Source organism: Lynx rufus, unplaced genomic scaffold (assembly GCF_022079265.1).
Source record: "Lynx rufus isolate CCGP_SWC_20201006 ecotype Redwood Valley unplaced genomic scaffold, mLynRuf1.p SCAF_2, whole genome shotgun sequence".
Classification (NCBI taxonomy): Eukaryota; Metazoa; Chordata; class Mammalia; order Carnivora; family Felidae; genus Lynx; species Lynx rufus.
Genome location: NW_025814834.1, coordinates 43,923,329 through 44,203,607, shown reverse-complemented (window position 1 = coordinate 44,203,607; position 280,279 = coordinate 43,923,329). Strand labels below are relative to the sequence as shown.

Below are 280,279 nucleotides of genomic sequence, written 5' to 3'. Positions count from 1 at the left end.
CTCACTTAAGAGAAGTTTACAAAGACGTTGTAAAAACTATCCACCATATCTAACCAACTAATAAATTAAAGGAGGAACATTAGGATTTAACATTTATGATACACTAATATTTATAAAGTGTTAATGTGATTTGGCCTCAGTGTTACAGCTAATTACATGATATTGAGCCAAACTGTGGTAGAGAATTAGCAAAAGCTTTGCAGTGAAGTTTTAATTGATGAGTTTGGTGGGTTAATAAAGAGCTTCATTGTGTCCCAACACTGTGCTAGATGGTAGGATGAGGGTGGAGGCCACAGAGGAAACCTAAGACATGATCCTTGCCCTTTGTGAATCCAATACCTAGTTGAATTGGAACTAATACCACTCAGATAAAAATACAGATTTTCATGCGTTACAGACTTGGGATGAATAAGGAGCTGACATTTATGTGTATTCTGTGTTTAGTAGGCATTATGGGAGTAGGCACTTCACAGGTGAAAGAAAGCATATTTAGTGATTGAGATGCAGAAGAGATCAGCCACGACTAGAATAGTTAACAGAAGGCCATGAGATGTGATAAAAAGCCATAGCGGTTGCGCATTTCTCTTTGAGGCCACTTAAAAAAAAAAAATTATTAGGTTTTGTTTTTTTTGTTTTTTTTTTTAAGTTGAATGCCAGTTACATCTGCTTGCCAGGATAGTAATTCTTTTGACCGGCCCACTGAACCTGTCAAAAGGCAGGGGGAAATTGTGTTTTTTCTTGTCCTTAATTAGCAAAACCACTTGGGTAAAAGCTTTAGGACGCGGTGATTATGAGGCTACTAGCACCTAGTGTACCTTTACAATTATAGTTGGCGGCATTTAAGACTTAAAACCTAAATAAGCATGCAAGGAATTTTCTCACATACTTGGTTGCTCAAATGTTAAAAAGTATTATTGACACGATACCTCTTTTACTTGTATGCTTGTAACTTCACTTATTGCACTGAGACTTCAAAAGAAAATCAACCAACGTATTAACCTACTGAAATTGAGGAGGTCTGTCTCTTATAGGAAATGAATTCGGTTAAGTAAACAGCTAAAGTTAGAGTTGAGTAAATGTTTTGTGTTTGTAACAGCTTAAAGCATATAACCAAATATGGTAGCTGCTATTTAACTAAAAACCACCTTATGGTCCAGCTGTGTGCCTGGGTGTTGTTTCAGGGAATCCAGGCTTATTTATTTATTATTATCCGTGGGTGTCCTCATAAATGAGATTCTCAAGTGGGCCTCCAAAATTAATAAAAGAATGAGCCAATGTTCAGAAATTTATTTTTATTGTAAACCCGTTTAATCTTAAAAACCCTACTGTTAACTATTTCCTTACTGACTCTGTAAGATGATTCTTATTTTACATAGAAGTGACCAAAAGCTAAATGCGAGGGCCAGAGTTTTTCTTACTTTTTGAGTATGCACTGGTTAAAGCTTTAAAACCTCTTCTCTGACTTCCATTTCTACCGACCTTTGAAAAAAATTTTTTAATTACCTTGAAGGTCTTTTTATGTTTTTGTATGTGTGCAGAAAAAGCTAATCGGAAATTTAGTTTTTAAGTTCCAACTTGCAAGTCTTTATCAGTGGAGAAAATTTTAACGAATCACTTTTAAGGGAACAATGAATAATGACTGGTTCTGCTTACAGAATTGGTTAACTAAGCTTCTTTCTTTCTTTATTCTTTCATATCCTCCCTGTCTTTTAAAGGCCATGAAACTTCTAAGCATTAAAACAACATCTTATTGAACTCTGGGTCTCCTGGTTGTGTATGTTTGGTCACAGTTTCCAAGGTTATTCTTCTGACAGCTAAATACCTATTTTTAAAGTTTAGTTCATCTTCAGCTAAAGGAGATTTTTCTGACATTTTCGTAGCGATTGGATAAAACTCTCAAGAACCTCGAAAATGAATCACATAAAATACTAATCTTAGGTTTTTTTCAACATACATACGAAATGTGTATTTACGTCCTCTTTCTATTTTATTCTTATTGACTGATTCCAGACACTTTAGAGAGAAGTTTCCTCTTAACTTTTTTATTTTATTATACAACTGCTGTCTACTTAAGTTTTCCAGTGGAACTTCTCCAAAACAACTGACTTCTTCACAAACTCAGAGAAATAGAGTTAATTGAATATTGCCACCAAACATGTTGCAGATGCAGGTTACATAAACAGAACAGTTGTTCAAGGTAAGAGGGTAGTGCCACACAAATGTTAACACCAGCCCGAGAATTTTTCTCACCAACTCAGGAAGGGTGGCCAATTATGTGAATGTCCTGGCAGTGCAAACAGTTTGGTAAACAGCCCAGTTTTGCTGTGGGTGAGCACCAGTGACAGGGTAAGTTAGATTGTGCTTCATATTTACACATTCTGAAACTTTATGAGTCATCTTTGCATTAGAAGTTTGCACCTCATAAATTTATGTTTAAAGCGCCATGTTCAACACCCACATACAATCCTAAGCAAGCAAGGCCATTCTCTTACGACTGTCACAGATACCCTCTGCTGACAGGTCACTTAGGCTCAAGTATGTGGGAAGATATTGAAGTAGTGCATACGTAGGTGGGATCTTACCGGTAACTGGCTCAGCAGAAGCGTTTTCTAATTTTCTGAGACGACCTACCATCGTCAACTGTGAACTGTTAAACCAGACACTCGTGGTCTAGCCCCATACCCTATTTATTACCCTTCCCACAAGACAGTGATTTCTTTGGTAGCATCATCTTCTACTGTAGGCCCTCCAGAAGTCACATCATTTTACTTAGTTGTTTTTTTTTCTTTTAAAGCACACACTTTCCACCCTCAGGTTCCCAACAGCATAAGGTAAGGATGTTTTCCATCAGCAGTTAAAATGAACTGGGTCATCCTTTTCCTTTCTGAATTCAGCCAGTTAACTCTGTCATCAGAACACATCCATATACGGATTGAGTGAATTTCTTTTGCGTGCATTGGCTAAGTGTCAGATTGGACCACATCTTTCTGATTTTTACTGATGAGAAGACAAGACAGCTTGTACAATGAGAAGGATACCACAGAAACAGCCACCTACTTAACTCCAACGCTTAGGGTATTAAAAAAGCAATTTGCACTTATTTAAAAATTAACTTTTCAAAAATTAACAGCTCAAGGTAAGAAATTTGAGGTTACCTAATTTATTCAAAGAGAATAAAAAATGTATTTTTTAAAGTTTATATTTATATATTTATTTTATATGTATTTATTTATAATTATAATTTATATATAATTATTTTTTATTATATATATTATATATTATATATAATTATAATTTATATATAATTATATAAAATTATATATAATTTATTATTTATTTATAATTATTATAGTTTATAATATAAAAATATATTTATATATTTATTAATTTGGAGAGAGCGTGCAAGTTGGGGAGGGCCAGAGAGAGAGAATCCCAGCTCCGCACCATCAGTGCAGAATCTGATGTGGGGCTTGAACTCACAAACTGTACGATCGTGACCTGAACCAAAGCCAGACGCTTAACCAACTGGGCCACCCAGGTGCCTCTGTAGTAATATTTAAAAGTAAGAAGAAAGATCGAATTTCCCAAGACTTTCAACAGGAGAAATAAGTCACTTTCTATGTTCCCTTATTAAAAAGACAACTAGTTCTGCTTTGGAAAGCAAATGACCTAAAAACAGGCTTATACTCTTAATCCTGTGGTAATTGTGTTACTGTCATGTATCACATTTACCATTTCCTAGCACTGGGCCAATTGCTGTACATTTAATCCAGCTCCAGGAAGTAACAACCCATTTTGCAGATGAGAAAACAGGTCTTAAGATTAGGTAATTAGTTATCACAGAGCTAGTAAGTAGTAACTTGGGCCATTCTGCTTATTCCATGGCAAGACCGCATGCACCCTGTTCTGTTAAATTTCCTTTGAACCAAGTGATCAGCTGGTTAAGTTGTTAGTGGTGTCTAGATTCCAGCAGAAACTTCCTAAAGGAAGGAAATATTGAGCCATTCTGAAGGCAGGTATTTAAGCAGAGGAGTAAAAGGACATTGCACTGCTTTGGGATAGGCCCACAATGGGGGAGCAGAAAAGTCACACTCAAGTACCGTTAGAAAACTTAACAGACTAGAGCAAAGACTTCAAACAAAAATTTTATTAGAGAGGAAACATCTAGAAAGGAGATCATGTCCATTCAATGAAATCTTTTGAAACTCCCACAAAGTTCTGGTTTAATTTGGGAAGCAATTAGAAGCTTTTCGGGAGGGTAGTGAAACAGTCCAAAAATGTCTGGAACATAAGAGCAAAGTAATACAAATTGGATCCTTAAGGTGTTTCAAGGAGCCCCCAAAGAGTGTGATTCTGGCTCTGAGGTATGGAAGGAGCGACTAGGATACTATAGCAGTGTCCAACGTTCAGGTGGCCAAAGTGAGCAGTAAGAATCAGGACCAGGGAGAACAAGAATGAAAGCTACCCAATCATGCATTCATTAAGCCACCTGCTTAAAAATACCCAGGCACAATATTAGGAACTAGGAACACAAAGATCTCGAGGCATGGTCCCTGCCCTTGAGGGACACTCACTAGTAGAGGAAGACAGCAATCAAGATCATTGATGATAAAGTGGCAGTACTTGACAACAGATTAAAATAAATGTCTGGCTCATGAGAAAGGAACATATTAACCAATCGGATGAAAACTATCCATGCCTTTGACCCTGGGAAAAGGAACAGTAGTGCCACTTTCCAAAAAAGAACTTAGGAAAGAGTTTAGTGTTCAATAATATTTTGTTTCACATACATTCCATTTTGGTGTTGTTGATCTGTGTGACTAGGGATGCCTTACAGGCAACAAGAAATATCAAAACAAAGATCATGTAAAAGGTCCAGGATGGAGTTCTGGATTTTTGAGAATTTGAAGTCCTGTTCCCAGAGAGACTCCACCAAGAGCAAAGTTTGTATAGACAAACTGATAAACCCACAAAGAAAAACACCATGATGAAAGGCTAAGGTGTGTTTACAGTGTATTTAGATGGAAGAGAGGAAGGGTTCGGTGAAGGAAACAGATTAGCTAGATTAGGAACTGCTTCATTTAACTTCATTTACATCTCCAAATTTCACCTACAAATTATTAATTACAAAGAGAAAAAGCGAATTTTACTATTGTGAAATCTATTCTTTCCTGAACTGAGTGGAAAAATTTTAGAAATAGCGCCTTCACTTAAAGCTTGCAAGGCTATCTTTATCATTACAATTGTGACCTAATTAAATCCTTTTCACACCCTGCAAATTTGGCATTATTTTCCTTGTTCTCTGAAAGAAAAAACTGCACCAAGAGCTTTAGGAACACATTGATACCTAGAGAAGGAATTAGTTTGCAGGTGATGGTTATTTCTGCTGTGGTTTCTGTCCTTAATGAAGAAAGAAAATTAGACTGTACATTTAAAAAAAATACAGGTTGCCTCCAGCTCTTTTATGAGAGCCAATGTGAGGCACTAATGAGACAATTATGGAAGATTTGAGGAAGAAGCATGGGCACTGATGGCTTAAGATACTCAAAGTCAAATATAAATATATACTGTGTTTTTTAAATTGAGGGTCTTTTTTTAATGTTTATTATTTTTGAGAGCACAAGAAGGGGAGGGGCAGAGAGAGAGGAGGACAGAGGATCCGAAGTGGGCTCTGGGCTAGGGCTCGAGCTCATGAACCTCAAGATCATGACCTGAGCTGAAGTCAGACGCTTAACTGGCTGAGCCACCCAGACACCCCCATTGAGGATTTTTTTGTTTTGTTTTTAAGATCGAGAAATGTTTTGTTAAAATATTTTCTTAAGAACTCAAAGGTTTCCCAAATACAACAAAAATTATCATCTGAACAAATGCAAAGAATAAGAACTACAACCTGTGTCCACCACCCAGACCCATGCTCTGCCTCCACTCAAGGGCATGAGTACCCAAAACGGTATCACTGAAGGCCATGGTGAGAGCTGACTTCCACAGTGAGCCCTGTTTGACATGTTGAGTTTGAGGTTCTCTGCCTGTCTTAGCGGAGGTACTTAGGATTTACTTGGAAACAAAAATCTGGACATTGAAAAATACGGAGCTCAGGTCAAGACTGGCATCATAGATTTGGGAGGTACTGGTGTCTCACAGATGGTAGTTGAAGCCCTGAGAGTGAAGAGGACAAAAATAGAAGATAGTTAAAGATAGAATCCTGAGAAATATTAGCTCATATGGAGCAGGTGGGATGACAGGAGCCACCAAAGATACTCAGAGCAGTCAGAGAGAGAGGAGGACTAAGTAACATCAAGCAGCCACTGAGTAGAGGTCAGCAGTAAGGTCAAATTAGACAAGAATCAATTAGGATGAGAACAGGCTGGATTTGATTATTGCTAAGTAGGTCACTGTTAACCTTTAAGATAGTGCTACCAAAGAGGGTAATTGGGAAGAGTAATTGATGCAATTGTTTAATGCCATTAAAGTAAAACAACATAGTGGTAAAAGTAAACAAAGAGTGTGAAAATTACCAACTGGCTTCATACAGGCCTCTTCTATTCAAATCTAAGGTTGTTTAAACCTTGATAAAACACCACATCCTTCCTTCATCACAGAAACATTTTTTTTTAATGTTTATTTTTGAGAGAGAGAGCGCGGGCAGGGGAGGGGCAGACAGAGAGGAAGACGCAGAATCTGAAGCAGGCTCTGCGCTGTCGTCACAGAGCTCGACACAGGGCTCGAACTCATGAGCCGAACCATGAGATCATGACCTGTGCCGAAGTCACCCAGGTGCCCCTTTCATCGCAGAAACTTAAGATAGATTTACTTAAAACTATGGGACACATTTAAGCTTACTATGCAAGCCAGAAGGCAGGGCACTAGAATCCTTAAGCAACTCATCCCAGCTGCCATCACAGTCTGCATCTCAAAAGGCTGCAGTGGAATCCTGTAACAACTAATTGGAAACACCAGACCTTACAGCAGAACAGATTTGTATAAAAGAAAAAATTTGTTGTGTTTTCGGTTTTTCTATGTGTTTCAGTAAAATGACCTTTTTTTTTTTTTTAATTTTTTTTTAACGTTTTATTTTATTTTTGAGACAGAGAGAGACAGAGCATGAACGGGGGAGGGGCAGAGAGAGAGGGAGACACAGAATCGGAAACAGGCTCCAGGCTCTGAGCCATCAGCCCAGAGCCCGACGCGGGGCTCGAACTCACGGACCGCGAGATCGTGACCTGGCTGAAGTCGGACGCTTAACCGACTGCGCCACCCAGGCGCCCCAGTAAAATGACCTTTTAACAGTAAAATACTACTGACTCTCACCCCATGATGCCAGGCCACCATCACAAACATCTGGCTGTTTATAATCTTGTGTTTCTTTCTGAACACTACTTTTATTTCATCCCTGCTTATTTGCGGTTTTTATGGTTTCAGAAACAGGTAGCCATTGCTTCTCAGCCTTTTGGCTAAGATGAAGTAGCGAGACAGGTAGAAACAAGTAGTGAAAATCAAGAATGAAGAGAATGTTTAGAAGAAAACAGTAATAGGGCACCTGGGTGGCTCAGTTACACATCCGACTCTTGGTTTCAGCTCAGGTCAGGATCTCACAGTTTTGTGAGTTCGAGCTCCATATCAGTGCTCGGCACTGAACTTGGAACCTGTTTGGGATTCTCTCTCCCTCTCTCTGCCCCTCCCCCACTCACACTGTCTGTGTCTCTCTCAAAATAAACAAACTTAAAAAAACCCAAATAATTCATCAAGCGATATATTTTTTAAAGATTTGAAGTACGTTTTAACCTCTAGAATGTGCTTGTTTTCCTCATGCTAAAGGCAGCTTTGAGGTATGAATAGAACACTCTGATAGCTGTAGTTCAGCCTAAACATATTCTCCCTGATCTCACATGCCCTGAACTTCGATGCCTTTAATTCCATGAAAGTGAACTTGACTCATCTGCTCTTTGCTTCTGCCACCAAAGGGAGGGGGTGTATGTTGACACAACAGACCCTAAAAAGAGGTATGTGCCCTGGCAGTTTGGAAAGATAGGCCTGCTCAAACTCAAAGAACATAAGAATCGAGACTACAGAGCTGTAAAAATTAAAATTTTGGTAGTCTACAAGGTAATTAACTTCTATTTATTTTTGGGACAGAGAGAGACAGAGCATGAACAGGGGAGGGGCAGAGAGAGGGAGACACAGAATCGGAAACAGGCTCCAGGCTCCGAGCCATCAGCCCAGAGCCTGACGCGGGGCTCGAACTCCCGGACCGCGAGATCGTGACCTGGCTGAAGTCGGACGCTTAACCGACTGCGCCACCCAGGCGCCCCGGTAATTAACTTCTATAAAAACCTCCGAGTTAAGGAAATCAGCCTCATTCTTTGAAATTTGCTTTTTTTTTTCTTTCACTTAATAAAAGCATCTTTTAAAATTCACTTGATTCTCAGGACACCTGGCTCAGTCAGTTAAGCGGCCAACTTTTCTCAGGTCATGATCTCACAGTTCGTGGGTTCAAACCCCACATCGAGCTCTTTGCTGACTACTCAGAGCCTAGAGCCTGCTTTGGATTCTGTGTCTCCCTCTCTCTCTACCCCTACCCCCTACCCCACTTCTCTCTCTCTCTCTCAAAAATAAATAAAACATAAAAATGTTTTTAAATTCACTTGATTCTCTCAAAATCTCTCACAAGATGTCCATTCTATGTTTGCTTGAGTGCAGATGGGGACCTGAATTCTAACATGGTGAATGTTATCATGAGTGCGACACACACACATAGATGGAAGAATCTAAGGAATATTTTCTGCTGAAAGAGTCCAGAATGTTGAGATCACATGCCCAGTTCTCAGAATGAACTGAGGTGCACCTGTTTGGTGACTTGTTAAAGGTCCCACCTCCCCCAAGTGACAGAGCCAGGGCGAGACTGTCTCCCTGGTCTAGTGCTGTCTCTCCTGCACCGCTTTCCTTCTCCACTAGGGAAGGTTTGTGTTACTTCCCCAAACCAAGCAACCAACCAACCACTATTGACTATTAGTGGTTAGAGACAATTCAGGAAACATGAATGTGAGTCCTGCTGTGCACCTACCATTTATTTACTGCCACCAACAAGCCACCTTTTATCTTGTATCCAAAGCTGCATTTCCCTCATCCAGAGAAGTGCACTTTGCGGTTCAAAGCCAAGTGCTACAGATCAAAGGACTCGGGGTCAAAAACCCTCCTTTTCATAAGTGGTTCATCTTCAGGTGATGAGACTTTTAAGCAAGTGATGAAAGCTTTTTGACCTTCAGTTTCCCATTTGTAAAAGGTAAATCATAAGGGATGCTCTCCAAATTGCAGGACTGTGGTGGGATCATGGCATGTAAAAAACCATAAAGGTGCTCTAAAATGGTCCGTCTTTTATAAGGTGCATATACTACCTCAGCTGGTTCCATGAGTGCCCTGAGAACCCATGAAGCTACTCTTACAATGTTTAAGTTATTGCTACGAGTTACTGAGGAAAAAACATCTTGTAGTCTGCAACTTATCTTTTCCATTTAAGAACATGCTTTACTTATTTGTTACAGTCCTACTTAAAAAAAATAAAGGAGGTTTTAAAAAATAATAATAAAGGGGCTTTTTTATTTGAGCACTTAGGAGATACTGCCATGCAGCAAAAGAATACTGAATAAGGTTCAGGACCCCAGGATTCCAGCTGTTGGCTCTGCCACTGTCTTTATATGTCATTTATGGGGTCTTTGCCATGCTGTAATTTCCTCATCTGTAAAAAGAGGCTGGGCTTTCACTGGTTTCTGGTAGCAGGTGCCCTTTGATAATCCAATGAAGTCTACTGATCCCCTCCTCCTAATGTACACAGGCCTCAACTTTTGCATAAACTTCAGTGGACTCACTGCCTCATCTAATGCATAATGGACTCCAGGTAAACAAGTCCTAACCTCACTGATCTCTTCTAGCTTTAATCATCTAAGAAATCTATAACTTTATCAATTTTGAACAAAGATGGCATTCCATTTCCAGTTAGCTATTTTATTCATTAGAGTTCAACCTGAATCCTACACAGAGTAAGAGATTTCTGGCACTAGATCACTCCACAAATAGTTGAAATTTGTGAGGAAAAATATCTGATGGCCTCATTATTTTCTTCTAATTTTTTATTTTTTTTTTTTAATTTCTTCTTGAGAGAGAAAGAGAGAGAGGGGGAGAGGGGCAGAGAGAGAGAGGCAGGGAGACAGAATCCGAAGCGGGCTCCAAGCTCTGAGCTGTCAGCACTGACCCTGATGCGGGGCTCGAACTCACAAACTGCAAGATCATGACCTGAGCCAAAGTCAGAGGCTTAACCGACTGAGCCACCCAGGTGCCCCAGCCTCAACATTATTTAGAATGAGAACTCCTGAATCTATTATCTCATATCTTAAGCATATGTGACTTCCGGCTCTCACATCTAGGCCTTCAACTAAAATAAAACGGCATTTGGTAAAACAAATTCTTAAATCTCTGTTCATATTGAAAAGCAAATTCAAGAAATTGAAATACCCCCACTCTGCTTGAAAAAATACTCGGGAAGGGAAAAAATAAACTTGGATTATGTTCTTTTTATTTGCTATTCACTGTATTGAGAATCAGGAGAATGGGTGTCAGGCTACATACTCTATCTTATATAATGACTAGCCCCTACAGTGAGCTCTTTATTGAATGCGGCAGAGCCCATTGGAATCAGGTTAAGTGCACAGGAAAGTTTTTTGGAAGAATACAAGGATATCTCAAGGAACCCAGGACAGGAAGTCAGGGCAGCTTCAGGAAGAACTGGAGCCCAAGATTTGGGAATTTCGAAGCGGAAGTTGTTCTCTCTTGCTTTATCACAGAAGCTGAATGCTTCCCAGTTTCCCCTTCCCTCCGCACGTCTGTCAGACCAGCAGTCTGCTTCAGGATGCTCATGTCTGCCTGGCTCAGCCTGACAGTGACTTTCTGTCCAGATATCAACCAGGACTGATGAGAGTCTTGAAAGCCCAATTCCAAATTCCCTGCTGAGAGAATTTGATTGTTCCAACTCAAGGCACAAACACATTCCAGTGAGCTGTGAGAAATTAGGTCACATCACTGCCTGCTTAGAAGGAGCCATGGGACCAAAATTCCCAAGAAGGGGGCTTGCCCAGATTCCCTAAAGAGTCAGACAGAGTGAAAACAATAGGGAAAGCAAACAACTTTCATCCCTAGGATATGGCAGACTTCAAAGCAAGGTAAGGTAAGGGCACCTGGGTGGCTCAGTCAGTTAAGCTACTGACTCTTGATTTTGGTTCAGGTCACGATCTCACAGTTCTTGAGTTTGAGCCCTGTGTTGGGCTTTGTGCTGACAGCATGGAGCCTGCTTGGGATTCTCTCTCCAACCCCCCCGCCCCTCCTCCACTCATTCTCTCTCTCTCTCTCTCTCTCTCTCTCTCAATCAATCAACATTAAAAAAAGTTTTTTTTCCATGATCAAGCGGGATTCATTCCTGGACTGCAGGGCTGGTTCAACAAAACATTTACAAATCAATCAATGTGATATATCATATTAATAAAAGAAAAGATAAGAACCATATGATCCTGTCAATCGATGCAGAAAAAGCACTTGACAAAATTCAGCATCTTTCTTAATAAAAACCCTTGAGAAAGTTGGGATAGAAGGAACATACTTAAACATCATAAAAGCCATTTATGAAAAGGCCACAGCTAATATTATTCTCAATGGGGAAAATCTGAGAACTTTCCCCCTGAGATCAGGAACATGACAGGGATGTCCACTCTCACCGCTGTTGTTTAACATAGTGTTGGAAGTGCTAGCATCAGCAATCAGACAACAAAAGGAAATCAAAGGCATCAAAACTGGCAAAGATGAAGTTAAGCTTTCACTTTTTGCAGATGACATGATATTATACATGGAAAATCTGATACACTCCACCAAAAGTTTGCTAGTACTGATACATGAATTCAGCAAAGTCACAGGATACAAAATCAATGTACAGAAATCAGTTGCATTCTTATACACTAATAATGAAGCAACAGAAAGACAAATAAAGAAACTGATCCCATTCACAATTGCACCAAGAATCATAAAATACCTAGGAATAAACCTAACCAAATGTGTAAAAGATCTGTATGCTGAAAACTATAGAAAGATTATGAAGGAAATTGAAGAAGATATAAAGAAATGGAAAAAAATTCCATGCTCATGGATTGGAAGAATAAATATTGTTAAAATGTCAATACGACCCAAAGCTATCTACACATTCAATGCAATCCCAATCAAAATTGCACCAGCATTCTTCTCGAAGCTAGAACAAGCAATCCTAAAATTTGTACGGAACCACAAAAGACGCTGAATAGCCAAAGTAATTTTGAAGAAGACCAAAGCAGGAGGCATCACAATCCCAGACTTTAGCCTCTACTACAAAGCTGTAGTCATCAAGACAGCATGGTATTGGCACAAAAACAGACACATAGACCAAAGGAATAGAATAGAAACCCCAGAATGAGACCCACAAAAGTAGGGCCAACTAATCTTTGACAAAGCAGGAAAGAATATCCAATGGAAAAAAGACAGTCTCTTTAACAAATGGTGCTGGGAGAACTGGACAGCAACATGCAGAAGGATGAAACTAGACCACTTTCTTACACCATTCACAAAAATAAACTCAAAATGGATGAAGGACCTGAATGTGAGACAGGAAACCATCGAAGCCCTAGAGGAGAAAGCAAGAAACAACCTCTCTGATCTCAGCCGCAGCAATTGCTTACTTGACACATCCCCAAAGACAAGGGAATTAAAAGCAAAAATGAACTACTGGGACCTTATGAAGATAAAAAGCTTCTGCGCTGCAAAGGAAACAATCAATAAAACTAAAAGGCAACCAACAGAATGGGAAAAGATATTTGCAAATGACATATCAGACAAAGGGCTAGTATCCAAAATCTATAAAGAGCTCACCAAACCCCACACCTGAAAAACAAATAATCCAGTGAAGAAATGGGCAGCAAACATGAATAGACACTTCTTTAGGAAGACATCCAGATGGCCAACAGGCACATGAAAAGATGCTCAATGTCACTCCTCATCAGGGAAATACAAATCAAAACCACACTCAGATACCACCTCACGCCAGTCAGAGTGGCTAAAATGAACAGATCAGGAGACTATAGATGCTGGCCAGGATGTGGAGAAACGGGAACCCTCTTGCACTGTTGGTGGGTATGAAAACTGGTACAGCCGCTCTGGAAAACAGTGTGGAGGTTCCTCAAAAAATTAAAAATAGACCTACCCTATGACCCAGCAGTAGCACTGCTAGGAATTTACCCAAGTGATACAGGCGTACTGATGCATAGGGGCACTTGTACCCCAATGTTTATAGCAGCACTCTCAACAATAGCCAAATTATGGAAATTATGGAAAGAGCCTAAATGTCCATCAACTGACGAATGGATAAAGAAATTGTGGTTTATATACACAATGGAGTACTACGTGGCAATGAGAAAGAATGAAATATGGCCTTTTGTAGCAACGTGGATGGAACTGGAGAGTGTGATGCTAAGTGAAATAAGTCATACAGCGAAAGACAGATACCATATGTTTTCACTCTTATGTGGATCCTGAGAAACTTAACAGAAGACCATGAGGGAAGGGAAGAAAAAAAAAAAAAAGGTTAGAGAGGGAGGGAGCCAAAACCTAACAGACCCTTAAAAACTGAGAACAAACTGAGGGTTGATGGGGGGTGGGAGGGAGGGGAGGGTGTGGGATGGGTATTGAGGAGGGCACCTGTTGGGATGAGCACTGGGTGTTGTATAGAAACCAATTTGACAATAAATTTCATATTTAAATAAATAAATAATAAATAAAATAAAACATTTATTTGATGAGAGGTAAAAGGATTAAACGAGACAATGCACACACAAAAATAAAGAAAAATAATAAAATAAAATACAAATTTTAAAGCAAGGCAAGGTAATCAACAGCATCCAGAGAATCCTGTAGTAGCTGAGGACGGAACACTGATGCTTGTTCCCAAGGTCCAGTCTCTTCTTGACACTACTCCTCAACACTCAGAAGAAGCCTTTGTCTAGAGAAGATATCTATAGCCCAGCAACTCCCAGTTACCATGGGAAGTGAGTATATTATCTGGTCCATAGCTCTTTCCAGATGTGTACCAACAGTTAGGATTGTATGTTGGCAACCACATTCTGAAATCCTTATCAAGAAAATTTTAACTACAGAGTTACAATAAATAATACAGATTTTCATAATATAAGTTTTGGACCATTTAACCACCTATTTATTAATCTCTATAGTGTCTTTTCAAGACAGTTGGGAAAGTGTAGATTAGCCTTGAAACTATGAAACTGTATTCCTTAGCACCATTTTGGTTAGCTAAATATAGAAGTTCACCTGAGCTAGCTACAGAAAGATTAGAAATTGATTTTAAAAATACAGTGATATTGAAGGATATGAGGATAAAAGGGTTCTAGCTGGGCAGAAACCAGGAAGCTAAAAAGTATTAGGAACCCCCATCATCCTCCCCCCATGATTCCTCCACGGTTTTCTCTGGTTCTTTTTGAGAGTCTAATTCATTATTTTCCCTGACAACCGGCTTTTACCTGCTTCTAATTCATAAGGTGGAATATGACCACTAACAACAGTGAGTTTATCCACTTACTGAGGTGATTTCTTGAAATATGAATTTGTGTGTATGTTTTGTTTTGTACTTCCTTCTGCCTCCCACCCCCCAGAGCCATCTACATTGACTAAAAGAGAATTAGGAAGGTTCCAGACAGTATGTAAAGACAATAAAACAGTCAATGCTTAATGCTTTCTTTCTTTCTTTTTTTTTTAATTTAAAAAAGGGGCTTTTTTGTAAGAGTCTTTCAGAAACAATAGTTTTGGAAACCTAAGCTTTTCTTCTTTTTTTAAAGAGCAGCTTAAGGTTCACAGCAAAATTAAGGGGAACTTAACAGAGATTTCCCACACATGCATAGAAGCCAAAGCTTTTGATCTGAATGAGGTAGGTTTTTGTTGAAGGGGGAAAAGGATTGTGAGAATTGGAAGGAAAAGCCTCAAAGGAAGCAGGGCAGAGAATTTATGTGCTAATAATAATACATTGGAAAGAGGCTGCAAGAAACTCCTGACTGTAACCACCCCTTCCCCAGGGAGAAGGGAGGTGAGGTCAGCAGAGCCTGGGATAAGGGACCAGGACCTCTGAGGAACCATGTGGATGGAGGCAGAGTTGGTCTAGAGAGATGATGAGTACCTCACACCAGGGCTGGGAGCCACATGGGGGTGGGGGGGCAGCTGGCCTGCAGATCATGGGCCACTACTGGAGTGAGCCCACACTTGCCCTGATCCTTTGTGCCAAGGAGCCACAACTAGCTGGGCATTTTGCTTTGCTACCTGTAGAGGCCCTTCCACTGACAAAAGTGAGCACATCACATCACCTGGGCCCATCCAGCAGAAGGGGCCCTCCTGGACTCAGGAATTCGAGGACCTCCATCTGATCTCCCCACACTGATAATCGGCCTTTTCAACAGAGCAGGATATTCCTAAGCTTTCCAAAGGAGAAGGTGGGTGACCTCAAAGGGCAGTAGTGGTAGTGGGGAAAGGATGCCACTGCCCCTGTACTTGGCTATTTCTGAACAGTGGGGAACTTGACCTTGTCACAGAGTCACATAGATTGCTGCTCTCTATCTCCAAGTCCAGTTCTAAATTGTCAGGGAAGGGATTCTAAATGGCTTTGTCTGGGTCAAGTATACACACCTGTTTAACCAACTGTGGAAAGAGAAGTAGAGATTCATCTACTTTAGGTGGTGGGGATATTTTATGGTGATGTCACAGACTGGGCGTATATTCCAGGGTGCTTTCATATGAAACTCTTTCCACAGTTATACTTCATAGCATCAGATCATCACATATATGTTAGTTAGCTCTCAGACTTATAAAATTTAATGAACTATTATGTAATCTTGGATCCAATATTTCTGTGCCCCAGATTTTTCCACTTAAAACCACAAAGACATTAGCAAAAGTATCTCAAAATTTCTTGTCTTTATTTAAGATTCTAGTATTCTCTTTATCTCACCATTATCTGTAGATGGCTACAGGCTGATCATTCAGAGAGCCAGTACTGAAAAATTAAATTCTGTGCTCAAATAACCAATACCTTCTATACATGCAAACACATTACCTACCTGCTGCACAGCATGACACTACCCGGTCATACTGCCCACTCTCACCACCCACACACACATTCATATGTCAGAGGTTGCTTGTTTCCACTCTTCAGGATTAAAGTCCTTGTCTTGGAACTGTGAGAGGAGAGAGGGCTTTTGTGGGACAGATGGGCTGAAGTGGAGAGAGAAGGCTGGAAAGGGCAGAGTGAAGGGTCTCCTCCAAATCCCTTGGTCTGATTTGGCATCCTCCGTGCCGTGAGGGCCTGGAGGCTGGAGCTGAGTGAGTTAGTCAAGAAGACTCCATGAGATTTTGAGTACAAGCAGAGCGGCTCCAGAATCCCAGGTGACATGTGTGGTTGGAGTGTGGCTGAGATTTCCCTAAAGACTGGCAGCTGTGGGAGCAGACCCTACGCCCTGGACAAAGACTCTGGAGATGTCAGAGGCTGGTGAGCTGTCTCCCTGCAGCCTTATAAGGAGTAGATGTCATGAAGCTGGAGCTGAAGTAAAAGAAGAAGAAAGAAAGCCCAAAGTACATGTCAAGCAGGGTGCTGGCATGGTTTGGGGAATCTGCTTACTTAGGACCCACTTTACCTGAGAACCAACGTGCTGCACTGACTCAAATAGACATGAAAGACCTTTAAGAGCCACAAAACTTTGTTTCCAGATGTTATGGGGTAAATTATGTCCCTAAAAATTCATAGTTGAAGCTTATTTACTTATTTATTTTGAGAGACAGAGAGAGGGCGCATGTGAGCAAGGGGCAGAGAGAGAGAGAGAATCCCACAAGGGGCAGACACAGAGAGGGAGAGAGAAGTGGGGCGGGGCTTGAACTCATGAACCATGAGATCATAATCTAAGCTGAAGTTGGATGCTTAACCACCGAGTCACCCAGATGCTCTCACATGTTGAAGTTTTAACTCCCCAGTACTTCAGAATGTAGCCATATTTGAAGCCAGGATCTTTAAAGAGGTAATTAAATTAAAATGAAGTCTTCTGGTGGACCCTCCTCTAATATGATTGGTCTCCTTATAGAATGAGGAAATTTAGGCACAGACGCATACAGAGAGGGAAGATGATGTGAAGAGACAGGGCGAGGATGGTCATCTACAAGAGGAGGACAGAGGCTGGAACAGATCCTTCCCTCATCACCCTCAGAGGGAACCAACTCTGCCAACACCTTGATCTTGGACTTTTAGCCTCTCGAATTGTAAGAAAATAAACTTCTGTTGTTTAAGCCACTGGGTTTGTGGTACTTTGTTACAGCAGCCCTAGAAAACTAATACTAGGTCATTGTTTTCTGAAGGAAATTTCTTGATTTCTGCCCTTTATAAACTTCCTAATAAAACAGACTAAAGATTTATTGAATTATAACTGTGTGTGTGTGTGTGTGTGTGTGTGTGTGTGTGTGTGTGTTTTAAGAACAGGGAGAAGACATTAGTATTATCCACGTAAAGCTAAACATGTCACAACAGAATAGAAAAAAGAGCTACACCTTCAGCCTAGCTAGTGACTGATGGCATCACAAATAGCAAAATGGCCAGTTTCAAGTGATTTCATAATAATGTTCTCTGAAAGAAACCAACTAGCTGTTTAATTATTGAGTCCTACAGGATTTCCCACAAAAGGATTATTTTAAACTCAGAGCAGCCTTGAAAGGTACTCGTTGACCATCCCGGGACTCCAGTCTATAGGAATTCACATGGACACACCAGAACAAACTAAGAATATGGTGATGGTTAATGGTATTAATAGGCTACTTGTAAGTTGTTCTGCTCCTTTGGTGTTCTCGAGCAGAAATATCAAACAATCTCTGGTGAGTATCTTGCAACATACAAATGCCAATTGCATACTGCAATTTCAAGTTGTATACCAAACATGAGATCAGCTGACAGTTTCCTGAAGTCTCACCAAATATGGCAAAGCATGACACTATTTGCTGGAAACAAGTGATTTGTTTTATTGCCTACATTTTGAACACTTAATATAAAGATACCCAGGCAGTGTCCTATTTCAAAAAAACTTCAAAATAAAACCAGAAAGAAAGACAGACAGTGGGACAGAGAGAGAACTACAGATAAGTGGGATCTTCTGGCCAAATTGTTTTACTCTTGACTTTGGGCTACAGGAAAAAAAAATCCCTAAATGAAGTTGCCTTTCTTTTGTTTCTCTAAAAGTTTCTTGTACAGAATACATTTCATTTTCCAATTGTGATATGAAAAAATTAAATAGAACAATGTTGGATGTCTGCTGGGTCAGAAAATTACTTTAATATTCTATAGCTACTAATTGAAACCGGAATAGTATTCTTTTCCAAATGAAGCAAATTACAGTGGGCCTGGCAAAATAAATTTGATTGATATTATGACAGTAGTGACTGAAAACTGAAAATGTTATGCTACATTCAGGTCATGTAATAAATCAATTCTTTTGAATACAAAGAAGCTTTTGCTAGTAAAATATCCATTTATCTCCAACCCTATTAAAAATATATGCATAACAATACTTAAATTACATTGGCTTGAATTTATATCTTTGTTAAGTTCTGCCTATATTATCTTTTCTATGTACTTAGAAGAACTTTGTGATTAGGGAAAAAAACTGATTCTTTCTCTGCTCTAATCACCTGATTCAAATATTTTTGGCTCATCAACTTCCATAAAATGAGCTATTTTCCCCAAAATATGCTCAGGAAAAATCTGAAGGGGAAACCAAAGAAAGGGTGACTTACCCTTACTCCTGGTAGGTGCCAAGATTTTTCTCTTCACTTAAATTTGAAACCTGAGTCATTTTTGAAACTTATCTTTCTTTATCCTTTATATTCAGTCAAATACCAAGTCCTGTTAATTCTTCATTTGTATTTTCTCACACAAATATGCATTTTTTTCCTAGTCTTATTGTCACCTTTTAGTTCAGTCCCTTTTCATCTCATGCAATTTCAACCTCTATTTCTTCTATCCTCCAACCCATTCTTTATATTGTTCCCAGAATAATTCCCCCTCAACACTACTTTTCTCATTCATTGCCTTGCTAAATTTAGAAAACACATCACAACAAACAATTTCAATGACTCTCCAATGCTAATAGAACAAAATCAAAATTCCTTAGATAAGCATTTTGTTAGGCTAATTCAGTACCATTAAAAGTTTACTCTGTAGTTAAATGCCAGTGACCCTGGCTCACTGAAAAAAGCAAAGTAAGGGCTTTGGCTCAGATGACCCTCCTACCTGGCACTTCAAACCTTTGTCCTGTGTCTCATCACCAGATTTCTCATTGCCCGGTCCCTTCAGACGGATAGTGAGCTGGGATTCCTGCTTGGCTTTGGATTCAGCTTCTTCCCAATAGGGGCTTCTGAGATCCAGCTCTATATGGTGCAGCCAATGATAGCCTCTGACAAATTTGACTCAGCTGGGGAGCAACACTCTAGCATTCACCAGCTGGAAATGGGAGATCAGATAGCCTTTAACGCTCTCTTCAATATGGCCTCTACATATATTTTTTGCCTTTCCTCCCTATCTAAATGATTTATTTCAGCAAAGAGTCCCCTTATGGTACCCTAAATCTCTACTCACCTATCTTAAGCCCCCAACTATGACAGCCCAAAGGAAAATTTTGTATCAGAATCCCTATTATTCATCACCAGAGAATGATGAGGTCCCTCCTATTTGTTTTTTAGGATGGTTTCTACTAACATATGGATACAATCTGGGAATCCAGTATGACCATCTCTCTGCTTCATCATGTTGTTTCTGTAGACAATAGGTCTCCTCATCATTGCCATTAACCACGTATGACTGGGTCTAGTAATCCACTTGAGGGCAGAGTCCCCTCCAGCTCTGTCTCTGTCTGACCTCTTGGTTTGCCATTCTCTACCTGATGAAATAAATAGAGAGCCTCAGTGAAATGTTTTGTTGTTGCTGTTATTGTTGCTTTCCCCCATGAGGGTGTCAGATCCCAGGTTACAGGGCAGTGTGAGAAAAACACTGGTTATGTTCTTATCCAAGGTATCCCTTTGTCCCATCTTAAGAAAGGCCCTTTCCAGGGTACCTGGGTAACTCAGTCGGTTGAGTGTCTGACTTTGGCTCAGGTCATGATTTTGTGGTTCGTGAGTTCAAGTCCCGCATCAGGCTCTGTGCTGACAGCTTGGAGCCAGGAGCCTGCTTCAGATTCTGTGTCTCCCTCTCTCTGCCCCTCCCCTGCTTGCATTCTGTCTGTCTGTCTCTCTCTCTCTCAAAAGACAAATAAGCATTAAAAAAAATTAAAACAAAAAAAGACCCAATTTGGTCTTTAAAGGAGAGATGTCTTCCATAGATCCATCTTCCTGTCCTTTCCTCCCTCCATCTTTCCCTACTCTTCATTAAGGGGTTTATCCTCTCTCTGAGGAAATTCCTTCCATAGAAGGAAGAGGAGGCACTGTCCAGAGAAACCATTTTGGTTCTTGAAAAGTTGAGGTCCTCAGGCTTTGATAAAGTGTTTTTTGGGGCACTGAGGCTGGTTCAGTCAGCTCTGGAGGGGAGGGACAGACACCAAGCCCCCGAATGAGGGTGAAAGTGGATGTTCTAACCCCAGTCTCATTTCCCCACTATGAGAACTGCAATCAGTTTCCCTTGCTGGTAGCCTAGCCAGTAATCACACCTCACCAAAGCAAGCATCTTAACATTGGTTAAGATAACACAATGTAAACTCACCTTGAAGAAAGGATATTTCTCCTATTTAAAAAAAAATTATTGTTTATTTATTTTTGAGAGACAGAGAGATAGAGCATGAGTGGGTGAGGAGCAGAGAGAGAGAGGGAGACACAGAATCCGAAGCAGGCTCCAGGCTCTGAGCTGTCAGCACAGAGCCTGACGTGGGGCTCGAACTCACAGACTGCGAGATCATGACCCGAGCTGAAGTCGGATGCTTAACCCACTGAGCCACCCAGGCGCCCCAAGATATTTCTCCTATTAGCATGGCTTTTTTTCTTAGTCTTTTCAGAAAAAATGGAACCCACTGTTTTTGTTGGCAAGAGACACTTGTTTCTTTACTGGACCCAACTTAAAGACTTGAGTCACCACATCAACTGTTTAAGAGAGGTGGCTCAGGCTTAGCTCAAATTCTTTGGACTCCAAGTTTCCCGTTGATAGACTTGAGACAATAGGGGGATATTCTAGTTTATCCCATCTCTCACTATTATGGTGCTCATATAACAATTATATAACTTCTCCTTTACAGCTCATGTGTAGGAGATACATGTGGACTTTGTGGGATATACATAGATAGATGGCACAATCTGAATTCTAGGAGTGTAGAAGCTAACAAATGATGTAAGTTATGTCAGCAACTAGTCATGACATAAAAAATGAAATAACTGTGGGACCCAAGGAATTTTACAAAAATCCCCTACCCCTGGACAAGCAGAGCAAGACTAACTCCATTTTGTGCTACATCCACCATGTCATGTATAACCCCCACATGACCTACTTATTGCTTAAGACACTCCCCCACCCTAGTCAAGACACTGAGCACACCCTTACTGGAAACCGGCTCATTTAGGAATGCGGAACCCCTAACCGCCAAAGAATGTAAACCCCGCCTTTTGCTCGCCAAACTCGCGCGCCAATTCTGACCAGAGTGATAGGCTAGTTCAAACAGTTACTATAGGGTAAATTGTAATTCAATTGGCCACCTGCGTGTGGACTGACATGAATGTGCAACTTTCTGTGTGTGTTACAACCTCATTGGCCACCGGCCCCCATAAAACTGCTACGCCTCTTAACCTAGGGGTCCAAGTCCCTGCTCCGCTGTGTCCGGTATACTTGGGCCCAAGATCGAGCTTGTAAATAAACCCTCGTGCGTTTGCATCGGTATCAGCTCCTTGGTGGTCTCTCGGATTCAAAATCGGGGGCATTACATAACTAATAGGTTGCAAATGAGGATGGAGGGACGTTTGATTTTAACTGGGGAGGGTTGATTTTGATCAGAAAAGATTTTTTGGAAGTAGTGTCATTTAATGTCCTTCATATGAGTAGGGTTTTAACAGGTGAACAATGGCATTAAGGTAGATGAAATAACATACACAGACCTAGAGTAATGGAGAATATGGCACTGTTGGGGGAACAGTACAGGTAAAGCAACAAAAATGCATTTTCAGTCTTGAGAAAAGAATATTCTCATCTCATTTTTTGTTGAGAAATAGAACTCTATGTTAATGAGAAGACTGGGTTGGAAAGACACATATCAAATACTTGATAGGGCTGGGGAACTTTGCTTGGACATAGCATGCTTCCTTAAGGTCATCTGTAACTAGCAGAAATCCAGTCCTGCCACTTCTTATGCCTTGGAGGATCTTCTCTGTTGTTTCAGGCCTTTATCTCCCTATCAGTGCCATTAACCAATTTTGAATTCTAGTAATTCATAGAAAGGGTCAAAGTCTCTCTTTGTATTATATCACACTTGAAATACCTCTGAAAGTACATAATAGAAACATAGGTGACTTTATCATTAGAAAAGAAAAACCATTAAAGCAAATAATGTGCTAATATCACTTTAATATTTACCTTCTTATTCATGATGGTTACTATGTATTTTTGAAGATCCATAAAATTGATTTTCTACCTACTGGGGAATAAATGGGCTATTTTAAACCAGAGGTTCACAAACAAATCCCCTGAGGTGCATGAGAGCACATTTCCCTCCTGATAATCACCCACAATTAGGACAGATTCTTGCAGATACATAAATTAAAGCAATAAAATGAGATAACTATAAATAGCACTGCTTATTCACACTGAAGGAATCGGGCTGAAAACTACAAATCCTTCCTCAAAATAACTTTGTTCTGTAGTTGCAAGCATTGACAAGAATAGGTTATGGAATCTCCAGATGGAAGAAATCCTAGTCTTTTCTTCTGAACTAGACTGGATCAAACCTTTCAAAGGGACAAGAATCTGTCTTGCCCTGATCAGCCCTATCAGTGAGTATCCACAGATGAGGGCAAAAATGACCTGAGAGTGCTAATGCGTGTTTCTTACTGGTGACACCTATACAGCATTCCTTTCGTAAGACGTGAGACCTGGACAAAGGCCAAAAGATCTCACATGCTATGGCAGCGCTCAGGGACAGAGTATCTCTTCTTATCCATGGTTGGGTTGGTTGAGAACTGTGTCCTGAAGAGGCTTCTGAGATACTAAATCTGAAATCAGGATACCAATTTGGAGGTCTGTGGGGAGACTGAGAGCCAAGGTATGGAAGCAAAATAGAACAAAGAGCCAAAATCAGGGATTCTGAAGGGCTTGGGGTGGACTGGGTCCCTTTAAAAGATTTGTGATGAGGTGGACCACACTTCCATTCATGGCTTTTTTTTTTTTAAACGTTTATTCACTTTTGAGCTGTCAGTACAGACCCCAATGTGGGGCTTGAACTCATGGACCACGAGATCATGACCTGAGCTGAAGTCGAATGCTTAACCAACTGAGCCACCCAGGTACCCCCATTCCTGGGTATTGAGTACAGACACGATTTCTCCAGAGCAAGTTTTCTTAATGTGAACTGCAAGACAGACAATTGACTAATTAAAGAACATGTTTTGCATAACAGAAATTTCTTACAATTATAATCAAGAACTAGCACCAAAATAAGAAAAATGAAATACTGTGGTTCACACAGGCTAGGAATACATTGCTGCTTTGTGTGCCTGGCTGCTCATTTAACTCTGCTTTCTTTTGTAATCTCATACTAATTTTGTGTTTTGTTTGTAATAATAATGGAAGTGATAAGAATTGTGTATAAGAGAGTCTCCAGATCCTAACCCCATCTCCCATGGAGATAATTATGTTTACAACAAATTTTTTGATACTGTGCACTTTCCATAGGAGTACAATTTATGCACAAAGGTAGAATATATACTTTTGTTTACATTTATTTGCTATAAATTTAATATTATTTATTTCAAAAATACAGAAAATCACAGGAAGTATATCTGGAAAGATGCACCCTCAAGGACTTTATAATCCAGTTTAGATAAGACCTGCCCATTTCTCCAGCTATTCAATCAGTTACAAAAAAAAAAAAAAAGTTAATTATGTTTTAGAATCATCAAGTCTTAGAGATGAAAACAAAGTCAGAAATCATCTGGTTCCAACTATCCTCTATTGTATGAAATATGAGAAATCATGAGTAAAGGAAATTCTGAGGCCACTGAAAGGTTGGGCAGGTATTGCCAATATTGGGTAAGATTTGTGCCAGGAGATACCTCAGGGCATTTCAGAGGGGGAGTCAGAATGCAGAGGAGCCTCCTTGCTTACTGAATTGAGTCTTTACTATACTGAAGACTTACATGTACTGAAGTTAGAATTCTCAGAAAAAAATATTTTCACCGACTTCATGAGTAAATGCCATTCCTTTCAAAGATGTGTTTTGCAGCGTAAGTTATTGTATGTTCCTTTGAGAAGTGTCACTACAATTGTGATGGATTAAATCTTTGATGAGGAAGTACAGTGTTCAATTCTGCATAGTACATGCTTTATAAAAGGAGGAATATTGGTAAAGTGTGCTAGAGGATTAAAAGAACATTGGATTTCTATCTCGGAAATGTTAAATATTTAAAACAATTTTTTTAAAGTTGTATTTATTTTGAGAGAGAGAGAGAGCATGAGCAAGGGAGGGGCAGAGAGAGGGAGAGAGAGAGAATCCCAGGCAGGCTCTGAGCTGTCATCGAGGAGCCCAATGTGGGGCAAACTCACGAACCGCCTTGATCTCAGTATCCTAACTGTAATGAACTATATTCAGGTGTTTTTTTGTAGGAGGCAGTTGGTGCTTTTATACATTTTGTTTCAACAAATGCAACAGGCTTGCAAGATAGAGATCACTTAGAGATGAAGACAGGGAAGTCCAGAGTGGGTATGCCCTATAAAATATAGCAGATAGCGGCCAAGCAAGGGTTTCAACTGGATCTGACCTACTGCAAAGTTAAGAAAAAATTCTGGGAGAAATAGTTGTTTCTTCAACCTTTAGACTCATTCTAAGAGAAAATCTTTTAATTATTTTTAAGCTCTCATCAGAGTCTTCAGGATCCTCAAAATTAAACCCTGGTGAACTAACCTAGTCGTTTCTTATAAATTGGAACTCAATATTCCCGTTGTCTCAATATCACCCAGGGAGTATTTTATATAAAACCCTACAAAGATAGAACATATACAAAAAAGAAATTTAACCTGTCTTCTTTTAAAAGATAGCATTAATTTTATTAGTTTAATTTTCTGACATTTCAAAGCATGAATCAATTTTATTATAAATATACTCACATATTTTAAAAATACAGAAACTAGAAATGAAAGAAATCAATTCTAACTCCATCAGACTTAAAAAGGCAATTGCTTGCATGTTGTTGTGACTTTTAAATTTCATAGTTTTTTTTCTTTTGCATATTTTTAAAAACCTAATATATATTTTGAATACAGAATATCCCTTTTTCACCTCTAAACTTTAATATATAAGAATTGGTCATTTAATCTTGACTCTTCTGTTAAGGCAAATTAGACCAGAAAGAGTGGGTAGAAAGAAAAAGGACAAAAAGGATGGAAAAAATTTCCTTTAGCCCTTAATATGTTAAATTTTAATTAAAAAAATTTTTTTGTTAACATTTATTTATTTTTGCAGGACAGAGCAGGAGCGGGGGAGGGGCAGAGAGAGAGGGAGACACAGAATCTGATGGCTCCGGGCTTTGAGCTGTCAGCACTGAAACCAATGTGGGACTCAAACCCATGAACATGAGACCATGACCTGAGTCGAAGTTGGATACTTAACTGACTAAGCCACCCAGGCGCCCCTCCCAGTCCTTAACTATGTTTGTAAAATACTACTCAGGGTCTGGATGAATGAGAGAATCAGGTGAAGGAGATGGAGATGCTTAGCTTGGAGAAAAGAAGCCACAGGGACCATGACAATTGTGTATAAATGTTTGAATGAAAAGTCTTAACTCCTTGATCTTCTGATAAAGCCAGCCATGTTCCAAATTCTAGAGCAAGAAATATCCAAAATTCTTGGCATGTCGAGGGGGTTAGACTTCCTTAGTGTGGCTCTAGAAGCAGAATTAGAATTGAGGGATTTAAAGTCCCAAGGATGCCCTCCAAGAATTCAGCTCAACCACAAGAAGAACTTTCTGTATGAGGGACATTTTATCAGGGTAAAAGGGCTTTAATCTTATGAACTAAGTCTAAGTCCTGGATCTACCACTAATAGCTGTATGATCTTGAGAAATGTGCTTAAACTCCATGAGTTACTCAAAGAATAACTCATCAGTAAAATATTTCCTCACCAAAAAAATATAGGTAATAATACAATTTTGAGGTTCATCTATGATCATTTATATAAAGGCCCAAATATAATGTCTAGCATTGAGCAAGTAAAACAGAATGTTCATGGGAAGTTTTTTTGTTGCTCTGGAATTAACAGTTGGAATCCAAAGATGAGGGCAAAGATGTCAAGCACCCAACAGTAATAAAGGAACAAAGATTGGATATCCTTTCAGGACTTATCAAGAAGTGGCTAAACCAGTCCTGCTTCTCTATCCTTCATCTCTGCCACCTGCTCCCAGTCCCTAGAAGCAGGCAGGAGCCAGGAGGAGGGAATTCTGGAGAGTCATTGTATCCTTGGGGGGTACATTCTGATCAGATGTTTTTCCCGCTTTCTTCACATTTACCAATGGGGCATCTGCTTGTACCATCAATGGGCTGGTCTACCTGTGTCTATTTGTTAAGTGGAAAAGAGAATTGGAAGGAGGGGCGGAGCAGAGAGAAGGGCAGAGGCCAGAAGCTTCCATGACCCACATTTAGCATTTGGGGATAGATGTATGATTTTACCATGGATCAGAGGGATGCTGTGGCAGGCAGCCGGGCTTGAGGTTGTCTCACTAACATCCAAGAGAACTGGCTGCCAGGAAAGTAGACCCTGGCCACAGGAAACAGTGGGGTGAATCACCAAGAATGGGGCAGATGGTCCAGAAGGTGAAGTGAGGGGCCTCCTATAGGGCCTCTGGAAAATTCACATAAGCAACAGTGAGGGAACCAGATCTGGAAGTCTGCCACAGAGAGGGAGCCAACAGCCAGCACCGCCAGAGAGGCCTTCGACACCCCAGGTGGGTAAGAAACACTTGTCTACCGTTCCGTCCCTCTTCCCCGTCTCCACACAGAGAGGAGGAGTGTAGGCAGCAGAGGGGGGCAGGTAAGCCCCTCCGAGGTTGGGGAGCTGGCCAGGGCTGGGAGAGGGAACATGGTCATTGTATTAAGGCCAGATTTTTAACTGGACTAAACTGGACAGGGCATTTTATCCCTGAAAGTGACAAGAACTCTACAGGTCTACCAGAGATCTTGTCAGGGTACACAACAGGGAGATGGCAGACTTTGCAGAGTTGAAGACGGGGATCGTAGAAAAACAAAATCGTTCCAGGTTTCACCCTCCTATGAACTAGGAGTGTTTGATAAACCAGATGCGGTAGCTAATATTTTCATTAACAACAAAGTGGCAACAGGCACGACTGAATGATACAGCTTGGGGGAAATGCGCTGGTGATGAGTCACTGTGTGATTATGCGGGTGGGTTTCCCCTGAAGGGACTGGAACTTCTCGCAGCCAGCTGTCCTCAGAAGAGGTCAGTGGTAGGGCAGGAAATCAGAACTCTCGCATCTACAGTCAGACTGGCTGGATTTCCCAGGAAAGGCACTTTCTGAGGCACTGATGAGCTCCTGGGCACGTGGGCTGCTAGCCACGACATGCTTCCTCCTGGAGCATTGACTCATTCTCTGTGTTCCCTTTCCCATTCATTGTCCCTGACTGTCATTAAGATTTGATCAACTTCTTACATATTTTGACTTCTGATGTCCTGAGAATTAAAGGGAAAGGTCCTTAACCAGTAGAGAGGAGGGTTGTGACTCCTGACTTGAGGCCACAGTGGTGGCAGCTGCAACCGGCCTTGGGCACTAGCTGAGAAGAGCTTTGCCCAGATGTGATCATCTCACAGCAGCCAATTACACCAGAGGTAGTGGCAAAAATAGGGGTACCCAAGGGACGGGTTGTTGATGCACATGACAGGGTACCCTGAGAGATTCTCAAGATTCTTAAGCACAGCAGGGGACGCTGAGAGTGGGGGACTGCTTTATGTCAATAAAACTAGTGTGAGTCAAGCCAAAAGTTTTTATTTATTTACTTATTTATTTTTTATGTTTTCATTTTACTTTTGAGAGAGAGACACAGTGAGAGTGGGGAAGGGGCAGAGAAAGACGGAGACAGAATCTGAAGCAGGCTCCCGACGTGGGGCTCGAACTCACAGACTGTGAGACCATGACCTGAGCCGAAGTCGGATGCCCAACCGACTGAGCCACGCAGGAGCCCCAAGCCAAAACTTTTGAGCTGTGCTATAATTGGAGTTATCCAACCATGGAATGAGCTCCTTGCTGCTACAAGTATTTGAAAGATAAATATTTTCCTATTAGGGAATCTTCTAAGGGTGTCTCTGTGACATTCATTTATTCAAATGTATTTATTTTGCATTTACTGTGTATCAAGCATTATGCTAAGTTTACCCACAATCCCTATTAGTAACCAGTTTTATAGATGAGGAAACCGAGGCTTAAAAGTTACATACACTGTAGGGGCGTATGGGTGGTTCAGTCGGCTGAGCATCTGACTTCAGCTCAGGTCATGATCTCAGGTTTCCTGAGTTCAAGCCCCATATTGAGCTTTGAGCTGACAGTGTGGAGCCTGTTTCCGATTCTCTGTCTCCCTCTCTCTCTGCCCCTCCTCCGATAATGCACTCTCTCTTTCTCAAAAATAAACATTAAAAAAAAGTTACATAAGTTGTCTAAGATCATAACAGCTAATAAGCAGTAGAGATAGGGTGTGACAACAGGTTGTTGAACTCTAACCACTACCCTGTACTTGCTCCAAAGGTGAGTATGCTAGAGTCCACTAGTCTAGTGGGGGAGGATGAAACAACTATAGACTGACCCACTGTGTAGATATGCACAAATTGTTATGGGCACATAACATAAGGGAGGGAGAAGAGGGAATGGAGTGGATGGTCAGGAGAGGCTTCTTAGAGGATGTGTCTCCAAGACTATGTCTTAAATGGTGTGTGGGAGTTAGAAGAAGGAGGGAGCATCATGGGGGTTGGTGAGAGGAGGCTGATATTCCAGACAGAGGGGCCAGGGAAATGATTCTTCCACAAGGGCAGTTCAATAAATATTCGTTGAAGTAGCTGAATGACAGCATGGACAGGTCAAGACTCAACATAGCTCTTCAAAGACAGGAGTGGGGACACTCCAAACTCATCAGCAAGAAATGCAAAGGGCGAGTCAGGGAGTGCCGGTGAGGCTGTAGTTATCCTGGAAGATCATGAACCAGATGGTTAAAGAAAAGCAGCTGTGGGGACAGCGGAAATGTTTGGAGGTTGCTTTCCGAGAGCAGAGTTTGGAGCATAAGATCTCTGAGGTGGAGCACTTTCAGATGATGAGAAGATGCATGGGGTCACCGTGGCAGTGTTGTCGGAAATAAACAGGTGGTAAAGGTCACTGGAGTTTGAGGAACATCCCAACATTCTGAGGCTAGGGAGATTCCTTACGACATTAAGAATCTGTAATTCTATTAATTACCTGGCTTTTCTTGAAATGAATGTGTTTGTAACATGCCTATTATCATGATACAAAAGCTGGTTGCCTAATTAAAACTTGCTGTTTTACTCAGCTTTCTCAAATATACTGCCAGGGTGTTACGATCAAAGCCTGTGATTTTTGTAATAATACCCAATTAAGCATTTCAGTTTTGTGATGTGAGGACACAGTGTCGATTTGTGACTCTAACACCCCATAACCTGGTGCAGTGAAAATATATAGGTCCAGTTCATTGGTTTGCATGCAACCCATTAAGTTCACATATGTATTACCTTAAGAAACAAATTTTCAATGTAGGCTTAAGGAAACAGCTTAGCTAGAGGGCTGTAAAAGTCTTAGCCACTAGAGGCATCTTTGGTGTTTATAGAAATCCTGAGGTTGGGGCACCTAGGTGGCTCAGTCGGTTAGGCACCTGACTTCTGTTCAGATCATGATTTCACAGCTTGTGGGTTCGAGCTCCACATCAGGCTCTGTGTTGACAGCTCAGAGCCTCGAGCCTGCTTTGGATTCTGTGTCTCCCTCTCTCTCTCTGCCCCTCCCCACTCATGCTCTGTCTCTCAAAAATAAATAAACATTTAAAAAAAAAGTTTAGAAATCCTGAGGAGCTTCCACCAGTCCCATAATCCTCTCCTTAGACACCTGCCCAGTGTGTGAGGCACAGGCGTAACTATCAAAATAAAAAGTCACATCTGGACATGATTGCAGGAACAGAGCACATCTGAGCATGTTAGCTTGTTTTTACTTCTGAACCGACCTCTGGAGGTCATGATTTCTTGTCACCTGAACCCCTATAATACCCTGCTATTCTTTTGTTCTGAAAAGCAACAAAGATCTCAACAATGTCTAAGAAACTTGTTTAAAGAGGGGCGCCTGGGTGGCTCAGTCGGTTAAGTGTCTGACTTTGGCTCAGGTCATCATCTCATGGTTTGTGGGTTTGAGCCCCACGTCAGGCTCTGTGCTGACAGCTCAGAGCCTGGAGCCTGCTTTGATTCTGTGTCTGTACTTCGCCTGTTCACACCCTGTCTCTCTCAAAAATAAATAAATATAAAAAAAAATTTAGAAAAGAAACTTGTTTAGAGGGGTTCACTGCCAACTGTAATCATTAAAACTTGACTCTTCACTTCTCCCCAATAAGATAGCGTAGAAATACAAACAGATGATTTGAGTCAAACTGAGAAGACTAATCTTGATCATCAGGAGAGGCAATGTGGCAGAACTGGGAAATCATCTTTGACAACTAAATTAAAGACTGACTTTGTTAACTGCTACCTGCCTCTTCATAGCTGCAAGGCTTCTGGGGAAAAGATCGTTCTGGGCTCTACAGAGTTCTCATAATTTTCTGTATCTTCTGGGTGAAACTCAAAAAGATGGTCCCTATAGGACAAAATCCCTACCTACTCAGTCTCCATCTTGGAGACAGGACCCTGTACGCCTCATAGCCACACTCCTTCTCTGTTGCTCACTGGGAAAGATCACATTGATCTCAACTCTATCGTTTGAGAAAAACATTCCCAACTGAAAAAAAAAATGGTCTCAAATTTCAACTTGTGGTGAATTGTTATGGTTGACTTATAAAGTGCTAAAGACGGAGGGGGAGCACAAGAGGTCTGTTAGAATGGAAATGTTGACCACATTCTGACTTTACTGATGCTGACAAGCAGCTACTCCACTGAAATTTCACAGATGCAAACACGAATCTTGCACTTTTGAGTTTCTTGTGGGGTTACTGATGAGAGAGACACCACATGTACTGACTTCACTGGAAATTCCCTGGTAAAAAGACCCTTACTAATATTCTGAAAAGTGGGTCTCCAGGCTCTGATACTGTCACTGGCCATCAAAGCCATGCATTCCTGACCAATGTAACTTGTGAGAACAAAGAGAAACAAATCTTCTCCTTTACTCACCTGACCACTTGGGAGGAAGAAGCCCCTGCTAGTAGGTACCCAGTGTATAAAAGGAAAGATCCAGTCCTGCCCAGGGCACAACAAAGGCCTCTACACATGGCCTGGTGCTCCCAAGTGTCTTCTGCCTTTAGATAACATTTCTTGGAAACTTGGATTGAAAAGCTTCCATTATTTTGCTCTTTCAGGAAATGATTCATGATATTTCCAAAACCAACAGAATTTCTCTCATACAGCAGAATATTTGAATTCCCAAAGCAGGAATTGCTCTTTGTAGACCTCCACAATCTCCTCATTCATTAAGTGTTATGCCTGTTGCTCTCTTCTGTGCTAGTGATTCTGGCACTTCGGCCCCAAATAAAACAAAGAATATATCTTTCAAATGTTAATTTTTTTCATTAAAAAAAAAAAATCTCCAGTCTCCCTGATGCACATCCAGGACTCTGGTTCTGTTTTCTAGGAGAGGGATTTGATGATGCAGAAGAGACATGTGTGGGGTAGCGGAAAGAAGACCGGAGATCAGACTCATCAGATCTCAGGACTGCATCTGTTACTTACTGGCAGTGGAACTCTAGGCTCATCCTGTAACCCCTAAGCCTCAATTTCCTCAATTATAAGAATTGTCACGCTGCCTGCTGAAGTTTACATGAGATCAGAAGACTTCATATTTGCAAAAGAGATGTGAACACCAAGATATCAGGCAAAATAATGTCTCAATGTTATTGTGAGTGTGATTACTTGGAAACTGGACACTTTCTCACTTAAGGGATAGGGTGCTACCTCTGTCTACCCAAGAAGCAGATTCCATGCTCCTGGGCAAAGCATTCCAATGTAGAATTCCTTTAAGTAGTTGGTGGTGTTGGTAATAGGATTTAGGCAGATGTCAGTGTCTGGTCAGTAAATTTTCCCATATGGTTTTCTGGAGAAAAGTCAGGACTGTACTGAGGGCCCTTAGGTGCTGAGATGCTTTAAAAATATTCTGTCCTAGGTGTCCTATATACTCTTATAGCTTGTCTTATATACCTATACATCCTTATTGTTTGAATTTATATACCCTGGAACTTGAGTTTTTGCCATTAGAATTCCAATGTCTTCAAAGTGGTTGGATCAAATTAGCAAAGAAGCAATAGTGCCGTTTATACAACCAACTCAATTCATCATGCCCTCTGAGGTGGATGCTGGGGTATGCCGACCATAGGACCAAAACACTCATTGAACCAGCCTTCTGGGGGGTTGCCTTCAGAGGGCTCAATTCCTTTCTTCCTTGCCTAGGAATTTCTCTCAGCTGAAGGGAGCTGACAATGCCTGGTCAATGTGGGGGTAGGAAGGTCTGACCCCCTGGGCTCCATTTAGGACATCTTTAAAGGACCATTCAGCTCCAGAGCTCTCTGTGGGATTGGCTGAGGCCTCTGCCGCAACCGCTTCATGGTTCAACTTTTGCCTCTGCCCAGTCCTACTTCCTTTCCTTTCATATAGGTGATATTCCACTTATGCAGAAAAGAGTTAACTTAGCAGCCTGAGACTGTTATCCTTTGAAACACCTGCTTATACGTTTGGCCCTTGGCTGGCCTGGGAACTTGAGTTTTGTTTATACCATTCCCAGAACTGATAAGAGCAGTTCACTGTGCCTAAACTATTTACAAAAACAATGTGATGTATGCTAAACACCTCCTTTCCCTCTGGGAGTCTGGATTTTGGTATGTGCTAGACCAGGGATACGTATGTGACCAGCCTGCGATAAAAAATGTAGGCACTGAATCTCTAATGAGCTTCCCCAGTAGACACAATTTCACATGTGTTGCCCCACAAGTCCTGTGTAACTCTGTGGGGAGAGGACTCTTGGAAGCTTGTGCTTGGTTTCCTCAGGACTTTGTCCCATGCACCTTTTTCCCCTTGCTGATTTTTCTTGACATCCTTTCATTGTAATGACATATATCTGTGACTACAGCTATGTGCCAAGTCCTGTTAGTCTTTCTAGTGAATCACTGAAATCCCCCCAAAACTTTCTGCATGCAAATCTCCAGTATCTTAGAGAAACTGACTTAAGTGTCCCCCTTCCTCACTGCTACCCAAGACCTATTTTTCCCTGCAGCTCTATTTCAGTTAATTGTACCACCATTCTTCCAGTCCACTAATATTATAATCTCAGAATCAAAACCCTCCCATCCAACTGCCTGATAGCCCGTCCAGATATGTCTCTATTATCCAAAGGTATCTCTATCTTCAGCATCTCCTAAACGTGTCCTCTACATTTTCACCACCATTACTGATGTAATTTAGACCATGATACTTTCCATGTAGATCGTATAAGTTCCCTAAATGTTCTCTTCCCAAATGTACTGACGTACGTGGCTACCAAGTTAATCTTTCTAATGTAGATCTTGGAATAAGTGAGGTTTTAACTTTAGAGCCAACCCAAACCAAAACAACTTCAGTTTTTTCCTCATTGATTTGAGAATAATGTTAAACTTCTCAGCCAGGCAGTCAAGGCCCTGATAAACTGGCCTCAGCCCCTATGCCAGTCTTATTTTCTCCCACTCATTAGGCTACACTTGTAGCCTTGTTTAGGTTGCTTAATAAACAAACTTTGTGGTTTTGCTTCCTTTTCCTTTGTTTATGCTATTAATTCCCTTTCGAAATGTCCCTTACCCATCTTCTCTTATCAAGATTCTACCACCGTTTTAAATGCCTAACGTCTTTTTAGAAGCCTCCTCCATAAAACTTTCCCACTCTGCTTCGTTAAGGCAGAATTAAAGTCTCATCCTTGGCTCTTCTACAGCAAAAATAGATTACTGTGTCTCCTACCCCCTTTGATGTATGTCTCTGAACATAATAACAAGGCTTCCTCTCCTTTCTTCTTTGAGCTGAATCAATACATTCAATAGAATCTATAGATTGTATAGCTGAATCAATAGATTGTTTCTTGGCTAAACAGGAGCAAGAGGAAATTCTTGAGCAAGAGTTTTTATTCCTTATGGGATAGAGAACTATTCATAGTTTATAAACTGTATACTCTGGGCCAGTGGTCTTCAAATGTTCTGGTTTATGTACCCCCAAATAAATTTGAACATGTATCTTCAACTTTATGTGTCATTATGTATATGTGACATGCATGTACATTATACCGACATTTTCTGCATATCACAGAACAGACATAAATAGTGACATTCAAAAGAAGAGATAAAAAGTAGTTGTAGAAAGTTCTAATATTTCCATGCCATTCCCCAGTGACTCCCCCTACATGGAGGTGTGTTCATTCCTTTCTGAAGAGCCCTGTTCCCCACTCCCGGGACTGTGTGCTTAGTTTCCCCTTTGTGACTCCCTGTCTCAAATCAGAAGACTTTTTTCAGTTGTGTCACAAGCAAAGTTAGGAAATATAATTTCTCTGTGGCTGGCGTGCAAATGGTTTATCTTTCTCAACGGAAAGGTGAATTTCACCAGCAGTGAAGGTCATGGTGATTTAGCTGTTCCTTTGTAGCTAGAGATTATCCAGAAGCCATCTGAGTCTTATTTTTATTAAAGAAGGGAGCATATTCAGACAGTCCCTGAAGACTTCTATTGTTGTTGTTGTTGGGTGGTTGTGTGTTCAAACCACAACCTGATATGCTCTATGATTAGAAAGACTTTTCAAAGTCTGGGCTGGGCTGCAGGCAGGTTGAGGCAAAATGTTTTTCCCTTAGTACTGACAGACACAGCTTGATAATGCACAACTTTAAGTGGCAGTGACCTTAAAAAATGTGAAGCTCTCAGCTCACTTTGCTGTCACCACAGACTTTTGAGTAATCCAAGCAGAAACAAAACAAACAAACAAAAAAGCCACTGCAACTCCAAGAAATATGTAAAGGGTATGTGTGTGGCATAAAAATAACTATAGAAAGGTTTTTGGAAAAATGGTCAAATGCATATTGGCATCAAGCATAAACTTGAGAATATGATACAGTGAGGTTCAGAAAAAAAGCATTTTACAAAAGGACATTTACACAACTTTAGATTAAATAAGATCTTTGAATTATCAAGGAAAGAGATCCAGAAAGGCACAAAATTGCTGTTGTATGATAAATCTTTGGTCTGGTATTCTGGAACACTTTCTCCATATAACTCTAAGGTGATTGTGTTAATATTGACATAATTTGAGAATTCTGTACTTACAAATGGACTCTCTTTCTACTTCTACAAACAAGGTTTATTGGAAACCACTACACTGAAAGTCATTAAAACATACAGATACCACAATGACTCCAAAAGTCAAGCTGAGCATCATTACCATTTCACACACATCCCACGCCCCACACACAACAGAGGTAAAGATGGCCTGCAGTTCACATTCTAGCTCTGAGTATAATGTTTCAAATCCAATCATCAGGCCACTACTAGGAATGGACAGTTTGGGGTTTAAAGCAAAATGCACCTTTCCCTGGGTAAATTTCATTTCACTGGAGGTCAGAATAAATGAGGCAGAAAGGGAATATAATTCATTGCTTTCTTCTCTTCAGCTGTGCTGGTATACTCCACGTCTACCTGGGATCCCTGGGCATTAGACTTTGCCTCATACACCACGCCATTCTCACATAGCTCCAGGGAAGGCAGAAGCAGAGGCATAGCTCCAGAGGAAGACAGGAGAAAAGCCTGTCATCCTCTCTAACAATCACTCCAATGCGTGATGAAGTAGAGGCAAACCATGAGGACGCAGTTAGAGGCTGCTAGGTCATGGTGTTCTTCCACAGCAAAGCTTGGGTACAGAAACAAATGTATACCAAGTTGCACAGGTAATTAATATGGGTGTATTTGCCTTTTCTGCAAGCATTTGAGGAATTTAAGAATGAAATAGAATTCATACGGTATTTTATACAATAGTTGACATTTCTGGAAATGCTACAGGTATCTTGGAATGTAACTAGTCAGTTCATACAGAAAAAGTCTAAGAAAGAAATGATTTTTAGGTCTCTCTAGAGTGGAGTTATAGGGTGTACTTTAAGATATTTTGTTCTGTTGATCTTAGATCAAATAAGGAATGAATAAAGCATCTCACTTATTCAGTAGCTGGTGAACCAAGAGAAGGGATACACCAAGATTTTTAAGTTTTCCTCTAATTCTAGGAAAATACTAATATTTGATATTTGTAATCCAAGCTGAATGTGAATGGTTTAACATTCAGTTTTCTAATAGGATGCAAAGCCGCTAATAATACCAAGGAAGGAGGGTGCCTGGGTGGCTCAGTCGGTTGAGCATCCGACTTCAGCTTAGGTCATGATCTCGTGGTTTGTGAGTTCGAGCCACGCGTCGGGCTCTGTGCTGACAGCTCAGAGCCTGGAGCTTGTTTCAGATTCTGTGTCTCCTTCTTCCTACCTCTCCCCAACTTGCACTCTGTCTCTCTTTCTCAAAAATAAATAAACATTAAAAAAAATACCAAGGAAGGAAACACCAAACAGAAGTATAGATTGTAACTAAGAGGTGAGATTGAAACTAAGAGAGATCAACAATATGGGAGGATTTTTTTTCTGACACCAACATAAATTTTGAAGCAGGAGTCCTCATCCAGCCAGTCAGAATTTGCCAGTGGCTTTAAGGTCCACTCAGTGGAACTGTGAGCCATGTGTCATTACTGTGCTTCTTTCTCTTTTTTCTTCTTTCTCACTGCCCATCCTCAATGCCCTCTCTCCATGCTTTAGGAAAGAGAAGACGCCTTAGATGATTTGAAGAGTGACTCTTCAAATACTCTTCATGGACATAGACTGACCGAACTCCACATCTCCTTTCCCATGGGCTCTTAGAGCCTTTAAGAAAAGAATAGTAATTCCTCCTTACACAAAACTCAATTTACTATTCTGGATTCAGTCAGGAAAACAGAAACCATGGTCAGTATTTCAAACATGAGGGATTTAATACAGGGAATTGTTTACAAAGTGTTGGAAGGGCTGAAGGAGCAAAAGGAAGAAAGGGAGATTTGCAGAGATCTGAAAGCTCTTGATGTTTCTAAGCTGGTGCCCATGAGCCGGTTCCTGCCCCTGGGCAGCTATGGATTCTGCCACATCAGGGACTGGAATTGTCAAAAATTTCCTTCCATGGCTAGGGTTATAAATTACAAAGAGATTCTGATGCTGCCTGGGCAGCGGGAGCCTGCAACCACACTACCGCCTCTGCTGCTGTTGAATTCAGAGATACAACACTCTTCCTTTCCTCCAACCTCCAATCTTTCCTAATGCCTGTGTTGGCAGATGCTAACAGGAAACCACTGGCAGGGAGTCTGAGAAATGTAATTTGCAGACCCCAGGCCCTAAGGAATACAGAACAGATTATAAAAGGTTAAATATGAAGGTGAAAAGCAATAGGTAAATAATCAACATAGTCAGGCAATATCCTCTTAATCTTAAAGCTTCCTAAACTTTCTTTTAGTTCATAGCATATATAGGTATTGCGATAAACTGGAGGACATTTGGGGCTCTACATAGGGCTTGGTAAAACCATCTATTACATTTTGCTTATATTATAATTATGATGAATAAGTACAATACAAAGTATAAAGGAAGATATTAGATATTGAATTTGTCTGATATTTCCAAATAAAATATATTTAAGTTCAATGATAAACTTTAATTTGCCTCCTTAAACATGACATTTTATGTGTGATTTATACTCAAAGTGGCCACATGAATTCTTATCAATGCTGTTCAATAAAGAGCTCTTCAAATTGTTTATGGTCAATATTAATAAGAAATTGTTCACAAATGGGTGACAGAAAAAATGAAAACAATTTTAAATAACAATTCAAAAATTCTCTACTGTTGAAAACAAAAACTAACTCTTCTTCATTGACAAACATAATGTTGACATTTCTTGTGATAACATGGTTTTTGAATTCTATAAAAAATTTTCAAATTCATTTAATGTGTTTCTACCACACACACCATGGTCAGTATGTTTACTCTACAGCTAGCTTGAATATCCCTAAAGTGACACATTGGTTGCAAAGACACAGGAGCATTGAATAAAGATGAAAATAGAGATTTAGGACAAATGCCAAGTTGGCAGCTACACTGGTTGGAAGCCCCTGCCCAAGCTGCCCAACTCCACTTTCTCTGCTCCTTGGGCATGCACAGCACAACAGCCTTCTGTGAAGTCTATGTTAGTGTGCTCTAAGTAGCCCACTGAAGGAGGGGCTAGGTGGTCAAGTACCCCCTTGACTGCAATCCCTGCATCTTGGCAGAGTGGGGGTAAAAGATGTTGCTCTGCTTGCCATCTGCAGGATGGCACACTTGGGGCACACTCACACCCCACTCTGCTAAGGAATCAGAATACAATAGCATCCACTTGCTGTGCACAAATTGGGCAGCTCTAGCTTCAAGACCAAGAAGAACAACACGTTTTTGCCTATTGAGGGTTTCAAAAATTTGAGTCTAGTTCTGCTTGGAACTCCTTTCACTGATTTCTAAAAGTCTACAATTATTCTCAGTATACAGAGACATACGTTAACAAAGATTCTGAACAGATTTCTGTGTCTTTGTGACAGAGTGTTGCATTGCAGTTTTGAAATAATAATTCTGGAAAACTATCCTTTGGTTAGTGTGGTTGGCAGCTCTACCATGGCTCTCAATGATCCTTCCAACTGGTATTCATGCCTGTGAGTGTGGGTTGGACCTAGTGGTTTGCTTCTAATAAGTGGAATATAACAAATGGTGATAGGATATCCCCACCAGGACAGGCAACAACAGGACACTTGCTTGTGTCTTATTTGCTTTCTCTTGGTCTCTTACTTGCTCATTTTGAAGCCAGTTGCCATTCTATGAACTGCCCTGGGGGAGGCCCTTGTGGCAAGAAACCAAACGAGAGGGGCGCCTGGGTGGCGCAGTCGGTTAAGCGTCCGACTTCAGCCAGGTCACGATCTCGCGGTCCGTGAGTTCGAGCCCCGCGTCAGGCTCTGGGCTGATGGCTCGGAGCCTGGAGCCTGTTTCCGATTCTGTGTCTCCCTCTCTCTCTGCCCCTCCCCCATTCATGCTCTGTCTCTCTCTGTCCCAAAAATAAATAAAAACGTTGAAAAAAAAATTAAAAAAAAAAAAAAAAAGAAACCAAACGAGATCGTTGGTCAACAGCCAGAGAAGAACTGAGACCCTTAGTCCAAGAGGCTGGAGGAACTGAATCCTGCCAACAATACTATGAGTGAATTTGGAAGCAGATCTTTCCCATTTGAACCTTGAAATGACAGCAGGCCCAGGTGATGACTTGATTGAAAGCAAAGCCATACCAGATTTCCAGCCATAGAAATTGTGAGATAATGTTTGTTGCTTTTTTTCTTTTCTTTTCAAGCTTTGATTTACATTCTAGTTAGTTGACATATTTGGTAAAATTGGTAATGTTTGTTGCTTTACATTGCTAAATTTGGAGCTAATTTTTCTTCAGAAGAATAGTTGGGAGGGACATCTAAAAGAGTACCCTTTTAGGGGGTGGCTGGGTAGCTCAGTCAATTGAGCATCCAACTTAGGCTCAGGTTATGATCTTGCTGCTCACAGGTTCGAGCCCCACGTTGGGCTCTGTGCTGACAGCTCAGAGCCTGGAGCCTGTTTTGGATTCTGTGTTGCACACCACCCCCCCCCCTTATGCTCTCTCTCTCAAAAATAAATAAACATTTAAAAAAAATTTTTTTTAGGTACCCTTTTGGGGGGAAGGGCATAATCAGTTTGTGAGTGTGCTTTCTCTTTGCCTTTTCTCTTGCTCGTGGGTGAAAAGTATGCAGACCTGATGGCTGGCAACCTTCTTAGAGCATGCAGATGGTGTCTCATTGTAAGAATGGCATGAAAGTGATTTCTCATACCATAACCGTGCTTAAACATTTGGAGTTGAAGAGAGAGCAGAATCATTCTCACTGTGTAAACTTTCCTTTCTCTGCCTCTTGTCCTCTATCATGGATAGCTAAATTTGCATAAGGTAAACATACATGATATACCCCTCTGTTTTTATATGTCTTCATCTATCCAACACCACTTTAGAAAGCCACCAACTTCTGTTGTATACCTACATGACCAGAGACTTCTTTTAAAGGGTTAAAAATTCCCAAAAGCCAATGGTAATTTTCATGGTAGTCTATAAATTTAAGGGTATTTTTTTTGTAAAATATGTAAAATCTTAGGATTTACATCACCCAATTCATTGAATTGAAAAATATCAATGAGAGAGCGGTCTTGCTTTTTAGCCACTAAAATGTGGCTATATAGGCATATATATGAAGCAGCTCACTAAAGGCAGCTTTATAATTTTTCTTTTTAAAATTATACTTCAAGCTGTATTGCAAAGGTAGGTAATGATTCCTGGATTGGGACTGATTATCACTGATCACTGTCATTTTACAAGTGGGAAAACTGAGGATGAGAAAGGTACAGAGATTTGCCCAAAGTCCCAGGGCTGATGATAGTTCTAGGCCTGCAACCAAATCTCTGGACTCCCAACTGAAGGCTTCCTGCACCATTTTAGGAAATTCAGGGCAGGGACAGTGTAGAGTAGTTTGGGACTTGACTATTATTTGCATATAAAATGTTTTGTATTGGACAATTGTTTTTTACTTGTTATAGCAACTACTATAATTCCATTTTAAAAATGATGTTAAAATTGATAAGGTGGCTTATCAATTTGCTAGGTTTTGATATAGCCTTCATTCCAGTGGTGATGGGCGTATAAGTTCTGTTCCTGAGGAAGGAAGAAGAGTGGATATTGAAGATAACTGTTTTTGCCACACAACACACTTGGTTGGCTCTGCCTGGAATGTTTTTATTTCCTTCTCTGCTTGCAAACTCTAGTTCATCCCTGTAGGCTTAGCTCAATTATCATCCTTCCTGCAAAGGCTTCGCTCTGTTTTCTCACTGGGTTTTATAAAACCTTCCGTCTTCACACTTTCTTGTTTATTCATTTAGCAAGTTTGAAGTCCCTCCATATGTTAGGTATTATTCTGGGAACTGGGGATTTAGCAGTGACCAAAACAAAGTCATTTCCTTTGCAAAGCTTATTGCATAATTATGTAGTATCCTTTGTACTCTAAGGCTGTCTCAAATTGATATAAGAAGGGCAGGCAAGATTTAAACTTCAAGCATTTTTATTCCCTGCTAAATGTGTAAATCTATTATCCGGGGTTAAGATTAAATAATTGGATAAGGCTTCAAAACTACTTCATATTCTTTCCTGTTAATCACAAACATAATATTGGTGATTTATAAATAATGTCTCTTTTAGGGAGGCATGGACCTTGAAAGGACCTTGGGAATTATTTAATTAACCACTTCAGTTAGATGAGAAGTCTGAGTACTGAGTCACAGGATTTTATTTGTTCAGCGTCATGTGCAACATTAACGTCAGGGCTAGAAGTAGAATCCAAGAATATTGATTCTTGTACAGGTGCTTTTGATGAGTTACATTTTGTGAAAAAGTATCATACTGAAAAATATACTTTAGCTGTGTTTATAAAATCAGCCTGTCAGAAAATTATAGCATTAAAATTCAGGTAAAAAAATGTTATAAGAATAGGAGTATGTTGGTGTGTGTGTGATAGTGTTAAGGACATTTTCTAGTTTCAATATGTGAGAAAAAAAGATACATAAATAATTTGAATAGAAACATATTGGAGGATGGTAATACAGAGTTGTAAAATGTCAAGTTACATTATAAGTGTGACAGATGACGTGTCACATCAAGGTCTATATAGCCCTTTCCTAAAATTTTATGGATTCTCTTAGAGATCTTCTCTTGTTAACTTGAGATCTGTGATAGCATGCACACACACACTCAAAAACCTGAAAATTAGAGTTTTAATGGAAATCTGATATAAAAAATAAAGCCATTATGCAGAGTTTTCAGTAGCCACTGAATTCTAACACACATCCTTGTTCTTTAAACCTTTGCTCCCACACACCAACAGATGCAGTCTAAAACACACGCCCCCACATTCACACCTACACATTCAGCCCCTCACCTGCCTCTCACACACAGTTCTGACACATTTGTTCCATGTCCTTCATCTATGGGAGATAGTGTGAAGGAGAAATGAAACCCAGGAGCACAGCTGCACGATGTATAAATGTGCGTATTACACAAAGCCTGTGGAAAAAAGCTTTCAATGAAATAGTAATAGTTTATTTCAGAAAAATTAACATTAATAAAATCAGTGAAAATAGAGTCAGCTCCTCCAGCTTAAATTCATGAGACTAGAAAGGAAGATCGTGATTCAGAGTTTAATCCAATCCATTTTTGATAATATATCTCAACAAATACAATAAATTGATAATTTCTGAGGAAAAGGGCTTAAAACAGTACTACTAAATTAGTTCTAATAATTCTAAAAAGAAGAAAAAATATTTTTCTTTTGGTTTTGCTTATATCATCTTTTATTTATTTTTTCATCATAAGTGTACTCTTTAATCCCCAACCCCTATTTCTGCTATATATATATACATATATATGTATATATATACATACATATATGTATATATATATATATATATATATATATATATATGCATGCATGCCATATCTTCTTTACTCATTCATCTATTGATGGACACTTGGGGTGCTTCCATAATATGGCTATTGTAAATAATGCAATAATGCTGCTATAAACATAGGGGTTCATGTATCCCTTTGAATTAATGTTTTTGTATTCTGGGGGTAAATACTTAATAGTGTGATTACTGGATCATGAGGTAGTTCTATTTTTAACTTTTTGAGGACACTCCATAGTGTTTCCCATAGTGGCTGCAGCAGTCTGCATTGCCACCAATAGTGCACGAAAGTTCCTCTTCTTCCATATCCTTGCCAACACATGCTGCTTCTTAAGTTTTTGATTTCAGCCATTTCTGACAGGTGTGAAGTGATAACTCATTGTATTTTTGATTTGTATTTCCTTGATGATGAGTGATGTTGGGCATCTTTTCATGTGTCTGTTAGCCATCTATATGGCTTCTTCCTCTTTGAAAAAATGTCTGTTCATGTTTTCTGCTCATTTTTAAGTTGGATTATTTGTTTTTGGGTATTGAGTTGTATCAGTTCTTTATATATTTTGGATACAAACCCTTTATTGGATACTTCATTAAATATCATCTCTCATTCCACAGGCTGCCTTTTAGTTTTGTTGGTTGTTTCTTTCACTGTGCAGAAACTTTTTATTTTGCTATAGTCCCAATGGCTTATTTTTGCTTTTATTTCCCTTGCCTCAGGAGACATATCTAGAAAAATGTTGCTATGGCCATGCTAGAGATTGCTGCCTGTGCTCTCTTCAAGGATTTTTATGATTTCAGGTCTCACATTTAGGTATTTAATCTGTTTTGAGTTTATTTTTGTGTATGGTGAAAGAAAATGCTCCGGTTTCATTCTTTGGCATTTGGCTGTTTAGTTTTCCCAACATCACCTGTTGAAGAGACTATCTTTTTTCCTACTTTATATTAATTCCTCCTTTATCGAAGATTAATTGACCATAGGGTCGTGGATTTTTGGGGGGGTTGGGTTTTATTCTGTTGATCTATGTGTCTATTTTTATGCCAGTACCATACTGTTTTAATTACTACCACTCTATAGTCTAACTTGAAATCTGGAATTGTGATACTTCCAGGAGTTTTGTTTTTCTTTCTCAAGATTGCTTTGGCTATTAGAGGTCTTTTGTCGTTCCATACAAATTTTAGGATTGTTCTAGTTCATTTTGATATAGATTGCATTAAATCTGAAGATTGCTTTGGATAGTATAGACATTTTGACAGTATTTTTTCTTCCAACCCATGAGCATGACTGTCTTTGCATTTCTTTGCATTGTCTTGATTTTTTTTTGTAAGTGTTTTATAGTTTTCAGAGTACAGGTCTTTCAGCTTTTTAAGTTTATTTCTAGATACTTTATTGTTTTGGTGCAATTGTAAATGGGATTGTTTTCTTAATTTCGCTTTCTGCTACTTCATTATTAGGAATGCAACAGATTTCTGCACATTAATTTTGTATCCTGTGACTTTACTGAATTCATTTATCAGTTTTAGCAGTTCTTTTGGTGGAGTCTTCAGGGTTTTCTATATAGTATGTGATCTGCAAATAGTGAGAGTTTTATGTCTTCCTTACCAGTTTGGATGCCTTTTATTTCTTTATGTTGTCTAATTGCTGTGGCTAGGACTTCTACTCCTGTGTTGAATGAAAGTGGTGAGAATGGACATCCTTGTCTTTTTCCTGACCTTAGGGGAAAAGCTCTCCATTTTTCACCATTGCATATGATGTTGGCTGTGGGTTTTTCATATAAGGCTTTTAAATGTTGAGGTGAACCTAATTTGCTGAGGGTTTTTATCATGAATAGATGGTGTACTTTCTCAAATGCTTTTTCTGCATCTATTGAAATGATCATATGGTTTTTATCCTTTTTCTTACTGATGTGATGTATCACACTGATTATTTTGTGAATATTGAACCACACTTGCATTCCAGAAATAAATCCCACTTGATGTTGGTATGCGAATTCTTTTAAATGTATTGTTGGATTCAGTTTGCTAAATTTTGTTGAGGACTTCTGCACCTATATTCATGAGGGATATTGGCATATATTTCTGGGGTTTTTTTTTTTTTAATTTTTTTTTTTCAACGTTTATTTATTTTTGGGACAGAGAGAGACAGAGCATGAACGGGGGAGGGGCAGAGAGAGAGGGAGACACAGAATCGGAAACAGGCTCCAGGCTCTGAGCCATCAGCCCAGAGCCCGACGCGGGGCTCGAACTCCCGGACCGGGAGATCGTGACCTGGCTGAAGTCGGACGCTTAACCGACTGCGCCACCCAGGCGCCCCTATTTCTGGGGTTTTTTGTGATGACTTTATCTGGTTTTGGTATCAGGGTGATACTGGTCTCATACAATGAATTTGGAGGTTTTTCTGACTCTAGTATTTTTTGGAATAGTTTGAGAAGAATAGGTATTAACTCTTCTTTAAATGTTTGGAAGAATCCCCCAAGAAGCCATCTGTTCCTGGACTTTTGTTTGTTGGGAGTTTCTTGATTACTGATTCAACTTTATTGTTGGTAATTTGTTCAATTTTTTCTTCTTCTTGCTTTTGTTTTGGTAGGTTATATGTTTCTAGGAATTTATTCATTTCTTCTAAGTTGTCTGATGTGTTGATACATTGGTTTTCATAATATTCTGCTATAATTGTTTGTATTTCTGTGGTGTTGGTTGTTATTTCTCCTCTTCCATTTGTGATTTTGTTTATTTAGGTTCTCTCTCTCTCTCTCTATTTCTCTCTCTCTCCTTGACGGATCTAGCTGGAGATTTATCAATTTTGTGATCTTTTCAAAGAACGAGCTCCTGGTATCATTGAACAGTTCTATTGTTTTTCTGGTTTCTAGATAATTTATTTCTTTTTAAAAATTGTTTGTTTGTTTGTTTGTTTGTTTGTTTCGAGTGCATGAGCAGGGTAGGGCAGAGGGAGAGGGAGAGAGAGAGAATCCCAAGCAGGACCCATGCTGTCAGCATAGAGCCTGATGTGGTGCTTGATCTCATGAACTATGAAATCATGACCTGAGCCAAAACCAAGAGTTGGTCACTTAATTGACTGAGCCAACCAGGTGCCCTCTATATCATTTATTTCTGCTCTAATCTTTATTATTTCCTTCCTTCTCTTGGTTTTGGGTTTTGTTTGTTGATCTTTTCTTAGCCAGCTCCTTTAGGTGTAAGGTTAGGTTGTTTATCTGAGATTTTTCTTGCTTCTTGAAGTAGGCCTATATTGCTATAAACTTCCCTCTGAGAACCATTTCTCCTGCATCCCAAAGATTTTGGACCGTTGTGTTTTCATTTTCATTTGTTTCCATGTAATTTTTTATTTCTTCTTTGATTTCTTGGTTGACCCATTCATTGTTTAGTAACATGTTATTTAATCTTCATGTATTTGCGGTCTTTTCAGATTTTTTCTTGTGGTTGATTCCTAGTTTCATATCATTGTGGTCAGAATAAATACATAGTATGACTTTGATTTTTAAACATTTGTTGGGGCGCCTGGGTGGCTTAGTTGGTTAAGCATCTGACTCTTGGTTTTGGATCAGGTCATGACCTCATGGTTTGTGAGATTGAGCCCTGTGTTGGGCTCTGTGCTGACAGTGCAGAGCCTGCTTGGGATTCTCTCTCTCCCTCTCTCTCTTCCCCTCCCCTGATTACACTTGCTCTCTCTCTCTCTCTCTCTCTCTCTCTCTCTCAAAATAGATAGCTGAAAAAATTTTTTGTTGAAACTTGTTTTGTGGCCTAATATGTGATCTATTCTGGAGAGTGTTCCATCTACACTTGAAAAGAATGTGTATTCTGCTGTTTTAGGATGGAATGTTCCAAATATGTCTGGTTCAGTGTGTCATTCAAAGCCACCATTTCCTTGTTAATTTTCTGTTTGGTTGATCTGTCCATCAATTTGAGGAGAGTGTTAAAGTCCCCTAACTGTTTTATGTATTTGGGTGCTTTCATATTGGGTGCATAATTATTTACAATTCTTATCTCCTCTTTTTGGATTATCCCCTTTATTATTTTATAGTGTCATTCTTTGTCTCTTGTTACAGTCTTTGTTTTAAAGGCTACTGCTACCCTGGCTCTCTTTTGACATCCATTTATCCATGATAAATGTTTCTCCATTCCCTCATTTTCAACCTTCAGGTGTCTTTAGGTCTGAAATGTGTCTCCTGTAGACAGCACATAGATGGGTCTTGTTTTTTATCCACTCTGTCACCCTATGTCTTTTGATTGGAGCATTTAGTCCATTTATATTCAAAGTAATTATTGATAAGTATGCACTTGCTGCCATTTTGTTATTTGATTTGTGGATGCATTGTAGTTTTTCTCTTTCCCTTTCTTCTCTTTGCTCTCTTCTCTCTCAGTTAGTTGGCTTTTTGTAGTGATATACTTGGATTCCTTTTCTTTATTTTTTGCATATCTATGACTGGTTTTTAATTTGTGGTTACCATTAGGTTTGTATATAACATCTTCTGCATATAGCAATCTATATTAAGTTGATGGTTGCTTAGGTTTAAACCCATTCTTTACTCCTTTCCCCATCTCCATATTTTAGGTACATGGTGTCATATTTTAAATCCTTTCTTTTATGAATCTCATGACTGATTTTTATAAAGATACTTATTTTTACTGCTTTTGTGTTTTTTTCTTTTCATGCTTTTATTTATAGTCTTTCCTTTCCACTCAAAGGGTCCCCTTTAATATGTCTTGTAGAGTTAGTTTAGTAGCCATAAACTCCTTTAGTTTTTGTTTGAGAAACTTTCTCTCTTCTTCTATTCTGAATGATAGGCTTGCTAGATAGAGTATTCTTGCATGCAGATTTTTCCCTTTCAGCACTTTGGATACATCATGCCACCCCCTCTGGCCTGCAAAGTTTCTGCTGAAAAATCTTCTGATAGCCTTATGCAGTTTCCTGTAACTGTCTTTTCTATTGCTTCTTAAAAAATTTTTTTTTTATCACTACTTTTTGCCATTTTGGTTACTATGTGTCTTGGTGTGGACCTCCTTAGATTGTTTTTGAGGGGATCTCTGTGTCTCCTGGATCTGGACATCTATTTTCTTCCCCAGATTAGGGAGGTTTTCAGCTATCATTTCTTCAAGTAAATTTTCTGTCCCCTTCTCTCTTTCTTCTTCTGACCTCCCTATAATGTGAATGTTATTATGCTTGATGGAGTCACTGAGTTCCCTAAGACTATTCTCAATTTGCCTGATTTTCTTTCATGTGTTCATTTGTTTCATTTCTTTCATTACTTTCCCTTAGTCTGTCTTCCAGGTCGTTGATTCATTCTTCTGCTTCATCTAGACTGCTATTTATTCCATCAAGTTTATTTTAAATTTCATTTATTGTGTTCTTGATCTCTGATTGGCTGTTTTTAATCTCTGTGTTAAGGGTTTCACTAATGTTTTCCACTCTTTTCTCAAGTCCAATGAGTATCTTTATGCTCATTACTTTAAATTCTCTATCAGGCATGTTACTTGTATTCATTTTGCTTCGGTCTCTTGCTGTGGTTTGTTTCTGTTCTTTAATTTCGTAGATATTTCTCTGTCTCTTCATTTTGTCTGACTTTCTGCATGTGTGTCTCTGTGTTAGGAAAGTAAACTACTTCTCTTGCTCTTAATGATAATAGCCTTATGAAGAGAGGTCCTGATGGTGCAGAAAAACTCTAAATTTTACTCCCTAGTGATTTTTTCCTGGAGCCTGAAATCTTTCTGATTGTGCATTACATTTAGATTTAGGAGGATAAAATTAGATCAAATATTAGATTTTTAAAGCACACAAACATGGAAAACCATTGACATTATCAAAAATACATAATCCAGAAACCATGGCAAATCCAAAATTACCAAGTAAAATAGATGTTTTAAAGTCTCTCTAAAAGCGGTGGCCATTGACTCTATATTACTGTTGCTGACAAAGCATTTGTATTTTACATCATAAATTTTGTTTATTGAGAATCTTGCAGTTCTAGCAAGCAATAAAATTATGAACAACAGGATAGAAAGATGCATACTTTCTTAATGAGTAGAAATAGCTCACCTTCAGCACAGGCTGAGACTTTAAAGAATGAGTGGGATTCTTTTGGTCACTAGTGGCAGAAAACCTGACCCAACCTGGCCTAAAAGGATATCTATTGTCTCGTATAACTAAAAAGCCCAAGTGGTAGGTCCTAAAGTTTCCAGTCTAGGTGGTTTCAGGCAAACCGATTCACTAGTGCTCCATCCTTTAATTCTATCTTCTGAATAGCTTCAGTATCAGGTTCCACACAGTAGTGCTCCAGTCCTTCCAACCTCTTAGGTTCAAGACCAAAAAAAAGAGCAAGTTGGCTTCCCCAAGAACTCAGTTACTGACTTGAATCTCCCTTTCATCCCTGAGCCAACTACTGTGGCTAAAGGAACATGATACACTGACTAGCTTAGGCCTAAGGAGTATGTTTCACCTCTGAGTAAGGACAGAGGTTTAGTCTTGCTCAAGCACATGGACTATAGGGAGGAAGAGTGAAGAAAGAGTAAAAAAAACCAAAAAAAATTAATGTTCATTCATTTTTGAAAGACAAAGAGAAACAGAGTGCAAGCAGGGGTGGGACAGAGAGAGAGGGGGACACAGATTCCAAAGGAGGCTCCAGGCTCTGAGCTCTCAGCACAGAGCTGGACATGGGGGCTCATACCCACAAGCCGTGAGATCATGACCTGAGCTGAAGTCAGATGCTTACCCGACTGAGTCACCCAGGTGTCCCGAAAGAGTGAAAATTAATATGAAAATTGGGAGCTCTTACTGGAAGATGGAAATGTATGGGATTCTAATATCAAACGACATATGCCTATTATATGAGGAATCTCAATTGTGGCTATGGAGATATAGTTTTGCCTGCTCTGTCAGTACCAATTAACAAGTGGTCTTAGATCAAAGGTGATGATAAAAATGAAGAGTGAATATCCCATTTATAAGACAGATGTGCCACTGGATCATCAGTTTCCTTGGCTGTACAATTATACCACTTACAACTTTTTTTTTGGGGGGTGAGGATTAATAAACCAATGCATGTGAAAGCATAGGTGGTTAAAAAAGGTCAATTATCATCTCATTTTCCTTTGAGTCAAATTTTCCTTTCTTTGGTTTAAAGTTAGTCAAAATAGGAAGTACATGTGATTATTTTTGTTTAATCTCTAGAACCTAAGACAGTAGCTAGTACATAGTAAAAATAATGTGTGCTGAAAAACTAAATAGGTGTACTAGTTAGGTTATAGGATCAGCTGCTGTAACAAAGATACCACAATATAAAATGGATCAAACAAGACAAATGTTTATTTCTCTCTCACAAAGCAGTCTGGAGCTTTTGGGCAATTTTTGGTAGGAAGGCAGCTCTGCTCCTATAGATCATGAAGCCTTCTTCTATCTTATTCCACCTTTCCCTTATTTTCTTTATGGGCATGGTTGAAGCTTGCTGACCACCATCATAACTATGTTCCAGCCCATGGGAAGTAGAAACAAGATATAATAGGCACACAGCATCCTTTTAAGAATGTAATACAGATATTGTGCACATCTCTTCTACTCACATCCCCTCAGACATTAGTTATGTGGCTACAATAAGCTACAAAGAATGTTGAAGAAGATAGCTTCTCGCAAGGCAGTCAGAAGCCAGCTCAGGGGGATCTGTTACAGAAACAGATGAGGAGATAGGATAGATCAATGAGTGGTCTCTGTCACATGCAGCCATGTGAAGGTCTGAGACACCGGAGCAATGGGTACCAGTTTTCTCACAATGTTGCTGGCAATGAAAAAGCAAAGGAGGGGCGCCTGGGTGGCGCAGTCGGTTAAGCGTCCGACTTCAGCCAGGTCACGATCTTGCAGTCCGTGAGTTCGAGCCCCGCGTCGGGCTCTGGGCTGATGGCTCAGAGCCTGGAGCCTGTTTCCGATTCTGTGTCTCCCTCTCTCTCTGCCCCTCCCCCGTTCATGCTCTGTCTCTCTCTGTCCAAAAAATAAATAAATGTTGAAAAAAAAAATTAAAAAAAAAAAAAAGAAAAAGCAAAGGAAAAGCTACTTGGAAACAACTGTGGATCATAGTTTCAGAGAGTCATATGTAAATGTGTTAATACGTTAATGTTAATATATGTAAATAAGTTAAGGCTAAAGATGGAGATTAGACTAATGGAATTTTATGATTAGCAAATTGACTAACTATAATCTTAAATGCATTCCATAAAGCACTTATTTCTTTTAACTCAGCTCATCTAATTTTATTAGGTTGGAACTATGAACTTGGATTTTATTTACTGGATTTTATTGTTAAAGGGTTACTTTTCTAGGAATGATTCACCCCCATCTGATCATTTCTCCATATGAAAGTTCTAAGGAATGTAGGAAGCATTATTTGAGCTAAGAATTATATTTTCAACTAAAGATATATAAAAGAATCTTAATTGATGAATTGCAGTCTGTTCCACATTGAAGAGAGCTGTCCTAAATCAAAGATGACATATTTAGGCAACTGGATGTCCCAGAAAATCTGGGACAGTCTAATTTTAGATATCTGATATTGTCACCAATCCTACAAAACATTTTTGAACATGTACCACCAATATGTGTATATTTATTTATATATCTATGTGTGTGTGTGTGTGTGTGTGTGTATATATATATATATATATATATCCTGGCATGTTGTGTACATTATGAAACATACACCAAAAAAGAAATTTTTAAAGGATGAGCTAAACAAATTGCAAATAGAAGTTTTAATACTCACTTCTTACATCCTCCTAGGGCTCATGCACACACAACATGAAAAGCATTGTCTAGTCAATAATAGAGTCTAGACCAGAACTCAGATCTCCTGACTTATAGTTCAGTAGTCTTTCCTCTTAACCGCATTGTCTTTCATCTTTCTAACACCCAATGTAACTAAAGCATAAGGCAGGCATTTGTTCCGGACAAAATGGAGTAAGTGCATCCCATTTTACACCCCCTTCTAACAACAGTAACAATACCAAAAAACACTAAACAGAATAAGTCATTTACCAGAAGATCTGAAAAGTGGAAAAAAGGCAAATTAGTTAGACATCTTGAGACTTGAGGAATGACCTTGTAGTGAGTTTCCTGGGTTTTTTTCTTGCCCTCTACATATTCGTGTCTGTATGATACAAATATTTGCAACCTGGAAACAACAGTGGGCAGAGACAAAACAAAAGAAAACTGCAACAAAAAAAAAGAAAATCTTGTTTCTCTAGCCAAAGGACTGGGAAAGGGGAAGCCCAATAGAACAGAAACTTCTGAATTGTGTGTGGTAGGCAGAATTCTAAGAAGTACTGACCCAAGTTTCCTGTCATTGAATACATGCCTGCCCTGGAACTATGAATTTGATGGACATGACCTCTATGGTTAGGCTATGTTATACAGCATGGTGGACATTAAGATAAGATAAGGAGCTTATCCAGGTGGTCCTGGCCTAATCACATGAGCCTTTTAAAAGTCAAGAGTTTTCTCTGCTTGGTAGTAGAAGGCGAAATCAGAGAGAGTCAAAGCATGAGAAGCATTTGGCATGAGGGAGGTTTTCTATTGGTAAGATGGAGGAATCCACATGGCAAGGATCTGAGAATGGCCTCTAGGAGCTGAGTTTGGCCCCCAGCTGACGGGTAGCAAGACTCCAGGATCTTAGTCACACAACTGCAAGGAAATGAATTCTGCCAGCAATGTGTAAGAGGTAGAAGTGGGTCCTTCCCTAGCTGAAGCTCCAGGTGGGGATGTAGCTGGCCCACATCTTGATTTTAGCCTTATCAGACCTTGAGCTATGGGATTCTTAACCAAGGAAACCATGAAATAACAAATTTTTGTTGTTTTAAACCACTAAGTTATTGGTAATTTCCTTGTTCTTGTGACAAACCCTATGAAAAAGCCATGTATGTCCTCAACCCTATGGCGCTGCAATAGTAGGGCTGGTTGGCAGAACTTCTGTTGTGTATTAATTTCTTGTTGCTGCTGTAAAAAATCACCAAAAGTTAGTGGCTTAAAAGAACACAAATTTATTATCTTACAGTTCTGGAAATCAGAAGGCCAATATGGGTCTTACTGGGCTAAAATCAAAGTGTCCATAGAGCCACTTTCTTTCTGGAAACCTTTCTGGAGTCTTTGGAGAGAATCCATTTCCTTGTCTTTTCCAGCTTTTAGAGGCTGCCTGCATGCTTTGGCTCATGGTTCCTTCCTTTATCTTTAAAGCACATCACTCTGACCTCTACTTCTGTGATCATATCGCCCCTCTTTTTCTTGGACTTTTTTGCCTTCTTCTTATAAAGACACTTGTGATTACATTGGGCCCATCTGGATAATCCAGGGTATCTTCCCATATCAAGATTCTTAACTTAATCACATTTGTGAAGTCTCTTTTACTATGTAAAGTAATATATTCATAGGTTCTAAGGATTAGGATAGAGACAGCTTAGGTGGGGTGGGGGGGATTATTCTGTCTACCGCAACTCCCTACTATAACACTATAGAGGCTTTATAAACCAAATTGACATTTGTTTTTTTTTTTTTTTTTTTTTTTTTTTATTTAAAAAAAAAATTTTTTTTTCAACGTTTATTTATTTTTGGGACAGAGAGAGACAGAGCATGAACGGGGGAGGGGCAGAGAGAGAGGGAGACACAGAATCGGAAACAGGCTCCAGGCTCTGAGCCATCAGCCCAGAGCCTGACACCGGGCTCGAACTCACGGACCGCGAGATCGTGACCTGGCTGAAGTCGGACGCTTAACCGACTGCGCCACCCAGGCGCCCCTTTTTTTTTTTTTTTTTTTAAATTCCAAGTTGACATTTGAATCACAGCCCTCAAAAGTGGGCTAGGACATACATTCTGAACATTAATAAGTTAACTACATGGTCAATTAGGGTATCTAAATAGGAGTCAGAGTCTTATGATATCCAACTGCCCAGAATATAGTACAAAATTACTCATCATATTAGGCAAATTTCAACTCAAATAAGAAAAGATATGGGGAGCCTGGGTGGCTCAGTCGGTTAAGCGTCTGACTTCTGCTCAGGTCAGGTCATAATCTCGAAGTTTGTAAGTTTGAACCCTGCATTCGCCTCTATGCTGATAGCTTGGAGCCTGAAGCCTGCTTTGGATTCTGTCTCCCTCTCTCTCTGCCCCTCCCCCATTCGTGCTCTGTCTCTCTCTCTCTCTCTCAAAAATAAATAAACATTAATTTAAAAAAAAGAAAAGAAAAGATAATCAACAGATGCCAACACCAAGATGATGAAGATGTTGGAATTATCAAAGATTTTAAAGCAGCTATTATAAAAATGTTCAGCAACAGGCACATGAAAAGATGCCCAACGTCGCTCCTCATCAGGGAAATACAAATCAAAACCACACTCAGATACCACCTCACGCCAGTCAGAGTGGCTAAAATGAACAAATCAGGAGACTATAGATGCTGGTGAGGATGTGGACAAACGGGAACCCTCTTGCACTGTGGGAATGCAAACTGGTGCAGCCACTCTGGAAAACGGTATGGAGGTTCCTCAAAAAATTAAAAATAGACCTACCCTATGACCCAGCAGTAGCACTGCTAGGAATTTACCCAAGGGATACAGGAGGGCTGATGCATAGGGGCACTTGAACCCCAATGTTTATAGCAGCATTCTCAACAATAGCCAAATTATGGAAAGAGCCTAAATGTCCATCAAATGACGAATGGATAAAGAAGTTGTGGTTTATATAAACAATGGAATACTATGTGGCAATGAGAAAGAACGAAATATGGCCCTTTGTAGCAACGTGGATGGAACTGGAGAGTGTTATGTTAAGTGAAATAAGTCATACAGAGAAAGACAGATACTATATGTTTTCACTCTCATGTGGATCCTGAGAAACTTAACAGAAACCCATGGGGGAGGGGAAGGAAAAAAAAAAAGAGGTTAGACAGGGAGAGAGCCAAAGCATAAGAGACCCTTAAAAACTGAGAGCAAACTGAGAGTTAATGGGGGGTGGGAGGGAGGGGAGGGTGGGTGATGGGTATTGAGGAAGGCACCTTTTGGGATGAGCACTGGGTGTTGTATGGAAACCAATTTCACAATAAATTTCATATTAAAACATAAATAAATAAATAAATAAATAAATAAATAAATAAATAAATGTGTAAAAAGTTAAAAAAAATGTTCAGTAAACAATTACAAATACTCTTGAATCAAATAGAAAAGAAACAAAATCTTAGCAAAGATTTATAGAAGATATAAAGGCAAACCAAATGGAGATTTTAGAATTTAAAAATATAGTAACTGAAATAAAAAATTCATTAGATAGGTGTTCTAACTGAACCTAGGACTTAATTTTTAGAGGTTACTGAATGATAACATTGACAAGTCAATGCTGTTGAAAGAGTTTAGGGGCACCTGGGTAGCTCAGTCAGTTAAGCCTCCAACTTCGGCTCAGGTCATGATCTTGTGGTTTGTGGGTTCAAGCCTCATGTCAGTCTCTGTGCTGACATCTCAGAGCCTGAAGCTTGCTTCGGATTCTGTATCTCCCTCTCTCTCTGCCACTCCCCTGCCCACGTGCTCTCTCTCTCTCAAAAATAAATAAACCTTAATTTTTTTTTAAAAAAGAAGAGTTTATTAAGAAGCATGCCCAGCCATGTAGGGCTACATGAGGAAGTACTAGGGTCAGTGAGGAGGCAGGAGGAGCAAGAGGGAAGCATAGGTACAAGTCTTTATTGTGGTTTCTGAAAGAAGGAATGGGTGAGGCAGGGTAGTCAAGTAGAAACAGGTTTAGGATCAAATAGTTGGAATAATTTTAGCAGACTCTGAGCTATCATGGTGATCTCTAGTTGTTCAGTACCTGGACCCAGGGTGATTTAGAGCAGGGGAAACATTGGCTTAGTGTATGAATGTTAAAGGAAGTGGTTGAGGTACAGACCTGGATTGGTTGGTTTGCATATAAAAAGAATGTGGTAGACGGAGTCACTACCTCCAGGAATTAGTTAGCTCTGGGAGGGCAGTCTTTTCCTATCCAGCAAGACTCTTAAGATGTGAAAGTATCATAAATATAGAAAATCAAAACATAATTAAAATAATGAGTTCAACAGCAAAATTGGCAAGCCAGAAGAGTCAGTGAACTTGAAGATAGAGCAATAGAAATGATCAATATGAACAACAGATGTAAAGAGATATTTTAAAAATGAATGGATCCCCAGGGACCTGTGGGATAGTAATGGAAGATTTAACATTCATGTTATCAAAGTTTCAGGAGAAGAAAAAGAACACTGAGCTGAAAAATATTTGAAGAAATAATGGCTCAAACTTCTCAAACTTGGCGAAGGACATAAACCTACAGATTCAAGAAACTGAATGTACCCCAAACAGAATAAACTTTTACAGATTCACACACAGACATGTCATAATCAAATCTCTGGAAAGGAAAAACAAAGAAAAACTTTTGAAAGCAGCCAGAGCCAGAGAGAAACAACGCATTCCCAACTGGGGAACAATGAATCAAATGATAGCAGATTTCCCCTCCTTGAAGAACAGAAGGAAGAGGCAAACATTTTCCAAGTTCTGAAAGAAAGACATTGTCAACCCAGAATTTTTTATCCTGTAAAAAATATCCTTCAAGAAAGAAGGTGAAGAAACACTGAGAGGCTGTATCACCAGCAGACTTGCTTTAAAAGAATGGCTGAAAAACTATTCAGATAGAAAGGAAATGGCAATGAAAGGATTCTTGGAACATCATGAATGAAAAAAAGATCAGTGGAATTATACAGATTGCATGCTATAGAACATTCTTGAAGTGACAAAATTATAGTGATGGAGACTAGATCAGTGGTTGCAAGGGTTAGGGTCAGGAGAAGGTGTGATTATTATTTAAAAAATATTTTTTAATGTTTATTTATTTTTGAGAAAGAGAAAGAGGGAGAGAGAGACACACAGCACAACCGGGGGAGGGGCAGAGAGAGAGGGAGACACAGAATCCGAAGCAGGCTCCAGGTTCTGAGCTGTCAGCACAAAGCCAGACATGGGGCTCAAACTCATGGAGTGCAAGATCATGACCTGAGCCGAAGTTGGATGCTTAACCAACTGAGCCACCCAGATGTCCCAGGAGAAGTGTATTAAAGTGTAACACAAAGAAGTTTCTTTCTGGTGATTGGGTGATAGAATAGTTTTGGATCCTGTTTGTGGTAATGGTTACGGAATCTATGTATGCAGTAAGATTTCAAATTTCACCATTCAAAACGAGTGTATGTAAAGAAAGACTGGTGAAATCCAAATAAAATCTGAATTTGATTGAACAGCATTGTAATAACGTGAATTTCCTGGTTTTGGCATTTTATTATGGTTATAGAAAATATTATCATTGGGGCAAGATTGGGTACACAGAATTCTCTTGTAATATTTTTATAATTTTTTATCCTAAACAATTTCAAAATAAAATGTTATTGGGACCTATATCAATGGTTTTTAAAAATCTGATAATTGATAAAGGTAGGATAAGAACAGGTGAATGCAGGATTTGGAGAAAATCAGCTGAACTGGTATACGATAGATTTTGGTTGGTTCAGTGAGATCATTATTTGCCACACTCCCACTAATCTATACACACAAATGTACATGTGCATACTCGCAAACACACACAAACACAGTTATACTCACCTAGATTTCAGCATTTCCTTATTATCCTTCTAGAATTCTCTTTCTAGCCATTTACCTTATTTTTCTGTGCTTAGCATTAGGAAAGATCTGTCAGGAGATCTGACCCATTTAATTCCTCTCTGTACCTCTTCTGCTTCAACTCCTAACCCTTTCTGAAACCCTTATAGCTCTTGTTAGCATAAAATTCTAACCTCTATTTCTAACAGTTATTTGGCAGCAGCCTACTTAACATTGCAATATTTACTGAGCCTTATTAGGTATGATGGGTATGATGAGAGGACACAGGCCTGACACAGAGGCCTGACTCAGCACTAAGTGGTGTGAAACAAAGGAGACACCCTAAAGCTGCCACATCTCACTGTCACATTTCTGGGACCCATATGTCCTCTGGGTGGCAGGGGCTGGAGAAGAACTTCTCCATAAAAGTCTGTGGAAACCATTGCAGGTGAGTAGGAAGTTGGAGGAGAGGAAAAGAGTGGTGAGAAGGTAGCTTATTTAGGAGAACGTTATCCAGCTCAAATCCTTTGGTGATCAGGCTAGGACTGAAAAAAGGATAAGAGAAGTCAAAATAATAGATACCAGAAAATTTCTTATAGCTAAAGGCTCTATTCCCATCTTGTTCTGAGGCTAAAGGGAAAAGAGGGTCAAGGATGGTAGACCCAGTTCTGAGGCCACTGGGAGAGGGAACAGAGAGAGCTCAGTTGCTGTGGATAACTTTGTGGATCCAGTCTGTATAGCGGGAAACCTTGGTGTAGTAGCCAATATCACCTTTCAAAATACACCCTGCTGACCAAGATAGGATCCCATGGAGCTGATTTTGGCACAGGATTGGGACAGCATCTAATTCCTGTTAGAAAAAGGACAGATGGGTCAGACAGGATAGCCAAAACAAAGATGACCTAGTGCCAAGTCCCTGAGGGGCCCAGAATAGAAAGACTTAGGGGATAAGGACAGGGGGAAATGTCTGGTGGACATCTTGGGCCCACCCAACTACTTCTAGGCCACATCAGAGTTAGCCATAAAGAAATAAGAACACTCTGAGATGTTTCCACCCTAGCATCTAAGTTCATTCATTATTGGAAGGACACAGTCCTTCCTGGATCCCATATACATTGATCTCTTCTTGAATGTAGAGACAGGAGATTGGAATGGTTGAGGGAGATATGTGGACCCCAAAACAGCCCCAAACTCAAATGGGCAGAGAGAAAAGAGTTACCTTACATGAGTGTGTGTTCTCCAGAGATGATCCTGCACAGAACATGTTTTCTGTGATTTTAATAGGAATTTGTCTTACAAGGGACTCTTGGCAGTCATCATTAGAAAACCAAAAGACAGTCTGGTTTATCTGGATATCAGGTTCTGGGTCTGAGCACATGAGTGTGCACACACGTGCACACACAAACACAGAGGGAGAGAGACAGAAGAGGCTTTGTTTCTCTTTGATCCTTCACATATTCATCTTTCTTTCTTCTCCCCTTCCCTCCCTCTTTTCTGTTATTAATCTCTCCATCATTCAGTGAATCATCATTCAGAAAAAGCCAACATGAAAAGGAACCAGAGAGGAAGAAAAAATAATGAAATGAATAAACCAAGTCTGGTCCCAGTGTTGTAAAACTGCATGCCTTGGGCTTGTGTGTACATGCTTTTATTTGTGAATGCTTGTCTATAAGTTACTAATGAATGAGCCACACTCAGCATCACCAGTAGGATTACCTGCCAATCTCTTCCTCACCCAGACACCCTTTCACCCTCACCTGGGTGATGAAGCAAGAACACTGGATTCCTTTAACAGCTACGTTACCAATTGGGGCCTCAATTTCCAAATGAATAAAACTAGAGGTTGAGATATTATAAGTTCTCAGGGCTCTTCCAGCTCTCATAATCTATAATAATAGTTATATGATAATCCTCTTTGTGTGGGTATGCAAGGAGCACTAAGGGTCTTTCTTGGGAGGGTTACTCACTGAAATTCCTCCATTCCCAGCCCCAGCCAGAGACAGTGCACTTTTCCCCTCTTCTGTCATTCGTGGTGTTGGGTAGAACCACCAGCTTGACCTGGTCCTTGAGCTCTACGGGATGATTCAGCTTGATGAGCATGAGGTCATGCTCAGCAGAATCCCGGGTAAAATCTGGGTGTTGGACAATAAATGTGGGTCTTAAGTTCCCCATCTTGTTTTGAAAATTCTCTTTTGAAGCCGCAACGTTTATCTCAAGAAATCTGGAAAAGGCCATGAAGGATTAGTAGAAGAAGGAGATATTTTCCTATTGTTCAACTTGTATCTTTTCTACCCCAACTTGCTTTGTGACTTTGCATGAGTTCCTTCCATAACTTGGCAAGACCTCCATCTCCTTGTCTGGCAAATGAGCAATTGCTACTGCAGTTCTATAATTCTTTGATCTGTACCACATTGTATATAGGCTTTTTATCCCAATGGATTCATCCCCTAGTCCTCGGCTTCCCCAGATCCCTCAGTCTACATCATCCCACCCAAAAATCGAACTCATAACCACCTACATCTACTTCCTGCCTCCTTCCAATAACTTCTCAGGCTTGAGAGCCCCTGGGCAAGTCTCTTCAGGGCTGAGCCTCAGTACCCCTTTAACAATCTCAGTGACTAAGGGGGACCACTTTTCCCTCTAGGACTCCATTACTCACGGTAAGAAGCAGTGGGCTGCAGTGAGAACCCACTGTTTGTGGATCAGGGTCCCCAAACAAGGCTCATATTCTGAGTTCAGGAAAACCAGAAAGGTTGGTGCAGTTTCTATGCTCATCTGGTTGAACTGCTGGGCTAATTTTACTTGTGTTGGTGTTGGTATTACAATTATTGTTGTTACCACTGTCAGATAAGGGAAAGGAGAGCAGAATTTTAGAGACAGGTGCAGACATTCCAGAGGATAGAAGTTTGGAATATTTTATGTGGAAGTGCTTTGAAATGGTCAATGTGTTACTGATATAGGAGGTGTTATTGAACCATTCAGGGTCCTTCTGCTAATTTTCCCTTAGGCTTTACTCTGAATTTATATACTCCTTATTCACTCCTCTTCTCCTTCCTTCCTTCTTCTTGATACCTCTCTATTTTCTTCAAGCTTTCTTCCTAGCTATATAGCAAAATCACATTCTTTTGCCAAGACCCACCATCCTTTGTGTCAAGTCTTATTATCTCAGTCTGAATCTTCTCGTGCACCCATGGAGCCAGAGGAAAATCAGTGGGCTCTAGATATCTCTGAGTGTTCTAGGAAACTTCTAATCACTGGGTTCCTAAATTCTTATCTAAGTAATGTACTCTCTACCCACCTTATCTAGACCCATTTCCTACACTTTCCTGCAATATGACCTTTTCAAAATTTAAGCCAAAATAGAAACCTGCACTCACCAGTCACTGTCAGAATGCTGAAGACTAGAAAGAGGCGGTTCATATCTGTGATCTCCATGCTCTCTTGCAGTAAGAAGATCTGGGAAGGGAGTAAACTACAACAAACCTGGTCTCCTGGAAGCTTTGCAAAGGGAGAAATATCAAAGAGGTGTAGGGACATCCAAGGGAGCAAAGTTCGCTCAACCAAGGTAGTATGCCACCAAAGGGCGGAAAGATAGCCAGGCCAGATCCTATCTCTCTAGAGTGTCTGTCCTCCCATTGTAGCATGTGAAATTTCTCCAAGGTGAAATGCCTGACCACTGAGGGATGGCCTATAAACCAAGAGCTTTGCTATACTTTATTATCCAAGAGAAATCTCAACTGGCCAGTTGTGTCTGCCTTATTCCACTGTCTCCCATAATACTTCAGCTCCCTGGTTCCCTTACATTTACTTACCTGTCCTTAGTGTGGCTGATCTTCACCTCTCTGTGTGACATTCACTAGCCCTCAACTTTCAAATAAACTCCCTCCTCTCTGAGCTACAGATCCCTCTCACCTAACAAGCTGAGTCTTCCCCCATGTCACATTGACTCTTGCCCTAATGTCACACTGGCTCCACCCCATGGCATCCTCTCATGTCACATTGTCCCCATACTATGTCATCCTCCCTCTAACCCCTAGATACCACTGGCCTCTCCCTGAAACTTTGCAGAGCCAAGTAGAGACAGGCAGGGCTCAATATGGAGTTCCCTTGGAATAGAGTCAAAGGGATACCAAAAAAGAATGTATCAGTTGGTTTTTGCTGCATAGAAATTTTCTTAAAACTTAGTGGCTTAAAATGGTAGTCAGTTATTTGTTCACAATTCTGTGGGTTGCCAATTTGGGATGGGCTTAGCTGGGAAGTTCTCTCAGCAGGACTCATTGATGCATCTGTGATCAGCTGGCCCACAAACATGGTCCCACAAACATGTCTAGTGGTTGGCTGGCTGTCAGCTTTAGAGTGATGAGAGTAACAAGGCCATGTGCCTATCATCCAACAAGCTAGTCCAAGATCATCTATATGATAGCAGTTGCAAGGTTCCATAGATCAGAAAAATGGTAAACCCCAATGCTCAAATGTTCAAGCCTGTGCATTATCACATTTGCTAATGTCCCACAGGCCAAATCAAGTTGTGTGGCCAATTCAGATTCACAGGGTAGAAAAGAGTCCACTGTTTGATGGGAAAATCTGTAAAATTGTATTACGAGGGCACAGATAGAAGAAGGGGATTAGTTTTTGGCCATTTTTTCTTGCCATTTTATTGTGTAAATTTTCAAACATACAAAAAATTTAAAAGCACTGTACCATGAAGACTGCATGCCTACCACCTATTTTCTTCAGCTAACACTTTACTATATTTGTGTTATTACATAGCTATCCATCTATAGTTATGGCTTTTGTTACCATCTACCACATACAGTCAACCAGCTCATCACCTGCAATCTGGCTTCATCTCCCACCTCTCTGACAGCAACTCCTTTTCTCACAGCTGCTTCCCTCACCATATAAGTCCTGAGTTGCTGTAATAGCTTTTAAACTGGACTTCCTTAACAAGCTCTCTCTTTCTCTATCCAGTTTGCCAGATTGATTTTTTTTTCATTTGTTGTACTCTTGCTTAAAAGCTTGCTGTGGTTCCTAGTGCCCATTATTTCATGTCTAAACTCCTTTGCTTTGCTGCCAAGGCCCTCAGTAATCTGGTATTAATCCATGACTGTAGGAATATGACATAATGGGCAGAGTCAGAGTTCCTTGGCAATCTCAAAAGTAGCCTGTGTCCTTGAGAGATCTGTTGGTAAATTTCTCATCTCTCTCTGACCAACTTTAAAATTGGCTGTAATCAATGGCTTTTAGGCCTTTTAGCTTGGCCCCACCTGAACATCTCCCATCAGCACCCCATAAAAATCAGTTTCTGCTCTGACCTGGATATCTTCTTCTCCTTGGCTCTTGGTCAAAATCCCTGGACTTTCATTCTTCTATGGTCTCTGTGTCCCTACTGGTGAGCAAGGACTGGCTCCTCCCCCTGGCATTTTGTCAAACAGTGGCCTTGTTTTGAATATATTCTTCTGATTGGCTATTAGGCCTTCTATCCTTGCTGGGTTCATACAAGAAAGGATTCCCATCCATCCTCTGATATGACTATACCCCTCACTACACTGAAGAGTAGACTTTACTCCCTATCTGTGCTAATTCCTGTCTGGTACCCGCTGAGCTCCACTTATTCAGACTAGGTTTTAAGAGGCCCTCAGATTCCAGTTTGTGTCCACTGTCCCTCTCACCAAAGTGTTCCCTGGTACATTATTTTTCTCTCTTATGTACTATAGACTTTTCACTCTGGGCCAGGTAGTTTCTTCAGTGTTATTTTTAATTTTTTTAAAAAAAATTTAATGTTTATTTACTTTTGAGAAAGAGAGAGAGAGATGGGGGGGGTGGTGGGCAGAGAGAGAGGGAAACACAGAATCCGAAGCAGGCTCCAGGCTCTGAGCTGTCAGCACAGAGCCTGACATGGGGCTCGAACTCACAAGGTGCAAGATCGTGACCTGAGCCAGTCAGACACTCAACCAACTGAGCCACCCAGGTGCCCCTCTTTGGTATTCTTCACATTGATCATTTTCCTACATGCTTCCTTTCATTCTTTGGCTCACTGTACAGACACATTTGGGGGCATCTACCCAACCCCACCTCTTGTTAGGGAGTCTGCTCCTGCCCACAACCCTTGCTAAGTGACTCAAGCTTGGATATCAAAGGGTCAGAATCTGGAGACACCTCAGAGACACCTCCTGGATCAATGTAGCTCTACTTCAGTGCCCAAACCCAGTTCTGCCTAACCTGGGTCTGACCTTTCCACATTCATAGCTCATCCCATCCTCACATGCTTCTGGATGGTCTCAGACTTAAGAAGTTCCATTTACCTGGACATACACTTTCTTGGGATGAATGAGTGAATACCACCTATCTCCTGACTTACAACTCCCAATAGGCTTCCACACTGACCGGACCTAAAGATAATCTAAGCTCCCTGGCTTGCCTCGGGTCACTTCCTTGAGTGTTAATGGGAAAAGCATTTCCAGATTATGGTCTTTGATCCCAAGGATCAGGTACTTGACACCACTGGCATGAGATTAAATCTTTTTTCTTTTAAAAGTTAATATAATGACATACAATAAATTGCACATATTTAAAATGTACAATTTGGTCATTCCTGAAAGATTTCTTAAGCCCTTCTGTGATTCCTCCTCTTTCCCTCCAACCCACCACACTATCACCAGGCAACCACTAATCTCTTTCTGTTACTATAGATTAATTTATATTTTCTAGAATATTGGATAAATAGAATCATTACAGCACAGTCTTTTTTGATCTGGCTACTTTCACTCAGTGTAATTAGTTTGGATTCATACATGTTGTTGTGTGACTCTAGAGTTCATTTATTTTCACTGCTGAGTAGTATTCCATTGTATTGATATACCAAAATTTGTTTACCTGTTGATGGATATTTGGGTTGTTTGCAGTTTTGCATTATACAATTAAAGCATCTGTGAACACATAATATATGTGGGTCTTTATGTAAGCATATATGTGCATATGTGTCTTTATGTAAACAAATGCTTCCTCTTCTCTTGGGTAAATAAATAGAGGCAAAATAGATGGATCATATATAGTAAGTGTACATTTAACTTTTAAAGAAACCGCCAAATTGTTTTTCAATATTTTACATTCTCACCAGAGGTGAAAGAGTTCCAGTTACTCTTTATCTTCACCAGTACTTGGTATGTTCAGTCTTTTTTTGAAAAAAATTTAATTGAGATATAATTGATATATAACATTGTATTAATTTTAAGTGTACAGTGTGTTCAGTCTTTTTAATTTCAGCTATTCTCCTGTGAAATAGTGTTTCATTTCCTTATGACTAATGATTTTGAACATATTTTCATGTGCTTATTTGTCATCCATATATCCTCTTTGATAAAGTGTCTGTTCAAATCTTTTGCCCATTTTAAAATTGGATTGTTTCATTCCTTATAATTGAGATGTGAAAGGTTTTTAATATATTCTGGATAGGAGTCCTGCAATACTTCCAACAGCTGGAAGAATGAACTCCTGTAGATCTATCCACATGCTTCTTCTCTAGACCTGCTTGTTCCCAATTTTTGAATCTTTCTTCCAAACCCCTGACTAAGCAGATACACTATTCATCACATGAGTCTTATATTTTAGGCTACTTTTCTTTCCATATAATATAGATGACCAGGTGTACCACTAAAGCTCTTCCAATTACTGCTACCTTCTAGGGCCATCTTTGAATGAGGATTATAATATAGTGGCTCATTTCTTGCTTCACCATATACCAAGCTGATCTATCTGTATATCAAAACAGGTTTTTTTCTTTTCCATGAAGTGATCATAGGGACTTGCCTGTCCTCCTTTCTACCTTTCCCCATCTCCCAAAAAAACCACATGAGTGTAACCTGAGAGAGAGGCAATGGTGCCATAGAGGTGAATGAACCAGAAGTCTAAGCCACCTACATATGCAGCTAACTTGACCTCTGGCCCTGCTCATGACTAACCCTAAATGTACAATTTCCATCTCACTATGGACTTCTGTTGGGCTCACATGACCTTATGACTTAGTGGATCTGACAGAACACACCTTGTAATGAACAGTTCTGGCTGCATAGCCACTGTATGTCCCAAGATCAGGTGTTCTGTCTATACCAGGGCCTAGTAGCACATCAGGAACCATACTTTTAATGATGTCTGCTGTAGATGGTATAACATTGTTCCAGAACTCTAAAGTATACATAGTGATTCTCTTACTAGGGCTTGCTGTAAATTCTATAAAATGTCTTTTCCCATCACAGATACCTCTTACAGCATAGATCTGCCAGGAAGTATAGCTTAAGGTCTCTCATGAAGTTATAGGCAAGATGCTATCCAGGGCTGCAGTCATCTGAAGGCTTGACAGGGGCTGGAGGATCTGCTTCTGACATGGCTCACTCACATGGCTTTTGACAGAAAGCCTAGATCCTTTCCACATGAATCTCTCTGAAAGGGATGCTTCAGTGTCCTTATCATATGGTACCTGACCTCCTTCACAGTAAGTGATCCAAGAGAGAACAAGGAATAAAGCTGTAATGTCTTAGAAGACACATACTATCACATCTGCAATATTTTATTTGTTAGAATTAAGTCACTAATGCCAGCCCACACTCAAGCGAACAGGCATTAAGCTCTCTTGAAGGAAGAAATATCAAAGAATTTGTGGGCATATTTAAAACCACCACACATGGTACCTTCAGTATAGTGGATCATAGTGATATGAAGAATGCCCAGGCAGTCCAGGTTCCTTGGGTTATATTATGACAGAGGGTGAAAGATTTAACCCTTGTCAGGAGTGTAAATGTCTCTGTCATTCATATATTTCTGTTCCCATTCCTCGATAGCAATAGAAATGAATGTATTTGCTAATCAATGCAAGGTACCAGAGGCTGGAACCTCTGTTCCAGCAGAGATTACATCTGGCATGGCAACTGCAATCAGGGCAACTATATGGCTGACTTTATTATTCCTTAGGATCAGACATTTTTTAAGGGCCAGACTGGTGAATTAAATGGGGATAAATGAGGGCCAGTATTCTTTAGGTCTTAAACGGTAGCATAAAACTCTGCCATTCCCTCAGGACATGATATTGTTTTTAGTTACTATCATGTGAAGGTGCAAATCAGTTTCAGATATTTCACTTTGTCTTCCCCACTAATACAACTTTTATCCCACAGTGCAAGAAATCATGGGGTGCCTGGCTGGCTCAGTCAGTTAAATGTCTGACTTTGGCTCAGGTCATTATCTCATGGTTCATGAGTTCGAGCCCCACATTGGGTTCTGTGCTAGCAGCTCAAATCCTGGAGGTTGCTTTCGATTCTGTCTCCCTCTCTCTCTGCCCCTCCCCTGCTCATGCTTTGTCCCTCAAAAATCAACATTAAAAATTTTTTTAAAGGAAAAAAAAAGAATAAACATTAAAAAAAGGAAAGGAAATCAATGTGGAGGTTCTGCCAGTTACCAAGTATTCTATTCCAATTATACACTGGAGAACCAGAGAAATTATTCTTTCTTACTTTAGTTTTCTCCATAGCATTTATCACCATCCACTAATAGTACTTTATTAAGTACAACTTAATATACTTAATTCATTATACTTAATATACTTATTTATCTTATTTATTATCTGTCTCCCCAATGAATCTAATTTCCATAAGGACAGGCATTTTTTTCTTTGTTAAAAAACTGATTTATTTCCAATGCCTACAAAGTGCCTAACACATCACAAAAACATAGTTCTAGCATATAGCAGGCATTCAGTAGATATTTGTTAAATGAAAGATTATATAGTGCCTCTCAACATAAGTTCATTACTGTTATTGTTATAATTGCCCTAAGATTGATTTTTCCATCTCTCCCAGCAAGTATGAATTCAAGTGTGGAATGTTCACTCTGGAGCAAATTAGGGAAAGGTTTCTATAAGTGGATCAGAGATGACTGATGGCACTAAATGTCCCACAGAACAATGTATGCACTGGTGGTGGACTGAGAGGTGGAAGGCAGCCCGTGAGGGACACCACTCCAGGGTTCTCAGTACTTTTGCTCTCTCTCTCCTCTCCTAATGTGAACTGAAGTACATATATTTAATCTCTCACATTTTCCAGTGGTAATTGTTGGTGTTTTTGGCCTCTTAAAATGGCATTTCTTGTTTTTAAAGCATTGAATCATAAAATATTTAAATATTTTCAGGCTTTCTCTTGAAAATTTGGAAGATATGGCTATTGACATATTTACTGATGCTTAGCAGTGTACCCTCATATTAAATGGGCATATGCTTTCCTATTTCATCACAGTCTTCACCACTCTTCATTGCCTTTTTCACTTGAAAGCTAAGTGAAAGTTGTCATTCACCAATGTATGAAAGAAGTGAAGAAAAAGTGATGGAGCTTTTATATTCAAGTCCATATAAAAATTTGGAAAAATAAAATGTAGACAGAGAAATACACATTTCAAGAAAAATGGGGAGAGAGTTTTTAGGAGGTAAGAGAGAACAGAGACTATTCCTAAGCATTTAATATGTAACATGCAGGGGTGCCTGGGTGGCTCAGACGGTTAGACGTCTGATTCTTGATTTTGGCTCAGAGTATGCTCCCATGGTTTGTGAGATTGAGCTCTACATCAGGCTCTACGAATGGGAGCTCAGAGCTTGCTTGGGATTCTCTCTCTCTCTCTCTCTCTCTCTCTCTTTCTCTCTCTGCTCCTCCTCCACTCATGCCCTCTCTCTCTCTCAGAATAAATAAACATTTAAAAAATATATACTATGCAAACAAAGTAAGACTAGGTACATGAGTGCAATTCAAGATAAAAGGACCATGAATTTGCAACCCTTATTCTAATCCAATAAAGAGGAATAAATAATATATTCTACCTACTGTATAATTTGCAAGGTACTGATTTCTTTTCTTAAAAATCTGTAATTCACATTATTATGCCTGGAAATTTTAGTATTTTTACCATATTGACATTTTACCCCCAAGATACATACTGTGCCATTTCAACCCCCCAAATTTTCCCTTTAGGAATGAAAATACAGAAAGATTATTGCTAATTCATATGCTTCATCACTGTTGCTTTCTTGTTTACTTAAAGGTTTTGTAATTCTAGCTGAAGAAATATTTATTTAAATTCTTAACTAAGGACCCTCATTCTTTTCAATTTCAATTTGGGGAAAAGTAATTTACTCTTACTGTTGCTTTCAGTTGATGGTTTTCAGATCCAATAACAGTAAAAGTAAAATTGCATATTGTAATTCTGAATTCTGGGTGTCTTTAGCTAGTAAATATACATGATGACTAAAAAAAGTAACAACATCATCTGGATGTTTTTTAAAAGGTCAAAAACAAATCCATCACAATCCCAGCATTAAGCTCAGCTTAAATGGTAGTTAGGGTATTGGCACATAGTTGTCAAACTCTCTTAAGGAAACAAGAGTGTTCTTATATTTATCTCAGTATGTCTTTCTCAGTCCGCCACCTTTCTGATCTTCATTGAAGCAAGTTATAAAAATAAGGCAGTTATTGAGCCCAATATTCACTGATAGCCAAGCAGGAAGCTTCTGGATGTGAACCAGACTGGGGATGACTCATTGAAAGCCAAATGTTTGTATGGAAAGCTTCTCCTGAAATCGCACAAAAGCAAATATTTATAAACATGCTAAAAAAGCATTTTGGAACTCTTGGGAGAAAGGGTTAAAATATTGCCACCCATTCCTAATGACACCATTTTGATAAAACATTACATCGTGCTGACCCAGGCACTAAGTCTTTCAGAAACAAGTTTGCTATAATTGGTAGGGCTGTCCTGACTCACAGTATTTCTTATTTTGAAATATGATTCTATTTTGATAACCTCACCAATCTGTATTTTGAATGCATCAAAAATTCATGTGCTACTTGTGAAAGTTTTAAGTTTCCTATAGATATGCCTCAATTGCAATCTACATAGAATTCATAAGAAAAGAGTGGTTACAGATGGAAATTTGTTTCTTGCTGAGCAAACTTTGACCTCAAATGGTATAAGCATATATTGAAATTCTGTACCTTAACGTTGTCTGTTGTTTTAAAAAACAAGCAAATAAGAAATCGTTGTTTTTATTCTGACAGATATTTTTGGCACACATCAGGTTCCTGCTTAGATTTATCAGGCCTTCCCTTGCGACCCTAGAGCCCATGACTGAGAGTGATTTGGTGCCTATGGGAAGTCGGCTCCTGTTAGAGGCTACCTCTGAAGATGATATGATGGTAGCAGTGGAAGTTTGGTGCTTTTTCTATCTGGTGCAGACAGGAAGTAGTCAGGCCAAGAGGCTAGCCCCTCCTGCTAAACCATGTGCAGGGGCCATGCTAATCTCTATAGTGTTCCAATTTTAGTATATGTGCTGCTGAAGTGAGCACTTGTTGGCATAATTTAAAAAGGACATTGAGCCACACAGGCATCAATGATTGAACTCATCTTTGAAATAAACAGTGGTACTCTTGAAGAATTTTGTCTTATATCCAAAAAACCAATGAGAAGTAGTTAGAACAGTGGTTATAAAGAGATGTGAATACAGAGGCTAGTATCAAGGAGAGATAATACCATCTTTGATCTCCATATTTAGGGCTGGTATTATCTTTTTCTGTAAGAAAACATCCTAACCAGATTAGTGTATGGGGACTGTGGTTATAGATATAGCCCTGCTACCTTTAGCCAAGATCATGAGAAAATGGGTTCTCTAGATAAATGAATTTCCTAGATTTCTGGGGTTTCCCCCATTAAGTACCAAAATGTAAAAAAAAAAAAAATTTAACTATAGAAAATGGAAGGACATCTGTGAAGTATGATTGAAGGGGTAGGGGCAGTTAAACAAAAAGTTTTTACTTCTCTCTTTATGCTCTTTTATAAAGAATGAAGTTTTAAATAAAATGAATACATACTACTTTGTTATTTTTAAAAATTTACTTGAAGGGCACCTGGGTGGGGTGGCTCATTCGGTTAAGCACCCGACATTGGCTCAGGTCATGATCTCACTGTTTGTGGGTTCAAGCACCACATTGGGTTCTGCACTGACAGCTCAGAGCCTGGAGCCTACTTTGGATTCTGTGTCTCCCTCTCTCTCTACCCCTCCCCCACTTGTGCTCTCTCTGTCTCAAAAATAAATAAATAAACTTAAAAAAATAAATTAAATAATAATAAAAATTTACTTGAAACTTTTTCTTTATTTTTTTCTTTTCTTCCTTCCTTCCTTTTTTTTTTTTTTTTTTTTAGAGAGAGAGAGAGAGAAGAGAAGGAAGAAGAGGGGCAGAGGGAGAAAGAGAATCCCAAGCAGGCTAGCATGGAGCACTACGTGGGGCTTAATCTCAAGACTGTGAGATCATGACCTGAGCAGAAATCAAGTCAACCAAATGACTTGCCACTCAGGCACCCCTGAAACTATTTCTACATAAATAAATGGGTTACATATTTCTAACCTCTCAAACAGAGCCAAACTGAGTTTTCTACTGAAGATTCATTATCAGAATTATAAAACTCAATTCTCTATACTATAAAGCAATGATACCCTCAGGTAGTCCTGGAATGTACTGAATGGTTCATTCCTACCCTGAATGTCCTCAGACTTTTAATTTATTTCTCACAAATTTCTTGCTGTCTGCTTTGAGACTGTCAGCTGTCATTTCAGACTGACAGAATTCCACCTATCTTTAGCAGCCTCTCTTTCAAATTTGTTGTTTTAATTTGATGCTCCTAATTGGCTGACTGGTTGGTAAGTCACATAAACAAACTTGTTAATAATCTATGTAAAATTAAATTAAATGGGCATAGAGTATATGTCCACGGGTCACTCCTATGAGCAAAGTACCCCCCCCCCCCCAAAAAAAAGCTTTAGTGCATTTACTTGGAGATTTCAGTCTTATCCTTTCTATCTGGATCCCAGCTGTGATTCAGATACTAGATGGCACTGGATAAAAGATATATATGAGTGAAATGATGCTCTGCTGTCATTTAATGAAATGAAGTACATCCTTTCTTCCTTCCCTCATGAAAGTGCTCAATAGTCCAGGTAGATGCATGTGATATTAAACTGGAGCTATTCTCATTCTTCAGGCTAACCGAAATGATAGCCATGGACTTGTTGCCAGTTCTAGAATAATATTTTAAATTAGAAATAATTGCCAGCATTTGGATAAGAATTAATTTATAGTAAATGTTACCAAATGTGATAAATGTATATTTGGTCTTTGTGGTTCTTGACATAGAGCTTCTACTCTTAGAATTTCCTGAAACAGGTGCCAGGAGCACCCCTCTTAAGAATACCCTTTCAATCACACCTGAGTTGTATATGCTAATGAGATGACTCTGGTGGGCCCCTATGTGGCTTTAGTATGTGGGCTTGCCAGAGGAGCCAACCTTGTTAGTGAGCTAGAACTTTCAGCCCCACCCCGCTGACCTCCAGGGAGGGGAGAGAAGCTGGAGATAGACTTAGTCACAACCATGCCTATGTAGGGCAATCTCCATCAAAACCACTAAATGATGAGATTCAGAGAGCTTCGTGGCAGATAAACATATCAAGGTATTGGGAGGGTGATATGCCCAGAGATGGCATGGAAGCTCTTTGCCCTCCCAATCCCACCTTGTATCTTGCCCAACGTATCTCTTCCTTTTGGCTGTTCCTGAATTGTATCCTTTGTAATAAACCAGTAATAGGGGCGCCTGGGTGGCGCAGTCGGTTAAGCGTCCGACTTCAGCCAGGTCACGATCTCGCGGTCCGTGAGTTCGAGCCCCGCGTCAGGCTCTGGGCTGATGGCTCAGAGCCTGGAGCCTGTTTCCGATTCTGTGTCTCCCTCTCTCTCTGCCCCTCCCCCGTTCATGCTGTGTCTCTCTCTGTCCCAAAAATAAATAAACGTTGTAATAAACCAGTAATAGCAAGTAAACTGCTTCTGACATTTGTGGGCCATTCTAACAAAATTAATGGAACCTTAGAAAGGGGTCATGGGAACACCTAATTTATAGCCTATCCCTCAGAAATATGGTTGGCCTGGGATGTGTGATTGGTGTCTAAAGTAGGGCAGTCTTGTGGGAATGAGCTCTTAACCTGTTGGGTCTGTGCTAACTCTGGTAGTTAGTGTCAGAATTGCATTGTAGGACACACCGTTGGTGTTTGGAGAGTTGGAAAATTGGTTGGTGTTAGGAAAAAACCCACAGACTTGATGTCAAAACTGTTGGGAGTAAAAAACTGCTCACCAGGCTTTTATGATCTCAAATGCTTGAATATGTATCAGGTTTGCCAAATCCATATTAAAAAAAAAACATACATGTAGGCTCTCATCTACTGGGTAGATCAGACAAGACTTAACTGACTCACAGATACAGGGAAATAGATCAAACAAGTAGCATGTGTTTGAAAGGAACATTTTAGTTAGACAGGGAGTGGGGATTTTTTGACAATTGTTCTAAATGTGAGTCAGAGTGTAGGTTTGCGTGGGTGAGTGTGTGGGTGGATACATCTGTGGGTGTCAGAAAGAGACAACCAGAGATAGATGGCTGTAGTTCTGTAGCTAGTAAAATGACTATAATAGTAAAGTAAATTTAAAGATATAGCACTGCATGGAGCCCTTTAAAATAGTTTTAGACAGTCAACAGAAGGCTTATTTAAAATACCAATTGCTTCCCACAAAGAGTTTAAATTACCCCTCCTTACACAATACCAGGCAATTTTCATTTACCACTTACTTGAAATTTGGTAATTTATCACAAATGAAATCTTATGCTCCTGGTAGCCAAAACTTTTTAAAAATGGGAAAATTGAAATAAATTGGCTGAATTTCTTATTTAGAAAATGACCTTCAGCTGTTCATAGACTAAGGCATGGCAGCAAATAACTTGCAAAGGAAAAAGGAGCTAAAATGGGTAACAGGATAACAAGAATTTTATCTATAGCTATAACGAGATGATTTCTGATGTACTTACCTACATGTAGTAATTGGGCAATACAAAAGTATAAAAAGATAGGGAACTGGTGTTATAATTGGTTTCCTGTTTTTTTCTGGGAGAGTAATGATGTCAGTGAAGCGGAGTCTGTGCACAGAGACTCCATTTAACAAGAAATTCAGATGCTGTTTTTGGCAATTCTATTATTGCATCGCTGGACCCTGTTAAGTGTGAACTTACGGGCCAGTCCAGAGCCCACAAAGCTCTTTGGAATATCACTTGAAACAGAAGCAAATAATCCCAGAAATGAAAGAGATGATAGGTAAATATGCACCGTGTAGGTACAGTCATTCAACAGGCAACTCACATATTTGAGCCTCCATGAGGTGCCCCCTCACTGTGTTTGCTTCTCAAATTCCAATCCTGCATCTGCCCTCAAGGAATTCAGGCTTTGAATTAAACAGTTAAAGAAGCTGATAAGCATTGTTTGTGTTAGGTGCTCTTGAATACAGGTCAGTGGAGGAAACAATTACGCATTCTTCATTCACTAACAGTGATTATTTTTCTTTTCAAAATAGAAATACATTTTTCTAATTATAAAAATAGTGCAAGTTCATTATAAAAAATTCAGATACAATAGAGAAGTATCATTCATTGATTTAAGGAAAATTCATTTAAAGCTATTAGATACTAAAGGAGCAAAGCATCAGTGCTTCATTTTATATCTCTCTTTGTAAACTAATTTCTCCACTCCTTGCCATACATCACTTTTCATTATTAATGGGTGGAAAATAGGTGATACATGTACTTGCCTAGCAGGGCAAGAAATCCCACTCATTCTTTGTCATTACTGTCTTTATGTCTCTACACCATCATCGGTTCTCACATAGAGTAAGTGTAATTTAAATTTATTTCATAAGTTACTTGGGGCTCAAAAAATCAAAACAACTACATCTACCTCTTGTTTGTGTTGGTAAGATCACTCTTGCACTCACAAGAAGGGAACTCTTAACGTCTCTCTATTCTAAAGTCCTATTCTTTACCTCATGTTTTCCCTCACAGCTAGGAAATCAAATCCCAGGTAATCAGTCTCAGGATGATGAACGGTGGCTTTGAGCTGCTGCTGTGGAGGGTGCAAGATACAGAGAATTGTATGAGCCTTGTATTTAGGACAAGATAGGTTTATGTTGCAGTTATCCAATTAATCTGAAATCCCAGTGTTTTTTTTAATAAAGTGTATTTATTTTTGAGAGATAGAGAGCCAGTGAGCAAGCATGAGCAGGGGAGGGGCAAAGAGAGAGGAGAGAGAATCCCAAGCAGGCTCTGCACTGTTAGCACAGAGACCAATGCAGAGCTGGATCCCACAGACTGCAAGATCAGGACGTGCGCTGAAATCAAGAGTAGGATGCTTAACTGACTGAGCCACCCAGGCACCTCTGAAATCTTGTTTAACACAAGAAAGGTTTAATTCTTGCTTGTGCCACATATGCATTACTGATGGGGAGGCAGTCTCACTTACGGTTGAGGATGATGGAGGCTCTGCCATCTTGTGGCTGCACAAGCTTGTTGGTCACTGCCGCAGAGAAACAGAGACAAGAGGATCTCAGGTACTTTTTTCACTACTTCCAACCAGAAGGAATATCTGGGGCTTCTGCTCACACTTCATTGGCCACATGGTCTTCCTAACTTCATAGGAGCTAGGAATTTGGGGAACAAATGGAATGATTAGTTAAAACTGTCTCCCTCGGGGCGCCTGGGTGGCTCAGTCGGTTGAGTGTCCGACTTCGGCTCAGGTCATGATCTTGCAGTTTGTGAGTTCGAGCCCCGCGTCGGGCTCTGTGATGCCAGCTCAGAACCTGGAGCCTGCTTCAGATTCTGTGTCTCCTCCTCTCTCTGCCCCTCCCATGCTCATGCTCTCTTTCTGTCTCTCAATAATAAATAAACTTTAAGAAAAAAAAATTAAAAAAAACAACTGTCTCCCTCAAACCTAAGTGTACATTTCTGACCACAGGCTGACAACATCCAAAATCAAGTAAGTGATATTAAGTTATTTACTTATGTCAATGTTCTACTCCTTTGGCATGAATATATGAATGTGAGATGTATGTACAGAAAAATACACCTTCCACATAAACACAGTTTTCTCTATATAATTACTGTATACATAATAGCTTATTATTTTCCACAATAGGTATTCAAAACAGAGGATGATGTTGTGAAAGAGAAAATAATACCAAGTCCTCTTTTTTTTTTTTTAACGTTTATTTACTTTTGAGAGAGAGAGAGAGAGACAGAGTGTGAGTTGGGGAGGTGCAGAGAGAGAAGGAGACACAGAATCTGAAGCAGGCTCCAGGCTCTGAGCTGTCAGCACAGAGCCCAACGCGGGGCTCCAACTCACAGACCGCAAGATCATGACCTAAGCCAAAGTTGGATGCTTAACCAACTGAACCACCCAGGGGTTCCTAAGCCCTCATTTTTTTTTTTTTAACACTAATTCCAATGTGGGTTGACTAAAAGCAGCAACATGCCTGGATTTGTCACAGTAGACTAATTTCTGTAACAATTAGTTAACTTCTGGTCTTCAGAATTCTGGGTAATTTTTTCTTTCGTTTACCTGAATTTTACAGTTTTTCTATAATCTCGGTGGTTAAGAAAACATATTAACTGCATATGTTACAATTTAGTATGGGGATTTGACAAATGGTCTTCCATGAAGTGATTTAAGGACCTGGGCTCCTTCTTTCTGGGATGCTTCCATCTTCCAAAGTTTCAGAGGCCTCTGCATCAAGCAGACAAAAAAAGAGAACTGAGGAGAGGATCAGGGGCCAGGCTTCACAACATATGAGCATTCCCACCCACATTCTGCTAGACGGAAGTCATGATCGTGCTTAGCCTCAAGGGAGCCTGGGAAATGTAGTCTGGCTGTGTGCATAGGAAGAAAAGAAATCAGTTTGGTGAGTGTCTACTACAATGTCCCTAACATGACCTAAATAAATAAATAAGAGGAAGAAAAACTAAGGAATCTGATCAGAGTTAGAGGTGTCTGGGAAAAAGAACATTATTTCTCCTGCCTTGTCCTTATTTCCTTCATTTATAGTTATACGTTTCTTTTCCACAAGTCTTCATTTAATTTTCTTTTGAAAACAGTTTTTTAAGAATTTTAATATTCTGTTTTGTTGACAGTGTATAGAAATGAACATGATGACACTCGGTTGGAATGTAGACTGATAATAATCTTACTGTAGGGAAATTTATCTAAATGAATCAAAAACCTTAAAAAGAGTATAGTTAACAATTCTTCTAGAATTTTATCCTGGGGAAGTAAACAGTTCATATAAGCAGATGCACGTACAAGTATGTTTTAGCATAGTACTGCAAATAATGGTGAAACACTTTTACGACATGTGTCCAGCAATTGAAGGTAAATTAATAATGCTACTTCTAATAAAATATCATGTGCCCATGAATGAGGTTATAAATGTCTATATAGTGATATCGAAGAATGTTCCTTATATATTCTGTAAAAAATTATCAGTTTACAAATTTCTATGTCTGGAATATTACCATTTTTATTTTTTAAAAAATGATTATATATACACACAATATATATCTAATCAAATCAAAATGGAAATATTCTAGACATAGGTTTATAAACTGATATTTTATATATATATATAATTTTTTTGCTTATCTATGTTTCTCTGTTTTTAAATTTTTTTTAATGTTTATTTAATTATTTTGAGAGAGAGAGAGCGAGCAAGCCAGGGAGGGTCAGAGAGAGAGGGAGAGAGAATCCCAAGCAGGCTCCATGCTGTCAGCACAGAGCTGGATGTGGGGCTCGATTTCACAAACCATGAGATCATGACCTGAGCCCAAATCAAGAGTCGGACGCTTAACTGACTGAGCCACCCAGGCACCCCTGCTTATCTATGTTTTCTAATTTTTCTATGCTTTTTTATGTTTTCTAAACAAGTGTTATTTTCCTTAAAAAGACATTTTGTTTTTACTTCAAAGCAAAAAATGAAAACTCCTAACATTTAAAACAGAAACACAGACTTTTAATCCATATACATCTTAAAGAAAAACACAAAACAAAATACCACCTGGTTATCCACACTGGCTGTATGTTTCAGGCCTCCTGGCCGGAGCACCTGGAGTAGTCCCTGTCATCAGGGTAGGGGGAGCTGGGCAGGATGGGGGTTGGGGAATGAAGTTGGTAGGCCCTTGTCTCAGTGCGGGCTTAGGCGAACCGTGGAGTCCATGCCTAGCTGCTGGTCTTCATTCCTCACCTCCCTCACTCTGACAATGGTCTGCTTTCTTTCCTCTGAATAGGAAACCTACAGAGGCAGCTGGCTTGTGATATTTTGTGTAGGCATGTGAGTTATATGCAAATCACATGGAAAGACAGTCAGAATCTTTTCTCAGATGGTTCAAGTCAAGAATATTTGTCTTGAGTTTGTATTATATCTAAAAGAGGGGACATACTTCTGATGTTTCTCTTCCTTAATTTCTTCCAGAATTAAGTTAAGCTGCTGTCAGAAGAGGTTTCAGCTTTTTAAGTTCACTATTCATTTTGGAGTTATCCATGCATGCATGCTTACAAAAGTTAAATTATTTTCAAAGATAGAATAATTTTTCTACTACAATTGAATTCAAAGTAAGTGAAGAGCCAGAACATGATAATTTCATCTAAGAATCAACATCCTTTATGTTCAAATAACTTGTACTATGGACTTATAACAGCCGAATGACAAAAACATTTTTTAACTGCTCTCGGTATTGAGAATAGTGATTTCATGAACCATAGACTTCACCCAGCAAAATCATATATCTCTGGCACTTACATACACACAAACACCCATCCCAAATGTTATTAATATCTGTTAAAATTATAACAGTTATACTTGTTTAAAAATTCACTGAAAGTAGTGTACTTTGGGGGTGCTTGGGTGGCTTAGTCAGTTAAACTTTCAACTTCAGCTCAGGTCAGGTCATGATCTCACATTTCATAGTTCGTGAGTTCTGCCCCACGTTGGATTCTGTGCTGACAGCTCAGAGTCTAGAGCCCCCTTGGATTTTCTGTCTCCCTCTCTCTCTGCCCCTCCCCGCCTGCTCACGCTCTCTCTCTCTCTCAAAAATAAATAAACATTTTTTAAAAAGTACTGTGCTTTTTAAAAAAAGATAATACTTATAGTCAAAAATCAAAGCCAATCTTGGCTTTCTATTAAAGACCAACTTCTATTCAATCCGTATGCTCTCTTCAGAAAATTACTGTATTATGAAACTCAGGAAAAAACAGAACACACCAAGATGTCACTTTGTTTGCTAAATTGTAACACCCTATACTAGCCTAGGCTGTTTTTCAGCTTTTCAAAACAGGTTGAAAAAGAGGAAGTACTGATAATTGTATGTAACTCATTCTGCTTTTTATTGGTTAGCGGTGAGGATTCTCTTTCCAAACAGAGAAGGATAAGACGTTAATTCTCATGGTCATTCAAGATTTTAATAGGAGGTAGAAGGGAATTAGTTTCTGAAGAGAGAAAAATAAAGTGCCAGTGCTGAGGTGAAAAGGCCCAGGAAAGAGACTAGAGGCAGAGCCCTTGTGCCTCCTTCGTGATTTCCTGGCAGGCTCTAGCTAAATACTGCCATAAGCAACTCTCTGCTGAGGTACAGCTTGTTTTCTGTTGTTCTTTTTTAAAGGTTTTATTTATTTATTTATTTATTTTTCAACGTTTATTTATTTTTGGGACAGAGAGAGACAGAGCATGAACGGGGGAGGGGCAGAGAGAGAGGGAGACACAGAATCGGAAACAGGCTCCAGGCTCTGAGCCATCAGCCCAGAGCCCGACGCGGGGCTCGAACTCACGGACCGCGAGATCGTGACCTGGCTGAAGTCGGAGGCTTAACCGACTGCGCCACCCAGGCGCCCCAAGGTTTTATTTTTGAGAGAGAGAGAGAGAGAGAGAGAGAGAGAGAGAGAGAAACAGAGAAAGAGGGGGGAAGAGGATCCGAAGCAGGCTCTGCACTGACAGCACAGAGCCCAATGTGGGGATCCAACTGACGAAACGTAAGATTGTGGCCTGAGCCGAAGTCAGACGCTTATTCAACTGAGTCACCCGGGTGCCCCAGGTACAGCTTTTGCCTCCACAAAGGACACCAGGACCAACACAATAGGTATGTCCTGGGGGAAGTCTTGTGCTCAGGTCTCACTCCTGCTCGTCTTGAAGATCTTGTTTCTCTTCTCATTGGCTACTCCCTTTGAATGTCAGCTCTAAACGCTGATCACTGGCTCCTGACTCACCATTCCCAGATCACTTCCTCAGCTCAACCATCAGTAAAAAGATCTTGGTCAGTCTGGGACTTCCCTCCTCACCCACCACCCCCAGCTGGAGGCCAGTGGGCATGGGGCCTTCCCACTGCTGAATTCAGACAATGTATGAGGAGGATTCATTGTATCTGGGCAGAAAGAAGACAGCAGGAAGCTCACTGAACTCACCCGAGAACTCCTCTATAATTGTGTGGGGACCAGCTGGAAGGGCTAGTGTAATTATAAAGGTAATTGAATATATAGCTTGTTCTCTGATAACCAGAGATCATATAGTAACAGGTGAGAGAAAGAGTAAAACTTGGCAACTCAAGCTCATTCTGATTTGAATCTCTTTGACAAAGAAGCCATATGATGTTTTCTTATGACAGCCACTCATCTTCCCACTCACCCATTTGACCCATCCTCCAATTCCCTCCTTCCCATACAACTCTTAGCTCCCAATATTTATCTTTTTGCTCACTACCCAGATTCTCCTACCTATCAATCAGTGAATCCATTACATGCCTTTGAACCCTTTTGCTGTTACATCATCCATCATGGTTTCTGTGGGATGTCTTTCTGTGTGTGTAGGCATGTAGAACATGTGTTTCTGTAGGTTAACAGGTTCTTTGGCAACCTTTGTAGCTATGTTACATAATGTAGCGTGTAGGTGTGTGCACCTTTGTGTGGATGGTTGAATTCTGATGGAGGTTTAAAATCAACCATCTTTATATTTCAAGTGCAAATTGTAGGTATGTAACTCTTGTGTTCATCTGGCTATCAGTGTTTAGGTACCTAGTTGTGTTTGTGCATGTATAAGTCTGCGTCTGTATACATCTGCATGCATGTCTCAAGGCATAGCCAATAGCTTCCTATAATGTGAGAGCATCTGTCTCCAAATCTTCTTACCTAGCTGTGTTACCTTCTCGTTTTTATTTTTTGGCAAAATGTTTATTGTGGTTAGAATATATGTAACATAAAATTTACCATTTTAACCAATTTTAAGTGTATGATTCAGTGGCATTACATTCACAACACTGGATGAATAATCACCATTTCCTATTGTCCCAATTTTTCAACACCCAAACAGAAACTCTGTGACCATGAATCAACAGTTTCCTTCTCCCAACCTCTAATCTACTTTCTGCCTCTATGAATTTGCCTATTCTAGGTATTTCATAGAAGATATTTCATATTCTAATATTTCATATAAAGTGGACAATTATATTAATTGCCCTTTTTGTATCTGGCTTACTTTAATTCACATGTTTTCAAGGTTCATCCATATTGGAACATATAGCAGAATTTCATTCCTTTTTATGGCTGAATAATACTCCATTATGTGCATAGGTTGATGCAATCATTTGTTGATGGACACTTAAGTCATTTCCACTTTTTAGCTGTTGTGATAATGCTGCAATGAACATTGGTATACAAATATTTATTAAAATTCCTGTTTTGGGAGAGCCTGGTGGCTCAGGTGGTTGAGCATCTGACTGTGGCTCAGGTCATGATCTCACAGTTCATGAGTTTGAGCCCCTCATCAGGCTCTGTGCTAACAGCTCAGTGCCTGGAGCCTGCTTCGGAGTCTGTGTCTCCTTCTCTCTCTGCCCCACCCCCTACTTGCACTTTCTCTGTCTTTCAAAAATGAATAAACGTTAAAAAAAAATTAAAGTCCCTGTTTTTAATTCTTTTGGCTATGTACCTACAAATGGAATTGCTGAGTCATATAGTAATTTTATGTTTTGTGTTTTGAGGAACGACCAGTCTGTTTCCATAGTAGCTATACCATTTTACATTACCACCAGCAATGGAAGTTTCCAACTTCCAATGTTTGCCAACATTTTTTATTTTCCCTTTTTTTTTTTCTGGGGGTGTGCAGAGGGAGAGGGAAATGGAGAGAGAGAGAATCTCAAGCAGGCTCCATGCCCAACACAGGGCTTGATCTCATGACCAAGAGATCATGACCTGACTAGAAATCAAGAGTCTAATGCTTAAGCAACTGAGCTGCCCAGGCACTCCTTCTTTTTTTTTTTTTTTAATAATAGGCATGTTAATGGATGTGAAGAGTGGTATCTAATTGTGGTTTTTCATGACGATTTTAATGATCAGTGATGTTGAGCATATTGGCCATCTGTATTTCTTCTTTGGAGAATTTTCTATTCAAGTTCTTTGCCCATTTTTTAATTGGGTTGTTTGGTTTGTTTTAGTGTCAAGTGTAGGAATTCTTTTTTTATATTTTACATATTAATTCCTCATCAGATATATGATTTGCAAATACATTCTCCCATTCTGTCAGTTGGTTTTTCACTTTCTTGATAGTGTCCTTTGATGTACAGAAGTTTTTTATTTTGATGAAATCCAATTGATCTATTTTTTCTTTCATTGCTCATGCTTTTGGTGTCATATTTAAGAATCCATTGCCAAATCCAAGGTCATGAAGACCTACCCCTGTTTCCTTCTAAGTTTTATGGTTTCGGTGCTTATATTTAGTTCACTAAACCGTTTTGACTTAATTTTTATATATTATGTGAGGTAGATGTCCAACTTCATTCTTTTTACATGTGGAAATCCAGCTGTCTCAGAACTTTTTGTTGAAAAGACTGCTCTTTTCCAATTAAATGGACTTGGTACCCTTGTCAAAAATCAATTGGTCATAGATGCATGGGCTTATTTCTGACCTCTCAATTCTATTCTCTTGGTTCATATGTCTATCTTTATGCAAGTACAACACCATTTTGATGATTGTAGCTTTATAGTAAATTTTGAAATCAGGAAATGTGAGTCCTCTTACTGTTCTCTTTAAAAACATTTTTTTTAATGTTTATTTATTTTTGACAGACAGATAGAGACAGGGCATAAGCAGGGAGGGGCAGAGAGACACACACACAGAATCCGAAGAAGGCTCCAGGCTCTGAGCTGTCGGCACAGAGCCCATCACAGGGCTTGAACTCATGGACCATGAGACCACGACCTGAAGTGAAGTTGGACGCTTAACTGACTGAGCCACCCAGGCGCCCATTACTGTTCTCTTCTTAAGACTGTTTTTGGCTAATCAAGGCCCCTTGCAATTCCATATGAATTTGAAGAAAGGGCAGTTGGATTTTTGATAGAGATTGTACTGAATCTGTAGATTGCTTTGAGTACTGTCGCCATCTTAACAACATTAAGTCTTGCTACCCATGAATATGAGATGTCTTTCCATTCATTTAGCCGTTTAGTTTCTTTCAGCAATGTTTTGTAGTTTTCAGTGTATAGGTCTTTCACCTTTTGTTTAAATTTATTCCTAGGTATTTAATTTACTTTCTCCTTTTAATTGACTTGAAATCCCCCCTCATTATAATTACTAGACTATAATGTGTTCATAGTACACATAATAGTGCCTGATACATAGCAGACATTGAACAAATACTAATTGAATATAAGAATATCTAAAATCATAGGATCTTGAAACTTAGAGGAAACACTAATACCGACATCATTCTTCTAAAAATGGGAAATGATGTTCAGAGAGGCTAAGTAAATTGCTCTAAATAGCACAGTTAGCTAGTGGTAGAACAAGAAGTTCATATCTCCTGAGAATTTTCTGTGGATCAAAATGCAATAATTATATGCCAAGATTCTGTCTGCTGGAGTAAATAAATGGGTGTATTCATAAACTTGGATGTTTGTCTTTATGTCTGGAAATTTTTCAGTATCTAGTTCCCTATTCTCTGAAATGAATCTTAAATAATTGGGTACTTACAAAAGTAGCTTGCATTTAAGACAAAAGAATAATGAATAATGTACATATTTCAGCAAATGAGGTTACTCAAATAGACAAGTAGCTGAATTAATGGTTATTTGGATATATGTATCTATGCGGGCATCATTCATGAAAGTCTCTATGAATGTGTGTGTGTGTGTGTGTGTGTGTGTGTGTGTGTGTGTTAGATGAGATGACTGAGGGCCATTTTGGAAATGAATTTAGCCCATTAGTCTTTCCATGCTGAGAACAGATGATCTTCTGCTAGATTTTATCTCCTCAAGAAGTTGTTCCATTATAGGATTACTTCCATTTGGAGAAAGAGTGGAGAAAAGAGCAAAGATATGATAATAACTATGTCCTTGTTTATAAACTAAGGCATTCCTTAATGTGCTTTTTGTTTTTCTTAAAAAAGAACTATTTATTTGCTTTTTGGCCCTCTCCTGAGATAAGGGTCAATCAGCCTGGGACAATTTTCAGTCTTGCTTTATTCTTGCCCTCTTCTATAGTTGGTTAGTCCCTCTGTCGTTCTCTTACCTCTCTTGATATAGGCTTTCCTAGGGCCTCCCAAAGATGGCCAATAGTCATGGGTCTGGGAATTGTTCTGAGTCAATGGTGCAAGACCAGCAACTCTTGACTCTGGAATTTGGGAGCTGTAGAGGAGAATTGTTAGTTGCCTACTCAGTATCCTTTTCCTTATTACTAGCTCCCCAATTTTGTTATGGGCAATAAGGTACTTAGGAAAACAAACAAAAACCCTAAAATGAACAAAAACTACATTTCCCACTTTTGCTTGCAGCTAGAGATTATCATTAACTCAGCCCTGGACAATTAGGCATAAGCAAAAGTTTTTGGATGGGGTTTTTAGTAAAGATCCTTAAAATGGAGCTGACAGTCCACAAACGCCTTTTGCCCTTTGCATTTTGTCCTTCTTCCTGGCTGGATTCTAGATGTAATGCTAGAGGTGGAGCAGCCTTATTACAACTATGGCAACAACAAGGAAAAGGTTAAGATGTCACAGAGATATCAACACTGACATTGCTATGCTGCTGAGCTAATGCCCACTACCCCCTACTTCTTGTTACACAAGAAAGACCCCTAATTTGTTTAAACTATTGGTTTTGGGGTCCCCTCAACCAGCAGCCCAATTGAATTCTCAACAGATACAGAAGCTTAAACAGAAAGATAAGATAATTTGAGTCAATGGATTCCTATATATCTTGTTGGTAAATTATATTTAGAGTAAACATTATGGAAGAATTTGAAGTAGCCAACACAATGGTGATGGCATAAATCTGAATCTACCAACATACTCCCTGACTCAAAAAGAAAGAAAGAAAGAAAGAAAGAATGAGAAGATCAAATAACACTAGATAATGCCCATGCCTTCAACATAACTAGAAAACAGAGAATGTTCAAATTTCAAATTAACTTTACATAGAAAAATAAATACTGAAATCCAGCAAGCTGCCCCCACACTCTTGATGCAAGCCTGTCAGGAAAACAAATCAATTTGAGAAAAACTGTACAGAGTGTAGAAATGGGGGACTAGTGGTGGACTTAAGATTGATCTAAAACCACCACCCAAAGGAGAAAGCCCACCCTAAGTTTGAAAACACTGAAAAAACATGCTGGTAGATCAGAGCACTTACTACAAGGAAGGCACTTAACTGTGTGTGGAGGGTGCAAGAAAGCAGTTTTGGAAAGATAAAGTTTTGGGCAGAGGGATCAAACAAAAGCAGAGGTGAGTTTCAGAAATCTTGTAGGATGAGGGGAAAAAACTTGAGGGGGAAATTTAGGAACCTATCAGACCTTCTCTCCCTCTAAAATGGAAGGAAGCACAATAATTCCTCTTCTCCTATCATTCCTCTTCCATAAAATAATGATCAATCAATTAAAAAAAGAAAAAGAAAACAAAACAGTATACTTTGCTACACTAACAGAAGAGGGCACTCTTGATCTGGAAATCTTTCATCCACCCCACCATTCAGCCCTGTCCATGGAAATGCAGATCAGTCTTCATCTAAGCAAAATCATTATAATAGAAATAAAAAGAATCCAAACAATAGAACTCTGTATCTATTTCTATATCAACTGATAAAAACTCATCCCCCAAATAATGGCAAAGTGAAAGAAAACTCTCCTATTGTAACACAATTCTCCAAACTGAATTATTTATCCTTAACCCAGCATTTGGGACTATGAGAAACATTTTGAAACATAAATTCAAAAACTAAGTGCAAAAACAGACAAAAAGTCAGTAAGAAATAAGACAAGAGCTGAGTGAACTCAGGAAAGAAATAGAATAACATTACACTGGGGGAGGACAAAGGAAGATGGCGGCGTAGGAGGACGCTGGGCTCACCGCGCGTCCTGCTGATCACTTAGATTCCACCTACACCTGCCTAAATAACCCAGAAAACTGCCAGAGGATTAGCAGAACGGAGTCACCGGACCCAAGTGCAGACGAGAGGCCCACGGAAGAGGGTAGGAAGGGCGGCGAGGCGGTGCGCGCTCCACGGACTGGCGGGAGGGAGCCGGGGCGGAGGGGCGGCTTGCCGGCCAAGCAGAGCCCCCGAGTCCGGCTTGCAAAAGCGGAGGGGCCTGACGGACTGTGTTCCGACAGCAAGCGCGACTTAGCGTCTGGGAGGTCATAAGTTAACAGCTCTGCTCGGAAAGCGGGAAGGCTGGGGGACAAAGGGAGGGTGAGCTGCAGAGCCCCCAGACGACAGAGCTCAGTTTGGCGGGGAACAAAGGCGCTCGCCAGTGCCATCTCCCCCGCCCATCCCCCAGCCAAAATCCCAAAGGGAACTGGTTCCGGTCAGGGAAATTGCTCGCTCCGCGCAAACACCCAACTCTGTGCTTCTGTGGAGCCAAACCTCCGGCAGCGGATCTGACTCCCTCCGGCTGCCACAGGGCCCCTCCTGAAGTGGATCACCTAAGGAGAAGCGAGCTAAGCCTGCCCCCCCTGCCGCCGTGCACCTTGCCTTCCTACCCCAGCTAATACGCCAGATCTCCAGCATCACAAGCCTGGCAGTGTGCAAGTAGCCCAGACGGGCCACGCCACCCCACAGTGAATCCCGCCCCTAGGAAAGGGGAAGAGAAGGCACACACCAGTCTGACTGTGGCCCCAGCGGTGGGCTGGGGGCAGACATCAGGACTGACTGCGGCCCCGCCCACCAACTCCAGTTATACACCACAGCACAGGGGAAGTGCCCTGCAGGCCCTCACCACACCAGGGACTATCCAAAATGACCAAGCGGAAGAATTCCCCTCAGAAGAATCTCCAGGAAATAACAACAGCTAATGAGCTGATCAAAAAGGATTTAAATAATATAACAGAAAGTGAATTTAGAATAATAGTCATAAAATTAATCGCTGGGCTGGAAAACAGTATACAGGACAGCAGAGAATCTCTTGCTACAGAGATCAAGGGACTAAGGAACAGTCACGAGGAGCTGAAAAACGCTTTAAAGGAAATGCAAAACAAAATGCAAACCACCACGGCTCGGATGGAAGAGGCAGAGGAGAGAATAGGTGAACTAGAAGATAAAGTTATGGAAAAAGAGGAAGCTGAGAAAAAGAGAGATAAAAAAATCCAGGAGTATGAGGGGAAAATTAGAGAACTAAGTGATACACTAAAAAGAAATAATATACGCATAATTGGTATCCCAGAGGAGGAAGAGAGAGGGAAAGGTGCTGAAGGGGTACTTGAAGAAATAATAGCTGAGAACTTCCCTGAACTGGGGAAGGAAAAAGGCATTGAAATCCAAGAGGCACAGAGAACTCCCTTCAGACGTAACTTGAATCGATCTTCTGCACGACATATCATAGTGAAACTGGCAAAATACAAGGATAAAGAGAAAATTCTGAAAGCAGCAAGGGGTAAACGTGCCCTCACATATAAAGGGAGACCTATAAGACTCGTGACTGATCTCTCTTTTGAAACTTGGCAGGCCAGAAAGAATTGGCACGAGATTTTCAGTGTGCTAGACAGAAAAAATATGCAGCCGAGAATCCTTTATCCAGCAAGTCTGTCATTTAGAATAGAAGGAGAGATAAAGGTCTTCCCAAACAAACAAAAACTGAAGGAATTTGTCACCACTAAACCAGCCCTACAAGAGATCCTAAGGGGGACCCTGTGAGACAAAGTACCAGAGACATCACTACAAGCATAAAACATACAGACATCACAATGACTCTAAACCCATATCTTTCTATAATAACACTGAATGTAAATGGATTAAATGCGCCAACCAAAAGACATAGGGTATCAGAATGGATAAAAAAACAAGACCCATCTATTTGCTGTCTACAAGAGACTCATTTTAGACCTGAGGACACCTTTAGATTGAGAGTGAGGGGATGGAGAACTATTTATCATGCTACTGGAAGCCAAAAGAAAGCTGGAGTAGCCATACTTATATCAGACAAACTAGACTTTAAATTAAAGGCTGTAACAAGAGATGAAGAAGGACATTATATAATAGTTACAGGGTCTATCCATCAGGAAGAGCTAACAATTATAAATGTCTATGTGCCGAATACCGGAGCCCCCAAATATATAAAACAATTACTCATAAACATAAGCAACCTTATTGATAAGAATGTGGTAATTGCTGGGGACTTTAACACCCCACTTACAGAAATGGATAGATCATCTAGACACACGGTCAATAAAGAAACAAGGGCCCTGAATGAGACATTGGATCAGATGGACTTGACAGATATATTTAGAACTCTGCATCCCAAAGCAACAGAATATACTTTCTTCTCGAGTGCACATGGAACATTCTCCAAGATAGATCATATACTGGGTCACAAAACAGCCCTTCATAAGTTTACAAGAATTGAAATCATACCATGCATACTTTCAGACCACAATGCTATGAAGCTTGAAATCAACCACAGGAAAAAGTCTGGAAAACCTCCAAAAACATGGAGGTTAAAGAACACCCTACTAACGAATGAGTGGGTCAACCAGGCAATTAGAGAAGAAATCAAAAAATACATGGAAACAAACGAAAATGAAAATACAACAATCCAAACGCTTTGGGACGCAGCGAAGGCAGTCCTGAGAAGAAAATACATTGCAATCCAGGCCTATCTCAAGAAACAAGAAAAATCCCAAATACAAAATCTAACAGCACACCTAAAGGAAATAGAAGCAGAACAGCAAAGGCAGCCTAAACCCAGCAGAAGAAGAGAAATAATAAAGATCAGAGCAGAAATAAACAATATAGAATCTAAAAAAACTGTAGAGCAGATCAACGAAACCAAGAGTTGGTTTTTGGAAAAAATAAACAAAATTGACAAACCTCTAGCCAGGCTTCTCAAAAAGAAAAGGGAGATGACCCAAATAGATAAAATCATGAATGAAAATGGAATTATTACAACCAATCCCTCAGAGATACAAACAATTATCAGGGAATACTATGAAAAATTATATGCCAACAAATTGGACAACCTGGAAGAAATGGACAAATTCCTGAACACCCACACTTTTCCAAAACTCAATCAGGAGGAAATAGAAAGCTTGAACAGACCCATAACCAGCGAAGAAATTGAATCGGTTATCAAAAATCTCCCAACAAATAAGAGTCCAGGACCAGATGGCTTCCCAGGGGAGTTCTACCAGACATTTAAAGCAGAGATAATACCTATCCTTCTCAAGCTATTCCAAGAAATAGAAAGGGAAGGAAAACTTCCAGACTCATTCTATGAAGCCAGTATTACTTTGATTCCTAAACCAGACAGAGACCCAGGAAAAAAAGAGAACTACAGGCCAATATCCCTGATGAATATGGATGCAAAAATTCTCAATAAGATACTAGCAAATCGAATTCAACAGCATATAAAAAGAATTATTCACCATGATCAAGTGGGATTCATTCCTGGGATGCAGGGCTGGTTCAACATTCGCAAATCAATCAACGTGATACATCACATTAACAAAAAAAAAGAGAAGAACCATATGATCCTGTCAATCGATGCAGAAAAGGCCTTTGACAAAATCCAGCACCCTTTCTTAATAAAAACCCTTGAGAAAGTCGGGATAGAAGGAACATACTTAAAGATCATAAAAGCCATTTATGAAAAGCCCACAGCTAACATCATCCTCAACGGGGAAAAACTGAGAGCTTTTTCCCTGAGATCAGGAACACGACAGGGATGCCCACTCTCACCGCTGTTGTTTAACATAGTGCTGGAAGTTCTAGCATCAGCAATCCGACAACAAAAGGAAATCAAAGGCATCAAAATTGGCAAAGATGAAGTCAAGCTTTCGCTTTTTGCAGATGACATGATATTATACATGGAAAATCCGACAGACTCCACCAAAAGTATGCTAGAACTGATACATGAATTCAGCAAAGTTGCAGGATACAAAATCAATGTACAGAAATCAGTTGCATTCTTATACACTAACAATGAAGCAACAGAAAGACAAATAAACATTACACTGAATTACCTGTAAGATTTTAGATATGTATACTAAGACATTTTATATACACACATACATAAAATGCCATCCTTCAAGGTACATTCAAATGATTTTTCCATCATGTAGCTTTTCAGAATTCATCCTAATTGGGTATGACTTCTGAGACATGCAATAAATTGTGGCCATTTATTGTGCCAAGTATTACCATTATTGGTAAATGATTGTGCCAATTATTACCATTATTGGCAAATGATTGTTTGAAGACAGCAGAGGAGTGAAGGGAATCTTAAGAAATATATCTAGAGCAAAAAAAAAATAAAGAGTTTATCATACTCTAGTGACCACCTAGGCATAGGCTTGACTTTATGGATGAGGAGACTTTATGGATGAGTATTCAGGGAGGCTTTACATAGTGGCCAAAAGCCAGTTAGTGACAGGGCAATGGAAAAAAACCTTCCTTTCCTTCTCTCTCCTCATCTCTTCCTCTTGCTTCAGAAGACAAGGAGTGCTTCCTCCTCTCTGGATCCACCTTCCATCACCCCCCAGATGCTAGACTGCCCCCCTTAGCAGGATTTCTCTTTTATATTCACTCTCCCCTTTTCCTCTGTTCCACCCACCACCACCCCCCAAACAGAAGTTAGATGCCTGTCACTCTCATTCTCAAAAGCAAATAAACCAAATCACCTTCCATTGATTCTGTCATCTCTCCATCATTAAAACTTCTGAAAGTGAATTATACTAGCTGTCAGCTCCCCTTCCCTACTCACTCCTAAACCTCTTGCGGCTCTTCAGAGAGAACCGCATTCTCTCTGAAAGCAGTCTTGTTCAGAAACTGCTGGTTATTATCTTTTAGACACTCTTTTTCCTTGTCTTCTTGGACCCACAATCTTTTTTCTCTAGGCAATTCTATAACTATTCATTCTCCTTTTCTGGCTTATCTACCTCCCTCTTAAATACAGGTATTCCCTATAGTTCTCCACTACCTTCTTTTTCTGCCCTGACAGCTAGATCTCCAGGCCCACCAGTTTCTTGGGTGCCTCTCCCAAGTGACCTACTAGACATTATCCCATCCCTCGGTTCCAGGAGACACCGGGGGCTCAACATGTCTGAAACTGAACTCCATACCCCCTTGAATTCTGCACCTCCTCCTATTCTCCAATCCAGCCTCAAGTGGTTCTTGATACCATCCTTTCCTTTACCTTCTGTACCAAATCATTCACAAATTAAGCTAAAAACACCGAATACTTAGTATGTGCAGGCATTGGTCATGGGGCTGGGAATAGGAGGTGAATAAACCCACTTCCTACATTTGTGCTTACAGACTCAGTGAAAACATGTCCAATCAGCATACACAACTTTCATTCCATCCTCTCTGCCATCCTTTTCACCCTCACTGTCACCCTCCAAGTTCAAGTCAGCATTACCTCTTTCCTAGACTAACAAATCAGCCCCTCTGAAGCCAGCCTGGTTGAGCTGAGTTGATCTCTGTCCTCCTTGTACATTTCTCTAGTTTAACACATCTATTCCTGTTTTGATGTCTCCCCCTAGATGGAATGCCCTCCTTGATCTCCCCATGCTACACCTTATCTGCCCTTTAAGGCCCATCTCAAATTCTAGGTCCTCTTTGATGCTTTCCCTGACTTCTTGAGTCACGAGTGTATCTTCATTTTCTGAACTCAGGCAGACTTGCCCTCTGCACCTATGATTTACCAGCCATCCCTTTTGCCCAAGCTGCTTCCTTCACAAATTATGATTAGAAGGTAGAAACCTCTTTCGTGTGATAGGAAGATGGATCAGTGATCAACTTCAAGAGAGATTATTCTATCATAGGCTTATTTGTATAATATCTTTTTTTCCCTGGAGATTTGATCAACTAAACTGCTAGAGAAGGTGAATATGCTTTTGTCCAGTGCTTCAAAAAAAGTAATGTGTGACTTCAAGAAAGTCACATGAGTTCTCTCGGCGTGCCTGGGTGGCTCAGTCGGTTAAGCATCCTACTTGATTTTGGCTCAGGTCATGATCTCAAGGTTGTGAGATCAAGCCCCACTTCAGGCTCTGTATGGGGGTGTGGAGCCTGTTTAAGACTGACTCTCTCCCCCCCCACCCCGTCTCTCTCTCTCTCTCTCTCTCCCTCTGCCCCTCCCCCACTCATGCTCACTCTGTGTCTCAAAAAAAAAAAAAAAAAAGAAGTTACATGAGTTTTCTGGACCTTAGTTTCATTATCTAGAAAACTGAAAAGTACTAAATGATTTTCAGTACTCTTCCAGATCTAACATTCTATAATTAAGTTTCGAGGAGATTTGACAGGTGGCATGGTCTGTTGATACACTAATCCAACATCCATTTCCAGCCCATCTCCTTTTCTTGCCTTCTTTATAGAAGGTAGAAAAGCTAGATATCCTCTTCACCAGCTGTCCTTGTAATTAGCAGTGGCCATGCAATATAGTTCTGGCCAATGAGAGACAAGCAGAACCGTATTAAGAGGAACTCTAAGAAGCCATTTGTTTTTCAAATGAAAGAGAGAGGCACAGATGACATCACTTCTGCAGTAGGCAGAATTCTCAGATGACATGCCCTGTAGGATCCTCTCCCTTTGATTCCCTCCCCATGGGGGATATCACCACCATGATTATGTTACCAATTGGTTGACTTTGAGTCAATCAAAAGGAAGATTATTCAGGGTGGGCCTGACATAATCAGGCAAGCTTTTCAAAAGAGATCATTTCCCATTGGCCTCGTAAAAGAAAGCAAACATAGGGGCACCTGGGTGGCTCAGTCGGTTAAGTGTCTGACTTTGGCTCTGGTCATGATCTCATAGTTTGTGAATTCAAGCCCAGCATCAGGCTCTGTGCTGACAGTGTGGAGCCTGCCTGGGGTTCTTTCTCTCCCTCTCTCAGCCCCACCCCCACTTGCACACACTCACACTCTCTCTCCCTCTGTTTCTCTCAAAATAAATAAATAAACTTTTAAAAAAGACACTCCCTTCTAAAAAAAAAAATAAAGCAAGCAGACAAATGGTCGTGTTGTGAACTGCTTGGGAACAGCCTCTAGCTGATGAGAGCCTCAGCCCTAGGAACTGAATTTGACCAACTATCAGTGAGCTTCTAAGAGGATCCTGAGCCTCAGATGGCATGCAGCCCCTGCTGACACTGTGCTCTCAATCTGGTGATTCTTTGAGCAAGAACTCAATTAACCACTGACCAGACTCCTGACCCACAGACACTGGAGATAACAACATTGTGTTAAGTTTCTATATTTGTGGCAATTTGTAACACAGCAATAGAAAACTGATACAACTCTCTCCCACTTAATTTCAAAAGTTGGGCACTTAAAAAACCATCTTGTGGTCATAAAGGAAAGGCCAAGTAAATCACAGAATCTCTGGCCTTGACCTCTTGCATGTCTAAAACATGGTCAGCAGCTGCTTTTTTCCAAACCTTTTTTTTTAACGCCAGAAAAAGAAACATCTATTTGTATAAGCTAATGCAAGTTAGCAGGTTTTTCTTTTTCTTGCAGTTGAAATCATTTGCAATCGAGAAAGCAAACTTCTGAAAGTAGCATGAGCAAATTTTTATTGGTTCATTGGTAAACATTTATAAGGAATCTATAATGTTCCAGATACAACACGCGCACACACACACACACACTTCTAAGGGTACCTGGGTGGCTCAGTTAAGCATCTGACTTTAGCTCAGGTCACAATCTCACAGTTTGTGAGTTCGAGCCCTGTGTCAGGCTTTGTGCTGACAGTTCAGAGCCTGGAGCCTGCTTCAGACTCTGTGACTCCCTCTCTCCCTGTTCTTCTCCCCCCACCTCTCTCTCCCTCTTAAAAATAAATAAAGATAAAAAAACAAAACAAAACTTTGCCTTCAATAGGCCCATAGGGTACTGTTGGAGGAGAGGTGGTGAGCAATAGTGGGCAGGGGTGGAGGGCACAGAAATCAGGATACAATTAAACTACAGAGTGATTTAGGCTATAATAGGTATAAGAAGAAGGTCTTAGGAAAGTTCAAAGAAGGGATACCTAGAACAGATTTTAGGGCTGGCTAGGAGGGAAAGGCTGACTCTGGAGGTTCAGGATGTATAGCAGAATTATAAGGGATGAGTACAAGTCCCTCAGTAGGAAGTCTTGGCATAGATAGGAGTGGAGGTCAGTCAAATAATTGACAACTACCAAGCACCCAGTGTGAGGCTGGGTAATGTGCTAGATGCTATAGGCAAATAGAGACATAGGGTACATGGTGCTGGCCCCAGGTTCTTATAATCATCCCTCATTCCCTGATGGAACAGCATGAGTGCTCTCCCTTGTCAACTAGAGAAATGTAAATGGCACCTGACCCCCCACCCTGCTGCCCGCTCCCCAGATCAGCACCCTCAGCAGCTGCCCCAGATGTAACCACATCCAGAGAGTGGCTTACCCACGGGAGAATCAAGGACAAGGTTCTTCAGGAATGTGTTGTGCACAGGGAATTCAAGAGAATAGAAATGGAGTTGACAGAGAAGACAAGCCCTCCAGCTTTTGAAGTAGAATGTTGGAGGCGTTCAGGCTTAGTCAAACCACGTCATCTCTCCTCTCAACTTAGGGTTCTTACAGCCTAGGATTTTGCTTGGAAATTAGAAAGCTCCTATAAATCTCCTTTAAATAAATAAAGGAAGAAATATGTCAAAATAATAAAATGTGAATTCTGAAACAGGGCCTAGAGAAAAACACCGGAGGTAAAAAGACTTAAGGCAGATACTGTCACAGGAAGTTGAGAGCAACAACAAAACAAACTTTATTTCATCCATTGACCTGTTTCCATCATATCAGAAGAACAAAGATGATTTGGAATGCTAAAAATAATAGGTAACTCAGGGGCAGAGGGAACTATGTGTTCTTACCTCAGAGGATGTCCAGCCCAGCCTCCCCTGGTTTTCCCAGGATGCTGGGGAAACTTCCTGTGTGGCGGCATGCAAGGAGCTTGCCTGAGACCTAGAGGTTGTTTTTATTTTTCAACCATCAGATTTACTGAGGTTTAATATGTATATATATATACACATATATAAAAATATATAAATTATATAAAAATATATATTTATTATGAATATATTATATAAATATAATATAAATATTATAAATATATTATATATTATAAATATATATCATATATAAAATATATATGTATACAGTAAAATTCACCCTTTTTCCATATACAGTTTGATGATATTTGACAAATGTGGACAGTAGTGTAACATGCTATGAAGACAGAGGGCATTTCCATCACCCCCACAGATTCCCTCCTGCCCCTTTGTAGTACCCCCCACTCTAACCCCCAACCTTACAACTACGGACTCAATTTCTATCCATATACTTTGTTTTTTTCCAGAATGTCATATAAATGGAATCAGAGTATATAGCCTTATATGTCTGGCTTCTTGCAGTTAGCGTAATGCAAGACCAATTTTTAAAAGCTTTGATGTTGTCTGCCAAGGTCATCTTTCCTTGTGATCTCAGACTAAGTGGATGAGCATCAATGTGCATGCTTGCTTTAACAAATTCACTGGAGTATGACTGTAGACCCTAAAACAAACCTGCTGAATACTAAGTAGTTTCTCTTTGTCCTCTATTCATATGTGTGTCAAGCTACCCTTGTACAGGGAAAACATTAAAGGAGTAGTGAATTTATACATGAATGTTGCTCTATTTATTAGCACTTCGAAATGCATAATTGCATTTCAATTAATCCGGAGCTTTTATAGGTCTATACTATTGGCCTCAAGGAACTTGCAAAGATAATTAAAAAGACAGCATATAATTAGCTCATAGAGTTTTATTGCTCAAAGAAGTTTTAGGAACAATCTAGTCATGGCATCACAGAATTTCACAGTTGGCAGTGTCCTCCAAGACTTCCCAGACCTACCCACCATCTTAGATTTGAATTTCCTCCACGGCAGCAAATTCTAAGAGAAGACAAGTAATGCAAATGTGTGAAACTAGCAGCAGAGAGTGATAGGACTTGAGGCAAACTGAAGAGGGCATGGTAGTATCTATGGTCATTCAAATTCAATTTGAAAAACAAACACTGTGAAAAACCGATAAATACACCTCTCTGGGCTTGCTCCCTCCTTGGGTTATCAAATTACAATCTATTTTCTACATTAGCCTTCTCAAGTTTTTAGCTAATTTATCAGATACTACTGAGACCCTGCCTCACACTCTTTCCTTCTTAGCAGTTCACTGTGGGCCAAATTGGCTTTCAATTGCCAGCATAGCACCAGGCAGGCAGAAAGTGGCAGAGGACTAATGGTTTCCTGGGGTAATTTTCAACCTCTACTGACGGAAATTTGTGTGTAAATATCTTAGCCCTCTCAGTTTGTTGGCAGGATAACAGGTGACTATTTTACACTGGCCTCCAGAATTTCCAAGTGGGATTAGAGTTCCTGTTTCCATATGGGACTCTCATGTGAACAATATATCCTTTCCTTGTCCAACTTCTATATTTCCTACCACTCTTTTCTGGGATCACCTGCCAGATAAACTACCCTGGATCCTCATCTCAGGGTCTACTTCTGTGAGAAAAATCTCAAGTTAATGTAGCCACTGAATACTCAAACATCTCCAGAGATAAGGGACTTGCTGCATCTCAAGATGCTTGAGGCTGTTTTGGTAAATCTCTGACCTACAGAAATAACTCCCCCTTAACTGAAGTGAAACTGTCCTTCTATGACTGGCATCTAATGGCTCACTCTAGGGGACTATATACTGTTGTCTGGAAATAGCCCTCTTTAGAAAGAATCATTCAAGCCAATTCTTATATTGTTTAATTATTCTTCAATATGTTCAACATTTCTTTCACTTATATATGAAAGAAAAATTGTTAACTAGTACATAAAACCAGTAGTGAGAATCTGGAACGAAAAACGCCCAGGAGAGGGAAGGCTGGAAGAGGATAATGGACTTTCCTCATTACATGAGATGGAAACTAGATCCATAGCTAAATGTTAAAGGAAGGATCAATCCAGAAGACTATAGAATAAGAGATCATTTTGTTTACATATATAATGCATGTATTATGTGTACAATTTAGGGTCGCAGTTTCTCTCTTAGGAATGGATAATGAAAAAATGTGCTATGTCATCATTTTTAGCCTGACAGTTTTCTGCTACCTATGTTTCCCAGTCAAATGTTTAATGTTTGTTCTCACATATACTACCTAACAAGGCATCAGGCACTTTGTAAACGTGCTGGTATGGTATTAAATTCTCACTTTCTTTCCAAGAGGCATCTTTGGGCCTCTTAAAAAGCAAGAAATCTTCTCAATTGCCTAAGCAATGTCCTGATAACATCTCTACCTATTCCTTCCCACCTTACAAGAGAAAGAGAGCTTTGAGAGAACAAAGAGCTGGGCGAAATGGAGTGCAAAACAGTATGACAAGTAGATTTCATGATGAACATCACTTCTGACATTCTGTTTGAAAAAAGGTTCTTATCGAAGAGTTCAATGTACTAGTTTCTAAATTTTGAGAGTGTTTTGAGGACATACATGACCATTTCCCCACAACCTGTTTCTGGGACACACTGAAAGGACTGATTACTTGTTAATATTTTTTTTCTTATACAAAAGTACTCTGTGAATATGCATTCTTGAGTATTTATGAATAGTTTTTCTTTTAAATTTTTTGAAAGAGAGATAAACAAGTAATTATTGAATTCAAGGCTACACCTATTCCTCCCACTTCTCCATCTGATATAATTACAATAAGTCTGGGTTGTACATATCTGAACATTTTCTGGTTTTGATTGTCAAGCAATCAAATAGCATTTCTCGCCCCCATTCAGACCCATAATTTAGAAGCTTCTCTACAGTGACACTTGGTACAGTTTAATTATAATGCTCTTCAATCCAGAAAGCTATTTAAAGGACGATGGAAGCTGTGCATTTTCCGTCCTTTCTCTTAAAAAAAGATTCAGAAATGTATGTGTAGCTGATCCCACATTGAAACTTGATACTTGTGTTGTGCATGACTTTGAACAGCAATACTTTTTCCTTTATGGAATGGCTGATATTTTAAAATATATGTTTCTTTCCACGAAAGAGTACCCAGCACAATTATATCATTTTGAAACATTTTCACCACGACACTAGAAGAATGCACGTACAATTTCATAATCATCTGTATTGTTTTCAGCAAATACTTTTTCATTTCAAAATGAGATTCTCAAAGCCCCCCATGGGTAGGTGTTTTAATTCAGCACTGAAATAAAGAACTGCTTTTTCTGGACATATTCTCTTCCCTTCCGTGGCAGCTACTGGTACCAACTTGCTCTTAATTATCTCCCATTCAATGCTAGTCATAACCACCCGCCCATTTCACACTCAGGCAGGCCAGCCCACAGTACTCACCCAGCCCCCTCTGGCTGAATCATCTCCTTCCACCCACGTCCTTCTACTGCCGTTTCCTTCCTCACTTCAGTGCTCTTTTCAGAGGGACAGTCTTGCTTTTCCAAAGCTTTTTTCTTTATTCTATGTTATGCCCCCTTTATATTCTAGAAAACCACAACTCTAAGGGAACTTTCTTCCCGTTACTGAAGACAAATCATGCTTAACACATCACAGAATCTGTGCTTATTATTAGCTCCCCATTAATTCTTGTGTACTTTAGGGAAAAGGAGGATTTGAGAAACTGGACGTTCATTACCTTCACTCTAACATGCAAAAGGTAAAACTGAATCATTTTTTGGAAGTTTCTACCTTAGCATAGACAAAGGAAATCCCAGGCCTGGGCAATTTAAACAGTCAACCTACAGTTTGACACCCCTGTTTCAACACCCAACTCTCACTGACTTTTTAAAAAAATCTACAGGTTAAATCCTTTCAAATCACTAACTCTCAAGTCTCCGTATTTTTTTTTTAAGGCATAAATACTGACTAAATGGCTCCAAGTGTGGGAGCCTGACTAGGATCTGATACCTGAAGGTATCCAAGCTCTGATGAACAGAAACTTTGCGCTAATCCTAGTCCAGACCGTGAAAACACAATTAAACGTTTCATCTGTATGCATTATTTGCTTAGTTAAGTTCAACATTTTCAGGAGGTATCCATGCATGAAGATAAATCCTGGGCATGTACAGGACAAGTCATTTGTCATTATCTCACAAAGGTTGCTTTTTTTTCCCCAAGGTTTTCACAAAGGTCTATGTCATTATTAGTAGGCAGTGCATTTAACAGTCAAATACATTTAAATAATTTACAAGTGACTGCATGACTGCAGCATTGGTTACTAGATAGATAACCAATCCAATAAGAAACCAGCTAAAAAATAACTGTCTAAATATTTAAAATACAGCTCTTATTTAGATCATCCTTTGTTTTGATCACCTTCTTGGAGGGAAGAAGTCTGCTGGTCACACTGGAAATATATTAAGGCCAAATCTTTTCTTTTTTTTTTTTTAATGTTTATTTATTTATTTTGAGAGAGAGGGCACAACAGGGGGAGAAGCAGCTACCCTGGCTGGAGGGCGAAGTGAAGGAGACACCATTCTGCCTGCTGCAACCCTCTATCCCATAAAGATTCCTAACACAGGGCTTGCAGTGACCCTAACAAGCAAAGGGAGAAAAGAGGGAGCCAAGGTCAAATAGTCAGTGATGGCCCCATTGAGGGGTTCCCTAGAAGTTTACAGTTAAAAGAGAAACTACTTGGCTCAACTCTCCATTTTATATGAAAAAAATGAGCTTCAAAGGCCTGATACAAAATCATTAGGGAATCAGTTTAAAAAAAAATTAGGGATGCCTGAGTGACTTAGTCAGTTGAGTTCCGATTGCTGATTCCAGTTCAGGTCATGATCTCACGGTCGTGAGACCAAGCTCTACATCGGGCTCTGCGCTGAGAGTGGAGCCTGCTTGGATCTCTCTCTCTCCCTCTCTCTCTGCCCTTCCCCCACTTGCTCTCTCTCTCTCAAAATAAATAAATAAATTTAAAAAATTATAAATAGAACCCAAGTATTTCCACCGATAAAAGGAAATATCTCTGTGAGTACCCAGTAGTATGTCCTTCCCTTTTATCATTTCACCAAATCCTCACAACAACCCATGGAAAGGGCATCATTATCCCCATTTGATGGATAAAGAAACTGAGGGTCATAAAGGTAAGTAATTATCCCAAGTTCATAAGCAGATGGGGCAAGTGGTACTGCTACATGGAACTTCTTGCCGATGTTCACAGCTAACGTTTTACAGCTTTGTGCGCACTCACACAGGAAGTGCCACGCAGCAAACTGGGCTCTTTACAATATCATCTGACTAAAGTCTCACAACAACCCCTGCATTGTTATTTATGTGTTGATAATGTTATTGCCTTTATCTCCATAATGAAAGCATGGGATTTTAGGTTTCTTTTGTGCCTTTTCCACTGTTTTGTTGTTGTTATTTTTTGTTTTGCTTGTCTCTTTAGACACAAAGACCATTCCAATATATATATACATATAGCAAGCGGGCTCTTTCACATGTTATTGGCTGGAGTCCAAACTGCCAGTATGTTTTAGGAAACAAGAAAATAATCATACTCTTACAACCCTTAGCACTGAATGGAAAGTATTTCTGAGGGAAGATGGATGAGGGGTGAAAGATGGCAGCCATGCCTATCCTTGGAAGTTTGCCAGGGGCGAAATGAACTGAAAGGAGGTGCGTAAGATCTTTGCTCTAGGTCTGACTGAGTGAGAATACTGAGATAAAGGGATGTGTTTTTATTATTTTAGTTTATATGCAATTACCAGGATATATACACAGCACAATCCCAACTGCTTAAGTTTTGACTTGTGTCACTAACAACCGACACATCAATAACTAAGTAGGGAAAATTAGGAGATACGGGTAATAAAAGTAATAAAATTTAATGTGTAGTTTCTTTGAAGATTTGTAAACAGACCTTCCAAATCACAATAATGCATTTTAAACGTGCACACATTAACTTGATACTCACTTTATTCAGTCATCCCCCTCTGTCTCCAAACCTTTTCGATGCCCCACCCAATGTCTGGAACACATTCCCCTTCTCAGCTCTATGAGCTCATGCCTTTCAATTGTTCAATCATCCCTAAAATTATTACCTTTCAGGATGTTTTTTTGTACCAACTAGAAGCGTGGTGGTGATTTCCTTTGAACATCTGTCTAAACCAACCTTTTATTCACTTATAAAATGAAAGTCTAGATTACATCATCGGTAAAGTGTCATCCAGGTCTTAAATTTTATGTGTTTCTAGTGTAATGTATTAAATCAACAAACATGTATTGAGCACCTACTAAACGTCAGGCACTATACCAGAAACTAGGGGAACCAAGATGCAGTCCCTCCCCTCAACCACTTTATTCTATGGCAGGGGAGAGGGGATCAGAGATGACTATTACTCAAAATTAAAAATGATAAAATCAAGGAGTGCCTGGGTGGCTCAGTTGGTTAAGTGTCTGACTTTGGCTCAGGTCATGATCTCATGGTTTGTGAGTTCCAGCCCCACGTCATGCTGTGTGCTGACACCTCAGAGCCTGGAACTTGCTTTGGATTCTGTCTGTCTGTCTCTCTCTCTCTCTCTCTCTCTCTCCTCTTCTCCCACTTTCTCTCTCTCAAAAATAAATAAACATTTTAAAAATGATAAAATCGAGGTAGGTGCACAAGGATCAAGTGGCTAATTCTGTCTGGATGGTTGATTAAGTAAAAACACAGAGAAGATGGTATCTGAGCTGAGCCTTGAGAAATGAGTTAATGGGCCCAGATAAGAAGGAAAAAACTTTCTCTTTTTTTTTAATTTTTTAATGTTTACTTATTTTGAAAGAGAGAGAGAGAGCAAGTGAGGGAGGTGCAGAGAGAGAGGGAGACACAGAATCTAAAGCAGGTTCCAGGTTCTAAGTTGTCAGCACGGAGCCCAACACGGGGCTTGAACTCATGAACTGTGAGATCATGACCTGAGCCGAAGATGGATGCTTAACTGACTGAGCCACCCAGGCGCCCTAGAAAGAACTTTCTACATAGAAGGAACAGCATGAGTGATGGCATAGAAACATGTGAATATCTAGGTATAGCAAAGAGAGCATAGATGAGTGTAGAGATGGGGCAGTAGGACTAAGACCATATCCTCTGAGAAGTCAGTTATCCAGTGTATTAATAATCTGGGGCTGCCATATAAAATACCACAAACTGAGTGGCTTATACAACAAAAATTTATTGTCTTACAGTTCTAGAGCCTGTCCAAGATCAAGGTCTTGTCAGGTTTGGTTTCTCCCCAGGCCTTTCTTCCTAGCTTGTAGACAGCCACCTCATAGCCTTTCCTCTGTGTGGACACACCTATTATCTCTTCCTTTTCTTATAAGAACACCAGTCCAATTGGATTAGAGCTCCACCCTATGACCTCCTTTAACCTTAATTAGCTCTTTTCAAAACAATTTTTTTAAGTTTATTTACTTATTTTGAGAGAGAGAGGAGAGCAAGAGAGCAAGCACAAGTGAGGGAGGGGCAGAGAGAGGAGAGACAGAATCCCAAGTAGACTCCCTGCTGTGAATGCAGAGCCTGATGTGGGGCTCAAACTCACAAACTGTGAGGTCAAGATCAAGAATTGGACACTTAACCCACTGAGCCACCCAGGTATCCCCTAACCTTAATTAGCTCCTTAAAGGCCCTATCTCCAAATACGTTCACACTGGGGGTTAGGGCTGCAATGTATGAATTTAGGGCAGGGCACAATTCAGTTCATAACATCCAGCCACCTGCACTACAGACATTTATCTTTTTTGTTTTTTGTTTTGAAAGGGAGGGGAGGGGCAGAGGAAGAGGGAGAGAGAGAATCCAAAGCAGTTTCCATGCCCAGTGTGGAGCCCGACTTGAGGCTCTATCTCAGGATTGTGAGATCATGACCTGAGCTGAAATCAAGAGTTGGATGCTCAACCAACTGAGCTATCCAGGTGCCCCTAGGCATATATCATTTTATTGCACGTTGCTTTATTGTGCTTTGCAGATAACTGCATTTTTTTTTAACAAATTGAAGGTTTTGTGTCAACCCTGCATTGAACAAATTTTTGGCACCATTTTCCTAGCAGCACTTGCTTATGTCATTGGTGCTTCTTGCAATATTTCAAATATTTTCATTATTAGTATATGTATTTGTTATCGTGATCTGTGATCAATGAAAGTTCAGATGATGGTTACTATTTTTTAGTAATAAAGGTCTTTTAAATTAAGGTATGTACATTATTTTTTTTTGACATAATGCTATTGGACACTTAATAGACTGAAGTATTGTTTAAACAAAAGTTTTATAAACACTGGGAAACCAAAAAATTCATTTGACTTGCTTTTTTGCAGTGATCTGGAACTGAACCCACAATATCTCTGAGGTGGCAGCAGATCTCTGGTGTCGGCAGGTTTGTTTTCTCCTCAGGCCTTTCTCCCTGGCTTACAGGCAGTCACCTTCTTGCTGCAACCTTTCATAGTCCCATGGCAGTCAGACTAGCTACCATCAGGTCAGTGTATTAAAACTCAGTCACCCCGTTCATGAGAAAATGCTTTGACCTCACCCAAATGATTGCATATTCTGATTTTACATTTAATTCTTAAAAGATAGCTTATTTGTTTTGCTATTTTAGAACTGAAACTCTACACTAAGTATGCGGAAAGCCTAGATGGAAAAGACATTGTTAATAGCAATAAAAATGGCTGCTGACAGACTGTATTTTCCAAAGATGGCTGCAACAATCTCTCCCATCCCTCATGCTCTCTCCTGGTGTAATCTTGCCACTCACTGCCCCATCAAGAAGGGGAGTCTAAATCTTGTCCCCTTGAATCTGGGGCTGACCTCACACCTCACCTGTTACTAATACAATGGCACGGTATGATTTCTGAGGCCATGAGAAAAGACCATGAAACTTCCACCTGTTTCCCTTGGAACAGTCATCCTCAAGAAGCCCGTCTTTGGGGCCTTCCCTCTCAGAACCCAATCACAAGCTGTGAACATCTCAAGCCACATGAAGAGGTCCTGTATAGGTGTTCTGGTCAATAGTCCCAGCTGAACCCGGCCGTTAGCTGTTCTAGTCCAGGTGCCAGGGAGGCGAGTGAGATGTCATCATGAAACTAGATTCTCTAGTCACAGCTGGTCCAGACTTCATCTAGTAAAGTCACTCCTACTCATCTGAGTGTTCCTAGATGAGGGGCCAGACATCACAGAGCAAAGAAGAGCTCTCTCCACTTGCCCATTCTGAATTCTGAGAATCAGAATCTGAGAGCATAATAAAATGATTTTTTTTTCATGCCACTAAGTTTGGGGTGACTTATTACATAGCAATAGTAACTGGCCCAGAGTTACTGGCACCACTAAGGCAACAAGATTTTTTTTAATATTTTTTTAAAATTTTTATTCTTTTAGTAATCTCTACACCTAATGTCAGGCTTGAGTCCAAGACCCTAGGGTCAAGAGTTGCACGCTTCACTGACTGAGCCAGCCAGGCACCCCAGGAAACAAAATTTTTAAAAAAATACTTATAATAGATGTATGGAATTGTGGAATCACTATATTGTATAGCTGAAATGAATATAACACTGTATGTTAACTATATTGGAGTTAATACAAATTTTTAAATAAATATTTAAAAAAAATTTTAAATTCTTATAATAAATAAACAGATAAGCCAAAAATATAGTCTGAGTCCATTTAGTCTACAGAAAAATAGCCCTGCACACCTCAATATTCTTCCTGAAAAGCTCCCTATTTATAATACAGCATACTATTTGATGTTCACAATAATATCCCAGTTTCATTAAGAAAATGTTAAGTTTGGTTCAGGATACACACCTTTAGAAGGCAGAAGAAATAGATGATACATTTTAGAAAGATATACCTCAAACTGATTAATATTTAAAATGCTTTGGTGCTTTAAAAATGTGTTTCCGGTATCAGGAAAATTAAAACACATATATATTCTTTGATAATACTGGATAAATTAGGCTTTACTATAATTTTTAACTGAATCAATTTCATATTTATTGGTGTTTGTGTTTCTTGTCAAGAGTAAATCTTGGGAACTAGCATATTATTATTTATGTATGTACATTCTTTTTTTCAAAAAAAGATTTGAGCAGGCTTTGAGATTTGCTTACCCAGTTTTATACCCCATTAGGCATAACACATATGATAGAATCATTAAGAAATACACTTTGACAATGATAATGATGTTATGTTATGACCTCTTTAGAGACGAGGGCCATGCCCTAATATTCATTTGTGTATTCCCAATATTGCCTAGTTCCGTCCTTTGTATGTAATAGAAGCTCAAAAGAGAGTTAATGAGTTGAATTAAATTGACATAATTGTGATTAGATCTTTAAAATAAATTATGCCTAAATTTTTCTTCCATACGCTATAGAGAAATCAGCAAAAAATTCTGAAATAATTATCCCCAAGTAATACAAAAAAGCTATGTAAAATACCACCCACTTGTAAAATGGATATATTTATGCATTACAATAAACACACTACATGATAGACTTTTCTAATTTTATTTCCATGGAGTTTCACACCATTAAAGTAGTATTATAAAGAGCCCAACTGCAGTTCAGGTCAGGACTAACATTGAATGAGGACTGTGCATATAGTTACATATGGCTGTATATATATGTATGTGTGTGTGCCCGTGTGTGTATGTTTAGAAGGGAAGCAGATTTTTTAGCAGAGGTAGAACTTTAGGTCTCATATGCCCATCACAAATATTCTTTGCAGAGAGCAGACAGAGACTAGGGCAAAGCAGGGTCTGATGGATGGCTCTAAGGAGACACAGGGCACAAGTAACCATGCTAACATTAAGAGTCCCAGCTTTCCTCCTGGAGACCAGCAACGCCAAAGTACTCTTCCCACCCCTCGAAGGCTCTCACCCTGAAGCTCCATATAGGACCCCCACTTAGCATTCATCCTAGTAGGACTGGGCCCCTGACTAGAGACACATCAGGTAGAGATTCTCTCTCAATTGTTCTATTGTACAAATCAAGATTGCAAGGATGGGGTGCCTGGGTGGCTCAGTCGGTCAAACGGTTAGGCATTGGACACTTAATTTCAGCTTAGGTCATGATCTCACGGTTCCTGAATTTGAGCCCCACGAAGAGCCCTGCATTGGCGTTCGGCACTGACAGTGCAGGAGCCTGCTTAGGATTCTCTCCCTTTCCTTCTCTCTCTGTCCCTCCCCAGCTTGCTTGCTCTCTCTCTCTCTCAAAATAAATAATAAATTTAAAAAAGAAAAGATTGCAGGGATAAACTGTTGACTGAAATTTTATCTTGACTGATAATTTAACTATGTGCAGACAGTATAATTGCAGCCAGGGATGCAATTAAAATTCAGTTAAAGCATTGTCTGTATCCTCCACAATTTATAATCCAGTGAAAAAGATAGGCTCAGTCATTTGTAGCTAGCTAGTCATTTCTCACCGTAGAAGTCAGATGCTAGTCTATGTATATAAGTAAAGTGCTGCATGGGGAAACTGAGGAGGGAGGCCATTACCTCTGATACTAATGGAGGAAGATATACATTTCATTTGAATCTCACCTTTGGCAAATGGTTCTGTTTGTAACAACTAGCACTATGAATATATAAAATGCTTTTTAAAAAATTTTTAAGTGTTTATTTATTTTTGAATGAGAGAGAGAGAGGGAGAGAGAGACAGAACACAGGTGGGGAAGGGGCAGAGAGGGAGACACAGAATCCAAAGCAGGCTCCAGGCTCAGAGCTGTCAGCACAGAGCCTGACGCGGGGCTCAAACCCACGAGCCATGGGATCATGACCCAGGCCAAAGTTGGATGTTTAACTGACTGAGATACCCAGGTGCCCCTAAAATGCTTTTTTAAAAAAAATGCTTTTAATAAAATAATAAAATTGTTTAATTTATATAATTTATACAAAGTCCAAGATACCAGCACTATGCTATACACTCTACTGCATTCCTCATTTTACCCTTAAAGAGCCCTAGAAGTTATTATCCTTGTTTTACAAATAAAGAAACTGAAGTTTAAAAAATCAACTTACTTAAGGTCATATGGTTAGAAAATGGTGGAGCCAGGATATCAGCCCACAACTGACTCCAGAGCTCAAGATTTAACTAGTATGAAATTCATGTGCATGTGAATGTGTATGTGTGTATGTGTGTATGTATGTGTGTGTAGAGTGTATGTGTATCTGTTTATGTGAACTCTATTTTATAGATGAAGAAACTGAGATTTGCAAAAGTCTAATGACTTCCCTATTTCCCCATCACTGGAATTTTTGACAAAGAAAGCCAGAAGACATTAAACAAACATAGAACACTATCTTCATAGAGTATATCCACAGAGATCAGGGTATTTCAAACCAAAGTTTGCATTGCTCAATGTCAAGAAAATCTCTGTGTTCCTTGCCTCCACAATACATGATTGACGTTTAAAAATATTACTGTGTTCTTGGGCGCCTGGGTGGCGCAGTCGGTTAAGCGTCCGACTTCAGCCAGGTCACGATCTCGCAGTCCGTGAGTTCGAGCCCCGCGTCAGGCTCTGGGCTGATGGCTCAGAGCCTGGAGCCTGTTTCTGATTCTGTGTCTCCCTCTCTCTCTGCCCCTCCCCCGTTCATGCTCTGTCTCTCTCTGTCCCAAAAATAAAAATAAAATAAATAAATAAAAATATTACTGTGTTCTTATTTCCCCTTACCCTCAAGAAAGAAAAGAAATTTAACACAAGACTTAATTTGTAACTCAAGATTAATCTGCCTTTATCTACCTAAGAATATTAGTTTTCTGGAAGCTTTTCTAGTTAATTCCTAATTAATTATATATTTCAAATTGCATGTAATATGTCTCTTTAAAGGGTAGAGAGACAGCTTTATTGGTAGGTTACAATTATAAGATTATACAGTTCCCACAACTGATTTAAAAGTAATTAATGAAGTCTAAAGTTTTCAAAATGGCAAGAATATTATTTCAAAAATGTTAATTTCTAGCTCATTGGGAGCAGCAAGAAGTCTTCCAATATTTATCTTCAAAAGTGTCATAAAATTTCTTATATCAAAATACACAGACCACAATTTGTGAACAAGATTTTTATGACATTCTAGTGGCACAATGAGTTATATACCATACCATATCAACCATCCCACCCACCTGGAATAGGAGCAAGGAACTTTCTGTAGCTTGTATTATTTCCTTTGAACCACAGCAGACCATAATTTCTCTCCACTTGAGAAAAGAATTATAGCCTTGAACCAGAAAGTTAGTCAACTGATTCCTGGTGTCCAAATTAATCAACAAGAATACAAGTACGGTACAATGCTAAAGAAAATGTACAAATGGACATCTGGTATCCCAGACCGGATTAAGCAAAGAGCAAATTTAAATATGTGCTTAGGGTACCACAAAATGCCAAAACAGATTATAAGTAGTCATTAGGGGGTGAAAGTAGACTTTAATGAACTATATTACACTGACTTTATGAATCATATTAAAAAATTTTTAAATACATATATGAGAGGTTGGGCGGGTAGGGAGGGCATCATAACCTTTTCGGTGGTTGAGGCTGCTAAAGGCCATCAACCTTTGTTTATATCTCAAAACAGAACTTGACATAACATACAATTCATCAGCCAGAATGCACAAACAAGTCTTTATTCATGACAAATATTGGAAACTTTTAATTCAGTTCATAAAATGGTTCTAGGCAACAACAGGGCCTATTTCTAAGTTATTGTCCTCATGTGACTCAGTGTTTAAACAAGGGGTTGTTTAAACGGAGGTTTCAATAGAGATTGCAGACATAACTTCAGTGGATGTTTGTTGAATGCATAAATGACAGAATGAACTAGAAGCAATAGACCTGGATTCAAAACACACTTTTTTTCCCCTTAAGCTGTGACCTTGGATCACTTACCTTGAGCTTAGGTTTTTATAGCCATAAAATGAAAATCAAATGCCATATATACTTCACGGAATTATTACAATGATTAAATGAGATAATGTAAGTAAGATGATCTCATTAAGGTAGTTAAATCTCTTATTTGGGTGTGGGAGGATTAAGAATGAGACACCTTTTTGAGGAATTGTATTAAAATCCTTCATAATTTTCCCATAATCATTTATTCATCAAATAGATATAGAATTCCACAGGCATGGTATTAGGTAGAGAAGCTTTTGTGATAAAGCCTCAGGAAATAAGATGTTTTATGTCCATTTTGACATAGTCTACAAACTATGTTGTCTTTGATACAGTCTACAACAATTCATTGTACTTTCAACCTAACCATCTCTCCCTGGTGCCCCCTCCATCTCTAGAATAAGAGAGGAGGTGAGAGGGTCTGTTTTACAAATTGCCTAGTGATTTTCATAATCAAAGTTTAATGGTTTGAAGTTTTTTTAGAGTCATAAATAAATGTGAATGTCACTATTGTTCAACCAAAATGTCACCCCCTCCATGATCTTGCAACCAACATATCATCTCCTCTTGAAGGCACCATCCTTCTCTCTGGTCTCTAAGATTTCACAAAAGCTGTCCCATGTCTGGATCACTCTCTCCTGACCTCCCTGCTCCAGCTCACTTGGCTCCTAACCCAACCTTCAGCACTCTCTGCAGTCATTCCCTATCCTGCACAGCTTCTCCATCCTCACTCCCTCCTGCCCCTAGTCTGGATAGGGGCCTTCCTCATCTCTATTAAATGAAATCAAGTTTTTTTTTTTTTAATTAACTGAAAGACATCATCTCAAATGTATTAATGGAAACATTAATTCACCTTTGGAGCAGATTCTTTTACTTTAGGAAAAACACCAGAATACTTTTATAAACATAATAACCACCTATTGTTCTTAGACAAAAATGTTAAGTCCCCATTAATCTGAAAGCTAATACTTCAGATAAACATGTTAAATGTGCCATTGGTCAAGGTACATTTTGCTTTGTTTAGCATAAATACACCTTTGCAGAGACAGAGGCAGATAATATTTTTTTCCCTAAATATGGATTTAGCCTTGTGCCTGAAAATTGCCTCCTTCCCTTGGGATATATGAATGTCTTTTATACAAGGATTTGCTCACAGATTGGTTTAGAATAGTCTATATCAGGAGCCAGGTCTTACCTTCTCTTAACATCATGCTTCAGTGAAGACCTAGAACAGCCTTGGAACAGCTGTACCTTGCCTTAACTGTTGGCAACCCACCCATGGGTTTTTTAAATTGAATAACCCAGACTTTGAGGTATGCCATTTAAATTGTTACTATCACCTTGCCTAAGGCTAAAGAGTACCTGGTGGATGAGGTTGAAGGAATTGGATGTTTCTACAGTCAATCATTCTAGGGTAGAAGATGAGGCAGGTCTGGGAATGGACTGGAAGAGGCCAGACTTCTCCCTAGTTATAGACAAAGGAGAGGTTTAAGTGTACGAACTCCACAATGGGAAGATGTCTGGGGGAACTGCCACATGGAACAGTCTCCAACTCACAGTATCAATTAATTTACATATAATATTCCTGGAAGATCCTAAGAGTTGTAAGTAGCTCTTAGGGGCAGCTAAGTTGCAAGTTACTTTCTGTATGGTGCTTGACTTATCCTTAAACCTTCAGTTAAGTCTTAAATGTTATGATGGGTTTGGCTGTGCTCCAGGAATTAAGGGAGAACTTTGTGTACGCATCTAGTGTGAAACAAAAAAGAGCAGCAGCAGCATGGAAAGGCATTTACAGGATATCAAAAAATAAGTTGTGGGATCTGGAGCTATAATATCTATATTAGGATGGCTGGTTAATTGATCAGTGACCACCTGGATAGACTGTGGAACATGAAGTAATCCTTGGGGATTTATAGAAATTATTCAGGAAGAGAGTCCAGTAAAAGAACAGATTTCTCACAATTCTTGCTGAGGACCATTGCTATTGTTTGGGGGAGTATTGATGGAATAGCATGTACCTTAAAAAAAATTTTTTTTTGAGAGAGAGAGAGAGAGAGAGAGAGAGAGAGAGAGCACAAGTGAGGGAGAGGGGCAGATGGGAGAGAAAGAGAGTATCTTAAGCAGGCTCCACACCCAGCACAGAGCCTGACATGGGGCTTGATCTCACAACTGTAAGATCATGACCTGAGCCAAATCAAGAGTTGAACACTCACCCAAACGACCCACATGTCCCTTTTAAAGGTTAAAAGAATTTGGATTCCATTCTTCAAATTCACTTTGTCTTTTCTACAAAGCCATCAATTTGTTGTAAATAAGGACTGTGTCTTCTTTATCTTTGCATCATCACAGTTTCTAGAACAGTGTCTACAACACAATAGTTGCTTAAAAAAATGTTTGCTCAATTATAACATTGTCTTCAACTTGATGACGTGACTTAAGAGCCTTATTTAAAACTGGTTATTAGGAATACACCGAAACAGCATTAGTAAGATGCCTTGATCCTCTTTATTATGAGGTTATTGCTGTAACTTATAAATTAGAAAATATGTTCTAAGCACAGATTTTTGCAAAAATCTGTACAATCATATCTCCAATCAGGAAACTAGAAGTGGTCTGAGGACCATATACTTCCTTCATTTAACACATGAGGAAATCAAAGCCCCAAGTGATAAAATATGTCACACAACTTACAAATTGTGGAGTCAGGGTGAGAATGTACCTGTTCTGATTCATTGCTCTCCTTAGTACTACATCATATGCTTTTACTAAATCCCACCAGTCACAGGTCCACGTCACTCTGAAACAATAGTTGGTGTAGAGATATTTTTACCATCACACTTTAATTTTATGAGCATTGCAGATGTTTAAAAGTCTTAAATACTGGTTCTCAAACCTAACTACAAAAAGACCTATGCCAGGGTCTCATCCCAAGCTAGCAGGACTCAAGCATTGGTATTTTAAAAAAAAAAAATCCCAAATGATTCTAATTGCAGCTAGGATTAAAAATCATTGCCCTAAAATAGTTTTATTAAATGTCCTATCCATTTTCCAGTCCTTCTGTCCCACCCTCCCAATTTCTCCCTCATGCCCCACTCTATGATTAACTAGGATACACGAAGAATGCACGTCCTCATTTTGGGTTTTACTAATGACCAGTGGGAACTTTCTAAATTAGTGAAGTTCAATGCTAAAAATATTTAATTTGCATTAACCACAAAAGACATCACCAGTTGTGTGGGACAACACAGTATTGCATTATTTTGGAGAATAGATTTCCATAGAATCATGACCAGCAAGAAGCATATAATTTATATTTGAGCCACCAAGGAAATCTTTGCCTACAGATGTATGTCCTCTTTGTTAAAATTCTTCAAGGAGAAGTATTCCATATTTTCCTTCATCATTCTTTTTTTTTTCTTTCAATGTTTATTTATCTTGAGAGAAAGAGAGAGAGCACGAGGGGAGCCAGTGGGGGGGGAGGTTGCAGAGAGAGAGGCTCTCGAGAGAGAACCCCAAGCAGGCTCCGCAGTGTGGGGCTCGAACTCACTGACCATGAGATCGTGACCTGAGCCCAAATCGAGTCAGGTGCTGAACCAATTGTGCCACCAGGCGCCCCTTCCTTCATCATTCCTAGCCACATTGCTAAGAATGTTCTTTATTTAACCAATTTAAGTTGCTGTCTTCAGTGGCAATGAAGAACAATGAATACATTGCCTGTTTACTTATCTTTTGTTTAGTTGTGGACTAATGAAGTCAGAGCTTAGACTTTTTTCCTTCAGGGTAATAATAAATAACTTAACCTGTCATTATGGCCTATATTTTACAACCATTCAAATTTTTTCATTCTTCTTCTCTGAACATAATCAGACCACTGTATGATAAAGTATTTACCTTTGCTTTAACAATTCATCTGAAGATGGAAAATGTAATGAGGTCATTACTTTTAAGTATTATTACATCCATATTCCAGTACTTTCCATTTTTTCCCCTTACTTTTCAGTTTTAAGACATAAAATATAGTCACTGGGTCATAAATTATAATTACCTTGCCTTGTATCTGAAAGCAGAATGCAAACATACTGTGCTTTCTTCTTTTGGTAATTTCTATAATTTACACATAGCATTAATAAGGCTCTGGGTATAACTCAAATACACAGATTGCACCCACAATATCATAAACATAAGCTTTTCTCAGAGCAAACTGTCACTGAAGCACCAACTCAGATAACAGAATTAGTCATTAACTCTTCATGCAGCCTTTACATTTCTTTATGTAGTATTTTCTATACCCGTCGTAATATTGTGCCATTTTTACCAACTAGTTAAGATTTCATTGTATAAACAGTAGCTGAATATATTCATGTCAAAGATAATCATTCCTTTAAAAGGTTTCTTTGTCAGGTATTCATTAAAGTAGGTTTCACTTCAAAATGATAGTCACTAATATAGGGCAAACATCTTACCCATTTGGCAGGTTTTCAAAAAATAATTTAATTTTATTAGCACTGTATCAAATCCTCAGCTTATATTATGCCTCCTATATTAATAGCACAAAGATCTGTTTTATGAATGCACACCATTGGCTGGAATACAAAATGAAATAATCTGTGTATCATATAAAAACCGCAAAACAGGAAACCACAAAAGAGATGATGTTCATGGGTACATCAGAAATTAATTATTGGATGTATCTATCTGCACCAATGCTATACTGTGTAAAGAGTGCTTCCACTTTCTTATATTGGTCTTCAGAAATTCATTTAGCAATAAATTCCCCACATAAAAGCTTCTCCCCAGCTGATGTTTACCACTCCAGGCTGCATGGAGGAAGTACTGGCATTTTGCTTCAAGACAGGAGGTAATAGGAATAAATACAGTGCCAGCTACATTTCTTCCAGATCAGATATGTGACTGTTATGAGCATTGTAATGGGTAGCGTGGGTGACACAGGATTTCACAAAAGCTCCTACACAGAATGCAGCTCTTCTTCAGAAGGCACAGCAGACACCATTTTGTCTCATTCCAGAGCAGTTCGCAATCTTCTCCGGTTTTTCAGTTGAAGCTTTCAGATACATTTTTTAAAAAATCTAAACCTGATATGACGTGATGAATTTTTAGGAGGGCAATTTGACTTCTAGACAGTGGGAGAGGGAATAGAAAGGTACAAGAATTGAGGTCACAGCTGTAAATATACCTGAATTCTCTGAAAGAGTAAATAAAAGTGAGAATAGCCTTTATGTATAGTCACGTAGACACTGATAATCATCAATTAACACCAGTATAAAAATAAACCTCCATTCTTAGATTACTTCATAGGAGAAACCCTATTTGCCCTGGGGGCTTAGTGACAGGGGCGGGGAAGGGAGTTATGGGAGGAGTAAATTATGAATCCCTCCATGTCTTTCTGTGGAGATAAGTGAGAAACCAGCTGTGACTGCTCCGTAGGAAGCCCCACCCCCTGAGCTGACCTACTGGGACTCTGGCCTGTGAGTACAGTTAGCTGTTTATCACAAGATTATACGTTATTATTGGCTTTGTGTGCTTTTGCTTTGGGGGCGGGGGTTGATGTTGTTTTGTTGTCTTTTTGGCAAGCCAAAGCATATATACAAGTCAAAGTTGGCTTTCAACACTGAAACCTGACATTTTCCCAAATTTAGTGTCACCCCTTAAAACACATTGGGGTGTATCTCTTAGAATTCCCTTCAACCCCAGTGGCACATTCTTTTCTATATCCTGAATACTATCCATCTTCATCCTTTGAGGGGAGATTTTATTTTATTCTATTTAATTTTATGTATGATTTGTTATTGTGGTAAAATACACATAACATAAAGTTTACCATTTTAAAGTATACAATTCAGTGGCATGCTATACTTTCACAATGTTGTACAACCATCACCACCATCTAGTTCAAGAACATTTTCATCATTCTAAAAGGAAACCCCGTACTCACTAAACAGTCACTCCACATTACCCCTTCTCCTGGCTTCTGACAACCAGTAATCCGCTTTCTATCTCTATCCGCTTTCTATGGATTTGCCTATTCTGGATATTTCACATAAATGGAACCATACAATATGTGTCCTTTTGTGTCTGGCTTCTTTCACTTATACTGTTTTCCAGGATCATCCATGCTATATCTGTATCTATTTTGAAGCAACAGGAAGTCATATGGAGCCCGGTCTAGTTAATAGCTAGATACGTATTATTTGAAAACAAGTTTAAGTTCTATTACAAGGTAATTATATTAATTTTCTTATGTGTCTCATGTTTTGTTTTTATGCCTTTGAGTATATAGGTTCTATCTACACTAAAAATACACAAAACTAAGTAAATATGACAGTACATTATAACCTACACTCAGAGTATTAAGTATTGCTCGGTTATCGTTGAGTAGACTTCTATAAGGTTGTCTTTGCAGGATACAGGAGTTGGTTAAAGGATATTATACTGAAGATGTTATACTGAAACTATGACATCTCCTTAATGAATAATGTGAGGTGTCCATATATCATATCTCAGAAGTGAAGCATTCAAATTAGGCTTTTGTAGTCTCTCTTCAAACATCATTCCTGTTTAATTGTCCCCTTTCCTAGTTCTCCTACAAAGGTGAAGTACCTAGTTAATAAAAAAAACTCAGTCTAAAATATTTATGGCTCAATGAACTTGGAATCTAATGGAGACATCCTTGCTTTATTCTATAAAATTAATTGATTTTTGGTCAAGCAGTAGATAAAATATTAAGAGCAATATCCTTCCTAGTCCCCTCAAATAACACCACATGGATCAGCGTGGTCCTCAAACTTATATGTGTCTAAGAGTCAATGGGATATTTGTAAAAAAATACCACAAAATTTTGTGTAAAAAAATACCATACTTTGTGAAGCACTGTCTTTGATGATTCTAAAATAACTGTGCCTGGAGACATGCTGATAAACTCATCACACTTCTGTAAATCAGGCTAAGCTGTGTGGTAGCCCGTGATAAAATAGCATGGCTTTCATAATGATGGAATAAAATAAAGTTCTGTCCCTAGCTGGGAAGCATCAATAAATTTCACAAACAATTTTAATAGGGTGCTATTTTAATATAAAAAAAAAAGCAGTTAAGGACCTAAAACCAATGTATACAAAATATTTTCTTTTCACTTTCAGGTGCATATAGAAATTTACAAATTATTATTGTAGATTCCATTTAAAGTAATACATCAAAAAAACCACCTGAAGCTCTAAGAAAAATCAGTTTAATGGCTCTGGGTTTCAATTAGAAAACTGATTCAGGAGTACAGCCTACTGGATATTTCTGATATTGCAAAGGAAAAAAATTGTCATGAAAGTTTTAGCATTTAATATCTTTCTTTTATGCATTAATTTCTTTCCATGTTTCTTTATAAGCATGGAATGATGGAAATGTCATGGATTTTGGAGGGTTCAAGCTCTTTATTTGCTATGTTATGTCACCTTGGGCAAGTTACTTAAGCTTTGGGTTCCTACACTGTATAATCGTGGAACACAATAATTTCCATCAGCAGGACTATTGTGAAAATTAGGGAATAAAAGTTAAACTCCCAGTACAATGCTGGACTTGTTTTAGAACCTATGACCTTTACACAGATACATGTACAGTGCATATATACATATCACCAAACAAATTTTTTAAAAAATCAATTTCTGATTTTTCTATGAGTTCCCCAAATTTAATTCTGCTTCAAAGCAACAACATTTACCCGAACATGTGGGGACTCCATGTTAGTGCTCCTCTGCATTTTGATTTCTGATAGTTCTATGCATTAATGAATTAGGGAAGACTAGTCCCAGGTGTCAGGTGAAGTCACATGATTTTTGCTGGTATTAAAACTCAGTAATGAAATGATGCATTCCAGATAAATAATTTCTGGTAAGTAAGTTATATAAGCAGAATCCATACTTGGTGCCTTCAGTCAATTAATTCTTTGCTGTTTTCCCTAGAAGAGGACATTTGTAAGCTGATCCTTACTTAAGATAAGCAACAGGAAATGACATCACATTAATGTCAAGGCCCAAACTGTAACGTCTCTGGACCATAGTTGTGCTTAGGAACTCGTCACATCTCCAGGCCCCCACACCACCCTTTTGATTCATAGAGTGTCCATGGTGGTCTCTTGTGTGCTTGGGAACTAGTCCATTCATGGTTTTTGCTCTAGCCTCCTGGTCAAACAATCGAGATGTGATTCAGTGACCTATAGTAGGGCTCCAGAATGTTCATTAAAACAAGTGATTCAGGAGATTCTGATGAGAGGCATTGAAGGGTTATACAGTATAGAAAAAAAATCCTGCATTGGGAGCATTGCCCCAATGGTTTTCTGTTCCTGCTTGTTGTACTTATTGAAATAGAATTGAGCAGTACTTCTATATTCAGTGAGAACTCTCATTAGCTAGGTGGAATATCAGTTATGGTTACCAGGGGGCACTGTGGTTCAAGTTAAGTGTCCTTTTGATTCTAATGCTGCAAACAACCATGATTTATGAGACCCTTGTTGCAGTAAAAGACCATTATTGAAAGTGATACTATTCCTGCCTCCTTACCTGCTGCCCCAATATTAGAGTCAGATTGTTTAAGCTAGCTCAGGGCCCAGCACAGAGTGTGGCCCAGAGAAGTCATTCAATAAATACCTGTTGAATGGAATCCTTGTGGCGCCATAGTACCAGTTACATCAAAGAGCTGCGTTTATTTGGAAGACATATTTACTTGGCTCTGTATTCATGATCAAGCAGTCTTTCCAAGCATTGGTGCCTACCCAATGAAGCTCTACTCCAGGTAACTCAGAACTAGGGATTTGGGGAAGTTTGAGACCTGGTGTACCCAGAAAAGACTAGCTGAATTTTTATAATATAGCTCTGGCTCCTCATCATTTACTTATGGCTGCTTATCAAAATTCACATTCCGTCAACATTCTTAAAATAGAGTTAGACTAGGGCTGTGTGAGGTTCACATGAAGAAGAAATTCATTGGGATTCAATGTTTTGAATAATTATATGGGTATTAGACAGGTTCTGTAATTAAAGGTCAAGTGATAGAGAAGTAAGTAGGATTTCTTTTTACCTTGAGTAATACTTGTTAGTGTTCTTAAAGTAATGTGGACTTACTTACACAGGTCATGTGATATTTCCCTCTTACTCCTAATCAGTAAATATGGATTGCTTCACTTTTGATTGCTCTATAAAATCTGTAAGTGGTAGATGACAGTCTACTAGGGTCACAATAATACAGAGTTATTAACTTTTATTTTCTTCTCCAAGTCAGGAATCTCTGAGAGTGATATCGCTAAGACAAACCCTGACTTTGGCTCTCCAAGAACCCATATGGAGAAATGCTAGCCTGGAAAAATTAAAAATGAATAAAAAAACAGCTTGATGAAAAAAGAATGGTTTTAATCTATTTTAAAAAGAGTTTAATAAACTTTCATCATATTCTCCTATTTACTATCAATTTTAAACCACATATATTTATTACTGCTTAGAAATAAATCATTATTAAAGAAGAAACATAATTACAAAGATATTACTTATAGAGTATTTGCTTTTAATAGAAAATACTCAGAATCATTCAACCATAGAAACAGAAACTTCTTTTTATTGACTCTAGCATGAGAATTAGGTATTGTTATTCTAGGTTCTTCCTATGCCATCTAGTGGGAGATTCAAATGGTTTAATCTGAGTTTTGTGTAGATTATCTACCATCAATTCATTCAACTTTTCATTTGTAGCAAATCAACCACATTACACCTACTAAATGGTGCACATTAAATTCTAGGTTGAACTCTGGAAAACAGTGTGGAGGTTCCTCAAAATATTAAAAATAGACCTACCCTATGACCCAGCAGTAGCACTGCTAGGAATTTACCCAAGGGATACAGGAGGGCTGATGCATAGGGGCACTTATAGCAGCACTCTCAACAATAGCCAAATTGTGGAAAAAACCTAAGTGTCCATCAACTGATGAATGGAGAAAGAAATTGTGGTTTATATACACAATGGAGTACTATGTGGCAATGAGAAAGAATGAAATATGGCCCTTTGTAGCAACGTGGATGGAACTGGAGAGTGTTATGCTAAGTGAAATAAACCATACAGAGAAAGACAGATACCATATGTTTTCACTCTTATGTGGATCCTGAGAAACTTAACAGAAACCCATGGGGGAGGGGAAGGAAAAAAAAATGAGGTTAGAGCAGGAGAGAGCCAAAGCATAAAAGACTCTTATAAAAACTGAGAACAAACTGAGGGTTGATGGGGGGGTGGAAGGGAGGGAAGGGTAGGTGATGGGCATTGAAGAGGGCACCTTTTGGGATGAGCACTGAGTGTTGTATGGAAACCAATTTGACAATAAATTTCATATATTAAAAAAAAAGAGTCAAATTCACTCTTGGGGCACCTGGGTGGCTCAGTCAGTTGAGCTTCTGACTTCGGCTCAGGTCATGAGCTCGCAGTTCACGAGTTCAAGCCCCACATCGGGCTCTGTGTTGACAGCTCAGAGCCTGGAGCCTGCTTCAGATTCTGTGTCTCTCTCTCTCTCTCTCTCTCTCTCTCTCTCTCTGCCTCTCCCCTGCTCATGCTCTGTCTTTCTCTCTCAAAAATAAATAAAAACATTTAAATTCTAGGTTGAAAATGAAACTAAAGCAGATAAAACAGTGTAAACACTCCCTTATGTTACAAATAACTTTATGATAGAATACGCTCAGGTTTCCAGCTCACATCACTAATGACACCAATGAGAGATTCCATGGTTAAAATATAGGCCATTGCTGCTATTGGTAAATCATTATATTATGGTATGATGACACATACTGATTTATTCAGCCAAGAATATCCTCAGGACATAATTCCTAGATATCAATAGAATATAATGTCTTTTCACATTCTGTTTCCTGTCTTTCCTCTCCTCAGACCTTTCCCTTCCCTGAATGATGAAATCTTACCCATCTTTCGAGATTCCTCTGATAGCATGTTCTCTGTAAAGCCTGCCTTTTGTCACAGTTTACCTGCATACACACAGACATAAACACACAGACCTGCATGACTAACTGGTCCTCTTTGTTGCATCCAGAGTACTTTGTTCTCACACTTCTGTTACCACAGTAACTTATATTATTATTTTCACAAATAGAGCTCCTTGAGGACAAGGGCTATGTCTTTTTCATCTTTGGATTAGACACCATGAATGAATGAATGAATGAATGAATGAACAGAAGTATAGAGTCATCACTACTGCTCATTTCTCTTGGTTGCAGAAGTCACTCATATTCAATTCCCAGTGACTGGCTGGAAACAGATGGAGAATTATAGAGTGTGTGTGAAGGCATGGGTGGAAGAGTAGGAAGTGACAGATCAGAAGGAACAGTTTTCCAAGGGATATATAATGAGTTTCCCCTTTCTGCACCTTCTCCCTTCACCCTCTGTCCCTTTCTCCCCTAAGACTGAAGAGACATCTCACAGTTGGGGACTTGGCTTAGTTCCACTTGGGCATGCTTATGGATGGCAGTGACAGTCACAGAAAACTCAAATGCTAACAGTGACAGTTCAGTTGGAAGTGAAGGAAAAAAACTGGAGTACTTCCCCTGAACCATAATGCATATTCATAAGCAAAGCCTATTTCTTGAGTCCAACTCCAGCTACCTAATCTTTCTGGGGGTTCTCTTTTACTTGCCCCAAGTAGACATTACAGCTATTACCATGACTGCTCAAAAGGAAGTAGCCACCTCTCTTGAGAGCCCAGGGGAGAGCCATCATTGGCTGACCGCTCTAGCCTGACAGAGCTGGTTCATCTCCAACCCCTAGGGCATTTACAGAACCCTGACCTGGAGACACTGTGACCCTGAGTGCACCCACATTCAGAGGACACAGAGAGGAAAGGATCAATAAACATAAATCTCACCAGAGCTATGTGGTTATAAAGTATGTTGTAACCATACTCCAAATCAAGGTTAGCCCAGAACTACAGACATTTGTGATTAACATCATCACCTTTACTTCTTAATTGCAGACATAAAATACACAGTTCTTCTCTATCTTTCCTCTAGCTTGGTAAGAATGAGAAAAAAAAAAAAGAATGAGAAAAACAACTTAAATCCATATGAGGTTAAAACTGCCACTTTCATGTTTTTGAGTTTCACTTTATCAGATGTTCAGGCTGAGAGAGTGTAGGCCAAGTTTTTTCCTGAGCGTTAATGTGTGAAGTACACGTAAGATCTGTAGCATTTGGATCAGGCCACAGGTGATGAATAATGTGGTCTAAGAGCCACAGCTAAGAGATCGTTCAGGACAAATGGAGCTAACTGGGAGAACTGCAATCAAGGGAGGATTTTGAGAGTTCTGGTCTCCATCTCAGAAAATGGCATCTCTGTTTTTTTCAGTGAGTTCAAGCCAAACCCCTTGCAGTCCTTGGTTCCTTTCTTTTCACACCCTTTCTTCTTCCTTTCTTTTGTCACACCCAACATCCAATGCACTCATACACCTTGCTAGTTTCACACACACACAAAATTTCTTCCAGGGTCGCCCAGGTGGCTCAGTCAATTAAGCATCTGATTTTGGCTCAGGTCATGATCTCACGGATCATGAGTTCGAGCCCTGCACTGGGCTCTCTGCTGTCAGCACAGAGCCCGCTTCAGATTCTCTGTCCCCCTCTCTCTCTGCTGCTCCCCACTCATGCTCTGTCAAAAATAAATAAATATCTAAAAAAAATTCTTCCAGAGTATATCTAGTATCTCCACTTCATATCACTCCAGTGCCACCAACCTAATCTAAGTCACCATCAGTCCCACTAGAACCACCTAACTGGTCTCCCTGCTCCCACCCTTGCTGCCATCTCCTCCCACCCCCAGACTATCATCCACCCAGTAGCCAACATAATCTCAGCAAAGCATAAGTCATATGATTTGTATCATTTGAGGGAGCAGTAACTACTATAACAAAGAAACCCCCATATTTGAGTAATGTGGATTCTACTTCTCATTTGCCTAATAGTCCCATATAGGGTTTTTTTTTTTTTTTTTTTTTTGTCAGGGCCACGCTAGGATAGGGCAAAGCCTACTTATCTTCAATATGAAGTTAACATCCATCTGGCTGGTAGAAGAGGAAGAAAAAGTGACGCAGGTACATCTATTTCTCTGATACTTGTGCCCAAGAGTGACACATAAATCACCCCTGCTCACTTTCCAATTGTAAGAATTCATCGATGGTCTCTCTTGATGAAAGGAAGATGCCCTGGCTGGGGAGCTGCTTCCCTGAAACAACTCCACCATCCTACAACTCTTTAGTGGGCAGCTGCCATCTGTTAAAATATGAGGCGGAGCTTATTCATCTGTTTACAACTGTCCTAGAGATTCCTGTCTAACTAAACGAATATCCAAAGCTTCCAGATCCTCAGGAGCTGACCCCTTCTACCTCTCTGGTCTCATTGTCCTCCAGCTTTACTAGCCTTTATTCTGATCCTTGCTTATTGCCCTTCTCAGCGTTTGCTGTTCTCTCTGCCTAGAAGATTCCTTCATTAGATCTTTATATAACTGATTCCTTTTCATCATTTACATAGTTAAGGGGTGGGACCCGGGAATCTGCACTTTAAATGACACTCCATGAGACCCTGATGCAGGTGGTCAATGACCCATACCCTGAGAACATTGGGACAGTGGTTGAGAGCATGAACAGAGACACCTAATTCAAACACCACTAAGACCCTTATTAAGTCTATAACTTTGGGCAACCTACTTAGGTCAAATTAAGTACATAGCATGGAGTCTGGCACATAGTAAGTAGCAGAAGGAGTCACTATATATGTATCATGTAGTTTTAGAAAAAGTAGGGATAGAATTAGACAAAAGGAGATTTGAGCAAGTGAATCTTCTTTTTCTCTTTTTTTAGAGAGAGAGAGAGAGGGAATATGTGCAAGGGAGGGGCCAAGGGTGAGGGAGAAAGAGAGTCTTAAGCAGGCCCCATGGTGTGGAGCCAGATATCACAACCACAAGATCATGACCTAAGCCAAAATCTAGAGTTGTATGCTTAACCAACTGAACCACCCAGGTGTCCCATAAGCAACTGAATCTTAAATAAGGAAGTGATGGTGACTCCTGGAAAACAGTTTGGATATGCTTTGAGGGATTATTGAAGGCCACTACAGAGTCTTAGGGAGTGGAGAGAGGTTAGATGAGTGGTTTGAGATGTCCACTGTTACTCTGAGAAGTGGTTATAGAAGATTAGATCTGGAGGGGAGAGCCTACCCAAGAGCTTATACCAGTACTCAGGATAAAAGAAGATCCCATTGTATGGACTTAACAAATAAATGGATTGGAAAGAGGCAAAAAAAGAAAGAAGCAGCCAAAGAGGTTGGCATGAAAACTGAGGAGAAATGATTGAAGAGAAATATGTGTGATCTCAGTACGGGCAGAGCCTAATTGAATAGGAGGGCAGTGATTCCTAGCCTAGATTACACCCAGGAGAAAAAAAGACTAAGGAACTCCAATAGATACAGAAAATGATAAAATAGAATCCTCAAAGCAAATGATCCCACAGAAGCCAGAGTTCAGTGGCCAAGCTTTTAAAGAAGTCATGTTAGTCACGACTGAAGGGAGAACTGGTGCACTGGTGAGGCAACAAGTCAGAAATTGAAATGACAATATTGGAAATTGTCCTTTGACTTTTCCATAAAGTTGCTGTTAATATCCGAGTTGAGGGGCAGCTTCTAGGGATGAGAGGGATACAGAAGGAAGGGGAACAAAGTTGATTAAAGAGAGTCAAAGCCATAGATGTAGTTGAGAGTTGGACACATAATTTTTTATTCTCAATTTTTTAAAAGTAAACTCTATAACCAACATGGGGCTTGAACTCACAACCCTGAGATTAAGAGTAACATGTTTCATTGACTGAGCCAGCCAAGACTCTGAGGTGGATACACCTTGTATAAAGCGTGTGTTCAAGGAACACTTATGTGGAGGAGAGAAATGGAACAGCAGCCAAAAGGTGGCGAAGAATAGTAAAGTTTGATTCCTTGATGCCTGTTTGCTAGTAGATAGGAGCCATTCTTTTATTCACAGATAAAACCTACATACGTGCTCACTCTCTCTCTCATGCATAAACTTTCCATTGTAAACATACAAAATCCCTGTGACTCTCCATACCAAAGCCATCCACTCTCCTGCATTATAAACAGACTGCTGACCTAGTTTTGAATATAATGAAAATTCCACATAGTTAGGGTGGATCCAGGTTTTGTGAGGGCTAAAGCTTATATTACTTGGTTGATTCTTCTTAAGAAAAAAGAATATAAAATACAAAATACAAATACAAAGTTGGGTACAAAAAATGAATATTTATTAAGGATAAGAAAAGGATTCATGACAAATTACCTTGGAACTTTGGAACTTTGGAAGGCCAGATCTTTTCCTTGTGACACTTCTCTGGGCAATTTACTAGAAATGTTTACATAGAAGTGCAATCTGGCTTCCCTCCCCCACTTAGAACATTCTACCAACCCCAGAAACTCCCAACATTCACAGAGGTCCAAGCAAGGGACCCCAAAGCTTAAGCTTCAGTTACTTCAGAGTGAAACTGCCTTTCTGTCTAGATGTTTCTCCTTTGCTCTAAAGTGGGGAAACTCTAGCATCTGACTAAAAGGAAGGACTTCTACATGTCTTTATTTATTTATTTATTTATTTATTTTTAAATTTTTTTTTTCAACGTTTATTTATTTTTGGGACAGAGAGAGACAGAGCATGAACGGCGGAGGGGCAGAGAGAGAGGGAGACACAGAATCGGAAACAGGCTCTAGGCTATGAGCCATCAGCCCAGAGCCTGACGCGGGGCTCGAACTCACGGACCGCGAGATCGTGACCTGGCTGAAGTCGGACGCTTAACCGACTGCGCCACCCAGGCGCCCCTACATGTCTTTTTTTAAATAAAATTACCATGTGTCCTTTCCTTGAAGGTGGAGGGGACTAAACACTGACCATCAGGAAAAACTTTGCAGAAAACTGTAATTCTGACAGGCACGACCTCAGGGTGGCTAGCAGAGGGTGGAGGCCTTAATTAAGTTCTTCCAAGATACGTTGCCGCATTCCTAACAGTACAGAAACTGCTTAAGCACCAGCTGTACCTTAGGGAAGAATTTGCTTTCTGTGGTTTCTTCCATTAGCCTCTCCAGACTCCTTCTTTCCTCAGTTCTGTCCTGCTCTGTGCCCCAGGAGGCTGACCCATACAGATGTCAGCTGGCTCCCTTCATGCCCAGCTCATGGTCAGGTTTGGCAGTGAGAGGCACCAGCAGAAGAAAAGTGAGGCTGGGTTATTTCTTTCCCTGGCTCTCTTGCTGTGTGTTGGCTGCAAACTCTCCTTTCAGGCAGTCCTCTCCATACAACCACCCTCTCCAGGGTGTGGAAATAGCTCCATATTCTCCATCTTCAGGCCTGCAGTAGTAATGCCTCTCCCTATCACAAGTCCTGGGGATGGTGCCATCCCTTGTTGGTTTCTGTAAATAGTGTCCACACCTTTGTGAACAGTTTCTTTATTGAATTCTCCTCAAATTACTCTGTTTGAATGCTCATCTGTTTTCTGCTTGGATTCTGACTGATACCATGTTATAATTAACAAGGAGGGGAAAGGCCTTCAAAAACTTTTGCTTGGGGGCCCAGAATTAATAATAAAGAGAAGTAAAAAAAAGCGGTAGCTGACACTCAATGTACCAGCAACAGATTGTGCCAAAAGGATGGTCATAGCAAGTACCTCTGGCTTCCTCTCCTCCTGGCAGGTGGGGGTGTTGGGAAAGCAGCAATTCTTGTAAAAGAGCAAAGTGCAGCATCAGGGCTATGAGGCCTTGGGTTCACTGTCTGCAAATCACATGATCCTCCAGACAAAAAGGACCTTATAAGGTAAAAGAAACCATTTGATTAGTTAGGTTATTGCATACTTTCTGCTTGAATACTCGCAAAGATGGAAAGTGTTACTGTACAAATAGCCCATTCTGTTATAGGGGCATGTCTAATTGTTAGAGCATTATATTAAGCAAAATCTGCCTTCCTCTAACTTTCCTTAGGTCTATTTCTTTCTTTTGAACGATATAAAGTCAAATGTGATCTTTCTTCCTTATGGCAGACCTACAGCTATCTGAGGAGAGCTGCCATTTCTCACCACCCTGGTGTCTTGAATGACCTCTGGTTCATCAATGTGCCAGTAAAAGTACGGTGCACCCAAATGGTCATAATACTCTACGTAGAATCTTGCTTGAAATAGCCATATAACACTCAACTAGGCTTTTTCCATCATTCTTTCCCCACCCCTTAAAAAATATTTCTCTTACTTCTGGAACACATTTAAAATTAATCCTCTCTTTTAGCACCCATAGCTGCTACTTCCTTTAACTGTACTAAAATTATCTTCTCCTCTCACATCATTTCCTATTTCAAATGCCTCTTTTATAGCTACCCATGGTTTTTTCCATCATATTCAAGTTTCTTGATTTTACTGTTACTGCCTGACCCCAATCATTATTTTTACTGCTTGCTGATTTTCCTTTTCTCCTTTTTCCTCCACATCTTTGTTCCCTGTCACCTCTACTGAATATACTACTGATTTCACACTGAACTTTGTTTGAAATGTTCAGCCCATTTTCATCATCCTTTTCTATTTTAGAAGTCCCTTTTATGTAACTACCTCATAAAACTTAGAGAAAAATACACACATAGACACTAAATCCAAATGATCTTTTCTCCTTCAGAGTTCATGAGCATCCTCATGATCCTTGATCCTCATCAAGATCCTCTTGATCTTATTCTCTGAATTAAATACCAGTGTCAAGAATAAACTTAGAATCAAAATCATATCTTACAATGTTTCATAATAATGTTAGGCCCTTTACAATTATGTAAAACCTATAGAACTTGAAGTAACAGGGGAATAACACTCAAAATAATATTGATAATCATTTCATTGAAAGATGCATGATATCAATAATTCAAGTTATGTATAAATTTCTCATTAAAATACTTGTCACACAAGACTCACCTATACTTAGTTTTACTTCTCATTGTGAGGGAGGCCTACAGTTAAGGTCCCTGATGAAAATCTACTCGTTGCCCTTATTATTTTTTTTAATGTTTATTTCTTTATTTTGAGAGAGAGAGAGAGAGAGAGAGAAGGTGAGAGGGAGACAGAGAGCACGGCATGCACATGCATGTGTGCATGCACAAGTGAGCAGGGGAGGGGCAAGGGCGGGGAGAGAATCCAAAGCGGCTTCATGCTGTCAGGACAGAGCTAGGAGCTGGATCTCACACACTGAAATTGTTACCTGAGCCGAAATCAAGAGTTGGACGTTTAACCCACCGAGCCACCCAGGTGCCTCTCCCGGCCCTTATTTTAAAGGAAGGGATTGAGTTAAAAAACCCAATACTGGGCATATTCTGTCTATACCATGCCTACTTCTGGACCCAAGCCAAGTTAAAAAAGAATCTGAAAACAGACACAAAAGACTGATATACAATATTGCCATGTTTGTCTACCAGAATTCCTTTGGTTTATATGTATACAAGATTTTTACTGATGGAGCTCAAAGTCCTCCAGAGATATTACCTCTAGAATCCTCATTCTCTTTAAGCAAGTAGAAACCAGAGATGATTGCATTCTTTTTTTCTTTTTTGTATCCATTGTTTTTTTGTTTTGTTTTGTTTTGTTTTGTTTTGTTTTGAAGAACAGTCTTTAAGTAGAGGCAGCAGGGCCTTATCCCTGGGGTCATTCCTCTTGACAGGTTGATGGCTAGCCTTAGGTCAAGGTCACACACTAAGGTACTGGTGTTCCAAGAAAAGAATTCCAGTTTAATGATCCACCCAGGAGATCTGGCTGACTTCCATATGTACAAAGTCAGTCCTAAGACACTGCAGAGTAAGATATTCACTAGGGCTCTGTCTACAAAACTCACTAAGTTTTCTATTTAAATGTTTCTGGAAGAAGAATCAAACTTACAAGTCATATATAAGTACTAATCACATAGTCATGACTGCCACAGGCCCCATCCTTCCATGATGTCAAGCTCTCATGGATTAGTTATCTTCTCTGTTCTAGACTTCTGTATATGTACCCCCATCTTACCATCCTATTAACCTTGGATTTAGCTTTTCCCTGAACTATCAATGTTTGCCCAGAATGAGTCTGAATTTGCTACTCTCTTATCAGGACTTGCTCCTGGAAAGCTAACCTTCTCCATGAATACTGTAGCCACCATTCCCATTTGGCTCAAGTTCATGTTAATTTCTTACTAACCCCTCTCTCTCCTGACTTACTTCCTCTTCCTCCTTGTTCCCCAAATGCCCTGCCACAAATGTCATAAAAGGGTATTATACTCCTTGTGGGTAGGCCAGACAGAGCCACCCCCACAGTATGTATATTGGGCTATTCATGCACTGCAAGTGGTTCTTCCCTAACCAGAAGCATATAAAAGAACCATGGCTGGGCCAGAACTTCTGTCTCGGAATGAGGTTCACAATTCAGCATTCTCATTGTTGACATGTTGCCCTAAATTACTCAGCTGCCTGGATTTGGGACCCTTTATCGCCCCTGAATGCAAGTATTTCCTACTTAAGAACTGCTTCTTCACTGGGAAAAAAAGATTTGCAAAATATGTATCTGATAAAGGACTCTATCCAGGATATTTAAAGAACTCACAGGTTAATAAAGGCAAACAACCCAATTAAGAAATGGCAAAAAAAAATAAGCAGATTTCACAAAAGAAGATATTCGAGTAGGTTCATAAAAAAGATGCTCAACTTCATTAATCATTAGGGAAATGTAAATTAAAACCATAATTAGGCACCACTACACATGCATCAGAATGCCTAAGTTGAAAAGACAAATAATACCAAGTCCTGTCAATAATTAGAGTCTTTGGAACTCTCATACATTGCTGTGGAAATGCAAAATGCTACTTTGGAAAGCAGTTTTGACAATTTCATACAAGATTAAACATGCACTTAACACATGACCTAGAAATCTTACTTTTAGGTATCTACTCAAGATAAAAGAAAAAATATGCTCCATACAAAGATCTGTACTTTAATGTTCATAGTAGCTTTGTTTACAATAGCCCCAGACTAGAAACAATCCAAATATTCATTAACTGGTGAATGGATAGATAAGTTGTGGCATATACATACAATGATATACTACATAGCCATAAAGAGAAGTGAATTGTTGATACAAGCAACAAAATCAATTAATCTCAAAAGTGTAATTATGCCCATTGAAAAGAGACGGACAGAAAAGATCACATACAGTTTATAGAAAATTCTAGAAAAGGCAAAACTATAGTGGTGGAAAGTTGATCAGCGGTTTCTAGGGGCAGATGAGGAGAATGGATTGGCTGTAAAGGGAAATGAGGGCATTTTTTTTAGGTTACATAAGTGTTCTATATTGTGATTGTGGTGGTAGGTTTTAATAGGGTTTTTGTTTTTTGGGTTTTTTTAGAAAACTAAATTGCATGCTCAAAATTGGCAAATTTTGTTAAAGGTAAATTATATTTCAATAAAGATGATTTTTTGTTGTTTATTTTTGAGAGAGACAGTGGGAGCAAAGGAGGTGGGGGACAGAGGCTCCATGCTGAGAGCTCAGACCAGATGCAGGGAGAGGCTCAAATTCACTAACCGAACTGCGAGATCATGAGCTGAGCCAAAGTCAGACACTTAACCAATTGAGCCAGCCAGGTAGGTACCCCTAAAATTTAGGGTTTTTTTTATTATTCAGGTATAGTGAGGTCAATAGATCAAGAAAATGGCTGACACTAAAAAGATTGTTCCTCACAGTTCCCAAGAGGGAGGGACATCCAGGGCACAGAGGGCACATGGAGAAATGTCAGGGTTGGTTAGGAGGCAGAGAGCCAGGGGGAAATGTGGGCAAGGGCTTTTATTGTGGCTCCCAGGGCAGGCAAGGCAAGGCAGGACAAACAGGTTTAGGATTGGCTAGTTTGAGTAATTTCAGCAGGCTCTGAGGTGTAGAGAGCTCGAGCGCTCTCTCTCTCTCTCTCTCTCTCTCTCTCTCTCTCTCTCATTGCCTGATACCTGGCCCTGGGGTGATTACAACAGAGAAATAGTGGCCCTGAGAGTGAAAGCCCCATAGAGGAGGTAGTCGGGGTGTGGGCTCTGGATTAATTGATTAGTTAGCAAATGAAAGGCAAGTCACTTTACTATCTCTAGGAATTGGCTAGCGCTGGGAGGGGAAGGCTCTCCAGATCAGCAAGGCAAGACCCCAGATATCAAAACATCAGGGATACAAAAAATAAAAAGGCATGAATAGAAAGATATGTGATAAAATAAATATACCAAAATGTTAATCATAGTATTGAGGTGTTAGGTATATGGGTGTTCCCTGTTTAATTCTTTCAACTTTTCAGTATGCCTGAACAATAAAAGTTGAGGAAAAAATGCTTTAGATATCTGAGCTCTTACCTAGTCATGGCTTCTAAAAGCCAGTTTCTCCACCTTTGTCTTACCTGCCCAGATTCCTGACTTCCTGCTTGTTTTGAACATTACTGTTGCCTGACTCTTTTAGTTATAAAATTTAGCTGATTCTCCTGATCAGCCAACTTTTTTGATTCTAGGAGTTACACCTGAACTAGCCATGACTTCTTAGTGCACAAAGTCACTAAATAGGCAGGGCCATCCCAGGGCATAATGTGAATTAGGTAAGTTCTATTTTCAAGTGCCTTATATACTTTCTCCCTCAGACTCCAGCCCAACACACACACACACACACACACACACACACACACACACACGCACGCGCTCTCTCTTTCTCTCTCTCTCTCTCACACACCTCTGTTATAGATTGAATTGTGTCCTCCCCCAGAGTCTTATGATGGAGTATTAACTCCTAGTACCTCAAAATGTGACCTAATTTATGAAGACAGGAGTTTTATAGAACTAATCAAGTAAAATGAAGCCATTAGGTTGGGCCCTAATCCAATAAGACTGGTGTCCTTATAAAAATTGGAAATTTGGACACAGAGATACAAAAGGAAGATAATATGAAGAGACACAGGGAGAAGATAGCCACCTGTAATCCAAGGAACACCTGAGAATACCAGAAGCTAGAAGACAGGCCTAAAACAGATGCTCTCCCAGCACCTTCTGAAGACTATATGGTCTTGCCAATGCCTTGATTTTAAATTCTGCCCTCTAGCACTGTGACACTAATATCTTTTTGCTCTAAGCCATCCGGTTTGTGGATATTTTCTTATGGCAGGCCTAGAAAACTAATACAACTGCTATAGGCTCTCTTCCTCTTTTCCTAGTCACCCAGTGCCCTTGTATCTTCTAAGGTACCCCACCCAGACTTGCAGTAAAGGACAGTGTCTCAAGTACCCATTCATGAAAACTCTAATTTGCAAAATGCCAGCACCTTGGCAAGTTACCAGGGAAGAACTAAGGTCTAATAAGCTAAAGTCAATGTGGGACCCAAGGAATTTAACAAAAATCCCCTACTCCTGGACAAGCAGAGCAAGACTAACTCCATTTTGTGCTACACCCACCATCTCATGTATAACCTCCACATGACCTACTTATTGCTTAAGACACTCTCCCACCCTAGTCAAGCCGCTGAGCACACCCTTATTGGAAACCGGCTCATATAGGAATGCGGAACCCCTAACTGCCAAAGAATGTAAACCCTGCCTTTTGCCCGCCAAACTTGCGTGCCAATTCTGACCAGAGTGATAGGCTAGTTCAAACAGTTACTATAGGGTAAATTGTAATTCAATTGGCCACCTGCGTGTGGACTGACATGACTACGCAACTTTCTGTGTGTGTTACAATCTCATTGGCCACTGGCCCCTATAAAACTGCTACGCCTCGGGGCGCCTGGGTGGCGCAGTCGGTTAAGCGTCCGACTTCAGCCAGGTCGCGATCTCGCGGTCCGTGAGTTTGAGCCCCGCGTCAGGCTCTGGGCTGATGGCTCGGAGCCTGGAGCCTGTTTCCGATTCTGTGTCTCCCTCTCTCTGCCCCTCCCCCGTTCATGCTCTGTCTCTCTCTGTCCCAAAAATAAATAAAAACGTTGAAAAAAAAAATTAAAAAAAAAAAAAAACTGCTACGCCTCTTAACCTAGGGGTCCAAGTCCCTGCTCCGCTGTGTCGGGTATACTTGGGCCCAAGCTCGAGCTTGCAAATAAACCCTCATGCGTTTGCATCAGTATCGGCTCCTTGGTGGTCTCTCAGATTCGAAATTGGGGGTATTACATCAAGCCAAAGAGTACTGACACCATTACAATGTGCCATAACTCTTATGGGGACTGGTCCAGATACTTGTTAATTCTTAGGAATAAGTCTATAAAGATGCAATCTCAGACAGTGTAAGAGGTGGGCAAGGAAAATAAGGGCTGTAGGAAACATCTCATAGTTTCTCAAATCATACCAGTTAAATGGCCATGCATTTTTATTCGTAAGTATTCATGCTGGCAAAGCGACAACTTCTCACCCAGAAAAAGGTGCAGGTTAATGCACAGGTCAACAATTAAATGCCTGATTGCCTCCAGGGTGCTGCTCAGTGTATAAAGGTATTCTAATCTGTGGTAAACCATCCAAAAAATCCATATTGTCATTAGCCAACCTCTTATTCCCTTTGCTGCCATGCTAACATGAAATGCTGAGACCAGAATGGCATGTGTAAAAATGCTTTGCTGGTTCTATTTTGCCAAGGGAAGGGGAAAGTTAAAAGACTTTATCTCGTCTCAGCTTGCAGAGAGTTGTAAAATGTCTGTACAGAGGATTGGGGACACATTTGTCACATATAGCCAAAAGAAAGCATTTGGCAGAAACAAGCAGCAAAAGTGAGAAAATATAGAAATGACTGTTTTCTGTAGATTAAAAAAAATTAGTGAAGACTGACATTGAATTTCAGAGAAAGTACTCACCACTTCCAATAAAAATTTTTTTTTTAAAGCGATGTCTTAAAGAAAAAAGATGAGGTTCTAATCCACTACAGTGCTTTCAATCTAGAGATTTTGCCCTTTTGGCTATGTGGGGGGAAGAATAAGAGGCAATTCTTGGTCTTTTGGGTGGCCATACTAGATTTGGATGTTGGATTTTTTGGATTCCGAGGACAGATCTGTGAACATGACATGTAATGGTCTCCTAACAAGAGCAAAAGGGAGACATTTTGAAAGAACATGGCTATATTTAATTAAAGATAATATAAGTATACTTCTGTTTCCATCAGTGATGTCATTACTTTTTCAACACCTCATCCTTTGAACATTACTCAACACTTTAATGTTTTCAAAATAATAGTAGTTTTGCCATTTCAACAATCTTATTGTTTAATTTTACACCTACATGTATTTGATCCTATTCTCCTAGTTGAGGATGTAGTGTCAATTCACAATGGAAAGATAATTTGTTGATCATTTGCATGCATTCTTTGGTCACTCATTAGATGTGACCATATTCCATCCTGAATGAAGTACAGAACTTGAGAGCTTGTAATCCAGTGAGGTCACCAGAGTGATCAGAGGTCAGTTGTCACTTATGTCTTCTTTCCCTGGAGATCAGAATGACTGGCTTCTCCCTTCTTCCATCCTTTCTCCCTCTCTCATTTCAGTTTGTGCCTGGCATGAGGATATGTGATCATTTAAGACACAAAGTCCCTGCTCTATAACCACTTACTGTTAGAACTTCCAATCCACTCCCAAGATTCAGTTAAAAGAATTCAGCCTTTCTCCCAAACTCCATGTGTCCCAATCCTACCTTAACTTCAGTGTCCTTTCAAGTCCTTTTGAACTAAAAGCTAAAAGCTTTTCTTTCCCACCTAATTCTCCTTGGAACAGCACTAGTTATTTTACTTTGTACCATCATCTACTCTTGCGTCTTGTTTTGCAGTTTTTAATCTTGTCTCCCATACTTGACAGTGAACTCCTGGGGGACAAGATTCATCTTCATATCCTCCCAATGGCTATTATATTGTTTTCTTCATAGTAGGTGCTTAAAGAATACTGGGTACATCCAAAAATTAAATATTAAAAAGCAACATATACTTTTTTTTGATAGACTACATCTTTAGTCTGACAATTTGCTCATTCCTAGAAGTCCTTGAATGAAAAGCACCAGGTGAAAAAGGTCTCTTACAATTAGTGTGCAGTAATTTCAATGCCAACAAAATTCTAGCACATTGGCTTCACTTTCTGGAATTGGGTCAATTAAGGCTCTTGAGCTCCTGAGCAGGGATGGAGGGGTGTAGAATTCCAACTTGGTGTGTTCAGGTTAGTGAAAACGTATTCATCTAAAAATCAATACTTAACTAAAGGTAGTTTCCTGATGCATAATGATGAGGATAATGTTTGATTATTAGCAGTTCTTTAAAGTCACTCACTCCTAACAGAATTTTAGTTATCCCATTATTTTTCAGAGAACAATGTTCCAGTTAATAGATCAAACTTAGCATTATGCTTCACCAGTTAAACCTTAAGCTCTTTTCCTTAAAGACAAATTTGCACAATATTATCCTGCTGCTAAAGACCACTAATCCAGGAATGGGAAGCACATTGAATTTTGTTGCATAGTTAACTCTGGTGAACAAGGCTGAAGTTTAGTATTTACACCTCAGAGACTCTAGAGCCTTGTTGCCTGGATTCGTATCCTGCTCTCCAGTCTCCCAGTTTTATAATCTTTGTAATTTAGTTAGCCTTTTTTGTCTCAATCTCTTCATGTTTAAAATAAAGATAACTGTCGACCTGTGCCGAAGATTAAATGAGTTTATGTAGCTTTTGGAACAGTGCTCAGAGCATAGTAAACACCATGTGAGTTATTGTTTAGGGTCTAATGGTAGACAGGAATGTGAATCCCTTCTCCTTGAATTGGAGGGATAATTCAGATGAAGCTGAATCTCAGTTTAAGGTATGTAAATGGTTCTTGGTAAAGGTTTTATCCTTTTTCTGACATCTGAACAAAGCTACCCCTAAGGACTGAAAGCTATTTCAGCCAATGGAAGTCTTATCACTTGTATGTCTCCCTACTTCTTTTTAACGCTCTCTATGACATCTCTGTTCAAAGTGCTGTGCTCCCCCAGGGAGCATAAAGTTCTGTACAGGGGAAGCAGAACTGCAGTGTCACATAACAGACTATAAACCTATGTTACTTATCACCTCCCTGATCTCCTGTGGCTCCCATTCACAGGTGAAAAATAAAATTGTAGCTATTTCTTGAGTAGCAATATTCACAGGGCTTAAGCGGAATTAGCAGGATCTTTTAATATCCCAACCATCCACTCCATATTTTTCATATATAAAAAGAAGCAAATTAATGCCAATATTACCTAATTTAAAAATATTAAATAAAGAGTTTCAGAGATAGAAGTAACCGATGGCAACTGAGGTAACTCGTAGCTCACAGGCACAGGAGAGAAAAGGGCCCCTGATTTCTTGTGGGTGATTAGTTTCCAGACCTTGTCAGTGTTTCTCAATTGTTTGGCTTCCTTCTGTAAAATGTTGATTTCCAGGGCTCACCCATGCAAATAGGATTTCTGGTGGTAGGACCCAGCATCTCCACTTTTTTTCTTTCATAAAGACTTAAGTTTATTTATTTACTTTGAGGTGGGGGGGTAAAAACAGAAAGAAAATCCCAAGCAGGCTCCACAAGTTCAGCACAAAGCCCAGGGTGGGGCTTGAATTCACGGACTGTGAGATCATGACCTGAGCTGAAATCAAGAGTTGGATGCTTAACCAACTGAGCCACGCAGGTGCCCTCCCAGTGTCTCCATTTATAACATGTTCTCCTCAGGGGATTCTAGTGCCCCCAGCTCTACTGCTGCTGCCTCATTTCTCAGAGTGATGAATTAAACACCAAAAATTTGGGAAGAGGGGAGGTCTTAGAGGTTATCTGGGGTGCCCCCCTTCATACACAGGACTAGAAGGTAGTTAAAGCACTGGCCCAGAGTCAGACTGAATACTGTTAGCGCTTCTGAAGGGTTCCAAGAACTAAAGAATTGTGCACTCACAAAACCTGCCTGAAGTGCAAATTATGTGTTTTGCCAACACACATAGCATTTCCCCAAATATCAAGACAATGTTGTTTTAAAAGACTGCCACTGGCCAATGCATATATCTACATAATTCAAACCTCCCATAAGTAGTATGTCTTGGGAGTTTTCTAATTAGCTTTCTTTTCTTTTTAAAAAAATCAACATAACCTTATACTCTTTTTTGGTTTCTGTAGGTCAGGATTGCAGGGAGGGGCTCAGGTAGATAATTCAGGATCAGGGTCTTTTTAAAAATATCTTTATTGAAATATAATTCACATATAAAATTCAGCCATTTAAAGTAGAATTCAATGGGGGTGCCTGGGTGTCTCAGTTAGTTAAGTGTCAGACTCATGATCTCATGGTTTGTGAGATCAAGCCCTGCATTGGGCTCTGTGCCAACAGCATGTGGAGGCTGCTTGGGTTCTCTCTCTGCCTCTCTCTGCCCCTCTCTAACTCATGCATGCACTCTCTCAAAATAAATAAAAAACATTTAAAAAATCCTTAAAAACTAAGTATAATTCAATGGTTTTTAATGTATCCACAAAATTGTTCAATAATCACCACAATGTAAGTTTACAACATTTTCAACATCTCAAAAGGGAACTCTTAAGTCCCACCCCATTCCTCTGCAACTTCTCCCATACCCCCAACCCTACCACCAACTACCATCTACTTTCTGTTTCTATAGATTTGCCAATTCTGGGCCTGTCATATAAATAGAATCATAATATACATGGCCTTTTGTAACTGGCTTCTTTCACTTAGCATGACATTTTCAAGGTTTATCCATGTTGTAACATACATCAATACTTCATTTCTGTGGCTGAATAACATCTCATTGTATGGATATACCACATTTTGTTTACTCATCCATCATTTGACAGGCACTTGGGTTGTTTCCATCTTTCGGCTATTTTGAATAATGCTGCTATGAACACTCAAGTACAAGTATTTATTTAAACACCTGTTTTCAGTTCTCTTGGGTATATACCTAACAGAGGAATTGCCAAATCAGATGGTAACTGTATGTTTAACATTTTGAGGGACTGCCAAATTATTTCTCTAAATGACTGCACTTTGCATTCCCATCGCCAATGTATGGGTTCCAATAGTTCCACGTTGTCACCAACATTTATTATTGTTGATGTTTTTATTATACCAAGATGGAATGTTTTGCTAGGGTTGCTATAACAGACTACCACAAACTGAGTGGCTAAAACAACAGAAAGTGTCTTATAGTTCTGGAGGCTAAAATTTTTAGATCAAGGTGTCCGCAGAACCACGCTCCCTTCAAAGATGCTAGGGAATTATCTGTTCCAGACCTTTCTTCTAGTTTTTGGTAGTTCCTTGGTTAGTGATAGTATATATCTAATCTTCACACAGTGTTTTATCTGTGTGCATGTCTGTGTCTAAATTCCCTCCCCTACCCCACTTTAAGTAGGCTTCACGCCCAGCATGGAACCCAACTCAGGGCTTGAACTCATGACCCTAAGATCAAGACCTGATCCAAGACCAAGAGTCAGCTGTTTAACTGAGCTACCTAGGTACCCCATAAGTTTCCCCTTTTTATAAGGACATTGGCCATATTGGATTTGGGGGCCACCCTGTTCCAGTATGATCTCATCCAAACTAACTACATCTGGGTTGCCTGAGTGGTTCAGTCAATTGAATGTCTGACTCTTGATTTCAGCTCAGGTCATGATCCCAGGGTCATGGAATCAAGCCCCACATTGGGCTCCATGCTGAGTGTGGAGCCGGCTTAAGATTCTCTCTCTCTCTCTGCCCCTCTCTCCTCCTTGTGTGCACTCTCTCTCTCTAAAAATAATAATAGAAAAATAAACTACATCTGCATTGACCCTACTTCCAAATAAGGTCATATTCCAGGGTTAGGACTTCTACATAGAATTTTAGGGGGATGCAGTTAAACCTATAGCACCATATTCATAAAGGTAATTAAAGGATTTTAGTTATGGTTTTGATTTGCATTTTCCAATGGCTAATGATGTTGAACATCTTTCTATGTGCTTATTTGCCACTTGTGTATCTTCCTTGGAGAAATGTCTGCTGAAATCTTTTGTTCATTTAAAAAATTGGATTATTTATCTTCTTATTGTTGCATTTTAGGAGTTCTTCATAGATTCTGGATACAAGATCTTTATCAGGTATATGATTTGCAAAGCTTTTTCTCCCATTCTGTAGGTCTTTTTACTTTCTCTCTTTCTTTCTTTTTTTTTCCTAACCTTTATTCATTTTCGAGAGAGAGAGAGAGAGCAAGCATGAATCAAGGAGAAGCAGAGAGAGGCAGACACAGAATCCGAAGCAGGGTCTAGGCTCTGAGCTGTCAGCACAGAGCCTGACATGGGTCTCGAACTCACAGACTGCAAGATCATGACCTGAGCTGAAGTCGAACACTCAACCGACTGAGCCACCCAGGTGCCCCTCTTTTTATTTTCCTAATAGTATCCTTCCATGTACAAAAGATCTTAATTTTGATGAAATCCAGTTTTTTTGTTTCTTGTGCTTTTGGAGTCATTTATAAGAAATCATTATCAAATCCAAGGGTCCTAAGATTTCTGCTGTGTTTTCTTCTAAGAGTTTTATAGTTTAAGAATTTAATTTTAATTTTAATTTTGAGTTAATTTTTATATATGGTATGAAGTAACAGTCCACTTCTTTCTTTTATTTGTGGATATGTGGTTGTGCCGGCACAGTTGATGAAAAGGCTATTCTTTTCCCATTGAATTATTTTGAAATTCTCATCAAAAATGAATTAACCATAATATAAAGATTAATTTCTGGACTCTCATTTCTGTTCCAATGATCTGTATTTTTAACTTTATGCCACATTGTCTTGATTACTATAGCTTCTCTTGAATTTCCATATGAACTTTAGGATGACCCTGTCAATTTCTGCACAAATTCTACTTGGGCTTTTGACAGAGATTGCATTGAATCTGTGGATAATTTGAAGAGTACTGCCACTTTAACAGTAAGTTTTATGACCCAGGAAAATAAAATGTGTATATTTATTTTAGGTTTTTCTTAATTTCTTTCAACAAAGTTTTACAATTTTCAGTATATAAGCCTTGCACTTAATTTTGCTGAATTTACACCTATTTTATTGTTATTGATGCTACTATAAATGGAATTGTTTTCTTTATTTCATTTTTTAGATTATTTATTGTTACTATATAGAAATCAAATTTATTTTTTTTAATTTTTTTTTAATGTTTGTTTATCTTTGAGAGCGAGAGAGACAGAACATGAGCAGGGGCAGAGAGAGAGAGAGTGGGAGACACAGAATCCGAAGCAGGCTCCAGGCTCCGAGCCGTCGGCACAGAGCCCGATGCGGGGCTCGAACCCACGAGCCGTGAGATCATGACCTGAGCCGAAGTCAGTTGCATACCTGACTGAGCCATCCAGGTGCCCCTCAAATTTATTTTTTAATATTAATCTTGTATCCTGCAACTCTACTAAACTTGTTTAATTCTAATGTCTTTTAATGGGTTACTTATGTGGATATAATAAAAATATATGTATTTGGTCTTTGCCCCTGGTTCTTGGCACAGAACTCAAAAACTCTTGGAATTTCCTGAGTGATAGGAGTGTCTTTTGTTATTCATAATCATATCTGAGTTTATGATAACAAGGTGACTCACGGTGGGCCCTCAGATAGTTTCAAGGAAGAAGCTCGCCACACACATAATTAGAAGGTTGGAACTTTCAGCCCCACCCCCCAATCTCTGGGGATAGGAGAGGCACTGGCAATTGAGTTCAATCATGTGGCCAATGATTTAATCAGTCATGCCTACATAATGAAACCTCAATAAAAATTCTTGAATAATGAGATCTGGAGAAGGCTCTGAATTCATAAAAACATTGATGTGCTGGGCAGGTGGTGCTCCTGGAGAGAGAATGGAAGCTCTCTGTCCCCATTTCCATACTTTGTCCAATGCATCTTTTCCATTTGTCTGTTCCTGAGTTATATACTTTATAATAAAAGTGTAATTATTAGTGCTTTCCTGAGTTCTGTGAGTTGTTCTGGCAAATTATCAAACCTGAGTGGGGATCATGGTAACTCTCAAACTTCAGTCTGCCTGAGGCCCCCACTTGGGTTTGGTATCTAAAGTGGCAGCAGTCTTGTGGCAGCGAGCTGTTAACTTGTGGGGTTTGCATTACCCCTGGGTAGTTAGTGTCAGTATTGAATTAAATTGTTGGACACTAAGTTCATGTCAGGGAATTATTGTTGGAGGAATGTAACAATGTAACCTATTAAATTTACTAATTCTTATAGTCTTTTAATGGATTCCGTAGGATTGTCTACACTTAAGATCATGTGATCTGCAAATAGAGATAGTTTTACTTCTTTCTTTCCAACCTGGATGTGTTTTATTTCTTTTTCTTGCTTAATTGCTTTGTGTAGAACCTCTAGAGAGGTTAAAAGATGCTAGTTTTATAAAATGCTTTTTCTGCATCTATTGAGATTATTGATTTTTGGCCTTCATTCTATTGTTATCTTGTATTACACTAATTTATATCCAGATGTTAAACCAACCATTCCTAAAATAAATCTCATTTGGCCAGGGGGTGTAATTATTTTTATATGTCACTGGATTTGGTTTCCTGGTGTTTTGTTGAGGACTTTAGTGTTTATATTCATAAGGCATATTGATAAGCAGTTTTCTTTTTAGGTAGTATTTTCATCTATGTTTGGTATTAGGCTAAAACTGGCTTCAATAGAATTATTTGGGCCATATTCCCTCATCTTCCTTTTCTGGAAGTGTATATAAGGGACTGGCATTAATTCTTCTATAAATGTTTGGTGGAACTCACCAGCAAAGCTGTCTGGTTCTGAACTTTTCCTTATGGAAAGTTTTTGATAACTAATGTAGTCTCTTGTTATAGATCTACTCAGATTCTCAATTTCTATTTGAGATAGTTTCAGTAGTTTGTGTCTTTGTAGGAATTTGTCCATTTCATCTAAGTGATGATGTTGGCATATGCTTGCTCATGGTTTGTTGGCATATGCTTGTTCATAGTTTCATTTTTGTTGTTGTCAAAGTATTTTCTAACTACACTTGTGATTTCTTTCTTGACCCATTTGTTATCTAGGACTTTGTTGTTTAGTTTCCACATATTTATGAATCTCCCATATTTCTTTGTTATTGATTCTTAATTTCATTCCATTTTGGTTGGAGAACATACTTCATATTATTTCAATCCTTTTAAATTTATTGAGCCTAAAATAAGGTATACCATATAGTTTATCCTAGAAAGTGTTCCATGTGCACTTAAGGAAAAAAAAATTCTGTTGTTGGGTAGAATGTTCTATAGACTCATTCATATTCATGATCTATATGAATATATTTTATGTTAGATATGTTTAAATTCACATCTACCATTTTGTTTTTTTCCCCTAAATTTCATGTCACATTTCTCTTCCTCCTTACAGATTTCTTTTGTATTAAGTGGATATTTTTATAATGTAACATTTTAATTCCTTTAATGATTTTTTAAATTCTATTTTTGAGCTATTTTCTTAATGGTTACTCTATAGATTGTAATATACTTCTTAAAATCTACTTCATATTTTTAGTAAACAAATTCTAGTTAAATATGGAAAGGTGTGCTGCCATTACTACTATATAACTTCATGCCCCACCCCATTTTTGTGCATCATTTATAGTTATTGCATTTGCTTATTAATACCAATGTCATGGAGCTAACGGCACCCTCTCAATTGTTCTCCAACCAAAATTTTCTTTGTTTTGGACAATACCTTTAAGCATGAAGTTTCCACATTATGTTCCAAATAAACTCAGTCCCCTGAGGCAGAGGTGTGGGGCCCTTTGTCCTTATGGCTTGCCTCTTCCCCTGAACAGAATCTCAGAACCATTGCACAGGAGATGGGAGGAGGGACAGTAACTTGATTCTCCCGGAATGACACCCAGCAATATGTGCAGATGCTGGAAGTGGGGATGGTAGCCCTTGGTCTTCTCAGCTTGCCCTTGCCAATGTGGAACATCTGTAGGAGTAGTTCAGGTAGCTCGGGCAGGAGTAAACAAGGCCCCAGTAATTTGTGCTTGCTAAACCTAGGTTAAAGGTTCTGCTCTTAGGGAAATTTCAAGAGATATTAAGTGATTTTTTATAATATTTTTCACTAGTTATATAGTTGTTTTGCTGGGAAGAGGGTTTGCAGAGCCCCTCATTCTGGAAGTTCCAATCGCCAATTTACTTTTAACAATTTTTTTAAAAATGCTATTTTAGAGAGAAAATGAGAGAGAGAGAGTAAGCACAAGTGGGGGAGAAGGGCAGAGGGAGAAAGAGACAGAATCTTAGGCAGGCTCCATGCTCAGCATGGAGCTTAACGCAGGGCTTGCTCCTACAGCCCTGGGATCACGACCTGAGTCAGAATCAAGAGTCGGACACTCAACCAACTGAGCTGCCCAGGCACCCCAATCCTTAATTAGCTTTTAAAAAGGTACCTTTCACAACCTCCACTGGCCTGGGAAGTTTCTCCTATATTCCTCTGACAATATTAACTACAAATCTTATAAAATGACATCATTAAGCAGAGAAAAATAATCTGTACATTAGGAGGAGAGAGATTGCTGACTAAAGTCTGGACTGGGCCATGTCCCTAGGGATGAGTCACAACATCATGGGGAAGAATGCAGCTGCAAACAAATGAATAAGTACATTGGTAGAACATGGTGTACAGAGTATAGTGAAAAGCAAGAGGAGGTAACCCAAAGTAGGGTTTAGTATCAGAGTAGTCCCAGAAGGTACATGTGTGAAACAATCTAATAAGTAATTTGTGAAAATCCAGAAAAGACCATACTATTATGTAGTAGTAATACCCATAAACACAAGGAGGCAGGATTCTGCAAGACAGATAGACAGATGGACAGACAGACAGAAAGAAAAAAAGAAAGGGAGAGGAAAGGAAAGGAAATAAAGGAAGAAAATAAAAAAGAAAGAAAAAAAAGAATAAAATGGAGGATTTTGTGTTGTGAAAAAGGCAGAAGTCCAGTTTTTGGAATTGAAGAAATTCCAGTTTTGGAATTGAAGAAGTCCAGTTTTGGAATTGAAGGTAAGAACCAGCAAAGTCAGTGTGCTCTGGACCAGAAGTCATTTTAGTTCTCCAGTCTAGGCTTAAATTACTCAAAGCCAGGAACAGTGCTTAGTCCCTGCCTGCACATTAGAATCATCTGGGGAGCTTTAAAAACATCCCAGTGACAAATTAATTACTTTAGAACTTCTGGAGTAGGGCTCAGGAATGAGCAGTTTTTAATGTTCCCCAGATCATTTCAAGGTACAGCCAGTTTAAGAACCATTATGATATGTGGGTGGGTAGGGAGTTCAGCTGCAATCAAAGGAGTGTTAGAATGGGAGAGAACAGGCAGATTGTCTGTGGTTTTTTTCTTTTTGAAAATCTCACCCAAGGATTCTTTACACTTCCTGCCTTAGATTAATAAATTTCTATATATGTATGCCAGCCTTCTAAATTGATTGTGTTGTTACCTTACGTCTCATACTCTGCTTATTTTGAATGTTTACTTTTCCATTAGATATATAATTTATGGATTATGTAATTTCTAACATCGTAATTTTCATTTCAAACAAATGTGACTTTATTATGTACATATTTTATTGACATACCCTATTATATAGTTATCCAGCAGGAATTCCAGAAGAAATTTAGGCACATATGGAAATGGCTATTAAGTTGGTAAGGATGGCCTATGCCAACAAATTGGACAACCCAGAAGAAATGGATAAATTTCTAGAAACATACAATCTCTCAAAACTGAATCAGAAAGAAATAGAAAATCTGAACAGACCAATTACTAATTAAAAATTGAATTAGTAATTGAAAAAATGCCAACAAACAAAAGTCCAGAACTAGATGGACTGAGGAAGGAAACCTTCTAAATACATTATATAAGGCCAGAATTACCCTGATACAAAAACCAGACAAAGACACACATACACACACACACACACACACACACACACACACACACACACAAATCTACAAATCAATACCCCTGATAAACATAGATGTGAAAATCCTCAACAAAATATTAGCAGCCACATTCAACAATACATTAAAAGGATCATTCACCACAATCAAATAGGATGTATTCCAGGGATGCAAGGATGATTCGATATTCACAAATCAAACACATGACACACCATGTTAACAAAACAAAGGATAAAAATTATATGACCATCTTTCTAGATGAAGAAAAACCATTTGACAAAATTCAACATCAATTCATGATTAAAAACTCTCAACAAAGTGGGATTAGAGGGAACATATTTTAACATGATAAAGTCCATATTTGAAAAACCCACAGCTTCATACTCAATGGTGAAAAACTGAGAGCTTTTCTCTAAGATCAGGAACAAGACAAGGATGTCCACTCTCATCACTTGTATTCATCTTAGTACTAGAAGTCTTAGCTACAGCTCAGACTAGAAAAAAAAAGGCATCCATATTAATAAGAAAGAAATTAAACTGTCAGTATTTGCAGATGACATGGTACTATACATAGAAAATCCTAAAGACTCCACATAAAAACTATTAGAAGTAGTAAGTAACTTTTATAAAGTTTCAGGATACAAAATTAATATGCAGAAATTGGTTGCATTTCTGTATACTAATAACAAAGTAGCAGAAAGAGAAATTAAGAAAACAATTCCATTTACAGTTGTACGAAAAATAATGAAATACCTAGGATTAAACTTAGCCAAAAAGATAAAGGGCTTGTACTCTGAAAACTATAAAACATTGATGAAAGAAATCAAAGGGGAGCCTGAGTGGCTCAGTCAGTTGAACATCTATTTGATTTTTGATTTTGACTCAGGTCATGATCCTGGGGTCATGGGATTGAGCCCCATGTTGGGCTCCATGCTGAGCATGGAGACTACTTAAGATTCTCTCTCCCTCCCTCTGGCTTGTGCTTCTCTCTCTCTCTCTCTCTCTCTCTCTCTCTCTCTCTCTCTCTGAAAGTAAAAATAAATAGGTAAATAAATAAAATTAAAAAAAAGAAGTTGAAGACAACATACACAAGTGTAAAGATATGCTCGTGGATTAGAAGAATTAATATTGTTAGAATGTCCATATCCAAAGCAATTGACAGATTCAATGCAATCCCTATCAAAATACCAACAGCATATTTCACAGAACCAGAACAAATACTAAAATTTGTATGGAACCACATAAGACCTTAAATAGCAAAGCAATCTTAAGAAAGAAGAACAAAGCTGGATGTATCACAATTCCAGACTCAAGATATACTATAAAGCTGTGGTGACCAAAACAACATGATACTGGCACAAAAATAGATACATAGATCAACAGAACAGAGACCCCAGAAATAAAACCGTGATTGTATGGTCATTTAATATACAATAAATGAGGCAAGAATGAAAAAATACAGTCTCTTCAATAAACGCTGCTGAGAAAACTAAACAGCTATATGCAAGAGAATGAAACTGGAGCACTTTCTTACCCCACACACAGAAATCAATTCAAAATGGATTAAAGATCTACACAAGAGACTTGAAACCATACAACTCCTAGAAGAAAACTCAGGCAGTAGTTTCTTTGATATTGGCCATAACAATATTTTTCTGTTGTGCCTGCTTAGGCAAGGGAAACAAAAGCCAAATAAACTATCAGGACTACACCAAGATAAAAAGCTTTTGCACAGTGAAGGAAACCATCAGCAAAACAATAGGACAACCCACCAAATGGGAGAAGATATTTGAAAATAATTATATCCAATAAAGGGTTAATAGCCAAATTATATAAAGGACTTACTTTTACAACTCAACACACACACACACACACACACACACACACACGCACGCACACACATACATATTTAAGAAGAGCAGATGACCCGAATAGGCATTTTCCCAAAGAAGATTTAAGATGGCAAACAGATACTTGAAAAGATACTCAGTATCACTGTTCATGTGGGAAATGCAAATCAAAACCACAATGAGCTATCACCCTACACCTGTCAGAATGGCTACAATAAAAAAGACAAGAAATAACAAATGTTGGTAATGATGTGGAGAAAAAGGAACCCTCAGGCACTGTTGGTGGAAATGCAAACTGGTATAGTCACTGTGGAAAACAGTATGGAGATTTCTCAAAAAGTTAAAAATAGAAATACTCTATGATCCAGTATTCCACCACTGAGTATTTACCCAAAGAAAATGAAAACACTAATTATAAAAGATATATGCAATCTTATGCTTATTGCAGCATTATTTACAATAACTGAGACATGGAAGCAACCCAAGTGTCCATTGATTAAAAAAATGAATAAAGAAGATGTGGAATATATACAGTGGAATATTACTTGACCATAAAAAAGAATGAAATATTACCATTTGTGACAACAGGGATGGACCTACAGGGCATTATGTTAAGTGCAGTAAGTCAGACAGAGAAAGAAAATGATTTTTCAAAACAAACAAAAATCAGAGATAGAACCATAAATACGAAGAATCAACTGAAGATTGTCAGAGGGGAGAGGACTGGAGGGATGAGAAAAATGGGTGAAGGGGAGTGGGAGATATAGGCTTCCAGTTACAGAATAAATAAATCATGGGAATAAAAGATACAGCATAGGGAATATAGTCAATGATATATAAATAGTGTTGTATGGTGACAGGTTGTGGCTACACTTATGGTGAGCATTGCATAATGTATAAACTTGTCAAATTACTATGTTGTACACCTGAAACTAATGTAATATGGTGTGTCAACTATATGTCAATAAAAAGAAAAATTGGTTAGGATGGTCTAAATGAAGTCTGCTCAAGGAGAGTAAGAGCTTCCTGGAGACAGCCTACCATCAGCAAGGAAATTATGGGGGTAAATTTATATATTAAATATTGACACACACTTGTCAGTATTTGATATATAAATATACCTTGAAAATCAATTAAAAATTGAACACCCCATCTAAATGGGCAAAATACATGAACAAGAAAACTACAGAATTAATAAATATGGAATGTCACTAAATTTTTTTTAAAAATTCAAATTAAAGAAAGAATGAAGAATCATTTTTTAAGCCTTTTATACTGGCAAAGATAAAAGAGTGGTAATATGGATATTACCTAGTGAAAATGAGCCTTATTTACTAGCCTTATTTACAAATAGCCTTATTTACATCTAACTAGCCTTATTTACATCTAACAGAGGGTCTCAGACCTTCCCAACCTGTCCTCCACACTGGTACAAACTCCAGATAATTCTCTCCTATATCCATTAAAATCATAATATTTATTTGCCATTGATTCACCAGATTTTCTAAGAATTTCTCCTAAGGAACTAATAGATGCAAGTACAAGATGTTTGCAACAGCATTGCTTATATTAGGCAACTATAAACAAAATAGAAGACCATTAAAAAGGATCTTACCATTTGCAACTACATGGGTGGAACCAGAGGGTATTATGCTAAGCAAAACTGGTCAGAGAAAGACAAATATCATATGACTTCTCTCATATGTGGAATTTAAGATACAAAACAAATGAACAAAAGGGAAGGGAAGCAAAAATAATATAAAAACAAGGAGGGGGACAAAACATGAGAGACCCTTAAATACAGAGAACAAACTGAGGGTTGTTTGAGGAGTTGTGGGAGGGGGGATGGGCTAAATGGGTAAGGGGCATTAAGGAAGACACTTGTTGGGATGAGCACTGGGTGTTATACATAGGAGATGAATTGCTGGAATCTACTCCTGAAATCATTATTGCACTATATGTTAACTAACTTGGATGTAAATTTGAAAATTAATTAATTAAATTAAATTTTAAAAAAAGGATCTCACTGAATAAGTTATGACACATCTGACAATAGAATACTACATGACCATGCAAAAAATAATATGTAGATCTTTAATCTGAAATAAGTTTATAGAATATGATGATTCCATTTATATAAAAATTATAAATATATGTTTATATAGACAGTTACGTGTGTGCTAAATTGTTAGTCCATTTTCACCATATTATTTTAAAAATTTCTTTCTATGTTCACATAGAAATCAGCAAAAAGGAGTAATGATGGAAGAGGTGGTTCTGAGCCATTTATCCCTGGTCCAGCCACTCATATTCCTGTCTGTTAAAGCTGAAAGAGCTTTTTTGCTAACCTATGTATTATTTTTTGCAGAGTCATGTAGTATTCTGTTGTTGAATGTACAGTATGACATTCAGACACAGGCAGCTCCTTCTCATAAAAGAGTGTAAGGTAAGATAGAGAAAGGTGTCCTCCCCTACTTTGCCCCAGATCATAGCACAAATCTGGCTCCTCATGGGAAGGAAACTGAATTAGTCAGTGTTCTCCAGAGAAACAGAACGAATAGGATATATACAGATATATATAAGAGGAGATTTATTGTAGGAATTGACTCATGCAGTTATGGAGGCTGAGAAGTCCCACAGTCTGCCATCTGTAAGCTGCAGAACCAGGAAAGCCGATGGTATACGTTAGTCTGAGTCTGAAAGCCCAAAAACCAGGAATTCAGATGTCCAAGGGAAGTAGAGGATGAATGTCTTAGCTTAAGAAGACAGAGCACGAATTTGCCTTTCCTCTGCCTTTCTGTTCTATTGGAGCCCTCAGTGGATTGGATCATGCCCCACATTGGTGAGGGTGGATATTTTATTTTAGAGAGAGAGAGAACAAGAGCAAGGGAGAGTGGCAGAGGGAGACAGAGAGACAGAGTAAGAGAGAGAGAGAGAGAGAGAGAGAGAGAGAGAGAGAGAATCTCAAGCAGGCTCCACACTCAGCATGGAGCCTGAGGTGGGGCTTGATCCCATGACCCTAGGGTCATGACCTGAGCTGAAATCAAGAGTCAGATGTTCAACCAACTGAGACACCCAGGTGCCCCACTCTCACCACTTTCATTCAACATAGTACTGGAAATCCTTGCCACAGCAATTAGACAACAAAAAGAAATAAAGGGCATCTAAATTGGTAAAGAAGTGTAACTTTCACTATTTGAAGATGATATTCCATATAGAAAACCCTAAAGACTCCACCAAAAAACTACTGGAATTGATAAATAAATTCAGTAAAGTCACAGGATACAAAATTAATGTGCAGAAATCTGTTTCATTCCTATACACTAATAATGAAGCAGCAGAAAGAGAAATTAAGAAAACAATCCCATTTACAATTGTACCAAAAATTATAAAGTATCTATGAATAAACCTAACCAAAGAGATAAAAAACCTGTACTCTGAAAACTATAAAACACTGATGAAAGAAATTGAAGATGACACAGAGAAATGGAAAGACATTCCATGCTCATGAACTGGAAGAATAAATATTGTTAAAATTACTATACAAACCAAAGCAATCTACAGATTTAATCAAAATACCAACAGTATTTTTGGGGGCACCTGGGTGGCTCAGTCAGTTAAGCATCTTACTCTTGGTTTTGGCTCAGGTCATGATCTCACAGTTTTGTGAGTCTGAGCCCCACATCAGGCTCTGGGTTGGCAGCACAGGGCCTGCTGGTGAGTCTTTCTCTCCCCCTCTCTCTACTCCTCCCCCACTCATGCTGTTTCTGTCTCTCTCAAAATAAATAAATAAGCTTTTAAAAAATTAAAAAAATACCAACAGTATTTTTTCCAGAGTTAGAATAAACAATCCTAAAATTTGTATGGAACCACAAAAGACCTTAAATTGCAAAGCTTGAAAAAGAAAAACAAAGCTAGAGATATCACAATTCCAGACATCAAGTTATGTTACAAAGCTGTAGTAATCAAAACACTATGGTACCGGCACAAAAACAGACACATAGATCAACAGAACAGAAAATAGAACAGAAAATCCCATTATGCAATGGGAAAAAGACAGTCTTTTCAACATGTGGTTTTGGGAAAACTGGACAGGTACATGCAAAAGAATAAAACTGGACTACTTTCTTTTTTTTTTTTTAATTTTTTTTTCAACGTTTATTTATTTTTGGGACAGAGAGAGACAGAGCATGAACGGGGGAGGGGCAGAGAGAGAGGGAGACACAGAACCGGAAAAGGCTCCAGGCTCTGAGCCATCAGCCCAGAGCCCGACGTGGGGCTTGAACTCACGGACCGCGAGATCGTGACCTGGCTGAAGTCGGACGCTTAACCGACTGCGCCACCCAGGCGCCCCTGGACTACTTTCTTATACCACACAAAGAAATTAACTCAAAACAAATTAAGGGCCTAAATGTGAGACCTAATCCACAAAATTCCTAGAAAAAAGCACAGGCAGTAATTTCTCCGACTTTGGCCATAGCAACATTTTTCTAGGTATGTCTCCTGAAGCAAAGGAAATAAAAGCAAAAATAAACCATTAGGGCTATATTAAAATAAAAAGTTTCTGCACAGTGAAGGAAACTACCAACAAAACTAAAAGGCAACCCACTGAATGAGAGAAGATATTTGCAAATGAATAAGCAATAAAGGGTTAGTATCCAAAATATATAAAGAACTGATACAATTCAACACCCCAAATAACCAAATAATCTAATAAAAAATGGGCAGAAGGCATGAACAGACATTTCTCCAAAGAAGATATACAGATGGTCAACAAACATATGAAAAGATGCTCAATACCACTCATTATCAGAGAAATGCAAAGTAAAACTACAATGAGATATCACCTCACATCTGTCAGAATGGCTAAAATAAAAAGCTCAAGAAACAACAAGTGTTGGCAAGGACATGGAGAAAAAGGAACCCTTGTGCACTATTAGTGGGAATGCAAACTGGTGCAGCCAGTATGGAAAACAATATGGAGGTTCCTCAAAAAGTTTAAAATAGAACTACCCTATGGTTCAGTATCACACTACTGAGTATTTATCCAAAAAATACAAAAACACTAATTCAAAGGGATATATGCACCCCGATGTTTATAGCAGCATTATTTATAGTAGCCAAATTATGGAAATAGCTAAGTGTCCATTGACAGATGAATGGAATATATATATATATATATATATATATATATATATATATATGGTGAAATATCACTCAGCCATAAAAAAGAATGAAATCTTGCCATTTGCAATTATATGGATGGAGCTAGAGTGTAATGCTAAATGAAATGTCAGTCAGAGAAAGACAAATACATCTGGTTTCACTCATATGTGGACTTAAAGAAACCAAATGAGCAAAGGGAAAAAAAAAGGGAGAGAGAGAGAGGGAGACAAACCAACAAACAGACTCTTAACTATAGATAACAAACTGATAGTTACCAGAGGGGAGGTGGGTGGGAAGATGGGTGAAATAGGAGATGGAGATTAAGGGGTGCACTTGTCATGTTGAGCACTGGGTGATGTGTGGGATTGTTGAATCACTATATTGTACACCTGAACTACTGTAACAGGGCATGTTGACTATACTGGAATCAAATAAAGTTAAAAAGAGAAAATAATCTGTTTGGTGTTAATCTGGTAATATAGGAATGGCTAGTCACCCATCAACTATTCTTCTAATGGTATTAGCAAATAATTTTACTACTCATCATCATGTAGTGATATGTTGCCTGGTCTATAAAATGGGCTTGGATAAGATCATCTTAAATATCACTTTAAACTAAAATATTATTTTATTCTTTTAGTCTAAAATGTTGACTTTATTGAATCAAGCCATAACTTTTATCTAGTTTCATTGAGAAATAATTAACATATACTGTTGTGTAAGTTTAAGTTGTGCAGCATGATGGTTTGATTTACATATATTGTGAAATGATTACAATAGGTTTAATTAACATCCATCATCTCATATAGATACAAAAAAAAACTAAAAAAAAAAATTCCTTATGATGAGAACTCTTAGGATCTACTCTCCTGACTTTCCTCTATATCATACAGCAGTGTGAACTATGGTCATCATATTGTACATTACATCCCTAGTATGGATTTATCTTATAACTGGATACTTGTGCTTTTCAACCACCTTTCTCCAATCCCCCCCAACCACAAATTTGTGTCTTTTTCCTATGAGTTTTTTTGTTTTTGTTTGTTTTGATTCCACATATAAATGAGATCATACAGTATTTTTCTTTCTCTGCCTGACTTATTTTATTCAGCATACTATCCTCAAGGTCCATCCATGTTCCTGCAAATGGAAGGATTTTTCTCATTTTTTATGGCCGAATAATATTCGATTGTATTTATATACCACAGCTTCTTATCCATTCGTGTATCAGTGGATACTTGGTTGTTTTCATGTCTTGGCTATTATAAATAATGCTGCCCATATATTAAACATGATATCTTTTCGAGTTAGTGTTTTCATTTCTTTGAATCTATTCCCAGAAGTGGGATTTCTGGATCATTTGGCAGTTCTATTTTTATTTTTTTGAGGAAGTTCCATACTGTTTTCCATAGTGGCTGTACAAATTTATAATCCCCAAAAAAGCGCGCAAGGGTTCTCTTTTTTTCACATCCATACCACATTTGTTATCATTTATTTTTGGATGATGGAAATTCTAACAGTAAAGTCATATCTTCTTTTGCTCTGATGTAATAAAACAAGACTGCTACTTCAAATGACTTTTTAGACCACTTCAAATGACCACTCAGAGTTTCATATTTTAAGGTCATGGCACTAAACATTTGTGGCACCAAGTCCAACCTCTGGAAAAAAAAGTGAAAAGCTGGCTTTTTTGAATGTCAGCATTATGACTGATAGAGATTTTGTCAGGATTTTCCTAGAGCTTTAGGAATGTTTTGAAGGAGGAAGAATGGAGAAGACCACAGAGAGATAAAATAGCTGTTCTAAGAATCTAGAGGCCCAGACCTAGACCTCAGGAAACAGACCTAGTCTTTGCAGAATTAAGAACAATGGGTGGATTTTTTTTTAATCTTTATTTATTTTTGAGAGAGAGACAGAGTGCAAGTCAGGGAGTAACAGAGACAGAGGGAAACACAGAATCCGAAGCAGGCTCTAGGCTCCAAGCTTTCAGCACAGAGCCTGAGGCGAGGCTCAAACTCATGAACCGTGAGATCATGACAAGGAGCTGAAGTCAGCCACTTAACGGACTGAGCCACCCAGGTGCCCCAAGAGCAACGGGTGGAATTTAAGGGCAGGCAGGTATCAGGTCAATGTAAAGAAGCTCTCTCTAAAATCCCAGCTGTCCTGATTGAAGCAGGCTGTTGCTTTGTGAGTCAGACAGCTTCCATGCTTGGAAGGGTCCCAACAGAGGCTAGTGAGCCATCATTTGGAAATGCTATGAATGAGACTCCTGAATTTAGGTCAAAAGTAGGATGAAACAAATCTAAGACTCTTTCCATACTTAGAAACCTTGGAATCATCTTCATCTTCTTCTTCCACATTATTAAGATGTACCCATCATTTCACCTCCTCAACACCTCTCATATTTCCATTTTTAGCTCTGCTGCCACAGAGGCTAAAATCGCCTACTAAATCTTTACATAAGCTCCATGCTCAAGGCAAATTTTACTAGAGTCAGTGCTCATGCCTCCCCCTTGGTTGTGAATTCCACTATTTCTCATCATTCAGCTCAAAATCTCTTCCTCAGGGAAGTCTTTTCTGCCCCAGACTGGCAAAGTCCTTGACTACCTCCATTTAACAAAACAGTAGTCTACACATACTTCCACTATGCACTTATTCTATATTACAATTTTATATTTACACATTAGGCTTCCCTACTCAATGATAACCTCCCCCAGGGCAGAGATCATGCCTTATCTTTGTATTATCAGCACTTGGAAGAGTATTTTTCAAGGAAGTTGCTCAATAAATATTTAGTGAGTAAATAAATCAATAAATTAGTCATTGGGATTCCATATTTCCATTAAGACTTCTTATACTCATATGACACCTTTAAGAATGAAAATGGAATGTCTGGTATTTTTATATCTAAAGTAGTACCTCTCAGCTTTAAAATTTTAAGTTCCCCATATTTTGTAGGGGGAATTTGCTACAAATGACTAAAGGTAAGTATTGACTACAATAGTAAGGGGAAAAGTGAAAAGTTATTGCCATGAGCTTTTGGCTCTGACATGTTCCACCTGAAGGGTTACTTAACACTGATGAGGAAGAGGAGAAATCAGTAGATATAAAAGGAGAAAGGTAAGGGAAAGGAAGAAGAAAAGAAAGACAGTGAAGAACATACACAGACAGGAAAATATAAACATCGGAGGACAGAGTGAAATGAACCATAATTTTAGATTATATATATGAGTATTATTTGTGACACTCTGATTAGAAAGTGATGCTTAGAAGATCCTGGAAGTTCTCAGTCTATGGTCAAGAATAGAGCAGGAAGGGGTACAACACTGCTTCTGGGAAGGCTTTATGAAGGCAAATGAAGATGAGCCTGGAGACGTATGCTATGAAGGATGTTGAAACTCCTGATGCCTTCCTCTCCTCTGGCATAAGTAGAATCCCTTTCTCCCTGTACCATAAGAGGTAATTTTTGGCTCTCTTGGCCAGGACCAGCCTGAGGGAAATTTTGGAAGTCAACAAAATTTAAAATTTATCCATTCTCTTTTTATAGCTCCTCCTTCCTTTAAAAATTTTTTTTTAATGTTTATTTATTTTTGAGAGAGAGAGAATGTGAGCCAGGGAGGGGAAGAGAAGGAGACACAGAATCTGGAGCAGGCTTCAGGCTCTGAGCTGTCAGCACAGAGTCCAACATGGGGCTCAAACCCACGGAACTGCAAGATCATGACCTGAGCCGAAGTCGGACGCTTAACTGACTGAGCCACCCAGGCGCCCCTCCACCTTCTTTTTTATACCCCTACCATTATCTCCAGTTTTCTCTAACTTCCCCATTGCCTCTTAATTTCATGAGCTTACCCAGTTCTCGCTCCCCTATCTGTGACGCCCCATCAGATGATCCCAGTTACTCCTTTCTCTGGGTTTATTCTCTCCTAACCTTCCATGATGGCCATGGCACCATGTCCATCTTTTCTGCCAAAGCTGCTTGGCCAATCTGAGCTGAATTGTCAATGACTTTGATTCCCAATGTGTTATTCTTCACACACATGCATTCTGCTAGAGATTTTTAGTGGCTTAATCAAAACATAGAATAAATATTAAACACTAAATAAAGGAAACCATTTAAAATGCTAACCCACACTATGCCTTAAAATGAAGGTCTCATCCTTAAGGAGCTTGAGATCTTTAAGAAATAGATTTCAGGGGGGCCTGGGTGGCGCAGTCGGTTAAGCGTCCGACTTCAGCCAGGTCACGATCTCGCGGTCCGTGGGTTCGAGCCCCGCGTCAGGCTCTGGGCTGATGGCTCAGAGCCTGGAGCCTGTTTCCAATTCTGTGTGTCTCTCTCTCTCTCTCGGCCCCTCCCCCGTTCATGCTCTGTCTCTCTCTGTCCCAAAAATAAATAAAAAACGTTGAAAAAAAAATTAAAAAAAAAAAGAAATAGATTTCATATTTCATATTTCATTGAAACAAACAGGACACAGTACTTCAGATTTTCATTTCATGCTAGTTATTTTTGATAGCAGCTGTTGTTAATAAGGGAGGAGTATATTTGTCAAAGCAGCTCATCATATATATATATATATATATATATATATATATATATATAGTGCAACAGGAATTTGGAAATCTGCCCAGTATGCATTTCGAGACATGGATGGCAATGGTTGACATCTCTTTTTTGTGCCTCTTCCTGATACTCCCTCAGAAGGACACACCCTGCCTATTCTCAGGATGAGTCTACAGACAGTGTTGTCTAATACTGTAATGGCACAGAAATGTGTTGTCTCCAAACCACACTGAAGGAGAATCAAATGAGGCAACCATAAATTAACAGCTGCTCTTATCAACCTGCTCTTCAAGAATATAATACTGGTTGCTTTTATTTGTGTCTAAAAATTCTTCCTCTGTGTTAAGAGCAAATGAAAAAAAAAAAAAGGAAAGAAAGGGAAAGTGAGAAAAAGAGGGAGGGACAAAATGAAGGAAGGAATACCCCACCTCTTTACTGATGAACAGTTCTATATCCCTGAGATGTCAACATTTTGAAATGAAAGCTTCTTAGAATATTTATTTTTCCCCCAAGATTTAGCCAACAAGGGCCTTGATTGGCAGTACTTGCTTACTTTATTTTCCATATATTTTTCAATAATAATGTACATATTTCCATGTTTCATTTTATCCTTTTGGGTGGCTCTGTGTTGGACATCTGTAATAACTATTTCAGGCATTTGTTTTTCCTTTCTAATGAAGGAGATCTCGAATTTTCTTATGTATTTATTTATTTTTAAATTTATTTATTTAAATTCAAGTTAGTTAACATACAGTGCAGTACTGGTTAAAGGAGTAGAACCCAGAATTTCATCATTTACATTAACACCCAGTGCTTATCCCAACAAGTACCCTCCTTAATGCCCATCATCCATTTAGCACACTTCTCCACCCCTCAGTTTGTTCTCTGTATTTAACAGTCTCTATGGCTTGCCTCCCTCTTCATTTTTATCTTAGTTTTCCTTCCCTTCTCCTTTGTTTTTCTGTTGTGTTTCTTAAATTTCTCATATGAGTGAAATCATGATATTTGTCTTTCTCGGACTTATTTTGCTTAGCATAATAGATTCCAGTTCCATCCATGTTGTTGCAAATGGCAAGATTTCATTCTTTTTGACTGTTGAGTAGTATTCCAGTGTGTGTGTGTGTGTGTGTGTGTGTGTGTGTGTGTGTGTGTGTGACATCTTCTTTATCCATTCACCTGTCGACAGACATTTGGGGCTCTTTCCACAACTTGGCTATTGTTGATAGCGCTGCTGTAAACATTGGGGTGCATGTGCCCCTTCAGATAAGCATTTTGTATCCTTTGTATAAATACCTAGTAGTGCGATTTCTGGGTCATAGGGTAGTTCTATTTTTAATTTTTTGAGGAAAAACCATACTGTTTTCCAGAGCAGTTGTACCAGTTTGCATTCCCACCAATAGGACAAAAGGTTTCCCCTTTCTTTGCATTCTTGCCAACATCTGTTGTTTCCTGAGTTGTTAGCCAATCTTAGTACATTATTATTGAAAATCTTGACCATTCTTAGCCATTCTGACAGGTGTGAGGTGGTACCTCATCGTAGTTCTGATTTCCAATTTTCTTTGGCCTTTGCCTATATTCTTTTGACATTAATCAAAAAACAGACCTAATAATGAAGTTTGAGGAGATGAACCTCAGAAATGGCCTAGGATTCAGAGGCCAGCATGCTAGGGCCCACAAACCAAATCTAGCTGGCTGCCTATCTTACAAATAGTTTCATTGGAATGCTGCCATGCCCATTCCTTTACATATTATCTGTGGTGGCTTCCTTGATAAAATGACAAAGTTGACAGAAACTATATGGCCCTAAAATGTTTATTATCTGGCTCTTTATATAATAATTCATTGACCTCTAAGCCTTAGTTCATTGCTACCAAAAGTATGGTTCACTGACTGCAACTGGAAACCAAATATGTCATTATGCACATTATTGAATTCAGCTGATGTCCTTTTTGCAGCAAGATTTTCTTAATGAAGGAAGCAGTGTAGAGATTTATATTCTGGTGCAAGCTCTTTATCTCTCTATAGATGAGCATTTTCAGTGGCAGTGGCTTAGGTGACTCTATAAAACTTTATCTTTCAGGAAGTATTTACTTTGTAACATTTAAAAAAATTTTTTTAAATGTTTATTTATTTTTGAGAGACAGTGAGAGACAGAGCATGAGTGGGGTAGGGGCAGAAAGAGAGGGAGACACAGAATCTGAAGCAGGCTCTAGGCTCTGAGCTGTCAGCACAGAGCCCGACGTGGGGCTCGAACTCATGAACCGTGAGATAGTGACCTGAGCTCAAGTTGGACACTTAACTGACTGAGTCACCCAGGTGCCCCAACTTTGTAACATTTTATAACTGTGTGGTTCATGGAGATACGAACTACACAACTACACGTTAGCTTTTGCTGTTTAATAAATTACCTCCCAAAACTTTGTGACTTAAATGGCAGTTTGGCAATTTGGACAGGACTCAGCTTAGTGGTTCTGGCCTTCACCAGTGCCCTGGGCTTGCTCATGTATCTGTGGTCAGCTGGTGGCTCAGCTGGGGTTGGTTGTTCTAAGATGATTCAAACAGAAAAGCCTTCTGCTCCATACAGTTTCTCAGGATGCTCAGGCTATGCTGGGCAAGAGTCTCAAGAGCAGAAAAGAGAAAGCTGGCCTCCCAGCTTCTTGAGGCCAGGTTTGAAACTCACAAAATATCATTTCCATCACATTCTTGTCCAAAGTAAATTATAAGCGCTGCCCACTTGATCTTTGGGTAGGGATACAGACTCCATCTCTCAATGTAAAGTACTATAGCCATTTTGCTTTGTTTTGTTTTAAATGTTTATTTTTGAGACAGACAGAGAGAGAGAGAGGGAGTGCACCAGAGGGGGAGGGACAGAGAGGGGGGGTGGACAGAAGATCGATCCGAAGTGGGCTCTGCGCTGAGAGCAGTGAGCTATATGTGGGTCTCAAACTCAAGAACTGCCAGATCATGACCTGAGCTAAAGTTGGACACTCAACTGACTGAGCCACCCAGGTGCCCTATAGCCATTTTTTTAATCAACCACGAGGAGGGAGGGAGAAAGATTACTATTCCTCTTCACCCGTTCTTACATTTTTCCAAATTTTGATCACATTTCACTGTTCTCGTGACCATTATAATATTAGTTGGCCTGATCCAGTTTCAAAGTTATATGGGATCTTTTTGAAAGATTCTTATATCAAAACCATATATCTGATTTATAATAAGAGCAATAGAAACAAAGCTGAGGTCTGGAGTCCAGGCCTCTCTATTGTAGAACTTAAACTTCACAGTATTTGAAATCATAGGATTATAAACCTCATATGAAACATATCTTTATGTTGGATCACCTTTAGCAAATTGGCAGTGCTTATTATCTATACAGCCCCCAGTGTAGTCTCTGCTACATGCCACATTGTGGAAGCACCAAACTTAAATAATGTGAACAGAAAATGCTAGATAATTAATAATATATCTTAGGCAGTTCTTTGAACTTCCTACTCCTATCACCTGGGTGGTATACTTCACATAAGTGTATATGACTAAATGTTTGGAGTGTTTGTTTCTATGGTAATATATGTGAGGATGTGTCAGTATTTTCACAAATATCTGAGAGGGAAGAAAGAACAGATGAAGGTTGGACACTGTATAACTTAGCATTCCTCACTTTTTTCATACTTGGAAACTTCTCTTAAGGCCACTGTGTTTCTTCAGGGAAATTAGTTACATGGACTATTTCTGGGGAATATATTCAGTTCTTCTGTATTACTTTTAAGATGATCTGAAATGTTAGGTCCTTTTAACACAAAATTTCAGAAGGAAGATAATAGAAATACTACATACATATCCAGTATTAATCAAAATAGGTATAGCAGGAAGTCTAATTTTTACCCAAGTCAAATTTCTGCTTCCCAAGTATTCCTGACTGCTGCTCTGTTCTTCTGCAAGTCAAAGTTCATTACTGTCAGCCACTGAAGCCTCCTCTTCACCACCACAGAGATCCCAGGCCCTTCATTCCAATCTCTACAGTGATATCTAACACCAGGCTATAATCCTTGACAAGACTTGCCTGGTGGCTTAGTGAATAATAGAAAGGAACTTCCCTGAGAGTTTAAACCTTTATGCCGGATGTAGTCATCCTCAGAGTCCACAGCTGAGGCCCCTCCACAGGAGTCCTCTGCTAGACATCTCTCACTTAGGTCCCTGGCTTGCCCACATGTTGTAGGGTTGGCTTACTCCCGCGCCATTGAGATTTTTCTTGAGTACCTTAATCTTTTCCAGAGCTGAGGCCCTAAAGGTCAAGGCCAAGAGAATGCAAATTTTTTCTCCTTGTCCTATTTCTTTCTCCAAGATCCTCTTTTCCAGTGACAGGACATCCAGGAGACAGGACATAAGCTACAAAGGGCAGTGATTTTTTAGTCTGTTTCATTACTGATCTATTTGCAGGTCTTCAATAATAATTGGAAGATTAAATAAATGGCTTTCATTAAAATTAATCAAGACTCAATAATGGACATTTCCAGAGTTCAGTTATTTCAGAACAGCACCACAAAAGCCTGGTCTAACTTGGGAATTTGCAAGACCAGCCTCCCAATAATGGGAAATTTGCCTTCACAAAGATATCACAGAAGAATGGACATTAAACGTATCAACTAAAATTTAGACTTGTCAAAAAAGAACTCAAGAAGAACACTTAAATGCCTTGATGGACTCAAAGACCAAAATGAAGACATTCTTTAAAATGGCTAAATGACAGTTCAGTTAAAGTATAATGACCACAAATTTGATTAATGTTCCTTTTAGGGGGGATTAGAGGATTTTAAGCCCCAATTCTTCCCCCCAACAACCAAGTTAGAGTGATTAGATCAAATTGTGTTAATGTTCCTTCTGCCTTGCTCTAGCCAAAAGGTGCCATCTCTTGCTTCTTTAAAAAAAAAAACACAAATTTTCCAGTGGGTCCCATCCTTATGCCCAACTCTGTCTTGCTACAGCCAGTGGGCCTCTCCATGTTATCCCTCTGCAGTGCTCCAGGATGCCAGTATCTCCCAGAGGGAGCTCTTACATGTATCTGGTGCCCTGGTTTTCTCATCTGGTGTCCTAGTTTTTGTAGCTGCTACCCAAGGGATGGTCCTTGACCACCTGGCTCTGGTGGTCGGGTGGGGCTGTGTTCTGGATCCCACATTACTGTAACAATAGGAGAGACAGTTCCTGGCAGGCTACCATCCCCAGGGCACTGCACAGAAAACAAACTGAAGCACATCTCCAATCTTTTGATGAAAGAGGCCTATTTGCACATGGGGAAGCTTTGGCCTGAGGGGCAGGCCTTAGGTTTTGTGCACATCTAGGGGTCTACCGAGTTGCTCTCAGGGAATATTGGCCTATGGATGATGGATGCCATCTTTGGGCTCTTCCTCTGCCTTGCTACAGTTGACTGGTATCTCCCAGAAAAGAGCTTATACACTTGTCTGGAGTCCTGATTTTTGTGATTGCTACCCATTGGACACCTCCAGATCACGTAGCTCTGGTAGACAGCAGGGCTTACACTTGTGGTCCCACAGGACTTTATAAATTTGCGTACTTTAAAAGCTGTTGCCGGGGTGCCTGGGTGGCTAAGTTGGTTGAGTTGGACCTCAGTTGGTGTGACTTCAGCTCAGGTTATGATCTCGTAGTTTGTGAGTTCGATCCCCGCGTTGGGCTCTGTGCTGACAGCTCAGAGCCTGGAGCCTGCTCCAGATTCTGTGTCTCCCTCTCTCTCTGCCCCTCCCCAGCTCACAGTCTGTCTCTGTCTCTCTCAAAAATAAATAAACATTAAAAAAAAAAAAAGCTGCTGCCTGAGGGTCTGCTTTCCAGCTAGCCTGAATGAATTTAAGTGCTGATGGAGATCCTCTCCTTTGGGACACTGACAGGTCTTGGCCATCCTCAACAACTTGAAGCTATTTAAAATATTAGAGGCTGCTTGGACCATAACAAGGTTTAAGAGACAGCCAAGAGCTAGGGCAGGGTCGAATGAGATATGGTTCATTTCCTATGCCAAGTCCAACCCTTTAAGATTCAAAAAGGTAGCTGTTTCATCTAATGGTGTAGAAACCAACACACAATTTCAGGCAAAATGAAGAAACAGAGGAATATATGAAAGAAAAAAGATAAAACTTCAGGAAAAACCCTTAATGAAATGGAGATAAACTAAAAAAGAGTTTAAAGTAAAAGTCATAAAGATGCTCATTGAACTTGGGAAAAGAATGAACACAGTGAGAACTTCAACCAAGAGATAGAAAGTATAAGAAAGTACCATTCCATCCAAAGACATTCAAAAAGGTCACTCCTGACTCCCCAAATAACCATAATTTCTGTTTTTATCCTTCCTGATGCCTTTACATCATTTGACTCTATTGATCTTCTTTCTATAAACTTTCTCCTCCACTGGCTTCTTTGAGACCACTACCTCTCTGACTTCAATTTCTTAGCTTATTACTCTGGCTTTTATTGATTTAAAAAAGCCAGGGGAACAACACAATCTCACCTCTATCTAAGCTTTAGAGATGAATTTACCATAGAGTATAAGATCACTGAAAACTTGTATAAACTTGACATATTGATAGAAAATATATTTTATTTTATTGAAAGGAAATCATATCTAAGTAATGTATTAGGCTTCTTTTAGAGCAAAATTAAATATCTTAATGAAAGTACACCAGTAAATGTAATGTTTTTATCAGTCTTTGATAAGATTCCACACTAAAAACATTTCACAAACAAAAATCATCAGAGAAAAAAATTTTATGGATAAACAGCTGTCTAAAAGCACTAAATAAAAGGTAAGGATAAATGGGCCCTTGCATGTATAATTAGTGCATTGAACAAGTACTAACTTATAGTCAGAAAAATTTTTTTTCTTTCATTGTCCACTTATGTTTATTCAATAGTTCTGGTCCTTCCCCTGCTTCTCTATAGAAACTTAGCTTTTCTTCTTACCCTTCATAAGAAGAGTTTACTTTGCTGATTTACTTTAAAATTAACTCTTGACTTGAGATTAAGGGGGTAGAGCTGACACTTCACAACTCTCTCTCTCTCTCTCTCTAAAAAATAAAAAAATCACTTTTACAAAGGCCCATTAAAACCACCCTTTTATACCCCTGATGTGAGGGAAGCACTGTAAGAGTGCTGTAACTCTAAAAGTCGTAAGTTTACAATTAACTTAGCTACCTGATACCTAGGACATCAGCTGAAACGTTCACTTAACATTCCATTCCCCCTGAATGAAGAGGTTTAAACAGTGGGGTACACCAGGGATAGGCTCTAAGGCATTCTTATGAAATAGTTTGGTAAATGATTCAGAGGTGAGCATATGTGTGAAATCTCCAAAGTGGCATATGACATGAAACTTCCAGTTAGTAAAATGCCAGGTGCAGGACAGCCTACAGGAAGATGGCACCAGACTGGGAGAGTGGGCAGAGAAGTGGCAGATGAATGTTCAAGGATGAGATAGAAGGTACTTTCAGGGCAAATAATCCCAACACCATTCTCAGGGTAATTATCTCCAGCATACTGGCCATGACCCTCTGGAAGGATAGCCTTCAGAAAGGTACAAACCTGCACAGAATATGAGGTCCCTACTTATAGTTCTTAAGTTACTGGAATCTTTTGCATGTTTGAACTAAGGATTTTTATCTTCATTAAAGTCATTCTTCTTTAATGACTTCATTAAAGTCATTCAAGTACAAGGTGCTTGAATTTTGAAACTGAATTTCAGACTGCATTTTCTTTATTTTTTTTAAGATTTTTTTTTGGGGGGAGAGAGAGAGAGAGAGAGAGAGAGAGAGAGAGAGGAAGAAGGAGTGGGAAAGGGGCAGAGAGAGAGGGGGAGAAAGGATTCCAGACAGGCTCTGCACTGTCATCACAAAGCCTGACGCAGGGCTCCAGATCTGTGAGATCATGACAAGAGTGGAAACCATAAGTGGGATGCTTAAACTGACTGAGCTACCCAGGCGCCCCTATTTTATTTATTTTTAAATATTTTAGAGGGAGAGAGCATGCAAGTGGGGAAGAGGGGTGGAGGGAGAGAGGAAGAATCCCAAGCTCCATGCTCAGCCTGGAGCCAGACGTGGGGCTCAATCCCACAATCCTGGGATCAAGAGCCATATGTTCAACTGACTGAGCCACCCTGGCACCCAGGCTGTATTTTATAGTAGGAATTTACTTCAGTCTATATTTCCATATAAATTTGTAATTACTATAAGGTTTTGAAACCTAAATTTATTCTTCTTCACATAGAACTACTTAGAAGATCTTTATTATGAATGTGCTAAGAAATTATTTTTGTCTCTATGAAGATGTGTTTGTATATCTTTCTCCACGTATTTTCTCTTTATTGTGCGCATGGGTGCACATTTGGTAACAAGTATGTAATTACTTGAGGTATAATTAAAAAGTCTTTAGGAGACTGTCTCAAGATCTTTTTTTTCTCCACTAAGAAGGTGAGACATTGGATAGCTGGTACAATTTCCACGATTAAAAATAAATGCCCTTCAGACAAGAATTAGATAAGCAGCTTGTTTCTGCAAAAGCTGAACAGCAGCCAGCTTCACACAAACTCATTTCATAAATATTTCTCTTCCAAAAAAAAAAAAATGAGAAGATGGATGGATTCAAAATTTTCCAGGAAGGTGCTGAGGATTCTGCTCAGGATTATCTCAGGGGGAAGCTTCCATCTGTTTGCTCTAATAGCTTAACTTGTTCTCCTCTGCTTCATATTTCTTAAAGAGGACTTTGGAGTTTCTGCATAACATCAAATATTTTTCTCATTTTCCTGTTTTGTTAAAATACACATTTATTTGAAAAGTCATTACCCTGCTCTATTGCTTACATTATTATCTTAGGGCAGAGAAAATATTTTGTCACAAAGATTTCATGGTATCTCTATGGCTACAGAAATATTTATGTATCTTTTTAAATGCCTTGATTGATTGATTTTAGATCATCTCAGATTCCATCTGATTTCTCTGCCTCCCTAACAAACCTTCTTCAATCCCTGTATAACTTCCTATTTAATCCCGTTCCCTGGCCCACAAAGGTCACCCTCAAAATATTGTCACCTTTATGTAATGGTCACACACAAACCTAACCATCCCCTAAATGATTTCAATATGAACCATGACCATAAACTAATGTGAGTAATTTTCAAAGTGAACAGGATTTGAAGACAGTTCAGTAAAAGCAACTCCACAAATCTTAGCATTGGAACAAGTGTGTAACTTTTTTCTGCTGAGTCCTTTGAATACATAAATGTTGTAATATTTATTTACAAAGTCATTCACACTGTTTATATTTTCATTTTGTACTTGGTATTAATATGCTGTACGTGTCTTCTCTTTAAAGTAAAACACTTTCTCATTTTATTTTTATTTTATTTTATATAATTTATTGTCAAATTGGTTTCCATACAACACCCAGTGCTCATCCCAACAGGTGCCCTCCTCAATGTCCATCACCCACTTTTCCCTCTCCCCTACCCCCCATCAACCCTCAGTTTGTTCTCAGTATTTAAGAGTCTCTTATGGTTTGCCTCCTTCCCTCTCAGTAACTTTTTTTTTTTATCCCCTTCCCTCCCCCCTGGTCTTTTAAGTTTCTCAGGATCCACATATGAGTAAAAACATATGGTATCTGTCTTTCTCTGCCTGACTTACTTCACTTAGCATAACACACTCCAGTTCCATCCACATTGCTACAAATGGCCAGATTTCATTCTTTCTCATTGCCAAGTAGTATTCCATTGCATATATAAACCACATCTTCTTTATCCATTCGTCACTTGATAGACATTTAGGTTCTTTCCATAATTTGGCTATTGTTGAAAGTGCTCTATAAACATTGGGGTACAAGTGTCCCTATGCATCAGCACTCCTGTATCCCTTGGGTAAATTCCTCGCAGTGCTATTGCTGGGTCATAAGGTAGATTTATTTTTAATTTTTTGAGGAACCTCCACACTGTTTTCCAGAGCAGCTGCAAACACTTTCTCATTTTAATATTCATGTTAACAACTCTCATAAAGGAAGTGGGTAGATTTTAATTTTTAGAGGGTTTTTTTCTTTAATACATTCTCAATTTAAATATGAAAGTCATGAGAGTAAATGTCTAAAAGAATTTTTTTAATTTGGGGAATTTCTTGTATTATGTTTGTTTGCAAAGAAACTCTTGAGCACAGTAATCCATGGTTTTAAATTATTTGTTTGGAACTTTAGGGAATTTTCTACTGTTTTAGTCTCCCAATTAAAAAAAAAGAAAAAGTAAGCAAAGTCCATATGAAGGCACTCTCAACATCCCTCTGGAAGATAATACTTTATAGTAATACTTTTCTGATGGATTCCTGTAATTTTCCATCACAAATTAGTATTCAAGTTCTTTTCAGGCAGACACAACTTTAATGTTCTCTAATACATGCTTGACTTTGGGGTAGGAATGGAAACCAGCCCAAATCACGTTGTACTCTCCCACTTTCTGCTCCAAACATTTTTATATGGGAACATCAGGTTAAAAGAAATCAACCTTAAAAGAGAATGAGGAAGCCCCAGAAAGTCACACCCAGTCTAGCCAGAGGGTATAAATGGAAGATAAGCCAGTCTTACCTGTCTGCCTTGCTGACCAAAGGTATGGCAGTATGTTGGACACTACATTCATATGTAAGAAATAGCCTCCCTGAAGTGTATTGAGAACATCAAGTTTTTATAGCCCTATAAGGCAGGTAGTATTATATCTCCATATTTTACAGATGAGAAAACTATATTTCAGGTCATTTTTAGCACCAGTTGGGGAATTGGCCAACTGCCTGAGTGAGTCATGGTCCAGATGCTCTATCCTACAGCCATGAGGGCTGAAGATAATTACCCAGTGTTTCTGGCACTCCTTGCGTTAGCTGTGCCCAGAACACACCCTGAATATTTGGTAATAAATGATTTAAAAACACTTCCATATTGTATTGATTATCATTCAAATATCTGTGTTATTGATACGTATTTTCAGTATTTGAATCACCAACTCCCATTTCAGTACTGATTTTCACTTTGGCCATTTGTGCCAATATAAGGAAGCATTGGCATGGATATTGGAAGTAGGCAATTTGCCCACCCAGCAGGACCATGCTCCTCACACAAATGAACCAAACACTGAAATTCACTATCGCCTCATCCCTTAAAACTGAAACTAGAATTGAGGAAAGCTACCACCAGGGGGCAATAAATATCACGTGGTCAGAAAAGGCAACCATGTTTTGTTAAAATGACATTGCACCATCAAGGAATACAATAATTAAACACCAATAGAGGGATCAACATATTTTTAAATGACAAAAATTGAGTTATAATTTGATATTTTAATTAACTATAATTTTACACTTTTTATAATTTGATATTTTAAACTAGTATTTTTATTAATATTAATTTAAATTAGCTTATTCTAACTCTGTTCTTATCCACTGTTTGAAACAGAAATTTGGATATTCATCCTAAGTCCACATGCTGAAGGAATCAGGTTCTTCCTAGAGAGGCCATATATTTTGTTACTTCAAATGAGTTTGGCATCTGCTCATTCTTGTAATTGCAGGTAAAAGCAAGAATTGTTCAGTGGCCATGAGAAACTTGCTTAGATGGAGTTTCCCAACTTCTTACTTATCTTGTTCTCTCTCTAGCAGGTGGAAGAAACTGCTGGAGGGAACAAGAAAGACTGCATCCTCTTCCTTTTTTGCCTTCTCACTCTTCTGTGAGGTCATTCATAATCAGAACAGGCAGAGGGAGCAAGTGATGGTCTCCAAGGTCAAGGATGCCTTGGCTGTGATGATATTTCTCATTCCAGACACCAGACTGTTCTCATTGTTCAGGGTCAAACTTTCAGGTATTATAGAGAGATAGTTTGGGGTGGCAGACAGAACCCTAGTTTTTAATAAGAAATTATTGATTTATTACTCTATTGCTCACTGAATATCCATTACTATTTACTGTAGTTTGAGGCTCAATTTTCTTGACTATAAGAGGGTAATAATACTATTTGCTCTTACAACTTCCCCCATGTTATTGTAAAGAATCAAAACCATACATGTGATGAAAACAAAGTGTAGAACACTATATACTACAAGGAAAGTATTACAATTTTGAAAATGCCTGAGAGGCAAACTGACCAAAGATTGCTATTTTTATAATCTTGAGGGTTTAGTAATTAGGATGTAGATAAACAAGATCCTTACAGTAAAAAAGACTTTTAGGTAAGAATTAGTCTTAAAGGGCGCCTGGGTGGTTCAGTCGGTTGGGCATCCAACTTTGGCTTGGGTCATGATCTTAGGATCCATGAGTTTGAGCCCGTGTCGGGCTCTGTGCTGACAGCTCAGAGTTTGGAGCCTGCTTTGGATTCTGTGACCCTGCCTCTCTCTGCCCCTCCCCCACTCATTCTCTGTCTCCCTCTGTCTCTCAAAAAAAAAAACAAATGTTAAAAAAAAAAAAAGAGGGGCGCCTGGGTGGCTCAGTCGGTTGAGCGTCTGACTTCGGCTCAGGTCATGATCTCACGGTCCCGTCCGTGGGTTCGGGCCCCACGTCAGGCTCTGTGCTGACCGCTCAGAGCCTGGAGCCTGTTTCGGATTCTGTGTCTCCCTCTCTCTCTGACTCTCCCCCGTTGATGCTCTGTCTCTCTCTGTCTCAAAAATAAATAAATGTCAAAAAAAAAAAAAAAAAGAATTAGTGAGTCATTGGGGAAGATGGTGCAGAAATCTGTCTCCCTACCTAGAAAACAACTGCACTTGCAGAATCCGTCTAATGTAACTATTTTGAAATTATAAAGTCTATTGAAGGCTTAAAGCTTCCAGGGGAAGGCTCACTTAGTAAATTGTGGTTAATATTGAACAAGATCAGCTCTTAGCACAGTAGCACTTCCCATCCCCCACTCCTCAGACCTGTGGCAGACAGCTGTATACATGTTCTAGAAGAGCATGCATGTAGCTTGCCAGAACCAGGGTGGGGAAAAAAAAAAGACATGTTCTCCAAATATCCGGGATCTGTTCTCTGATTGCTGTTTCTGACCTTAGAGGCACAGGCAAAGAGGCAGTGATCATTGTTGTTACACCTCTCCCATTTTTGCAAGACTCTCCATTCAGCCAAAGGGGCTTCTGGGGACTTAAAGAACTGGAAAACTTTCTTCCCCTTTATTTTTTTCCTTTTCCCTTTTGGAAGCCATACACTAAAGACTAGGATATTCAAAAGTAATCACATATACAGGAGAAACTGAAAAGTCACCACACACACCCATGCAAGGCACAGGCTCAGAAAAGACCTGAAAAGACCTTAAATTTACACTTTAGACTGATTCTCAGCATAGAGACAGCCTACAGCAAGCTAAAATACCAAACCTTGGGGAATGAGGGGAGAATCTTACTTTTCAGAGTTACCAAATTATTAGATTCAAATGTCCATTTTTGAACACAAAAATCATAAGGTAAACAAACATACAGGAAACTGTGGCCCATTCAAAGGAAAAATTAAACCAACAGAAACCGTCCCAGAAAAAGAACAGATGATGGATCTACTAGACAAAGACTTTAAAACAACTGTCTTAAAGATGCTCAAAGAACTAAAGGAAGGTATGGAAAATATTAAGAAAATTATATATGATAAAATGGAAATATCAATAAAGAGATAGAAAAGCTAAAGGAAACAAAAAAGAAATTCTGGAACTGAAAAGTACAATAACTGAAATGAAAAATTCACTAGAGAGATTCAAAGGCATTTTTGAGCAAGCAGAAGAATCTGTAAACTTGAAGATAGGACAATGGAAATTATTGAGCCTCAGGAACATAAAGAAAAAAGAGTGAATAAAAGTGGACAGACTGTAAGGGACCCATGAGATACCATCAAGCAGACCAACATACAGATAGCGGAAGTTCCAGAAGGAGTGGAGAGAGAGAAAAGGGCAGAGACAATACCTGAAGAGACAGTGCCCCAAAACTTCCCAAATTTGATGAAAGACATGAACACAAACATCCATGAAGCCGCAAGACCCAAGTAGGAAGAATTCAAAGAGATGCACACTGAGACACATTATAATCAAATTATCCAAAGCCAAAGACAGAGAGATTTTTAAGAGCAGCAAGAAAGAAACAACTTATCAGAAACTATGGAGACCGGAAGATAGTAGGCTGATATCTTCAAAGTGCTAAAGGCAAAAAAAAAAAAAAAAAAAAAAAAAAAAATCCCTGTCAACCAAGAATACTGCATCTGGCAAAATTCCTTCAAAAGTGAGGGAGACAGGAGCACCTGGGTGGCTAAGTTGGTTGAACGTCTAACTTCGGCTCAGGTCATCATCTCCCAGTTCATGAGTTTGAATCCCACATTGGGTTTGTTGCTGTCAGAAAAGAGCCTGCTTTGGATCCTCTGTCCCCCTCTCTCTCCCCTTCTCCCACTTGTGCTCTCTCAAAAATAAATAAACATAAAAAAAAGTGAGGGAGACAAAATGGATGACAAACCTAAATGTAAGACAGGAAACCATCAAAATCCTAGAGGAGAATATAGGTAGCAACCTCTTTGACCATGGCCACAGCAACTTCTTACTAGACTTGTCTCTGGAAGCAAGGGAAATAAAGCAAAAATGAACTACTGGGACCTCATCAAGATAAAAACTTCTGCACAGTAAAGGAAACAATCAACAAAACTATAAGGCAATGGACCAAATGGGAGAAGATATTAGCAAATGACACATTGGATGAAGGGTTAGTATCCAAAATCTATAAAGAAATTATCAAACTCAACACTCAAAAACCAAATAATCCAATGTAGAAATGGGCAGAATAAATGAATAGACACTTTTCCAAATAAGACATCCACACGGCTAACAGGCACATGAAAAGATGCTCAACATCACTTATCATCAGGGAAATACAAATCAAAACCACAATAAGATACCACCTCACACCTGTCAGAATGGCTAAAATTAACAACTCAGGAAACAATAGATGTTGGCAAGGATGCAAAGAAAGGGGAACCCTTTTGCGCTATTGGGCTTGCAAACTGGTACAGCCACTCTGGAAAACAGTATGGAGGTTCCTCAAAAAATTAAAAATAGAACTACCCTATGACCCAGCAATTGCACTACTAGGTATTTATCCAAAGGATAAAAAAATGCTGATTTGAAAGTATACATGCAACCCAATGTTTACAGAAGCATTATCAACAATAGCCAAATTATGGAAAGAGCCCAAATGTCCATTGACTGATGATGAACGGATAAAGAAGATGTGGTATATACACACACACAATGGAAACCTACTTGGCAAACAAAAAGAATGAAATCTTGCCATTTGCAACAACAAGGATGGAACTAGAGTGTATTATGCTAAGTGAATTAAGTCAGGCAGAGAAAGAGAAATACCATATGATTTCACTCATATGTGGAATTTTTTTTTTTTTAATTTTTTTTTTCAGCGTTTATTTATTTTTGGGACAGAGAGAGACAGAGCATGAATGGGGGAGGGGCAGAGAGAGAGGGAGACACAGATTCGGAAACAGGCTCCAGGCTCTGAGCCATCAGCCCAGAGCCCGACGCGGGGCTCGAACTCACGGACCGCGAGATCGTGACCTGGCTGAAGTCGGACGCTTAACCGACTGCGCCACCCAGGCGCCCCTCATATGTGGAATTTGAGAAACACAACAGATGGACATGGGGAAGGGAAGAAAAATAAGATAAAAACGGACAGGGAGGCAAACCATAAGAGACTGTTAAATACAGAGAACAAACTGAGGTTGTTGGACAGGTAGTGGGTGGGGGAATGGGCTAAATGGGTGATGGGCTTAATTAAGGAGGGCACTTGTTGGGATAAGCACTGGGTGTTATATGTAAGTGATGAAGCACTAAATTTTACTCCTGAAACCAATACTACACCATGTTTACTAACTTGAACTTAAAGTTTAAAAAAAAAAGTGAGGGAAAAATTAAGACATCCCTAGATAAACAAAAGCTGAAGGGGTTCATGACCACTGCTTGTCCTGCAAGAAATGCTCTAGGGAATCCTTCAGGTTGAAATGAATGAACACTACATGGTAACTTAAAGCCATATGAAGAAATAAAGATCTCAATAAAGGCAAATACATGGGCAAATCTAAAATCTAGTGTTATTGTTGCAATGATTTGTAACTCCACTTTTTTCTACATTATTTAAGAGATCAACACACTTTTAAAAATTATTAGCTTATGTTTTAAAAACACAATGTATAAAGGTATGATTTTGTGACATTAACAACTGAAAGGAGTAGGGATGGAGATGTAAAGAGTTACTGTGTGCTACTGAAGTTAAGCTGGCAAAAATCCATATTAGAATGTTATAACTTTAGACTATTAAAGGTATTCCCCATGGTAATGACAAATAAACTGATATAGAGTATATACAAAAGGAAATGAGGAAGGAATTTAAACATTTCACTACAAAAAAATCAACTGAACACAAAAGAAGACAGTAATGCAGGAAATGAGGCACAAAAAAGCTATAAAGCATATAGAAAGCAAGGAGTAAAATGACACAGGTAAGCCCCTTATCAGTCAGCCTTAAAGCATGGATGCAACTTGCAGACACTATGCTAAGTGAAATAAACCAGTCATAAAAGGACATTGTATAATTACTGTGTTCATTTCTTTATGTGCTTGCTGATGTTTCTACCTCCATTCAGTGTGAGCTGTATAAGAGTGGCTTACGATGTGAGCTCTATAAGACTGTGATCTTTCTGCTTTGTTGACAGCTGTTTCTGTACCACATAGAACATAGCGGCATAGGATAGGGATTAAAAAATTATTTGTTGAATGAATAAATGAAAACAAAGTTGATTCTGTTTTCAAGATGTAGTATCTTTTGACTTCATCCACAATTTAAAGACCTAATGACTGACCTGTCACCTTGTTCTGTTATTATTGGTTTATGGTAAAAAAAAAAAAAAGTGTTTTATATTAAATCCCCTATTTTGGGCCCTCATTTACAGCCCCAGCCTCCATATAACATTTTTTAAGTTGGCTTCACACCTTGTGTGGAGCCCAATGTGGGGTGTTAATTCAGGATCCTGGGATCAAGACCTCAGCTGAGATCAAGAGTCAGATGCTTAACTGACAAAGCCACCTAGGTGCCCCATAATATAATAACATTTCTAATCAATTACCTCCTCTTCCAACATATTATTTTCAAACCTATAAAATACTCAAAAGAAAAATACAAGAAGTATCCATATATTTTTCACATAGACTTAACACTTTTTAACATTTTGTCACATTTGCAATCTCTCCCTCTTTCTACACACACACACACACACACACACACACCCCTCAATAAATTATTACAGTGATAACTGTAAGTTGGTAATTTTCTTTTTTCTATCATTCCTTCCATATTTAATATCTGGCATTAGTCATAACCAACAGCTTCTTGACAATGGATCATATGGAAGAAGTAGACTCAGAAAAAACATATTTTGGTGGTCCTGATGCACTTTTGAATCAACCCCATTAGTACGGTCCCCAAACAGACAAAGTGTGTGGAGCTCAAAAGCTCTGAAAACTGGAATTTACCACTATCAGAAAAAATGAAATTCTGGAATATTCATTTTTCTTCTTTCGTATAACAGTGTAAAAGTGTCCCTGTATTATTCCGTTGCTATTCTATTGGACCATCTAATCTGGAGACATTTTAAGCTATTTTGCTATTAACATTAAAATAAAAAGGAAATAAATTGATATATGTTTGAGGTATGAGAAACATTTTGAAATTGCAAGAAAGCTCATTTTAAATGTACATAACATTTTCAAATGGCCCCAGAGAACTGAAGAGGAAAATTCAGAGCCAACATTTCATTATTGACACTAATTCTGGGAGGCACTAATGCATTACTTCCAGAATACAGTCTAGATAGTCCCAACATAATTTCTTGTGTTTAAATATATTAAGTGGAATATTACCCCCAGCAAGTTTGAGTAACTAGTTAATTTTTGCACAGGTTAGTATTAGAACTAGTTTGATGGAGAAAGCTGTCTGGAAGAGGTGTCAAGAAGAGTCAATCTGGAATTTGAATCCTCACATGTAATCTACTAGACTAATATAGAAATTGCTTATTTTCAGGGTTTTAATATTAAATTTACCACTAGTCAAATTATGTAAACTTGGCTTGCTTAATAGGGAGATAATATTTAGTTCTAAAATGTATTCATTCATTCATTCATTCATTCATTCATTCATCAAACATTAGCATTTCCTTTACATGTCAGATATTGGGAATCCCTGGGTGAATACTACAGTTCCTGCCATCAAGTGTCATCAGTCTCTTTTGACTCTATGTAAGTATCTCTCTAAGGAAGCTAAGGAAGCAGGATGGGGTGGAGGTAAGTATAGGAAAGGATTAAAGGGGGGCAGACAAGAATACTAAGGGGTCAACAAAGAGTCAAGGTAAATATAAAGATTAACAGAAAATGAAGATGGACCTCAGAGGTGAGAAGTCTTGAACTATGAGATATAAGTATGGCTTGCCACAGACAGCACTTTAGTCTGGGCATTATGCAGATGCTTGATGGAGAAGCCAGGTGAACTGAAATCCAGACTCAGTTTCACTTGCCAAACCTCACACTCCGTGAGGCATTAGCATTGGGGGAGGATTTGATCTGCTAAAAACAGGCAACTTTTTCCCAATTCACAAAAGGACACTATGTAGGCTATTCATGTACTTGGATCTAAAGTTGTGCCTTTAACACTAAAAATATTTTTTGAGGGAGGTTGGGAGAGGCAGAGAGAGAGAGGAAGAGAGAGAATCCCAAGTAGGCTCCACACCCAGCACAGAGCATGAGGAGGGGCTTGATTTTATGACTGTGAGATCAAGACCTGAGCCAAAATCAAGAGTTGGATGCTCAACCAATGGAGCCACCCAGGCGCCCCTAAAACTAAAAATATTAAAGAGAATGACAGTGGTGCTGATAATCTATACTCAGTCAAAGGTCTGCTTGACAATTTTCTCACAAGTACAGGATTTAGGAGTATATTTTCAAGACTTGTAGGTGTATATCTTGGGCTTATAATGAGCTATAGCAATAGATTTTTTTAACATGGAGCTTAAGTTCTTCATCCACTTTAAGAGTATACTTTAAGAATATTTGAGATGTAATACGTTAAATAAAACAAAATACTCATGTCTTGTTTACCTTTGTAGTGTGACATATTAAGAATCATCTTGTTGAGGCACCTGGGTGGCTCAGTTGGTTAAGTGCCTGCCTCTTGATTTCAGCTCAGGTAATGATCCCAGGGGCATGGGATTGAGCCCAGCATTGAGCTCAGTGCTGAACGTAGACCCTGCTTGGGATTCTCTCTTCCTCTCTCTCTCTCCCTCTCTTTCTCTCTCTCCCACCTGCCCCTCTCCCCTACTTGTGCTCTCCCTCCCTCTCTCTCTCTCTCTCCCTCTCTCAACAAAAGTCATTTTGTTATTATTACTACTATGACTTGAGAAAAATACCAAGTTCCAGTGTAAACCATGGTCATTTATTATTTGAACAAGATTATTTTCATTTACATGGTTTCATATTTTAAAATTTGTGGTTCTACATAAAATAAGAGAAAGTGGGCTAATATTTTTAAATATAGAATATTAATGTGGAGTTTAAGGTCCATTTTTATCCAATTTAAGTTTCTTCTGAAATACCTGGAAGCACTCCTCACACTTAAAGAAAACAGCTTGCACCTTCATGTTCACAAAAACTGTACTGTGAAACTAAAACACAAAACAAAGCGTTGTGTGGCCGTGTATTTTACTGAACCTAGAATCTAATAGCTGTTTGGCAAGTCAATCTAAGACATAATATTTTTGATTCCTTAAGTGTCAAAATGTATTAAGTGTTTACTGTACAAAGCATTGTGGAATTAAGCAGATAACAGAAAATATACTGTTTCTGCCTTCAGAGGGATAAGGTTATTTTGGCATTGAAATATTTCTTTTCAGAAAGCTGATAGCAGCGGCAATGTGGGTAGAATATGGGCAAGATCGGTAGGTGTCTTCTCCTGTTTGGATCTCTCTTTGAGGCACCTGTTAGCTCTCCTGGTCTCTTAGAGTTGCCTGTAGCTCACCTCTGGAAATTCTTCCCTTTCCAATTCCTTCTTTTATTATGCCCATATCAAAATTACTTGCTTATAATCTATTTTCTTAGGGATTAATTGCCACAGTGACCGCTAACTAATCTGATAAACTAATCCATGCTAAGGTATGTTCTAGTTTTATCCCTTTGAGTAACATATTTATGTTTTACTCTCTTTTTAGAGACATACCTTAATGCATTAAAGTGATTCTACTGGTAGGGATTTCTACATGAGTGATGGATCTTTTAGTGTCCCTCAAATTAACCTTTTGAGGGGCTGCCAACATTGTTTCCCTGTCCTGAGGGTGGAAGAGGAAAAAAAAATAGGCTAAGTCTTTGCATTGCCTGGAAGAGTTCTTAATTACATGCTTACCAAAATCCATGAGGGGGCAGGTGGTTTCTTCTCCACCTTGTAGGATCCTCTGTTTCAACAAGCCCAGCCCAGTTTTCCACAATTCTTATTGGAAGAAAATGTATTTTTCAAAATAAGGGTGCAAGCAGCATTCTGGGCAGGACAATTCTTTGTATTACAGGATAGTATTATACATGGCAGGAAATTTTAGCATCCCTGGTCCCAACCCACTAGACTCCAGTAGCATCTCCCCTGCTACCCCACCTGCCCAGTCACTATGACAACCAATATACCACCCCCACATTTCCAAATGTGTGGTGATGATTATTAGGCAACCCTTTTAGAGCCAGTTAGAACCTTCTCTGTAGGAAGCACAACATACTCCATTAGCCACATCCTCAAAGGAGGCGAGTAGTGGTCAACCTCTAGTGACCATGTCTCTGTTCAGGAATACTGTGTACGACTGGGGAAAAGGCAGACATAAACTTTCCCCTCAACATTTTTCCAGTCAACTATTTTACCCTAAATCAGGTATTCAGACTAAAAGGATGGGAAATTCTTCTAAAAGTAAAGGCTTTCTTCAGATGGCAGCTTAATAAGGAATCATTTGGTGGTTTGACATTGATCTTTCTAATATTGTGACAGTATCCCTGAAAGAAACTATTCCTTTTGGGAGTAACATAACTTCAGAATTTCATATTACTATATTTGGAGTCACATTTGGTCTCATTCAAAAGATCATTAAAAATTTTTTTTTAATGTTCATTTATTTTTGAGAGAGAGAGAGAGAGAGAGAGAGAGAGAGACAGACAGACAGACAGTGCAAGTGAGGGAGGGGCAGAGAGAGAGGGAAACACAGAATCTGAAGCAGGCCCCAGGCTCTGAGCTGTCAGCACAGAGCCTGACACTAGACTTGAACTCATTGACCACGAGATCATGACTTGAGCCAAGGTCAGATGCTTAACTGACTGAGCCACTCAGGTGCCCCTCAAAGATCATTTTTTAAAGAATCAGTACATAAGGAAAAATGGGGACAGAAGTCCCATGTCTCAAATGCTGTGGTAACACACTAAAACATTGATTTTTTTTTTATAATTTTTTTTTTAACCTTTATTTATTTTTGAGACAGAGAGAGACAGAGCATGAATGGGGGAGGGGCAGAGAGAGAGGGAGACACAGAATCGGAAGCAGGCTCCAGGCTCCAAGCCATCAGCCCAGAGCCCGACACGGGGCTCGAACCCACGGACCGCGAGATCGTGACCTGAGCTGAAGTCAGACGCTTAACCGACTGAGCCACCCAGGCACCCCTAAAACATTGATTTTTTAAAAATTGTTCACTTGACACAATTTTCAGTAAGTCAATTTGTATTAATTTTATTAATTTTTCATAGTCTTATGATTAAATGGCTTAAAGATAAAGGTAAAAATAAGAACTATGTTCTTATTTATTATGCTTTGATGTTCAAAGCAAAATGCATTTCTAGTTTATGGGGAGTAGATCAAAGTTTCAGGGACCATAAAGAGTTTCATTGGGGGAGTAAAGTCCTTTTGTTTTCTTTTAGATAAGATATATGTATAAAGGGCTCATGAATGATAATAGTGCTGTTGTATTAAATAATGCTCAAAGAACATGACTGACAAAATTATGTTAAAATAAATTTTAAAACAATTTATTTAAAATAAAATTATGTGGGGGTGTCTGGGTGGCTCAGTTGGTTAAGCATCCGACTCTTGGTTTTGGCTCAGGTCATGATCTTGCGGTTCATGAGTTTGAGGCCCACGTTGAGCTCCGAGCAGGCAGTATTAAGCTTGCTTGGGATTCTGTCTCTCTCTCCCGTTCTCTCTCTCTCTCTCTCTGCCCCTACCCCGCTTGTGCTCTCTCTTCTCTCTCTCTCAAAATAAATACATTTTTAAAAAATAAATAAAAGAAAATTATGTGGGAAATAAATTTTGAAATAATTTGTTTAAAAGTCTGTGGTAACTTTAAGAGGATGGCAGGTAGGGAACATGACTTTTGAAAATATGAATGTGTTCTTGCAGTGCTAATGGTTATCCCCAAAGTAAGGGTTAAGATGGGCTTCTGTTTAAAAAAAAAATTAGGGGCACCTGGGTGGCTCAGTCGTTATGTGTCTGACATCGGCTCAGGTCATGATCTCACGGTTTGTGGGTTTCAAGCCCCGTGTCAGGCCCTGTGCTGACAGCTCAGAGCCTGGAGGCGGCTTTGGATTCTGTGTCTCTCTCTCTCTGCCCCTTCCCTGCTTGCTCTCTGTCTCTCTCTCTCTCTCTCTGTTGAAAATAAAGATACATTAAAAAATTTTTTTTTTAAATAATAAAATTTTTTTTTAGGTTTATTTATTTACTTTGAGAGACGCAGAGACAGCATGAGTGGGAGAGGGTCAGAGAGAAAGGGAGAGAGAGAGAATCCCAAGCAGGCTCCACACTGTCAGCACAGAGCCTGATGCAGGGCTCAAACCCATGAAACCATGAGATCATGACCTGAGCCAAAACCGAGAGTCAGACATCTTACCGACTGAGCCACCCAGGTGCCCAGAGATGGGTTTCTATTATAAATATTTGTACATTTGGTACAAAATGATGCTGATGTGGTGCTATATGGGTGGTTAAACTATTGGTTATGTTGATAAGAAAGCCAATTATATTTCTTCACTAATGGTCTATGTGTTGGTCAGATGCCAACTTAGGAAAATGGTCACTCTGCTCTGAGTTCCAGGAATGCAGGGGCCATGTTAATCCCACTCCATCTCTAGTGACTGGGCACAGTTCCTAGCACACAGAAGGCCCTCATAAGAGCAGAGGAGTTGAAAAACATTTACTCATTTTTTTCTAGTGTAACAGGCACAGCCCTTGATGATTCTCTCCCTGAACCACTTTCAATACAACAACTTCTGACGGCTAATAACAACTCTCATCTCTATGCGTTTACTGTGTACCTGGCAATGATACCACTATTTCATTTAATTATTAAACCAATTTCATGGCACAGGCATTATTGCCAACATTTTCAGATAAAGAAGCTGAATCTTAGGTCAGTGATTGGCTTGGGATTACGTGGCACCAAAATGCAAATCCAGGTCTCCAAGGCTTGGGTCTATTTATTGAGTGCCTGTTGTGAGTGAGCCACTGTGGTAGGAGATAGATTTCATAAGATAAGCCTCTGCCCTCTGGTGAGGAAGAGGGTCATGTAAACAGGTCATTCCATTCACTATTAAAAGGGCTGAAACAGAGAAAGTTATAAGGCAGCAGCTAGTAAAATTTAAGGAGAGAGGAGTAATTACTTGAATTTAGAGATGTTGCTAATCACACAATGATAGAATAATAGGATTTATATGTTGGCTCTCCAATTCCCAGAGGCAAGCAAGTCATGGAAGATGAGCAAAACTATTACATCTGGATGTCGAACAATTCTGTCCCCAGGTCCAATTTGCCTTCAGGGAGCTCTGCACAGTGAGCCCACCATTGTATAATGAACAGTTTTGCTGTGCCTATACCACACTTACCTCAAACGCCCCAGTGCAGTTCTGACAGCTCACACCACCCCCCAGCAACTTGGAAAGCTTCTCCCTGTTACTTCTGAGAGTCACCGAAGCGGCACCTCACATGTAGAGACAAATCAAGCCGTTCTTCTACTCGGGTTACCTCTTGCCAACGTCCACTGCAACTAAAGCTTCCTAAAGAAACCTGCTGCCACCTCTGCTAAGGACTGTTAAGCAGTCCGTGACCCATGACCCACTCACCCCTAATTCTGCCTTTACCCAGCAAAGCCATGAGAGGTGGGAGGAAGTCCCCCTCTGAATTCCATTGGCCTCCAAGACCTCCTGTCTTTCACTGTAGAATTAACACCTCTTGTCTCTCACAGAATTTCTTCCCATCTTTATCACCTTTAAGCAAAAACTTATCTCAACAGGAAGAAAAAGCAGCAGTTTTCTGTGTGTTTCCTATCCTGTTTATAGACTTCCAAGCAAAATGTTTTCTTTCCCTACTACTGACATACAAGTAAACACACATATACATACACGCACTCACACAGGGAACCTGGAGATAGAAATCTAGACCAAAGCTACACAATTGGCCATTTCCCTTACCAAACCGGAATGCTTAATGCCTTACATTTGTGTCATTAAAAGAAACCACTCAGGGTTTTTCCCCCCCAAAAGGAAAAAAGTTTACATTAAATATGAATGAATATTTACTTGTAGAGACCCAAAAACACACAAAAAAGTTCACAAATTTTAAATTTCAGTCTCAGCCAAGACACCCTATTACATATAGGTGAATAATCGAGAGTCAGGAATATTAAGTTTGGTGGTTAAAATCATCCAGGTAATGGCAGAGCCAGGGTCAGGATTTAGGTTTTTCAATCCCCAGTCCAGTGCTCTTTCTCTTGGGGGGGGGAGGGAGGGAGGGAGGAGGAGGTTAAAAGAGGTGTAGTTTGATACTTTTTCCTCTCTGGAAGAAAGAAGAATGGGTTTCTCTGTTCTCCCTCAGCTAGTTTTTGGTCAGTTTTTGGTCATCTGCTAGGTATGTGTCATTTCTGGCTCTCGCATTTTCAACACAGCCGACTCTTGTGTACTGAGCTCTGAGCCTCCGTGGTTTTATGGAATGTTCAACATAAGCCTCCTCCAAAGGGAGACTTGTGCAGAGCTCCTCATTCTAAAAATATGCTGTTTGGGTTGAAATGGTTAAATTACTAAGGCTCCTTTTATTGGAGCTTGAATTGTGCCTACATTCCTTTTCACTGTTTTCCTTTTCAAATTGAGTCTTATAATCTACCTTTCCACCTCTATGTTTTTATTCTTTTGAACAAACTGAGCATGATATGCTCCACACAGCCTAGAAGCAGTTACTTATGTGTCCTAATAAATCAGTTTCTCTGATTGTCATTAATATTCAAACATTTTCCCTTAGTGTGGTTGCCTAGATATGCTGCCACAGGGCCTGGAACATATTTACCAGTACTAGATGTAGTATTAATTTTCTGTTCTGCCTCCCTCTCCCTGGTCCAGGGAATGGCTAGCTCCTTTTCTTCATCTTCATCAGAAAGTAGAAAACTATGCGCATCTGCCACATTCATAATGCTTTTGGCTTCTTTAAGTGTGATGGAGGGTGGGGGGGAATGTTGGGGGTAGATTTGTAGCAGCTGTTTTACCACATTCCTGTGAAAATGCCTGTAGGCATAGACTGTTCCACTCAAGCCACAAAAAGACCTCTCTGGCCCTGGTAAATCTGCCTTGGCAGATCTGTCAGAATGCAGGGTCCCAGACTCTAGTCTGCATAAGAAATACCTAAGGGTGCAGATTGCTGGAATACACCGTCAGACCCTAGGACTCTGTCCATCTAGGGTAGAGTTGAGGACCCTTTAGCAACATCCTGGTGATTCTGATGCAGGCTGTCTACAGAGCATTCTCTGGGTTTTAGAATTGGGGTCATTTCTTTAAAAAAATTTTTCTTAAAATTGTAGCTGGATGGCCAGTTTTGAGGAATGTTATAGAGGGGATTAACAAACAGATGGGGGAGTAGGCCAGATTTCTCAAATCCCTCCCTTCCCATCTCTCTGATTCTATGATTCTGCATTTTTTGGATTATATATAATACATCTGAATCCATGGAATTTAAGCTCAGTTCGGAGAGATTTCTTGGCATCTTTTTCTCCCTACTGAAGCTCCTGCAAAATGAAGGGTTATGCTAAAATGTAGAAAATATGTGTGTAGACGCTTTGGGAACTTCCTGGGCTTATTCTTTAGTAAATAAATAAAACCACAGTCCACAGTCTATGGTCCCTCCCCGTTCATAACTTCTGGGCACAGTTTGCTTGGTTTTACAAGATTAGGACTGAAGTGGGGGGTAGTTTCTGTGAATAGGAGCAGAGGAGGAGAATGCCCAGAGAATTGAAGTAAGCCTTACATCCTGAAGGGGATGGTCTGGAACATCAGGACACAGCAGGGCTCACTTACGGGTGGGGCAGACAGACCTTCTGTGATATGACTTTAGAAGAGACAAGGGCACTTTTGTATGAATTTCTTTAGAAGGGGTTTTGGTGCCAAGGAGGACTGCCAAAACCTCATACTCTGTAAAGATAAAACTTAAAGATATATACCTGGAAGATGATTTCTTAAATTCACTCTATTACATATAAAGGATTTCAATGATTGTTTCCAGAAAGCTGTTTTTAATGTGGAGGGGGAAACTACCATAGAAAGTTGGAGCGAGGGGAGAAAATAATGGAAATGAGGAAGACACCGTAAAAATAGACAGTTGGCACCATGACTGTTCTTACTCTGTTGATTTTATTCAGTATGCAAGACACACCATAAAATCCTGGAGAAAAAGATCTGACCTTGTGGCAACCTCAGCTAATGAAAGAATAGAAATTCTATGTAAATTTGAAGACAGAGGGCCCTGACAAAGCAAATGCCACTGTGTTCTCATACACTAGAGGGAGGGCCTCCGGTTCTCACTCAGAGGCAGCCTCAGGTCTGGCTATTAAATGGTAATATACATTTAAACATCAACCTGGAATCTCTTCAAGAAATTCCCTATGAGCTGCCTTCCACGTTAGGGGTTTCCAAACAGGGATAGTGTAAGGGATGATGTAAAACCAGGATAGAGAGAGGAATCTTGAAGAAAAATCAAAGCCAGATAGGAAGGAAGACTCAAAGCAGACAAGAAACTTCTAGATCAGACAATCTAGACAGACAATCTAGACAGACTACAAAGGCCAGATAACGCAGAAGGGATGATACCTAGCACAGTGCTTGGCACTTAGGGACATTTCATAAATTGTCATGGAACGACGGGAAGGAGGACAGGGCTTCCTGGTAAAAACTTTCTAAGTTATCAGAAGAGGCTGTGGGCTACAAAGTGTGTTATGACTAAAAGGCAACTGGGTCTAAATCTAGAATCCAAACAGCAAAGGGTATTAGTACTTCCTTTCAGAGACCTATGCAGCTTAGCCCATTGGTAAATGATCCAAAGGCAATGTGACACAGACTAGAAACAAGGTTCAATGACTTACCTGGTAGGGACATTTCTGCTGAGAGCTCAGGAGAAGTGCCTTGAGGCAGTACTTGTGGTTTATCTCTTCTTTCATAGTTAGTGGCCCCTGCACTTCCTTTTTCTCAAATCCCTCTTTCTACATAAAGTTTAATTTTGCTCCAGAACATTTGTGAATGTTGAAATCAGTGAACAGGGTGAAAGAAAGGAAGTGAATTAAAGAGGAAGTAGGAAGAGGCCAGGTCCTTGATGGAGGCATTTTCTTTTTTTTGGTTCCTGCACGTGGCTCAAGGAAGACCCCCAAAATTTGACATCAGTTGGCTAGAGTAATGTTATCCAGTTGTCCATGGGCAGTAGTGGGGGTGGGGGTGGGTCTTTCACTATATCTTCTGGTGGACTTTATTGGTTAGTAAATCTTGAACTCCAGCAGCAAGTATTTCCTGTATGCTTTCTCCATGCCAGACTCTGGCCATGAGAGAAGTACCCACACTATTCTGGTAGGGGAGAAATAGTCATACATTTTCATTTGCTTGAAAGAAAAGAACAGGGTGCCATGAGAGTTCTTAGCAAGGAAACATACGTGAGGAGGTGACATTTAAGCTGAGACCTGAAGAGTAAGATTTCATCAGTAATAAAGAGAAAAGGTGAGGGTTTCAGGCAGAGGGAACAGCATGTGCAGAAGCAGTGACAGTTTCCAAATCACAATATAGAAGGGCCTTAGAGGCAGCAATTCGAATGATGGGCTAGAAGCTATTTTCACATAGCATTTTACATAAGATTTATAAAATATCAATTGTGGATATCAAAGGAAAGATGGGCTTGATATATATTATAAGAGATACAGCACCCCAAATCTCCTTTGTGCTACCACTATGCAGGAGACATGAGATAGGTCAGGCCTGTTTGAAGACCCAAAAGAAGGCAATTGTGGCCAAAGCATAAACCTCAATGAGAGACTGGCTGAAGATGAAGCCACAATTCAGGTAGAGCCAAGGAGCCTTACTGGGCAGGTTACAAATTGTTAATTTTATCCTAAGTGTAATGGGGAGCCATTAAGGGTTTTAAGCTGGAGAGTAACATGATCTGATTTTACAGTTTAAGATCACTTGAGCTTCTTGATAGAAATGAATTGCAAGGGACAGAAGCTAATTGCAATGGTCCTGTCCCTGAGCAATACATATGTATTCCTCGTTTAATTCTCACAACAGCCCCCCAAAATGGGGGAACTGATGCCCTCTGAGGTTATATAAACTGCCCAGCATAACACTAGGAGAAGAAAAAAAAATGTATACAATTTGTTTTATTATTGTGCAGTTAATGCATGGGACATACCAATAAAATCTCAATGATTGTTTTGTCATAAAATTCTGTCAGTAGGTGATGGTCATATCCAGAATGCAGTGATCCCAAAAGGGTTATATGTGTTTTTGCAGCAAGGAAGTTCCTGACCCCAGCTGCTCATCCAAGAGATAGTAGATACAGCCATGTATGATTAAAGCTATTATAGGATTTTGCTCTTAAAAACCTTTCTTATCATTGTTAAATGTGCAAAAGACCTCTTTTCACTGTTTGGACCTTTTTGTCAGGTTGTTTTCCAGGAAGTGGTTGCTAGGAGTGAAAGAGTTTTATTATTTAGAGCTAAGGGGAGCCTAGATATCCCATCATCTTAAAAAGTACAAAAAAAAAAAAACCCTACTCTGCAACACAATTTGTACCAGTCTACCTGCTTTTTATTTATTTGTGGTTATCTCTTTTTGCTAATGATTCTCTGAAAGCACACACTAAGGCTTGTACCTAAATACTGTCCTGGAGACTGCTGGAGGAGTCTGACTGCCAGGGCCCTTCAGAGCCAACAGCTGCTTCTACTAACAGTGAGTACATGCATGCTAAGTGACTACAGAGGCCCCTGCCATCAGTGTGAGTGCCAGCTGCCTGTACAATGCATGACTTACCCTTGAACATGGTTGCCTTTACATTCTGATGATGCTTACCACTGGGGGAAACCCCACCAAGACTGAAGTTGTACCAAGCACGTTACAGAGACACTGTTCCACATCTGGGACAACTTCTCACTCAGGTCCTGAAGTTCTTAGCTGGGTATCCCTTTGTGCCCTCTCATACCACCCCTTAACAGTATCTTTGCTTATTAACCTAAAAGTGTGTGTGCCCTTTTGCTCTTACAAAACTGCCATGTGCTAGGCTGTTTATAGCTTTTGTCTAGTCACTAAACTTAAAACATTGTTTAACCTTGTTTGATATTTATAATGTGTCACCTGCAATTATTACAGTACTTGTTGGAAACAAATAGACATAAGACCCATCAGTAAGTGTCTAATAATCTCTAGATAAAAGTCACAACTGCGTGTAACCAGAATCACATGCTCAGAATCACAGTTCAGATCCACAGGGCACCTTTGAGGTCACTTAGGCCAAGCTTCCATTTAATAGACGAAGGAACTGAGGCAGTGACAGGTCAAGGGATTTATCCAGGCCAATCAGCAGGGTAATGGGCAAGCTGGAGCTATTCCAGTCTCCTCAGTCTCAGTTCAGAAAGCCTTTAGAGATATACATATATTATTAAACTTTTTAATATATAAACATAAATTCAGTCCTCAGAATTGGACTTAACATTTATTTACTGGATCTCTTACTGTACAAGGACTGGATTTTCCTCCCAACATTTGGGCAGATACTAGCAAATATACACACTGAAGTCACTTCCCTTGGCGCATGTCATAAATTATTGAGAGCAAACTGCAATTATGATGGAGACTAAGTTTATCTCCAGAATGTCCACCTTTGTTCCCCATCCTCACTTCTCTCTTCTTTCTTTGGTATTCCTCCCAGCCTTGCTGATATCTTTTTTTTTTTTTTTTTTTGAGAGCGAGAGAGGGTGCAAATGAGTGAGGGGCAGAGAGAGAGAGAGAGAGAGAAAGAGAGAGAGAAGTGAGGCTCATCCGAGGTGGGGCTTGTGCTCACCTGAAACAGGGCATGAGCCTACCTGAAGTGGGGCTTGAACTCACAAAGACCTGAACCAAAGTCAGATGCTTGACTCACTGAGACACCCAGGCACCCGCAGTCTTGCTGGTATCTTAAGATACGTATCCCACCCTATACATGGGCCCTTGGCCTTCCACACTTACAACATAAGATAATGCTTTATGTCTAGACCTTTTCCCATCTCATTTCCTCCTTTGCCTACATAAACTTACCTATATAGTATACACTTTCCTCTTAGTTTCTTCTCTCAGGTATGATGTTAGCAAAGCTCATGTGCTAATTACAACATAAATGTGTTCCTGTCTTTGCCTATCATGAGATGTTATCACTTTATCAGTCACTGTCTTGAATTACGATATTATTTCTAGAAACCTCTATTAAAATGTAAGCAATGATGGAAAGAGCCCAAATGTCCATCAACTGATGAATGGATAAAGAAGAGGTGGTAGATATATACAATGGAATATTATTTGGCAATCAAAAAGAATGAAATCTTGCCATTTGCAACAACATGGATGGAACTAGAGTGTATTATGCTAAGGGAAATAAGTCAGACAAAAACAAATATCAAATGAATTCACTCATATGTGGAATTTGAGAAACAAAACAGGTGAACACAGGGGAAGGGAAGCAAAAATAAGATAAAAACAAAGAGGGAGACAAACCACAAGAGATTCTTAAATACACAGAACAAACTGAGTGTTGCTGAAGGGGTTTTGGGTGGGGGGTGGGCTTAATGGGTGATGGGCATTAAGGAGGGCACTTGTTCGGATGAGTACTGGGTGTTATAAGTAAGTGATGAATCACTAAATTATATTCCTGAAATCATTATTACACTACATGTTAACTAACTTGGACTTAAATTAAAAAAAAAAATAATAAAAGCTACCTAAATAAAAGCTACCTATATATATACACATACACACACACAACGTTAGCCAGGAGGTAAAATCCATGAAGGCGGGTACCGTGTGAAAACAATACACCCTGCTAGAATTAAACTGTAAGCCTGTCCCTCCCCAAGTTATAAGCATTTGTGTCACACCTCTTTCAGTAGAAATATAATAGCATCTGGTGCTCAATACAAGTGTATCTAAAATATACCAAGTCTGTAGATGATTCTGGATGTTTTCTTTTTCTCCAGCTGGAACACATAGGTCAGTGACTACACAACTGTAAGATTAAATAAGGGATGGATTATGAAGACATCTTTTTTTTTTTTTGCCTTGATTCAAATTATATTTCTTAACTTTGGAAGTTAATTGTGGAAATATGAACTGCCAGTCAGAAATGGCATTCAACTGAAAAAGCGTAAAATATGCTTATTTGAATTCACAGATTCAAATATTTTGGGCACACACTTTTGGGTAAATGGTCATTCTATAGGCTGACCTTTATATGTGCAGCCAATTATGACTGGCTTCTCTATTATCTAATGTTCTTTCTCCCACCTTCCTTTCATACTAGATGGATCAATTACGACAATGTTTTCTTGTGGTAAAAATAGCCCTCAAATCACAGAAGCTTAAAATGACAAAGTTTCTTTCTCTGACCTCAGAGACCAAGGTAGACAGAGAAGCTACCAATTTTAAGCATGAACAGTTATAGTGACATAGGGAAAGAGAGAGTAGAAAATAACGCATTGGCTTTTTAAGCTTATAGTATTTCCCCAGCCACAGCAAGTTGCATGGATACATCCAACCTTTAGGGAGCACTCCAACTTTAAGATGTGCGATCCAAAACAGTTGAACACTGAAAATATTTAGTAGGGAGTGCTAATATCACTTCAGATTACTTGTAATTTCCTAAACCTACCATTTAACTTAATTCTTTTTTGTTCTTGAAAGAATGCTTTTGTCAGCCTTATACACCTGGATTTCTACCTAGTAAATGCCACTTCTTTTCTAGACTATTCCATAATCTCCCTGATAGAATTCATTTCTAGATCATCTTTATCCATTGAATATACACATATATGTGATGTTTACAGTATCTAGACATATATATATATATATTTTAATATTAATTAATTAATTTAGAGCATGCACATGTGAGAGCAATCCGGGGAGGGGCAGAGGGAGAGAAATAAAGAATCCCAAGCAGGCTCCATGATGTCAGTGCAGAGCCTGACATGGAGCTTGATCTCATGAACCATGAGATCATGACCTGAGCTGAAATCAAGAGTTGGATGCTTAACAGACTGAGCCACCTAGGCACTCCTAGACTAATATATTTTAATAAGGAATTTATGTTTATCTGAGTTTCATCTACCTCCTCAAAAGACCATGTTTTCCTTACTCATCTACATAATCTTAGTTCCCATCATGGTGGTTGGTGCAAGTAGATAGTCACTAAAAAAAGGTGTCCATAAAGTCCTTTTGCAGTTTTAATTTTTTTTCAATATGTGAAATTTATTGTCAAATTGGTTTCCATACAACACCCAGTGCTCATCCCAAAAGGTGCCCTCCTCAATACCCATCACCCACCCTCCCCTCCCTCCCACCCCCCATCAACCCTCAGTTTGTTCTCAGTTTTTAAGAGTCTCTTATGCTTTGGCTCTCTTCCACTCTAACCTCTTTTTTTTTTTTTTTTTCCTTCCCCTCCCCCATGGGTTTCTGTTAATTTTCTCAGGATCCACATAAGAGTGAAAACATATGGTATCTGTCTTTCTCTGTATGGCTTATTTCACTTAGCATAACACTCTCCAGTTCCATCCACGTTGCTACAAAGGGCCATATTTCATTCTTTCTCATTGTCACGTAGTATTCCATTGTGTATATAAACCACAATTTCTTTATCCATTTATCAGTTGATGGACATTTAGGCTCTTTCCATAATTTGGCTATTGTTGAGAGTGCTGCTTTGCAGTTTTAATTTTTAATACTTCTTCTTTGCGAAATAATAGAGAAGGAATTTACTCAAGATTCAAATAAAATTGTGAGATGTTCATTTTTCTAATATATTTCCTTTATTTTCTTGTTAATAAACTCCCGTTACATTCATTAAGGCTCAACTGAATTACTGAAAAATTATTTAAAATGATGATGGAGATGTTGAAAGCTAAAAGATCTACATCCTCTTGTCTAGTCGGGAGATATCTGCACATAAATAATTAGAGTAATGCAATAAATGAAGATATTACCAAGTAAGTCCTGATCTGGAGAGAAAGAACCCTTTAACTCTGCCTAGGGAGGTCGGCGATGGCTTCCCAAAGGAGATGACATTTGAGCTAAGTTTTAGAAAAGACAAGAGATAGTCAGATGAGAATAGTAAGGGGGTAATGGTAGGGGTAAAAGCCACAGCGTCAAGAAATGTGTGCTACTTTTACGGCAATTCACTGAAATGTTGAACAGATTAACATTTCTGTATCAATGTTCTCATTTGCAGACTAAGATTGTACCTACCTGCCAATCTCAAATGGTTGTTATGAGGGTAACAACTGTTATGAGGGTAAATGTGTGGTTATATAAAAATTTGGAGAGCACCAATGTACATAAGATGGAGACCTTGTAGGGTCAGTGGAATTTTGATGGGTAGGGAAAGGGGCTTAAGACATACCATCTTACCATATAAGATGGTAAGAATCGGGTAAGCATGACTCCAAGGAGAAAAGTTGGTTAGGTGAGGGAAAATCGATCCTTTTGGCAAGGAAGGAGGATATCAAGTTAAAGTTCAAACACTAATCAATCAGGCACAAGTATAGAAGTCTAGTTTAGCAGCAGAAAAAGCTGGTTGTCTTAATATGGCTCAATATTTTTTTGTTGGAAGAGAAAGGAAGCAAATCTGAAGTTATAAAAGTGATTCAGAGTCCAAACGGGGGTAAGCTTCTTAATGCTCATTGTATCTCCAATTCCATGCCTTTAAATCATGCAAGGCTATTTATCATATGTGGCCCTCAAACAATATGCAAATAGGTTAAGCACAGATACATAATTTAGTAGGGTTAAAAAATGAAAAAGGGAATGTGATAAATTGTAATTCAAGGAAAAGAGAAAGACACAAAGAATCTTCTATAGTGTGATATTGAATCAATCAGGATGTCTTAACGGAAACCTAGATTCAAACTGATTTAAATAATAAGGAAATGTATCATATATAACAAAGGAGGGCAGGCATCAGGACTGGTTGATCATGAATATAAGCAGTAGCTCAAGAATATCATGGGGATTCCAGAGTCCTTCTAGCTCTCCACTCTCTTGGCCTAGATGTGTTGGGTTTGTCTTAAGGGTAGCTCCTCTCTTTCATAGCAAGATAGCTACAGCAGTTTCAAGGGGAATAGAATTTCCATGGCTGGCTAGGACTAATCATGTGGGGTAGAACATGTGCTGGGGAATAAAGCTTAAAGAAACTTACACTGCTATCATCATCTGATTTCTCAGGACAGAGTTGGAAACATGGCAGCCAATAGGCCAAATTATCATTGCAGATGTTTTGTTTGACTAGTGTGGTGTTAAAAAAAATTGAATGAGCTGCTCACTTGTGTAAGTCAGAAGATTTTATTTATTTTTAAAAATCATACTTCTGTATTATCTTAAAGAATCCAAAAGTCTAGCTAATTGTGCCTGCATTCCACTTATCTAAAGCTGGCTGGAGTACATTAGTTACATACCCTTTAGACAGAGCATTCCAATTCTAATTTACTGGAGCCTCATCATTCCCTAATATGTAATAACCTGGCCTGCTTTACTCAAGTTACCTACTGAGCCTTTCACTGGGGAAATTATTCCCAAAGATTTTTAAGAGCTTTGTGGCATTTTTGTAATCATGAACATGTCTCTTACAGGCATTTGTCCAATGGTTCAAAAGAATAGAAGGCAAGAGCCACATCTAGCTGGAGAGTGTGTCTTTGCCAATTCCATTGTACAAATTGAGTGACTTTATTAACTTATAATTTTCATAGCCATAAAACCTAGCATTTGACATCCGTCCCCAATAGAATTGTTACAAAGATAAATAGCTTCTTTACCTTCAAAGGAAGTAAGGATGTATTTTTATTCATATTTTATCAATGAAAGAATTGCTTTCATATTTATGCTTGATAGCCAAGAAACAAATATTTTTTTCTATAAGATTTTCAAATATTAGTCATTCTTACCTTTGTAAAGCTTCAGTTCAAGGATACTGTCTGTTGGTTACGCTCTTGAAGTGTATTTACAAAGTAGCTCTATTACTTACTAGTTGTATCACTCATCATTGGTTAAACAAAATTAAATAAAGTTTAAAAGGAACCATTAAAAAGTGAAAATTGGGGGTGCCTCGATGGCTCAATAGGTTAAGTGTCTGACTCTGGATTTTGGCTCACGTCATGATCTCACGGTTTGTGAGTTCAGGCCCCGCGTCTGGTTCTGTGCTGGCAGAATGGAGCCTACTTGGATTTCTCTCTCTCTCTCTCCCTCTTTCTGCCCCTCCCCTGCTGGTGCTCTCTCTCTCAAAATAAAACTTTATAAAAAAAGTGAAAATTGGATTTGTAGTATCTTCTACACTTATAATTGTTAGAGAAAAGAAACAGCTTTCAACATTATAATAAGGCTTTTCTTTAATTATGAAATATTTCAAACATAGAAAAAGAAAGAGAATATAACAAACACCTGTGCATCAACTACTAAGGTACCATATTTGCTTCAAATTTTAAAAATTATTTTTTGGGGCGCCTGGGTGGCACAGTCGGTTAAGCGTCCGACTTCAGCCAGGTCACGATCTCGCGGTCCGGGAGTTCGAGCCCCGCGTCAGGCTCTGGGCTGATGGCTCAGAGCCTGGAGCCTGTTTCCGATTCTGTGTCTCCCTCTCTCTCTGCCCCTCCCCCGTTCATGCTCTATCTCTCTCTGTCCCAAAAATAAATAAAAAACGTTGAAAAAAAAATTTTTTTTAAAAAATTATTTTTTAAAAAATCAATCATTACAGATATAGTTGAAGTTATCTGTATACATCTCTTCAATCCCATTTCTCATTATAAACACCCAGAAATAACAGCCACTACAATGAATTTGATGTTTATTAATCTTACGCATATTTGAAACTCTTAAACCATGTATCCATAAATCTATAAACAATGTATTGTTTTGCATGTCATACAATTTTATAATCATGGTATAATACACATATTCAGCTGACACTTGCCTTTTCTCAATATTATTTTTGAGACTTACCCACTTTAATACAGGATACTGTATTAATTTTAATGTACAGTACTCTGCTATATGCAAATATCACATTATTTTAATTCATTCTCCTACTGATAAACATTTAGGCTGTTTCTACAGAGACTTTTTTTTAAGTTTATTTATTTTGAAAGAGAGAGAGTGCGCATGAGTGGGAGAGGGGCAGAGAGAGAGAGGGAGAGAAAGAATCCGAAGCAGGCTCCACACTGTCAGTGCAGATACTAATGTGGGGCTCGAACTCACCAACTGTGAGATCATGACCTGAGCTGAAATCAAGAGTCGGAATCTTAAACGACTGAGCCACCCAGGCACCCTACAGAGATATTTTTTTAAATACATCAGTTTGTTGTACTCTTGGGGGTGCATATGAATGAAGCTGTGCCTCAGAACATACCACATGGTATTGTTACTGTGAGAAGCAGCTCAATCATGAATCAAACTTTCTTTTCTGGAGTTGCGTTGCTTCTTGTGACATAATTGGACAGAGGGAATCACATACTATAAATGTCAGATGCTTAAAAAGTATAGACAGATTTGAAGGAATTCATGCTATACAGAGGATAAATACTGATTCCTCTTTGCCCCAGAACATCAAAATACATTACTGTGGATGATGACTGTTTTTAAAAATGTCTGAATTTTGAATTTAATTCCATAATTTCAGTGAAGTTCAGTAATTGGTTTCTGGATTAGTAATATGACTTTACCATTGGGTGAGCATAAATACACAAAATCCAGGCTCATTTTTCTTTTTCGGAGCTTAGAAAAATGTGACAAATTTCAGATACTGAAGCAGCGTTAGGTTTCATAGCATAAAACCAATATAGCATAATGGATATGAAGCTCACACTTTAAACCACTAATTTTCCCTAATTAAATCCAAATATAAATGACATATTAAAATATCACTCAAATATTTTCTACCTGAACTTTGGTTTTGATTGTCCCTGAAAGAGAATGACTATTCTTTTTTTTTTTTTTTTTTAATTTTTTTTTTTTCAACGTTTATTTATTTTTGGGACAGAGAGAGACAGAGCATGAACGGGGGAGGGGCAGAGAGAGAGGGAGACACAGAATCGGAAACAGGCTCCAGGCTCTGAGCCATCAGCCCAGAGCCTGACGCGGGGCTCGAACTCACGGACCGCGAGATCGTGACCTGGCTGAAGTCGGACGCTTAACCGACTGCGCCACCCAGGCGCCCCGAGAATGACTATTCTGACTGTCCCCTCAGTGATAGTTTCAACTGCTCTGGAGGTTAATGCCTATCTTTTAGAGGTCTCAAATTCTCTCTGTAGTCCATATTAGTCTCATGGCGGCCTAGTCATCTTCATTGAAGTTAGATGATATACCAGTCAACCTAAGTATTGTATAGTAATAATTCCTAAATTGAAATTACTTACAGGAAGGATTCTTTCTCTTCATATTATTTGTCAATCACAGTCATCTTCAAGTTTGTTCCATTATTCTGGGACCCAGGTGAAAGGAGCATCCCATCTTTGGGACATGCCATTCTTGTCATACAAGGAAAAGAGAGATGTCAGAACTATGTGGCAAACATCACTTCCTTTAATATTTCACTGAACAAATCAAGGCAAAGGGCCAAGCCTGCTGTTAAAAGTAGGGAGGTAAAGTCCTCCCATTAGAAGGGACATAAATATTTGGGAACAGGAATTCAATTTACCTAGAGGTTGTTTTCATTCTCAAGAAGGTATCCTTTTGATTGACTTTTGCAATGTTTATAAAATCTTTTTTTTTTTTTTTAGGTTTTCCTAATTATACAAGCAAGACTTTATCTCTGACATGGGGTTTAGTCCAATTTAATATTTTCTATCACACTACAAAAAATAAGAGTTAAAATTACTTTCAAAAATAAGTAAATATCTAGAGAACCCATGCATAAAATTGTGATCTAAGTGTAACCAATATTAACTTATAAGCTGATATAATTTTCCTCTGAATGAAGGAAAGTAACTGATTACCACCCCACTCCAGTTCCAGCCATCAGGGGGCCCACAAAAAGAATTTTATATGGTTGTTATTTAGGATGATACCATATAAGTAGTCTCTTCAGGTCTCATGAAAATTTCACCATTTTTGTGTGATGTCACAAGGAAGAGAGGTTTAACATACATAGGTGGCAAATAATAGATTTTTAGATTTAATTATATATGATATGCACATTCAGGCAATCTTTTCTTTTTAATCTAGTAATTCTTCCTTCTGTATTACTTTTTAAAAGTTATTTGTAAACAGCTGGTACCATGGGCACTGAATCCAGCTTTACTTAATCTTACTGTCTTTGCAGCAGTCCAAAGATACCTTGGAAATTATTGGTTTATTTTCTAAAAATAAAGCAAATGATCTCATTTTGGGGAGCCAGCTTCTTCTTAAATGATATTTTACAATTAGATGGTTCAAAACAACTCTGTTTGGCTTTTTAATAACAAATGTGACAATCATGTGCAACAATATTTATTCACTTATGGAATAATAATAATAATATTTATAGCTAACACTTATAGAATGCTACTGGCATTGTTCTCAGTGCTATATATATATATGTATATATTTAATCCTCACAACCCTGTGAGATAAGATACTAATATTATGCCCATTTTATACATGAGGGATCCATAATAACTTTAATACATATCTAAATTCAACTTTGGAATAGTAAGTCATGTTTGACAGGGTTTATCAGCAAGACTAGGAAGCTGGCCAGTTAAAGCAGGAAACAAACAGAAGAAAGGGAAGTAGTAGCAGAAGCTGTTTAGAGGTTTCCTGAATCTTACTCTATTCTCTTAACAAAATTCAAACAAAATAGTGAGTCAATTCTTTTAAGCTATTAGGCAAAGGAGAATTATTTTCCACTTAGCTTTAGGTCAACAAATAATAACCTTTTGGTTCTGGTGAAAGGCAAAATCTGGAACTTATACATATGTTACATTATGATCTTGAAACATTAGCCTTTTTTAATCTTCAAAAGAACACAGGAACTCTAGTTAGATTGTTCTTCTAGTTAGAACAGAAACAAAATGCATAAATTCCAATTTTTCCTTTGGATGGTTCATATCTGCTTAATGGCTATGGGACTACAACCTCTTGTGGGATAGCTGCACTTATCTACTGGCAAAGAGGAGTCTAAGAGTAGCTCTGACAATCCAGCCACCTATTAATCTGGAGATTATCTATTTGTAGTTATTTTAGTGGACTGTTGTATGTGTATAAAATGTTTTTATAGGGACAGATTTTGTTTTACATGATGATATAATTTAACAAGTAAGTAATTAATCTAATGGAAATAGTAATTAACTCCAATTCATGGTAGCTCAGTTGTATTTGATTAAAGAAACATTAATTGAAGATTAAAAAATATTATATATGATGAAGAAAGGAATCAAATTAAAGTATGAATGACTCAAACTTTAATTCTATTTATAGTACTTTTAATTTGCTGTCTATAACTTTTTCATGGGTTTCACAAAGAAAGGGTTAAATTGCATCAGACTCTAAGTCCTTCTAAATGTTAGGACTAACGTGTCCATTTTTACTAGCTCATGCATGGAAGCAGAAACTCTAGAAAATAATATATTACTAGGTTTGCTTTCCATACTTGTTAAGTGTACTATAAAGCATTTAAGCCTTTAAAAATGAAAGAAATTTACAAAGAATTTTCATAGGAAAATTAGAGAAGCTAAGAGAAAAGCTAGGAGGAAAATAAGAACTGGATGTCAATAGCTTGAAAGTGGAGAGAAAGGAAACAGTCAAAACTGATAACCAGTTATATCTAAGAGGTCACACAATATTCAGGTTTATGTCATTGACAAGTCACTGGAAAGGTTAGGCAGGGCTGATATTCGTTACCTCTCCTCCAAAAGTTGATGTTCCTTTTCCTGAATACTGTATATTATTACTTTGACTCTTCAAATTTTAGTGGCAGGTAATGTTAAGTAGTAATAAAAGCCCTCTAAATAATTTGCAATTGTCTGAACTTTTTTTTTTTAAGGCGATACTTAACCGATTTACACATGATAGCCTTTTCCAGGTTCTTCCGGTTAAAGAGCAGATAGAAAAAATTTAAACATGAGCAAGACTCTGACATGCCAAAGGTCACAATAGCCTGTAGGGTACAGATTTCCTATTAATCTAGTGCAATATTTTAAGATTCATTAGATTACTAATGCACCTAGTTAATGCACCTGACGCACACCCTTCCTGGTTCATAAAAATCATCCCCATTAACTTTTGTGGATCTATGCATTTAAACCTAATTGTTTCAAGAAACAGTCTAAAAACCTTTTGTCGTGAAGTGCATAGGTAGGCTCAGAGAAAAACTCAAGAGTTTATCAGATCCTTGGCTCTTTTCCCACAGACCAAATAGGATAAACAACAGATACTAGGCTGAAACGATTTAGAGAACCAGCACTCAGATGCTTCTATTTTAAAATGATGAAGCAGCTTTTAAAATACAAAAGTATCTACAATTATGCTTTCCAGCAAACTAGTGTCAAGGGAATCCTTGCTGTTCAAAAATATTTTTGAGATACCAGTGTACATTAAAAAAATAATTTTTAAAAAGGAAAGCAGTCGTATTCTGGAATTTCTCTCGCTCTTCGCCCTCCCCCGATCTCCAACCTTCCAAATGGCTAAGTCGCATAGCTGAAAGGATTTTGCTCATTTTTTCCAAAACACTTCACATCTGGGGAGTGGCCAACTATGGAAAGTTTGAAGTAAATGTAACATTTGGGAGAGAGACGAGGCTCGTTGGGGCTGCCTTTCCTGGACCGCGGCCCTCAGAGGTGTCTCCTCACGTCCTCACCGGATAGCCCGGGCCAGCTGCAAGCTTGGACCAGCCAAGCTCTGACGGCTCGGCCAGACGCCAGCTCCGGCCAATCCGACTGGCTCCCGGCCACTCGGCTGCAGGGGCTCTTGCCGGTCAGTCTCCCCGACAGTTCGAGGCCCCAGAGTCCAGGAGCCAATCCGCTTCGTAAGTGACGAGACCCCTGACTCCCCAGTTTCCAACTAGGGCAGCCTCGCGGTTGGCGAAGCGAGAGGGAAGCGGCTACGCTAGAGCCCCTCCTGGCTCCCACGCCTCACACGTCAGTTCGGTTCCTCTCCCCGCCCCCTGCCAATCTCCACCCCGGCTCTCCGCGCACCCTGCGCGGAGAGAAATTTGACTGCTCCAGTCACCAATCAGGAGAGAGGTCGAGAATATGAGCCAATCGTAGCAGGGGAAGGAGGGAGGACGCGGGCGTCCTCCCGCCCCCGAGAGGGTGAGCGCGGAATGTCTCTGGCCCTCCCCTGCGCTTCAGCCTCAGTGCGGAATCCTCGGCGGCGTGAGGTGAAGCGGCGGCGGGCAGCCTCCTGAGCAGCAGCGGAGGCTGCGGGAACCGGAGTCCAAACCACACCCACGTCGCTGCTCCTATCCACTTCTGCCCTCTCGGTGTCCCACCGGAGACTGCGTTCCCAGAGGAGAGCGGCCGCCCACGCCCCGAGCATCCTCCCTAGTCTAGCGGGCGCTGACAGACCCGGCGGCATGATGCGACTGCGAGGCTCGGCGATGCTGCGGGACCTGCTCCTGCGGCCTCCCGCCGCTTCCTGCGCAGCTCTGAGGCGGGCACAGCCCCTCGTCACACTGTGCCGGCGTCCCCGAGGCGGGGGACAGGGGGCCGCGGGCCCAGCGGCCGCCGCGCGGCTTTACCCGTGGTGGGGCGGGGGCGGCCGGCCGGCGGGGCCCCTCGCGCGGGGACTGTCTAGCTCCCCTTCGGAGATCCTGCAGGAGCTGGGCAAGGGGGGCACGCAGCAGCAGCAGCAGTCTGGGGCGTCGCCGCCCGCGGCTCCATCGGCTCCCAGCCCCAAGGACGGCCCCGGGGAGACGGATGCGTTCGGCAACAGTGAGGGCAAGGAGCTGGTGGCCTCGGGCGAAAAGTGAGTGTCTCCGCTAGGCGGAAGAGGCCTCCCCCGCGTGGGGCCCGGAATCGGGCCCGGGAGGGGCCTGCGGTGGGGCGGGATGGGAGCGGAGGTTCGAGAAAGAGAAAGAAAGAGATGCCGGGCGGCCTGCGCAGTCTGCGCCATGTGATTAGGTCCGGCCCCGCCCGCGCCTTCCCCGTCGGCGCCCCTCCGCTCGGCCCCCACTTCCCTTCCCCGCCCCTGGCGCGGGCCGCCCGGGAGGAGCCGCGGAGGGGCCGGAGCGGCCGGCCTGGGCCATTCCGCCCCCCCACCCCGGCCCGGCCCCGTCCTTTGGGGCTGCGGCTGCCTGGCCCGCGCCGCGTGCTCTGCTCCCCGGCTCCCGGCTCCCGGCTGCAGCTCCTGGCCGCCTGCCCAGCTCTCCGTGGGTGATGCCACACGAACATCTCCACCGAGTGACATTTAGGAGTCGGGTGTTTAGCATACACTGCGCCTTCCTGACTCGTCATTTTTCAGGCTCAGGTTTCTTTCTCTCTAAGCCTGCCCTCCTTCGATCGCTCTGCCACCATCTCTTTAGAAGCCTAACGTGGCAGAATATTCTTAATATTTCTGGAGTGGCTTTCAGGCGTGGTGTCGAGCCATCTGGGGCACCGGAAATAATGTTTTCGAAAGGAGATTAAGGAGGAAGAGAGTCATGTGGCCGAGAAGGGGCACGCAGTACAAGACTACCTGTTTGCACTGGGGACCAGCTTTGGCCTGTCTAATGTCTTCCATGAGATGGGCGAATTTTTTAAAATAACCAAAATAGCCAAGATGAAATGTGGCTGGTAAAACACTAGGAAAAATCCGAGTTATGTAGTTTTTGTGATTTAAATACTGATAGAATGATAAGTCATCTATGCCACACAGCACTTTTGACTTAAAACGAAATTGGTTTTTCTTAACAAATGGGAAGCAATTTCTTGGTTATTTTGTATAAATATAAATGGACCCCAACTTTGTTTTCCGAATATGGGTAAAAATATAACCTGTATGCTTTCTTTATACTCTACCGTTTTGCTGACATTGTACTGACATTATGTGACCCGTTTTGCCACCCTGTCACTCACATTACTGTCTTCAGCTTCACATCACCTTAAGTCAAACTGAAAGTGTGGTGTGATTTTTATACTGAATCACAGGTCTGCTTAATGTTTCCTGTAATTGAAGTTGGCACCTTCCTAAAACATTCCAAGCTTAAGTTTTCCCAGACTGAAAAATGTTATTTTAATGATGGGCAAAATTTGTGGTATTCTGTGATAATGGTTTTGTGTCACAAAGTCTTAGGAGCATATAGGTAGGTCATTTAACATCTTTAGTTAGATGATTTAAATCCCTTCAAGGTCTGAAAAGCTAGACTTTTGTTAAATTTCTATCTCTCATGTTTTTTAGGGTCTAGAATGTGTATGCTTAATCTCATCTGGTACTCACTTGTACCTTATCATCTGGTTTACCAGGCATGAAACTAGTTTAAATACCTGAGCCCAGGGTTACAGAATTACAAAGTGCAATTGCTAGCATTTAAAAGTTGTCCTTGAAGGCTATGGGATGGGACTTGTTTTCTATTGAAAATGTCTTCCAGTTTGTGTCTTTTCAGTGGCACTAGTGTCCTTTTTTTTCCTTCTTGTCAGATAGGAAATTTAAGCTCATAAGAACTTTCTAGCTTCATTTCCTTCCAAATAAGAAATCGTCTCTTAGCAGTAACTTTGAAAACACTATTTTGGTTAATACTTACTGACAACGATACATAAAAAAAGGTCCTGTACTGTACCCCAACCACCAAAGAAAATCAGTCTAGGGAGGGAATCCTTCAAGAACATTTGCTCAGCTGACCTGGGAATTTGAATGGCCAATAAGACAATCTTGTTTACCTTAGTTCAAAGGAGTTTCTTTTTCTGCCACTGAAGTTTGGAATAATAGCTAGACTGGCTCAGGAGCAATCCAAGTACTATATATGATAATCCTGAGAGCTTTGAATCAAGGATTTCAAGAGTGAACCCCAGCTGTCTTGAATTCATATATACACTTGAAGAGCACTGGCCTCAAGATTGTTAAGACATTTTTAATCTTTTTAAAGATTATATTTCCTGAATGATCTGGTTTCCAAATGTAGTTTTCCTCTTTTGACTCCTTCCATTTTGCCTTTGTGTAATAAACATTTCTCTCATTCTGGGAGGTAAGCTTCCAGTTGATCCTGTTATCCTTCCTAATGCTCAGCTTCCAAAATATAGTTCATCCCTCAGACAGCAAGCCACCTGGAAGGCCAGCACTCACGACTCTGCCAGGTTTTATGGAAGATTATTAAAAGAAATAACCATGTGAAATTAAATGAGTTAACATTTTGTAAAAGGCTTAGGACAACAATTTGGTATGTGTTAAAATAGTATATAAGTGTTTATTAAATAAGAATAAAATTGCTTCATCTTCATGTTGTAAAACATGACAAGGACATTAGCCTTTGAATTTTAGGCTCATACATGAGAAATTTCTTTTTGTTTTTTTAGTTTCCAGAAAAAATTTCTCTTGAAAAATTATTGTACTTCTATTTGATTTGTACTGTTTGTCTTTTTGGCCTACTTACTAGTAAGCTTAGAGAATTTAATACTTAACCATAGCAATTTTATTAATTAACATGGCTAACATGTTTGCTTTTCCTCCTTTCCTTGGTCTGACTATATTTTATTAACCTTACTATATTATATTTTGGAAAGAGGTGGAATATAAGCAAGTTACCTACTTACCTTTTTCCCATAGTCAAATTCTTTGAACCAGTGTCATCCTAGGCTGTGCCATCTCCTTCAACCAACTTCAGTCTGGTTTAGATTCCTGGTTTAACTTAAGATTTTACTACTGTCTTAAATACCCTATAGAAAGTATGATTTTTGCTTAGTTTTCCCTGTAGTGCACTTACTTAATTTTGTTGCTATCATTTTATCATTTTGAAAATCCACTTGCCTGTCTTCATTTTTTAAATTGTCCTCTTTGCTTTCCTGGCACTTTTTGGGTTTGCTCACTGAGTAAACCCTGAGGCTAAGGTCTTTGCTTCTTTCCCACTTGTCTGCCTTCTCCACAGCATGTGCCTTCTCTCAACTTTGCCTCTCATGATAATATTTCATCTCTCATCCAAACTCTTCTCACGTTTATGTCCATGTATTTGATGACCCAAATTAAAAGTCTCTACCCCCATATCCATTCTTTTGTCTCATTTCAGTCTTTTGAGATTGTTTATAGAGTTTTAATTTCAAACTACCACTCTAAAATACCAATACAGACTGGAATGAGCATTATATCAAAATCACAAACCATGCTGTAGCATTCAATATTCTTGATCAACCTTTATGCCGAATGCTTGCCCAGCATGGACATTTTACCTCACTGTTTCTTCTCCATCAAGCATGCCATGCTTCATTTCTATGAAGCTTGTGTGTATCCTATAGTGAAGAGTCCCTGAAAAGAGTTGCCAGGTTGGGATGAGGGACGTTTTTGTTACCTTTTGTTTAGGCATTTTATTATTTAGTTAGGAGGGAAAATGATACAACCGAGAAGGACTAGGCTTGGAAAATATCAGCACATGTATGCTCTTTAGTAAAAGGGTAATTCATATAAGGTAGAATATTGACAATACAGGATACAGTATTCCATTAAAACAATGAGATCATATTTTCCCTATCAGATTGGCAGATGTTAAATTAAATCAAGTGATGCGGAGGGTGTGGGGAATAGGAACTCTTACATTGCTAGTGGAAGTATAAATTAGTTCAGCTATTTTGGAAGGTGGTTTGGTAGTATTTGTCAAAAACTGCATACCCATGATGAAGTAATTGAATGTTTGCTCATCTACGTGAAGTCATGGCATTTAAAAATATATTTTGGATTAAATATGCGTAATTAAAAATGTATTAAAAGTGAAAGGAAACATTTTTATACCGGCTTCAGATAGTATGACTTTTGGTAGGTCATTTTTTTTTAATATTTTAATTTTTAATTTTTTAGAGAGCGAGCAGGGGAGGGAGGCAGAGGAGGAGAGAGAGAAAATCTTTAAGCAGTCTCCACACTCCGCGCAGAGCCCGACACAGGGCTCTATCCCATGACCCTGGGATCATGACCTGAGCTACCCAGGTGCCATGGTAGTTCATATTTATTAAATGGAAAGTGAGGGGCATAGAATCATTACATTGTATGCTGTGAGAATTGAATCTCAAGATTAAATGCTTATGCATTGCAGCAAACATTGATTTGGTCTATAGAACAGTACTTGATAATGAAGTTGAGACAGTGTTTGGCAGGTATAATTTCAAAGTGAAAGAACGTCCGTGAAATAGGTGACAAATTTTGTCATTCTTTAATGCATTTCCTTTTAATATGTAAAAGTGAATGTATTTACAGTTCACTTAAAATCAAGATTGAAAGTATATTTGAGGGATTCCTCAACACCTCTGATTTTATTTGTGATTTCTTCCATTAAAATTTTTTTCAGGTTACAGTAACCAGTGAGCTTTAGTTTAGTGGCCATTTGAAGCATACACCATAACATTTTTTGCTGCCTGATACCTATATTAAACCACGGGTATCTATTTAGTCATGGCTATATCTGTGGTGACTTGTAATTAACGAACTGCATGCTACTTAATAATTTTTAGATGAAGTTCACTGAAAGCATAAATTAGATCCTGAACTTTAGTTTCTGAGTTTTAGCTTCTTCTTTTCAGGCTTTACTGTTTACAAAGAAGTCTGCCTACTTCAAAATCAACTAACTCAGGAAATGACTACCACATTGAATTCAATTTTTTTATGAGGCGCTATGTAGGGAAAAGTAACAAGGGTTGGAAGGGCACTATTTTAGTCTGAAAAAAATAAATGTCACCTTGAAGAGAACTTTGTTGAAGATGTTTGTGGGTTTGAGTTTCAAAAAATTACTTGAAATAAGTAAAAAGCTGTACTTCTTCCTTGTGACTATGAAGTGAAGAAAAATTATGGCTGTAGAAACAAGGTCTAATTGTAGGATTTGCATTCTTTAAGGAGCACACTCTTTAATTCCTGTATAAGTCAAGGAGTTGCCTGTCTGCCTTTTCACCTTTTAAGTCATTTGCTAGGAAGAATACTTAAGAAAGCTGAGTGAACAGATATATTTATAAAAATAATTACTAATTATTGATATCTCTGAGGTAAATAGCTTTCAGGTAGAGATACTTAGGATTTTATCCTGGAATCTTTCTACTCAGGTATAAAATTGCTTTGCTTATGAAACATGGTGCATATAACTAATTACTGTACTTGTTACTTTTCTGGGCACTTACAACACAGTAGAAGCATGATAATGTGTTTTCTTGGCTTCCTTTGGGGAGTATTCTCTGGTTTGTATGTAACATTATTGCTTATTGCTTTCTAAATATACGTTTATAGTGAAAACACTAACTTTAAAACGGAACTAACTTTAAAATGGAACTATTAATATTGCATAATGAACAATAACTTGGTAGATTTCAAGATTTGAATATATGTATATGTGTGTGGGTGGGTTTTTTTGTTTTTTTGCCTGTTAATTTCTACTACAGGCCTCTAAAGATTTTTAAATGGTCATCTTCATGAACGTGTGAGTGACATAGGCACTTCCTTAAGATTCTTGGTGGGAGTTCTTAAGAGACAGAGAGAGAGAGAATCCAAGCAGGCTCTGCAGCTCATCACGGAGACTTGATGTGAGGCTCGATCTCACAACCATGAGATCATGACCTGAGCTAAAATAGAGTTGGATGCCTAACTGACTGAGCCATCTAGGCACCCCAAGAGTACAGGCTTTTTAAGAACAGTTTTAAAACTGTGTGAAACTTTAAATATATTCATACATTTTTAGGAGTCTAGGCTAACAAACTTGAGTTGTAGGAAGATTTATTCATTAATACTTTTGGTACAGTACCCTACATATTAGAGAAGAATGGAAAAAAAAAACTTGTGTTCAACATTAGTGGAATGGTTGAGTAAATTATGATACATACATACATATGAAAGTCTCTTATTCAGTCATTTAAAATGTATACAGACACTTTTGGGAGATGTAAGAAAATGTTAGGCCAAAAGTTAGAATCAACTGTGCAGTATGATCTCAAGTGATCCTTAAGCTTTTTTTTTTTTCCTTAAGCTTTTAAAACATGCTTGGAAAAAGTATTTTGAGGAAAACAAACTGAAATGATATCAGCAGTTGTGGTTTGTGAGAATGGACATTTTTTTCTCTGCCTCTTTAGAGTAAATTTTAAGATTTCTCATTATGAGTACAATTGACCCTTGAATAATGTGGATGTTAGGGGTGCCAGCCTCTTGTCACAGTCAAAAATTAGGTTACTTCCCCAAAACTTAACTACTGATAGCCTACTGTTGACTGGAAGCCTCACCAATAACAGTCAATACATATTTTGTATGTTATATGTATTACAGACTATATTCTTACAATAAAGTGAGCAAGAGAAGAGAAAATGTTATTAAAATCACAAGGAAAAGAAAATATAGTACTATACTGTATTGAGAAAAAGCCACATGTAAGTGTACCCACATGGTTCAAACGCTTCTTGCTCAAGGGACATCTGCATTTATAACTTCCATTATTAGAGGAACCACATCTGTTAATTTTAAAATTGTAAATATTTACTCAACTAGTCTGCTATTCTAATATACTGTTTCTGGTACATATAACAGGAAGTACCATTACATTAAAAAGTTTAAAAAAATGTACATGGATTTGTACAGCTCTTCTCAGCATTATCCAGTTATATTCACTATTTGCAAACATCAAACTTTTTCTAAACTATTCTTAGTGTAAATCTCCTTAGAAAATGTTGCATATTTTTGCCACAGTAAAATATAATGAAGAGTTTAATGTTTCTTGTTCCATCTCGGATTTTACCATAAGGGAGCATTACTATAGTGATGTTCGCAGGCAAGTGTTGGCAAACTTTTTCTCTCTGAAGGGTCAAATAGTACATATTTTTGGCTTCACAGGCTATCTGGTCTGGGTTAATACTATTCAAATTAGCTGTTATTAGCAAAGCTGTCATGGATGGCTGGTAAATGCATAGGGACAGCTGTTTTGCAATAAAACTTTATTTACAAACACAGGTGGCACTGCTCTAGTTTGCTGTTAGTGGCCCCTGTACTAAACTGTATTTAGTTGTGTAATGTGTTCCCTCATATTATGATTAGTTCCACTTTGAATGAGTTTGTTCCTTTGTGGATTTTTGTATCTTGTATCTGTTGCTACATCTTGTTCTGTTTATCCTGTCTCCACTTTGGCTATTTTCTCTTACTGTCCCCTTCTAGACCCAGTTCTCCTCAGCTTTTAAAAAAATTGCAGTAAAAATACACATAACAAAATTTTTTATCTTAACTATCTTTAAGGGTATGGTTCAGTAGCATTAACTACTCTTTGAGTCTCTCTCTTTTTTTTTTTTTTAAAGAACTTAAGATAGTTAGACTTTAGGTATAAAATGTGTGTATATAGGTCTTCTGTGTATATGTAGGTCCTGAGTGAGTAAAGTTTATAGTCTTTAGTATGGGAATTTAGGAGGACCGTCTATTTTAGCAGCTCAAAAACTGAGAATTGGAGTTGAAAGTGACTTTAAAGACATCTAATTCCACTTCATTGTACGTATTTTATAACTTAGGCCACATATACTAACTGACCTAACTAAATGACTGAAGTTCATAAATATTAGGATTTATTTTGTCTTTTCATCTACCATTAGATTAATAAAATACTGTACTGAATTGATTACTTTCTAGGTACAATATTGGAAGAGACCTTAAAAACCCATCTCCCTAGTTGATTTTTTTTCTCTTCTGTTATACTCCTGCAAGTTGTTACTCATCTCTGAGTGAATACTTCCTTGACTAGAGTTCACTGCCTTGGAACATAGCACCTTCCATTTTCAGAGCTCTTTTGTTTTTGTGTAGCTGAAGTCTCCCTTTCATTAACCTATATATTTTAGTTACTTCAAAGACATCATCTCTAGTATGGTATTAAAGTGGTTAACAGAATTCACTGTATCTATTTTTACAACTAGATTGATGTATTAAAGGATACTTGACTGAAGGGATAGGTGGACTAACAGAGCTGGACATCAGGGACTTGGTCTGACCAGGTCCTCATCCTCCCCTCAAAGGCAAGCAGGCCGCCCCCTGGGCTGGACTTTTGAAGTTGTACATGTGGACAGTTTGCCATCAGCTGATAATGGATAGCTCAGCCACTAGCTTTTGTGCTTCTTACTTTGGTATGTTCTTGAATAAATTTCAGTAAAATCCAATTAGAACAGCAACCCTAATCTAACATAATCTCATCCTCACTTTTTATAGGATTTAACAAGGTGGAACAACAGTTTAGTTCTCTAACATACGTAATTTCCCTATTAGCATTTTGGTTAGAAATTCTTCAAATATAAGGAGTCTTAACGTTTAATTATTCTGAACGAATTCTAGGTATTCCTCCTAAAATGGAGGGCTAATAATTGAGCACAATTGGTATGGTATACCAGGAAGTATATAGAAACTAAAGACCAGTTTTCCAGGGCTAATTCTGGCACAACCACTTAAGAATTGTGTGACATTAGACATGTTGCTTGACTTTGAGACTCCGTCCTTCCCTGTAAACCTTACTTTAGCACATAGGGTTTTAAGATAGCAGGAGATCCTTTCTTAACAGTAAAGCCTTAAACTATGTAATGTTTTATTTTTAAATTTCACCAATAATTAGACTTGGGGCAGAATGACTTGGAGAATAAGCAGAATTCATCACTTTGTCAGACTTATGATGTATATGGTCAGCCCCCATCAGTTGAACTTTCAACCCCATATGCTTATTTAATTAATTTTTATTGAAGTGTAATTAGCATACCATATTATATGGGTTCCATGTGTACAACATAGGGAATCCACATTTATATGCATTGGGAACTGATTACATTAAGGCTAGTTACCACCTGTCAGCATACGGTGTTGATAAATATTACTGATGGTGTTCCCTATGCTATATATTACATCCTAATAGCTTATTTTAGAACTAGAAGTTTGTATTTCTTAATCCTTTCCCCCTTTTTGGCTCCCACCTTCCGACCCCTCTCCCCTCTGATAAATACCACTGTTCTCTGTGAGTCTCAACTTACTGTCAGCCAGCTCACTTTAAATTCAGAATGATAAACCAATTTAAAAAAACAATTTTTTTTAAAGATCATTGTTTTAAAATGAAATAAGTAAAAACATCAAAGTGTTCTTTTGTATTGTTAGTAGAGCTTTTTTTTTTTTTAAACTTAGTTGGGGAAAAAAAGTTTCTGACTTTCTGATAGGTTTACCATGCTATACTAGGTGTTTGAGTTCCATGGGCTTGACCCCTGCAAAAAAATATTAAGGAAGGTAATATGCCAGCCTTGAAGGTTTATAGTTTGGAGAAGTCAGGTAATATGAAATATTATTTAACAAGATAAGACTAAATATAATTCGTTTCAATTTTTTTCCTTCTCGTTTTGCAGTTCTTAAAGACTTGATGATTTTCCTTTTCCACCTTTCATTTGATATTAGAGTTTTTTAACTTCTAAGATTTTAAACTATGAGGGAGAGTTTGCAGTGTTGCTCCTAATTATGTTATACTTCCTTAATTTCTCCCACCTGTCAAGGCACAGTTGAATGCTTACTTTGTACTTCCTAATACTTTTATTTATTTTTTATTTAAAAAAAATTTTTTTAATGTTTATTTTTGAGACAGAGAGAGAGGATGAGCAGGGGAGGGACAGAGAGAGAGAGAGAGACAGAATCTGAAGCAGGCTCCAGGCTCTGAACTGTCAGCACAGAGCCTGACGTGGGGCTTGAACCCATGAACAGTGAGATCATGACCTGAGCCAAAGTTGGATGCTTAACCCAGGCACCCCTTCCTAATACATTTTTTACACTTATATCCTAGTACTTGCCATAGTCTTGGCTCTCCTAGACAGCATCCTTATTTTATTCATCTTTACATAGGCTGTATAAGAAAAGTACAAAACTTAGTGATACAGCCAGGAGTGCTAAAAAGAGTATAGAAAATCTGGCTGGGGAAAGCCCTGTATAATGATTGAAATGATGATTTGATACCTTAAAAGATTAGGAAAAGGAGGATTATAAACAGAAGACTTATATGGGTTAAAAAATAAAGGTAAGATAGCAGGATTTATTTACAGATTCATGAATCTAGTTAATTAAAAGTGATAAGAATAGATAGTACAAAGCCATGTATAGAGAACTGAGTACCAGACGGAGGAGCTTAAATTGTCCTTTGGTATTGGGTAACTGGTTGATCAATAAACAAAGTACCTCTTTTTATGTTGCAGAAATTGGCCCTGAATTTAAACACCATATGTAAATTTTTTAGGAGGTGGCCTCCTCATTTATTGTTTAATTTATATAGATCTCTCTCAGCCGTGAAAATTGGGTATTTTAACAGCTCATAAATAGAAACAGCCACCCTAATTCATATATCTTATGCTATCGCAGTTTGCTGTTCCTTGTAAACACCCAGTGAATGCTTACCTTCATTGTCTTGGTCATTCTGTTTCCTTTGCTGGGAATCCCTTTCTGTTGCCATGTTTTCAACTCCTACCCATCTTTCAAGTGTAGCTCAAATTCCATGTCTTCTAAAAAAGCTTTACCTTATTAGTCCATAGTGAAGTAATTTTTCAGAGTGTATCTCATTGTCCCTTTCTTGTAATTACTCATTATGTACGTCTTCTTTTTTCAATTTAGACTGTAAGCAACAACTAACATAATGCTGTACATGTCCTAGATGCCAGTTAAATATATGGCATTTTTTGTTGTTGTTTTCTTAAACAATGATTTCTGTGTTTTAGGCAGGTATTTTGTGAGGGTAAAATAGAGGAAGGAATGGGTAAATGAAGTCACAAAATGATGGTGAAAGGATCTTAAGGACCGTAATTAGAAAGGAAGTGAGGGGGGGTGCCTGGGTGGCGCAGTCGGTTAAGCGTCCGACTTCAGCCAGGTCACGATCTCGCGGTCCGAGAGTTCGAGCCCCACGTCAGGCTCTGGGCTGATGGCTCGGAGCCTGGAGCCTGTTTCCGATTCTGTGTCTCCCTCTCTCTCTGCCCCTCCCCCGTTCATGCTCTGTCTCTCTCTGTCCCAAAAATAAATAAACGTTGAAAAAGAAAAATTTAAAAAAATTAAAAAAAAAAAAAGAAAGGAAGTGAGGGAAAATGGAAGGAATAAAAAAGTATGAAACAAGGATTTATCTGGATTTACTAATCTTCTATATGTGTTCTATTTTAGTTGCTGAGTGTCATGACCATTTTATATTTTTCCCCAGGGAATCTGGAGGGTTCACTTGGGTTTCTCAGTAGTTGTAATGATTTGAAAGCCTCCTACAATCTAGTGTTTTTTTTGTCATTAAAATTTAAATACTCCTCAAGGATCTCCTGGTTACTATATGCTTAAAATATAGTTTTTAGCTTTAAAATTTTCATAGCAAAATACATTACTGTGACATGTTGCCACAAATCCATATTAAATTTGGGGGGAGAAAAGGGGGTAATATCAAGAAAGATCTTTGGAGTAATTTCTACCTGTTTGAAAGTTGGAGAGAATCTTTTCATTTATTTGTTCACCAGAGTGTTGAAGCTAACACCTTCTCAGATCAGAGTCTGAGATTTTAAATGCTGAGATAGGTAGTATTCTTTTTATCAATTTTGACCCATTTATTCTGTGAGCATGTTTTTTAGAGATGACTTAAATCTCTCCTCAATGGATAAAAATTAGTCTCTTTTCCAAAAGCAAGTAAATATTTACTTTTTTTGCTAGCTCTGACAATAACATGGTCATTTAAATTTTTTTGTGCTCTGTACCATAAGGTAAAGAAGTGTATATTTTATGCTATTTACTTAGCTTTTAGGCAAAGCAAATACCATTTACTGGTGTGGCAAATACATAGAAAGCTTATTCTGCAGTTTTTTAAAGTGACAAACTACCACTATCTAAAGTTTATTTGACAAACCATTTTATGTAAATAATTGGTATGTTATTTTCCACTGATGTTTTGATGGCTGACTCACTTTTTCTTTAAATATTAAGTCATCGGTATTGTTGAATGCTGTTTAATGATTTTGGATCAGAGTAAGACCTAGAAAAATTGTACCTTATGAGAATAATAACTAGGTAGTAAGTTTGAGAGCCAGCATACTGTAGTGGTGAAAAATATGGACTCTGGATTCAGAGAAATGGGTTCTAAATCCATCTCTGCCACGGTGCAGTCTTGGGAAACTTCTTGAACTATTTGAACCCTGTTTCATTATATATATATGCATATATATGCATACATATATATATATGTATATATATATATAAATTTATTTTTCCAGGATATGTCTTTAAATTGTGGTAATCTTATGTGTTAGTTTTTAAAGACTTTAGCATGAAATTGATACATTTTAAGGTTTACTTTAAAAACGAAAAGTTGGTGTAACAGCTTTGAAAGCAAGTATAAATGATATTAATACCAATACTAATGTTTCCTTTAGGAGAAATTTTATATGTGCGAGTATAGCTGTTCATGTTCTGTGAACCAGCTCTATATTCTGTTGTCTTTTAAGATAGAAATATATGGACCCACTAGTAATTGGAAAGTAATTATATTAGGAAATAAATACATGTGGTTTTACTGACGTATAGGACTATTAAGTAATCTTTGGGTAATTCAGGAAATATTTAGATAGAATATCTAGAAAACTCTTTTTAACAGTATAAAAACACAATTTTATACAGACCTATGTTCTGTGAGTTTATTTTATAAAAATAATGTGTACAATTTTCCCATGAAACCTATGGCTAGTCCAAAATTGTTCTGAAATTAAGGGAACGAGTATTCCATCCTTTCTTTCTCTTTAATTTTTTCTCTTACTTTCTTGAAATATAAAGTCTTTTCCAGAATATTTTACACACACACACACACACACATACACACATACAAACACACACTGTATGTATTTCCCCTTCCTGTTTTAAAAAATACTGATAGATGGGGAGGGGATTTGTTTACCTTAGATCTGTAAGTCTTATAACATCACTGTAATACTTATGATAGTCATTGATGTTCAGAATATTGAAATGTGTTATTGTGGTTTCAGAGCTAAAAAAAAAGCATTAAATAAGTTCATTATAATTTGTTTAGTTGAAAGCTTTTCAGTGGATAGGAAAAAAATTCCTTTCTTGTTTAAATGTGTGGTTAATTACAGCACCTTATACTAGTTTATTAAGATTATAGTGTCCTTTTATGGTAAAAAAATTTTTTATTCTAACAATCTTTGTGATTTTTGTGGCATTTGGTCTGTATATGTAAGCCAAGATCACTTTAGAAATATTAACTACAACTACCATCAGTTGAGTCCTTATTCTCTGCCAGTCAGCATTCTAAATGTATTGAATGTACCAAGTCAGCTGATCCTCACAACAATCTGGTGAGGTAGATGCTATTATCTCCTCTCAGATGAGGAAACTGAACCATAGAAAGGTTCTTTAATTTATCCAAGGTGACTCAGCTAGTAAGTATTACAGCTAGGATTCAAAAACTGGTATACATTCTGTCCAGTATGTAATTGCTGTCTCCCCCAGATTTTACAATCCGGGTAACTATTCTAGTAATACATAAATATAGTCATCATATTTAAAGAACACAGAATAAAGTGTTGACTCTTGCCTGAACATTGGCTGAGCTCTATAATTAGGATTGGGGTTGTATTAGGCTGTACAGGAAGGTATCTCACCATAACAGATGTGTAGGTATTAGTAGTACCAGAAATGGTAATCAGGATTTTAAAACCTGAGATTAAAAATATTTATATTCGTTAATAAATCATTTTTTACTTTTTCAGTGTGGTTTCAGTAATACTGGTTGGAGTTTTGGTAAATTAGCATTTCTCAGGACAGTCTTGATGAGATCAGCTCAGATGTAGTTTGATTCAATGATGATTTAATAACGATATACCTAAAATCCATTAGAATGTTCTCACAAGGATTAATTTTGTTTTCTTTTTTCCCCTTTAGTAAAATAAAACAGGGTCTGTTACCTAGCTTGGAAGATTTGCTGTTCTATACAATTGCAGAAGGACAAGAGAAAATACCTGTTCATAAATTTATTACAGTAAGTTTTTGTATTCTTCTATTTTAAACTTTTTGAAAATCAGTAATACTGAATCCATAATACAGGAATATTGAAATGTAGTCTTAAAGATCATCTGACCTGTAGATTCTGACTGACACTGTTTCTCTTATTATGTTTTCAAATTTTCATCATGCTCATTTCAAGGTAATCAGTGAAAGAAAATGAAAGAAACAATGAGAAACTTGTCCAGAAAGTGGGTAATATATAAAATGCCCATATACATATTCAGGTTCTGGGTAGAAGTTTTTATATACAGGAATAAAAACTTGTAGTTGGAATAAGCATATACATTATTTGCACTATGTATTTACAAACTCTTATTTTTTTAAAAACAGGCACTCAAATCTACAGGATTGCGAACGTCTGATCCCAGGTTGAAAGAGTGTATGGATATGTTAAGATTAACTCTTCAAACAACATCAGATGGTGTCATGCTAGACAAAGATCTTTTTAAAAAGTAAAAAATTTCTGCCAAACCTTTAATGGTGATTTGCTATGCTATATGGTGATTTTTCTTTTAAAACAAAATTGCATCTTTGAAGGCCAGTGCTTCCTGTGTAACTAAAAAAAATAAGGGGGGAGATTTATAAACATCAATTGTTTGAAGAACATGGTGCACATAGGTTCTATAATACACGGGCTAAGGGTGGACTTTCTTTGAAATTGCTCTATGGTGTAGGCATGGATGTTTCCAGTTTACAATTATCTGGAGATTGCATTCAGTTTGAATAGAGCACACTCTGTCTTGTCACAGCTTAAATTGGTCTCCAATTCATATGCCTGTCTTGCAGGCGTTTTCAATATGGTCTCTGTTTCTTTCCTACAAGGTGATTTAGATGACATAAAATGAGAAGGCTTCAGACAGTATGTATTCCTTAGATTCACATATCCCCATTGTCTGTTTCTCTCCTCTCTTCAGACATATTAATACCTAGGCTTTTGACTATTTTCATTTCCTTCAAAATATTTAAAAACTAAAGAACACTTTGGAGATTAATGCCTTGATTTGGTTGAATGAGCATGTTTATTTTGATTTTCCTGGTTTTGCCTATTTGTTTACTATTTCTCTTCATTAATATGTTCCTCCTATTTGTCTGATTTCTTAAAGATTTAAAAGATAGCATGTTTATAATGGATCCCAAAGAGGTAAACGGTATTTTAAGCTACTAAGAGTTAGGTAAAAACCAGTATAAAACTGTAAACACTACTGTAACACATTGGCTTTTTCCAGACCATAGGCTTAGGTTGAGGTAGATCCAAAGAATTCCAGCATCTACCTTGAAAGTTTATTTGTATGTATATATGTATTTTTATTTATTTTTCTTTTATTTTCTTTGGGGACTAGATGATTTGTCTTAGATAGCTCCTGAAAATATCCAAGAGTGTTAAGTCATTTGAAGGTATAAGTATTTAAACTCCTTCAGAGTTTCCTGGCATGCTGTGAAGCACTGCCAACAGTTTAGGATTCTTGTCTTTTCACTACAAGGTTCTTGATTCTATTAACTCAGCTGACCTTATAGAGATTTTAGGTTCATGTTGGAATTGGTGTTAGGAATTTTTTTTGAATTATCAAAACATGTTTCTTTGTGCAGGGGAGGAAATAAATCATTTCTTATTAGCTGTGTCTTGGAGTAAGGATTATTTTATTTTTAGTGTTCGTAAACTGTGCAAAGTACTCTTGATTATGTTGCCTTCTGAAGCATTGTTTTGGTATATCTGAGAATGAAGTTGTCAAAGAGATGGTAGGGAGATCTGTTGATAAAAGTATGAGGAATTATTTTGGAATTTGAAATGAAAGCAGTATTTTATACCTTTTTAGTACTGTTTAAATTTTTGTGCTTTATAAACATGGTGCTGTGTTTATATGAAATTAAAAGTAACTTAAATCTACTGATTATGAAGCCAGGAAACATAATCATAAAATTTTCTGCCCATAATTATATAAAAGAGTAACAATTACCATTATTTTAATGCTAATCTTTAAAATGATTTTAATGCTAATCTTTTTTTTTTTTTTTTAAGTTGATGATTGTAATATAGGCAGTTCCCAACTTGATAAACGCTTAGTGCTGTGTATGTGCAGGCAATGGAAAAAGTCTCAGTCTGAAGGCATAATGATTTCTCTTTTCATCCCTAGAATGAAGTGATTCAAAACTTCTATTAACCTTTTCAGGTCACCTAGAAAGGTGTCCAGAGAGGTTTTCTTTTTTTTTTTTTTTTCAAAAGAAATTTTCTTGTTTAGTGTTGCCTTAAGTAAACTATCTCATCTCCATGCAGGTGGGAAGGAGATGTTACGGTGGAATTCATTTTCCCAGAGAAATAATTTATAAAGGTAGATAGGTTTGGTTGAAGTCAGTGTGTTGGTTTTTCACCTAAAAAACATTGTTGATTAATATATTTAGCCTTTGAGGATAATCTGAGAAATAACTATTATGTACGGCTTTTTTTTTAATGGGAAAATGAGTTCTAAGCATGCTGTTTGGAGCATAACCTGTTTGAAAGTTGGAGACTGCCTGTACCCATCTAGATAATCAATTGTTTTTAATGCTAATAATCCTTAAAACTAGAAGTGGAAACTTGTATTGAAAAATGCATTATTTATTTATGCATTTTTAACCGTATAAATATTAGAATTATTTTTATGTGTGGTCATAATTTTTTGGTCTTTTTTATTTTGGAGGAAAATGAATGGTAGTCTTTTGCATTTGTATATTTGATTTCCTTTAAAAAGTCACATCCATTATGTTATTTTACTAATGAAAAATTGTGAGTATTATCTAAAACATGTTAATTACAGTTGTTAATCATAAACACTTAAGAAGATGATTATTATTCCCAGTTTACAGATGAGCAGACTGAACAAAGCTTGAGAAAGATGTGACTTGCTGAAAAGCATGAGCCCTTCCTCCTCCTCAGAATTCATTTTATATAGGACTTCTAATTTTCTAGTTCCATTCATGACATCCATATTAAAATAACTCCAAAGAAAAACACTTGCTACCTGTTAATGTTCATCAGTTTGAAGTAGATACTCTTTTGAGTGGTAAGATTGCCAGTGTTGGCCACAATAATTCACCAGTGAAGTCAGTCACCACAACTTGACCAGTACCTTCTGATAGTTTCACTGGCTGTACAGTTTTGTTAATTATAAAGCTTCCTTTTAAAAGTGCTGATTGATTTTAAATAGTTGAATAGTTAGTAGTAGGTTAATAATTTAAGTTTGTTCAGCAGTCCTCATATTTCTTCATGTATAACTTCTTGAAAAATGAGGATTTAGGTTTGATACAGATACAGTGATTTAAGATCAGGAATTGTCTTAACTTTTTTCTGCTGAGAAATGTGTTCTTTAGTATATATTTCTTATAAGTCTCGTGTACAAATTGAATTGCTATTTAAAACATTAAATATTAAATCAGCACACTTAATTTTTAGATTAACATTGAAACTATAAGAAAATAATTTTATCAAAATTTATTGAAGTAAATGTCATCTCTGGGATGTCAGTTATTTCTATGTCTATTGGTTAGTAATGGAAATTAGGACTATAATTTTTTCATGGTGTAATTGGGGCACATCTTTATCAGTGGAAAACCAATATTACTTTAAATCAGTGTTTTAATTTTATATTGACAAAGCTACTGTATTCTCTGAATTTTTATTAATAGTTAAAAAAGTGAAATCTAGCTTTTAATTTTAATTGATTCATAGAGAACAATTTTAATTAAAATATTGAGTCATAAAAATTTCTTTATTTAGAATTAATGCAAGTTATTTACTTGCAGGACAGTTTTCTTACCTCCTAAGTGAGGAAATCATCTTTCTTAAAGTGTTGATGTTTTCAGGGTTGAAGAGGTGAATGATACTTGAGACTTTTTTTTTTAATTGACAATTTGGGTTTTTTTCTTGCCAAAGAAGCTGCTAATATAGTATCATATCATTTACCTGTGAGGAATCCAGTTATATAAATAACTTCCCATAGTCAGTGGTTTGACTTTGTCTTACTGAGTTACTTAGAGTCTCTTAAGAAGATTAGCTTACAGTATATGATTGACTGTAACCTATTTACAAAACTCTTCTTTAAGGTTATAGTAATATATTAATTTTCTGGCTTAAGTCATGCTCTCCCATCTTTTTAAATAGTTTTTAACAATGAGACCTTTTATTCTACGTTGTATTATATATTTTATAGCGAATAGATTTATACAATTTAACTTTTTTCGTAATTCATATAATAAAAGTTAATTACTATACTAGTTTATATATAATTTTATTTAAAATAATATTTATACAAGCATTTGAATAAGTATTTTATTCTAGTCTGACTAAACAAGATTGATTTTATCTCCACTTGTTAGCTTAGAAATATAGGTTTTTCTAACTAATTCAGGGAAAATATGTTAAAATACAGAAAGTTTAGGTTTTTTTGTGAAATACTACTAATAGTTATATAGGAACTAAAGGATGTATTTATGAAGTTACTTACTGGTTAAATAAACAGGGTCTCAACTATGACATATTAAAGTCCAAGTTTTGTTAATCAGATGTCATGCTGAATGCTTATCAACTCTGGTAGACTTAAGAAACTTGTCTTTTAGATGCTCTTGATATTTAACCTGGTGGAATGCTCTGCTATTTTAATCTTTGACACAGTTTTTAGGCAATCTAATTTATTTATTTAACTTGTTCAACAGCTTACAAGCAACTGCATGAAAGACTGCTTGAAGGAAAGGAAATAATATAGAAAGTATAATTTTTATGGATTTTAGTTTGTTGTATGAAATGATGAATTTCTCTATTGTTTAAATATTTTCCTAATTAATATTGTTATCACCAAGTATACTAGTATTTGAAAGGCACCCAGTCAATTAATTTTTTTCTTACATTCCACAGATGTGTTCAAAGCAACATTGTTTTGTTGACACAAGCCTTTAGAAGAAAGTTTGTCATTCCTGACTTTATGTCTTTTACCTCTCACATTGATGAGTTATTTGAAAGTGCTAAAAAGCAGTCTGGAGGAAAGGTAACATTTTTGATGTGAATATTTTCCTAAACCAATTATTCAATAAATTCACTCAACTTGAGTTATAGAAATTAAAGTTGGAGAGTTTTCTTGTGTTTTGCTAATTAAGAAATTTAAGTTGAAGCTGCTGGATTAAATTCTTTTAAAATACTTTATATGTTCAACTTTGTTTTTGGGCTACAAAGAAATCTTAAGTTTAAGAATTCTTTTTCATTTTCCGATGATTGAAATGGCTGTACATCTTTAATTAATAAAAAAGTAACTTTATTAAGAATTTCTATACATGTGATATCCTGGAACATTAAATGTGTCTAGTTTTAAAAATTCTCTAAAATAATAAGGACTGTTTTAATTTTTTTCTGTGTCATACTCTGAAACCCTGCTATCATAACTTTGATTAAAGAAATTCTGTTTCTTTATCTTTAAAAAAAATCAAGTCTTAGTTTCTTTTTTAAACTGTGCTTTTCTAGAAAGAGAGAATGCATTGAAAAACATACAGGATGACGGAGACTGAGAGAAGTCAGTTAAATCTCACCTATAATCCTCAAGTCTCTTCTGCTTTTAGTTTTTATGAATATTGTTATAAAAGATAGACCACAAAGCCACTGAGTACTATGAAATAGCCTGGCTAAATTGAGATAAATTTTTTGGTAGAAGAAATACTATTTGCTTGTATTCTGTTATTTTGTTCTGATATTTTGTATAGGTTGCGGATTATATTCCTCAGCTAGCCAAGTTCAGTCCTGATTTGTGGGGTGTATCTGTGTGTACAGTAGATGGACAGAGGTGAGTTTATTTCAAATTCATAAAAACCAACTTTAAGCCTTAAATTTTGCATAACAGTGAGCATGAGGAAGAAAGGAACATCTTCCTTCTATGATGGAAATTAGCGCTAACATGACAGAAATTCAAGAATGTAAATAAGTTTAGATTTTAATTTAATTTCTAAAAGCTTAACTGAAATAGTCTTTAACTAAATTTTATGAGGCATTTCATCTTTTTCACAGATGTAGCCTTCTTATTTGAGTCTGTATTGTTCAAGTACCTGCAATTACAGTTTCCTTAGGAAAAGCAGACTTGTCAAAACATGAAATTCTTCACTAAGGAACTGACCACTAATAAAATGTGTTCCCATTTCTCAGCTTAACATTAGTTACCCAGTCTGTTATTGTCTTTGTTCTTCATGCTCCTGATGTGAGTGGCATGATAGTTAAGATCGTACGGAATGATAATAATTTATTTCCGTCTATCATGTGCCAAGTCAAGAGTCATTTGCAAGCTTGTAGAATCTTGTGAGTTCATGAAAGCGATCTTTGGGAAGTGTTCACACTGTAGGCACAGCCACTGACAAATGAGGATATAGAAGAATTATAAAAAGGATAATGAGGTGAAGGCACTTCAAAGAGACTGATTGGTTTTAAAATCAATGAATTATGTGAAGCCCTTGAAAAATTGATAAAGTTCTGGAATATTTTTTCAAGAATGACTCCTTTTATTATGCTGTGAGTCAGTCATAGGGATTTATGATTGTGTTATAATTTAGTTTTGTCAAGTCTGAAAAATTATGCCAAAAAAGAAAAATCAATTTTTTAAATTCATTTGAAGACTTAGCTCAGAGTTATAATCTTCGTGTTTTATTTTTGTTTTAGTTTTTACTAAGGTAGTATTTCTTTATAAAAATATTTTTTTAAGTTTATTTATTTTGAGAGAGGGAGAGAGAATTTCAGGTAGGTTCTGCTCTGTCACCATGGAGCCCAATGCAGGGCTTGAACCATGAACCTCAGATCATGACTTGAGCCAAAAGCAAGAGTCGGACACTTAAGTGACTGAACCATTCAGGCGCCTGGTATTGTTATTTTTTTTAATTAAATGTAATTTGCATAAAATAAGGTGTGCAACCCCTAAATATTTACAGTTTGATGAATTTACATCAGAGATGTAGTTTTGTCCTAAGTTCTGTTAAAACCACAAGTCATTTAGCCTTATAATGCCTCATCTTTTTAAAGATAATATCCCAGTTATAGCTTTTCCTCCAATTTATTAAGTTTTGATCTTTTAAGTACCTTCATTCTAAGTGATCTTTTTATTTTTTTACTAATTTTCTTTCTCAAGTATTTACAGTAAAAAGATATATGGCTTAGCCCATTCATTTTTAAGGTATCTGAGGCCCACAGTTTATCTAATATTGGCAGAGGTAAAACTAATACCTAAGTTTCTTAACTTCTAGTTTGTTGTTGCCTCCATTATGATAAGCTTTTATCCTAATCTGGACCTGTAAAATGTGTTAAACAGTCATTGTGTGTTGAATTAAATGTTGGGTGCTATGAAAGGACACAAATACACGAGAAGACATGGCTTTATTCTTATGGATCAAATTCTAGTTGGGAGTGATAGTCCTGTTTTTGTATTTGGAGGAAATGGTTATCGTGTAATAGGAATTTTTATGTTTGGAGGAAATGATTATAACACAAAGCTTGTACTTGCACATGATTTCTCTCTTTTTTTTTTAAGAGTGAGAGAGCAAACAGGCATGTGTTCATGCATGTGCATGAGCGTGGGAGGGGCAGTGGGGAGGGTGAGAGAATGTTAAGCAGGCTCCAGGCTCAGTGTGGAGCCTGATGAGGGGCTCGATCTCACAACTGTGAGATCATGGCCTGAGCTGAAATTGAGAGATGGACATTTAACTGACTGAGCTACTCAGGCGCCCCTGTTCTTTCTCTTCTTAAAGATTCTGTGTGTGTAAAGATGATTCTTTTAGTTTAGTTTTCTTATGTGGATAATTGTAAAAGTTGGCTTCAGACTAGAACATATGTATTTTTATTTATTTAAAAAAAAATTTTTTTTTAATTTATTTTTGAGAGCAAATGGGGAAGGGGCAGAGAGAGAGAGAGACAGAGTCCACAGCAGGCTCCCGGCTCTGAGCTGTCAACACAGAGCCCGATCTGGGACTCGAACTCACGAACTGTGAGATCATGACCTGAGCCGAAGTCAGACACTCAATTGACTGAGCTACCCAGGCACCACAGACATATGTATTTTAAATCCAAAGGTAATAAGACAGGCTCTTGTCAGGTTTTAGAATGATTGTCAAGTTGGACTTAGAGTCTGAATTAGAAATTATTCATAAACATAGGAAAAATATTATATACTTTTGCTGTCTATGCATGTGTAGTTATATTCCATAATATACTTAGAGGAGAGGTGGCCCTCTGATGTTTCTTTGCCCTCTGATGTCTCCTCTAATCCTTTTTTGCCCAGGAGTGGTTATTAATAGTACCCAGTTTCACTATGAATGAGTTTCACTCTGAATGAATGAGTGCCTGGTCTGTGTTGGGGCAAAGTTCAGGGCATCTGGGATACCAGTGAATAAAACAAAAGATCTCTGCCCTTGTGAAGTTTACATTATAACAGGGTCAGTCACAGGTTTTCCATTTTTTAACCTATTCTATATTCATATGCATCCCAGTTTGGTAACATAAAGCTTTCTTTTTCTATTGTTTAGAAGTGATAATGGTGGTAATGATGCCATTAATGCCAGCTCTAACACAGTTTATAAAACTGGATGCTATTTCTTTTAACAGGGCTGGAATTGTGCATAGATATGGATGAGGCATTTACAGGCAAGGTTTCAGAGAATGGTGTTGAATCCAAACTGAACTTTGTTTAAAAACTAATAAGCATGGTGTAGTCTTGATGAAAGCTATGAGTGAAGAGGTGGTGACTGATTTCTAAAAGGACTAGTTCATTTTATGTGATTTAATACAGGTAGGAGTAAGGAGGGCCATACCCTCTTGCCCTCACAGGAAAATTTTCACGTTACTTAGTTATTATTTAATTCTGAACCATTCTATTACCCGAATAGTTTTAAGCTTTTGCCTGTTTTGCAGCATTCTTCTTAAAATTTATATTTATTCTTTAATATCCAAGTTAACTTGTGGTTGAATTATGGGAAAACCTTTGTCAATTAGAATTAACATGTAAAAATAACTCCAGTTATTTAAATATTTTTCCAGTTGATTTTAATTATTTTTTAAATCTACTTTTAAATAGGCATTCTATTGGAGATACCAAAGTTCCATTTTGTCTTCAGTCCTGTGTAAAACCTTTGAAATATGCAATTGCTGTTAATGACCTTGGAACAGAATATGTGCATCGATATGTTGGGAAAGAGCCAAGTGGATTAAGATTCAACAAACTGTTTTTAAATGAAGATGGTAAGAATTACATAAAAGCTAGAAAAAGAAATACCTCATTTTCCTATTTAAATCTAAGAAGTTGTTTTTTTGCTTTTTTGAAGAAAATTAAAAGTATTAATATTTTTGTGTTCATTTCTCGTGGAATTTCTGTAAAACCCATATTACTACTGTTAAAAATGTTATTTTAGGCTTCTCATACCACTGGAAGTGAGCTAGGGGAAGATGAGAGCAGGGAGTAAAGTTTTGACTTCACTTCATAAACACTTATAGGAGAATATCTTGTAGTAAAATCTCACAGTATCTGAGATTTGCTCTAAAATAATTCAGTGAGTATAGCTGGGAGTGCTGGGTGTGATTATAACTATATGTTGGTAATTCTTAAGGCTAACTGTAAGGTGTTTCTGTTGTATTCTTTCTACATTTCTATATTATATGTATTTGAAAACTTCCAACATAACAAGTTTTTATGGTGGCCCCGGTTGAACTAATGAATAATTGTGCTTTTTTTTCTCTTTCATAACATTTAATATTTGAAAGAACCATCTTGCATTAAATAGTTGGATAACTAACAAGTCTTACTACTTAATGGGAATTCAAAAGGAAGTGGGAGGACAAAGGTAGTTATTTAGTACTTTTGATCTGGTAGAGGTTTTAAATCTAAACACCAGCCTGTGTATTGGTTGCTATATTTTAATCTTTCAGACATATGCTAAGTTCTTTTTTTTTTTTTTAAGTTTAGTCATTTATTTTGAGAGAGAGCACGTGTGTGAGTGGGAGAGGGACAGAGAGAGGGAGAGAGAGAGAATCCCATGAAGATTCCATACTGTCAGGACAGAGCGTAACTCAGGGCTTGAACTCATGAACTTTGAGATCATGACCTGAATCAAAATCAAGAGTCAGAAGCTTAACTGACTGAGTGAGCCACCTGCCCCACCCCACTGGGTTCCTCACTTGTGTGTGATGAGTTAATACAGAATTGAAGAAAGAAAGAGTGAAGGAATTCAGTGTTGCAATAATGGTTGTGAGAAATACTCTTTTGTATTTTTTGTTTGTGCTGGGTACAAAATGAAATGTGCCTTATACTTATTATTGTTTTATTTTTTTAATGAAGTTAAAAGAATGATATTTCTTTGTGCTTTTCTATTTTGTTTTTGGAGCTACTACATTTTCTTACCTACTTTACCATAATCTTTCTGTCTTGATGCCAAATTTGATTTTATGAAGATTATCATAAACTAACAATTTCAGGAAGGACATCATATGCAGAAGTACCTTATTTATCTATTAAACTCACTGACATGCAGATTTAATATGGAAATAATTGATATTTTTTTCTATTAAGATTAAACATTTTATAAGAAAAATTAATATTTTCCTATGTAAGTCAGAATAGAATAATCTAATTTTTTTTTAATGTTTATTATTTATTTTTGAGACAGAGAGAGACAGAGCATGAATGGGGGAGGGTCAGAGAGAGAGGGAGACACAGAATCTGAAGCAGGCTCCAGCCTCTGAGCTGTCAGCACAGAGCCCGACATGGGGCTTGAACTCACAGACTGTGAGATCATGACCTGAGCCGAAGTCGGATGCTCAACTGAGTCACCCAGGCGCCCCAGAATAGAATAATCTAGGTGGTTCTGGTGAATTGATTGATTTTGAGAGGTATTTAAAGAATAGAAATGAGCAAATATAAGAATTTGAACGTGAAGACATATTTGGGAAACAAAAATAAATAAAATGGGCATGAAGTAAGTGAACTTAACATTATAGTAATATATTTTTTTGCTCTGTACATTTATGATTTTAAAAATTATAGTTTACTGATAGTAATCTATAAGAAAAAAATCAAGATAAGAACTCAGGAATTTAGCACTGGTTTATAATAATTGAAATATGAAGTTTAAAAAGAGGTTTTACCTTGATATTCTTTGACTTTTTCCAAGCTAGTACCTCCCTCCTGAGCCAATACCAGAGTCTTACAAGTAATGGGAAAGTGAAGACCTCACTATTCCCCTTCTTGCTGAGTTCTCCATAGGTTCTGTGCTCTAGAATTTTGGTTTTAAAACTAGCCTCAGCAAAAAAACAACTATAGGTCTTCTTCATGTTTAAAACTTCAGTAGTAGGTTTATGGTGAAATTATATGCCTTATGTGTCTGTGTGTCTGTGCATTTAGCATTATTATAAAATTAAAAATAAAACAAATGTATTTATATTGCCCTAACTTTATAAGATTGTAGTAAGTTAAGAGTAATATAAATACAATGGATAAAGAAATTATAGTACTCTATTTTAGCGAGAAAGAGAGTGCGTGAGTAGGGGAGAGGGGCACAGGGAGAGTGTGAGAATCCCAGGCAGGCTCCATGCTCAGCGTGGAGCCCAACACAGGGTTCTGTCCCACAACCCTGGGATCGTGACCTGAGCCAAAATCAAGAGTTGGACCCCCAACTGACTGAGCCACACAGGCGCCCTATAGTACTCTTGTAATATTGGTAGTTTTACAACATAAAAATGTTTTAGTCCTCTGGTAGAAAGTTGGTTGATACTTTCTGTCATTATAGATGAGGAAATAAGTTACTTGATGGAGATACCAATTTTGGAAACAACCATCTCCTAGTGAAGTCTTTATCTATCTTATAGTAGAAATTAGATTAATCAACACATACATATATAGTCTTCTTCCCCTGTTATTAATAGCTGTGGAGGGTAAATGGACCTGGGTTCTTGAGTAACTTATCTAGCTAATACTAAAGGATATGGGTAACAATTACCTAATGCATGGAGAAAAAAGACAGGCTTTTATAAGTGTGTAATTGACAGAAGACAAAATGTATGTGTTAGTTTATATTGTAGAGGATTTGAGAAAGAGGAGTTGAATTAATTTACGTGAGGAAGACAGGACTGAATTGTATATACAAAGAACAAAGTTTGGTTGCTTGGGTAAGTGGGTGGTGTGGGATTAAACCATATATAGAATATACTTTAATTTTTATATGGTTCTTAAAAATTCCAGTATTAATACTTAAAATATAAATATTCATATTGAACTGTGAAATTAATACTTTTTAGGTTCTTCAGTATATGCATTAGCAACTTTGACTTAGCCTCGGTTATGAACCTCATCTTTGTAAGGTTCATATTTGATTAGCAGTTTGAAAAGCTTTTGCTAGTATAATATAAAAGAACTTTCTGCATGTTTTTTTTCCTTTGGAAAGAATAAGTACTTACTAAAACAGTTTTGTACCTTCTAGTTAAAAGTGTCCATAAATTTCAGATGCGGCCTATGACCATTTTGTCATTATACCAAGCTAATATATGCCATTACTTCAGTTGATAGCTTTTATTAATTAGCTTAAGTTTTATTTCTGCTGTCATGAGTATTTTTAAATTAAAAATTCTAAATGGAACCTTTTACCTTTCCCCTCCTCCCTACAGTGGAGAAGGAAACAAGTAGGTTTCACAGTGATAGGTTTTAGACTGAAGTTTCAGACTGCAGTAATGCTGGTGTTATATTATAATATCTGGTGTATTTCCAAATACTGAGGTATCTGCCTTTTGAGCCAAAGGCAGAGAGAACAGTTGCTTACATCTGAAAATTGCACTGTCATCCCATGAAATGCTTTTAGTGTTCTTTGAAAGATCTTCTTGAATGCAGCTTATGTGGTATTTGCAGAATCTTTATGATTTAGAAAATACTAAGTGCACACATTTATGTGGTACCATTTGGAATATACACATTTAACTGCCTTCTGAGGCCCTAGGGCCTATACATGATAATGTCAAAAAACCATGAATGGACAGACACATAAACATATACACAAATACAAGTATAAACTAATTTAGCACAGCCTGATTTCTATATTCTATTTTCTGTCTCTGGTTTTTTGTTTTTTTTTTTCCAGGTGAACAATACTGGAAAATTTTTGTTCCTTGGCTCCCTCTTGCCATGTAGTACTTTGACACTAATTGCTCTCATTTTGTATGATCTCAGAGAAAGCAAACTTCTCTTAGCAAGATTTGGAATAGGTGAAATCTTGATTGTAAATACTCTGGTATTATACTAAATTTTAACATTTGGAACTAATTGTCATCATGGTTAACCCAAAATGTATAGTGTTTAAGGCATAGCTACTAAATCACATTGTTGATCTTACGTTGAGGGAAACTGGTAGGCTGTATGTTACCTAATTTTTTGTCTTTCTTTTTTAAATGAACGAAAATTTTAACAACTATATTGGGAAGTACTTTATATGCCATATAATTCACCCATTAGAGTGTACAATTCAGTGGCTTTTAGCATATTCACAGAATTGTGCAACCATCACCAAAATTCATTTGAGTTTTTAATTTTTATTTATTTGAGAGAGAGTGAGCATGAGAGTGGGAGGGGCAGAGAGAAAGGGGGGAGAGAGAGAAACCTAAGCAGGCTCTGCGCTGTCAGTGGAGAGCCCAATGCAGGGCTCGAACTCATGAACCGTGAGATCATGACCTGAGCCAAAGTCAGACGCTTAACAGACTGAACCACCCAGGCAATTTTGGGACACTTTTGTCACCCCCAAAAATACCCTGTACCCAGTGAGTACCCATTTTAATTAGTTGAATACCCATATGTCTTCTGCCCCTGGCACTAGTTATCTACTCTCTGTCTCTATAGATTTGCCTATTCTGGACATTATATATAAATGAAATCCTATGATATTTGGTCTTTTATGACTGGCCTGTCTTACTTAGCATGTTACTTTTAGAATTTTTTTTTTAATGTTTATTCATTTTGGAGAGAGAGAGAGTGAGCAGGGGAGGAGCAGAGAGAGAGGGAGACACAGAATCTGAAGCAGGCTCCAGGTTCTGAGCTGTCAGCACAGAGCCTGATGTGGGACTGGAACCCACAAGCTGTGAGATCATGACCTGAGCCAAAGTCAGACGCTTAACTGACTGAGCCACCCACATGCCCCAGCATGTTACTTTTAAAGTGCCTTTATGTTCTGTATGTATGTATCAGTATGTATGTATCAGTACTTCATTTTTTAAAAATTGCTGAATAATGTTATCTTCTATTGGTAATAATACCACATCTTATTTATCTACTCATCAGTTGACAGGACGTTTGAGTTGTTTTTCACCTTTGACTATTATCAGTAATACTTCTGTGAACACTGGTGTACAAGTATTTGTGTGCATGTACATATTTATTTCTCTTGACTGTATGTATACCTGGGAATGGAATTGCTGGGTCATATGGCAACTCTTTGACAGTTGAAAACTGCTACGCTGTTTTCTAGAGCTCAGAATTATTTAGTCATAGGTTCATCTTACAGAAGATAACTTGCTTAAAATTTAAGGAGGCTAATAATGTAGCAATAACTTAATAAATTCTGTTGGATCTGTCAAGTTAGATAAGAACTTGTTCCCCCCCACTCAAATGAAGCACTACCACAAACAGATAAATTAGTAATCGTTCTTTTAAATAAATGTTTTCAGTGCCCTAAGAGGTTTGTGTTTGGCATTTGTGCAATGCCATGAATGGAATGTAATCAGTTGAGATTTGAAATTCTGTTTGTTGTAAGAATTAGAAGAGGTAAGATTTGAGATGAATTTACATTTTAAGTAATTTTTAAAATAAATACATCTTTATTGTCAGGAAATATAGAAAGAACAGAATACAATTCAAATCCCCTGTAATATTTTTATAATAGATATATCTCTTTATAGTGTTTCTGTTTTCTTTTTCTGCGTGTGTATGTGTATATACATAAAAACAAAAATAAAGCACTTTTAAAAAGCAAGATAGGCTTTTTGAAGGTTATTTTTATAGTAACGTTGTATGAATGCCTAAGGATGTGCCATATACATTTAAGCATTTTGTGTGTGCTAATTCATTCAAGCATTATGTTTCACTGAGATGTTGATGCTATTTATTACTCCCAATTTACAGTGATAAAATTGAGGCACAATGAAATTCAGTTACTTGCTCAAGATCAGATAGGTAGTAAATGGTAGAGTTAGGAAATTTGGATGTACTCTTATACTATTATTCACTATCTTTCTGTACATGAATCTTTGTTTTCCTATATAATTATTATGGAAGTGTATTACTGGTTTGTTAAGTAAGTGACTAAATGTATCCCTTCACCCTTTCTTTCCCTCCCCCCAAAAGAACTGTAACATTATCTTACATAAAGAAAATATATTTTCACGAGAAGTACCTATATAATGGAACACGATATCAAATATTCGAAAAAATGCTGTTGTTTTTATATTTTACAGATAAGCCACACAATCCTATGGTAAATGCTGGAGCAATTGTTGTGACTTCATTAATAAAGGTAAAATGTTGACAATTCCTTTTAACCTAGTAAGTTTTTAAAAATAAGGCATAAAGATGAATATTGGGTTATTTATGTAGAATTGTGAAAAGTTTTGGTGTTACACTTAATCTTATGGTGAAACCTTAAGATTCATATTTACTTTGAAATAAATGTAATTTCAAGAACAAAATTTAAAACCGATGACTCATTGTAAGAGTTGCTCAGTTACTCTTGACCTGAAGATCTGGCAAAAAATCAAAAAGAAGTCTCTGCTGAACAATAGGCACAGAGGTTTTTCTTCCTAAAGTTGTGATATTTTTTTTTTATTCCTGTTCCTTTTGGCTCTTCGAGAATGAACAGATGTTAACACAATTAAAAGCATTTTACTGTTTACTGTTTGTCATCAGCATATGTAGGAACAAATGTTCTGGTACTTTGTGTTAAGACAAAGTACATTTACCCTTGAACATTCTGAAGTCCTTTCTACTCAAGAGCTACATTCCAATTTTCATTTGAACTTCTTTCATTTGTTTTGCTTATTATCATAACTAAAATAAGTAAGACTTATTCCAATTATTAAGTTATATTATTTTTCTTATGCTTTGTTTTACATTGTACGTTTTAGTTGTTTTAGTGTCTACTTTGCCTTAATAATTGGAAGCTCTGTTGTTGTTTGGAATAAGTATTTGAAAATGGTTTTGTTGTGTGATACTATTTAGATTTTTAATTTCTAATTATAAATTTCATTTATATTCAAATATATTTCATTTATGTTTGGAACATTTATATACTTCAGTAAATCTATGCATATCTTTTCCAAGCACGAAAAAAACATAACTACATGGCTTTGTAGATGCATTAGTAAGGATGTGATACCCTGGTTACACAAAGAGTGTTTGGATATGAATTATGCCCTTGGCCCAGTTAATAAAAATATGTCTAATTTGTATGCTAGAAATCGTCTCCTTCATGAATTTTAAATGTTCATGAGAAAAGGCTTTAAAATAGAAGACTACTATCATAAGAATTATATATGTTTAGTTGTTATTTTAGGGCAAATACTTTGTAAGCTTTGGCCCTCTTAATCCTTGTAACTCTAGTGAAGTAGATATTATAGCCAAGTATTAATTTTTATTGTAACTAATTTTAATAGGCTATGGAAATTTTTATTTTGCCTATTGTAATATCTATTCATGACTTTCACATTAAGTAAAACTTGTCAGCTTGAGGTAACATAGTATTTGTTTATTGTAGAAAATTGTAATACAAACCTGTACTAGGCACAGCCCTCCCTTCAGGTACCTTACCTTGTAGAAGGTAGACACAAGTAAATGGGCCCTTACGGTGAAATCCAGTAAACACTGCGATGAGAAAAAGTCTAATTAATAATTGTTTAGATTTGAACAAGTTAACTTAGAGGTAAGGAAAGTTGGGATAGTATAATGTATTTGTTAATGCTTAATGAGAAAACCACTAGAATGGTTCCAAACCTTTTTTGAGTGTTCCCAGAAAAATGTTTACATACTGTGATTTTCTGTAACCTTTGGGGGAGTTCACAGACCCTTTGATGCTGATCCACGAATCCCAGTTTAAGAACTCTTACATTGGAGAAAGATTAACATAGCACACCAAATAGTATTTTCAGGAAAGGGCATCTGTATATAATTAAAAGCCTTCCTTAACTGCATGCAATTAAACATCTTCTGTTGATTCATGGGTTTCATATATACTACACTGAAACGCTGCATGTGAGAAATGCATGTCTAGTCATATCACACCATCACTTTATTAGTTTCACTTATGTTTAGTCATGAGCCATGAACGGTACATTGGGCCACATTAATGAACACTTAGAAACAGTTTAAAAAAATGCATACACATAAATGTGGTTCAGTATCCAACAGTGCAAAAATTTAACTGAGTCATCTTGTATTTATAAATTTGATCAGTGATTTTAAAGATGCAAACAGTTTTAATTTACTGACAAATTTGAAAATAAGGCTTTTGGGGTATAGTTCATATTTAAGGTCACTTTCTTAGAATTTTTGTTTTGTTTTTAGAAGTGTTTCACAAGTTTCTTTCTTTCTTCCTTTTTTATTGAAGTTCATCTAAATCTTGGAGGGGTAAGCCTTATATATCTTTGTAAAACTGCCCCAGAATGTAATACCTTTTTTTTAGGCTGTTTTTTAAAAAGAATTCAGATCTCCTCTAAATATCTGTATGTGATCTATGCAAGTTGTTGTATGATCACATAATTATTTATGAATTGGTAATCGAAATTGAGTTAGCAAAACCATAGCCAAACAAGGGTCTTCAAGTCCAGCCTTCTTTATATAGTTGCAATGAGGAAACTGAAACTAGATAAGGGCTAACAGCAGAAGAGTTGGGCTTGAGCTAAATCTCCTGGTTTGTTTACTCTTCATTAGAATTCACTCTGACTAATTAATGTAGGTGTTTGCTATTTCTCTTGATAACATCTTTGTCTTTACCTAGCATTGTTATATTGTCCTAAAGGAAAAGTTTTATTTTCTTAATTTTAACTTGTACAAATAATAACTTGCTTAAAAGTCACATCTAATTTTTAGTAGGGGTAATGTAGTTATTCTTTGGACATTAGTCAGTGCCGACTATCTGTAAAGGAACTTAAACCTTTTCTCAAGGAGCTTGCATTTGAGTATCCAAAGCATGCATATTTTACCATGGCTACTAGATATGAATTTTGTTTAGCTCTTAGTTGATGACCTTAAGGCTATTTTTTGCTTTCAAACTTAAACTCAATTATGGTGCTATTAAAACATTCTCCTCATGTTAGTCTTCTCTCTCTCTCTCTCTCTCTCTCTCTCTCTCTCTCACACACACACACACACACACACACACACACACACAAATTAAGTAGAGTCTTTAGTAAGACTCTTTATTTCTTAATTTTGTAGTATTGATATTTTTTCCTTATAGGATTGGAGATGATCCTCAGGAAATGGGGGAAGAGGCAGAGCAAATGTTCAAAAGGATTAGCAGATTGTGGAAAAAAGGAGGATTTGGACAGAAGGAACCTGTTGCATAAATTCTTAACTACTAAACTTATAGGAAAACTCCAATATTTAAAATTTTAAACAAAGCTATCTAGGTAAATACCTTCAAAAAAAAAAAAAACCAAATGTCATTTTGTACTTAAAATGCACAAAATTTTAAAAACTTTAAAAGTAAATTCTTTCTTTTTCTTTGTGGTAACTACTGAATTAAAGGAATACTTTTTGATGTAATTTGTTTTATCTAATAATGATAATATGGTTGCTTAATTTAAAGGGAAGAGTAAACAATTTGAAAGGAACACAGTTACTCTGGATGAAATAGCTGTATATTTATGTAATTTTTTTCTTTGCAGTGGTAAAAACTTCAACTAGTTTTAGTTTAAAAGTTTAAATCTTCTAATAACTTGAGGGTTAGGGTGGGAAAATGAGGAAAACCTACTAAAAGATAATTGCCATAGGTCTGCTATTTTATTTTATTTTCTTATTTTATATTTATTTATTTTTGCTTTTTCACTTTAAAGGGAAATAGTAAGTTACACTGTCTTCTGCGTTTATATCTCTTTATTCTAGTGGTACTTTCCAGTTTTTGTCATTTGAAGAAGCTTGATTTTTTTTAATCAGAAGTCTTTTTAAATTTAAAAAATCAGATTTTTCTGTTATTAAAAAATAATTTAATCGTACTCCATGAAAATAAGATGAATTTAGTTAGTATGTATGTAGTGCTTCAGTTTAGTTATGTTAGCAATAACTTGTTGGACTTGTGAGCCATACTTTTAAGGTGGTTTGTGGCTCTGGGAAGTGCTGGATGATGCCTTGGACTTGATAATTTTATTGTGGTATTGTTTTTTCACTCCATGTTTATATCAGTTGGTTTGTTTGAATTTTGTTTTTTTTAATGAAAGGCAGATAGTTGATTGACATCAGAATTCACTTTTCTCTTTATATTTAGGGTTAATCTATATAATACTAGATTTAGAACATTTTTTACCTGTAATATCTATTTTAAATCTTCCAACTATTATTTAGCTTTAAAGCATTTTCTGTGGCAAGATTAAATTAAAAGTATTCTATAAATCATTTTCAGTTACCTCTTTTGCCTCTTTCCTCTGTGATCTCTAATTTTCTTTTTTTTTTAATTTTTTTTAATGTTTTTATTTATTTTTGAGACAGAGAGAGACAGAGCATGAGCAGGGGAGGGGCAGAGAGAGAGAGGGAGACACAGACTCCGAAGCAGGCTCCAGGCTCTGAACTGTCAGCACAGAGCCCGACGTGGGGCTAGAACTCACGGAGTGTGAGATCATGACCTGAGCTGAAGTCAGACGCTCAACCGACTGAGCCACCCAGGCGCCCCTGTGATCTCTAATTTTCAGTTGGCTTTTACACCTCCATACTTTATGAATGGAATCAAGTGATTTACTCACACATAACTCTGATTAATGCATTGACTTCAAATGAGTCATGTTAATATTAAACGTATTAGCAGATGTCCCTATTAACAGTAATGTTTTCACCTGTGTTTTAATGTATACTATACATAATTCGGGAGTATATTGTAAAAACCGGTTATAAAAACTCCAATATAATTATATTAATTTTTTTAATAGCCAGTGTTAAAAAGTCAGTGCCTATTTATCACATTTTCATTCATAAAGTTTTCTTCAATGAAATGAAAATTCTTTAAGTTAGAATAGGTATGTTTACAGAAGAATTAACTCCTAGAATTTTCTAATCTCAGGATCTGATTACTTAACTACCCTTTTCAGACAAACCTTATAGTTTGCTTTTTAGAAGTCATTTGATCTCCACGATCCTGGAAGTCGTCTTTAACATATGAAAAATACTTTAGAAACTTCCTTATCTCTACTTCCCCAACTTAAAAGTAAATAATCAATCACTCCTCACAATCATAGTATAGTTCTTTCTGTCCATAGGTCCTGTCCCCTTGCTTTAATAAAAACACTTTTTCTCACTGGGAAAAAAAAAAAAATCATTTGGTGAACAGATTTGGTAAATCATTTGGTAAATATATTTTCTCCAATTTAGTTTTTAAGTTTTCCTGCTGTACTTACCTATATAGCATTGTAGCTTTTTCTACAATTAAAATAACATATATAATATTGGTTGTATAGTGATTTAAAAGTGGGATAAACCTATTCCTGGTTATGGGAAGTTTTTTCCAAGAGATAAAGGGACATTGATAATTTTAAGACCAGTTTCCAAATTCCAGTTTTCATATATGTGTTTCTTAAAATTAGTCTGCCTTTGGTCCATATTTCCTCCCATTTTTCAAAAGAAGGCATACTTCTCATTTGTACCAATTTTTACTGTGGTACACTTTCAGGTTCTAAAAACCTCTTGGGCACCAGTGAAAGAGAACATTTTGAAATATCGGAGTCAGTGTTATTGAGGACATGAATCATTGTAATGAGTGGGAACAGCCCTCTTGTATATAGATTGTTTCCAGGTCTTTGGTTTCAACAAAATGGGCAGAGGATCTAATCAAGTTGTTAGTTAATAAGAACAGTAAGTGTAAATTTTAAGGATGGATTGCTGTGTGACTTTTACATGTAATATAGATATGTAAAAGAATTGAGTGATATCGCTGTAACAAAACCTTTCCTATTTCTATCTACTCATCTGTTGTCAGCAAGATTTCTCAACTCCTACCTCTGTAAAAATTTTAAATAGGAAGAGAATCTCTTTATTCTAGCAATAGAAAATATCCACTTATACATGAACTAATTAAAAATCAATTACTATTTCAAAGAGAAAAGAATATTCTAAAACAAGTTTTGTAAATTAACATGGGACATTATTAATAAACATTTTTTCTTTAACTTTTTATGAAAAATTTCAAACATACTCAAAATAAACATAGTGTAACTAGCCCCTATGTACCCATTCCTGGCTTCTGATTTTCATAGTATCTTGTCCTCCACTTCTCTGTACCCCACTACTAGATGATGATGGATTTTATTTTTACAGTTTGTATATTTGCTTTTAGGGGGTTTACTCTATTTTGTATGTGTATGTGTATTTTTTCTAACATTTTTACAAATAAACTTTCTACTGTTATTTTTTTGAAATTAAAATAACTTGACATTTTATAATGATTATTAGATCCCATATATTCCTGGGGTACATGAAATCTTTCCAAGAGATACAGGGGCAAATATATTTTGTTGACTTAAGTAAAATACTATTTTCAGTGTAGATAGTAAGAACAAACATTAAACAAGTGCTTTTACATTTAAATGGGGAAATTTTGGGGAAAGACTTTCTTGGGTCAACAAAATCAGTTAGTTTATTTTGTGTGTTTTTATATAATCCGCCTAGAACATTTCAAGTAGTTTATCCAAAAGGTTATGTGATTGACAATGGTAAATATCAGTTTTTTAAAAAATAGCTTAGAAGCAAAACAATTTTAATTATGCTTTAATTTAGTAAGCTACAAAGTAGGTCAAGCTTGTGACCATAGTCTAGAGTTGAAACAGGTTTTTTTTCTTTTTATTAAACATGACAGCTTAATAAAGAAAATTTGTATTTGTTCTGTAGGGCACAGTTTAGGTCAGAGAATGGAAGTTCAGTATAACTTGTTTATTTTACATTGATTAATTGTATAATGGTAATTATCCATGTAACATCCCAATGCAAATGCTGACATCCTTTTCCAAAAGAGTTGTTTTTTTTTTTTTTGTGCGTTTTCTAAGGTTAAAAAGGTTTTTGTGGTTTAAATGTTGTTACATATTTTACAGCATTAGGATCTATGGAATATTTTGACAACTGCAACAGTTCAATGAAGTTGGTAATTTCTTCTTTTAATTATTTTTCATTGAACAGCTTTGGAGTTACATTTCTACATTTTGAGTTCTGGTGTATTATAAGGAAAGAAAAATTAAAATATGTCAAAGGGCACTTTAGAGAAAATACATAGATAGTGATTACAATATGGCTGTAGCTAAATTATCCATCATTATCTTGTTTAAGCTTTGTTAATGCCTAATTTTGATGAAATAGTGTGGTGTTCTTTTCAGCTACCGATTGTATATGTGATTGACATTCTTTGGTAAATAAGTTGATCTGTAAGGTTTCACAGATTATCAGCCAGATCTTAATCCACTTGTAAAGTGGAGAATGAACCTGGCTTTATTCAGTTAAATAATTCTCTGGTACAGGTTTTCCCCATCATAATCAAATTTTAAAGTGTAATGTTTTGGAATTTTTAGGGTAAAGTTTAAAATTTTTGTTTTAAAATTTTAGTTGTCAAATTATTTTAAACCTGTTTTAAAAATTAGAGATGTATTGTTTCTATTGGGTGCATATCACCAATTAATACGTTTGATTTCAGATCTACATCTTACTGCTTTGTAAACTTCGCCGAGGTAAAAATGAAACCATTTGGCTACTTGAACTGATCTACATTACATAGGTTTTTCCTATTGACATTTGCAGTAGCTAACATGTCAGAAATAGAAGTGATGAAACAATACATCTTCCATGCTCTGAATTTGCATAATGCTAAATTCAAATGTAGCTAATTGTTTAGAGGCTATGAAATATATATTTTTTAGTTCACATATTGTTAAAACAAATGAGATACAAAAGGTAGAGCTTTCTTTATACTAGCAAAATGTATGCAGGATGTTTGCATATATAGAATTATAAAAGATTAGTTTAGTTTTGCAACAAAACTCATCTTCCTAACTCTAATACTGGTTTAAGGTTATTTTAAAAATATGAGTAGATTGTTCTTACTTGAAAACCATAATTTATACTCAACTCTTTTCTAAGGGTGAAACTTTATTTTAAGTTTTTTTAAAATATGAAATTAAATAACGTATGTTCTAGCAGATTATGTGTTGTCATGAAAGATAAGGGAATTTGGGGTAACTAAAATTCTGTAACTTTGGGTTGGGTAAAGCTTATACTTAAAATAAAGCATTCCCTTTGTAATTCAGACCCATTGTCAACATATTGGTATTAATAAAAGAACATGTAAAAAGTTTATGTAAATATTGAATTATTTTAGAAGTATTTCCTAGATTTAAAAGTACTAATGTACAGTATATTAATTATGATAGCAATTTGAAATTTTGATAATTATACTCAGTTAAAACTTAAACTGTAGTGATGCCTGTATTAACATATTTATCTCATTTCTTTGCAGCAAGGAGTGAATAATGCTGAAAAATTTGACTATGTAAGTGCAATGTAGAATTCAGTTTTCATGCTTTATTTATATTCCTTAAATACTTGTTTTTTAATTACTGATACTTTCTAATTCTGGTTTATAGGTGATGCAGTTTTTGAATAAGATGGCTGGCAATGAATACGTTGGATTCAGTAATGCAACGTGAGTCTAATTTTTGACTTAGGTTTTTATAATGGGCCAGTCCTCTTTAAATTAACAAAAATATCTAGAGTATAGAATTCTATTAAACATTTTTTTAAAATGTTTATTGATTTTTGAGGGACAGAGCATGAGCAAGGGAGGGGGAGAGAGAGAGAGAGAGAGAGAGGCAGAATCTGAAGCAGGCTCCAGGCTCTGAGCTGTCAGCACAGAGCCCGACATGGAGCTCGAACTCATGAACCGCGAGATCATGACCTGAGCTGAAATCGGACACTTAACCAACTGAGCCACCCAGGGACCCCTATAGAATTCTATTTTAAATGCTGTTTTGTCCCCACCCACCCCCCCAACCTCTCCCCTTTCTCTACATATATAATACATAGTGTATTTAGAATTAATCTGGTTTGGTCCTAGGGCTTACTTCAGCGAATAAATAATTACTTAAAATTTCGTCATTAAAGGGAAATGAATTATTTCTGAATTACCTGAGAGAACACTTAAATGCTTTATATAGGTTGGATAAACTTCTTGTGGGTATAAAGTTAGAAGGGACCCAACTTTCCCTTAAATTACTGAGAGTTATTCAATTTTCTTTTTGCCTGTAATACCTGTCTTACCTCTCTAAATCTCTCTGCCTGGCTAACTTGATTTTAACCCCAGTTTTTTATTTTGAAATTTGCCAGTCTGTAGAAAAGTTGAAGGAGTAAGCAATGAATATCTGGATATCTTTCACTTATATTTTCTGATTAATATTTTTGTCTCATTGGCTTTCCCTCAACCTCTTTTTTTAGATAACTGTTTAAAACATGTGTATTTCTACACACACACACACACACACACACACACACATATGTAAATATACATTTTTTTTCTCTGAACTGATAGAAATAAAGTTGTAGACATCTCAACACTTCACCCATAAATAACTCAACATGTATATTCTGAGATAAGGACATTCTCCTACATAACCATCAACACATTAACATTAACATTAAGATCACTAACATTAATCGTAAGATGTCATTAATACATAAATGTACCAACTGTCCACCCCCTAAAAGCCTTTTATGACCTTTGCTTCCTAGGAATTAATCAAGGTTTGCACATTACATTTATGTCTCTTCTGCTTTTTTAAAATAGAAGAGTCTTCCTGCCCTACACCTTTGCTTTATAAAATTTTATTAAGTGGCTTTCTTTGAAGAGTGCCAACCACTTGTCTTACAAAGCAGGAATTAACTAACTTTCTCTGTGAAGGACCAGATAGTAAATTTTTCAGACTTGTGGGCCATATGGACTCTGGTTGCAACTACTCATTTCTACTGTTTCAGTAGGAATGCAGCCATGGACAATATGAGGTTGTGTTTCAAGAAACTTTATTTATAAAAACAGGCAGCAGGCTACATCTGGCCCATGGGCTATAGTGGATATTCCACATTTTGAATAGGTCTGGTTGTTTCCTTGTGGTTACATAAAGCTGAAACGGTTTTGGCATGAATACTAAATAGGTGATACTTTGTACTTCACGTTTCAGGAAACAAAAATTTTCAGGTTGTCTGCTCTACCAACTTTTATTCATCAATTTAAGTATCTTTCTAAGAAGTTTTTCATGAATCTCATCTCACCTCTCTTCTGTGCTATTATATTACCATATTTAATTGAGCTTACTCTATGTCTCACTGCCTCATCACCACCATAAGACTCTGACTTCCTTTAGACCTGGGTAGAAATGTCTTCCAATTCATTTTTGTATTCCTGTTATCCAGCAGATAATAGCCACTTGATAGTGTTTGGTGAACAGAACTATATGCTAGGCACTGTGATCATTGCTAAGCAGTTAGTTCTTTATGTACACCATGTTGAGTTTTTTTTTTTTTTTTTTTAAGGTATGGCAAGTTGACAAGTTTATTTTCAAGAGCTTTTTCATATCCACATATCCAACATTGTTTTTCTAACCATAGAAACATTAAAATGTATAGTTAGGAGAGACTCTCCCCACCCCCCACACACACCTTGTGATTGATAATACAGAGTGCCTGTCACCCACAGTTCCTCTTTTGTCAGCAGCCTTATGGATGCTTGCACGCAAGTTAAATCTGTCTAAATTAAAACTCATTCTCTTTCTTCTCAAACTACTCTTTGCTTCATGGATCCCCACGTCAGTTGATATCACTGTCCTTTCAGTCGACTGGATTAAAAATCTAGACTTTTGTATCAGACTTCATTCACCATTCCCCCTTTTTCCCATTAGGTTGAAAGACTTGCCGAAGTGTTCTCATGTTTGATCATAGCTCTCCTTCCATTCCTGTCACCACTACCTAAGTTCAGGCTTTCTATGGCTTTTATTACTTCAGTTTCCTAATAACATAAGTCATCCTTTCTTTTTCCCCTTTCCCAGACTGATGTCAGAGTTATCCTTCTAAAATGTAGGTCTCAACAAGGTAATTTGATGGAAAGCCTTCAAGCTTTCATTTGGTATGCCATCAGGAGCCATTTTTAGATTTATCAGTCTTGATAATAATGTGGTCCCAGTCTCCTTTGTTAGTTTGATGGTTCTCCACTCTTCTCCATGAACCCCATTTCTCAGATACATCAGAACATACGCCATTCTTCAGTGCAGTCCTGTCTTCTATACTTTTATAACTTTGTTCATGCTACATGGGATTTGCCACTGCCTAGGCTTCCCCCTGAAATCTGTTAATCCAACAAATGCTGAAAGGCCCATTTCATGTGTCCTTCCTTTAGTGAAATTTCCATGGATTCCTGCAGTTGGAATTGATTATTGTACTTTTGGAGGACCCAGGAGATTCTGCAGTTTCTTAGTGTATTTTTTAATGGTGGAATACTTGGTAATTTTAAAATTAGCTTCTTTATTCACAAAATATGAAGATTAGAAAGGGCCTAACCCATTTCAGTCCTTTCACAGCTGAGAAAATTAAGACTGAAAGAATTGTCAATTAAATGACTTCCCCAAAAACCACATAGCTAGCCTATTGACAGAACTGGGATTGAAACCCAGCAGTCATGACTCTTAGGTCAGTGTTCTTTATACTATACTTTGCTATACAGTTACACTACAAGACAATCATACTTTTATAGAAAATAAGTAAATAGAGCAATTTTTTTCCTTCTAGGTTTCAGTCTGAAAGAGAAAGTGGAGATCGAAATTTTGCAATAGGATATTACCTAAAAGAAAAAAAGGTTCTTGAATTTTTTTGTTTCTATTTCAAATTATTGTTTTATTTAATAAAATATGTAAACATGTATGCTAAAAACTCAATAATAGGTTTTAAGCAACTGTCTATTACTATTTAATGTTTAGAAGTTTTTGCAAAATGCTCTTGAGTTAGTCATTTCAAAATGTTAATATTAAATCAATTTAATATCTGGCAGTATTCAGATATTTTACTAATTACATTGATGCAAGTTTTTCTTAAGGATTAGCCCATTTTTCTGAAAGTGTGATGCCAGACTATTATTGATTACATTTGGTTTTTAAATTTTAAGTGGGTGGTCCAGTAACTTGCTTTATGAATTATGAATCAGTTTATCATTGTTAAACTAGTATCTAGAAATCTGTATGTAATGTAGTTTTGCTTTATTGTTCTTTATTATTTCATGTAAAAAGGGTTGTAAGCCTTTTTATAGGTTATATGCTATTTTGTTACCAGTTAATACGAGACATTTATATACATTTTAAATTTAGTCTTTATGTGTCTCTTACTTATGTGCATATATTCTTGTTTTTAATTGCCTTTCTATTTTTTCAGTGTTTTCCAGAAGGCACAGACATGGTTGGTATATTAGACTTCTATTTCCAGGTAATTTACTTCAACTCTATGAGTTGTGTATATAAATGGATGTGTCACATTGTGCAGAGTATAGATGTCTCTGAAATCATGGCTCTAGATTAAGATAAAATATATTTACCACTCCCCTTCTAAAAAGAGTCCTCATGAAAGGCATTCTCATGTTTTTTTCCTCCTAAAAATCATGGCCTTAGAATGTAATAAGGAATGTTTTTTACTTTAAGAAGTATCAAAAATGGTATATAATTCCAGAAATTGGTTTGTCCTTATTAAAAACTAAGCTGATTTCTTAGCTTTTAAGTTTTGTTTTGAGGATTTGTTTGTTTCTTCATTGGAGTGTTCATATTCAGCATTTTAAAGTAGCAGTTTCTCAGTTGGTTTAATTCATTTCTGCAAAGTCATATGATGCTTTTTTGGTTTGTTTTTTAATGTTTATTTTCGAGAGAGAGCATGAGGAGAGGAGGAGCAGAGAGAGGGAAACACACAGAATCTGAAGCAGGCTCCAGGCTCTGAACTGTCAGCACAGAGCCTGACGTGGGGCTCAAACTCACGAACTGTGAGGTCATGACCTGAGCCGAAGTCTGCCACCCAACCGATTGAGCCACCCAGGCACCCCTGTGGTGTTTTTTTTCTAACTTAGTATAGTTTCTCCACATTCCTGAGTGGGCCACTCACATAATCTGCTGTGATTATAGAACTCAGTTTTTGAGAGCCATCCCCGATAACTCTCTTTTCTCCCTGTATTTTCAGTTCAGTTCATTCCTACAGATTTAATACCATCGGTGCTAATATCAATGGGCTGTAATATCAAGCTAAATAGTAAATTAATTATTATTGATTTCTAGTTAATCTTACTTTTGCCTGCCTTTACTTTTTAAGGTGCTTTAATTTCAATTTTGTAGTAATGTTAAAAAATATGTAAGGGGGGTTGATAATGTAGATTTTGATGACAGTTTGTCACCTTCCAACGTGAGGAACTGTGAATTGAGAATCCAGACTGTCAGTATAAAATCAAGGTCTAATCTGGCCATTTTTTAGCCATGTGACATAACTTCAGTAACTTAGACCTAATTTCATTATGTGTAGCATATGCTTAACCTAACTGTCTGCATTATATTGAAGATAACATGAAATGATATGTGTCAAATTCCTTTGAAGCTGTAAGGTGTTCTATAAAATAATAATGTCATTTATTTTTATTTCTTCCATACGTTAATGTTTGTTTTCCTTCGGTATATACACTTTAGCTGTTATAGCCTAGGTGCTACTAATCTACTATGAAATTTCTGCACTTCAGGGTAAAAATCAAGAGAAAGCCATAGAATAGAAGCCTTACTTTTTTGGAGAAGGGCTGCATGTAATTGAACATCTGATCAGGGTATCAGAAAAGTACTGTTAAATTGGGATTTGTCAAATTTGGTATATATATCATCTTATGACAAACAAAATTCCAGTTAATACTAAGTATAAGTTAGGAAATGATCATTGGAGTTTAAATTTTAACTTCTTTTAGAAAGCATTTCATGATTACATCTACATAAGTCTTTGCTATCTGGGTCAATATAGTGACTAGGTTCTGTAGTTTTGGAGAAATAAGGAAGAGGTTTTAATATAAACAAGCAAAAGTGAAAGTCAGTGAAAAAGTGGCTCCTAGTCAGTTTCCTAATGCACTGTAGCTAATAAGTTTTCCTTCTTGCTCTTTCCAAACCCCTTTGTCTCTTGTGGAATCTTGAAAAATTAGTAAGGAAAGATTTCAAGTTGGTAACTCAGCCTTTTCTTCCTGCTCCCCCTTCCCATCTTCTTTCTCATCTACTTCCTCCCCCACCTCTCCATACACACCCTGCCCCCTAGTTTGGATTGCTGTTAATGAAAAGTAAAATGGAGCTTATTTATCATTTCTGTTTTATGGATAAATTTGGGTTTGCTGTGGTAAACTTATTTCCATTATTTTGATTATTTTTAAATACTGTACTATACTCTGCCTGGACTTTGCTTTTATTTATTCAGTATATTCTGTCCAGCACCCATAGTCAATATCAAATAAATATTTAAATATTAATAAGTGGTTTAAAAGGTAGTATTTTGACTTAGGCACTCAGAGTATCCAGGCTAGTGCTATCTTGGTTTCCATTCCTTAATTTTTTGCATGTTACTACGTAGGAATGCTGAGCTTTGTTATAGTGAAAATGTCAGTCATTTTAGCATCTTTTTTTCCTAAAGTAGCAATTTCTAATGTAAATGCTATCTATCATAATACTAATGTATGTTGCTTTGTGTTAAAAATATATCACGGCTCCTTTTCCTTTCAATTTAAAAATAATTATGTTTGTGTATCCTACAGAAAGCATTAATATTTAAGCAACTTTGAATATCACTTGGGACCATTATAGATCTTTATGCTTAGGGGCTGGCTCTTCCTATCCTGGTTTTGCCATTATAAAAGACTCGATAACTGGGCAAATCAGGATAAACCTTAAAGGGGCTTGAAATTTGTTCAAATTTAAATCTTTGGAATGTTATCAAGTTATATTAAAATAATCCCCTTGAAGGAAAGATTTCAGATCTGTATGAACTACCAGATGAAATATATTTTCTTAGAAGTCAATTGTAGTACAGAAAATAATGTCAACCTAAATTTTCAGAATTCCGTTTTTTCTTCCTTCTAGCTATGCTCCATTGAAGTAACTTGTGAATCAGCCAGTGTGATGGCTGCAACACTGGCTAATGGTGGTTTCTGTCCAATTACTGGTGAGAGAGTACTGAGCCCTGAAGCAGTTCGAAATACACTGAGTTTGATGCATTCCTGTGGCATGTATGATTTCTCCGGGCAGTTTGCTTTCCATGTAAGTAATTGTTTAATCTTAATTTTCTACTGCAAGAAACTAGTCTGGACTAGTTCTTTTAAAAATACAGTTTGAACTTTGGTTCTAAACCTGCACATTAATTTTTGAGAGAGAGACTTGTTTTTAAGGTTAATTTGTTACAGACTTGTTAAGGAATAGAGTTAAGCAGGCTACCCGATATTCTTAAGAACTTGGAGTTTAATTTATAAAACCTCATCACTTCTACTTGTAAGGCATTCCAGTGTGCAAGGTTAGTACAGACTTTCTCTACTATTTCTTATTAATATAACTAAGCCTTACGGTGATTACATACCTCAAAAGCTTCTTAAGTTCAGAAGGAGCGCATAATTGGGATGTTTAACACCTTTGGTTATAATCATAGATATTTTAAAGCACTTAAAGTATATTAAGTTAACAAAAATATACTCTTAAAGCTCTCTTGTGTATTTTTGAACATTTGTGTACACCTGTGAAATATGGACTTTCTTACCTCATTCTGCTTATGTCAAGATACAATGCCCTACAAATTTTTTTTATTTGAAAATTTTAGAACAGAAAACTAGATGCATTTAATGTTACCCACTACTCAACTTCAATAGTTATTAGTACCTTACCAGTTTATCTTTATTTCCAATTCTTGCCATGTAGTTGAGTGTGTAATTCTAAATGATAAGGACTTTGTAGAAAACAAACGAACAGACATAGCACCATTATTATATTTGAAAAAAAATTTTTCATTTTTAATATCAAAATATTTAGTGTTCAGATTATCTGGATTGTCTTGTAAATTACTGTTTTGTGGTTTTTTTTAACCTGGGATGCAAATAAGGGTCATGTGTTAATGATCGGTTATATTTTCTTTTATTATTACTTTTTTTTTTTTTTAATTTTTTTTTTTCAACGTTTATTTATTTTTGGGACAGAGAGAGACAGAGCATGAACGGGGGAGGGGCAGAGAGAGAGGGAGACACAGAATCGGAAACAGGCTCCAGGCTCTGAGCCATCAGCCCAGAGCCCGACGCGGGGCTCGAACTCCCAGACCGCGAGATCGTGACCTGGCTGAAGTCGGACGCTTAACCGACTGCGCCACCCAGGCGCCCCTATTATTACTTTTTAAATGTATGTTCTCTTCCTTGACCTCTCTTTCTTTCTTGTTATTTTTAGTTGAAAGAACTGGGTAATTTATCCTGTAGAGTTTTTCAGTCTAGATTTTCTTTATTACGTCCATACCATTGTCCCTTGTATCTTGTATTGCTGGGAAATTGGTTTATCCCATTCAGGTTAATTTTTTTTTTTTCCTTAGTATTGTGCAAGATTACTTCTAGCAATAGGTATTCAATATATGAATGTTAGTAAGCCATTAGTGAATACTGCCCCGATGATACGAATTTTGTCTTTTTATCACAGTTACTGTCAAGTGTTACATAATGTGAACTTAAGTGTTTTGAAGAGGATTAATTTGAATTACTTGTGATCTTATCTCCTCAGAATTCTCAGACAGTATACCACAGAAAATCTTCTAAGAAGATACAATTTCTCATGTTTTTTTAGTCATAAAATATTTTTTGAAAATAACTTTTCATACTTTAATACATGTTTATTATAGAATTAGCAAATCTAGTCCAGTAGTGCCTGGGTGGCTCAGTCAGTTAAGTATTCAACTCTTGATTTTGGTTCAGGTTATGATCTTGTGGTTCATGGGTTTGAGTTCTGCATCAACATGCTTGGGATTCTCTTTCCCTCTCTGTCTCTCTCTCTGTTTGTCTTTCTCTCTGTCTGTCTGTCTCTGTCTCTCTGCCCCTCCCACATGCTTGTGTGCACTCTCTAATAAACTTCAAAAAAAAAAAAATATATATATATATATATATACACAATCCAATATATTGTATACAATATATACTATATATATATATATATATATACACACACACACAATCCAAAAGAATAAAATAAAAACATGCATAGCCCCACAATTTAGATGTAATCTACCTTAATCCTTAAGAGTGTATCTTTTCAAATGTTTTCTGTATTTAAATACATCTCAACTGTTTTATAAGTGTTTTCTCATTTACTGTATTATAAACATGTTAATAGTTATCTACAACACTTGTAATGTTAGAATTCTGTGTATACGTATACCATAATTTCTAAACCAATTCCCTTATTGTTGGACATAATTTTCCTTATTTTAAAATGTTAACAAGAATATCCTTTTTTTTTCAAATTATTTTCAGGTTGGTCTTCCTGCAAAATCTGGAGTTGCTGGGGGCATTCTTTTAGTTGTCCCTAATGTCATGGGCATGATGTGCTGGTCTCCTCCTCTGGACAAGATGGGCAACAGTGTTAAGGGAATTCACTTCTGTCATGTAAGCATATTTTCTTAATGAAAATAATGATCATATAAGTGGAACCATCCAATGATTTGATTTTTAAAATTTTAATTCTAGTATAGTTAGCATACAATGATGTGTTAGTTTCAGGTGTACAATATAGTCTTCAGTTCTTCTATACATTACTCAGTGTTCATCATGATAAATGATTCTTAATCCTTTTCACTTATTTCACCCATCACCCCACCCACCTCTCCTCTTTGGTACCACCAGTTTGTTCTCTGTTGTTAAGAGTCTACTTTTTGGTTTATCTCTCTGCTCCCCTTTGTTTTGTTTCTTAAATTCCACATGAGTGAAATCACATGGTATTTATCTTTCTCTGATTGGCTTACTTCACTTAGCATTATACTCCAGATCCACCCATGTTGTGGCAAATGGCAAGATTTCATTCTTTTTTATGGCTGAGTAGTATTCCCTTGTATTTACCTACACCACTTCTTTATCTGTAGATGGACGCTTGGGCTGTTTCCATAGTTTGGTTACTGTAAATAATGCTTCAATAAACATAGGGTAGGGGTCCATATATCCCTTCAAATTAGTGTTTTCGTATTCTTTGCATAAATAGCTGGTAGTATGATTTCTGAATCATAGGGTAGTTCTGTTTCTAAATTTTTTTTTTTAACTTCTTAAGGAAACTCCATACTGTTTTCCATAGTGGCTGCACCAGTTTGCATTCCTACCAACAGTGCGTGAAGGTTCCTTTTTCTCCATATCCTCACCAACACTTGTTTCTTGAGTTTTTGATTTCAGCCATTCTGATGAGTGTGAAGTGATACCTCATTGTGATTTTTGATTTGCGTTACCCTGATGAGTGATGTTGAACATCTTTTCATGTGTCTGTTGATCATCTGCATGTCTTCTTTAGAGAAGTGTCTTTTCATGTCTTCTGCCCAATTTTTCAGTTTGATTATTTGCTGTTTAGGTGTTGAGTTGTATCAGTTCTTTATATATTTTGGATACTAATTCTTTATCAGATAGGTCATTTGCAAATATCTTCCCCCATTCAGCAGTTTGTTTTTTTTAGTTTGGTTGATTGTTTCCTTTGCTGTACAGAAGCTCTTTATTTTGATGTAGTCCCAATACTTTTTTCTTTTCTTTTCTTTTTTTTTTCTTTTTCTTTTTTTTTTTTTTTTTTTTTTTGCTTTGTTTCCTTTGCCTCAGGAGACATATCTAGAAAAATGTTGCTACAGCCAATGTCAGAAATTACTGCCTGTGATCCCTTCTAGGATTTTTATGGTTTCAGGTCTCATATTTAGGCCCATAATCCATTTTGAGTTGGTATTTGTGTATGGTGTAAGAAAGTGGTCTAGTTTCATTCTTTTGCATGTGGCTGTCCAGTTCTCCCAGCACCATTTGTCCAGTTTTACCAGCACTATGTTTTTAAACCATTGCATATTCTTGCCTCCTTTGTCGAAGATTAATTGACCATATAATTGTGGGTTTGTTTCTGGGTTTTCTATTCTGTTCCATTGATTTATGTGTCTGTTTTTTGTGCTAGTACCGTAATGTTTTGATAACTACAGCTTTGTAATATAACTTGAAGTCTAGAATTGTGATAACCTCTGGTTTTGTCTTTTGTGAGATCGCTTTAGCTATTCTGAGTTGTTTGTGACTTTATAAAAATTTTAGGATTGTTCTAGTTCTGTGAAAAATGCTTTTAGTATTTTGATAGAGATTGCATTAAATCTGTAGATTGCTTTGGATAGTATAGACATTTTGATAATATTTGTTCTTATAATCCATGAGCATGGAATATCTTTCCATTTCTTTGTGTTATCTTCAATTTCTTTCGTCAGTGTTTCAGAGTACATATCTTTCACCTCTTTGGTTAAGTTTATTCTTAGGTATTTTATTATTTTTGGTGCAGTTGTAAAGGATTTTTTTCTTAATTTCTGTCTGGGGTTTCATTATTAGTTTCATTAAATGCAATGGATTTCTGTGTATTGATTTTTTATTTGTGACTTTACTGAATTCATTTATCAGTTCAAGTAGTTTTTGGTGTCGTCTTTAGGGTTTTCCTGTATAGAGTAACATGTCATCTGCAGATAGTGAAAATGTTACTTCTTTCTTACTAATTTGAAAGGCTTTTATTTCTTTTGTTGTTTGATTGCTGTAGCTAGGACTTCAGTACTATTTTGAATTATAAGTGGTGAGAGTGGACATCTTGTTCCTGACCTTAGGGGAAAAGCTCTGAAGTTTTTCCCCATTGAGTATGATGTTAGCTGTGGATTTTTCATATTATGGCTTTTATTATGTTGAGGTATGTTCCCTCTAAACCTGCTTTGTTGAGGGTTTTTATCATGAATGGATGTTGTATGATAATCATGTAAGTGGAACCATCCAGTGATTCTGATTTTTAAATCATTTCAGTAGTTTATTGATTGTTGGCATTCTGCCTACCTGTCTGCAAGTTACTAGGTTAGCCATGGCAGTACTTATAAAGGATCTTTAAATTGCTTCTATCAGCTCCCATATACTCGTGCCCATAGGAAATTACATTTGTTTGATGCTGATATTTTAATTGTCATGGTTGTATATAGTTTTCAGTTTCCAAAAAACCTCAACAAAAGTTATTAAACTTGGAAAGGTATAAATTTAAATCCCAACATAAATTATTATTGTTTATTATATCATCATTAATCTGTATGTTTGAATATCTTTATCCATAAACTATCTTGAAAAGTCTTTTTTTTTTTTTTGAGGACATAAGCACTACAAAATAAAATTGTTTCTAGATTAGTTCAGTATTTTATATAGTTACCCAAGTCTTGCTAATATTTCAGCTTCCAGTTTTATGTGCAATTTACTACTTTGTAGACTCTGTATTAAGTACTATAATTTTTCTGCAAACTTTCTCAGTTAAAATTATTTATTTTTCAGTTTTTTATATTTTGCAAAAGCTATAGAATGACATTGGATGCTTATGGATTATAATAGATTGTGACCAGAATGTTTATTTATATTTTTGTGGTGCTTTATGGTTATTTGCTAGAATAGTTCTTTCATATGACCTGTTACTAAAGGCCCATTTTATAGGAAATGAAAGAAACAATTTGAGTGGTTTAGCCCTAGCTAGTAAGCCCTAGGTAGTAAGCATTGTTCTCAATGCTTACTCCATGTTCTCATTCTGATTTTATCCATGTTCTCATCTGATTTTGGTTCTCTTCGTGATACATGCTGCTTTTTGCAGTGGTATTTTCCGTGAGATAGTAAATTAAGTTGGACAATATTAGTGTGATTTGTTGCAATATGAAAAAAATAGCCAGTGAATAGCCAGTTTCTTATTCCTGTCCTGTTTATTTACAGGATCTTGTTTCTCTCTGTAATTTCCATAACTATGATAATTTGAGACACTTTGCAAAAAAACTTGATCCTCGAAGAGAAGGTGGTGATCAAAGGGTAAGCAAAATTCATATTTAGATTATTATGTAATATTTTTCTAAAAGAAAGAAAATGAGATTCACCTGTTTGAATAGAACTTAGTTTGTTAGTGTCCTCATATATTTGCTAATCACGAATTGAGTATACACAAGTTATTGACATTTTCATCCTGGAGTCAGGAGTATATAAATAATAATTATTGCTGTTTTATTTAAATTTAAAGTGGTTAACCTGGCGGCAGGGTTCTCCACCTACCCACCCATTTTTCTGCTATTTTAAGCAATATTTTAAAGAATTGATTCTGTTAAAAAAAAAAAAGAAAAAAAGAATTGATTCTGTTCAAAAAAACACTTTGGAAAGTGCTACATGCGGTAAAAAGAAAGCCTTGTTTTACTCTTAATCATTTGTCAGTAGTAGTCTTGAAGTTTATTTTGGCATGGATGGATATATAAATAGGAAAGGGATTATAGTATTAGTGAAAGACCTTACAAAGCCTCATAATTTTTATTGCCCACTATAGATGAAATATTTTTTTATAAAAAGTGTTTAATGCAGAGTTCTTGATACTCTTAAAGTAATATTTGTTTATTATCATTGTTTGGCTTCATATTATTGCACATACATACTTCTCTTAGTGCTAATATTTAAGAGTCAGGACTTAAATTTCAGGAACAAGATTTTTTGTCTTCATAGTTGTTCACTGGACCAAGGACTTGTTTTGAATTTTAATTAAATTCCTTTGCATCCCATCTAGAAAATGTTTATAGTAAATACCTAATTAGACTTGAAGCTGATATGAAGCACTTATAAGTAGAAAATATTTTTAATGCATACGAAGTAAATTTTCCTATTGTTAGTTCCAATCAAATAACTTATAATATGTGAGAATTATGCAAAGCTAACAGAATAGAAACTGCCATGGGTGTCAACATGAGTAACATGGAACAAAACATCAAATGGTGGTGGGTGAAAATGTTAACAGATCTTAATAACATTCATTGAAAAATACCGTTTTATAGCTTGGACCTTTCTTCACTCAAGTGCACTAATAAATTATGTATGTTGCTTGAACAACTAGCATTCCTTTGGACCATTGGACTATGAAAGTCTCCAACAAGAACTTGCTTTAAAAGAGACAGTATGGAAAAAAGTGTCACCTGAGTCAAATGAGGACATCTCTACAACTGTAGTATATAGAATGGAAAGTCTGGGAGAGAAAAGCTAAAGAAATGGGTTCTAGTTTCAGAATGTTCTTCATTTACTCTTTCAACCATCTTTAGCTTTTTTGCATACTATAAATATTTATTTGAGTTTTTTGTGTTTTCAACCTTGGGTGCTGGAGCCATAAAGCTTTTTTTCCTTTTAATCTTTGTATAAAGATAATAGATTAAAAAGTGGATTTGTTGGTCTTTAAAAAAGTATTTATACATAAGTAAAGCAAATTTGCTTTATTTTTAAAGACGCAAAAAGGAAAAAATTCCTTTAAATTTTTTCATGGTGTAATTAAAATTTTAACTTAATCTCCATTTTAAAATGGTAACAGAAATGTCATTTTTGGTTCTAAAACCCACACATTGAACTCATAAGTTTCATTGCATTTTGTTTTTCCCTTCCCAGTTTTAAAACTGACATGATGTCTGTAGGGGCAATAGAAAGTCATCTCTATGCTAAATACAATGAAAAGGCAAAATTAATGAATCCCAAATTACTTAATACAGTGATAGATTATAAAATTAGCTTAAGTTTATATTTTATGCCATTTTTAGTGATAAATTTGCTTTAAATTTTAAAAATTCATTTTAAATTTTATCAAACACTTGAAAATATAAATCATGTCTTTGCTTTTTTACTTTGCAACTTCTCTGTGTTCTGTCAAAATTGTCATGTACAGGAGTGTCTTATGTTACTAAAACATTCCAGCCAAAGAATTTCAGAAGTAGGATAATGACATGTTTTACTGTTAAAAAGCTATAATGGTTACTCAGAAGGAGCAACAGTGAGTGTCTTCAAGTGAAATGTTTACCTGAACAATTTTATTTTCGTATTATTCACGTTACTTTTTCTATGTTATATTTAAGTGTGAATGGTGAATCTTGGGTTTTAGTTTTTAATATTTTTATTATCGTAATAATTCCACAAATGCTAATGAATCTTTTATGATAAATTATAATAACATCTCATAGAGTTTGTTTTATTTGAACTCTAATTTTAGAGTACTTAGGAAATGAATTCAGTCTGATAGTAGTAAGTATGCTACTAAAATGTGTTAGATCTGAATCCTTTTGTTTGGTTATAAAAATGCAATATTGAGAATCAAAACTTGTTTTTAAAAGAAGGACTATTTTGGATAATTTACAATGTTTAAAGTCTGTCTTGGCAAAGTGATTGTAAAATTCTGTAGGACCTATTCACACTTCTTCCTTCTTCCAAATAACTCTTCAGTTTTCCCCACAATTCTCCATAGCCACAAGGTGTTTTTTGTTTTGTTTTATTCATTTTTAAACTTGTAGATTTTGGAGGGGCAGAGGTGGGGTCTGGGGTCTAGAAGGAGACTTGGTAGTTTTTTAGTGTCATGGCATATGTGGTAGGTCACATCTATAAAAGTATATCTAGTAAAAAAGATTTCACTGAGCAATTTCGATACTAGTGCAAATATAGATACAGAAAACCTGATCAAATGATGTCTCAAGCTTGGGAACTGTGATATTAGAAAAAGAAGTTCCCTTCCAAAGATGTTGGTCAAAAGCTTTTTGGGCTAACTTATATATTTAAATAATTATGTGTTAAGTTTTGGAGGACTTACCAAGGAGTTTATTGTTACTTAAATATTTCTCTAATGTACAAATGCAAATCTAAGTGGATACTTCTACTTTGGCCATTTACGGGGGCGGATGGTAGGGGGGAGTGGTTTTTTTTTGAAAGCCTCACCTCTGCAACAACTTTAAACAGTATCATTTGTATTATTAGTTCCACCAAAGCCATTTGCAGTTTGGGGAACTGATAGATTGGAAAAAAGGCTTTATTTTTTTCCCTGTGCTCTAAATTGTTATGTTTTACTATTTCATTTGGAGATGGTTTTACTTTATAAAATGAAAATTCAATTTTTCCTATTGTGTCCTATGTATAGATTTCAAAATTATGTTGTTAATTTGTAGCTGACTGTATTGTAGCTAATCTTATTAAGGATGAGCATCCAGAAATTTTTGTAGGAAGGTATATAAATGGAAGAAGAGGGAAGATACTGTGAATAGGCCCCTAAACTTTAATTTAAAAAAAAAAAAAAAGGAAAATCTTTGCCAGATTTAAGAACATTCTTTAAATTGATTCCTTCAGTATTTTTAATACCTTTTCAAATAAAGTTCTTGAAAAGTACCCAGTATTGTGGATTTAATGTTTCATGCCATTACTGATTCTTGATATTCAAGCATTTAGAAGTTAGCACATTTGTTTTTCTTTTTTTTTTTTCATTATTAACATTTCGTTTGAAATGCATATCCTTCCTGAAATACTTTATTTTTAGCATAAATGTTGTGCATTTTATCTTAGTGTTTGGATTAAAACATTTGTGTTATTTAGCTTTCTTTTATTTGCTTTGTATATTTAATAATGTACCTTTTATTTTCCAGTATGCCTACTTTTTGTATTGTACAATAAATTTATTTTAAGCTGATTTTATTGTTTTTTTTTTTTTGATGAAAGGAACTCTAGCATTTTAAGTACAACAAATAGTTGGAATTTTAACTTCAAAATAGTAAATCTTTATGAAGATACTATTAAAATGCTTTAGATTTTTACTTCTGAGGCTATTGTGAAGACATACTAGAAATACTCTCTAAAAGGGCTTCATTTAATTTTTTTTTTTTTAACAAAGTATAGAGTCGGTGGGCTTTTTGAGGGAGAGTACATTTTTCTATTGGTTGTACTAGAAGTATCTGAATAAAGACTTTTCTCCCAATTTTTTTTTTTTGTTGTTTTTCCATTTAACAACTTAAAAAAGAAAAAAATCTACCCTATTTGCTGGTTTCCTGGTTCAGCTTTCTGAGGAAGAGTATCACTGGTGTTACTCACTGTGTCACTGTTTTATATGTTGTGTAGGGTAGGAAAACATTGCTGAATCAGATGAAGAGTATTGTAATATTACTTTAGAATTGTGAATCACAGTAGAATTTATATTAAATGGAATAACTATACTACAGAAATTCACCTTATTTACTTTTTAAGGAATTTAGTCTTCAGAAGGAACTTTATATTTCCACAGCATAGTCCAAAGTCTAATGAGGCTCCATGCATTGTCAGACATAAACAGTAGACTCTTAACACAGGTTTGAACTGTGTTAATTTAGTAAATTTAGTAAATTATAGTACAGTACTGTAATTTATTTTATCTTCCTTATGATTTTCTTAATAACATTTTCTTTTCTCCAGCTTACTATGTAACATACAAAATGTTTTACTGAACTGTTTATGTTCTTGGTAAGGCTTCTCGTCAGCATCAGCTATTAGTAGTTAAATTTGGGGGGGGAGTCAAAAGTTCTATGCAGATTTTCAACCACGTGGGGGCCAGTATTCCTAAGCCCTCCCACATTGTTTAAGGTCAGCTTTACTTTAAGTTTAAATTTTACTGTTTGATCAGATAACATCATTTGTATCCAGAGAAGTCGTCCCAAATATATTGTAGACTTTTAAAACTATTTGAAGGGGAAATACCATTGTTTATAGGATTTTGTATTTATCTAAATGGGATTTTTTTTTTATAAAGTTCTTTTGGGACTAGGAAATAAGTTCATGTGTCCTGATATATTCAGTATGTAATTGATTTATGATTGCTTACTTTCAAAGACACACTTGGATTTTTTTTTTGCTTTTAATCCATTTGAAGCAAAGGGAGAGGTGGCTCAGCTTGGTCGTCTTGGCCTGACAGTGTCAAGTTTTGTAGGCATGTATGTATGTGAGAAGAAACACTGATGTATACTGATATGTCAGTCTATACCCTGATAATTTATATACATGTGTGTGTTATATACATATGTGTTTGTGAGTGTATCTGTCTATCCAGATAGACATTTTTGCTGTCCCAGAATTTATAAAATATAACATGTTTTACTTACTCAGTTTGACTCTGAAGATTTGTGGTTTCTTTTGTTGTGCCCATTCACTACCTGCACTGTCAGGGTAAGAGAGTAACAATATTGGAGAACTTCATAAAAGGGAAAGCAAGAATATCAAATTTCATATGGAAATTGACTTTAAAGCAGTCTCCAAAATTTATTATATGGGAGGATTATATTCAACTTAAATAATGTACTTCTCATTTTGAACAGTTTATGGAACAGTTTTATTCCAAAAATTGTACATAATTTTTAAGAATGTGTTTTACTATTCATTTTGTGGAAATTTTGGTTTTTAACCAATCTTGAAAATGCTAGAATGTAATTTAAAGAAAAAAGTAACATAATTTCTGCTCAGTTCCTTTACTGCTTTATATTAAATTCAGTATTTACATTGTATGATAACACCAAAACCAAACATTAGAGATATAGCCACCGCCTGGGTGGCTCAGTCTGTTAAGTGTCCGACTTTGGCACAGGTCATGATCTCACAGCCCATGGGTTCAAGCCCCACGTCCGGCTCTGTGCTAACAGCTCAGAGCCTGGAGCCTGCTTCAGATTCTATGTCTCCCTCTCTCTCTGCCCCTCCCCCGTTCATGCTCTGTCTCACTTTCTCTCAAAAATAAACATTTTAAAAAAGGCAAAAATAAACAGGAAGATATATTCAAGTGTATCAAGTTCGACTACTTTTTTCTTTTATCTCAAATTATAACATACTTAAAACATTTGTTTCTTACACTACATAGAAATGGAAAGAATTTAATTGTACTAGGAGACGTTCTCTTATCCTCCTTCTCCCTTCTCCTGCCAAAGTAGTTTATTGAAGTGAATACCACACAGACTTGAAGAAATTTAGAGTTATAGTCTGTTTTAGTTTTTAAAACTAAATTATAAGCATCTAGAACAAAATTTATCCAACATAAAACATTTGGCAAACTTGATGTTTTTTAGACTCCTAAACTTCTTAAACAGTAATAGAAAAGGTACTTATTTTTTAGATGCTTAGACTGATCATAAATCGTTATTTTTAATGAAATGATTCTCTTGTACTGTGGTTTTAAAATGTTCTTTATTATTTTATATTTTGATATATGAAAGGTTAATTTTAAGGTTGACTTTTAGTTTACCATATGTTGTAGATTATAGATCCACTTTAGTGATTTTTATACGTTGCACCTGTAGAGACTTTTAAGATGTGCAAAATGTGTAAAGCCTATGTTGATTAAATTTTTATTATGGCTTTCCAGTCAATTACATTCACCTTTAACTGAAATGAATAAGATATAAATTAGCATTTGAGTGCATTACTTTTTTTTGGTGGTGTCTGTGGTAGTTTTTGGTAAATTCCAAATCTTTTTTATTGAGAACTGTTATGTATTAAGTAAACTTAAAAAAATTATGATTCTTGGTGCCAAATGCTGTGATGAGCGTCAGGATACAGACTCCTAGGAAAGAGGAATGAGATGACACATTTGGGCAGTTGATCTCATAACAACATTGTTAGACCTTGAACTCTAAATCTCAGTTACTATCAGAAATACTTTAGTTAAATCTTGATGAAGAACAACCTGGCTTGCTTATTTATTTATTTAATTAATTTATTTATATGTATTTTCAGAGAGAGAGAGAGCGTGAGCAGAGGAGGGTCAGAGAGAGAGAATCCGAGCCAGACAAAGGGCTTGATCTCCCAAACCGTGAGATTATGTATGACCTGAGCTGAAATCAGGAGTGGGACACTTAACCCCCTGAGCCACCCAGGCACCCCATGGTATATTTATTCTTAAGCCAAATTTTAATACCTGAGGACATGAGTCTTCTGGACATAGTATTATTAAAAATAATGATTTTTTCCACTAAGTATTTACCTTGCTGAAATACCTCAGATGATTGAAATTACCTATCTGGAAGGCCTAGGTTTTATTTTTTTTAATGTTTATTTTTGAGAGAAGCACACATGTGCACGTGAGCAGGGGAGGGGCAGAGAGAGAGGGAGATCTAGGATCTGAAGTGGGTTCTGTGCTCAGAGCAGAGAGCCCAATGAGGTGCTCAAACTCCCGGAACTCACAAACCTCGAGACCATGACCTAAGCCGAAGTTGGATGCTTAACCCACCGAGCCACCCAAGCAGGCGCCCCGGAAGGCTTAGCTTTTAAAAGGAAGTGTTCTTACCAGAAATAGTTTTAGATTTGTTTCCATATTACACGTCTGGCAATTTTTGTTTATATAATGAAAATCTCTCTGGTCAGTTCCACTTGGAACCCTCACTTATGATTTTAGTTCATATTCTGTAAACAGCTAAAGAATTTGTTTTATTTTTAAAACATAGCTCAACCTTTCTAGGTCTTTGTTCTTTCATTTACCATAATCTTATAATTTATTAGAATCCCATAATTGAGATTGAAAGCAATCTTAGAGTTTATGTGGTGCAGACTCCTGCTTCAGCCAACCTCCTTTCCAGGTTTCTTACCACCTTGCTTCCTCAGTTAACACATGTACAATATTTTTTTCTCTTTTTTGATGGAATTGTTCTATTGTGTGTTTTGTTACATCTTTTGTTTGTTGGTTATTTGTGATGAAAAGCATAATTGTCAGTAGTTAATACAACTCTTAAGTTATTTGGCAAACATTGTTACATCAATGTTTAGTAAAAACTACTTAATTGTATTTCTCTAGTAAAGAGTCTTACGCCACAACTTATAAAGACTGGAAAAATTAAGAAGTGAATGCTAACAATTATACAGTAGTTCTAAAAATAAGAAATTATCCTGGAACCTTTGAAAGAAAGTATAGGAAAAATGAGACTGTAAAAATAAATGTTGCGCCATTTGCTTTTAAAATAAATTCCTTTGGAGTTAGGTTAAATATTGAAAGTAAAAAGGTTAAAAAAACAAAAGGCTATTGGAGTTCTAAAGAAATGTTTTCTAAAAGAAAAAAATTTTTTTTCAAGTCAGCTTTTCCCAGCACATACTATGCAAAATATCTACCTTACTTCCTTTGTTTTTATTTTGCATATTTGGATCTCTAGGTGGCTTCAGAACAAGAGTTTATTACTCTATCATGTATGTTGTCCTTAGTACCAATCTCCATTTCATACTTCTGGGATTTATTTTTTATTTTTGAAGGAAATTTATATTGCTGTTCTTGAGAAGTGTTACTTTTTAAACGCCTTTGTTGACTTAGAAATGTTACAACTTAAATATTGTTATTCCAAAAAACAGTATGGGTTTCTTCTCAAAATTTAAACTTGCCTGTTATATAGCTCTTTTCCCCATAAGTTTATATAGATGAGAAGCTGAACTTTAGGATACTGGCTCTTACTCAGTATAAACTCTGTTTTCACATTATACTTATTAAAATTAGAATGATGCTGAAATATTAGCATCAATTATGCTAGTATAACTATTCACATTTGGATCATTCCATTGTAAAATTCAAATTGAAATCTTCAGCCTTTTGTTCATCTTTTCTTTATAATTATTAGTTTTCATTATTTTGTATGTGCCTTTCACAAATCATCACTAAGGAACAATTACAGATTATCCTTTGAGGGGATAACATAATACTTGTCTTGACTTTGTTTCATTAGATGAGATTAATTGTGTTGTGTAAAACCATGGCATAAATTATTGACTCCATCCATACTTTGTTGTTTTGTTCTTTCTCACAGTCTCTCGTGATTAAAGATCCTAATTGAAAAATTCAGACTATGTTAATTTCAAGTATTCTTTCTTTTTCCAACTTTTCCAATAATAACTCATTTTTGGCTGAAAATGAGGTAACTTAAAAAATATATGAAAGTTACTCATAAAATGTGTTTTCATTTTCAAGCCTTTGTATTGCTGATATGTTCATTTCCAAGTCTTAATATTGTTGACATTTACCATTCTAGAGTTATTTTCTTTAAAAAGTTAAAAAAAACATGAGTGTTAATTCAGACTTTTTTCATTATAATAAAAGTTTATTGTTAATAATTCATTATTTTACCTTCAGCTTTGAATACATATGTCTGTGGGTCTAGGTCTGCACAAGAGTTATAATATAAATAAAGGAATGAACTAAATAATATTGTTTCTACTTTGAATTAAAATGAATGCTACATTTTTTACACAATGAAACTTTATTAACATCTCTTGATGAAATTATAGAACAAGTGATTTTGTTAAAATTCTCTGGTGACTAATAGTATTAACCCTTTTTAATCATACCAATAAAATATTCCTGCCTTAATGTCTCTTCTTTTTACCTGAAAGAGAAGTTTTAGAGAATGGTTTTAAGGAGGTGGGAAGTAGAATTTAACTTTCTATTTACCCATTTGTGAAGTGTTTCAGCTAAAACATGCTATTACAACAAAACTTAGAGTATGTATGTTTTTTTTTTTTCACCTGAAGGAGAAACAGAGAAAGAAAACTAGTTTGCTGTGTTTTTTAGCCAAGTAATAAAAACTTGAGAAGCTTTAATTTTTATTTTGTCTCTGTTGTGCCAATTTTATTTTACATCCACCATATATGTCTGCCACAGAATCAGCACTGCTGTTGATTTGGTATCCCTTACATGTTGGGCTTTGTTATGTAATGGTCTCATGTATTAGTGCATTTACCTTATATTTAGGGGCTCTGGAGAGAGGGCTGTTGCTATGTTTGCATATTGTGTTCTGTAGTTTTTGTTTTGCAAAAATTCCCATTCACTGCCATTGTGAATTTTAGATTTTTGTTTTAGTTAAGAATTTGGGATCTTCTGCAAAAGTTCTTAATAGAGTGAAACTGTGGTTTACTTAGTGCTTTTGGGACTTAAATAGGATCAGTGAATGCTGGGCAGTTGGGTATAGGATCTGGATAGGTAATGTGGTATACCATAAGGCATGAACTTCTGAGGCTTGTTTTCTACCTTAAAAATTTATATAAATTTTGTTCTGTTTCACCTGTTTTAATATTTTTTTTTAAACGTAGTATTTATAAGGTCTGTGACTAACCTTTATCTTCTCCAGAATTGGAGTAAGATTGACTTCAGGAAGATGTGCCACTCTTACTCATTCTGACATAGGATAGTAATGGTTAATCTGTAAACATTCTTAATCATAGGTTTGAAGTTACCATTTTTACCTAAAATTGGCAGTAATTTTAAAAAGAATGTCTTTCATCTATGCCTGCTGCCTGTGCCCAAAGACCTTGAAAGTCTAGAGTTTCTTTCTCAATCCCTTATCACAAGAGACTTTGCAGTGTGTAGGCTAATCGCTAAATATACAGTGATCAGTCCTCAAAGGTGTAAGCCAAAATTGAGGTAATCTCAATTTGCTAAGGCCGTCCAGTTTCCTAACCTAGAGGATCCTCTGGTTTTCTGTAGTTTGCTTTCAATGTCCATAATTTCAGTCAACTCTAGCAACAGTGCATGCCCAATACACCATCAGCAGAAACCTGATAACATCAGAATTTGAATAGCATGACTTTTAGCACTCACTGTGACTTGCTATGGGTTAACCATCCGTGAATGTTTTGAGAATTTTTTAATCCCCCTGAAGTCTATGAAGTAGGTATTACTACCTCTGTAGATTTATATAGGTCTTGTAAATTCACTAAGGTCACAGAATTCGATCCTATATAGAACCAGGATTTACACCCAGGCAGTTTTGGTTCCAGAGCTCATTGTCTTGACCATAGACTATATTATTTCCCATTGCAAAATGTAAGCAGAGCAACTTATGTCTCCTTGTTAATAAAATCAAGATACTCCATGGAAATTTAAGGACAATACAATTTCAGAGTGTCTTGATAGACCAAAAAGGGAAATTTCATATTAAATAAGGTTATCCTGTGATACTTTGAATTTCCTATACCTTATATAAGGCAATGTCTCCATCACATACCACCAGTGTCCTACAATTTTCATATGTGCATGTAATTATTTCACTCAGAGAAAAGTTCCTCTCCCCAGAGATCCTTTTACTAAGAATTAGATATGTTGGGAAACTATTAGGGGTTTTTTGGCATACAGCACATTTATGTCTAAAATGTCTTGGGGCACTTGGGTGCCTCAGTCAAGCATCTGACTCTGGTTTCGGCTCAGGTCATGATCTTATGGTTTTGTGAGTTCGAACCCTGCATCAGGCTCTGCGCTGGCAGCATGGAGCCTGGTTTGGATTCTCTCTCTCCCTCTATCTTTCTGTCCCTCCCCTACCTGTGCTGTCTCTGTCTCTCCCAAAATGAATAAATAAACTTTTTTTAAAAAGTCTTAAAAAAAAAAGTGTTGATATAAATGGGAAAATTAACTCCAATATTACTTGACTATAGAAGATAACAAGTCAGCCCTAAATATCAGTGAAGTCATTTTTAGCTTAGCTCTTATAAGTCTTTTTCATTACTTAAAAAGTTTCCTTATTGTATATTCCTAGCATTAAATATAAATCAGTACACTAGCACTAAAAGCCGATGTTTATTCTAACTCTTTAAAACTTAATTTTAAAGATGCACTTTTAAATCCTTTTGTGTATTTCCTCTAAATGCCTATCAGCTAACCTCAACTTATCAAAACCTTTAAAAACCCTGATTCCATAAAGCTTTCCACAGGGTTCAATTGTAGGGGTTTTCACTAACCTTATTTATATATAAGAATTCTATGATCTGGATTTGGATTTATTATCCAAAAATTAATGTATCTTTCTTCACATCTGCACTTGTTTTTAGGGTAAAAAAATTTTTTTGGAAACCAACCAGAATGATTCAGTGATGAAAAACAAATTTTGTATTCTCATCCAGAGTCATTTATACTTGTTCTTGTATATATGATTTTAATGATAATGTTAGATATAAGCAGATTCCCCCAAAATATGTGTACTGGACTATGAAACACAATTCTGCTGTTAAAGTATATCTAAAAAATAACTTCCACCTATCCTAATGCCCTTACTCAGGAGAGCTGGTAGTAAGTGTTCCCATTTTCCAATTAAATTGTTCTTCCATTATTGTTTTTATAATAATGTAGTAGGGTACAAGATGAACAAATAGTTCATTCTTTCAGTGAAGTTGTTTTTCCACTAAAGTTGCTATAAGAAAGTGACCAGGACTCTTCTGAGTCTTGATTTCTAGGTTTCCAAATATTGTTAGGAAACAATTTTTCATCCATTCTAAATACCAAGCATTTTGCTTTTCTCTTGTGTGTGTTTTCTGCTCTTCATTCCTGGTATTGCATATAAATCCCCTACCAATGTGTAAGATTAGATCCCAATATATAAATACAAATGTATAACTTCAGATTATTTTTTTCTACCAAGAACCAGTTATCCCTCAATATTTCACTAGTTTTTGTTTACACATACACACAGTTTAAGTTATTTAGCCAATTTAATTTGACAGAGTAGTTCTGGTTTTATATAAATTAGCTTTAGTATTCTGTTTATTGTTCATTTGCTAATTACTTCTTCATTTAACCAATATTTATTTGTTCCTTGCCTGTTCCATGCCAGAAACTGCAAAGTACTTAGGATATGCGGGTAGTCAATGAGTCTGATCAAGCCCTTGATGTTTGCAATCTAGTGGGGATGTAGATACTGAATAGTTAATAAAATAGCAAAAATGGTGAAAGTGATTTGTTCATACAGATACATGTAGATCTAGTTCATTTTTACTTATAAAGGAGGTGAAATGGCGTATACCAAGTGATTTATACACCTGTAACAGACTTTGTGAGATAAACATACAATGTAGTTAAAGTATAAGAACATGCACACCAGTCTTCAGTAAAACTTCCCTCTGAGAAAGAGGGGGATGAGTGCTGGGGGAATAGTTAGCTATAACATTTTGTATCTTGAAGAAATACACAAATACAATAAATGGTAGACATGTACAAAGTTCCAGCAGAGTATAACAACAAGATTTCATTTTTTGATAAAATAGGTATGGCTGATTTTCCCTGAAAGGTGATAAATTTTGAATGAGTTAGAGGAAGGGTGAGGATTAATAAAATACTCTGGCTTGAAGGCCCGGGGACAGGAAGGAGCACTTTGGAGATGGTAAAAGAAAGCAAAAATGATGGGAGAAGAGTGAGGCAAGGTGTGAATGGAGATTGGCCCTGGATGAGTATAAGACATAAGACCACATGATGTAGGATAGCCCTTCTTGTCTCTCAATGTACACTACAGCTGTTAGTGTGTCTTAATTTTATTAACTTTTAAAAATTATTTTTCAAGTAGACTCCACGCTGGGTGTGGAGCCCAACATGGGGCTTGAACTCATGATTCTGAAATCAAGACCTGAGTTGAGATCAGGTCTCAAACGCTTAACCCACTCAATCACCCAGGTGCCCCAAGTGTGTCCTGAGGCACAATCTTGGAGATTGGCTTAAACACCTGCATTTTAAGTAAGCACCTTGGGTGTTTCTGCTGTAGATGGTCCTCTGAACACAGTTTGGGAAATATTTATGTAGGATCTTACATGCCACATTAAGAGTATTGTACTATTCAAAGTGTATTTGGCTTGTATAAGAAGGGGAATGACATGATTTGGTTTTAAAACTGTTCTGTGGGGAATGGATTAGAGGAAGACAAAAGTTGAAGTTTTAGGGCTGAGGTGAGATGTGATGGTAGCTTAGAATAGGGAAATAGATGTGAGAAAGGTAGGTATGAGATGTGTTTAGGAGATGAAATTGGCAGCACTTGGTGATAGTATTTGGTGGGTGAAAAGAATGACCTGTTAAGTGGACAATCAGGTTTTAGTATTAGCAATAGGACAGATGGTGCTACATTATTAAGATGGAGAACGCTGGAGAAGCAAATCTTGGGAGTACAGGGAAAGATTAATTTTGGTTGTTGTACCAATTAAGGGGTCTTTTGACTATAGCTATCAAGAGGATGATTAATAGAGGTCTCAATGAATAGGGCTATCTTTGTATTATAATAAGTCTGGGGGTAGGCAATCCAAGATGTGTGCCATCAGTAAGATACACTTCTGCTCCAACCAGCCTTCGTGTGTTGGGGTTAGACATCATGCCTATCACTATGTAGTTGAAAAGTGTTCCACCTTTAGCCTCACGTGTATGGTCAAAGTGGTAGAAGAAAGGAGTGATATCTAAATCAGGTAAGAGAAGTTTCCTAGAAACTCATCTGACACTCGCTGGCCAGACTACCTACAAGGGAATCTAGGAAAGAATTTTCAGTTGGCGCATTGCTACCTCCAACAAGTAGAGATTCTGTTAGCCTAGATGGAATAGGAAATAGATCTTAGGTAAGCAGTTGGCAGTTGTGAGAAAGCTAACTTCTGTTTGACATATTTTTATTTCTGAGATATTCAAGTAGTGACAAGTGTCAGATACAGGCCGAAAACTTAGGAGAGTGGTTTGAATTGGAGATACAATTTCGTGAGTTGTTAGCATGGTGAGAGTAGGTTTGAAGCTGTAAGTTGTGTGAGATTGCTCCAGTAGACCGTGCAGAATGAGAAGGAACCTTAAGGAACTCCCACTTTCAAAGTAGGATAAGGGTGCCTGGATGGCTCAGTCAGTTGAGCATCCAGCTTTGGCTCAGGTCATTATCTCACGGCGTCATGAGTTATGGCCCAACGTTGGGCTTGTTGCTGTCAGCACAGCCTGCTTCGGATCGTCTGTCTCCCTCTTTCTCTGTCCCTTCCCCACTTGTGTTCTCTCTCTCAAAAATAGACATTTTTTAAAAACGAAGTAACAGATACTCAAAATTTAACATTAAAAATAAAAAGTAGGATAGAACAGTAGGTTTCCCACTGGGGAAAAATGTCCCATTAGGAGAAAATCCAGCATACCATAATAGAAGTCCAGGAGAGAAAGTATTGCAAGAAATTTGGAAGAGTGAACCGTACAAAACAGATAAGCATTAAATAAGATGAAGGTGTTCATTTACATAATGTCTTTCCTACTTTTGGTGCTAAATGTCTTTTTATTTAGTAAATGATGTTAGTAGATAGTAGTCTTCTTTATTGTTTGTGCTCAGAAAATAAGAAATGGGTGGCCCATATTGGTAATCTCCTCTCCACTATTAAGAAAATTTTCTTGGCTTTGAGATTTGAAGGCTGGGGAACTACTGGAGTAGAGCAGGGTTGGCTGCTGAGAGAAAAGACCCAGTAAAGAAGGAGAGCTTAAAATAGATACAAGAAAGAGGAAACAGACAACAAAGTGATGTCTCTGGAAAGAGACGGAGCTCTTGGCATCAGCAGAGGATTTAGGTATGGTAGGAGGAATAGTATCTCCTTCAATAAAATAGGACATTGAGAGGCAGGCAGGTAGGTAGGTATGCAGTAGGTAGGTATGGTAGGGAGAAGTTGAGGAAGTTTCTGCCCATTGGCTTCCATTTTCCTGAAGTGGATGAAAGGCTTTATGCTGAGAATAAGTTGTGGAGTTGGAGGGAGGCTGTGCGGTTTCAGGGCACAGAGAAGATAGGAAATGTTTATTCTTGGAAGGTGGGGCAGAGCTGAAGGAAATAAAGCAGTAGTTGTCACAATACTATTGAGGTTGGTACCATGGGTTTGCAGGGATGCTAATCTGCTCTGTTGCCACCCGCCCCCCCCCCCCCATTATCCTGTGGCTGCATTCCAAATTTAGGTTCAGGAGCTGCAGAAGATCAGGCAAGGGATTTTAGAGCATTTACCGGATAGTGATTTTAAAAGTAGGCTTTGGAATCTACTTTATACGCTCCCTACGTAGAAGACATGAATGTAGGCTTTTCTCCTTTTAGAATTTGATTCTACTTAAAGAATTTTCAACTAATGTAACTTACACTAACAGGTGAGTGCTGTATATAATTTTGCCATGTCCATTCTCCTTCCTTCATATAAAACATTACCGATAATAATTATGAATGTTAAAATACAGATACATGCTAAGCAGTCTCATGATAAGACCCTGAGAATGGTGATGGAGTGATTTTTTTTTGGCCTAATTATATATATTTTTTTTCATATAGTCTTGCATTATTTTTGAGGGTCTTAAAAATATCCTGTTCTCCAGAAGCTCCTTGTATTATGTGCTAGAGGAGCCTGTTATCATAATTTGATATTACAATGCCTATGAAAGTCCTTTGAAAATTGAAAACACTAGAGAAACATATTGTTATTGTGCTTGTTCTGTGTGTTATCCATAAAGCTCACATGTCACACTTCCCGCAATAGAACTGTAAAATAGACATTGAAGAATGGAGAAGATTAAGTATGGCTCTCTGGAGACCAACAAAAACGAGAAATTTCTAAAATCAAAGCAGTCAATAAGAATGTATTGTGGTTGGAATGAATATTCATGTCCCTGTGCCTTGCTTTGTTGTAGTAGCAATATTTAGGACGTATGAAGGAGAGCTGGATGCTTTAAATTGAAAACATAATTCTGGGTTTATTGCTGCCAAATCTTTGTTTTGTTTTTTGGCAAAAAGAGAGCCCCATCTCTTTTCAGGGACCTTGTGTATATTTATTTTTAAATTTATACCAGACAGTGTGAGAATCTTTTGATTGCAGTTGCCCTGATCCTTTTTTTTTTTTTTTAAAGTATTATGTACAAAGATTTGGTGACCAGTTTCTTTTCTTCCTGTCTTATTCTTTGCTTTTAGTTTCTTTGACTTTTTGGGGTTTTACATACTTGTTTTTTTAGTTCATAATTATAAATGAACGTGACACTTCATCATCCCAGAAGTGTGGCACTTTGTCCTGTATTTGAACACACTAATGTAATGTTAACTAATCTTCATGGAGTTTTACAAATATTTGTATAAGAGAGAAAGAGAACCGGGAAGAAAGTGAACGTGAAACTTTGATACTTGTCTGTGCAGTACAAATACTCTTAGGTTTGCCACATGAAAAATGCACTTCTGTTCAGAGAAAGCTGCCTTTGTCCCTGCTCGTTTTGATTTTTATCCTCTTTTGTTGCTGACTTGTTAATTAGGATTGCTCTTTGTCATGCCATGCAAAGATAGGTTGTTAGCTGCTTTTATGCTTGGATATAAAAGGAGGGTTGCTCATTGGCTCATTGGTATCTTTTTAGGCCATTCATTGGCATTTACCAGACTATCATGAGCCACTGAGATAAGAAGTTATTTGCTGCAAATTCTGTAGCAATAATATATTTGCTGTATTCACATTAACCCAAAACTCATACTTCACTTTTAGATACTTCAAAGCAAAGAATGAAGATATCTTTAACTTTTTTTCTGTTTGTGGCATTGATATGCCAAATTGAATATTTGTTTGATCCTCTGTTTTCTTTTCAATTAACAACAAAATACCTTTTGGTTAGTTTGGTTAGCACCTCAACAGAAAATTCGTATCTCTGATTTCCCCGTGAATTTTCCCGTAGTTGCCCTTTTCTGATTTTAGTCTTGGTATTGTATTGGTGAGGAAATCTCATCTCATGTTTTGTCACGAAATCTCTTGGCCCAGGAGGTCCCTTGTAGTGGTAGACAGCACGAATCCCAGCGTCAGGCTGGTCGTGAGCTCTCACTCTGCCACTTGCCAGCATTATTACTTTGCTCAAGTTAACTTAAATGCATTAGCCTTCAGTTTCTTAATCCTTTGAGTAATAATAGCATAATAATGCATAGAACATTTAGCTCAGTCCAGAGAGAGTAGGTGCTTCATATTAGCTATTTTTTCCCTAACTAGTGTATAATCTGAATTTTTATCTTCACGGGTTGTCAGATTTCTTTGATAGAATCGTGACTTCTTAGTTTAAGAGTAAGTAAAAATATTTCAGATTAATCTGTTCATTGAGAAGTTTTGAAAATGGTATGCTTAGGACAGTTTGTTTATTCATTAGTCAAGAGCAGAATACAATATTTGGAGCTGCCATTTTGAGGTTATATTTTGTAAGTGAAATTTCTGTGCTCTTCTTTAGAGTAAAATTTACTGTTCAATTTATTCCTCTCTATTAAAATTACTGTATGAGAACCTAACCTCCTGCATTTGTGTAAAAATTTGGAAATGTCATGAGATTGCTGAACTGTTATTCCGTTAAAGGATTTTCTCTAATCCTCTGATCGTGTCAGTTTGGATTAATTTCTGTCTGTATATAGTAGATTAATATTTGTGTCTGAATAAGTCAGTGGAAAAGCTTAGGAACATGTAGCCTCATACTCATGCTCGACTTTCTAATCATAAAAGTAGTATAATTTTGTTTTACATGTCCATATGATATTAAATAAGCTCACGTTAAATATTTATATGAATATTAAATAAGGGAAAGAGGAAATGTTTTCACATACACATTGTGCAGGTTTATATCTCTACCCTTGTTGGCAAGCAATTAGTTTACATTTGCTGACAACTTAAAATTTGTCTTAGCTATACTATAATAGGTTTGTATTTCTTAATAACCTGCCCTTAAGAAAAATATTTATGAAAGAAGGCCTCAAACTTCTTTTCATTTAAAGGCTCTTAAAGGCCAAGTTGGCGTGAAGCTTTTAAAACAAAACTGGATCTGGAATGATGATGGTTTATTTAACAGACGAAGAAGAGTATCTGTTCCACAGCAACAGATACTTCAGTGAGCTGGAAATGAGAGAGCAGCTTACGTCAAACTGGAAGTGGTGGGAACACAAGGATGGCTTTTCAGTTACCTGCTCTTTTTCATTAAAGCCTTTCCTAACCAAAGGGCTGAATTAGTCTTTGTATTTAAGCAGAAACTAATGATGAAAAACAAGGGAAACTACAGTGTTGCAGTTGGTAGCAGAGTTGGAAATAAAATACCTGGAGTAAAGTGTAAAGCTAATGAGTCAATCCTCTCTCTCCCTCTCTCTTTATCTCTCTTCTCTGCTTCTTCCCTTCCCCCCTCCCCTCTTTCCTTCTAATATTTAGCAAAGGACCTTTATGGATTAGAGCTAAATTGCTATTTAATCCTTCGGTTTCCTTCTGTCCTTTGGATAACAGTCTGAGGTCTATTAAGGACTCACCTCACCGTGGTCTAGTTGTACAGAATTGAGAATGTAGCCCAGCTACATTACTAATTCAAATGCTATATGAGCTTGAGCCAAGGCCCTTAACCTCAACGGTAGTAATAAGTAAAAAAATCTATAATTATATTTTACAGCCAGCCTGTCAGGAATGTTTAAAAACAATTACAGCTTTTCAAAATGTTGACTTTTTCAAGGTCGCGCAGTATATAAGTGCAAACTGATATGATCATGTAATTCTAATTGCTACTGGTACAGAATTAAGACATTTGAGACGAGGAGACAAAAGTCACATAATTCAACTCTTAAACAGGCTTAAAATGAATAGAGTGATAGGATTGGAGGTTTGGGAATGTCTTCTTTTAGACTTGTAAAATTGACAGAATCTCTAACTGCTTCTAGCTGTTTTGGAAAAAAAAAAAAGAAATGCTATTTGGCTATGCCAAGCATGCTAGTGTTAAATGACCTCATGTGAACTGTAACATTTTTGTCCTGTTGTCATGACTTTGTATAAATAAACTAAGATAAGGTTGTCTGGTTCTGGGAGGTTCTGACACAGAGATTTGATAAGGAAAATGTAGTAGAACTGGAAAATGTGCAGTATGAAGGGAAAACTGGTTGACATTTAATTTGTCAAGGTTTAGTGGCTCCATGCCCCAGTGAAGTTTCTCTTTCCTATGGGGAGGCATACATTAAACTCTGGAGCCCTTCCTTTCTGTAGGCCCCTGTTGAACTATGTATGCTCTCCTTCTTTGTACTGAGGAATAATGCATCAAACCAATGACTCTGTCTCAGCAGTTACTGTTAAGTCATTGCTTTCTAGACTGGCCTTCTTGAGATCAAGGTATTTTAAAAGTAACATAACTCAAGTATCCATTGGGGAATTAGGAGAACGAGACTTGATCAATGGTTAGCACACCCACATCCATTGAAAGAGCTGGCTTGGGTTGCATGAGCCATCATCTAATAGGGTGTCCTCCTCCTTCAGTCTGGTTGACAATGCTAGTCATCCCAGAGGGTGTGACAGGATAGCTGGGAACATTTGTGGCACTCTCTTAACAAGACCAGGGACTGGACTGTCCCTAAATGAAATAACACTCCCATCTGCTGTCTGAAAACTGTTAAACTTCCATTTTCTTTCTTGGCATTCTACCCATAGCTCATTTCGTGATTTATGCAAACCTTAAAAATATATGTGACTATTTGCTGGAGTAAATGTGGCTTTAATTTTAAATGGTGCCTGTGCCTGTGTTTTTCTGTCTTGGGGTGAATGGCACTCATTTTGTGATCAAGCTCATTCCTGTCTTGATCAGGGACTTGTACTAAATCAGCCCTGCGAGTAGCCTTTGTTTTCACGGGAAGAATACTAAACTCCATGTTATTCTTTAATAATTGTTTTAACGCAAGCTAGTATTCCCTCCCCCCCTGCCCCCAGCCGATAAGTCACAAAGCCTCTGTACATTACAGTGTTCTGATTTATTCTCATTTTATGTTTCTCTCTCTGAGCTGAAACATGCTTATGAATAAAGTATTCTTATACTCTCAATAAACTGATTATATTCTAAAATTAGCCTTTCTTGGGACTTATTAGGAGTCGTAGAACTTCGGAAATATTGAATAATTGATACATACAATATATAATAAAATCCCTTCAAACTAGCTTGGTCTAAATTCAGAATTTAAACAGGATTTAGTGCATGCATGCAATCACTGGAATAAACATCAGGGATATATTGCTCAGAAGGACTAATATACCTTAAAGAATAAGAACTATGGGTGGTTAATATATCAGTGGTGTGCACGTCAAAATTCTGGATTTCTCTTGAGTCAAATATTGAATAATTAAGTGATACATACAATATATCATAAAATCCCTTCAAACTAGCTTGGTCTAAATTCAGAATTTTAAACAGGATTTAGTGCATGCATGCAGTCACTGGAATAAACATCAGGGATATATTGCTCAGAAGGACTAATATGCCTTAAAGAATAAGAACTATGGGTGGTTAATATATCAGTGGTGTGCACGTCAAAATTCTGGATTTCTCTTGAGTAGTAAAGAGGAGATAACATACATAAGTAAATATATAATGTGTGATAGTGCTGCAATGAGGCAAATGTAGGAGAAAGAGATGATTTCTGACCGGAGATTGTGAGGTAGGGCTCAGGAAGAGGAGCTAAGAATGAACACTGTAATGAAAAATGAGTGGAGAAAAGATGATTTCAGGCAATAAAAAGTATGTACTGTGGCTTAGTAGGAGCGAAAGGTACATTAAGGGTCGTAGAGGAAGATACGGTATCTGATGACTCCTTGGCATATGCCGTCACAAACACTATGTAGGCAACTGGCAACAAGTCACATGGAATGCTGGATGAGATGCCTGGGGAAGTGTGGTAGCAAAGAAGGGGCTTTCAAAGGCTTTCAAGCTGGCCCTTGAGGGAAGGGAAGGATTTGATTAGGAATCTTAGGTGTTCCCAAAAGGGAGAAAAAGGAGTATAGACAGATAAAAACAAGAGTAGTACTAAGACCAGTTTTGTTGTGTTGAGGTGGAAAGAGAAAAATGAGTTAGCCAGAGTGAAGATTCTTGAATGCAAGGCTAAAGAATTTAAACTTTGTCAAGATTGATTTGGGAACTTTTTGACACTCTCTTGCTGAGAAACCTTCAACTGATCAGAACAGTATTTTGAGATGGGTAGAAATATGTGGGAAAGTTCTGGCAGGTGGAAGAACTAGAAGCAGAGGCAGCAGTTAGGAGGACTGAATAAATTTAGTAATGATATTTGAGGTAAAAGTTAAGGGAGGCAGAAGAATTAAAAATGATTATAATTTAATCCCCCAAGTGATGGTAACAAATTGAATATGTTTGATGTTTTGAGAGAGAATATTGATTTAGCCAGTAAATGGATTCTTTTCATTGCAGTATAATTGATGTATAATGTTGTGGAAGTCTAAGGTGTACAGTGTGTTGATTTGAGTCAACACATATTTAATGAGCACCAATTATGTGTTGTAGGCACTGGGGTATAGTGGGGTAAAGATTAGGTCTCTGCCCCCATGGAGCTTACATTTAATGGGCGAAAGAGACAACAAACAAGTTTAAATATATATGTGTGTGTGTGTGTGTGTGTGTGTGTGTGTATACACATATATATATAGAGTCAGATATATAATGTCAAATATATAATTACATATATTTGATTATATGTATAGATATAGATAGATACATAGATAGATAATGTCAATGATAAGTGCTCTGAAGAGAAAAAGCAAGGTTAGGGATAAGGGATGATGAAAAAGAGGGCAGTGTTTTAGAATCTGTGAGGTAACATTTGAGTAGAGACCTAAATGAAATGAAGGCGGGAGCCTCCTCACTCTCTGGGGAAGGGGCATCCCCAGCAGCACAGCAAGAGTAGCCCCCAGACCAGCAAGGAGACCGCCTGGCCGGTGGAGAACTGCACAGGGCAGAGTGATCAGGAATGAGAAGAACAATGTAACTGGGGAGTAGGGCATTTGGTGTCCTGAAAGCCATGGGAAGAGTTTGAATTTTTTTAGGTATGATGGGAAGTCACTGGGAGTGCTATTATGATCTATGTTTTCAAAAGATCCCTGTAGCAGCAGAGTCGGATGAGGGGAATGAATAGTTAGGAGGCTATGGCAGGCCTCCAGGTGAGATAAGGTGGTGGTTCAGAGCCAAGGGCGATATAAGGGAGGTGGTGAGAAGTGATGGGATTCCATATATATTTTGTTTCCTTCCATGTATATTTTGGAGGTAGAGCAAATGTGTTGATGAACTAGATGTGGGTTATGAGAAATAGACTCAAGGAATATCGCCAGGGTCTATATGGTGGGTTTGTGTGAATTAGTTCTGCCTTTGCATAAGCAGACCCTCTCAGCACATTTGTATGAAGAAGGCTCCCTTCCTCCCATCAGATGTACTTGGGTGCTGGACACCACAGCTCGGTGAGAGGAGCTCAGGCTGGGCGCCTTGGTCAGGCATCCTTGAGGAGGGGTCAACCTGTGCGGTCAAATGCAGCATGCTAACTCAGCTTTTGGCCTGAGCAACTGGGTGACTGGTAGTGTCATCCCCAAATGAGGGAGACCAGAAGAGGAGCTAACTGGGATTGGGGGTGGAAATCAAGTTCTATTTTGTGTGTAAGTCTCAGATGCCTGTTAAACATCCTAGAGGCAATGTCAAGTGGGCAGATGGAGATGGACTCTTGGTGGGGAGCCATCAGAGCTGTAGGGAGGTTTGCTATTTCTGAGTTTGAAATGGCTGTGTGACAAGCAAGTGGAGCTGTTGAGTTAAGGCTTAGGAACAAAGATTTAGATTAAAGACGTAGATTGGGAAATCATTCTGGCAAAAGGAATGTATGAGACCTTTGAGGAAAATTAGACTTAAAAAAAAAATGGAGACTGCCTTTGGCGTATTATTCGGTAGTGGAAAGTGGGAGATAACTGTATAAAAGCAAACCAGAGGAAGATCTGGGTAATCAACACTGTGTAAAAACAAGGAGTAAGAGGACAAGGGCTTGTTGGGAAGGTCATCAAGAAGCAGGGCTTCAGAAGGTCGCTGGAGCTTTTGACAGTACAGGTAATAGTGGGTGTGGAGGCAATTGGCAGGGAATTAATAATACAAACTACTTTCAGAAAATACGCACTGAAAGGAGGTAACAGTAGGGTTATATGTTGGTTTTTCAAAACAGGCTGAAGTTGTGTCTGTATTAAGGCAAAAATCAGGGTACCAGTGAAGGAGGGAAAGGTTGAAGGTACTAGAAACAGAAAGGATAAATGAGGGAGCAAGGTTAGGGAATCTGGAGGATATATGTTTAAAGGAATAGGTAAAGAAGTTAGTCTCAGAAATGAGAAAGGATAGATCTGTTTTGCTTTGAGGTTTGGAGAGAAGGAAGGGAAAATGGGTATCAGAAACAGATGTTTTGCATAAGAGAGGAAGGAGAAGTGAGGACAGTTGGTTCTCTTAGTAAATCTGTGGTCAGGGTCATCTGTTTTAGGGGGCACCACTGGTATTAAAGGCCTGAAGAAAGTGGGGATGGGAATCTATAAGAAAAAAAATTGTCAAGCAATGATGAGAGACCAGCTGGAAACAGGAATAATTTCTAATAGCTCATCAGTATTTTTTCTGTGGGCACAAGAGCATAGGGGAATTGAGAATTTCAGAGAAAGAAAGAGAGAGATGTTGTATGGAAACTAATTTGACAATAAATTTCATATTTTAAAAAAGAGAAAGAAAAGAGAAAGGAAAAAAAGGAAGGAAGCAAGAAAGAAAAGAAAGAGAAAAGTAAAGAGAAGAGAAAAGAAAAGAAAAAAATTAAGGGCACTTAGAACCGTGGTTTGTAACCCAGAAGAGTGCCTATCAAAACTACCTGGGGACATTTTTCAAAAAGCTGTTTTTCCTGAAATGTATCAAATTGAGGTGTGGGAATAGGACAATTACATGGGAGGGGAGATGCTTATATGTATTTTTAGAACATTCTGTGTGATTCTGTTAAGCTTTCCCCTCCACCTCCAGTGAGAAAAGTGTTGTGGATTTAGGATTAGCAGGAGATTAACTACAGAGTGCAGGCTGGGCGGGAGTAGTGAAGGGTGGCTGCAAGGGAAGCAAATGGACTGAAGGAATTAGAGTAAGGTTTTCTGGAGTAATGTCAACAACAATAGTAAAATTTGGGGAGTGTGCTGAGCTAGTTAGGTTCCTGTACTGCAGAACTTTACAGAGACTTCATATGCCCATGAATCTCTAAGAATGGGATTTTAATCTTTTAAGAAAATACCTGACTACAGGACCCTCCCCCGCCCTTGTTTTAATGGAGCATTTGTGGACAATTTCTACAGAGCGCATTGTGAACATGCTGACCTAGAGAGGTCCAGCGATGGCTAGTTCCAGATTGATTTAAAAGGAAAGCCCTGGGGAAAGGGAAGCCGTTGTGGAAAGGGGGAATGTCCAAGTTAAGCTATTGAAAGCACAGCTCCCAGGCCTATGGCTTTGTTGGTGGATAGCTGGGTTACTATCTATCCTTCCATTTAAACTCCTGTTTTCTACCGCTGAGTCCAGTGTCCGTTGGAAGTTGCAAAAGACAAAAGTCGGAATTCATGAAGTATTTACATGCGTTATTCAATAGTTTCTCAAAACAGGTTTGGATAAAGTCTCTATGAAAGCAAACCAAAATCTAAGGACCTTTTAGGATATCTAGCCTTTTCCTTAACTTTAAGGACAAGTGGATAGCTGTCAAAAGATATACTTTGAAGTCTTGGAGCACTCACTAGCAGTGACTTAAAATCGGGGGAGTTTACCCACTTTTTGAGGAGAGGCAGTGTCCTAGGCTCTGAGAATGCCCCCAGTTTATACTACCTGGGCATTGGACGGACGACTGTTTTTCCAGTGTAGTATAGTCCGTGAGTTTAAGGTGATTAATACTGAATGTTGTCGCATAAGATTTCCAAAGAAGACAGTGATTGGTGATTGGTGAGGACAGTGATTGCTGGCAGGGATTGGGTGTTTATATTGCGTGATTTAGTTTCTAACAAAGATGTGATGTGAATCTTACGAGTATACAAGTCCACTCAAAATACTGAGACAAACCAAATTAGAAACGTTCTGAATAGTTTTCATTTGCCCTGTGTGTGTTTCACAGGTTCCAAGTTCCCACGTCTGTGCCAATATCATTCCGTTCCTTCCTTCACATAGCTTATCTTTATTGATGAGTTTTCTCTCCTAATCCTCTATTTCAATAAAAAAAAATCATACATGGGTATTCTGTTTGGCTATAGATGTGTACTTATGATAACTGCGTGACCCAGCTGAAGTGTTCAGAGCACATGGAAGTCACTTACTGGTGACAGGAATACGTTCTGTATGTTTATTTTCCCCTGTGGATGCCTGAACTTTCTTTTCTTCACAGGTGAAGTCAGTGATAAACCTTTTGTTCGCTGCGTATACTGGAGATGTATCTGCACTTCGAAGGTATGTTAACATGGTGGCATATGGCTTAGCGTCCGGTTTACAGAGGTTTATAAAGTTGCTTCTGGGCAAATGGCCATTTTAAGGCCAAAGTCTCATTTCCATTTCTCTCTAAGGAAAATGACCCGAACAAATTTATGTTAAATCCCCATCTCCAGTGACTTAGACTTCCTGTGTAGTCTTGTCCTTTTCTACCTCCTGAAGAGCCCAGACCTCTTTTCTCCCAAGTGGAGACTGTTCAACAAATCTGGCTAATTAATGTAGTGTTTCATTGGAGTTGAATAATGCTGTCTCAGTCCCCATTTACCTTCCCTTTCCCATCTTTGGAGGTGAAGGGGGAGTGAAGATAGGGGCATTTAGTGCTCTGCGGATCACCGGGGTTAGAAAGGTTGCATAGGACTGTGTACTTTACATAAGATCTCTTGTATAGAGTTGCAACTGAATTTTAACATGGAAAAATATCTGTGCTTATTTTCTACCTTTGTCTAAAAGTCAGATTATACGTCTATCAACAGTACTTTATTACAAACTTCAGAGTTGCTAAGAGAATAGATCTTAAGTGTTCTCACCACAAAAAAAAAAAATTATGTGATGTTGTAGGGAGGGTTAGCTAACACTACTGTGGTAATCATATTGCAGTATATAAATGTATCAAACCCAACACATCGTACCTCAAACTTACATAATGTTCTATGTCAATTGTCTCTAAAAAAGTGTACTTTAAAAATTAAATCGAAGTCTGATTAGTATTTGTAAACTATAGTGTAAAATGTTTAAATAGTGAAAGCATTTAACTTCAGTAATAGGTGTTCGTTTCTTGCCCTTCTGAGGCACAAACTTTAGTATGCCACTGTTCTTTGAACAATAATGTAATGAAGCTGAATTCTGTGAGAAATGAACATTTCCCTGTATCCAAAAAGAGAGGAAGTGGCATTTGCCCCAGAGGCCCTCACATCCCCATCAGTGAGCCTGATAGAGGACAGCATCTGTGACACAAGACCTTAGATGGAACTGATGGGGTAAATGTTACAGGTGTGAATTAAATTTTATATGTAACGAATAGCCGTTCTTACACATTTTCAGATTTGCTCTATCAGCCATGGACATGGAACAGCGAGACTATGACTCTAGAACAGCACTGCATGTAGCTGCTGCAGAGGGTAATCTATGAACCACTCATCTTTTTTTCCAGATGTAGTTTCTACTCAATACTAAAATCTACCTGTTTTGTTTTGTAGGTCATGTTGAAGTTGTTAAATTTTTGCTGGAGGCATGCAAAGTAAATCCTTTCCCCAAGGACAGGTGAGAACTTATGTCGTCCCCTTCTAACTTATAAATGGCAAGTCAGTGTTTTATTACAATCCAGGGCTATAACATATGAGTGAAGGTGTTCTTATTAAATCCACCATGTATATATTGGAGACATTCTTGAACTCGCAGTGGTGCCTTACAAAGGCAACAAACAAAACCTTGTTTCTGCTAGGGTGATCATTCTCCCTCCGTATCCTATTTCTCATATAAGGATAGTCTCTTATTTAGAATTTTTCAGATTAGTCTGTCAGTCAGTACACTGTATGAAGAAAACAATACTTTATGTTTGGAAAGAGAAAATAGGAATTTTGTCCTTGTGGGGCTTCTAACTACACAGGGTAGACAAGATGAACATTTACAGGAACATATTAAAAATGTGCAAGAAAACTACTGTCACAGAATGCTAAAATGAATATATTGGGGTTTCTTGAAATTCCTAGATTTGTTTGGTGTCAGTTTTAAAAGGCTATGTGGAGTTGAATTTTAATCGGTGCTTTGGGGAAGAGATACGATTTGAAGGCACGGAAAGAAGAAAAGGGCGCATGCTGTCTTCAGTGGGAGAGATCTGCCTGGAATACATTTTGCTCCTCTCCTCTCTCTCCTGATCCACATGGCAAACTTCCATTCATCTTGAAGTAAATGCTGTCCACAACACAGACAGTGATGGAGGCTTGAGAGTGCAGCTTATATATGTATATATATACATACGTATATATGTATATATATACATGTATGTGTATATGTACATATACACGTATATATATACACTTATGTATATATACATACGTATATATATACATGCGTATATATACGTATATACGTATATATATATATGCGTATATATACACGTGTGTGTATACATATATACTTCAACTCTGTGCTCATATACTTGCGTGTTATGTAGCTGGATGAGCCAGTAATGAGAATATAGGTTTAGAAGAATTGAAGGAAAAAATACTTGATAGAGAGGTTTGTTAGGTATGATTAGGAGTTTTGATTGGATATCTGAGGGTTGTATTAGTAAGTCTGGAGCAAGCTGATTATACTCTAGCTGTTAGATCTTTACTATTTTTTAAATTAGAAGTTTGGGTTTTATTCAAGCTGGTTGCAAGAAATGCAGAAGAGTTAGGATGTGTCTGAAAATTGTTAGCAGTTTTCTAAGTATAGTAACACTTGGGTTATCTAATCAAGACCTTTGTTGGCAATGTTCTAAAACCTCATGTCAGGGGGGGCAATCCTCCCTTTTATCCCCAAATGTAATACCAGCTCTTTCTAGAGCAAGAAGTTGAAGAGTGTGTTTCCCTTACCCAAACTTGTGCCCTGTGTTTATAATCCCAACTAAAACACTATTTAACACAGGCTGGAAACATTTACTGTGCTTTATAAAGATTAAGACGTTTTGCTTTTGGGGTTTTTTTTGGGTTTTTTTTGTTTTTTTGTTTTTTTGTGTTTTTTTTGCCTTAAATTGGCCTCTAGGAATGTGCTTTGTATGAAAAGTTTTGGTTTTTGCTTTAAATTGGCCTCTAGGAATGTGGAAGTAGAAGTACCCATCTGATGGGAGAAGTTAGCTAAATAACTAACTTGGTAACTGGGTATTCAGCTATTCTAGAATATAAGCCAAACCAAGACAACTCCTTTCTCTATTTTGTAGAATCTTGTCACCTCAAATTGTAAAATAGGCTTGAGTGAATTTAGTGATGTTCTTTAAGTTGACAATTTGTATTATTTCATGGGAGAAGAGTTGTCAAAAAGATAACTTGCAGTTAACGTTCCATTTTCTCAGGAAGACAGGTAATTATATGTTGTAGATGACTGGAAAGTCCCCCACCTCCCAGTGTAAGGCCAGGACTCCCTAAATTAATGAAGGCCAATATGGAAAAGGAGCTGGTTTTTGAGAAACATACAGATACATTTAAATATGACTTACCTGATTTAAAAAATGAAGATTACCCAATTTTATCCAAGAATATTTTTTGAGACTGTTTAAAAAACCTTTCAGTTCCATATTGTGACCCCATAAAAATGGGGGTAAAAGGTTAAAGGCAGAGACGGAAAGGAAAGGAGAAACGGAAAGAAGAAAAACCAGAAGCTGATGAGAATAGACCATGAAAAAATGGAGTCAGAGCGTCTGGTAGCCATGGACAAGTGACATAAGTGGAGAGAGAGGCTTCATAGTTTGTGAAGTATTAGGGGATGGATTCTCGCACTCTCATTTACTTGGGTTGCGAGTTTCATAGTATCATCTCCTCTCTCAAAAGGCTGATCAGCTGATTGATTGCTGCTGGCAACCCTTCTTTTCTCTCCTCTTCAGTCTTCATCTCTATCACTCTGAAGAGCACATGCCAGAGACACACTTATAGTGGAAAGGGTAGTTATTTTTCTGGTTGCGTAGTGATCCATTTGAGCCCCTCAGATGCCCATCCTTACCAGAGATGATGAAAATGTCAGTTCCTCTGGGGCCGATCTTGCTCCTCCAGTGTATGTTTGGGGCCTAATGAGGTCAGAGTTCTTTCCAGACTTCTGAGATTTATCGTGATTTTTGAATTGTCAGGAACACAAATTTTCTATCAAAGGATAGGGTGATGGATGTTATATACCTGAATTTTCCTTGAAGGTTTTATTTAAAGGGAGAGCCTGTGGGCTTTTTATGAAATTGAAAACCAGGAATCCCAGAGGAGTCTATTGTATCTGTCAACACGAGAACTTCCCCTCCCACAGCACTTAGATATGTAAACAAGATCCATCTGTAGAAGATCGTTTTCTCTTCCTCCCCATTTCTCAAGTTGCCTGTAGGACCACTTTTTGAATGATGAGCCCCTTTCTGTTTTTCTTCAATTAATTTTTACTTGTAACGTTGCTAAAATGGCTAAAGTTGAATGGCTCTTAGATCTGCACTTAGTATGTAAGGATGCTGAATTATCACCTTTGTCCAGGAATTATCTAATGACCCAGTGCACGTTCTGCTACTTATTTAGGTGGAATAACACTCCCATGGATGAAGCGTTGCACTTCGGACACCACGATGTATTTAAGATCCTCCAGGAATACCAAGTGCAGTACACGCCTCAAGGAGATTCCGACAACGGAAAAGAAAATCAAACGGTCCATAAGAATTTGGATGGATTGTTATAAAGGTCTTAAGCCCAAAATATAAATCACTTACCTATTTAATTGTGGAAAATGATTATGAAGAACATGTGTATTTCTATCTGGTAGTGATGTCTATTTTACAACATTTGTCATTTCAGTGTTACTGGAGTTTTCTTCACTGTACACACAGGACAAATCTGATCTCTTTGGGAAAAAATAGAAATAAAACAATCTCCCTCCATAATGTGAGCAATATTTACCTCGTGCATTGTATAATTTGATGTAAAAGAAATAGTTACCAATGCTAGCTTAACTGTGTGGTGGTCTTCATGATATATTTATGTGTGTTTCGTGAATTTTTCAATTTGTATGATGAACTTAGGCATTTATAAATTAAGTTTTGTTGTACAGTCTGTCCAAATAGGTCAAGGCTGCCTTTAGAAGCAAAAGAGTGTGATTTTCAGGACTTCAAATGTAGAGTTAGAGCGTCTGAACAACTATCTGCACGTAGGGTTATGTGTTTTAAATGTCTCCCATCACCCAGCTTCATGACGTGACTCTTTAAAAATTAAAATAGTTAACAACTTGTTAGTGGCATAGACCAATTCTGATTAGACTTCATCAGGGAATCTGTTCAAGATATGTTTGGTGACCAAAATATCTATGTGAATGTAGTTATATAATACTTTTGAAAAAAGTTCCTTTTTCTATATCCCCTTTAGTCCAGCCTCTCTTCCCAGACATCTAGCTATTTGCCTCTTCGCTTTAGCTGGGAACGTGGGTGCTGGCACACTATGCAGTTTTCATGTTTTCCACCGTAAGTCAGAAAATGCCTCAGACATCTGGCATCCGAGCTAGAACTATGCCATTTGTCAATAGGCGATGAACCAGACATGGATGACTAAGCTAAGTACAAATTAGCCAAATTTGGAAAAGGAAAGCATGTGCTACCACGGCTCTTTAAGGTCTGTTTCAGCTTTCAGGATAAAGATACATTCAGATAAGCGCTCTAAGCTACCAAAGTTATTAGGATGGTATGGGAACTGTAACAGTTAACATTTATTTTTTAAACCTGTCATTAAAAGCCTGCACCTATTTGGGGGACCCCTAGATCACTCCAGTTTTCTCCTGCTTCTCTACTGTATAATTTTTGGT

General features: G+C 37.8%; 1 protein-coding gene, 1 long non-coding RNA gene, 1 other non-coding gene and 1 pseudogene across 6 annotated transcripts; 2 read left to right on the top strand and 2 right to left on the bottom strand.

Moving 5' to 3' along the window:
* Positions 1 to 70,111: 70,111 nt before the first annotated feature.
* Positions 70,112 to 70,206, bottom strand: LOC124516793 (uncharacterized; annotated as a pseudogene).
* A 97,966-nt stretch (positions 70,207 to 168,172) lies between these two features.
* TRNAR-UCG (transfer RNA arginine (anticodon UCG)) lies at positions 168,173 to 168,262 on the top strand. Its single transcript has one exon. It is a non-coding gene; the product is annotated as a tRNA-Arg (tRNA).
* A 29,386-nt stretch (positions 168,263 to 197,648) lies between these two features.
* Positions 197,649 to 279,368, top strand: GLS (glutaminase). Of its 4 annotated transcripts, XM_047085088.1 has the most exons (18): positions 197,649 to 198,246; positions 212,323 to 212,419; positions 212,776 to 212,897; positions 217,331 to 217,460; positions 218,167 to 218,246; positions 221,511 to 221,674; positions 227,918 to 227,976; positions 236,158 to 236,190; positions 236,285 to 236,343; positions 239,472 to 239,538; positions 240,108 to 240,158; positions 242,813 to 242,989; positions 245,224 to 245,355; positions 248,686 to 248,778; positions 274,665 to 274,726; positions 275,807 to 275,883; positions 275,962 to 276,025; positions 279,010 to 279,368. In XM_047085088.1, the coding sequence occupies exons 1-18, from the start codon at positions 197,855 to 197,857 to the stop codon at positions 279,164 to 279,166; spliced, it is 2,016 nt and encodes a 671-aa protein (XP_046941044.1). In that variant the 5' UTR covers positions 197,649 to 197,854; the 3' UTR covers positions 279,167 to 279,368. The 4 variants fall into 4 exon arrangements, with proteins under 4 accessions (XP_046941044.1, XP_046941046.1, XP_046941045.1 ...); XM_047085090.1 differs by lacking the exons at positions 275,807 to 275,883; positions 279,010 to 279,368 and having other exon boundaries at positions 275,962 to 276,705; XM_047085089.1 differs by lacking the exons at positions 274,665 to 274,726; positions 275,807 to 275,883; positions 275,962 to 276,025; positions 279,010 to 279,368 and adding an exon at positions 249,839 to 252,430.
* LOC124515982 (uncharacterized) lies at positions 277,733 to 279,282 on the bottom strand. Its single transcript, XR_006962951.1, has 2 exons — positions 279,198 to 279,282; positions 277,733 to 278,598 (listed from the first exon to the last, which is right to left on the bottom strand). It is a non-coding gene; the product is annotated as an uncharacterized LOC124515982 (long non-coding RNA).
* Positions 279,369 to 280,279: the final 911 nt, after the last annotated feature.

Excerpts from the sequence above, each read along its gene's own strand:
- GLS (XM_047085088.1), top strand. The coding sequence starts at position 197,855 with ATGATGCGACTGCGAGGCTCGGCGATGCTGCGGGACCTGCTCCTGCGG. Across the intron at positions 236,344-239,471 it reads GTTGGATTCAGTAATGCAAC|GTTTCAGTCTGAAAGAGAAA; the intron begins GTGAGTCTAATT and ends TTTTCCTTCTAG. Across the intron at positions 276,026-279,009 it reads AATCCTTTCCCCAAGGACAG|GTGGAATAACACTCCCATGG; the intron begins GTGAGAACTTAT and ends CTACTTATTTAG.